Source organism: Erythrolamprus reginae, chromosome 1 (genome assembly GCF_031021105.1).
Source record: "Erythrolamprus reginae isolate rEryReg1 chromosome 1, rEryReg1.hap1, whole genome shotgun sequence".
In the NCBI taxonomy this organism is placed as follows: domain Eukaryota; kingdom Metazoa; phylum Chordata; class Lepidosauria; order Squamata; family Dipsadidae; genus Erythrolamprus; species Erythrolamprus reginae.
In genome coordinates this window covers 372,468,075-372,756,432 of record NC_091950.1, presented here as the reverse complement: position 1 = coordinate 372,756,432, position 288,358 = coordinate 372,468,075, and the positions used below count along the sequence as shown (strand labels likewise).

At 40.4% G+C, this 288,358-nt stretch overlaps 2 protein-coding genes across 4 annotated transcripts in view; one reads left to right on the top strand and one right to left on the bottom strand.

Annotated features, from left to right (window-relative positions):
- Nucleotides 1-61,141: 61,141 nt before the first annotated feature.
- Nucleotides 61,142-276,652, bottom strand: TTC7A (tetratricopeptide repeat domain 7A). Of its 2 annotated transcripts, XM_070734576.1 has the most exons (20): nucleotides 276,406-276,652; nucleotides 271,050-271,213; nucleotides 268,217-268,385; nucleotides 257,774-257,904; nucleotides 254,531-254,652; nucleotides 249,979-250,057; nucleotides 247,180-247,340; nucleotides 245,446-245,509; nucleotides 233,081-233,218; nucleotides 230,402-230,485; nucleotides 199,633-199,737; nucleotides 191,319-191,436; nucleotides 183,947-184,004; nucleotides 177,256-177,328; nucleotides 175,234-175,394; nucleotides 148,816-148,932; nucleotides 140,097-140,194; nucleotides 131,784-131,918; nucleotides 109,284-109,486; nucleotides 61,142-61,507 (listed from the first exon to the last, which is right to left on the bottom strand). In XM_070734576.1, exons 1-20 carry the CDS (start codon nucleotides 276,578-276,580, stop codon nucleotides 61,286-61,288), a joined length of 2,577 nt encoding a protein of 858 aa, XP_070590677.1. In that variant the 5' UTR covers nucleotides 276,581-276,652; the 3' UTR covers nucleotides 61,142-61,285. The 2 variants fall into 2 exon arrangements, with proteins under 2 accessions (XP_070590677.1, XP_070590678.1); XM_070734577.1 differs by lacking the exon at nucleotides 199,633-199,737.
- Nucleotides 276,653-285,043: 8,391 nt separating this feature from the next.
- The window catches only part of MCFD2 (multiple coagulation factor deficiency 2, ER cargo receptor complex subunit), an 11,304-nt gene continuing 7,989 nt past the window's right edge, over nucleotides 285,044-288,358 (top strand). Inside the window, exon 1 of one of the 2 annotated variants that reach the window (XM_070734559.1) lies at nucleotides 285,044-285,493. The gene's annotated coding sequence lies outside the window, so the exon portion shown is untranslated. The remainder of the gene's footprint in view (nucleotides 285,494-288,358) is intronic. The other variant, XM_070734560.1, reaches the window with a different exon arrangement.

Here is a 288,358-nt window from a genome sequence, read left to right as displayed (position 1 = left end):
TTCTGTATGGCGGCCCCGACTCTCCGGAACCAGCTCCCCACGGAGATTAGAACTGCCCCCACCCTCCTTGCCTTCCGTAAACTCCTTAAAACTCACCTCTGCTGTCAGGCATGGGGGAATTGAGGAATTCCCCCCTCCCCTGGGCCTATACAATTTATGTATGGTATGTCTGTGTGTATGTCTGGTTTAATAATGGGTTTTTTTTTGGTTTTTTTAATTTATTAGATTTGTTGTGAATTGTTTTATTATATGTTGTGAGCCGCCCCGAGTCTACGGAGAGGGGCGGCATTCAAATCAAATCAAATCAAATCAAATCAAATCAAATCAAATCAAATCAAATCAAATCAAATCAAATCAAATCAAATCAAATCAAATCAAATCAAATCAAATATCAATCAATAAATAAATAAATACATCAATCAATAAATAAATCAATAAACAAACAAACAAACAAACAAATAAATAAATAAATGGAAACGAGCCAAAAAAAACCCTTCAATTGATCTGTAATATGAAAACTTGGGCAATTGTTTTCTGTTACAAGAGTAAGGATGTTAAGAAATAGGTTCTTAACTGATGCAAAAGATTGATGATTGACCCAGACCATAATTTCTTTGTGGAATTTGCTGCTTTCAAGTAAGATAATGACTGTGGTTCTCTGATTTAAAAACTTGAACGAGAAAGGTCTCATATACAGGTGTTGCCAATAGTTTTGAATCAAGGTATGTCTTGAGGCTTACAGTTCTGTGATGGACAAGCTGACCCATTTGCAATTCCTAGATTTCGCCATATGTTGGGATCGATGGGCATTGATTCCAAAGTACCTGCTCTGTATCTGGTAGGCTTTTTCTGTTCCAAAATGCTTTGGAATATCTGTAAAGCAACACTATTGGCAGTTGTGATGGGTTCCTATATGCCTGGGGATTGTTACGATTGAGTAACAGGAGGCTGAACTAGATTGTCCATTGATTTCACACATTGTGACTTTTTAATGATTTAATGGCCAAGTTGTCAAATCAGCGAGCGTGTATTTAGGGAAGAGGTTTATAAAAACACACACTGTAAGGATTGGGATATGGCGCCTAGCAAGAATGTTATCTCTGTCATTCTGAGGCAGTTTTCAAATTAAATTTGTCTTGTCTTTTTTCCTCTATTACATTTCCCCACTTCATATCTGTCTGTGAAAAATGTGTTACCAAGTGAAAGCGTTGTACCACAAAGGATGGGGGAGGGAAATGAATGTGACAGTTCCGTTGCTCCTAACACATGTTCATACACAGAAGTGACAGTTTATGACAGTGATTCCCACATGCCTTTTACAGCTGAGCAGAAAAAAAGGCATATTTTGCTGAAATTAGCCATCAAAAATCTGCACTGTGGAAAGGAGGACAGTCAGCTAAGCTATTGAGAAAGAATCCAGGCAAGCTGTTGGAAAGCAGTAAATGATCTTCTTTGGGTCAGATGATTGGTTTTTTCTTCTATATTATTAATTTCATCCCCAGCTGGTCCATGATTAATAGTATTAGGCCACAATTTTCCAGGGAAGCACTTATTGTATAAGGTGTGCTTTTTTGCGGTCAGTTGTGGCTTTATGGTGTTTTTTATAAAATGTATCTGGAATGATGATAGTCAGGGATGGGTTCCACTGACCTTCACCACCGGTTCATGTCCCCTTGTGCAAATTCACTTCCGTACATGCTCAGAAGGTGGTGTCAGCTTTCTTTCTTTCTTTCCTTCTTCCTTCCTTCCTTCCTTCCTTCCTTCCTTCCTTCCTTCATTCATTCAGTCATTCATTCATTCATTTATTTATTTATTAGATTTGTATGCTGCCCCTCTCCGCAGACTCACGGCGGCTCACAACAACAATAAAACAATTCATAACAAATCTAATAATTTACTTTACTCAGACCTTTACTTTGGGTGAAGAATTTTTTTCAGATTTATAGTTTGTGTTGGAAGGGACCCTGTGGGTCTTCTAGTCCAACATCCTGCTGGTGCAGGAGATACCAGGGATGGTGGACCTTTTTATCCTCGGGTGCCGAAAGAGCATGCGCACATGCTATTGTGTGTGCACGAGTGCCCACACCCATAATTCAATGCTTGGGCAGGACAGAAACAGCTTCCCCCATGCAGAGACCCTCTGGAGGCCAGAAACGGCCTGTTTCCCAATAGGCTCGTGTTTCACCCTCCCCAGGCTCCAAAGGCTTCCCTGGAGCCAGTGGAAGATAAAAATGCCCTCCCCATCCTGCCCACAGCTGGCTGGCACACACAAGAATGTTGGAGTCAAGCTAGGGCAACAACTCGCATGCCAGTAGATATCTTCGGAGAGGGGAGGCATACAAATCTAATAGATAGATAGATAGATAGATAGATAGATAGATAGATAGATAGAAAGATAGATAGATAGAAAGATGATAGATAGATAGGTAGGTAGGTAGGTAGGTAGGTAGGTAGATAGATAATGATAATAATGGCTCCGCGTGCCATCTGTGGGACCCGTGCCATAGATTCACCATCACTGCCCTATACAGCCCCCAACATATGGCAGTACAGTCTCTTCTTGAAGGTCTCCAGTGTTGGGGCGTTCATGACCTCTGCAGGCAGGCTGTTCCATCGGTCGATCGCTCTCACCATCAGAAACGTCTATGTACAATACTTGTTTTATTGATTGCATGTAATATTCTAATTTCAAAAAATGGTGGATTTGGGGTTTTCATGAGCTGTACCCCATACCCCATCATCATACAATGATGACAAATCACAGATTGAACTATCTTGCCTTGCATGAAATAAATGAACTTTTGCACGATATTCTGATTTTTTGAGTTCCACCTGTACTGGATTTTTCATTGGCTAGGCCTCTCCCCCGGCAGATGAGATTCACCTTTTTCCTTTCAAGAAAGTTAAGCTTGCTTGCATGATACTTTTTAAAATGCAACATATCACTGTTTTTATTGTTATTTGGATTAGGATTAGAATATGCAGTATATTACAGCAGCGGATCAGAATTTATTCTGACAGAGCAGCAGCAAACTAGGTATAATATGAATTGTCTGAAGATATTTTTTTTTGGCTTTTAAATAGATGTAACCTTTCATTTGAAAATCCTTGAGGATCTCATTAATGACCTCATGGCAGGTGGCCTCCTGTGACAGAAGAGCCGTTCCATGTAAACAACTACTCTTTAAATGAGTTATTGATACAGCTGCTATCCAATATTTTGCAACAAATGAACTGGAACTGACATCTTAGTGTTTGCCTCTCTTGGAACAGCTGCAACCTGGGTGTTCTTTGCAGGTGAAAGCTATTGATGCCCAGAGGGTGATTTTGCATGTGCTGTTCGTTCACTGTGTTGGAAATAAATAGCCATTGTTTTGGGATAGGCATGGACAGGATGGAGATTCTGCAGGATGGAGATAGAGCTGCAATGAACTTCTGTTTCTAATTTCTGTCTCAGATATAGTAGGGAGATGGTTTAGGATGCAAAGCAAACCAACATTTAACCACTGTTTTTATTTTATTTTATTTCTAGAGATGGAATTTATTCAACTTCACTGAGGTTCTATTAAGTCAATATTTCCCATTTTTTCCTCCCAAAACATATTCCAAGGTGGACTTTGAAGAGGGGGAAATGGCACTTTAAAAAAAGTACTCCCCATACATGGACTGGGAAAATCCAAAGAATCATTAGATTTATTAATTTAAGTATACCTGAGGAATTTCAGCCCTTTCTGCCAACATGTATTCCTTCTCATTTTAAATTTTAGGTAGGCTAACATCATTGTGTAGTAGAGTTTTATCCCAAAGCCATCATTTTGTAAAAGCTGATGGTCAAAAACTATATATTTCTACCACTGATAGAATAAAAATAAAACTTGTACAATGTATATGTATTTATTATACCAGTGATGGCGAATCTATGGGCACAGGTGCCACAGGTGGCACATGGAGCCATATCTGCTAGCACGTGAGCTGTTGCCCTAGCTCAGCTCCAAGGTGTATGTGTGTATCAGCTAGCTGATTTTTGGCTTGTACAGAGGCTCTGGGAGGGTGTTTTTGGCTTCCAGAGAGCATCCAGTCAACGAAGCAGTGGAAGTGATGTGCTGGTGTCTGGAGGCTGTTGGGGCGTGGATGGGTGTCAACAGACTCAAACTCAACCCTGATAAGACGGAGTGGTTGTGGGTTCTGCCTCCCAAGGACAATCCCATCTGTCCATCCATCACCCTGGGGGGGAATTATTGACCCCCTCGGAGAGGGTCTGCAACTTGGGCGCCCTCCTCGATCCACAGCTCACATTAGAGAACCAACTTTCAGCTGTGGCAAGGGGGGCATTGGCCCAGGTTCGCCTGATGCACCAGTTGCGGCCCTATCTGGACCGGGACTCACTGCTGACAGTCACTCATGCCCTCATCACCTTGAGGTTCGACTACTGTAATGCTCTCTACATGGGGCTACCTTTGAAAAGTGTTCGAAAACTTCAGATCGTGCAGAATGCAGCTGCGAGAGCAGTCATGGGCTTACCTAGGTATGCCCATGTTTCACCAACACTCCGCAGTCTGCATTGGTTGCCAATCAATTTCCGGTCACAATTCAAAGTGTTGGTTATGACCTTTAAAGCCCTTCATGGCATTGGACCAGAATATCTCTGAGACCACCTTCTGCCGCACGAATCCCAGCGACCGATTAGGTCCCACAGAGTGGGCCTTCTCCGGGTCCTGTCAACTAAACAATGTCGGTTGGCGGGCCCTAGGGGAAGAGCCTTCTCTGTGGCGGCCCCGACTCTCTGGAACCAACTCCCCCCAGAGATTAGAACTGCCCCTACTCTCCTCGCCTTTCGTAAGCTCCTTAAAACCCACCTTTGTCGTCAGGCATGGGGGAACTGAGACATCTCCCCCGGGCATATACAATTTATGCATGGTATGTTTGTATGTATGTTTGTTTAGTAAATGGTTTTTTAAAATATTTTAAATTATAATTTAGATTTGTCATGAACTGTTTTATTTTGTTGTGAGCCGCCCCGAGTCTGCGGAGAGTGGCGGCATACAAATCTAAATAATAAATAATAAATCCAGGGGAAGAGGGAAGGGCATTTATACCCTCCCCCAACTCCAGGAAAGACTTTGGAGCCTGGGTAGGATGAAATACGAGCCTACTGGGCCCACCAAAAGTTGGGAAACAGATAGTTTTCAGCCTCCAGAGGGCCTCCAGTGGGTGGGGGAAGCTGTTTTCACCCTCCTCCGGTATTAAATGTGGGCACTTACACAGGTGCAATAGCATGCACGTACATTCTTTTGGCACCCAAGGAAAAAAAGGTTTGCCATCACTGTATTATACTGACATATAGGTGGTCCTCACTTAAAATTAGCAGCTGTCAACAACTGTTCAAACTTGTGGTGATATTGAATTGAATGGTACTTATAATGGATCCTTCAGTAATTCCAGCCCTCGCAGTGTTCTAAGGTCATGTTACTGCCATTTGTGATTTTCTTTGCCAGCTTCCTATAAGCAAAATCATTGGGGAAGCTGGCAGGAGGTCACAAATTGTGATGACATGATGTCCTTGCTGGATGACCTGCAGTGATTCGCTTAATGACTGAAATCGGAAAATGCTATAATTGATGTTGCTAAGCAATGCAGTCACGTGACATTGCACTTTTTGACTGTGTCAATTAGTGATGGACATTATGACCCCAATTTATGTCATTAATTGAGTAAAACCTGTATTGTATTTTGATAGGCCAATTCGTATTTCATTATAATATTATAGTCCTGAAAATTTCTATTTTGTCTTTGTCTATTTATTATAGCTTTGTGATTTTAAAAAAATCTAAAATGCAACATATGCTTACCAAAATTTTTAAATTATCTGTGGTTACAATCCATGATAATTCACTTCCCATTAGCTGTTTTTTTTAAAAGAATGTCACTGCGTTATGCCTGTTTGAAAATCTCAGAAATATTTACATGGCAAATCCTCCTCAACTTTTACCTTGGATAAACAGACTAAAACTGAGTTGTCCCAATGGAAAAAGAGATGAACACACCTGAACAGAAAATGTGATTATTTCAAATATGTACGGAAGCAGGAATGTTATGCTCAAAGGAACATGACAGATGCTAACATAGGAACACAGAAATAACAAGAGACAGATATTAGCCAATCTCCAAGCTATAAATAGATTTATTTTCTTGTCTTATAACAATAAATAAATTACTGCTTTTCTAGCTGGTGTCACTTTTGTCTCCAGGTGGTTTAGAATAGATTGATCAGTGCAAATGTCTTTGTTAGCAAATGAGTCAGCAAAAGATAGGTGGCAGTTGTTTTAAAATATGGTTATTTGTTTTTGCAAACCAAAAGCTGATATTCTGTAATTACTCCAGGGGCTTGCAAACCTGTCAAAATCAGTCAGTGTTACTTATCTCAGCTCTTACTAATCTTCTTAGAACAAAACAGATCTTTTCCTCTGGGTTCTCTATGCCCGGAAAAGCAGCTGGGATGAATTAACTGGACCATTCCATTTCTCATCCTTTTCTACGTTCTCATAGGTCAGGGCAGTAATGGATAGCCAAAATTTTTACTGCCACACTGTGGATGTGGCTTATTTTGTGGGTGTGGCTTGATGGTCATGTGACTGGGTAGGAGTGGCTTTCTGGCCATGTGACCAGGTGGGAGTGGTTTGAACAATCATCATCGTTCAAGGGAACTGTTAAGTCCTCGACTTACAACCTTACCAGTGTCGCTCACTGAGATGACAATTTGCTTTGCGTTTCTCACCTCTCCTTCCTGGATCGCCCCTCCGCCTCAGGCTGGGTAGCTAGGCGAACGGGTGCTGCCAGAAGCATAAATGCTGCCAGCGCCGCTTCCACTCACGTCTTCTGCTTGCACCTCAGCCGGGAGGTGGCCGCGTGAGGCTGGAGGGGAGCCTGGCAGGAGAGAGGGAAGCTCGTCTCAGGCCAGGAAGGAGGAAAGAAGAAAAAAGCAAGGAGCGCAGATGCAGCACCAGCAGCAAGGAAAAAAAGGAGAGCCCAGCCGAGACCAGTAATCCAGGAAGTGACAGCCACTGATAAGCTGGAGTTGCACACACACATGTTCATTTCTGTCGGTGGAACTGCATTCCATCCCATCCTGCCTGCTGGCCACCCCTACATTGTTTGTGCGCCACAGCGAGATTTTGCTTCTGTGCATGTTCAGGAAGCAAATCTCACAAGGGGATGCATGCACGTGAGAAATTTGGGCAATGTTTTGCTTCTGCACATACGCAGAAGCAAAATCTCATTGGGATGCACACACATGTGAGATTTCGGCAATTCTGCATGCATAGAAGCAAAAAATCACCAAAATCTCACACTCACATGTCACCTCGTGAGATTTTAATTCCTGTGCATGCGCAGAAGCAAAATCTCTCGCCAGAGACCTGAAGCTAGTGGCAGTAGCAGCAATCACCACCTAATCAACATGCATTACTCTAAGACAGTATTATCAAATCTCAGCAACTCTAAGAAGTGTACTCTTGATGTTTCCTTGTCCACAGTACAAGCAAATATTTGGGCAAATAAGCAGACATGTACAGAGAAACTATAGCTGTAACTAAACATTTCCTTCCTCCAAATTGTATTTCAAGTATTGAGTAGCTGCCTTGCCCTGAGTAATAATATTGATTATGTTAGCAATGTCTTTACGACTACAGCATGCAAGGAATAACAATGTTATGGAAATGTTTATGTATATGGAACAGAGATGGGTTCCTCCCGGTTTGGACCAGATTGCCCAAACTGTTAGCGACCCACAGGTGATGTCATTGAATTGGAGAGGCCAGTGCTAGTCCGTGCACACCGCCATTTTTTTCTTTGAATTTTTTGCACATCTTTTCCTGTTTGGAAGATTTATAGCAATAGCAATAGTCCTTAGACTTATATACCGCTTCACAGGGCTTTACAGCCAGGAGTGGGCTACTGCCCGCATGTGGGGGGGGGGGGGGGGACATAGCACCCAATTTGCACTGAAAGATGTTGAAAGAAAATGCAGGGCGTCCTGCATAAGCCACGTCCACAGTGTAGTAAAACTTTTGGTAGCCCTTCACTGTTCACAGCCCTCTCTAAGCGGTTTACAGAATCAGCATATTGCCCCCAACAATCTGGGTCCTCATTTTACCCACCTTGGAAGGATGGAAGGTTGAGTCCACCTTGAGCTGCTGGTGAGATTTGAACTGGTGAACTACAGCCAGCAGTCGCAGCTTGCAGTACTGCACTCTAACCACTGCGCCACCAAAGCCCTCCTGTTCAGCTGCTTGAAAAAGGGCCCTCCCAGCCACCCCTGGGTTAATACTGACCTTTATTCCTTTGTCCAAAGCAAAGCTGATCAGCTCCTCAACTATGTTTTGGGCTGCTTCCAGCTATGGGCTAGCAGAGTCCGGAAGGAGTTGGGCGGTTTATAAATCAATCAATCAATCAATCAATCAATCAATCAAACAAACAAACAAACAAACAAACAAACAAACAAACAAACAAACAAATAATTGAATGAATGAATGAAAGTATGAACGAACGAACGAACGAACGAACGAATGAATACATACATACATACGTACATGCGTACATACATACATGGAGCAAAATTGCATGAGAGGATGCACACAAAATGTTCCGATACGAACCGGTGGGGAAGGTAAGTAGAACCCCACCCCTGATATGGAACTTGTAAAAAAGGAGCATTTTTTTTTATGTTGTAGCAACAAGGTCCAGGCCCTGGGCACTATGAAATAAAGGAGTCCCAACCAGTTGCAATACGATCGTCCTTCATATCAACAGTACCACGAACATTGCCAGCCCACACTGTGAGTATAATATTGAAAATGACTCAATCTGTGCTCAATCTATAGGGCTAACTTGGGACACTCCATTTTCAGCCTCTGGATTTTCGGCTTTCTTTTCCAGGGTGAGAGGGGGACATCTAGCATTTTCAAGATATAAAGGAAAGCGTGGAGTTAGTAAACGTTACTTAGATTCAGGCTTTATTAAGTTTGCATTCGTAGAAATAAAAGTCAGTTGTGGAGAAGATCAGACTGGTCGCCAGATGTATTAGAAGAACACTTTTCTGAGGTTGAGCAACCTAGAATAAGGACATGTGCTCAGTCTTGAAAAATCAAAATGAAGTCCAAACACCATGCATTCTAGTCCATGGGTCTCTAACCTTGGCAACTTTAAGACTTATGGACTTCAACTCCCAGAATTCCTCAGCCAGCTTTGCTGGCTGAGGAATTCTGGGAGTTGAAGTCCACAAGTCTTAAAGTTGAATTCTGGGAGTTGAAGTCCACAAGCTTTGCTGGCTGAGGAATTCTGGGAGTTGAAGTCCACAAGTCTTAAAGTTGAATTCTGGGAGTTGAAGTCCACAAGTCTTAAATTCTGGGAGTTGAAGTCCACAAGCTTTGCTGGCTGAGGAATTCTGGGAGTTGAAGTCCACAAGTCTTAAAGTTGAATTCTGGGAGTTGAAGTCCACAAGCTTTGCTGGCTGAGGAATTCTGGGAGTTGAAGTCCACAAGTCTTAAAGTTGAATTCTGGGAGTTGAAGTCCACAAGTCTTAAATTCTGGGAGTTGAAGTCCACAAGCTTTGCTGGCTGAGGAATTCTGGGAGTTGAAGTCCACAAGTCTTAAAGTTGCCAAGGTTGGAGACCCCTGTTCTAGTTCATTACAGGTAGTCCTTGACTTACAACCATTGTTTAGTGACCATTCAAAGTTAAAATGGATCTGAAAAAGAGACTTATGATCGTTTTTGACACTTACAACTGTTGCAACATCTCCAAGGTCATGTGGTCAAAGTTTGGATGCTTGGCAACTAGTTCATATTAATGATGGTTGCAGTGTCCCAGGATCCTGTGATCACCTTTTGCGACCTTCTGAATGTTCTGACCCAGGCTTAACGGAATCACAAAACAGGCTCCTTATTAAAAAAAACCCCAACCATTTTTATTTGGTTAATATGAATTCTTGGTATTCACATCCAGAAAAGTCCCGGCAATAAGCCTTTCAAGGTTTAATTGCAAAAACAGACCTTATCAGTCCTTGGATAGTTGCCAGGCCAAGAACTTCCATTCACAATGCTGTGAAATGAAATACCTGGCAAAGAGTCTCTGTGAGGCACAAACTCAGATAATCTTCACAATAATAAGCGAACTAATTGTCTCCTACAAACACCATTTTCATTTCATTTCATTTCATTTATTGGATTTATATGCCGCCCCTCTCCGAAAACTCGGGGCGGCTAACAACAGTCATAAACAATATACAGTAAAAATCCAATACTAAAAACTAACTTAAAACCCCCTAATGTATAAAACCAACATACGTACAAACATACCATACATACAGTTGTATCAGCCTAGGGGGAGAAGAAGTCTTAATTCCCCCATGCCTGGCGGCAGAGGTGGGTTTTGAGTAGCTTACGAAAGGCAAGGAGGGTAGGGGCAATTCTAATCCAATTTTGCTCCTATTTATTCCCTTTGGGAGGAGTTATTCAGCATCCACTTGTGCCTTTTCTTCCGAGTCAACTCCTGTTCCTTAGTTGTTCTCTTTTCCTGACAGCTCTGCTCATATGCTCCCGCTGTTCTTCTTCCCCACTTATCTCTGACTTTGAAGGCAGCTGATAAATGTCCGATGGCCCTGGTCCTATCTCTGCCTCAGATGCAGACAGTGATGGGCTCCTATGGGTATGGTCAGGTATGCAGAACCGGTAGAAAAAATTTGGTCAGGTACTCAGAACTGACAGGAAATTTTTTATTTTTTGAATTTTTTTCCCATTTGGGCTCTGGGTATGTTTTTCCTATCACAGTAAATGAGGTTGAATGTTATAATTTTAGAAGAGCTGCGTGTGTGTGTGTGTACATATACTTTATATAGTAGATAATGTATATTTTTGTGTGCCTGTGTGTAATATGTATGTACACATATGGCATATACACATAGAATTAAATAGTATATTATGGATGTCAGTTCTAGTAAGGGAAATTTTATCTCTTTGAGGCGAGGAGAGGCCAGGCACCCTAACACAAAATCTTGGCGTGAGTGACATCATGACTACCTTTAAGCCAGTCACATGACCTTTAAGCCACCCCCCCAGTTATATGATCTTCAAGTCACTCCCACCTGATCACATGGCCAGCAAGCCGCACCCACAGTGTGGTGGTAAAAATATTTGCAGCCCTTCACTGGATGCAGAGCACCTATCAGTGCTTTCCCAGACTCCAGGACTGGCCCAAGTTCCTCCCCAACTTCCTGATTCTCCGAGTCTATGACATGTTCTGCTGGCAGCTGGCAGGCCACAACACTGACATGCAAAGTCAATGGAGAAGCCAGGTTCATTCAACAATCAGGTTACTCACTTAACAAGTGCAGTGATTCACTTAACTTGTGGCAACAAAAGATCGTAAAATGAGGCAAAACTCAGTATTTATCTCACTTGACAACATAAATTTTGGGCTCGATTGTGGCTATAAATCTAGAACTACCTTTATAATATTTCATTTAGCACTATTCATCTGTTCTGCCGGGCTCTCTGGTAGGAGCGTCCCGAAAATTCAAGGGTACAAATTTCAGACACACACACGTTTGAAAATTCAAAACAATGTTCTTTATCACAAAAGTCAAAATAAACTAAGCACTCTTTTTGTATTGCAAAGAGCACTCGCCCCAAAACAACCGGGTAGTCTGTACAATTTCCCTTAAGCAGTCATTAAGTACTTTGCTAGCAGCTGTGAAGAAACTTCAAACCCCTTCTTCTTCCAACGAAGTGAGACACACACACACACACACACACACACACGTTGCTCTGCTTTGGTTTCATAGGTGTGAAAAATCAACAAACAAAGTCCAGAAAACAGCAACACAGGATTCCTGAAGAACTGCGGTCAGATATTCTTCCACAACGGCCAAACCCACACGCTGCTATTTATAGCAGCAGCTCTAATTACTGGAGCCCCACCCAAACATGGGTGGCCTCTCTTATCTCCTGTAATATGTCCTTACTTGGTCTCTTCTACGCATAATTCTGTGCTTGCGTGGGGCCAAGATGTCTTCATCCGAATCAATGGAAGATAATGGAGATTGACTGCCTGGGCTGTGTGCCAAGCCCCCCTCTTCCAAGTCACTCCCACCTTCTTCTTCATCCGAGGAAACTAAACTCTGAACTGACTCTGTCAGCAATAACACAGGCCTGTGACATGTTGAAGTTTCCCCTGCATCCACCTCCCCATTCCCTGGGGCAGGAGCTGGGCCAGAGCCAACCACAACATCATCCTAGGGAAGCAAGCTTGCTCATCTTGCTTTCTAATATTCACCGGCATCAAATATAAACCTACGAAAACTAGGGACATGTCTGTAAATTTTGCGATATTATATTTTAGTTTGGCAGATGAATACAATCCATTATCTTTAGTCATATGAGTCATACCATAATGTTAGTATAATTTAATTTGGATTCTTGCACTGAGAAAAGAGTTGGGCCTGATAGCCTGAACGGCTTGCTTCCTGGTCTATGATTCAAGGACTGCAATTGTAATCAACCTGAAGTTGCCTATGGTTGCTAAAGACATCTTAGACAGGCCTACCATACTGTATAGCTGTGTTGCTGCTTGGAGAATTCTGGTGGAAGTCCAAGCATCTTAAAATAGCTGAGGCTGAGAAACGATGCGGTAAGATAGGGAGGGCCCAAAGAGTAGGAGGTTCAGAATAGCTATTTACCAGGTCTTACATTCCCTATTTCAATATTTTGAAACATACTCCTCAATGGTGAAATTAACAAGATATTCCTATCTAGATCAGAAGTGGTTTTCAGCGGTTTCTGACTAATCCTAGAGAACTGGTAGCGGAAATTTTAAGTAGTTCGGAGAATCGGTAAATACCATCTCTGACTGGTCCTGCCTACATCTATTCTCTGCCTCCTGAGTCCCAGCTGATCAGGAGGAAATTGAATTTTTGCAGTAACCTTCTCCCAGAGTGGGCAGGGAATGGAGATTTTACAGTATCCTTCCCCCACCACGCCCACCAAGCCAAGCCACGCCCACAAAGCCAAGCCACGCCCGCCAAGCCACGCCCACCGAACCATTAGGGTTTTTAAAAAATCGAATCCCACCACTGAGTCCAGGATGAACTTCTTTAACTCAGACTGATTCCAGGTAAGTCCAAGTAGTACCTGCTCTGGAGAGGTTTTTATTTTATTTTTTTGGGGTAGCAAGAAATAAATAATTAAAAAAGGACTTCAGTGATTTCAACAAGATCTGAGCTGTAAATACTAGCATTGTTGTTGTAGAACTCTACTTCATTTATTTTATAATGATCTTGTTTGTATTTTATTCTATACAGAAAGTCCCTGGTCCAGGATACTATTGGCCTACCAAGCAGGCGCCAAGACAGCCTAGAACTATTGCCAGCCTTGGACGGGAGCATACCATTTTCTTTAGCAATGTTCCCGAAGTTTAGAATACAAGGAATACGTCGTTCTGACATGTTCGTTAAGACGAGCTTACTAATTTTTTATTCCCCTTCATTGTAAATGGATTACTATGTTGTTAATCTACGCAAATGCTATTTTGATCATTCTGTTTTGTAGCATCCTAGGTTGTTTTTTGGTTTTAAATCATGGCATAGTTTATAACTGTGGTTAAATCATGACAAATCCTGTAACTGAATATTTTGTAATTTGCCTAAACGTAAATCATTCAGAGGCAGCAGTATTTGCTAGATGCAAAGTCAGTATTGGAAGAGAGAGAGAATAGAGATGACTTAAATTATCCAAAAGGATCGGCCTTCTCATCTTTTTCCTGATAAGGAGGATAGTTTGGTGCCAGCATATCTAAATGCCAAACCTTTCTATTTCTCATTCAACCTTCTCAGATTGCCTGGGTGTTATCTGTGATAAATGAATAGCTTATTTCAAAATAATGATGTTGTAATCTATAGCATATACTGGTCTCTCTGCAGGATTTCAAACTCTGCGAAAATAGTTTATATCCACTCAAAAGACTATATTTAGTAGCGCAGGAAAATAGTAAAAAGGAGTGGAAATGCTTATTATTTAAAAAATAAACTAATCACTACTGTAAGAAATCTAGAACATCTTTCTTTGCAACCTTCTTTTTTAAAAATATAATCCTGGAAAATATTCTATTTGAGAGATCTGTATGTTGTAGAAGAGGGAATGCTTGTGGTATGGTGTATTCTTGCTTTGTTAGTCGGGCTAGATTGAGATGATGGCTGTTTCAAAGCCGCCTCATGTCTTTAAAGCAGGGGTGAAGTGCTCCCGATTCGCTCGTGCCTATTGGTTGTCAGAGAGCCAGTCGTGAAGAGAGCGTGAGGCTCCGCCCACCTGCCCAGACGCTGCCATTTGGGTTCTTTTATCCTCTGTGCATGCGCAAAGAAAAATGTTTTTAATAGGAAAGTGAACACAAGAACAACGGGGCACAACAGGGAAAGATTAGAAGTAACATGAGAAAATATTATTTTACTGAAAGAGTAGTAGATGCTTGGAACAAACTTCCAGCAGACGTGGTTGGTAAATCCACAGTAACTGAATTTAAACCTGCCTGGGATAAACATATATCCATCCTAAGATAAAATACAAGAAATAGTATAAGGGCAGACTAGATGGGCCGTGAGGTCTTTTTCTGCCGTCAATCTTCTATGTTTCTATGTTTCTAAAGCATTCTGTGGTTTAGAGCAGTGTTTCGCAACCTTGGCAACATGAAGATATTTGGACTTCAACTCCCAGAATTCCCCAGCCAGCGGATGCTGGCTCGGGAATTCTGGGAGTTGAAGTCCTAATATCCTCAAGTTGCCAAGGTTGGGAAACACTGGTTTAGAGGGTAAAAGAACCCAAATGGCAGTGTCCGGGCAGGTGGGCGGAGCCTCGCGCTCCCTTTGCGACCGGCTCTCCAACAAATGATAGACACGAGCGAATCGGGAGCATTTCACCCCTGCTTTAATGATTACATTGTTACTGTTCCAGCTCTCACTAAGTATAGGTAGTCTCAGCTTAGAACCATTTGTTTAGTGACTGTTCAAAGTTACAATGGCACTGAAAAAAGTTTCTTACGACTGGTTTTCACACTTGTGGCTGTGCCAGCGTTTCCATGGTCATGTGATGAGAATTCCGATGCTTGGCAACTGGCATGTATTTATGCTCGTTGTAGTGTCCTGGAGTAATGCGATCACCTTTTTTGACTTTCTGACAAGAAAAGCCAATTGGGCAGCCAGATTCACCTAACAGCTGCAGCAATTCACTTAACAGCTGTAGCAAGAAAGGTAGTAAAAATAGGGCAAAATTCACTTAACAACTCTTTTGCTTAGCAACAGAAATTTTGGACCCAGTTATGGGTCGATGACTACCTGCATTTTGTACAACAATGTGCAAAATTTGGGGATTGACTGTGCCAATAAAATGGGCATAAAATAAGCATGGGAAGGGTTTGCCATTAACTTTTGGCAGAACTTAAGTGGGCTCTGGAAGCCATGAAAATGGGCTAACCAGACTATGAGAGCAAGGCATTCACACAAGTGGATTAACGCCTCTCCTCCCACCCCCACTTTAAAAATACAATGGTACTTCTACTTTCGAATGCCTCTTTGTATGAACATTTCTAGATAAGAACCAAGTGTTCTAATTTTTGATTCTTCTCAAGAATCATTTTCCACTTACAAACCTGAGCCTCCAAAACTGTAACCAGAAAAGGCAGGGAGAAGCCTCCGTGGGGCCTCTCTAGGAATTTCTTGGGAGGAAACAGGACCGGAAAAGGCGGGGAGAAGCATCCGTGGAGCTTCTCTAGAATTTCCTGGGAGGAAACAGGACCGGAAAAGGCAGGGAGAAGCATCCGTGGGGCCTCTCTAGGAATTTGCTGGGAGGAAACAGGACCGGAAAAGGCGGGGAGAAGCATCCGTGGGGCCTCTCTAGGAATCTTCTGGGAGGAAACAGGGTCTCCAGCCTCCCTGTGGTTTCCCCAATCGCACACATTATTTGCTTTCACATTGATTCCTATGGGAAAAATTGCTTCTTCTTACAAACTTTTTTACTTAAGAACCTGGTCACGGAACAAATTAAGTTAGTAACTGTTCTGCCGGCGTGTTTCAACTGCCCGTAATTACAGGTTAATTATTCCAGGAAGACACACACCACATTGTAAAAGGAAAACCCAAAAGTTTTTATAAACAGAAAAACAGAAACAGCTCCCTTTTAAAATTTATTTATAAATTAAATTAAGTTTGTAAGTAGAGGTACCACTGCATGGGTTGCTTTGACTGTGACATTGCAGCCATCCCTGACGGGCAGTTCCGGGGCCACAGGTTGTTCAGCTGACTCAGGGCATCCTGCTGAAGTGGAGACCTTTAATCTAGGAAATGTTCTCCTCCTATCCAGTCCGTTCATTGCCTTTACTTCTAAGTTTCCAATAGCATATTGCTCCCAAAGGACATTTCTGCCTCACTTTGCATGGAGAATCTGAGTCAGCAAAGAATTTCAGTGGAGGCAAATCATTGATAAATGGAGCAAAGTCTCTCCGGATTACTAATCATTATCAAAGGGGGAATCTTACAAATCGACTTCTCGGAATAAAGTATATATTATCCATTAACATTAATTTACCACCTATCTCCCTAATCTTAATTGCACTTCTAGCCCCCATCCCCCATGCACTATTAAAATTCATTAACTTGAAAGCAAGCCTCAAAGTTCAGAAACTTCGGCTGGCAGAACCCTTCAGCCCTTCGGTAGTCAATGATAATATGAATGTGCCGGAAAGATTGCAGGGATTGGGGGGAGGGGGGGGTGAGAGCTGCTTGTTCCCTTGTTGAAAAGGCTGTGGTAGCATTGTAGTAATCTTGCAGGATTTTTACAACTCTGCAGTGGGGTTGGGTTTGACTTGAGAGCTGGGGCAGTGATAAACCGAGAATGAAGTCCAATTGTATGTAGCAGAGGAGATCCACCCCTTAGAATCTGGCTTGCATCTTTTCATAGCATCAACATGCTGCACCAACTTCATTTTTAGCACCTTCTCATTTTCATCTGATTCTCTATGTATGTCAAAGGAAGCCTTAAGTCAACTTTAGCTGCCTTGGTTTCACAATATACTTTTCTGCCTTAACCCAATAAATCTGGTATGCTTCCTTGGCTGTTTTGCTGGGTAAGTAGTCACTTAAGTCCTAGTACAGTGGTTCTCAACTTGGGGGTCGGGACCTCTTTGGGGGCCGAATGGCCATTTCACAGGGGTCTCCTAAAACCATGTGGAAAGACAAATTTCCCATGGTGGCAGGAACTAAAGTTTCTATTCTGGCATCTTGGAACATATTTTTACAATCCGGCCAATCAGGCATTTTCAATGGGGGGTGTCCCTCTGACCTTCCTGCCAATCAGCTTAAAGCTCTGTTGGGAGAATTGGCGCTAGACTTATGGTTGGAGGTCACCACAACATGAGGAACTGTATTAGGGAGTCACAGCATTAAAAAGGTTGAGAACCACTGTCCTAGTGATTGGGATCTGCCCTCTTCCTATTGGTTACTTTAGGTTTTTCAGAGTCCTTCTGGTCTGGCAGTTCAGTCTCTACCTTTGCATTCCTCAGTTCTCCCTAGCCAATATTCAAGTCTACCCCAAGTTCTTTGGGCAAACACTTGTGATTGGTCAGTTCTATAGTGGCAGCCATTTTCTGAAAGGATTTGCTCTATGACATTTTACCAAGTTGTCACTTCTTTTCATTTTGCTTCAATATTGTTTACATGGAGCCTTTTGAGAGAAGAGATTATTATTGTTACAATTATTTGAGGTAGTAAGAGAATCTCTAGAAACATCACTTAATCAAAGCAAATTCCTTGTATTTTCCATATCTCCAAGCTGTGATAATGCCAATTTTGGCTTGATGGTAAATATGTTAAGTTCAATTTTTTAGACTATCAAACCCAATTCTTCCCTTCTCTGAACTTTTCAGTGTACAGTAATACCTCATGATATGAACTTAATTGGTGCAAGGAGGAGGTTCGTAAGATGAAAGGTTCGTAACACGAAATATTGTTTCCCATAGGAAACAATGTAAAGTCAATTAATCCATGCAACCAACAAAACGGCTTTCGGCGACTGCTGGGAAGCCGCGCGGCTGTTTTAAAAGGTGACAGCCGGCCTGGGGAGCTGGGAAGCCCCCCAGGCCGGCTGCGACCTTTTAAAACAGCCGCGCGGCTTCCCAGCTGTCTCCCGAAGCCGAACTTGGAAGTTCGGCTTTGGCGTTCGGCTTCGGGAGACAGCTGGGAAGCCGCTTGGCTGTTTTAAAAGGTGACAGCCGGCCTGGGGGGCTTCACAGCACCCCCCCAAACCCCGAACCCAGGTTCGGGGTTCATATAAATCAAATAAATGAATGAATGGACCGATTCTAGAGTTCAGTCTGAACTTGCTATTCACTATCAGATAGTAACTATTCAATCTCTCACAGCCTACATACCTCCAAATCTTTATTTCCTGGCTAGTGCTAGTCATCTTTGCACTGATGATACTTAGATAAACAAATGACTTCTTACACCATTGATATATAAAAGTTCAGTAGATGCCTTAAACATGATCTAAGTATTGCCCACAAGATCATATGCTGCAACTTCCTGCCTGTCAACAACTACTTCAGCTTCAACCGCAATAACACAAGAGCACGCAACAGGTTCAAACTTAATATCAACCGCTCCAAACTTGACTGTAAAAAATATGACTTTAGCAATCGAGTTGTTGAAGCATGGAACTCATTACCAGACTCCGTGGTGTCAACCCCCAGCCCCCAACATTTTCCCCTTAGACTTTCCACGGTTGACCTCTCCAGATTCCTTAGAGGTCAGTAAGGGGCGAGCATAAGTGCACTAGTGTGCCTTCCGTCCCCTGTCCAATTGTCTCTCCTATATTTTATATATCTTTTCTCCCATCCATATATCCTTCCTCTACTCTTCATTGATGTATTCTATTCTCATATCTCTTCTTCTATCCCTTCCCTGATATTTACTACTACACGATTTTATTCTCGTTAACTTTCAATTTGTATTGGACAAAATAAACAAACAAACAAACAAACAAACAAATAAATAAAATAAAATAAATAAATAAATAAATAAATAAATAAATAAATATATGGAGAAAACACTCCATATTGGAGCGACCACTGGCTTGATTGCTCTACCTTCGTTACTACTATGTGGATCTATTTATTGTAGGACTTTAAATACTCTAAAATGGTTCCTTCAGTTTCTCAATCCTTTTATTCAGTCAAAAAGGATAATAACAATAGCAAAATGCTGCTAAGTTCATATGGCCACATCGTTCTGTTCTGAGCCTGAATCCTGACTGAAATTCCTATAGCAGTGATGGGGAACCTATGGCATGCAGGCCACAGGTAGCATGTGGAACTATATCTGAGGGCATGCAAGGTGATGCCCTATGTCAGCTCCAGGGTTAACACGCGCACACTGGACAGCTGATTTTTCAGCCTTCTTTTTGGCCGTTTTCACTCTCCCCGGGCTTCATGAAGGCCTCCTGAAGCCTGGGGATGGCAAAAATGGCCCAACAGGAAGTTGTGTGCATCACCCGTAGCCTTCTTTTCGCTGTCAGGAGTCTTCAGGAACTTCTTCATCTTTGGACAGTTGCAGTCAGGCCTCCCACACCTCGGCCCACTTCTTCTGCAGCCGGCAAGTCTTTTCTGAAGGCCTCTACAGCCGATAACAGAGCTCCAGATCGATCCAGAGCTCGGTTATCGGCTACAGAGGTCTTCAGGAAAGCCTTCCAAGCTGCAGAAGAAATGGGCTGAGGAGTGTGAGGCCTGGTGTAAATATCTGAAGTTAAGTAGTAGGGCAGCTCCACTCCTGATTTGTTTCCGAACTTCCAATTGGCCCATTGGGCCATTTTCCACTTTCCCCAGACCTCAGGAGGCTTTTCTGAACCCTGGGGAGTGGGAAAAACAGTCCAACGGGCCTACTGGAAGGCTTCAGAGGCTTCAGTGAGGCCTGTGCGCATTTGAGGGCATTGCATTATGGGTGTGAGTGTGCATAAGCTCCCTTTTGGCACCCAAGCCAAAAAGGTTTCGCCATCACTGTCCTATAACAGTGTTTCTCTACCTTGGCAACTTGGAGATATCTGGACTTCAACTCCCAGAATTCCCCAGCCAGCATTTGCTGGCTGGGGAATTCTGGGAGTTGAAGTCCAAATATATTCAAGTTGCCATGGTTGAGAAACACTGTCCTATAGGATTAATCACTGCCTTCCCAAAAAATGTAACTGAAAAAAAGAAAAACGGAATCTTAGTGTACGTAGTGCGGCTTTGCTTAGAAGAGAGATGGTCTCCAGAGAGGAGGCACCACTGCCTCCTTCAAGGCAAGTAGGATCTCATTTCCCTCGGAGAGGTATCAATCACTTTCCAGCTCTAGCTGCACATATCGCATCTGGCAACCTGGAAGGACCAGAAGTGGCATGAATCCAACCCACAAGAGGCAAAGCTAATATTACCGAGCACCTTATCCATGTCCTCAGGTTCCACAAAGTCAAAAGAATATTGCGACGCCTCATCCCTTCTCACCTCACATAACTCTGCCTGGTTGAGCTTTAGACCTGACAATAAGAGCAGTGGTGGGCTGCTAGCTGGTATGCCCAGTTTGGGCTTGTCTCCGCAGCTCTGGAGGTACCGTGAGTTCGTGAGGAATTACAGGGGGTGGACATAAAAATGGAAACACCTTGAAAATCCAGATTTGGAATCCAGATTTCTGAAGCTCCCTTCGAACAATTTTTGTGGAAACTGGGTTCTGTACGTGTCTATTGAGCTCTGCAGTGATTTTAGGAGCTGTGGTCTTGCGATCTGCTCTAATAATTCCCTTTAGAGTCCGACGGTCTCTCTCAGACAACTCCGACTTTCGACCAGACCTGTGCTTGGCTGAGGACGTTTTCCCTTCTCTTTCAAAAGCAGTCATTACTTTTGAGACATTTTACCTCTTGAAATGCCAAACATTCGGGCAATTTCTGTTACACTAGTGCCTGCCATTCGAGCATCAACAATTTGGCCTCTTTGAAAGTCTGAGAGGTCTGCCATTTCTAGAAGGTTATAACCAATTTCCTTAAATTTCTGTTTAAAAAAAAGGTAGTTTAAGAAACATATCAAATAACAGAATTTTTTTTTAAAAAAACATTAAAATATGTCAAGTTTTGATTGATTTGAACATGTTCAAACATTATGATGCCAGAAAGTCAAGTGTTTCCATTTTATTGTCCACTCCCTGTATGCTTCTGTGCCCATGAGGTAGCAAAATCGTGCATGGAGACGCAGGCGCAGCCACCCTTGTTCTGGTGAGGGTTTTTTTTGCTTCTGCGTGATTTTGCTACCTACACAGGCACAGAAGCATAATTCCACATGAATTCACGGTACCTCCAGAGCCATAGAGAAAGCCCAAATAGGCATACCGGCTAGCAGCCCATCACTGAATAAGAGTTATCTTTGAAGAAACAACAGCAGAACAGCCTGCTGACAACGTGTCTTCCAAACCTATCCTAAAAGAATAAGATTTAGTCTGAGAATAGGTGCCAGGCAACAACTGGAGGGCAGAATGAAAATAAACACATACTCTGCTGCTTTTTTTTGCCAGCAAGTGTTGAAAACTTAGCTTCTGCACATGTGTAGAAGCCAAAAAATAGCACCTAGGAAATTATATTGGTAATTACTCAAGGGGCAAAATTGTTGCATGCTCAAAGTTTTGCAACATGCAATAAAGGACAGATAAGAACAAGTCAAGGTTTACAGCTACAACGTAATTATAATCGTGTATTGCTTCGAAACCAAAACCTGTGAGATAATAAGATCATGAGAAATCAGCTAGTTTCTAGCGTATTAACTATTGAGATGAAATGATACTTACATGATTGGATGTCTTCAAAGAAAATAAATTAATAGGAAACAGCAAAGGATCTGCAGAAAGGCAAATATAGCTCTGGACCATAGGCCGTGGGGAGGCAAATGGAAGATTTCAGATGCTGGATACAAGGCAAGAAGTATTTCTGAAGGGATCAGAAAAGTAAACTTGAATATTGTTGCAATAGGCATGTAGGAAAACATGCTTACCTGTTAACATCTAAACATTTAATATTAAATATGATAACCATATTTTCTTTTAAAAAAGGAGATGCCTGCAAAGTGGACAAACTTGAAAAAGGTTCATATGGATAAATATTTTAATTATTTATGGTTAGACCTTAGCCTTACAAAGGAAATTTTAAAAGTCACTTGTCCATGAGATGAGTGGCCATATATGTAAATATAATGAAATAAATAAATTCAAGATCAAGTCTTTATAAAAAATATCCTTATAAAAATATCTGAAGTCGAGTATATATGTAAATTTATTTTGAAAGGCAATTCAATTCCATATTTTTTCATGAATGTAAAAAACTGATACAATTTATGGTAGAAATCAAACAACCAAAATAAAGGACAAAAGTGAGTTTTTTGAATTTTTTTTTAATCTAAAAGACATTTCTCTAAAATAAAAGCTGTCCTTTATAATAATGGATGTATAGTCTCTGTAACTATAAAGCAAAGGAATAGAGAATTGGAATAATTTTAGCTAAAATTCTGTTAATACACTGCTAAAAAAAATTAATGGGAACATTTAAACAACACAATATAACTCCAAGTAAATCAAACTTCTGTGAAATCAAATGGTCCACTTAGGAAGCAACACTGATTGACAATCAATTTCACATGCAGTTGCGCACATTCAACTTTGCACAGAACAAAGTATTAAATGAGAAGATTTCATTCATTCAGATCTAGGATGTGTTATTTGAGAGTTCCCTTAATTTTTTTGAGCAGTATATTATTAATGTACATGCTTATGCATACATATTGATGCATACACTAGCTTACTAGAATTATTATAAAAATACTATGCCTTAAACCTGAATAGTAATAAACAGTATTTTATTCACTTGTTAGTTATGTGTGTCTGTCTATCTTTCTTCATATCTGTACTCACTTACTGACAAAAGGCAACAGGTCTCCAAAATCTGCCTCAGATCACAATTTACACCATGGAAGTACAGTGATCCCCCGCTCGTTGCGAGGGTTCCGTTCCAGGACCCCCCGCAACGAGCGGGTTTTCGCGAAGTAGCGCTACGGAAGTAAAAACACCATCTGCGCATGTGCAGATGGTGTTTTAAACTTCCGCAGCGCTAGCGAGGAGCCAAAGATTGGGGGGCGGCGCGGCGAGCGAGCGAGCGAAGCCAAGCCAGCAGCAATGTTGCCGCCGCTGCAGCCAACGCGCGCTACGATCTTCCGGGCCAGCCAGGCTCAGCGGATCAAGCCCGGCTCCTCTCGGCCCAGCATCCCGGGCCAAGCGGCTGCCTTCCGTGACTGAGCCTGGCTGGCCCGGAAGATCGTAGCGCGCGTTGGCTGCAGCGGCGGCGACATTGCTGCCGGCTTGGCTTCGCTCGCCGCTGCAGCCAACGCGCGCTACGATCTTCCGGGCCAGCCAGGCTCAGTCACGGAAGGCAGCTGCTTGGCCCGGGATGCTGGGCCGAAAGGAGCCGGGCTTGAAGATCGCAGCGCGCATTGGCTGCGGTGGCAAGGGCTTGCGATGGAGGGTGGAGGAAGCGGCCATGGGAGGGCGAGCTGCCTCAGGGAGGAGGATCGGGCGGGACCAGGTGGGGGCTGGAATTTCTCCGCCAGGGCGAAGGGCGGGCGAGCGGCGAAGGGCGGGCGAGCGGGTGCTGGGGAGGGCTTCTCGCCCTCCCGCCAGCAAGAGGGGGAGCGAACGGCGTGGGCAGGCGAAGGGCGGGCGAGCGGCAGCGAGGAGTTTGCGTGGGCGGTGGGGAAACTCCTCGCTGATGCCAGCAAGAGGGGGAAGACCCAGGGAAGCCGCCCAGCAGCTGATCTCCCGGTTGCCATCTACGCATGCGTGCCCATAGAAAAAAAAGGGCACGCATGCGTAGATGGTATTTTGACTTCCGGGTTGAAAAATCGCAAATTACCCTGTTCGCAATGGTCGGGGACGCAATAACCGGGGGATCACTGTAGTGGGTTATAAATCCCATGGCTAGAGGTTCACTCGTGCGTGCACGCACTCATCCGCAGAAGTGTCCCAGGAGAGTAGGCGGAACCTACCACCTCAGCTACCGGGTTCTCTGAACCAGTCCAAACCAGGAACAACCCACCGCTGATGTAAAGGGATTTCATTGGCAGCAGTGTATCCACTACATCAGTAGAAACCCTAATTTGTCTCTGTGGCTCAATTTAGATACAGGCATTCACACTCAGAGGTCTTCAGAGCAGACCTTGATCACAGGTATAGCTATTAAGTGTTTTCTCAGATCAATGCATTTATGATGACTATGATCATGATTTATTTATTTATTATTTATTAATTGGGTTTGTATGCCGCCCTTCTCCGAGGACTCGGGGTGGCTCACAACATGTCGAAAAACAATATACAATATAAATAACTTTAAAAATCCAATTGATATAACTAAAAAGGATATCTTTTATGTACACAGAGCGCTTATGCCCTGTTCTGTCGAGCTCTCTGGTAGAATCCTCCTGAAAATTCACAGATACAACTTTCAGACACACACACGTTTGAAAATTCAAAACAATGTTCTTTATACCGAAAATTCAAATAAATTAAGCACTCTTTTTGTATAGCAAAGAGCACTCGTCTCCAAACAAACTGGTAATTTGTATAAGTCCCTTATCATTTCTGAGATACTTACCTTGCAGCTGTGAGGCAATTCACAGTCCTTCTTCTTTCACAAAGTGAAACACACTTTGCTCTGGTTTAGTTTCAAAGCAGGGGAAAATCAGCACACAAAGGTCAAAGTCAACAAGGCAGGCATGAAACACAATGATCAGATAATCCTCCACAATGGCCAAACCCACAGGCTGCTATTTATAGCAGCCTCACTAATTACCACAGCCCCACCCAACCACAGGTGGCCTCATTTTCTTTGATAATAACCTCTCAGTTGTTGCTGCCTATGCATGCTTGGCTGTATCATTAACTCTTGTTCCGAATCCAAGGAGGAGCTACATAATTGATCTCCTTCTGAGCTGTCTGCCACACTCTCCTTCTCCCTGTCACTCATGTCTTCTTGGTCAGAGGAGCCTTCATCAGCAGATTCCACCGGGAGCAAAACAGGCCTGCGGCATGTGGATGTCTCCCCCACATCCAGAGTCCTTGGGGCAGGAGCTGGGCCAGAGCTAACCACAACATGCCCAAAAGACAAATTCCTTGTGTGACCCAATTTGTTGGGGGCAATTTGCTGACTGTAAACTGCTTAGAGAAAGCTGTAAAGCACTGTAAAGTGGTATATAAGTCTAAGTGCTATTGTTATTGCCATTAAGTGTGATGGCTATCAGAACTTTGTCATAAGTATCTTTTGGAAGAGTATGCTATAACTTGAGGTCTACCCATAGATCCAAAACACTTCATAAATAAATAGACAAATTCCAAATTGTTGAAATGTAATTTAAATATAATTTAGTAGTAGTATAATTAGTATAATTTATTTAAACCTTCATTTCCATCCAAGAATCTGGTTCTTCATGGTAATAATAATTAACAAATAAGGAATATGGACATATTCAGAACATATGTACTAATTGTAAAATATTCTAAGACAGTGTTTCCCAACCTTGACAACTTGAAGATATTTGGACTTCAACTCCCAGAATTCCCCAGCCAGCGAATGCTGGCTGGGGACTTCTGGGAGTTGAAGTCCAGATATCTTCAAGTTGCCAAGATTGGGAAACATTGTTCTAAGAGTCTACTTAGCCAGTGAATTTCATTTGTATTACAATGAAGATGAAAAAAGAATTGTTCACATTGACAAACTTTGTAAAGCATTATGATTATTCAAGTATAAAAAATGTTTATTATTCTTGCAAGAGCCAGGAATGTTGTTTTGTGTATAAGCCCTTCTTTTGTAAATATACTTAAGGAACGACTTAGCTCTCTTGGGTAACAGACCAGCTGCCTTATGAGAGAGAGAAAAAAGAGGGTGTGTGGAACATTGGGGAATATTGGGGAAAATAAAGTTTTCTGAGAAACAAAAAAAAAAATGAATTTCAGGGATGTTTTGATAAGTATCTTATCAGATGCTTATTATCAAGCCAATAAAATTGGCCATTAAATAGCAATCTGTGAACTCATTCACCTTATTTCTGACCTCTCAAAGCCCTCTTCTTTACTCAGCAAGAGTACAACTCTTAATAGTCTGGGAAGAACCTTTCGTTTCTAGGTCTCTAATAGGAAATGTCATACAAAGGGCCTTTAGGAAATCTTTGCAAAAACCTAGTTATACAGTATTGGCTTCCCAAATATTTTTCTTTGCATTAGAACTAGCTTAACCATGAGTTAAGTTGAAGTTGCTCTTCGCCAGTTCTCTTTGTTGAAAATCAATGTGGTAGATGCTACGCAGCTTCTCTAAACTATCCTTCTGAGGTAAAACACGATTTAAGTATTGCCCACAAGATCATATGCTGCAATGTCCTACCAGTCAATGACTACTTCAGCTTCAACCACAACAACACAAGAGCATGCAACATATTCAAACTTAATATTAACCGCTCCAAACCTGACTGTAAAAAATATGACTTTAACAATCGAGTGGTCGAAGCATGGAACTCATTACCGGATTCAATAGTGTCAACCCCTAACCCCCAACATTTCTCCCTTAGACTATCCACGATTGACCTCTCCAGGTTCCTAAGAGGTCAGTAAGGGGCGTGCATAAGTGCACCAGTGGCCTTTCGTCCCCTGTCCAATTGTCTTTCCTTTATCTCATATATCATATATATTTTCTTCCTTTCATATATCTTCTCTATTTTTACATATTATCTTTATATATATTACTTCATGTCTATTCTCTTCCATATGTATTGTGTATTGGACAAATGAATGAATAAATAAATAAATAGGTTAATATATTTCCCTATTAATATTCCAACAAGTTTCTGTTTCAACTCCCTTTCAGAATGGAATGAGGGGAGTCTTGGAATATTGTGTCTGCATCATCATAGAACATGGTTTGATGTTTCACTGATCTGGAAAATTGAACAGAGAGTAACAGGATCCTGGTACCAATGAAAGTTAGGAGTATGAAAATTAGGAGTATAATAAAAGTTTGTTTGGGGGGGGAGTTATGTACTTATAACACTTAAATTTAAAGAAGCCTCTTCAGTACTATTTACCACATGCTCAACTATAGAGTTATAGTCTGATTGGAGTTGGGCAGCCTATGAATTTAATAAATAAAATAAAATAATCAACACTAATTTCAGGCAGCTGATTTAAGGATATTTTGCAATATATTCTAGTGATGTTACCCCCCTGCATTTATGAAAGGGTGCAGCCTATAAGATTAGTTCCTTTTTTGTTGTTAATTTCCAAAATTATTATAACAAAAACTTGGTAAATTAAAGGGCAGTGGTATTTAAATGCAGAGAAAGTTGTATTGTTTTGAAAATTAACATAGTGGTAATCTTGAAGAATGCAGCAATAAAATATTGTTTTACCTACATGCTTTCTTACTTTGTTTTTTTTTTAAAAAAAATATATCAATAGTACTGTATTCCTGTTAGGCTTTCTGTCTGTACAAATATCTTCTTGGACAGAAATATTAAATTCGTTAAGATTTTTAAAAATATATTTATATATGTTCTCAAACTATGTTTTTATGCATAGTTCCCCCATGCTTGCTATCACTCTACTGAAACCTAATTCTTAGAATGCATTTTAATATTTTTGTACTGTACAGTATATTTACCCATATACTGTGGTTGTAGTAGTAGTATTTATCCTTCTTATTATCTCCTTTACCTTCTTTTTTATTGGTATTATTATGGCTCAACACACAATTAGCCAGATGTTCAAGTTTGATTTTGGCGTTTTTTTTAATCAATTAAGTCCTTGACTGTTGTTCTAATCAAAGTGAATTAATGAGTATTGTTTTCTGAATTTTACAGCATAGAAATTTAGAATCCATTGAGTTTACAATAGCAAACTTCTCCCTAGTCAGATAATGTAAAATTGGTCCCTCCCAAAATTGAGTTGAAATCCATAGAAAGTTATACAGGTTGGGAAATGCTGACTAGACTAACTGAGGAAACTGTTCTATTCGGCCCAGTTAATTAGCAATAATTAAGCCCCAATGATTACTCGGAAGCCAAATCACTATGTATGGTTGTCTATTTACAAAGAAATGTGCTGGAAACATCTATGAAATCAGAGGAATGTCAATTCTCCTGGCAAAAGTCCAGCGTTATTGGCACAGTTGATAACAAGCATGCAAAAGAAAGTCATATATTCAAGTCATTAATTCTCAGTGTGGACAAATCTGTCCAAAGCTAGGTTTGCAGGGTTGCGGAAAGATTTAAGGGAGAAAACATTTCAGCTGCTAGTTCTCTCTTTCTCCATAAAGGAATGTTGAACTTCTGCAATGGAACTTCCCATCATCCTCCCCTTTTATACTATCTGGGATGACAAGCTATGCCTAGATCTACATTGCTGGAAATACTCTTGTCTCCTTTGCATTCTTCTGACTCTAGCGTCTAATATGGGGTCCACAATATCCCCCTCCTCATCTGACTCCAACATTACCACAGCTGAGGGGTCTGCAGCCTCTGGAGGATCCCCAGGCCCTAACTCTCCCTCACTCTCACTTTCTGATTCCTCTAATAAACACTTGGCCTGTGATACCCAGATGGACCCGGTTCATTCTCCTCAAACTCCGTGACCAGAGGAGCTGGATGTGAGCCACCCACAACAGAAACCAGACTCCGCTGGTCTCCATCTGTGAGAAGAAGTTCTGCAATATGTGTCATGACTGATAAACCAAAGGAAGATAACTTTCCTCTCCAATCTGGCACCTTCCAGATCTGCAGACTCTAGCAAATTCTGTAAATTGCAGACTCAAAGCATCTGAAGGGCTTTATCTAATCATTTCACTTTGAGTGGTGTTGTGGTTGGCTCTGGACCAGCTCTTACTCCGAGGACTGTCGGTGTTGGTTTGGGAGAATCCTCACGTTATCAGAGACCGGTTTTACTGCCAACAGTTTCAGACAGTGAAGATTCTGCGTCAAGGGCAGACTCTAGGAGTGAAGCAGGATCGGATGATGAGGTCATTACAGGCAGCCCATTAGCTAATTACCCCATTAGTGAGTCATCATCATTAGACTCGGAGGAAGAGGGATTCATAGATGCTCGCAGGCGCAGATTTATGACAAGAAGGGAACAACTGCGCAAGCATTATAGAAAATAAAGGAGAACACCTGTTGTTGGGGCAATTAGGCTAATGGGGCTGCTGATAAATTGCCAGCGTGGCTGAGAGCGTGCTTGGGAGATTATCCTTTTGGTGAGAGACGAGTGCTGCATGATTTTGGATTGCTTCAGGATTTACCAGGACTTTTTGAATATTTCACAGTTAAGTACAGCTTGAGGACTCTTGAAGGGAGGTGGCTGTGATGTCTTCACAGCTGCCTTTATCTGCTCTGCTTTTATTTTTGCTTTTCACAGCATTCTAGGCTTGTGGTTTGTGGGAGAGCACTTGGCTGATTAAAGAGCGTGTGTACAATATTTTTCTTTTGATAAACCAACTCTTTGTTTACTTTTCAACAGTGTATGTGTTTGAATTTACACTTCGGACTTAATTGGGGCTTGTAACGTGAAGCCCGGCATAACAAGTAGGGTCATATCATTTTGGAAATAATGAAGTTAAAATACTACGTAAAATGCCAACTTTATGAACAGTGGTATGAATGGAAGTAATTTCATGTGTCTATTTTTTTAAAAAAATAAATAGCATGAGACCCTGTCATCAGATGGGGCCTATGGGAAGAGCCTTCTTTGTGGCAGCTCCAACCCTCTGGAATCAACTCCCCCCTTGGAGATCTGTACTGCCCCCACCCTCCTAGCCTTAAAGACACACCTCTGGCTACAGGCCTGAGATTATTAAATTTTAACATCTACCCTGGCCCGTGATTGTTAGTTTGAAATGTGGATGGTTGCTTTTTAAATTAATTGGAGTTTTAGAATAGGAATTGTTTAGATTTTTGTACTTTTTTTTAAGATTGATGTTTCTTCTTAGAATTTTAAATGTTAGATTTCTTGTTTTGTTGTGCATCCCAGAAGAAGGGCGACACAGAAATCTAAATAATAATAATAATAATAATAATAATAATAATAATAATAATAATAATTGTTCTGTCTGGGTTCCCCCAGACCTCAACACCAACTGGAAAAAACAGTCAGACACGCTGGTAAAAGCAAAAGTACTTTATAGCTTGAAAAATAAACACAGAGAAAAACCTGTTCTTCCCAACAGGCAGGCTAGGAGACTTTACAGCAGAGTCACAAAAATCCCGGTTGTGGAAAATATTCCCTGGTTCTCAAATTCTCTTTGTCCTCCTCTTCCTCTCTTTATTTATTATTTATTTATTATTTGGATTTGTATGCCGCCCCTCTCCGAAGACTCGGGGCGGCTCTCCTCTTTCTTCCAAACAATTCTAAATTTGGAAAGTTCAGAAATAGTTTGGCTCCGTTACAGCTGGTCCTTGACTTAGGATCACAAGCCATGCCAGAATTTCTGTTGCTAAGTGTTCTGTCTGGGTGCCCCCAGACTTCAACACCAACTGGAAAAAGCAGCCAGACACGCTGGTAAAAGCAAAAGCACTTTATAGTTTGAAAAATAAACACAGAGAAAAACCTGTTCTTCCCAACAGGCAGGCTAGGAGACTTTACAGCAGAGTCCTGATGTCCAGACAATACAGCAAACTTCTTGCTGGCACACCCACCACTGTAGAGCATAAGACCCCCACCTTTCCCCCCCAAGGTTTCAGTATTCAAAGTCACAAACCAGAATTCCAAGACACCAAAGATCACAGCCAGGTCCCAGGACTCCCAAAGATAATACTCCACAAGCCAGGAAGGGTGTGTCTGCCTTTTAGCCTTTCCAGAGAGCACCACACCCAAACCCAGCTGTTGCCTCTTTAGTGCTGAAAGTACCTAGCCAATTGGTCCCTTCTTTGTGTTGCTCTTCTCTGTCGCAGATCGATTATTGCTTGTGCATTTTCCTTTAAGGAATCCAGGCTGCTTGCTGGGGAGAGCTCCCTCTCGGGGGCCTCTGGCTGTTCCCCCTCTTCCTCAGCCTGGGATTCCTCCTCCTCGTCTGCCTGCACCTCCTGTTCCTCATCCTCCCCCTCTGAGCAGGAAACCGACAGAAGATCAGCCGTTCCCTGAGGGGCCTCGGACGGAATCACAACAATAATAATAATAATTTTTAAAAATTCCTAACCTAGGATTAAAAGTATCAAAATGCCCATAAGGATAATTAAAACACATAAAATGTATACATTTACAGGACCAGGAACAATAATTCATATACCTCGCACTATCATGGGCATGTAGAGCAGCTGGGATCACTGCTTGGGAAGGAAGGCATAACTAAAATTGGCACGGTTGGGGCCATATAAATTGCATGGGAGATGCTCTTCCACAGGGATAGTGTTGGCTTCGAGAGGTCATGCTTGCTGGGTACCATAAGGCCGTGTTTCCCAACCTTGGCAACTTGGAGATATTTGGACTTCAACTCCCAGAATTCCCCAGCCAGCAAATGCTGGCTGGGGAATTCTGGGAGTTGAAGTCCAAATATCTTCAAGTTGCCAAGGTTGGGAAACACTGCCATAAGGTAACCCAATGTAATAGATGGGACTTAGAACACAATTTTCTGGATGGGCAGAAATAATTGGTGATAGTTTTGCAATTTATTAGATACAGTATTTGACTTAAATATTCATAAACCTTATCCTCTCTATATCATTCAGACCAAACAAAAGCTGCCATATTCTAAGAAGGCCTCTCTCTCTCTCTCTCTCTCTCTCTCTCTCTCTCTCTCTCTCTCTCTCTCTCTCTCGTGTCTACTACATGGATTGGTTCTACCTAGTCTTCTCACTTTTTAAAATTCTTTCCTTAGCCAAAATCCACATTTTTTTGGGAAAAAAAATTACACTGAGGTTGCCTTAGCCAGCAATGCGGCAAATCACATTATGATTTTACCTATTATAATGCATTAACTTAATGCTTCAATATCTAGCTTGAATCTCAAATCATTTTCTCTCTATCAGTACTGACAGGAAGTCTTGCACAGACATCCAGTGGGTTATATGAGGACAGTGAAAAACCCATTCATTTCCTCAACTTTAATTTCTTTTAAGATCCGTCTTTCTATAGATATACCTTTGGAGCCTAACTCTTGTCAATCCTGCAAGGATCATAAAGTTGAAGCTATTGTGATAGGGAAAAGACAAGCTATTCTCTTTAGGCTAAGATGAAAACCTAGATAGATTGGATTTATTTATTATCACCTCAGAGCACCATTGTCAGGGTAATGGGCAATAAAAAAGTTGAAAACAAGTTTAAAAGGATATAAAATATACCAAATATAGTGAAAAGAATCCAGTGAAATCCCAAGCTAGCACAGAAGAAAATTTAAATTCCAGACAGGAGGTGGCTTCAAGGTACAGTACTTAGTTGCTGTGATTAAAGATAAGATGAATCAGCTAGCGGTACTTGAACACTCTTGTAAGTGGATCATAAGCTTCCTAACAAACTGTTCTGTCGGGCTCTGTGGTAGAATCCTCCCAAAAATTCACAGCTACAAATTTCAGACATACACAAGTTTGAAAATTCAAAACAATGTTCTTTATAATGAAAATTCACTTAAACTAAGCCCTCTTTTGTTATAGCAAAGAGCACTCGTCTCCAAACAAACTGGTAATTTGTACAAGTCCCTTATCAGTTCTGTGATACTTAGCTTGCAGCTGTGAGGCAATTCACAGTCCTTCTTTCACAAAGTGAAACACACTCTGCTCTGGTTTAGTTTCAAAGCGGGGAAAAATCAGCACACAAAAGGTCAAAGTCAGTAAAGCAGTCACGAAACACAATGATCAGATAATCCTCCACAATGACCAAACCCACAGGCTGCTATTTATAGCAGCCTCACTAATTAAAACAGCCCCACCCAACCACAGGTGGCCTCATTTTCTCTGATAATAATCTCTCAGTTGTTGTTGCCTATGCATCGCTCTCCTCATGCGTGGCAGTATCATTAACTCTTGTTCTGAATCCAAGGAGGAGCTAGATAATTGATCTCCTTCTGAGCTGTCTGCCACACTCTCCTCCTCCCTGTCACTCATGTCTTCTTGGTCAGAGGAGCCTTCATCAGCAGATTCCATCAGGGGCAAAACAGTCCTGCAGCGTGTGGATGTCTCCCCCACATCCACAGTCCTTGGGGCAGGAGCAGGGCTAGAGCTAACCATAGCACCAAACAGGAAGCAGCAGCTGAAACTAAGCAGAATCAAATCAGATACCTGTACAATTAGCACAAGCCCCTCCCCCAAAGGCTGTGTGCTCTCTCCACTTCTCTCTCCATACCAATGACTGCATCTGTTAAACTACTGAAGGTTACAGATGACACAACAGTGATTGGCTTCATTCGAGACAATGATGAATCCGCATATGGAAGGGAGGTTGAGCAACTAGTCTCGCGGCGCAACTGGAACAATCTGGAACTGAACACAAACCCATAGAAATGGTGGTAGACTTTAGGAAAAACGCTCCCCTCCTAACACCTCTTACAATACTAGATATCACAATATCAACAGTAGAGGCCTTCAAATTTCTAGTTTCTACCATATCGCAAGATCTGAAATGGCCGCCTAACTTCAGAAACGTCATCAAAAAAGCACAACAAAGAATGTTCTTTCTGTGCCAACTCAGGAATTCAAACTGCCCAAGGAGCTGCTGATACAGTTCTACAGAGGAATTATTGAGTCTGTCATCTGCACCTTTATAACTATCTGGTTTGGTTCTGCAACCCAACAAGGCAGACACAGACTTCAGAAGAAACAGTTGCTACCAACCTGCCTTCCATTGACGATCTATATACTGAATGAATCAAAAAGAGGGCGGGGAAAATATTTAATGACTCCTTACATCCTGGACACAAACTGTTTCAACTCCTACCATCAAAATAATGCTATACAGTGTTCCCTCGATTTTCGTGGGTTCGAACTTCGCGAAAAGTCTATACCACGGTTTTTCAAAAATATTAATTAAAAAATACTTTGCAGATTTTTTCTCTATACCACGGTTTTCCTGCCCGATGACGTCATATGTCATCACCAAACTTTCATCTGACTTTAATAAATATTTTTATTAATAAACTTTAATAAATAAATATGGTGAGTAATGATCTAAATGGTTGCTAAGGGAATGGGAAATTGCACTTTAGGGGTTTAAAGTGTTAAGAGAAGGCTTGTGATACTGTTCATAGACAAAAATAGTGTATTTACTTCCGCATCTCTACTTCGCGGAAATTCAACTTTCGCGGGCGGTCTCAGAACACATCCCCCGCGAAAAGTGAGGGAACACTGTAGAGCACTGCACACCAGAACAACTAGACACAAGAACAGTTTTTTCCTGAATGCCATCACTCTACTAAACAAATAATTCTTTCAATACTGTCAAAGTATTCACTAAGTCTGCACTATTATTAATCTTCTCATGGTTTCCATCACCCATTTCTTCCCATTAATGACTGTATGACTGTTGCTTGTATCCTTATGATTTATATTGACTGGTTCCTAAGATCATTTGATTGCTTATTTGTACCCGAACTATCATTGTGTTGTACCTTATGATTCTTAACGAATATACTGTATCTTTTCTTTTATGTATACTGAGATATATTGCACCAAGACAATTTCCTTGTGTGTCCAATCACACTTGGCCAATAAAATTCTATTCTATTCTGTTCTGTTCTGTTCTGTGCTGTGCTGTGCTGTTCTATTCTATTCTATTCTATTCTATTCTAACCGACTTCATATTGGTGTGAAAATAATTCCTCGTGCCAAATGGGATAAAATTTATCTACTACATGGCTTTATCAGACATGGACTTTGGATAGAAGCAAAAGTCTGAGGGACAAAACAGATCAGGAAAGATTGAATATATATTACCTGTAGGACATAATGGAAAATGTGACATGATTGAAACCTATAAATATAATAAGAGTGTGAATAAGGCAGTATTTTCAATATTAAGCAAAAATCAATAACATGGGGGCATGACTTCAAACTGACAAGTGGGAAGTTCAAAAGTAACATTAGAAAATATTACTTCACAGAAAGAGGAGTGGAAGCTTGAAACCAATTTCCAGAGGTGATGGGGGATCAATCATCAGTAACTGAGTTTAAACATGCTTGGAATGTATAAGCCACTCTGAGTCTGTTTTCGAATGAGCGGCATATAAATACAATAAACAAACAAACAAACAAATGGGATAAACACATGTCCATCTTCCAACAAAATTTAAAAAACAAAACAAAATAAATAAGATATAAACATTATGACTTAAACAAACAAACAAACAAATAAATAACATACAAAAAATAAATTAACTCAAAGCTCACACTCAGTGGACCACTAAGTCTGTTTAAAGCCTATTCTTTCAATTTATTGTTTCTATATAGGCTCAGAAATTTATGGTTTCTCAGACTGGAACTGCTTTACAGCAGGTTTTAAGAAAGAAGATCAGTGTCATGCTTTGCTTTACCAGAACTTTATACTTTTATTTTATGTATCCTTCTAGAAATTGGTTCAGTTCTCTACTAAAAGAGATTTGGTTGATTTCTCTAGCCTCAACATTATACAGCCCAGAATTGGTACATTAGAATTTATTTCATTTTTCCTTTAATCTTTATATATGGGCTTCTTTCCCCCCCCCAATATGCAGTTTCATTTATTTTTCTTCCTAGTTTTCTAAAGACAGAACAAGGATTATTGTAGCACACAGCTGTATTTTCAAGCTGTCAAAACAGCAGACAATAACGCTAAAAGATGAGAAATGTGTTAACAAAAATACACAAGGAACAAAGATTTTCTTCAGGCTTGCAATAGCATTTATTTTCTCTTTAGGCCTTTTAACATATTGTAGCATCCGATATACGAATTGGGGAATGAAAATAGCAGGTATTCATATGGAAGAATTCTTGCAAATTCCAGATCTCTTCTGAATCAGTTTTGAGCTAGTACATTTGAAAGGGATGCAATGCCTTTAGCTTTTATAGGGATATTTGGGCATAAAGAGGTATTATCCTTTTGTTCGTTGCCATTAAATCCCATTCATTGGGGTCCATTTTTAAAAACAGTTGAGCTCTAATATGGTACAGTTCAGTATGTCAGTCTTTAGGCATACTGGATCCATACATAGTCTAGATCAGTGTGTCCCAACCTTGGCAACTGGAAGATATTTGGACTTCAACTCCCAGAATTCCCCAGCCAGCATTTGCTGGATGCAAATTTGCTGGATGCAAATGCTGGCTGGGGAATTCTGGGAGTTGAAGTCCAAATATCTTCCAGTTGCCAAGGTTGGGAAACAATGGTCTAGATAAGATAAAGGCACTGCTTCTCCGCAGATGTGTTGAAATGATAGGCAATATTTCATTTTTTCCCTGTAATATATCCAGCTTTTAAGTTTCCTTTTCTTAAAAAAGTGATAGAAACTATCTGATAGGGAGTCCTCTGGAGCAACATTGGTCCAGACACAGAAAATTCATGCACCAAAGCTATCTCTTGCAGTACCGGTAGCAAAATTTGGAGCTCCACCCAAGAGCACCCAATTTGCACTGAAAGACGTAGAAACAAAATGCATAAGCCATGTCCACAGTGTGGTAGTAAAAATTTTGGTAGCCCATCACTGCTCTTGCACCATAATATTCCATTGACCATGTTTTCCTTCTTAGTTTGTTTATGAACTTCTTTCCCCCCCCCCAAATATTTTATTGATTTTCTTAAAATAGACAAAACTGACAAACATACATTTAACATAAAAATGGGGTTGTATCTTCCCCGCTTATTCTAGAAGTAAAATTTTGATACAGAAAAGGAATACATTCAAAAAAATACTTAAATTCAACTTGTTGCTTTAAATGAAAAGAAGAATTTTGTTTTACCTTATATAACAAATTTTCATACGTAAACTAGTTCTAACATCACTCTTAAATCATATCAATGCTAATTCTAACATAAATCTTAATTCATATCACTACTAAAATAATTCTCTTATTATTCGTTATTGTAATATTTCTTATTATTTATCCATATATATACTTTATTCCATATTTCATAATATTCTGTTTCTTCTTGATCTTTTAACCATCTTGTCATCATATCCATTTCTGAACTTCTTATGACATCAAATCACAAGAGTTTAGCACTGGTATTAGTGGTGATTTAAGGAATAAATAATATTTTTAACTTCTTGAAAGGGAATGGAAGGGAAATTGTACATCATTTATGGTTTGCATAAAGATCACATTACTGTAACTATGGAGCATTTGATAACCTAATGAGCAGAGAAACCTAACATGAACTCACAAACCTGGATAGACCTTTCCTGTGTATTCTATCAAAGGTGGCCCAGGGCAGGACATGGAAAAGATTATTTCTGCAATATACACCTCCAATTAATTTCCCCTACTTCTCCATCACCCATTGCACTGAAAGTTGCCTAGAATAACAGCTGCCATCCCTGCAATGTAACGAAGACGGACCTGTGACACTGTTGTATCTGGTTTCTTCCCATTTACCAAGCTGATCTAAATACCCACTCCACAGACATACCCATCATTTATGAATGAGGCAGATAGAATGGCTGTTTACACACTTACATCTATTTTAGTCTCAATGAAATACACGAGAAGCAAGGGGATTTGTTCAATTATATGGTAGACAGAAGGTGGAAAGTGGTTTTTTTTTTAGTGGTGCAAGAGTTTGCTGTGGTTATATGTCAGCTTTTCGCATTCAGGATGATCATCAAGATTACAATATCTATAAGATCTAGAGCAAATTCCCCAATCTTTTATAATTGTTAATAGTTGGTCCATGAATCCTTAACACCAAGACTACATTCAACTTATTGATAATTATTTCCAAGTCAAAATTCATAGGGCTGTCATGGTACATTATTATACTTCTGAATAATTTAATGCAGATATTGGTCAACTTATTCTGCTCCCCAGTTACTTTTAGGAATACTGTAACAGCAAATGCCAAATACATTCAACCCAAAATAGCTAGTTTGATCTATGTGCAAATAAGTACGTGCTAACACTGGACGTTTTTAAGAAGATGTTGGATAACCATTTGTCTGGAGTAGTGTAGGGTTTCCTGCCTAAGCAGGGGCTTGGACTAGAAGACCTCCAAGGTCCTTTCCAACTCTGTTATTATCATTACATAATGCCTTGACCCAATGTCTGGAGAGTTGGATGTGGATGGAGAAGGACAGACTTAAGCTCAATTCTGATAAGACTTTACACTCTCTGCTCAGTCTGGATAATTATCCAAGGCTAAAAAGCGCTTCCCTGTTTGAGATTGGTGTACAATTTGGGGTGTCATCTTGAAGTCACAGCTCCTGTTCACAGAGCAGGTAACATCTGCAGCCAGGATAAGCCTTTGTACAGATTTATCTAGATGCAGCCAATAGCTACAATAGAGATGGATTTATGCCAATGTACTCTACACTGGGCTAGCCTTGAAGATCATTGTGAAGAAACAGCTGGTACAAAATGCAGCAGGGGTTGCTGTGATATATGTCCTCATGTCATCACTACTAAGGGAGTTACATTGGTTGACAATTGGCTTCTGGTGACCAATTTGTGGTTTTGGTTGCTTCTTATGAAGTATGTTAAGTCCTCAAATTTACAATGATAGGGAGAGGGAGATTGTGATCCCCTTATATAGAGCGCTGGTGAGACCACATTTGGAATACTGTGTTCAGTTCTGGAGACCTCACCTACAAAAAGATATTGACAAAATTGAACGGGTCCAAAGATGGGCTACAAGAATGGTGGAAGGTCTTAAGCATAAAACGTATCAGGAAAGACTTAATGAACTCAATCTGTATAGTCTGAGGACAGAAGGAAAAGGGGGGACATGATCGAAACATTTAAATATGTTAAAGGGTTAAATAAGGTTCAGGAGGGAAGTGTTTTTAATAGGAAAGTGAACACAAGAACAAGGGGACACAATCTGAAGTTAGTTGGGGGAAAGATCAAAAGCAACGTGAGAAAATATTATTTCACTGAAAGAGTAGTAGATCCTTGGAACAAACTTCCAGCAGACGTGGTTGGTAAATCCACAGTAACTGAATTTAAACATGCCTGGGATAAACATATATCCATCCTAAGATAAAACACAGGAAATAGTATAAGGGCAGACTAGATGGACCATGAGGTCTTTTTCTGCCGTCAGTCTTCTATGTTTCTATGTTTCTATGATGCCAAAATATGGAAGCCACCTGCCAGTCAGATCCTGATTGGCTACGATGCAAGCAGCTGGCAAATGGGAAACTGAGGCATCCTGATTGGTTGTCAGTTTAAGAGGAGCTGTCAAACACTGAGTTGCTGTTCTGTTCACTCCTTATTGCCCGTGGTGCTGAAATGTTAAATAAAGCATTCCTATTCAGAACTTCATCTTGCTTCTGGTGACCCTCCTCCCCCTCCCCCTTCCCCTCTCATGTGGTGGTGGGGGCAAGGCAAGGCAATGGTCAAATCCTTAGGGCAGAAGAGAAGCCGTGTCCGAAGACCTTCCTTAAGTGAGCAGCCACCTGTCCTCTGCGAACTCCTTCTCTGTGCTTTGTTACACTTTGGTACTCCCTTGAGGAAGGTCTCCCCACATGTGTGCATCCTCCTGGCCCTGCCAAGCCACCCAGGGAATCATGGGCAGGAGGGCCTGAAGGGAAGTCTCCACTAGGGGTGATGATCGCCCCTCAGCAGAGAGAGAAAGAGAGAGATGAGGGAAGGAGAGGGAGGGAGGGTGGGAAAGAGAAAGAGAGCAATGAGAGAGGGAGGGAGAAAGAGAGATGGGGGTGGGAGGAAGGGAGAGAGAGAAAGAGAAATAGAGAGAGGGAAAAGAGAGAGATACCTGTTTCCCATAGAAAATAAACCATAGAGAGCCACAAAACCTGGGTAGGCATGGCTGGGGTGGTATCATGTGACTTGGTGGGAGTGAGTGACATTGAGTTGGCCACGCCCATCCAAGTTTTGTGGCTCCCGCTGTTTTGTTTTCTCTGGGAAACAGGTCCTAATGATTCTTTGAGTATTTAAGGTTGCCTACCACTAGATTAAACACAGCAGCCTTTATCAGGAACATAACATTTTAAAAAAATTCTGTTCATCTTTACCTTATCTTCAAAAATATTAGTTTCTTCCAGAAATCCCTGCCTCAATTTCATTGAAACAGAGAGTACGCTCCCCCCATCCCCAAAGTATATTCAAATATTTTCCCCCATACTTTTGCAAAACCTGAGTTATTCCCACGCCCACTGAGACCGGCATTCATGTCCTTCAGTGATAGCTTGAATGATAAGTCACTATTATTACATATCAATAGAACCCACATCAGTTATATTGTGTCAGATTCAACATTTCAAGTATTTGTATTATTCTGTTCCACTCACACTACTGTAGGATAAGATCTCTCTATCTATGTATCTCTCTATCTATGTATCTCTCTATCTATCTCTCTATGTATCTATGTATCTATGTATCTGTCTATCTATCTATCATCTATCTATCTATCTATCTATCTATCTATCTATCTATCTATCTATCTATCTATCTATATCTATCTATCAGCCTCCATCCCCTTGGAAACAACAATCAAGCAAACCACTTGATGGGCTCCATATTACCCTGTGGTCTCTACAGCAGCTGGCAAAACCATGTTTTCAGGGTTTTTCAAAAGTGTATCAATGTGGTGCCAATCTTATTTCTGCAGACAGAGATGATGTTCCAAAGTGAGGAAGCCACCATGTACAAGGCCCTTGCTCTTGTTCCTACTAGATAGACCTCCTTAATAGAAAGGACCAGTAACATAACCTGCCTCTGGTATGGTGAGCTAGATGAAACTTAGAAAAGACGGTCCTTCAAATAATTGCTCCTCCAGTTTTTTAAAGCTTATTGTGCACAGTGATTATTATTTGGAGTCAACAATACATATTAGGTCCCACAGAGTCGGTCTTCTGCAGGTCCCATCAACTAGACAATGTCACTTGGCAGGACCTAGGGGAAGAGCCTTCTCTGTGGGGACCATGGCTCTCTGGGATCAACTCCCCTGTTGGCCCCCCTCCTTCTGAAAGAGTCTAAAGCAGTGATGGTGAACCTATGGCATGGGTGCCACAGATGGCACCGTGAGCCATAATAATGATGATGATGATGATGATGATGATGATGATAATAATAATAATAATAATAATAATAATAATAATAATAATAATAATAATAATGGGATCATAAGCCCGAAAAAGTGGTCGAAAATGAGCAAGCAAAATTACTGTGGGACTTCTGACTTCCGACTGACGGAATTCTGAAACATAACACACCAGACATCCTGATTGTGGAGAAAAAGAAAGTATGGATCATCGACATCGCAATCCCAGGAGACAGCAGAATTGAGGAGAAGCAGCTAGAGAAATTAGTGAAATACGGAGATCTAAAAATCGAGCTGCAACGACTCTGGCATAAGCCAGTGAAAGTGGTCCCAGTGGTACTTGGCACGCTGGGTGCAGTACCAAAGGATCTCAGCGGACATTTGAAAACTATTGGAATTGACAAAATCTCCATCTGTCAATTGCAAAAGGCCGCTTTAGTGGGATCGGCAAAGATAATTCGCCGCTACATCACAGTCCTAGGTGCTTGGGAAGCGCCCGACTGGTGATGAAATACGAAATCCAGCATAGTGATCTCGTTTGCTGTGTTGTATTGACATAATAATAATAATAATAATAATAATAATAATAATAATAATAATAGAAGAAGATGAAGAAGAAGAAGAAGAAGAAGAAGAAGAAGAAGAAGAAGAAGAAGAAGAAGAAGAAAAAGTTGTGTGAAGAGAGATTCCTCTGAAAATGTAATCCTCTCTCATGAAATTATGATATGGTTTTCCTAGCTTTATTTTCCCCTGACCCCTTCCTTCCAGCTACGGGCACCTCTACACGACATGTTTGTTTCATTTCTGAACCAACTTGTATTCCTTTCTGTGATGTCCATCAGTTCAGCCAATTTATTTCTCTCAGCTGTACTAGAAGAGCTGCAGATTCTGGAGCTCCATAGAAGTTGGAGGCAGAGCAAGCAGTTTCTTCATTTTACTTATTATTTCTCTTGGCTCCTTAGCTTCCAGATCATTAACAGGTCTTAAAAGAGAAATACTGGCTTGACCTTATCATCTTTACAACCAGAGTGATCAGAGATTACTCCTGCCCTTTCTGCAATGGACAACTCATGCGAAGTACATTTGAATTTTTATCTTTCTTTCTTGTACTGAGTGGGAGTAAGAGGTCTTTTATTGCTATAGGATGTGTGAGAGATCAGTGATTTTTGCTTCCATTTTTGACATTTCTGAGTCAGCAAAAGTGAAACCAACCATTGCTTGCGTCTAAATTGATATTAAGGATTTGTGAGTCGAAACAGTGATACTGCCTGGATCTCTGCCTCCTAAAGTTCTAGAATTGATGGCTGTATCAACTAATGGGCAAGAGAAGATGAACCATATTCAGAACTTTTCTTTGGATATTTTATATTATCCAAATTATGTTAAATTATGTTTTCAATGTTGGGTTTGATCAGTGGTGAAATCTAAAAAAAATTCCCTACCGATTCTGTGGGTGTAGCTTGGTGGGTGTGGCTTGGTGATCATGTGACCGGGTGGGCATGGCTTGGTGATCATGTGTCAAAAACCAACTATCACACTTTACACAAAAGTAACACAAAATCTATCCAACTGACTCACACACAATGCAAAAGCATCACAGAGAGCTCAAAAAACAATTATCACACTTTACACAAAAAATAACACAAAAGCTACACAACTGACACAACAAGCAGGAATCTCACAGAGCCACCGTTCTGGTCAATAGGTAATAAAAAATGCTTTAAAAAGTTTTTAAAACTTTGTCACAGCTCATCCTCGGAACCTTTAAAAAAAAAACTTTTTAAAGCATTTTTTTACTTCAGTTCGGGCAAGTAGGTAGTAAAAATGCTTTAAAAAGGGAAAAAAGAGTTCATTAACTGTGGTTCTGTGTACCTAATGCATTTGTTACTACCAGTGCCCAAATGGGTAGCATTTCCCTATGTTTTTGGGGAGAGGCTAATATTTTCCCTTCAAAACTAATGTTTGACAGCATAGTTTGACAGTATCCCTAGTAACCAATTGTATCTTTTTCTTTGGTGTTTGCAAAGGTTTTGGGTCACATTTTGTATTCTGTCTACTGAAGGGTAATAGTAGCATCTACAAAGGTCAGCAGCATTATAAGAGGGGGGTAAATGATTGCCTGGTTTCTCTACTCTGCTGTTTCTTGATAAAAGACAGCAAATAGCCATTTAGAAGCTGCTTATTTAGAATAGTTCTGGATTAACAGTTTCTTAAAAAAAAGAAAAAAAAGAAAATATAATCTTTACTGAAGATAAACAGGGGAGGAGATACATAAAGCAAAAGGACTGTGCAAATTTTGGTACACATGTATATGAATTTGAGTATACAGTTATAAGTCAAAGTACATAGTTATATATATAAACGGGGAAAAAACTAAAGGAAAAGGAAGAGAAAGAACGAAAAAGAAAGTGAAAAGAGAAAGAAGGGAAAAATAAAAGAGAAGTGAAACAAGAAGAAAAAAGAGATGAATTCATATCTATAAATTTATCAGATGTCGTAAATAAAGTCAACTTACCTGTTCACCTGATTACAGCATTTAAGCTCTTTGCTAAAAAAGTTTTGAGTTTCTAAACTTGAGCTAGAGTTTAAATTTTTATCATTTTGAATTTGTCCATCCTTTTATCAATGATTCATAGTGTTATTTTATGGGTTCATGGGATAGTTGTTTGGGTGAAGGCTAAGAGGATCATGATAGAATTGTATGTTGTCTTTTCTCCAGCCAAATGTACCATTTATTCCATGCTTTGTAGAACTCTGATTCCTCTTTGTCCTGTAGTTCAAGGGTCATTTTCCGGCAGCTCAGCACTGGATTAACAGAGTTTCATCCCCTCCAGGCAACATAAACATTTTTGCTCATTGTTGAAGATTGCAGCAGGTTAATTTTCCAAAGCAACTTGGATTTTTAGAGTTTCTCGGTAGCAACATAAATAAAGCAGTTTTAGCTGCTGAAGTATTGTTCATAAGAATTCCCATGTTGCCAGGAGTAATTTGTAAAGACAAATGAAAGCCTAGTTAAACTTGATCTTCCTAAGGTGTACCTGGTTTGATTGTTGGTTAAGAAAACTACAGTCATGACTTCTGTTTGTAACACGATGCTCAGAGCTGCTTGCCATTGGAAACATGGCAAGTACATGGCACATACTACATGGTTCATACTACATGGCACATACTACATTGTGCATACTACATGGTAATGGAAGAAGACTATTCTTTCTCTTTTGGTTTCTGGCTGTTTGAGAGGTGCTTGTAACAAGAAGAGATAGAGATTCTCATTCAATTTCGTCAGTGTCTCACTTTGACCTCTAGGACAGGGGTCTCCAACCTTGGCAACTTTAAGGCTTGTGGACTTTGCTGGCTGAGGAACTCGAGTTGAAGTCCACAAGCCTTAAAGTTGCCAAGGTGGGAGATCCCTGCTCTAAGAGGTCCTTGCTTGTTTATTTATTTATCTTTATATTTAAATATATTTATTTTATTTCTATTTCTATTTCCTATTTCTTAATCACTCATCTCTCTCAAAGAGGGGCTAGTGTACAGTGTAGTCAATATATAAACAATATACAAAATTAACATTATTAATATTAATTTAGGATTAATGTTTAAAAAGATGAAGAAGAGCTAAGGAAGCTTCTTGGAAGAGAAGCGAAACGTCTTCAAAGAAAAACCAGAAAGTCCAGTTGCCTCTTAAAAAAATAAATAAAGCACCTTTGGGACAACCATGTCCTGGATGACCGAGAATCTTCACATTCAGAAGTGGCCGTTAGAAAAATGCTCCTCCAGATCTAAAAATACCACTTAGAAGGCATAATGTTTCTAAATCTAGAATATTTAGGGTTAAAATGTCAGTCTTCTGTAGCCAGGGATTTTTACATTTGGGATATATCCATTCCATGTCAGAATATTCTTTAAAAGTATGGGATGATCTGTCAGTCAAAGTATGAAGATATTTTCTGGACATCCTATGGATGGCCACAATGATCTGATAGGCCCAAAATATTTCCGGATCAGAACCAATGGATTAAATCAGTTCCAACTTTACCAGTGATGGGCATGTACAGGTACGGGCAGGTACGCAGAACCGATAGAAAAAATTTGGTCAGATGGGTGAGATCATCCAAGGGCATGGGGTGAGGTATCATCAATATGTTGATGATATCCAGTTATACATCTCCACCTCATGTCCAGTCAACGAAGCAGTGGAAGTGATGTGCCGGTGCCTGGAGGCTGTTGGGGCCTGGATGGGTGTCAAAAAACTCAAACTCAACCCAGACAAGATGTAGTGGCTGTGGGTCTTGCCTCCCAAGAACAATTCCATCTGTCCGTCCATTACCCTGGGGGGAGAATCATTGACCCGATCAGAGAGGGTTCGCAAGTTGGGCGTCCTCCTCGATCCACAGCTCACATTAGAGAAACACCTTTCAGCTGTGGCGAGGGGGGCGTTCGCCCAGGTTCGCCTGGTGCACCAGTTGCGACCCTATTTGGACCGGGAGTCACTGCTCACAGTCACTCATGCCCTCATCACCTTGAGGCTCAACTACTGTAACGCTCTCTACATGGGGCTACCCTTGAAAAGTGTTTGGAAACTTCAGATCGTGCAGAATGCAGCTGCTAGAACAATCATGGGCTTTCCCTAATATGCCCTTGTTACACCAACACTCCGCAGTCTGCATTGGTTGCCGATCAGTTTCCGGTCACAATTCAAAGTATTGGTTATGACCTATAAAGCCCTTCATGGCACCGGACCAGGTTACCTCAGGGACCGCCTTCTGCTGCACGAATCCCAGCGACCAGTTAGGTCCCACAGAGTGGGTCTTCTCCGGGTCCCGTCAACCAAACAATGTCACTTGGTGGGACCCAGGGAAAGAGCCTTCTCTGTGGTGGCCCCGGGCTCTGGAACCAACTCCCCCCAGAGATTAGAATTGCCCCCACCCTCCTTGCCTTTCGTAAGCTGCTTAAAACCCACCTCTGCCGCCAGGCATGGGGGAATTGAGATACACTTTCCCCCTAGGCCTTTACAATTTTATGCATGGTATGTCTGTATGTATGATTGGTTTTTATATAATGGGTTTTTAACTGTTTTTAGTATTGGATTATTGTCATACACTGTTTTATTACTGCTGTTAGCCTCCCCGAGTCTGCGGAGAGGGGCGGCATACAAATCCAATAAATAAATAAATAAATGAATGAATGAATGAATGAATGAATGAATGAATGTGCAGAATTGGTAGAAAACTTTTGCATTTTTTTCTTGTTTCCCTTATCGCAGTAAATGAGGTTGAATGTGTATAATTTTAGAAGAACTGTGTGTGTGTGTGTGTGTGTGTGTGTGTGTACATACACGAACAGTTCATATAGTAGATAATGTATATTTTTTCTGTCCTGTGTGTAATATGTATGTACACATATGACAGTGATGGGCTCCTACGGGTACTGTCAGGAACGCAGTGCCAGTAGCAAAATTTGGAGCTGCACCCCAGAGCACCCAATTTGCACTGAAAGATGTTGAAACAAAATGCATACGCCACGCCTACAATGTGGTAGTAAAAATGTTGGTAGCCCATCACTGCATATACACATAGAATTAAATAGTAAATTTTGGATGTTCAGTAACAGTAAATAGATAGCAAAATTGTATCTCTTTGAGGCAAGGAGAACCCTAACCCTAACCCAAACCCTTGATACAAGTGACATCAAGTTGGCCACTTTTAAGCCAGTCACATGACCTTTAAGCCACCCCCCAGTCACATGATCATCAAGCCACCCCCACCTGGTCTCATGGCCGGTAAGCCACACCCAGAAAATAAGCCACGCTCACAGTGTGGTAGTAAAATTTTTTGCAGCCCTTCACTGATCTTTAGCACTGATTTCTTATGGAACATTAATTACGTCTTCTGAAAAATTGGAATTATATATATATATATTGTATATTCCACAATTTTTCCCCTTGGAGCAAGCATGGAATTGTCCTCTGAGTTGAATACTGTATTCCTATTTTGAGCAGGTTCATGCTCTGGAAACTGATCCTGTAACTAGAAGCCATATTTTTGTAATCAGCCTAGGACAAGAGGACTTACAACCCTGGATCGTCTTCCAAGGCAACATTCATTTGCTAATTATCTCTGCCAGACAAATACGAATAGGTTGATTAACACCTTTGACCTGCATGGACCAGACTATCCTTAACCCCCTGAACTCAGATTTCCCTGAAACAGTGCGTGTCACTATCAATGCAGCTGGAGTGTACTTCTCAGATGACAAGTGGACGAGGAAACCTTCTTATTATTCATTTATATACACAGCAATTTTCAAGGCACTTCTAATTGTGGCAGCCGTTAATCAAAAGGGCATGATTGCAGGGAAAATCTGTCAGTAAGCTTGGATTGTCAGGTGAATGTAGTTGACTTAAGTATCTTGACGTATCTTTTTTTCTCTTATTACAATCACCTGGTGTACACTTCACAGTGCTTAAGAATTGATCAACCCAAGGTAAGAGGACATGTAGTTAGTAGAATTTGAGATCAAGGTATAAAGAATAAATTAGAATTACTTTATAATATTTATTTATTTATTTGATTTGATTTGATTTGTACGCCACCCCTCTCTGTAGACTCGGGGTGGCTCACAACACAATAAAACAATTTATAATAAATCTAATAATTAAAAAAACCCCATTATTAAGCAGAGATACATGCAAACATACCATACATAAATTGTATAGGCCCGGGGGAGATAACTCAATTCCCCCATGCCTGGTGGCAAAGGTGGGTTTTAAGGAGTTCACGAAAGGCAAGGAGGGCGGGGGCAGTTCTGATCTCCGGGGGGAGCTGGTTCCAGAGGGTCAGGGCCGCCACAGAGAAGGCTCTTCCCCTGGGACCTGCCAGACGACATTGTTTAGTCGACGGGACCTGGAGAAGGCCAACTCTGTGGGACCTAATCGGTCGCTGGGATTCGTGCGGCAGAAGGCGTTCCCAGAGATATTCTGGTCCAGTGCCATGAAGGGCTTTATAGGTCATAACCAACACTTTGAATTGTGACCGGAAATTGATCGGCAACCAATGCAGACTGCGGAGTGTTGGTGTAATATGGGCATACCTGGGGAAGCCCATGATTGCTCTTGCAGCTGCATTCTGCACGATCTGAAGTTTCCGAACACTTTTCAAAGGTATGTAAATATGTACATAGATATATCACTCTTGCGTTAAAATGATATATAGAAAATATGCCCCCATTTTGGTGGAGGGGTATGAATGTTGTTTGGTGGTGGGCAATTTAAACACTCACATTGTTATGTGTTTTGTGAATGTTTTATTGATATGTTATTATAAAAATCAATTAAAAAAAAACAATTCATCAACCCATTAACTGCAGCATGAAGACATCTTTCTATTTTGAAGGGGCATGCCCTCATGATGTCACTTCCATCTAATCTCCAGATTGCCTGACATAGCTTTTAGATGTTCCACTGTTGAAGTGATAAATTTTCTTCTCATCCTCACACAAGTCATGCTGTACAATCTACAATCTTTATCCTAAGATTTTTATTAATATTGATTGTTTCTTCATTGCTTATTTGACCCCTATGACAATCATTAAGTGTTGTACCACATGATTCTTGACAAATGTATCTTTCTCTTTTATGTACGCTGAGAGCATATGCACCAAGACAAATTCCTTTTGTGTCCAATCACATGGCCAATAAAATTCCATTCTATTCTACAACAATTCTTTGACAAACTACGGGGTATGCGGTGGTTGTGGACAGTGACTTGCTGTCAGTCGTTGGAAGTACTCCAGACAAGAAGCACAAACCATGCACTAAGGTCATCTTTATTGTAAGATTACAGCAGTGCTTCTCAAATAGTGGGGCAGGACCTACTGGGGGGGGGGGCACAGTGTGATGCCGGGGCGGGGGTGTGTGCATGAACCCAGGGAACATTCTTTATTTTTGCCACAGGGAGTAGGATTTTTTTGCATTGAACAATATTACGCAGCACAGAGCAAGAGATATGAAGTGCAGATAACAAACCCTTAAGAGACACCATGGAAATATACTTAACAGAGATGAAAATAAAGGAGGAGAGAGACGGAGTTAACGAGACAAACGTAAGTCTCCCGAAAGCTAGGATGAGGAAATATGATGAAGCGTATGTAGCACTGTGACTATGGTGGGAGACGAGGAAAGACCGGTATGTTTACTGCATCTAAAAATGTTGGCAGCAGACAGCATGAAGCCAAATACATTAAGGTGTCACTTAAACACATTACACTCCAATCAGGCTGATAAGCTGCTTGAGTTTTTTCAGCGAAAACATGCTGAATATTGCACACAATCATCCCAGTGGAGAGTTGTGTGTATGTGTGTGAAATGTTTACTTCTTACTGGGGGGGGGGGGGGTAATAGAAAATAATTGAGAAGTACTGGATTACAGTAACAGAAGTCTGAAAACATGTCCCCCCTCATTTACTTTTATTTTTTAGAAAATAAAGAAGAGTCCATTCTGAGATCTTCCCCACACTTCTTTTCCTCTTGTGAGATTAATTCCTTTGCACAGTTGTCTGGTCTATGGCTCTTCCTTCTGTCATTTCTGCCTACCATGACATCTGCCTTGCTCAGTGAAGGACTACTTCGCATGCCCTCTACACTGCCGCCCGTCGCCCCCTGCAGGACCCTGGCTGGCCATGGCAATCCAGGGCATGGAGCTGTGCGCAGTGGCCATCTTCCTCTTCATCCTGGGACCCATGTCCCTGGAAGGTAGGGTTTGGAGGAGGGAACGAGGGGCCTCTGTGCCCCTTCTTGGATTGGCTTCTTTCTTTCTTTCTTTCCTCTACCTCCCTCCTTCATTCCTTTTTCTCTCTTCTTCCTTCCTTCCTCTCCACTCCCTCCCTTTGTCTCTCCTTCCTTCCTCTCTCCCCTCCCTCCCTCCCTTTTTTTCTTTCTCCCTCCCTCCTTTCTTTCTCTCTCTCCTTCCTTCTTTCCTTCCTTCCTTTCTCTCCCCTCCCTCCCTTCCTCTCTCCTTCTTTTCTTCTTTCCTTCCTTCCTCCCTCTCTCTCCCCTCCCTCCCTCCCTTCGTTTCCCTCTCTTTCCTTCCTTCCTCTTTCTTTCTTTTATAGCAATAGCATTTAGACTTATATGCCGCTTCATAGAAAAAAAGAGAGAACAAAGAAAAGAGAGAAAGAAAAAGGGACAGAGAGAGAAAGAAAGAAAGAGGGAGGGAGAGAAATAGAAGGAGGAAGAGAGATAGAGAAAAAAAGAAAGAGATTTTTTCCCCTCCATATAAACCAATTTTTTAATCAAGTTGAATCTCTTTGGAGTGGTACCATATAAATTCTCATGATCTTGATGCTATTCTTTTGTTGATGCGGGACTGTGTTAATTTGTGTGTGTGTGCGAGTTGAAGGACATTGTTGGCTCCTATTGAAGTGGTAGTCCACTAGGATATCCCTCTCACACTTACTACTGTTGAGTAGCTTCATTATGCCAGGAGAAAGATCTCCAGCTTGATTGCCCTCCCCCCCTATGTAAACGATTGTCCTAGCATTGATTCACAAAAAAAACCCCCAACACTATTGTAACGTTGAAAACATTATAGCTCGTAGCACATTGAAATTGTGATTGCCTGTTATAAGAGCAGCCAGGGAAAACCTACAACAGAGTTTTGATGGGAAACAAAGGCAGGGGGCCACTTTGAAAAATGCAGTGTGTATGCAGCAATCAAGACATTCATGAGATACGAAGCCTATGCAGGCAGAACTGTTTCATGACCAAGTGATCCATATACTGTACCTCCTTTTCTTTTAATTCTTTCTCTTTTAATCAGACATGAATTAGTGGCTTTACAAAACTACTGTATTTATTGGTAAAAGACTTATCTTTTACCCCCCCCCCCAAAGAGGGTGAAAACTTGGGTGTGTCTTATACATCAAATGTAGCTCCACCCAGCCATCCCCACCTTTTGACCTCTGCCTCCCAGCAATTTATCTCCCTGCAGCAAACAGAACAGAGTTTGTTAAGCCAAGCAACTCATTATCAGCTTCCCGCCTCTCAGCTGACTGAGGCTACAAGGCGAGTCACATGCTCCGAGTCTTCGGAGAGGGGCGGCATACAAATCTAATAACTAAGCTAAACTGAATGTGAAACTAAAGTGCAGTTTTAGCTGCAAGGAGGCAAGAGATAGAGGCATGATTTTATTTTCTTGTGCTAATCAGTTGCTAAATCTGAACGAAAGGAGGCAAGTAATAACTATAAAATTATTAGACTTATTTTTTAAAGACTGCTTTATTATTGTTTTAGACAACTTATCTCGATGAAGAAGCTTTTTAAAATAAATGCTTGATCTGAAGAGGCCCAGTGCTATTGTATCTTCTTTTAAATAATAGAGAATAATGTGTACTTCCAGAAAGCCACATCAGTTTTAAAGATCTGTAAAAATATAATCTGAAATGTAACAGTGTCCTCTTTTAGTATAAAGTTAAGGCAGCTAAGTTAAACCCTGACTTAAGTCATGTTTGGAGTAGATCTATTTAAATAATTGGGAGGTATGTAATAATTTCTTACTTTTAAGAAAACTTTCCAGCATTATGTACATTTCCATAATGTACATTTCCATAATGTACATTTCTCCAAATCTTTGCTATTGGATCAGGTACATATGCACAGAAATACATAGCAAACAGTGTATATCATCTGTGCTGTTTGCTGGGAGGCAAATTGCTGGGAGGCAGAGGCCTTTTTTCCTCGTCTTCCTCCCTCAAAACTAAGGTGCGTCTTATACTCCAGTGCATTTTATACTCCATAAATACGGTAAATTTCAAATTTCATCTAGGAGCTGTCTATCGTAAATTTGGGAATGCTATTCTTACAAATGATGAGTCTGTGGCAGTGATGACCTGCTACCAGAAAGGTAAGGTGCTATGCTCTGGTAGCAATTTTTGGGATGCATTTGCAGCTGTGCACCCCCGATGTGCCCCCACGTGAGATTCGGCTTCTGTGCATGTGCAACAAGCAAACTCTTGTGTGAAGATGCTCGCGCAAGTGACATTTTGCCGATTTTTTGCTTCTGTGCATGCGTGGAAGCAAAAATATCGACGAAAATTGTCAAAATCTCACTCGCGTGAGCACCTCCACACAAGATTTCACTTGCTGTGCATGCTCAGAAGCAAAATCTCGTGTTGACAGGCACACACAAACTGGGCATGCACGCACGGCCACAGGGGGCGCACCAGTAGCATCAAAGATGGCAGGCCTTCACTGGTCTGTGGCCTTCTTATTTTCTCTAGTCCTTCTATTTTGAGGCGAGAAGGTAATTATGTAGTCCAGGAGAAGCAGAAGATATCATGTGCTTTAAAAAGCTGCTGAAAATCTCTCATTCCTTTCATGGCCTGTGAATGAGGTTGTGGAAATGGGAAAGCATTTTTTATTTAGACTGGATTCTCACCCTCATGGATATTCCCTTTGGAACCAGAAGGAGAATTTGTATAATGACTCCCCATGAACTAGAGTCTGTTTTAGTCATCGTTAGGTCACATGCCATATTTATACTTATCACATGTATGTCTACCTCTTTCTCACCAGAATTAGGTCAGAGGAAGCGGAAGAAGTAGCCAAATTAACACATTTGAACAATTCAGAAACTGCTTTGAATCATAACCACTGTGAGAGCAAAAATAAGCCACATTCAGACTAGAGGCAACTAATGAGAAAGCAATGGTAAGAAAGGTGAGGGTTCCTTTAAAATGGCCTATTTAAAATAGGGTTTTTCTAACTTTTACAGACTTCAGAACCTGTTAGGGTTTTTTTTTAAAAAAAAATTAAATCCCAGAACCTCTGATCAAAAGGCAAAATCTTTGCACTAGAAAATTACTTTTTTTAATGCTTCTTAGTCACTCAATGATGAACCCTTTCCCACCCTGTAGCGTCTCATGGAACCCCTCAAGTTCTCATGGATATTTCAGTAGAACAGTTATAAAAATCCTGATGTAAGGCACAATTCTTGTGAAGGACTGGCAAAAACAGCCAGTGTGGTTTCGCAAAGAAAGGGGTCTTGTCATGGTAGATGGGACATTTTAAAATCGAGAGTTTAAAAACACAATAGAATAGAATATTTGTTGGCCAAATGTGATTGGACACACAAGGAATTTGTCTTGGTGCATGTGCTCTCAGTGTACATAAAGGAAAAAGATACATTTGTCAAGGAATCCCAATAAGGAAAATGTGAATTCTGAAGAAGGCAATGTAGTTGTCCACTCAAGTTTAACAAAGGCCTGAAAAGCAATGTGTTATTTTAAAGAGAACATAGATTCATCTGGCAATTCTGAAGAGCAGAATGAAGAACAGGTTTGGGATTGATAGAAATATCACATTGATCTGAACAAATTTAATTTTCTGATGGGATTTAGCTGACCCCTTACATAATGTAAATACTATACTGTAAAGCAGAGGTCTTCAAACTTGGCAACTTTCAGATTTGTGGGTTTCAATTCCCAGAATTCTCCAGCTAAGCTAAGCTGGCTGGGGAATTCTGGGAATTGAAGTCCACAAGTCTTAAAGTTGGCAAATTTTGGAATCCCTGCTGTAAAGTGCCAAACAACAGGAAAAGAGTAAATGACTGTTGCCTTCAAAAAGAGCGGAAAGGGAAATCGAGGGAGCTGCCATTCAGTCAGTTTAACTCTGGGATCTAAAAATATTCTGGATCAGTACATAAAATGATTTACAAGTAATGCAGAGGTAAGCAAAAAATCTGTTAAGAATAAGTCTTGTCCAAAGAATTATTTAGTTTTTTGCACAGTTCATCTGTTCAAATATTGGTAGATTATAGAAATGCTGTAAACATAATATATCCCAATTCAGGGAAAAAAAAGTTTTAAAAAGTATTCTATAATTTTGTAATTAGCAAAGCAGTTAAATGTGAATTGAGTGGCATTACTGATAAGTGACACATAGTGAAAGGCATATTAATGGTTCCTCATCAAATTGTAAAGAAATAGTGATGGTACCATGTGATTCAGTCCTAGTTCCTCTACTTTTCAGTATATTTTATTAATGTCTTGAGTTGACTGAAAAAAGGAAATGCTTACATATTTACAGGGAACACAAAATGGATTGGATAGGCAATATCATAGAAGGCAGAAATAAAATTCAAAATAGGCAATATCATAGAGGGCAGAAATAAAATTCAAAATAATCTAGGAAGATTAGAAAAGTGTGATTAAAATAACATAAATCATACCATGTATAAGATCAGAATCACTTGGTTTGATAATTTTAATTGTGAAAAGGGGTTTTGACTAGTGGATTAGTAGCAGTTCCATTTGGCTTTTAAAAAGGCAAATTTAATATACATAAGTATAGTCCAAGTAGTATGAAACTTGGTGTCATGTTATGTGATATTGATCAGAATTTACCCCCTGTATTATATTTATTTATTTTGTTTCACACTTACAGGACTCAAGACAAACTTGAACAAGTTCAGAGAATGTAGTAAGAATGATCAGTAGAAACTAAAAGCTATGACTGGCAATTACATAAACTGGAAATCTGGTAAAGTGGTATATGATAACATTCTTCAAATAATTGAAAGAAGGTCACATTAAAGAAGGCCAAATTTTTTATTAGCTTAGTAGGTAGAGGCATGAAACAACATAGTTATGAAAAAAGAACTGCATATGCCAAATTAATGTTGGAAGTTTTCAATAGTAAATTTGATCGTGTAAATAATTACTCAAAAAGATTGAGGACACTGAGTGTTTAGAAACATAGAAGACTGACGGCAGAAAAAGACCTCATGATCCATCTAGTCTGCCCTTATACTATTTCCTGCATTTTTATCTTAGGATGGATATATATTTATCCCAGGCATGTTTAAATTCAGTTACTGTGGATTTACCAACCACATCTGCTGGAAGTTTGTTCCAAGGATCTACTACTCTTTCAGTAAAATAATATTTTCTCATGTTGCGTTTGATCTTTCCCCCAACTAACTTCAGATTGTGTCCCCTTGTTCTTGTGTTCACTTTCCTATTAAAAACACTTCCCTCCTGAACCTTTTTTAACCCTTTAACATATTTAAATATTTCGATCATGTCCCCGCTTTTCCTTCTGTCCTCCAGACTATACAGATTGAGTTCATTAAGTCTTTCCTGATATGTTTTATGCTTAAGACCTTCCACCATTCTTGTAGTTTAAAGAGTAGCTAGACAGCCTTCTGTCAGGGATCCTTTGAATTCCTACAGAAATGGCACTTAGACATATGCTGATTTACACCCTCTCTAAGCAGTTTACAGAATCAGCCTATTGCCCCCAACAATCTGGGTTCTCATTTTACCCACCTCGGATGGATGGAAGGCTGAGTCAACCTTGATCCTGGTGAGATTCAATCTGCCAAATTGCTGGCAGCTGGTGATCAGCAGAAGTAGCCTGCATTACTGTACTCTAATCACTGCACCATTGTGGCTCTTTATACTGGAGTCTAAATGGTCCCTTCTGATTCCATCGTTTAATGTCATAATATGGTACCAACCTTGATTCTTCCTGGATAGGATATTTCCCTTTACTTTCCATATGAATTCCATAGAAATACACCAAGTTGTCCTTTGCAACAAGTAGGCGTCATTCAGCATTTGATTTGTGAACATTGATGAATCCTTTGCAAAGACTGAGAAGGAGCAGGAAATGACCTTATATGTGCAACACATTTTTTCTCTCTTTGGGATTTGTTTATTCATCTGGTGAAAGCTGTTTCAAATTCTGTGCGGTCATGTCTCATTGTGAAAAGGCATATCACATATTCCAAGGCACTGCAGACTGGCTTCCAAATGAGATACGATATGATGTAGTTTTTCTTGGAGAATATTACATATTAGAATTATGGACATAAGAGCAAAAGGGGAAAAATTGTTTATAATTTACTGAAGTATTCTAAGTAGGGTAACCAATGACCTTCAGGCCCTACATATTCATCAGTGAAAAGTTCCTAATTAATCATGTTTACATAGTTAATTAATTTCCATGTTTTTCTACTTTCTCTAAGATCGAGTGGCTATCTATGACTCTCCAGATATTGCCAAACTGTAACTCATAGTGGCCTCACCTAGTAAGATGTAGTTCAGCTATGTTTAGCTATATGTCAATCGTCCACTGACCTATCTAACCATCCATTAATGTATTTAAATAGCCAATCAACAATAAGAGACTCTGGGTAGCTTATAAAATTTAAAATATCCATCATATAAATTTAAAATATCCATCATATAATAAAACCCCATAAAACAATACATCTCTGACAGGAGTTGTAAGTTTTCTCCTTTGCAAAAACACATACTGTTGGAACACCATCTTTCGGCTGTGGTGAGGAGGGTGTTTGCCCAGGTTCGCCTGGTGCACCAGTTGCGGCCCTATTTGGACAGGGAGTCATTGCTCACAGTCGCTCATGCCCTTATCACCTCGAGGTTCGACTACTGCAACGCTCTCTACATGGGGCTACCTTTGAAAAGTGTTTGGAAACTTTCGATCGTGCAGAATGCGGCCACGAGAGCTATCGTGGGGCTTCCTAGATTTGCCCACGTTTCTACAACACTCCGTGGCCTGCACTGGCTGCCGATCGGTTTCCGGTCACAATTCAAAGTGTTGGTAATGACCCTTAAAGCCCTTCATGGTATTGGACCAGAATACCTCCGGAACCGCCTTCTACCGCACGAATCTCAGCGGCCGATAAGGTCCCACAGAGTTGGCCTTCTCTGGGTCCTGTCGACCAAACAATGTCGTTTGGCGGGCCCCAGGGGAAGAGCCTTCTCTGTGGTGGCCCCGGCCCTCTGGAATCAACTCCCCCCACCCTCCTTGTCTTTCGCAAGTTACTCAAGACCCACCTATATCGCCAGGCATGGGGGAATTAAGACATCTCCCCCAGGCTTTCTTATATTTTATGTTTGGTATGTATGTGTTGTATGGTTTTTAAATTGTTGGGGTTTTTAATATAATTTTATTATTAGATTTGTTCCATTATTACGTATACTGTTTTTATTATTGTTGTGAGCCGCCCCAAGTCTTCGGAGAGGGGTGGCATACAAATCTAATAAATTGAATTGAAATTGAATAGTGCAACAAAAGGGAGTTTTGACTTAAGTCTTATATAAATTAATGGAATGGATTTGTAATAACTAGATACAGTATTATTTTTGTCAGTGACATCTAATCGAACCATATTTGGCTGAAGAGTGCCCAAATAATACATAATAATAATTTCCAGAAGAGTTGGCTGTAAATAAAATAAGATAGCATTTATGCTGATACACCAAATTGCAATTATTTAAACTCACCCAATCTTCAAAGTTTAATGGATTCAATATTTTTTACATATACTACAACACAGTATATGAAAAGTTTTATAACCATTAAACACTACTGAGGCTGTTATGCACAAATGTGAAGTTTACTGGCTAATAACAGATATCCAAGAATGTTTGCTCCTAGTCTTAACATGGATATTGTTTGGTGTTTGCCTTCTTCAACCTCATCCTATTTTTCACTGAAGCACTGCTTTATGAAGATGCAGCATCATTTACAGGGTTACCAAGGAGGGAAATGGTGGTTGCCAGGTGACGAATCATCACTGCCATAGTAAGCCTTGAGTTATTTCCTATAAATTAATTGTAATACTCCAGTTTTGCCACTGGGGCAATAATGGAGAAAAGACATTTGGGAAAGGTCCTGTAGGTGAGGAACATAGCCTGGAAAAATGGTTGACTATGTAGTATTCTGCCAAATGTTTGTGCTATCCAAAGTCAAGTCTTGCATTATTTAATCAGCACTTTGATTATGCATATGAGATAAAATAGGGCATTTATCTCCTAAAAACTGGAACTTTGAGATGATTTCTGTCCTAAAGATTAAAGAAATAAAATTTAAAAATTTAAAAAATCACCCCAATCCTGCTCTAAGTTGAGATTTAGAAAGAAAGCAGCAGCCGCAGCAGATACACTTGGATAACTATACCATAGGTGCTTACACCTATCTTACTAACATATAAATGACCTCTTACCTTTAAGAGGCAAGAGGTCATTTATATGAAATAACAGGCTGTTATTTGTGCCATTTATGAACAAAAGGATAAAATGATGCAAAGAACCAAGACGCTACAGTTATATCTAATTACTATGCTTGCACAGATGACTATACTTTTATTCTATACATCCCTGAGCACAAACAAAACTGATTTACCCTAACATTGGACAAATTAGACTCATAGACCATTATAATATTCTGCAATAGGTCCCAAACCCATAGGCCCCAAATTATGTAATAACGTTGTCCCTTGTGCATCCTAACATCTCCATCCTGGTACATGCTTTGTACAAGCAATTTTGGTGATTTTTCAATTATTTATCTTTAGCTCTAATGATCCCTAGCTATGGAGCACTTGTGGAACACTCTTATAAAGAAGATATTATTAGACTTGTATGCTGCCCTTCTCTGAGGACTCGGAGAGTCCTATCAGTATCTCAAGCAGTAGCCTTGTGTCTTAATGTCCAAAAATTTCTTGTGGTCTAGAACAAAATCTTTGCTGAAATTTTTAAAATGAACTACCTTAATTTTTATTAATAAAATATTCTGGAAATACGGGTTACCTAGTGCTCTCTGAATTTGGTTGTTTTCTTGAAGATGTTTCATTATTAAACTAGGTAACCTCAGTGTTAGTAGGGAGTGGAGTTTATACTCATTTTATATTCAAGGAGCTTGCCCTAACAGGGCAAGGAAACAACTAAGCTACAGTAGGATATAAGAAAATTCAAAAATAAAATCGTATACTGCTCAAAAAAATAAAGGGAACACTCAAATAACACATCCTAGATCTGAATGAATGAAATATTCTCATTGAATACTGTGCTCTATACAAAGTTGAATGTGCACAGCAGTATATGAAATTGATTGTCAATCAGTGTTACTTCCTAAGTGGACAGTTTGATTTCATAGCAGTTTGATATTCTTGGAGTTATAGTGGGTTAAGTGTTCTCTTTATTTTATTTTTTTTGAACAGTATATATAGAAATTTACTTAAACATAGAAGATTTAATTCTGCTTGTCAGGAGGTTGGATTGGATGGCCTGCAAGGTCCCACCTTGAACTTGTTAAACATTTGTTGCTTTAAGATAGGAGAAAATATATACTGACAGATATTCTAAAAGGGCCCAACTAAAGGGACATTCCTTATGCTAAGGCAAAAGAAATAAGAAAATGCTGCGTCTGCAAAATATGTTATTGACCATAATGGGGAGGTGGTGGTAAACATGTCAGAGATGCTGTTGTCTCTGAGGCGTTGTGGAGTAGATGTGATCGGTGACTGTATCCGATAGGAGGGGCATGGTGGCGATTGAGATAGAGACTATAAATGTAATGCTTTTGACATTCTAAGTGTGGCTTTTGGCTCAAACCTCATATGTAACCCTTCCCTGGTGCAGAGCTGAAGGGATTGAATACTGTAGCCTATAGGATAATTATCTGCCTTACAAGGCAAAGGTTTTGCAGGTTCAAGTCCCAGTGGGTATGGCTAGCTGATGAGGCCAAAATAAGGCCGAAATAGATCTATCCTAGTCTCCCTTAATTTTCAAATTCAGCCAAAAAAACCATGTGACACATACAGATAGAATTGTCAGCTATCAATAAAATTAACTGCTTTGGAAATGGCCCTGGGTTGGGCCGAGAGGCAAATAAGGAGCTGTGATGTTCCTTCAATACACCAGGGTGATTCGACACAAAAATATGTAACCCTTCCCTGGTGCAGAGCTGAAGGGATTGGATACTGTAGCCTAGAGGATAATTCTCTGCCTTACAAGGCAAAGGTTGCAGGTTCAAGTCCTAGTGGGTATGGCTAGCTGATGAGGCCAAAATGAGGCTGAAATAGATCTATCCTAGTCTTCCTTAATTTTCAAATTCAGCAAAAAAAAACATGTGACATGTATGTATGTATGTATGTATGTATGTATGTATGTATGTATGTATCTCTTTAAAAATAAAAATCTCTTTGCTTCAACTGATCTAGTTGTTGGTTTATTTCCAACACTACCAGAGCACCTGGGACCCGATAGTTCAACCCTGAGCTACAAATATTCTCTTCTATCTGTATTCTGAAAATGTCTATTATTTTCTCCAATTTTATTTTGTATTTTAATATTATGTGCCACAATAATTTAAGACAAGGTATGAAGAATGTGTTCCGCCTGACATTCTCATGTATTTCCTAAAGTCTATAAGTCTTAAAAGTGAGAGCTCCTCTTGGAAGTCTGCCTGACTGATACCTCAGATGGGAGATCAGAAATAGTCTTCAGAGGAAAACAAAACAATCCAGCCAAACAGATATGTTGTAGCTTTATGCCATGTATGAACTAAGCTAGAATCTGGTAGTGAATCAGCTTAAATGGTCACAGCTCAAGTATTGTGCCAAGAGTGAAGTCAAAATGTTTTTGTTTTCTTGCCCTGAATTTTCAATGGATGGAAATATGACAAAGGGCAGAGATGTTGTATGTAGTTTATACCACAAATATTGTCCATTAAGTACTAGCATAATCACATTGTAGAGTAGATTTGAAAACCAGTATGCTTAAGTACAGCCCATGCTTGAGAGGCATTTCACTTATCCACCTTTGATTCCTTGCAGTAAAAGGTAAGAAGCAGATTAAAAGCATAGGAGCCCCTTGTGGCTTCCATACGTAGCTGCAGCTGAGTCTACACTGTACCTAGGCAGCATTTCAAATTGCAACAGGTCTGGTTGCTATTGAATAGCATTTCCCCATCAACTAGCTAGCTATCTTTGAGTGCAAGGAAAATGTGAAAATTCTTGAAACAGAATCATCATCATGAATAAAGCTTTTGTTTATTCACACCCACACCCACCCACCCACCCACAAACACCCCCACATATACACACACACTGTAAACCAACTGCTGATCACCTAAACTTTCTCCACGGAACACATTTGATGACTTAATACTAAACATTCACAATCCCCTTGGAATAACTGTAAATGGAATGATAGGGCTACTGGATTCAAGGTCCAAAGCTGTCAGAAAGCACTCAACAGCAGCTTCATTTTTGCCCTGAGCATGAAGGACTTCTCCAAGGCTGTTCCAGGCTTTGTGGCTGATGCTCTGTATCTGGACGGCATCCTGAAGGACCTTCTGAGCCAAATCTCTTCGCTCAAGCTTGTTGAGTACCAATCCCTGCCAAAGGAAAAGCAACTCAGTGTTAATCACAACAAAACTTAATTGTTTGATGGATAAAGACAGGAGGATAAGAAAGATACTGAATCAGGCCAATATTCCACATTGTCAAAGGGTTTATCTATGTATTGTGGCCCATCTGCGTCCTGTGCAGCTGAACACTGATTATGAGGATCGAGAGATGGGTGTGGGTTGGTATCCTAGGCCAGTGTACTTGGTACCTGTTCTGTCTGGGTCACTCCAGAAGCTAATACCAACCCAAAAAGAGAAGCCAGACACACTGGTAAAAGGCAAAGGCAGTTTTATAAAATTCAAGAAAAACACAGGTAACAGAAAATGTCCTTACAAACAGGAAAATGCTGTATCTTCAGATATATTCACGAAGGCCAAAAGTCCATGCAGCAATACAGAATTCTTGCTGCCAAGCCAAGTCTGTAGATAGCAGACCTATACCTCCCACGGATCTTCCAAAGCTGCTGGGCCACAAGCCAGGAACAGAGATGCCAAGAAACAAGACAGGATAACGCCACGCCAAGCTGATAACACTCCACATGGCTTCAAGGCCTTGCCTGCCTTTTAAACCCTGCTGATGAGGACCACACCCAAACCCAGCTGTTTCTAATTCAATGGTGAAAATATCTCTTTAACTGCTCCTTTCGTTGCTCTGAACGTCGCTGTCTCATGTCAATGACAGCTTGTGCATCATCACCTAATGACTCCAAGCTACTGGCTGGGGAGAGGGCCCCCCCGGGGCTCTCATGCTGTTCTCCTTCATCCCATTCCTGATTTTCCTCTCCCCCGTCCGACTGTTCAGCCCCCTCCTCTGCGCTGTCATCCTCCTCCGGGCATGGAGCCAGCAGAGACGCAGCTGGTCCCTGAGCAGCCTCAGGCTGAATCACAACAGTACCTGAGCCTGATAGCGAGGATGTCGGAGAGGATGTGGAGTCACAGGCTGAAAGCCAATCAGGGCCTGTTGCACCTCCAGAAGTGCCCATGAGTGATTCAGGAGAAGAGCCAGAGCCTCTTCTTGATGCCAAAGAATGCAGGAGTGTCAGAAGGCATGAGGAGGTCTCTGCATGAATAGATCTCCAGACACTTGGCCACGCCTTTTGGGTATTTAAGGGTTAGTCTCGTGACGAGCGAGTGCGGAAGTCAACTTTCTAATGTGAGCGATGACTATTTGGATTTGGCTATTGGATTATTTAGCTGAATTCCAAACTAATAAGGTGAAATCAGAGTGAGTCATATTAATTAGAGATTGGATCAAAGAGAACTATTTGGGAGTTTTGGCTTTATGTTTGACTTTAATGAACAGCTGATATGAGCAGATTTATTTCTTGCTTCGCTGATACAGTTTACACAGTTAAACCTTTCTGACACTAAATTATTAGAATTACATGCTTAAATCTTGTCAAAGCCGTGTGCGTGGACCTATTTCTTGGGGGGCTGCTTATCGCTTGGACAGAACACTGTGTAGACTGCAAAAATATTGATGACCACTAGATGGCAAGGAAGTGTAACTACTGTGGTTGCCCAGAATTTTGCAGGCAAATTATGGTAGCTCTTTCTTGGATTTCATCCAGAATCATTTTCAGGCTGATTTGGCGATTCCAGGAACTAAACCTGGATGCTATGAGCTGTACTTCTGAACTATATATAGCTCTTGTTCTCAAATACAGAGTCCAAGTGTAATGACAAGGTATGCCGAACGATTTCCTTAAACACAAGCAGTGTATCATTTAATATGTAGCCTGATATTTTTTGCTTCATGAGTGAGCTCCAATTCCTCAAATTTTCATTCCAATTTTCCCTTGATACTTTTAAGAACCCTCGGTTCAGCAATGGAATGTCTAGAAATACTGAAAAAATCTCCAGTAATGTCACCATGTCCTGGTACTCGATGTTGATTTGCGCAATAAGAACACAGGCATTGGACAAAAAGGATTTTATAGGAATATCCCCAAAATTTATGGAACATTTTGCTTTTGGAATATTCACAGCAGTGAAAAGCATTGCATTGTTGTACTCTGAGACAGAAATATATTCTAGCTCTGAAAGAATAAAACCAGTAGTCCCCAAGCTAGTAGCTTCCAGATGCGTTAAGACTGTAAATGCCAAAATTATTATCTTCCATAATGCATTATAACAAACATTCCCACAATGTATATAAGGAAACTGATGCATAGACTTCTGAAGGTTGATATGCAGGCCAGTGGTGGGATTCAATTTTTAAAAATTACCAGTTCTGTGGGCGTGGCTTAGTAGGCGTGCTGTGGCTTGGTGGGCGTGGCATGGTTTGGTAGGCGTGGCAGGAGAAGGATAATGCAAAATCTCTATTCCCTTCCCACTCCAGACGAAGGTTACGGCAAAATCCACATTTCCTCCCAATCAGCTGGGACTTGGGAGGCAGACAATAGATGGTTCTCAAAATTTCTGCTACTGGTTCTCCAGAACTGGTTAGAACTTCCTGAAACCCACCTATGACACGCGGCCAGGTTTTTTTCAACACCTGAAGTGCCCCTTGACAGAAAGATGCCAAAATACTGAAGTCTCTCTTAGGATAACCAAGAGAAAAGCAACTTCTTTTTTGTTATCATCTTTATTTTTTAAATAAAATATTCTGAATCCTAAAGTGCTTCCCCTTATTCAGGTCCACCCATCAAATGTCTTGGACTACAACTGCTGTTAGCCTAGGCCAGGGGTAGGCAAAGTTGGCTCTTCTATGACATGTGGACTTCAACTCCCAGAATTCCTGAGCTAGCATGATTGGCTCAGGAATTCTGGGAGTTGAAGTCCACACATCATAGAAGAGCCAACTTTGCCTACCCCTGGCCTAGGTCAAGTTAGCAGTAGTGATCGTTCTACTCACTGTCAAAGATACCAGATGCTGATTCCAGCCCACTTGCTCTGGGTTGGAAAACTTGTCTATCAAGATCTTTGTAATAAGTAACCGTCTAATGCCCTTCATCCAATAGATTTGGAAGAATAATCATGAACAACAATGTATTGCATTGTATTTATACCAATAGTCCTTGACTTACAACAGTTCATTTAGTGACCATTCAAAGTTACAACGCACTGAAAAAAGTGACTTATGACCATTTTTCACCCTTATGACTTTTGTAGCCTCCCCATGATCATGTGATCAAAATTCAGATGCTTAGCAACTGGTTCATATGACCGTTGCTGTGTCCCAAGGTCACATGACCACATTTTGCAAACTTTTGACAATAAAATTCAATTCATTTAACAGACAGTTTCATTTAACAACCACATTACTAACTTATTGACTGCAGTGAATTGCTTAACAACTGTGGCAAGAAAGGTTGTAGAATGGGGTGAAACTTGCTGAACAAATGTCTCACATAGCAACATAAATTTTGGGCTCAATTGTGGTCGTAAGTTGAAAACAACTTATATTGGAAACAATAAGCATGATCACAGATTGTGGCTTTTATATGCTACTAAAACAATCCTGTTTGTCTGTGATCTTCAATTGGGCAAAACAATGCATCACTTGTCTCCAAAGTCTGGATTTTTTTACTCTGGGATTGAAATTGATAAAGTTGCGGCTGCCAAGCTGCCACAGACAGTTGTGGTTACATGATCATCATTTCCAATATTCCCTGCCAATTTTCCATAAGGAAACTCAATGGGGAAGCTCGCAAGAAATTGGAAGTTGCTCCTGCAGCCGCTGCTTTTTTGTCTGTCTCTGTGGTCATTCCGTTCTGCAGTTTAAGGTGCAACAAACATCTCTGAAACAATTACTCAGCGGGTGATGGATCGTTTAGTTAACAATAAAATGAAAGACCAAGCAAAAACCAGAACAGATTTGGTTCTTTCTCAAGGTCCCTAGGAAAACAAAAACTGGATTTTTTCGAGGGCCAGCTCAGCATTGTAGTTCTCCTCTGCAGACCAGCCCGGGGGTGAGGCAGAGCGGAAGGGGGGGAGACAGGACAGACATCTCCTGCAGCACCCTGCCAGCCAAAACAGGGCATGTGGAAGCCCCATGGGACCTCCGTGCAGCCTATTTTCGTCCAGCAAAGTGCTGCTGGAGGCTGAAAATGGGCCGGGTGTTAAGGAAAAATGAGGAAGAGGGGTTCAATAGATGATCTTCAAAAGATAGAAATGTCTTTATGAATTTTGGTCCCAAGCCAGTCATATTCCTTTGAAATGAAAGTGGGCAAGGGCAGGGGTGAAATGCTCCCAGTTCGCTTGTGCCTGTCGTTTTATTTATTAATTTATTATTAATTTATTAGATTTGTATGCCGCCCCTCTCCGCAGACTCGGGGCGGCTCACAACAGAGATAAAAAACAATATGTATTGACAAATCTAATAATTTAAAATCTAAAATAGCAATTGTACATTTAAAAAATCTAAAAACAAGGAACCCCAATATAAAAAACATACATACAATCATAACATGCACTAAAACTACATAGGCAGGGGGAGATGTCTCAGTTCCCCCACGCTTGATGACAGAGGTGGGTTTTGAGGAGTTTACGAAAGGCAAGGAGGATAGGAGCAGTTCTAATCTCTGGAGGGAGCTGATTCCAGAGGGTCGGAGCCGCCACAGAGAAGGCTCTTCCCCTGGGTCCCGCCAGACGACATTGTTTAGTCGACGGGACCTGGAGAAGGCCAACTCTGTGAGACCTAACTGGTTGCTGGGATTCATGCGGCAGAAGGTGGTCTCGCAGGTATCCTGGTCCGGTGCCATGAAGGGCTTTATAGGTAATAACCAACACTTTGAATTGTAACCGGAAACTGATCGGCAACCAATGCAGACTGCGGAGTGTTGGAGTAACATGGGCATATTTGGAAAAGCCCATGATTGCTCTCGCAGCTGCATTCTGCACGATCTGAAGTTTCCGAACATTCTTCAAAGGTAGCCCCATGTAGAGAGAGCCAGTCGCAAAGGCAGTGAGAGGCTCCACTCGCCCACTCGGATGCCTCCATTTGGGTTCTTTTACCCTCTGCGCATGCACAGAATGCTTTGCGCATGCGCAGAGGGTAAAAGTACGCAAATGGCATTTGAATGAGTGGCCGGAGCTTTGCACTGCTTCGCGATGGGCTTTCCAAGGACTGACAGGCACGAGCGAACCAGGAGCCTTATACCCCTGGGCAATCAAGCCGGTGGATACAGCTGCTCTGAGATTTGGAAATGGGGTGGGAGAGGGACGCCAGCTGCTGAGCTACAGACAAGGAGTCAGGCAGCATTACATTGGTACTTCTTTCATTACACCCAATGCTTTTTCAGGGGGGAGGACTGACATGGGAGGGGACAGTTATACAAAAAAGACAGAGCCTCAGATCTGTCTGGATTGGATGAAGAATCACAGTCTCAGGACAATTTCCACATTAAAAAAAAAAAGAGGTATGTATTTTTGACTCTGGAAAGCTAGTATGACACGCAGCCCTGAACGATCTGTCTCCCTGGAGGAACCTCCCCTTGAGAGCTGCAAAGCTCTGGCAGAATTTTACATCTCCCTACAGAGTCTGGCAAGTGGTAAACAATGCCTCCATGTTATTGCTGTGTATCGTCCAGCTGGGATCTGCCCACGATGCAGAATGAAAAGGTGGGGGGGGGGAGGGGGAGAGGGGGGAGGAACAAGAATATTCATGCATTCTCCAGCAGAAGGCAATTTATATTTTTAGCTGGGCTCTTTCTCGCGCTCTCTTTCTCTCTCTCTCGTAGGTTTCCTAATGAAAGTTCAGTTTCTCAGTTTCCATAGAAACACTTCTTGTTAAGGTGCATGAATAATTTCATAAAATCAGCAGAGATTGAGGGAACATTAGAGACGTATGTGAGTTTGTGTGTGTTTGTTTGTGTGTGTGACAAATAACCGCACCATCCTATTGCCATTTCAAGTGAAGGTAAAACTGCTATTCCTATCTAACAATTCCCTTTTGTTTTGATAAATGAAGTATTTCCCTTAAATTAATATAGAAATCAAAATGAGGCTTTTGAAGACTTCCCCCCCCCTTTCCACCTCTTTTCACTCAATTATACCTCAGGGTAGGAAAAAATTTCTCACTGTTAGCAAAAGCATAAGAACCCTGCTAGGCAGATGAGGCAAAGAAGGCCCATCAAATTCAGCATTCTGATTTCAGAAATATTTATTTATTTATTGGATTTGTATGCCGCCCCTCTCCGGAGACTTGAAGCGGCTAACAGCGACAATAAAACAGTGTACAATAGTAATTTGGTATTAGAAATGATTAAAAATCTATTAATATAAAAACCAAAAATACATACATACATACCATGCATAGAATTGTAAAGGCCTAGGGGAAAAGAATATCTCAGTTCCCCCATGCCTGGCGGCAGAGGTGGGTTTTAAGTTGTTTACGAAAGGCAAGGAGGGTGGGGGCAGTTCTAATCTCTGGGGGGAGCTGGTTCCAGAGGGCCGGGGCCACCACAGAGAAGGCTCTTCCCCTGGGTCTTGCCAGGCGACATTGCTTAGTTGACGGGACCCGGAGAAGATCCACTCTGTGGGACCTAACTGGTCGCTGGGATTCGTGCAGCAGAAGGCGGTCCCTGAGGTAATCTGGTACAGTGCCATGAAGGGCTTTATAGGTCATAACCAACACTTTGAATTGTGACCGGAAACTGATCGGCAACCAATGCAGACTGCGGAGTGTTAGTGTAACATGGGCATATTTGGGAAAGCCCATGATTGCTCTCGCAGCTGCATTCTGTACGATCTGAAGTTTCTGAACATTTTTCAAAGGTAGCCCCATGTAGAGAGTGTTACAGTAGTCAAGCCTCGAGGTGATGAGGGCATGAGTGACCGTGAGCAGTGACTCCCGGTCCAAGTAGGGTCGCAACTGGTGCACAAGGCGAACTTGGGCGAACGTCCCCCTCGCCACAGCTGAAAGATGTTTCTCTAATGTGAGCTGTGGATCGAGGAGGACACCCAAGTTGTGAACCTTCTCTGAGGGGGCCAGTGATTCTCCCCCCAGGGTAATGGACGGACAGATGGAGTTGTCCTTGGGAGGTAAGATCCACAGCCACTTCGTATTGTCTGGGTTGAGTTTGAGCTTGTTGATACTCATCCAGGCCCTAACATCCTCCAGGCACCGTCACATCACATATATCATAATAAGGACAAGCACCATTTTCTACTGCTGTCTATACCTGGCATGGAGAGACAGCCAACAAATTCTGGGAATTGAAGTCCACCAGGCTTAAAGTTGTCAAGGTTGAAGACCCCTGCCCTAAACCAACGGCGACCACAAATGTCATAAACAAATTAGGTCTCTGTATGAAAACATTTTTTTTTAAAATCCAGAAAATGCTCTTTTCTACTTGTTAATCACATCAGAGCTGGTTCTAGGCGTAAGCAACCTATGCAGTGTCCAGTCTAGGCAGTGTGCCAAATTTGAGGGGGCACTAAAATTAAAAAGACTTCCAAGATACTCCATATGCATATATAAAATCTGATAATCTTTGCCCGTTACTTTAGAATTTTTGCCCTTTTCAAAAACACCCACAAGGCCACTTGAGTGATAGGGAACAATCACTAACCAGACACTGCAAGTCATGAAAAAGAAATTATGTTTACATCTATGGACTTCAAGAAGCTGCTAATGTTACTGAAGACTGATGGGAAGATCCGAAGTGAGTTGATTGTGGGACTATTTATTTTTCCAAGTTATACTTGGAAAAGCGAAAACGGCACACATTGTATGCCAGAACACCCGCTCGAGGGTTAAATATAATTTTGCAGAATAGTTGCCATGTGACAGCAATGGGTGCTGATGTAATTAGAATTTCTGTGATTCACTGTAAATAGGTTGAAAATATCTGAGAGGGGGGAAAAAACATTGTCCACAGCTGAAAATTATAAGCAGGGGTGGGCTTCAAAGTTTTTAGCAAAGGGTCTTCTGTCCAGTTGCTGGGTGGCCATAGCCATGGTGGCTGTGGCTAGTTGGCCTCCTGCACTACGATGGGGGAGGGATGTTCCTGCCCTCCCCGGGTTCTGGAAGCTTTTTTTGAGCCTCCGGGAGGGTGAAAATGGCCTTCCAGGCTCTGGAGGCCTTCTGGAGGCTGGAAATGGGCCTATTTCTGAACGTCCCAAACTTCCGGTGGGCCCGTTTTTCATCCTCCCCAAGCCTCTGTGCATGCTCTACACTTACGTGCATCCCTAAAGGGACATGTGGTGTTCTGTCTGGGTCCCCCCCAGAAGCCAACACCAACCAAAAAGAGTAGCCAGACACACTGGTAAAAAAGCAAAGGCAGTTTATATAAGTCCAAGCAAACACAGGTAACCAAAACTGTTCTTACAGACAGGAACACTATGAAGCTTCACAGAGGTTTCACGAAGGCCAGGCAATAAAACAGGATTCTTGCTGGCAAAAACAACACTGGAGATAATAAAACCCACGCCTCCCCCAAGTCTTCCAGACTTCTAGGCCACAAGCCAAGATCAGAGATGCCAAGAATCGAAGCAAGGCCACAGAACTCCCAGTTGATAACTCTCCACAAGACTGTAAGGGCGGGCCTGCCTTTTCAACCCTGCTGAGGAGAACCACACCCAAACCCAGCTGTTGCCAATTCAGGGATGTAAATACCTTTCTAATTGGTCCCTTCTTTGAGCTGCACGGCGCTGCCTCATGTCTATTATAGCCTGTGCGTCTTCATCCAATGAATCCAGGCTACTAGCTGGGGAGAGCCCCCCCCCCGGGGGTCTCAGGCTGCTCTCCCTCCTCCTCTTCCTGATGTTCCTCTCCCCCATCTGCCTGATCCTCCCCCTCCTGCTCACTGTCCTCCTCCTCTGGGCATGGATCCGGCAGAGATCCAGCCGGTCCCTGAGGAGCCTCAGGCTGAATCACAACATGTGGGGACTCCTGGGAGGGGTGGGGTGGGCGGGGCCAGCCGGAAGTGGGATTTGGGAGGTTCTCTGAACTGCATAGAATCTTAAAAATTCCAAAAGATGAAGAAGTTTTTAAGAAAATTATGGAATGTGCAGAATTAGATATGATGACGAGAAGGTTAAATAATCAAATGGAAACAGAGTATTATAAAACTTGGGAGAAAGTATATAATTGGTGGAATGTTAATAAAGATTATTAATGATACAAAAATAAATTATAGAATAGTTAAACTTACCAGGTTGAATATATTGTATACTGATATTTAATGGATAAGTTTTAGTCTTGTTAATTGATTGAGATTGAGACGTAACAAAAATGCTGAAATATATAGATTTTATATCACTAATATATTAAGAGATATGTTATTATCAACTCTTATCTTTCTGTATTGATCTAATTATAACTAGTCATTCTCTTCTGTATTAGAAGACTTCTATGCCTAGCAGAGCAATGGTAGCTCCTTTACACGTTAAATGTTGTATGTCTTGTTTTGTCTCATATTTTTAAAAAATCAATAAAAAATTTCAAAAAAAAGAAAAGAATCTTAGCTAGAGGTTCTCCTGAACTCTTGCAAACCCCTAGCAGCCCACTCCTGATTATAATAAGTGTATGCTTATAATTATAAGCATACATTTCAAAGACTCAAAGAAAATCAAAGAAACAAGACTTTCTTGTTGAAATTCCTAACAAAACTGGAAGAGGAGCCAAAGCATAGGGAGTGCCAGAACATGACTATGCCGAAGATGCCAAAAAGTCAAGAATCGGCCCCAAGCACATGGAGTTGTCCTGGCAACAAGTTGCCACAGACGATCCCAAATTCCATGTTGTCTACTTTTCAGTGATATACAAATAGATGCCCTAGTTTTAACTAAATGGAGGCTGGAAGGCTACAGCATCAGAAAAGTTTCCTTCCCATTTTGTTTCATCTTATCAAATGCTCTGAAAAACTCACAGTCTTGTATATTTAATTTGCAATCTACTTTATTGTGCACCTTATCGAGCCACTATTCTACCGAATTGTACGAGGGTCGCCCAGAAAGTAATGCACCACATTTTTTTCTCAGCCTACAGTAATGGTACGAATGCGAAACTTTAGCTATACATTATTTGAATTGTCAGGAGCATGTGTGTACATTTTGTGTTTCTTCAGACATATAGCGTAGCTGCAGCAGTGTTTCAAAATGGCATCTGTAAGTGATGTACATTACAAGCAGTGTGTCATTGAATTTCTCACTGTCGAGAAACTTGGGAATGTTCACAAACATTTATGTATGGAGAATCTGCAGTCGACAGAAGTACGGTTAGTCGCTGGGCACAGAGGGTGAGGCCATTGCAGTGAAGAAATGGCTTCATGATCAGAACAAGGAGTGGTGCCGACAGGTCATACACCCCCTTGTGTCTCGCTGGAGGAAGGCATAGAACGGGACGGAGATTACATGGAAAAATAGGAAGTGTAGAAGAAACATCATTCTTTCTTATGTGTAAGTTTCATTGTGTTCAATAAATAATTGTTGAAGAAAAAAAATGTGGTGCATTACTTTCTGGGTGACCCTCGTACAATGGATCTACATGCTAATGAATGCCGGATGCTTTATTTATTTATTTTTATTTATTTGTTAAAATTATTTGCTGCCTATCTCACCGGGGGGCAGTAGTGGGTTGCTACCGATGCGGTAGCAGAATGTGTACCGGTAGCAGTCGCCAGGTTGCACAATTTGCGCATGACTGCTGTGGTGGCAGTCCTAAGGGCGCTGCCATCTTTTTTCATATTTTTTGCTTCGTGCACATGCGCTGAAGCAAAATCTCATGAGGGGACGCATTCGCGCATGTCCCCTCGTGAGATTTCAGCATGTTTTACCTTCCTGCGCATGCGCATAAGCAAAAACATGCCGGGGATGCTCGCCACACACAAAATTCAGTGCGCAGGACAATGCTAGCGGCGGTAGCGGCAATCCGTCCCTGCTGTAGGGCTACCATAGGCAGCTTATAATAATTAAAAGGAAGAAAATGAGAGGAGTATATACAGAACAGAAGTAAAACAGTAGAATAAACAAACAATGACAAGGGAACACAATGGGAATCATTATTTTACTGAAAGAGTAGTAGATGCTTGGAACAAACTTCCAGCAGATGCTAAATCCACAGTAACTGAATTTAAAGATGCCAGGGATAAACAGATATCCATCTTAAGATAAAATACAGGAAATAGCATAAGGGCAGACTACATGGACCATCCGGTCTTTTTCTGCCATCAATTTTCTATGTTTCAATGTGATAATCTAAAACAGTGTTTCCCAAACTTGGCAACTTGAAGCGGCCGGTTAGGTCCCACAGAGTTGGCCTTCTCTGGGTCCCGTCGACTAAACAATGTCATCTGGCAGGACCCAGGGGAAGAGCCTTCTCTGTGGCGGCTCCAACCCTTTAGAATCAGCTCCCCCAGAGATTAGGATTGCCCCCACCCTCCTTGCCTTTTGTAAACTCCTTAAAACCCACCTCTGCCGTCAGGCATGGTGGAACTGAGATATCTCCCCTTGCCTATGCATTTTTATGTATGGTATGTTGTATGTATGATTTTTAAACAATGGGGTTTTTTAGACTTTTGATGTTAGATTTATTATTATAGACTTTTAATATTAGATTTGTCATTGTATACTGTTTTTATCACTGTTGTGGAGGGTGGCATACACATCTGATTAATAATAATAATAATAATAATAATAATAATAATAATAATAATAATATATGGACTTCAACTCCCAGAATTCCCCAGCCAGCGAATGGGAGTTGAAGTCCAGATATCTTCAAGTTGTCAAGGTTGGGAAACCCTGATCTAAAAGATGGATGGGTGGAGAAAGTGGTGGGGAAATGGAATCTCCCATCCATCCAGCAGCTCCCCCTCCAGTGTGGAATTTTTCCATTTGATCCCCAGGCCAAATCTGTTTCGCTTCGTTCCCCTATGGAAATGATCATTTGCACTGCTTTGATAACATTTTATCATTTCTTATTTAATTGAGCATTTCAGTGCTAGTTCAAAGGCACGGTAAGATACTGAAACTGAATACGGCATTTCAAATCAAAGAGCTTCAAACTATTCATTAATCAGTATTAACTGCATGGCAACCAATGGAAATACAAAGTCAACAAAGCCGCACGAGAGAATGTCATCCACTTACAGAGAGCTTTCTGAAAGAGCTTTCTGAGGCTTGGGGAGAGGCGGCAGCGAAGTAGTGGAATGTCTTTATCTGAGGAAAGGCTTTTTAGATTTTTGGCAGCACTGGCTCAAAAAAAGGCTCCACATCTTTCCTCCTACTGTTCCTCAAACAGTAATTAATGCAGAGCCTTTGAGGAAGATCTTTTAAAGAAAGAAATATTAATCCTAAATACAACTGGAAGGCTATTTGAACCTTTCTGGGAACAGCCCGCCAAGAGCAAAAGATGAAATGACATCCTATACGCATGAATGTAATTATATTTGTCTTTTATATTATAAAAATGTAAATGTATCAGAACATCCTAGAACAGGGGTAGGCAAAGTTGGCTCATCTACGACATGTGGACTTTAACTCCCAGAATTCCTCAGCTAGCATGTTTGGCTCAGGAATTCTGGGAGTTGAAGTCCACAAGTCATAGAAGAGCCATCTTTGCCTACCCCTGTCCTAGAACACTTTCTCAAGCATCTAATCTAGTTACCTTGGGAAAAAATGAAGCATTATCTTTATCTTGGAAGGTTGGGAATTACATGTAATATCATATTGGTGAGGAGTTTGAACTAAAGAGAAGCTGGCATAATAAAATATTATAAATGTAATAAACAAAATTAAATGCTAAAGGTAATACCTTTACCCTTACCCACGGAGCGGGGCGGCATACAAATCCAAACAAACAAACAAACAAACAAACAAACAAACAAACAAACAAATAAATAAATGGTTTGAATAAAAAGTAAGCCTCCAGTTTCCTAATACTAAAGAGGGATCTTTTAATAAATAAAATCTGAAAAAAATAAGAATCCGTGAATGGAACTCTGGTGTGTTTACTTCTCCACATAATAAATATCATTGGCTATAGACTTTTTCTAATGATGGACAAGCTGCCTAAGGCTTTCATTTTAAAAAAGCACTATCTGTTCAACCAGGGTGGTGCAGTGCTTAGAGTGCAGCATTGCAGACTACTTCAGCTAACTGCTAACTGTAGTTCAGCAGTTCAAATCTCTCCACCGGCTCAAGGTCGACTCAGCCTTCCATCCTTCCGAGGTGGGTAAAATGAGGAGCCAGATTGTTGGGGGCAATATGCTGATTCTGTAAACTGCTAGGAGAGGGCTTTAAAGGCACTATGAAGCGGTATATGTCACGGTTTGTAAGTGATTAATGTCCGTTAGAACATTAACCCCAGGGAGGCGATAGACAAAGCCTTTAGTCATTTGTTCAAAAACAAGATTTCTTTTATTATAAAAGTAGAAAAATAAAACATGTCTCGAGGGACAACACAACAAATATTTCTTCACATAATAGAGGTAAAAGAAGAATGAAGAATTAGGATGAAGAAGAAGGAAGTGATGTTAGTTTTGGCAGAATATTACATCATAATAGGAGGATCTTAGTAAGGCACACAAAGTTAACTCTTTAATTACTGAATGTCTCTGGGGCTGGCAATATTCAGCGTGACAGTATATAAGTCTAAATGCTATTGCTAACCAGGTCTTTCATGTCTATGATGACATTCCTTAAATTTTGGAAAAAAAGGTGAAAGTCATACGACAATAAGTCTGGACTGCTTATTGTATGGGGTAAGATGGTGAGATCCAACTCCACAATTGCCTTTGGTTGACTTGTCAGGTGTGAGATATAGCTTTTGGCAAATGTTCCTTGTTGTGCTTCTGAACTCGGGTGAATCACTGTTTCAAAGCTTGAATGCTCCAGTGTAATGCTATGACTTCATAGTGGAGCCATGTTCAAAGAAATCCATGTAAATAACATCACTTGCATATCCCCAAATTGTAATTATGACTTTTCCTGGTGAAACCTGGGTTTTAAATGTTTTTTTTTTAAATTCCATACATAAAGCTATGCCCAGCTGTCAGAATGCCATGAAAAATTCCTCTCCTACATTCTTGTAGCATGGCTATTGTTGGCAAATTTCAATTCCTGAATTCCATCTCTGCTATCAGCATGTGAGGAACCTGTCTTGCACAAACTTTCTAATACTAAAGAATGTTAACAATGTGACTTGCATGTTCCTGTGAAATTCTAAGCTTGACAGAAGAAGAAGAAAAGGATTTAGGGGTAGTGATTTCTGACAGTCTCAAAATGGGTGAACAGTGCAGTCAGGCGGTAGGGAAAGCAAGTAGGATGCTTGGCTGCATAGCTAGAGGTATAACAAGCAGGAAGAGGGAGATTATGATCCCGCTATATAGAGTGCTGGTGAGACCACATTTGGAATACTGTGTTCAGTTCTGGAGACCTCACCTACAAAAAGATATTGACAAAATTGAACGGGTCCAAAGACGGGCTACAAGAATGGTGGAAGGTCTTAAGCATAAAACGTATCAGGAAAGACTTAATGAACTCAATCTGTATAGTCTGGAGGACAGAAGGAAAAGGGGGAACATGATTGAAACATTTAAATATGTTAAAGGGTTAAATAAAGTCCAGGAGGGAAGTGTTTTTAATAGGAAAATGAACACAAGAACAAGGGGACACAATCTGAAGTTAGTTGGGGGAAAGATCAAAAGCAACATGAGAAAATATTATTTTACTGAAAGAGTAGTAGATCCTTGGAACAACTTCCAGCAGACGTGGTAGGTAAATCCACAGTAACTGAATTTAAACATGCCTGGGATAAACATATATCCATCCTAAGATAAAATACAGAAAATAGTATAAGGGCAGACTAGATGGACCATGAGGTCTTTTTCTGCCGTCAAACTTCTTTGTTTCTATGTTTCTATGACAGCAATTTCTCTTTGAGGGATCTGCTGACTGCCCTTAATGAGTTCACCTATCTTTTTAATGTGATAAGTGCCATCACAGACAGGCCGTTTTGTTCTTAATCATACTAGTCAGCACCTCACAGTTCACCATCTTTGCATTTTTGACTAGGAAAAGAACATAGTATTTACATCGGGGTGAAATGTTATCACCTCGGCCTGGTTCAGGAATACCAGTAGCAGTGGCTACCGGTAGTTCGGAGAACCGGTAGCAGCAGCAGCGTGAGGCTCTATCCACCCACCCAGACATCACCATTTTCTGTTTTTTAAGCCTCTGAGCATGTGTGAAGCCTTCTGCACATGCCCAGAGGGTGAAAAATGCAGGTCGCAGTGGTGCGCTTCTGAACTGGTAGGAAAGGTAAGTAGATTTCACTGCTGACATACATCAACTTCTTCATCCACCATAAAAAAACATACATTCACCATCACCACCATAAACATATCCATTTCAATTTCAGGGACTTTTTCAGTCTAAAATTCCATCATGGGACATTGATTAAAGGGCACTGATGAGTATTCACAGCAAGCTTCCACTGCTATGAAAATAGTATCACAACCTTTTTTTTAATAAGAACCTCTCACCAAAAAAGTAGAAAGACAAAGGCTAAAGAAGGTATCAGACCTTCTAGCATGTCAATAATTTGTTGGCAAATTATAGCATTAGAGACACTCCTTTTTGTTTAATCCTTATAGAAATATGCTCTAGATGGGGTCCTACAAATGAAAGCGATGGTGATTGTTACATTCTCAGACTGAAGCACATAGGCTTCAGTCAGGTTCTCCATTCTGGAAGGAAAATACTGACTGCTGATTGGCTAGACCTGTGATGGCAAACCTATGGCATGTGTGCCAGAGGTGGTACGCAGAACACTCTCTGCTGGCCTGCGCACTGTTGCTCCAGGTCAGATCTTTCATGAGCTTTTGTTTCCCTGCAAACAACAAAACAGAATCTCACAAAAGAAAAAGGTCTTACCTCTTGCAGTGCTGCTGATGTTGGGATGCCCTGCCTCATGGTCTTAGAGCCACTGCTACACATGAGCGCATGCCCACACATGCATGTGCATGTCTGCTAATGTGCACATACCTGCATGTCTGCGCTTGTGCATGCTCACGCATGTCCAAATTTCAGTGGGCATGCATGTATGCGCAGCTTGAGCACTCAGTGGCTACTGTCTGGCAGCTCCCTATAAAAGGACCAGAATATCTCCGAGACCGCCTTCTGCCGCACGAATCCCAGTGACCGATTAGGTCCCACAGAGTCGACCTTCTTTGGGTTCTGTCAACAAAACAATGTCACTTGGCGGGACCCAGGGGAAGAACCTTCTCTGTGGCGGCCCCGGCCCTCTGGAATCAGCTCTCCTTGGAGATTAGGACTGCCCTACCCTCCTTGCCTTCCGCAAACTCTTGAAAACCCATCTATGTCGCCACGCATGGGGAAATTGATTCCCCCAGCTGTCCCGCATTATGTATGGTTTTCTGAATTGTGTGATTGTTTTTAATAAGGGTTTCTTAATATGTTCTGGTTTTAATATTGGATTTGTAAATTGTACTGTTGTTGTAAGCCATATTGCCCCCACCAGTCTGGCTCCTCGTTTTACCGACCTTGGAAGGATGGAAGGATGAGTCAACCTTGAGCCTACTGAGATTCGATCTGCCAAACTGCTGGCAGCCGGTGATCAGAAGTAGCTTGCAATATTGCACTCTAACCACTGTGCCACCGAGGCTCTCAATAGTTCCATATTGACTCGTAACACTAGTCAAGGTTCTTATAACCTGGGATGTGGGTACATGCAGGGGTGGGCAGCAGGCAGGATGGGGTGGAACACAATTCCACTGGCGGAAATGAAGCTGCCTGCCCAGCTCCAGCTGACTGGCAGCAGTCACTTCCAGGATCACCAGTCTCAGCTAGGATCTCCTTTTCCCCCCTGCTGCTGTGTCCGCGCTCGTCGCTTTTTTCCTCTTTCCTCCTGCCTGGCCTCGGATGAGCTTCCCTATCTCCTGCCCGGCATCTCTCCAGCCTCACGCAGCCACCTCCTGAAGCCAGGAAGGAAGGAAGAGGAAAAAAGCGAGGAGTTCGCAGCAGCAGCAGGGGAAAAAAGGAGAGCTGAGCCGCGCCACGCCAAAGCGATCTTTTTCCCCTTAGAAAGCCCTCACTCCGCCCGCAGCTGAGATAAACAGGCATTGTGTGGCAATAATATGTAACTTTCCCTTGGCTTTCCGATATTTTTAAATCCCCCCTCCCCTCCTCCTCCTCCTCCTCGGAAAGTGGCAGGGAGACCAGCACGAGTTGCAGGAGGCCCTTTTCCTCCCCCCCTTTTCTCAACAGCTGATCGGCACCCGTTCGCCTAGTTACCCAGCCTGAGGCAGGGAGCGACCCAGGAAGTAGAGCAGGAAAAATGCGAAGCAAATTGTCATCCCAGCGAGCAACACTGGTGAGGTTGTAAGTCAAGGACGTAACAGTTCACTTGAACGATGATGATTGTTCAAGCCATTCCCACCTGGTCACATGACCATTAAGCCACACCCACAAAATAAGCCACACCCACAGCGTGGCAGTAAAAGTTTTGGCAACCCATTACTGGTTACATGCATATGTGAATCACTTTATTTTATTTATTTATTTATTAGATTTGTATGCCGCCCCTCTCCGCAGACTGGGGGCGGCTAACAACAATGGTAAAAGACAGTATGTAACAATCCAATTTAATAAAACAACTAAAAACCCTAATTATAAAAAACCAAACATACACACAAACATACCATGCATAACTTGTAATGGCCTAGGGGAAGAAATATCTTAACTCCCCCATGCCTGGCGACAAAGGTGGGTCTTGAGTAGTTTGCGAAAGACAAGGAGGGTGGGGGCCGTTCTAATCTCTGGGGGGAGTTGATTCCAGAAGGCTGGGGCTGCCACAGAGAAGGCTCTTCCCCTGGGCCTCGCCAAACGACATTGTTTGCTCGACGGGACCCGGAGAAGGCCAACTCTGTGCGACCTTATCGGCCGCTGTGATTTGTGCGGTAGAAGGCGGTTCCAGATGTATTCTGGCCCAATATTTTCCCAAAACTTAGAGAAATCCATCTCCCTCATTATACCTGTTAACTATACTCGTGTGGCCTAAAGGCAGAGCAGAGAAACTCTCCAGCAGAAACATTTATTTTTGATCATTTTTTCCCAGAAAGCTATGAATCAGAGTATCAAGAGATCTAAAGGCTGAACAGGAAAATGTAAAAGAAGCAAGAGGAAAAAAAAGGAAGTTGAATGTTTTACTAACAGATTTAGACCTAGTGAGACCCAGATTTTTTCTCCCCACTGCTTATTCTGAGACTCTAACAAAACTTTCTATCTATAGCACAAAAGCTATGGTCGAAAATCTGACATCCCCGTTGTCACCTTAAACATTATCAAACATTTATGGTATAAAAGGCAAGGCCCTTGAAAATCCTTTTGGAAACTGGGAGGCCCTGATGTCTTTGTAATGGGGGGTGGGGTGGGGGCTCAGATAAACTCAAGAGTAGAAACTTAGGGCAAGTCAGGCAAGGGGTAGAAGAGAAAAAAATAAATTGGATATATTTTCTTTCTTTTATTCTTTCTTCCAAATTTCCTCAAAGCAGAACAGCAGGCTGCATGGAACACTTTGCAGGCGGTATTGCTTTCACCGAGACCTAAATGGAATTGGAAAAGCAAGCAGCAGATGCTTTGTCCCAGTGTTTCAAATACACCATACACAGTGTTTTCTTGATTTTTCTCGCAGGTCAAGGCTGCAACTGCAGTGGACACTATTTGCAAGAGAAGAGCATGATGATATCATAATCCACCCACATTAAATACTCTGACAAAGGCCTGAATAACTGTCTCCTCTGCAGATCACATTTTACAAGTTAGGTATATATATATATATTTAAAAAATAATGGATAAGCTGTACTCACACCGTTTGGTCAGCAGGTTTCCACAAGATATTTTAGTTTTAGAAACATAGAAACATAGAAGACTGACGGCAGAAAAAGACCTCATGGTCCATCTAGTCTGCCCTTATACTATTTCCTGTATTTTATCTTACAATGGATCTATGTATATCCCAGGCATGTTTAAATTCAGTCACTGTGGATTTACCAACCACATCTGCTGGAAGTTTGTTCCAAGGATCTACTACTCTTTCAGTGAAATAACATTTTCTCACGTTGCTTTTGATCTTTCCCCCAACTAACATCAGATTGTGTCCCCTTGTTCTTGTGTTCACTTTCCTATTAAAAACACTTCCCTCCTGAACCTTATTTAACCCTTTAACATATTTAAATGTTTCGATCATGTCCCCCCTTTTCCTTCTGTCCTCCAGGCTATACAGATTGAGTTCATTAAGTCTTTCCTGATACGTTTTATGCTTAAGACCTTCCACCCTTTTTGTAGCCCGTCTTTGGACCCGTTCAATTTTGTCAATATCTTTTTGTAGGTGAGGTCTCCAGAACTGAACACAGTATTCCAAATGTGGTCTCACCAGCGCTCTATATAAGGGGATCACAATCTCCCTCTTCCTGCTTGTTATACCTCTAGCTATGCAGCCAAGCATTTTTGGGGAATGAATTTCTTCCTAGGAAAGCTGGCTGGTAGAAAACCTGGAAATATAACCAGCACTAATGGCCCTTAGTCACCCAGCTGGCTTCATGCCCAATCAAGGCTAGAATGGCGTGAATCGTATCAACCAATTTGTGTAATATGTGAGAAAAAAAATCAATTAGATGGCTTCTAGATCAGGGGTCCCCAACCCCCAATCTGTGGACTGAACCAGCCTGTGGTCCTTTGGGAAGTAGACCACGCAAGTAGGAGGTGAGCGAGCAAAGCTCTATTTGCACAAAATGGCAGGCGCAATGTAAATCATCTCCACCATCACCACCACCACTAAGGTTGAGGACTACTGTTCTAGATCAGAGGTTTCCAACCTTGGCAACTTTTAAGACTTGTGGACTTCAACTCCCAGAGTTCCTCAGTCCACAAGCTTTGCTGGCTGACGAACTCTGGAAGTTGAAGTCCACAGGTCTTAAAGTTGCTAAGGTTGGAGACCCCTGTTCTAGATAAAACAAGAATATCTCATGTTTAATTTCTAGCATTTCCCAAGATCAGATAGCAAATGAAAGGTGTTTGCCTGTGAACTTATACAGTTCCCATTAAACAGAGACGTCCAAGATCATGTTACTATTTTATGCTGGAGATACATAGTATTTGGATTTTTTACAATACGTGGTTGTTCTCACAAAATGAGGTGCAGCCAATTACTAAAGACAGATTTAATAAAAATGATACTGCCTCTTGGTGGTTGGTGTAGCTACTATCTATCTATCTATCTATCTATCTATCTATCTATCTATCTATCTATCTATCATCTATCTATCTATCTACCTACCTACCTACCTACCTACCTACCTACCCACCCACCCACCCATATCTATCTATCTATCTATCTATCTATCTATCTATCTATCTATCTATCTATCTATCTATCTATCTATCTATCATCTATCTATCTATCTATCTATCTATCTATCTATGTATCATCTATTTGATTGATCGATTGATTGCTATGCCAATCATATACTAGTTCTCCAATCCTTAATGGCTTAAATGTATAAGATGCTGGAGCTTGGTACTGGTAGTTGGATTTTCAGCGTGTCAATTTTATTGTTATAACTATTACCACCATCATTTATAACAAAGTTGTGATAAACTAGAGAGAGACTTATTAACACAATGTTTATATCTGCAGCATCTAACAACAGGATGTTAGATGGTGCACTCTCTCTCTCTCCCACTCCTCACACTAGTGAAGGGCTATCAAAATTTTTACTACCACACTATGGGCATGGCTTATGCAGGATGCCCTGCATTTCCCCCCCAACATCTTTCAATGCAAATTGGATGCTCTGGGGTGGAGCTCCATTTTTGCTACCCCACTGCGTTCCTTCCCATCCGGGCAGCAGCCCACCTCTGCCTCACACCCACTCATCCACCCACACACCCCTCATAGCCACCCAAAGTAACACTGTGCAGAAGTGGCTAGTCCTGATGGTTTAGATTAATTATGTCACCTGGGCAAAATAAAGCTAACCACATGAGGTGAAGGAATTTATTTTCTTGCCACTTTCTAGTCTTATTTCTTTCATATATAATTAATAACAACTGCCAAATAATTTACAGTCAGACAGATCCTTAGGACCAACCTTTCTACTGTAACTAGTGTTAGAAAATGCAGAAAGATGTAAGGAAGAATGTATTTGCCTCCAGGCCTATTTCTCCAAACTCTAGGAGCAGACTGTTAACCTTCTCTAACTTGAAATGTTTCATAAATCATAACCTTGAATGAATTGTGAGATATTACTGCATCATAAATTGTTTTATGGTATTTTCTATTGCACAGTTAAAAGAAAAAGAATGAGAGTGGGGAAATATAATTTCATAACTATGACAGATAACTTAAATTTCCTTATAAATATTGCAGATATCTTATTTGGGTGAATACAAAACAGTTTTAAGCATCTTGATGTTAGAGAGTGGCAGCATATATTTATCTATTTAGGGGTATATAGATGTCTATGGTTCACTGAATTTGTTGGTGGTTTACAACAAGGAATCAAGACAATACCTATATAGAGTTATCTACAAAGTTACAAATGATGAACGTCATAACACATACACATCAATCTCTCCAAAACTGCAATATCAAGCAAAGATCTGGATCAGTGACCGTTACTGGCCAAATACCATTACTGATGAAATGACAGAACTGATCAAATGTCACTTATAGAACTACAATTTGCAGCATCTCCGTCATTGCATATTAAAATAGAATCACATCCTTAAGTGTCATTTGTTGTGAGTAGGAAATTAAACGTGTTCAAACATTGAACGGGGCATGTATATACACAGCTGGGTACAGCTAAAATGAACATATGATGCTGTGAAGGCAAAGGCTACTATAATTCAGTTAAAAATTCACAGAATATGTTATTGTTTTAGGTAAATAACATTAATGTCTAACATAATGGAGCAATTTTATTCAATCCTCTTGGCATAATACAGGATGTACAAAATATGGGGTTATATTTTCAAAAAGACAAGCAGTTCAATTAAGGGCAGGCAATTTAAGGCCATGTACAGATTAAACCAATTTGCCTTAATTCCAGGAAGGAATATTTATTCATTTAGTTTAGTACTCACTATGCTAAACATGGGTGGTTCTACAAAATCCCAGAAATATTTCCCATCACCCGCCTTCCCATCCTATCATTTTATTTAATTCTTCCACCTGGAGTTTCAAAAAACTGAATCCGAGAGACCTGTCTGCAAAGACTAATCTTTATCATTCAGCTACAGCCACTCTTTAGATGTCTAAAATAGCAGGGTTTTTTCCCCCAGCCACCTACATCAGTGTTTTTCAAACTTGGCAAGTTTCAGATGTACGGAGTTCAACTCCAAGGATTTTTCAGTCAAGATACAGACAATAAACACCAAAACTCACATTTATCCACCAGGCACCCCATGTCATCTCTAGCAATATTCTGGCCCCAGTGCCAGTTGTCATTGTCGTTGTTATTGTTGTTATCTATATTTAACTTGGGAGCTCAAGGTGGTATACATGGTGCTTTCTTTCTAAGAACGTGTAGGAATTTGCTGAATAAGGCCCATCTAATCTATGCTTTGCTCTCACATTGGTCAACCAACTGTAGGAAGAAGTCCACTAGTCTCCTAATAAGATGTCTTCAGAGTCAGTCATACTATTACCAAGGCTAATAGCCATTAATCTCCATGACTTCCACAAACTGGTCCAATCTATTTTTTGAACACAGGCAAGCTGTTAACCAGCAGCACATCTCATAGTAGCCAAAGTTTAATTATGCAAAGTATATCTAAATTTCTGGTATTCCCACCATAATTCTGCATGAAAGGTTAGAATAAGAATAAGAGAGATTGGCTCAAAATACTAAGTGAGCTTCCAAGACTGAGGATGGATTTGAACTGAGATTTCCCAATGATGTTCAAGCCTTAGACCACTGTACCACATGCTTTCCAACAACTTTGTATAAACACTCATTGCCCCTTAGGAAAGTTTACACAAACAAAAACTCTGTACCTGCAACCAAAAGTGATAAAGTCTAAGAAAAGCTTTTCCAATAACTTTTGCTGAACATTAAAACAGGCCCTATAATTTTCACTGAATATTGATATACAATGCACAGATTAATAGATATCCTTTTCCTACAGTATAATGGCTTTATCCTTTAAGTGGTATCTGAGAAAAAGCTACTTCTGGCACAGATTTTAAATAAAATCTATTTAAATAACATTGGGTCAACATTGGAGGGTTTTTTTTTTATTCTTCATACACCCAAAGAGTGCAATTTGAAGGCAGCACACAAATGATCTACTAGCCCTGGAGAAGGAGGAGGTCTTCCGTTTCCTTGACCTAATTCATTCCTTTACAGTTGGATATGGCCTCCTTCTCCATCGTAAATTCTCCCTGTTTGTGCAAATCAGCTATAACCCAGATGGAAGCATCAACACAGAGGTATACCAGAATATCTCCGGGACCGCCTTCTGCCGCACGAATCCCAGCGACTGCTTAGGTCCCACAGAGTTGGCCTTCTCTGGGTCCCGTCGACTAAACAATGTCATTTGGCGGGACCCAGGAAAAGAGCCTTCTCTGTGGCGGCCCTGACCCTCTGGAACCAGCTCCCCCCAGATATCAGAGTTGCCCCCACCCTCTTTGCCTTTCGCAAGCTCCTTAAAACCCACCTCTGTCGTCAGGCATGGGGGAATTGAAATTTTTTTCTCCTTTCCCCCTAGGCTTATAGAATTTATACATGGTATGCTTGTTGGTATGATTGGTCTCTTAAATTGGGGTTTTTTAGATTACTTTTAATATTAGATTTGTTACATTGTTTTCTTCATTGTTGTTAGCCGCCCTGAGTCTTTGGAGAGGGACGGCATACAAATCTAAATAAACTAAACTAAACTAAACTAAAACCGAAAGATCACAAACAAGCATGGATCATATTTTGCACAATGAGGGCTATCATCTTAATGCACATAAAACCAGCTGTATTCGGACACTGCTTAATAAGATAGATACCCATTGCAGCACACTGACAGCCAAAGCGAAAGAGAGGGCATGTCTCTATAAAATTTGCACACTCGATGACTATTCGATGGATTTTATCCAATGATGTAGAACACTTAGGGTCTGGCAGCCCATTGTGGGCGCAAGTGGAACATCGACGTGAAGGGTGTTCCCATACATAGGGGGTATCTGAAACATTTTTCCTCACATGGGGTTACGGTGGCACACAAACCAGACCAAATGTTGAGGAAGAGAGTGATGCACCCGAAAGAAGCACTACTGAAGGAGGAGACATCCTCAATAATCGAGGGCAGTGAGGGCGAACCTATGGCACGGGTACCAAAGACGGCACACGGAGCCATATCTGCTGGCACACAAGCGGTTGCCCTAACTCAGCTTCAATGTATATGTGTGTGCTGGCCACCTAATTTTTGGCTCTCACAGAGGTTCTGGGAGGACTTTTTGGCTTCCAGAGAGCCTCTGGGGGCTGGGGGAGGGCGTTTTTACCCTCCCCCGATTTCAGGAAAGCCTTTGGAGCCTGGGGAGGGCGAAGCATGAGCCTACTGGACACACCAGAAGTTGGGAAACAGGCCTCCTGAGAGCCTCCAGGGGGCAGGGGAAGCTGTTTTTGCCCTCCCCAGGCATTGAATTATGAATGTGGGCACTCGCGCATGTACAATAGCGCCTGCCCACACTCTTTCAACACCTGAGGATAAAAAGGTTCGCCATCACTGATCAACTGCAGCAACTGTGCAGGTCACTACGTAGGAGAAGCAGCTAAACGACTACGAGCTAGGGTACATGAACACAAGCTGACAGTCCAACACAAGGAACATTGCTCCCAGATTTGGACGCACATGGAGGAGCATGGCAATGAGTTCAACTTCCAGGAGACCAAGATTGTTGCCTATGATGAAACAAAAGGAGGATTATTTATTTATTTTATTTATTTATTCAATTTTTATGCCGCCCTTCTCCTTAGACTAGGATACCTCTGGAAAGAAGCCTGGTTCTCTAATAACCATTCTATCAATAGACATATTGACATACCACCGGCATAGCAGGCATTAAGATACAGGAAGGATTTAGCGGAGACTAATCCCTATTGAGGAATAGAGATCAGGGGCTCCACCCCCTTTAGGCATAGAGATTGGCCAAGTGAAGGCACCGAATGCAGGAGAGCTCAGCAGAGCAGCATGAGAAGGTGATGGACAGGGGGTTGTGGAATGACGCTGACCTGTTACAAGATCATGAGCTAAACAAATGAACTTGGGGAAGCAATGAGAGTGCCTGAGAGGGAGAGGATGAGAAAGCCAGAGGAAATGCATTCAAAGTAATACCTGATAGCTTGGCATCACACACACACACACACGGGAGAGAAAGAAGCAATACCGCACGAATCCCAGCGACCGATTAGGTCCCACAGAGTGGGCCTTCTCTGGGTCCCGTCAACTAAACAATGTCGGTTGGCGGGCCCCAGGGGAAGAGCCTTCTCTGTGGCGGCACCGGCTCTCTGGAACCAACTCCCCCCGGAGATTAGAACTGCCCCTACTCTTCCTGCCTTCCGCAAACTCCTTAAAACCCACCTTTGCCGTCAGGCATGTGGGAATTGAAACATCTCCCCCTGGGCATGTTTAATTTATACATGGTATGCTTGTGTGTGTGTCTGTTAGTATATGGTTTTTTTTAAATCTTTAAATATTTTAATTAATTGGATTATTTATGATTTGTTGCACTTGTTGTGAGCCGCCCCGAGTCTTCGGAGAGGGGTGGCATACAAATCCAAATAATAAATAAATAAATAAATAAATAAATAAATAAATACACAACAGGAAAAGAGGCAGCAGAAATCACATCTACATTGGTCAGCATGACTAAGGCAAAAACAATAAAGCTAATCTGAAAGTCTCAAAATGGGTGAGCAGTGTGGTTGGGCGGTAGGAAAAGCAAGTAGGATGCTTGGCTGCATAGCTAGAGGTATAACAAGCAGGAAGAAGGAGATTGTGATCCCGCTATATAGAGCGCTGGTGAGACCACATTTGGAATACTGTATTCAGTTCTGGAAACCTCACCTACAAAAAAATACTGTATTGACAAAATTGAACGGGTCCAAAGACGGGCTACAAGAATGTTGGAAGGTCTTAAGCATAAAAGGTATCAGGAAAGACTTAATGAACTCAATCTGTATAGTCTGGAGGACAGAAGGAAAAGGGGGGGACATGATCGAAACATTTAAATATGTTAAAGGGTTAAATAAGGTCCAGGAGGGAAGTGTTTTTAATAGGAAAGTGAACACAAGAACAAGGGGGCACAATCCGAGGTTAGTTGGGGGAAAGATCAAAAGCAACATGAGAAAATATTATTTTACTGAAAGAGTGGTAGATCCTTGGGACAAACTTCCAGCAGACGTGGTTGGTAAATCCACAGTAATTGAATTTAAACATGCCCGTGATGAACATATATCCATCCTAAGATAAAACACAGGAAATAGTATAAGGGCAGACTAGATGGATCATGAGGTCTTTTTCTGCCGTCAGTCTTCTATGTTTCTAATTACAGGAGGGAGACAGGGATGTAGCCCAGAGGTAGTTTCTTCCTGGTTCAAGCCAGATTGCTCAAACCAGTAGCGACCTGCTGGTGATGTCATAATGCCGTTACGGATCCAGTTCAGTCGGTGCCGGTCCATGGGTGCTGCCATCTTTTTGGGGGGGATTTTTTTCTGAATTTCTTTTTACTGTTTGGAAGTTTTTTCCTCTGCTGCTGCTTAGAAAAAGCACCCTCCCACCTGCCCCTCGGTTTATCCTTAACCTTTATCCCTTTGCCCCAAGCACAGCTGATTAGCTCCTCAGCTGTGTTTCAGACTGATTTTAGCTACTGAGCATGCGCAGAAACAGAGTTGCATGAGGAGATGTGTGCGTGCACAAGACATTGCGATGTGGCCCAGTGGCGAAGTGGAACCTACCCCCGGCATGCAATGACTAAATTGATCGGCAGCACATAAAAAGCAAGAATTTTCTTCAGTGGTGATTTTGCACTCTGACAATGTCAGCAGGGGCAGATGAGAGGTTAGAGAAATACTTTTTTTAAAGTTCCAGAGATTGGGATGTCGTTGTTTCTTCTTCTGTAACTGCACCTGGAACTCGCCTTAACCTCAGAAGGAATACATAAGATACTGTCTAAAAGCTGGCAACCTTTCTTCAATCCGTCACAACTCTGTCAATTTTGAAATGGACATGTTTTGGAGGGTTCCACATATACTTCTTTTTTTGATATAGGGTGATGTTGAATAGAGGTACCCAAACTATAAAGACCGTCTTATGTTTTGAGGAACTAAGATTCTTTCACCCTACTAGTGCCGCATAAGTGCACTGGTGTGCCTTTCGTCCCCTGTCCAATTGTCTTTCCTTTCTCTCACTTGTCATATATATTTTCTTTCTTTCATATATCCTCTCCTCTAAGTCCACTTTACCCTTATATATATTACTACATGTCTATTTTTCTTCCTATGTATTTGTGTATTGGACAAATGAATAAATAAATAAATGAATAAAATCTCAGACCAACGTGAACACAAGGAAGTCCTCCCAACAAGCCTTTGTCCCTTCTCCTACGCGACAGGAAAAGGGACGGTCTGATTTCATGCTGGCCGTCTTCCTCCCTAGCCATAGTCAGTGCCCGATGATGTCTATTGCTGCTGCTGCAAATGCCATATGCCTGCATCAGAAATCCATGGAGCAGGTGAGGCATAGAAGTCTAAGCCTAGGAAGATTATTAGATGGTGCAGAGGCTCAGGGGAGAAACTAGTGCTCAAAAAAGCCTGATGAATGTGTTCTGGGAATAGGTTGTGTCATAAGGGATCACGTGCAAAGAATTAAGGAAAGCATTCATGCAAACCTAAAAGAAAATAAAAATCAATTACCGTATTTCCCCCCTTCCCCAGCGGTATGACAAAAAATGCTGGAGAAGGCAAAATATCTCAGTATTGAGAGCAATGCTGACATTACTAATATTGACAGTGATGCTGATTATTTCTGATATATTACCTTGCTAAGGATTGGCAACTTATAGCTTGGGGCAAAGCTTCAGGAAATGCAGAACAAAATATCAGTCAGTGCCGTATTCAGATTTTCAACAACCCCAAGGCTAATTTCTTAAAAAATTATTTATTGCTTCCTCTGAATATTATCTACATCTGCTCAAAGGCAGTAAATAATCTACTTATCTTTTAATGATCATAAAGAAGAATGCATATGGCTCAAAGATTTGATAGAAGTTCTTAAGAAGTCTCAGCAGGTGTCTGATGGTGCCTAACTAACTATGAGCATGACTTCAGGACATGTTATCAAGGGATCCTGTTGAATTTCTACATTTATGTAGGGTGTAGTTTCAATGGTACAGAATTTTATATGACGTGACGAGGGAAGTGTTTTTAATAGGAAAGTGAACACAAGAACAAGGGGACACAATCTGAAGTTAGTTGGGGGAAAGATCAAAAGCAACGTGAGAAAATATTATTTTACTGAAAGAGTAGTAGATCCTTGGAACAAACTTCCAGCAGACGTGGTTGGTAAATCCACAGTAACTGAATTTAAACATGCCTGGGATAAACACATATCCATTGTAAGATAAAATACAGGATATAGTATAAGGGCAGACTAGATGGACCATGAGGTCTTTTTCTGCCGTCAGTCTTCTATGTTTCTATGTGATCATAAAAAAAAAAATTATAATGGGGCCCCTGAATGAGCTTGCTTTATTTAAAAATCACAGAAACATAATTACATGCTGCTATTGAAGTGAATTTATTTACAATAGTTCATGCAGATATCATCATCAACAACAACAACAGAGTTGGAAGGGACCTTAGAGGTCTTCTAGTCCAACCACTTGCTTAGGTAGAAAACCCTACACCACTTCAGACAAATGGTTATCTAACATCTTCTTTAAAACTTCCGGTGTTGGAGCATTCACAACTTCTGGAAGCAAGCTGTTCCACAGATTAATTGTTTTAACTGTCAAGAAATTTCTCCTTAGTTCTAAGTTGCTTCTCTCCTTGTTTAGTTTCCACCCATTGCTTCTTGTTCTACCCTCAAGTGCTTTGGAGAATAGGTTGACTCCCTCTTCTTTGTGATAACCCCTGAGATATTGGAACACTGCTATTATGTCTCCCCGGGTCCTTCTTTTCATTAAACTAGACTTATCCAGTTCCTGCAATTGTTCCTCATATGTTTTAGCCTCCAGTCCCCTATTCATCTTTGTTGCTCTTCTCTGTATTCTTTCTAGAGTCTCAATATCTTTTTTATATCATGGTGACCAAAATTTAATGCAGTATTCCAAGTGTGGCCTTACCAAGACATTATAAAGTGGTATTAACACTTCACGTGATCTTGAGTCTATCCCTCTGTTAATGCAGCCTAGAAATGTGTTGGCTTTTTTGGCAGCTGCTGCACACTGCTGGCTCATATTTAAGTGGTTGTCCACTAAGACCCCAAGGTCCCTCTCACAGTTACTACTGTTGAACAATTTACCACCTATACCATACATGTGCATTTTGTTTTTCTTGCCTAAATGTAGAACCTTACTTTTTTCACCATTGAATTTCATTTTGTTAGTGTCCAATGTTCAAGATGATAGAGCTGGTAGTCATTCAGATATTTTACTGAGTAGATCAAGCAAAGAATAGGTGGAAGCATTCAGAACCTTTTAGCATCAGAGAGAAATATGTACATGAAGCTATGGGGTGATGACCTAAGAACAAAGTTACTATTATTTTGAATTAATCAAGACAAATACCAGAACTGGGTCTATTGCATGTTTTTGCTAGAATTATATATCCTTTTGAAGACATAAAAAGTATGATTTTTGTTACAGGTACTTTTGCTATGACAATTTCCCCCCTTTTTCATTCTAGTTGGCAATCAAACCACAGAAGAGCGTCTAAGGTTATCACCCCATGATCCAGTCTATTGAGCTGGCATTCCATCTGCCCCCCCCCCCCCAATAGGAAGACATAGGAGTGAAATGATTGATTCTTGAATCATTAAATGGAGCAGAAGACCGTTCTCCATCTTTCCCCCTCTCTTATCTTTTTCAAGCATTTTTCTGGATTAAAAGAAAAACGAGGGAGGCAAGCAATGAGTGAATGAGGAAGTGATTTATAGTAGCAGATTGTAATATTAATATTATGTATGCGTTAAAGAATAATAGATCATATTAAAGTAGGCACATACTGACACTCTGAAAAGCTGTTAGTGGTATGAGAAAGCTGGGCTGCTGAGTAAGTAAGACGAAGCCCTAAATTTCTCTCTGGATTCTGATGATATTAAAGGATGAAGGAGAAACAAAGGAACTGCTTTATTATTATTATTATTATTATTATTATTATTATTATTATTATTATTATTATTATCATCATCATCATCATCCTCCTACCACACTTTATATAAATTATAATGTGTTACACTTAATATTGTAATTCCATCTACGTAATTTACTTTTGTACAAATTACTTTTGCACAACAATTTACAGTTGCATATATCTGTTTACTGGCAAAAGAAACCACTTAAGGAACAATAAAGCTTATAGAAAATATTATAAAAGAGGAATTTCTTCTGTGATGGATACTCCTGAAAATGCATGCAAGATTTTTTTTTCTTTTTGTTCCTGTATGCATTTAGGGATAGCCAATCACTGTGCTCATTTTGGGGAGTAGTACATATTTCTGGAAACTCATTTGCAAAAGAACTATGTTGTTGTCTACAGCTTTCTATTATTATTTGCTACGTTGATGTTGCCTAGTTACTAGTTTTGTAATACTAACGATCTACATTAGCTTACCCATCTCACAAAGTCATTGCAGGCATCTCATTGCAGCTAGGCAGTAAAACATACAGCCTACTGCGATCGCCTGAAAAAAAATCTGTAGAGAAGAGCTTTTCTGCCATTTGTTACAGGTTGTCCTTGTCTTATAAGTTCAAAGTTTCAACAACACAGAAAAAAGTGACCTACGATTCGGCTTCCCATCTATGATTGTAGCATCACCCCCCATGGTTATGTGATCAAAATTGGGGCACTTGGCAGCCGGTATGTATTTATGTCCCAAGGTCATATAATCACCAGTTTATAATCTTCCTGGCTGTCTTTCAATAAGCAAAGTCAAAGGGGGAGGGGAATCCAGATTTATTCAACGACACATGGTTCATTTAATAACCACAGCAATTTGCTTTTAAAAAAACATCACAAAAATTTTTATTCTGCCCCTACCCCATCTCCCTATTCCTCTCTAGATAGATGAACTCAAGTCAATGAATATGCCTGATATTCTCGCTTTCTATTGTCCCTACAACAATAATCCTGCAAAACAAGTTGGACTCAGACAGACTGATCATCGTATAATGAGTTCCTGTTTTGGTTCACATTACAACCTACCTAGTCTTTGGAGAGAATCTGTGATTTTGGCAGGCATACAGCTTGTTAACCTGCAGGTTTGTACTGTGCTATTTTGGAGACAGTAACTTATGTGAAAAGCTAAAAAGTTCCAAAAATCCAAACGAAAATGGATTCCATGGACTATGTTGTATATTTAGATTTCCAGAAATCACATTCAATTTGGTACTAATTTCTGATCAAGAAAATATATCCCTGTATTGCTTTCACTTCTTGGTTTATCTTTGATGATCCCTAGGGAAGACTGTAAGCCTTTCCTATTTAATGAGGATTTTGATTAATTTATTTAGCTATTTTCACTACCGCAGAGGCAGGAAACCTGTAGGACACGTGCTGCTGAGTGGTTATATTGATCTGTTCATCAGAACAGATCAATCAGTTTTGCAATTAATGGGTGCAAGGCAGTGGTAAGTTGAAAAATATTTTGCCACTGTTTTACATGTGCGCACATGCTCAGAAGCGTCCCAGGTGGGTGGGTGGAGTCTCCCACTGCCAGCGCTATCAGTTCTAAGAACCGGTCTGAGTCGGGGGCAACCACCACTGGTGCAAGGCTGCAAAAACTTAATTTTAGTGCAGAAGATCTGCAGAAATGTGGCTTTGGCCTGGACTTTAAAACACCACCGAGAAGGTTACATTCTGTTGACTTAAGAAACAAACACCGTGCCATAAATAAATAAAATTGATAAGTTATTCATTCTTATGAAACAGTTTTCTAGTTTCTCATCCTGCTGTGCTATAGAGAACCACTGTGGTGCATTGTGATGCAACATAAAAATATGCTGAACTAAAATAACTTTCCCTACAAATATGTCACGGAGGTTGAGGCTGTTATTCTATGTTCTAATGTCTCCAAAAGGCAGAGATTTTGGGAGACCTGCCTAGGACATTAGAAACCAAGAATTCAATAAACTGCATATCAATCCAGGAGTCATTAAGGATAGATTTCTGCATGCCAAAATTAATTAATTACTTAATTAGCTAATTATATTTGTAGACTATACGTACCAGTCAACTGATCCTCCAGGACAGGGACTGTGTCAAACTTGCAATGACATGTTGTTATCACATGATGTATTGCAATTTCCCCCCCCCCCACTTCGCTAATTGTTAATAGAATCCCACCAGCCGTTAGATGAAAACCCAACCTGGTTCTACCTAGCCCTGAGCCTTAGAAATGTAGGGGGCTGTCTTTTCTACCTCCTCTTGAAATCTCTCTATCTGCCTCCCCAACCATTTTTTCCCTTTTAGTTAGAATAGAATTAGAATTATTATTTTATTTTATTTATTTATTCAATTTTTATGCCGCCCTTCTCCTTAGACTCAGGGCAGATACGACATGGTATAGTAATAATATAAGGGGTGTATATGTAAGGTATAATAAATATATTCTTATGTAAAGGAGTAGAAAAGTTGATATAGGCGTTAGTAAATGGTTGTATTAAAATGTTATGGTGAGAGTAAACATTTCTATTTGGTTTAAAGACGAATAAAGAGAGATATGATATAAAATCATTCTCAAATTGAATTTCATGTTAGTCGGTTTTGGAGTTGTTTTGTAGGTTGGTTTTATTTCCATAAAGAACGGTCAAAGATGAGATAGGTTTATTACTTTTAAGATATAAAAGATAGATATCTTTTGCTATGGTCCATTTGTACCAGTTGTCCCACATTTTATAGTACTCCGAGTCTTTTTTATTTTGGATCTCCATTGTGATTTTGGACATCTCCGCACATTCCATAATTTTGGTAATGACTACTAATATTGATGGAGTTTTTTCTTGTTTCCAAAAGAGGGCATATGAAATTGTTGCTGCGCTCAAAATTTGTAAAATAAGATATTTTTGTGATTGAGTAAGGTTCTGTCTGAATATACCCAAGAGGTATGTTTTGGGTTTAAGAAGTAGGTTAATTGACATGACTTGGTCTATTAGTTTTTTAATGTTTGGCCAATATTTTTTAGCATATATGCAGGTCCACTGCCCACTTTCAATGACTGATTTTAATATTACTGGGGTTTTAGATTAACTGTTTTAAATTAATTGGATTATGATGTTGCATTGTTTTTATATGTTGTAGATGCCCTGAGTCCTCAGAGAGGGGTGACATATAAATCCAAACAAACAAACAAACAAACAAACAAACAAACAAATAAAAATAAGAGCCAGCAACCCATTAGTCAGCTGGTGTAAATTACTCTGCGCCCTGTGGATAGGCAGGCAAGCGTTGAATAGAGTGAAGTAGCAATTTAGGCTGTCAGGGCTGCATTGTTAACATTTGTTGATTTCCCTGACATGGTATGCCATACATTAAATAAATAATAGGAAAACTAAAAATGGACTCCCTTTGGATAATATAGGAGAAGGAGATCTTAATAAAAGGATCAGCTGTTATTCTATATGTCTTGTCTTTAACAAATGTCACAATAAATTTCATGTCTTTAAAAATCCACGCACATTCGTACATCTGATGAGGGATCACACTGTATCTGCCTGCAGTGCAAATTATTTAGGCTAGGTTTATTTCTCTCTCACATCTAACCGTCAACAACCAACTGGAGAATCTGCAATTGCACACAGCTTAGTTGGTGTTCTAACAATAACCCAAAACAACAATCACCCAATCCTTAAACCAAGTTCTTTCTTTTCGACATTTTCTTCTTTATCTTTACAATTTAAGTCATTAAAATAAATAAAATCTAAATTTCTCCAAAGTGTTCCAGTATGTGATTTCAACAGGAAATTTGCCCCTACCCATACCCCCCAAAGGCTCCCATCAACATCCAGATTAATAATGGAGTTTAGGTAAAAGGAATTCAAGTGATACAGCTTATAAGATAGCCCAGTGATCTGAGTACTAGCTTCATAAAGTATGCTAAGATTGATTTTGATTCAGGATCAGTTTTGGCACACTCATTGGAGAAAACATACATATAATGTAATCAATATAAATTAGATAAATAAATAAAATATAATGTTATCATTCTATGCTTATACTACTTGGTCCAAATTTTCCAGTAGAAAACTTAGAAACATAGAAGACTGACGGCAGAAAAAGACCTCATGGTCCTTCTAGTCTGCCCTTATACTATTTTATGTATTTTATCTTAGGATGGATATATGTTTATCCCAGGCATGTTCAAATTCAGTGTGGATTTACCAACCACGTTTGTTCCAAGCATCTACTACTCTTTCAGTAAAATAATATTTTCTCACGTTGCTTCTGATCTTTCCCCCAACTAACTTCAGATTGTACCCTCTTGTTCTTGTGTTCACTTTCCTATTAAAAACACTTCCCTCCTGAACCTTATTTAACCCTTTAACATATTTAAATGTTTTGATCATGTCCCCCCTTTTCCTTCTGTCCTCCAGACTTGTATTATGAGAAAACAGCTCACCAATGTTTGACTAATTAGCTTCTTTCTTCAGGTTCATTATAATCTTTTGATTTCCTATCATCATTTCAGAGATATTTCCTTATCTCTGGAAATAGAATGACGAGAATGACTAGGAGCTGGCAAAATAATAGCAGAAGTGGGAATGACTTCCAACTTCCTGTTACATTCCCCATTGAATTTCCTTGTTGGAAATTGGCACTGAGCATTGGAAATCTCCTCTCCTCTTTCCTCCTTCGGTCCCTTCCCTTCCTCTCCCTTCACTTTCCTGTAGGCAGGGTGGAAGAGAAAGTGGGAGGTTAAAGAGTGTCTCAGAAACTATCCTAGAATATTGAAAATGAGGATTGTGGCTGCAGCAGCACTGAAGCAGGTGAGTTCCTCCCGGTTTGGCCTGGTTCAGCCGAACTGGTAGCAAGGCACTGGTGACATCACAATGATGTCACGGAACCAGTTTTATCAGTGCCAGTCCGTGGAGGCCGCCATCTTTTTGTTGGTTTTTTTTTATTTTTTGGAGAAAAAAAATGGGATAGGGGATTTTTTCCAGTTTTTTTCCTTCGGAAGCCAAGTTTCTGGCACTGCGCATGCGTCACCATCTTGTTTTGGGCTTTGGGGGAGGGGGGATTTTCCTCCCCCAGCACTGCGGATATGTGCAGCCACCAGGCATGGCCATATAGCACAGGAGGAAGCAAGTCAGCAGCAAGGTTAAGTTAGAACCCATCCCTGCACAACGTCCCAAAATTTAATTCCCTTGGGAATTGTGTTGTTTCAAAAATTGTTGTCCTACAGTGCACCATTTTGCTCAGTTAAAGGTTACCAAAATGAGGATTTTAGTAATATATAGACTGAAATCAATTTTGCTGGCGCATCGAGGAGAATTCGTGTCCACTTATACCAAGTGTTTAAAAACATTCATTGACAACATCAAATGGATATCATCTACGCTCTTATTTTCTCCAAATAGGAAGGGGAAGAAAGAAACAATTCCCCATATTTTGTTGTACTTATTACCTGAAATAAGATGGCATTGCTGCAGCCCCCTTAGAATTTACATCTGCTTCTGCTATCCTCTGCCCTCTGATATTGTAGAGACAATTTATTACTATGATAGATGCCAGGAAGGCAGACAGAGCATTGTAGCTGAGCTTGTGCAGATTGCTTTGGGGGATGGGGATGGAGAATCTCTGCTGAAGAAAGATATTTATGCCTGCTATGGACTTTCCTGACTGTTCTTTCCATTATGTCATGTCAGCTTCCTTAATCTGTTCTCAGAATGAAATCGGCTGTAATTCTAACCAGACCTAGCTAGCACTAGCATGCTAGATGAAGAACCTGTAAATTGTGATATGCCCTATTTGTAGGGTTCTAGATCAGATGATGCTATCAAAGAAAAGTTAATATTTTATTCAGTATAGATACAGAAAAAATGCAGATGTCTACAATTTTGTACCATAAGTAGAACTTCTAAGTGGAACTCTAAATATATTGCAGGTTCAAGTCCCAGTGGGTATGGCTAGCTGATGAGGCCAAAATAAGGCCGAAATAGATCTATCCTAGTCTCCCTAATTTTCAAATTCAGCAAAAAAACATGTGACACATACAGATAGAATTGTCGGCTATCAATAAAATTAACTGACTTGGAAATGGCCCTGGATTGGGCCAAGAGGCAAATAATGAGCTGTGATGTTCTTTCAATACACCAGGGTGATTCGACACAAAAATATGTAACCCTTCCCTGGTGCAGAGCTGAAGGGATTGGATACTGTAGCCTAGAAGATAATTCTCTGCCTTACAAGGCAAAGGTTGCAGGTTCAAGTCCCAGTGGGTATGGCTAGCTGATGAGGCCAAAATAAGGCCGAAATAGATCTATCCTAGTCTCCCTTAATTTTCAAATTCAGCAAAAAAAACCATGTGACATATACATACATACATACATACATACATACATACATACATATATTGTATAAACGGAAGGAATTTAGGATTTGACAGTGATTCTCATTCTTAATTCAACATTTTAATCTGTATCCACCATAATGGTTCTCGGGCAGCCTATAAAAATCCTTGGGTATTTGCTTTTCTCTTGCTGATTGTAACATACACAGCAGCTCATAGGTCTTAAAGATGAAGATTGTCATGAAACAAAGTGTTACAAAAAGTGAAAGTTGAGGTGGAACCTATGGAAATGAACATGATCTCTTTGAGCTTTTATTTCACTGGTGTCTGAAAAGCGCACTGTATAGAATTGTAAATACAGTTATTATTTCCTGGGTAATGGTATTTGATTTGCATCAGTATAGGATTCAATGACATGTCTATCTTTTTTCAGCCTAATCCAAAGGAAATGACATTGGGAGCTTTAAATATGTAAGTAGTTTGGTCTAGTAATTATGGCTCTAAGCTAGAGAGTAGAAGAGACTGTGAGTTGTACTCCCACTTTAGACATGACCTACCCACCTCACAGGATTGTTGTTGAGGAAAAAAGGAGGAGAATATTAGGTATGTCCATTGCCTCACATTATTTATAAAAATAAAATTGGGACTAAAGCATCTAAATAAAAAGTAAACTTAAAAAAACTCCTACTATGAGATTTGAAAAAACAAGAATGCACGTAAGGATACAATGGATACAATTAATAAGATGAAATTAATTTCAGAGCAATATTAATTTCTCATAGCCCGGTTTTTGTTTGTTAAAGAAAACACTCAATATATGAGTTGCCACAACAATTACAGATTTTAATCCATTGAAGACTTCATATGGAATTGTCATTAAAAAAAATAACATGATGACGACAATACTGTGTATTAAAGGTAGAAACTCAACTAGAAAATGAAATTTTAGTAGTCTCAAGCTAATAAGGTGTTCCTCCACTTTCCTATAAAAGAGTCGGTATCAGCAAGAAATAAATGAACCATTTGGTCAGGCATTTGAAAGCATCTCACATGCCTGTTTAGCCACCATTTCTAGCTTTTCTCTAATAGTAGAGTACTGTACTGGATGGTATATTACATGCAATATCAAGGGAACTATGTTAATATCAAGGAATACATATTGCAGAATGATATTCCACTCATATATTTGGTGATATAGATAAAAGATAGATAGATAGATAGATAGATAGATAGATAGATAGATAGATAGAGGATGGATGGATGGATGGATGGATGGATGGATGGAAGGATGGATAGATGGATAGATATAGACAGATAGATAGTCAGACAAACAAATAGATGTAGATAAATGATAGACAGCTAGATATATTGATTGATTCATTCATAGATATTTGTTTATTTATTTATTTATTTATTTATTTGTTTGTTTGTTTATTTATTTATTTGATTTGTATGCTGCCCCTCTCCGAAGACTCAGGGCGGCTAACAACAATAAAAAGACAATGTAAACAAATCTAATATTAAAAATAATCTAAAAACCCCAATTTAAAGAACCAATCATACATACAAGCATACGATGTATAAATTCTATAAGCCTAGGGGGAAGGGAAAATTTCAATTCCCCATGCCTGACGACAGAGGTGGGTTTTAAGGAGCTTGCGAAAGGCAAGGAGGGTGGGGGCAACTCTGATATCTGGGGGGAGTTGGTTCCAGAGAGTCGGGGCCGCCACAGAGAAGGCTCTTCCCCTGGGTCCCGCCAGACGACATTGTTTAGTCGACGGGACCCAGAGAAGGCCAACTCTGTGGGACCTAACTGGTCGCTGGGTAGATAGATACTGTAGATGATAGATAGATATAGAGATATAGACAGTTAGATAAACAGACAGACAGATGTAGATAGATGATAGATGGCTAGATATATTGATGAATTCATATATCGATAGATAAATAGATATATACATAGATGGATAGCAGGATGAACTGACACAACTCTTCTGATTGGAGCTCATCTGATTTCTCCAGTATTAGTTTTTGTAAAGTTGCCATAAGCAGCTTAAAAAAGAATGTTCTAATGCAGTAGTTCTAAGCATCTGATGGTGTTACATCCAGTTCAAAGTCAGCAAAAGCTTCTAAAATGCTTTCATTTAATTGTTTGAAAATATTACAACATGAAAGCTTGATTTTATCAACAAAACCACAGGTGGTTCCACAGCCTCCAAAAGCTTTAAAAACAGTTACTGCATTTATTCTTTCTCACCCTAAAGCCTCATAAATAGGTTGGACAGGAATTTTCTGTTGATCACTGTCAAGAGTGCAGTGGTTTGTTGATCAGTTGAAGTGCTAGCACTTTATCAAAATACATATATCAAAGCAAGATGTAAACTCAGAAAATTTCCTTTTAATATCTACTTATGTGCTCCTTAAATGGATCAATTGATATTAAGTAAGTGCCATTATTGTAGTGAAGTTGCTGTTGATTGTTGAATTTGTGAATGGCTCAAGTACAGTAATCATCCTATTATTGGTTAGAGATTGGACAACATTTTCAGTAAAAACATTCCTGATCCTATCACTATTTATGTTTCTTGTGTCTATTGAACATGATTTATATTTTATCAAGTTAAGAAAAGAAACTGCAAAGGAAATAGATTTACTGTGATGGAACCTCCAGCTATAGTGGAATGAGACATGAAGAGGGGGAGCTAAGCTTAGAGTCCTTGCACAAGAAAAAGTAGGGCAGGGTTTTACTTCCCCTAAAGTTATTATTATTATTATTATTATGTCAGTACAACACAGCAAACGAGATCACTATGCTGGATTTCGTATTTCATCACCAGTCGGGCGCTTCCCAAGCACCTAGGACTGCGTGATGTAGCGGCAAATTATGTTTGCCGATCCCAGTAAAGCGGCCTTTTGCAATTGACAGATGGAGATTTTGTCAATTCCAATGGTTTTCATGTGTCCGCAGAGATCCTTTGGTACTGCGACCAGCGTGCCAAGTACCACTGGGACCACTTTCACTTTTTTAATAATAATAATAATAATAATAATAATAATAATAATAATAATAATTATTATTATTATTTCTTAGATTTGTATGCCGCCCCTCTCCGAAGACTCCTGAAACCCTATCTGATTAATCCCAAGAGAATGCAATTATTTTGGCAAGATTCTTGTAAATACGCATTGCAACAATAAAGAAGTAACTTCGATCAACTCACGGTTCCTTATGCCTGATGCTTACCAACACTTTACAACAAAGTTGTTCCTTCAAACATTGCAAGCCAAATGCACCTCTATTAGCTAGTCAACTTTTCTTTGCTAGTTTACTATAGGAATACCATCTTGAAAGTGTGCAGGGAACTAGAACCATGCTGATAAATACTAGTGGCATTTTAAAATTTACATCTGGTTAAGATTTGGCAGCCAATAGCATTACCATAGAGCAGTGATGGTGAAACTTTTTTCCCTCGGATGCCGAATGAAAGTAAGCGTGCACTATTGCGCATGCACGAGAGCCCACACCCATAATTCAATGTCTGGGGAGGGCGAAAACACCTTCCCCTGTCCCCTGGAGGCCTTTTGGAGGCTAGAAACGGCCTGTTTCCCAACTTCTGGTGGGCCCAATAGGCTCATCTTTCGCCCTCCTCAGGCTCCAAAGCCTTCCCTGGAGTTGGGGGAGGGTAAAAATGCCCTCCCCCTTCCCCCTGGAGGCTCTCTGGAAACAAAAAACGCCCTCCCAGAGCCTCTGTGCAAGCCAAAACCCAGCTAGCTGACGCACACATGCACGTTGGAGCTGAGCTAGGGCAAAAGCTGACGTCCCAGCGGATATAACTCTGCATGCCACCTGTGGCACCCGTGCCATAGGTTTGCCATCACTGCCATAAGAGGATCTGGGGTCCTTTTTAATTTTCAAATGCCTTAAACAATTTCACAGTTACATTCTTAGAATTCCTCTTCCACATGTGAACCTTCCTTTCCTTTGACGGTTATATAAAACCACAATTCATAACAATGTTTTAAAACAATTGGGTGAAATATATATTTATAAAGTGCATTGGGAAGACATGGAAACTGAAGGTGTTTTACAATATATCAGAGGTTATCCTTCATATCTAGATTAGTTTTAGAAATTGTCCATATACAATTGTCCTTTTGTAACCTGATGCACACCAGAGGACCTTGCTGGAGGGAGATGATGGATATCTGTTCATCATATCTGTGGTTCATTAAACTAGGGAACATTGATAAAGAATCAAAAGAGAAATGGCACTGTCCTCAGTTTCCCCTCTGTATCCTGTTTCCTTGAAAATAAGACCTATCCTGAAAATTAGTCCTAGCATGTTTTTACATGTGCACCTAATATAAGCCCTACCCCCAAATAAGCCCTAAGAGCCTGCAAAGCTGGCTGCCCACTCATTCTGTCTAGTTGCTCGCAGTGCCACAACCATACGGCGAGGCAACGTGGAAGTGGAGCTGCCCCATGCACCCCGCACAAGGTTACCTCAGGGCTTCAGCAGCTGAGCCATCCACAACCCTTTCGTAAGCTTCTTAAAACCCACCTCTGCCGCCAGGCATGGGGGAACTGAGATATTCTTTCCCCCTAGGCCTTTACAATTTTATGCATGGTATGTCTGTATGTGTGTTTGGTTTTATAATAAGGGTTTTTTCTTTTTAGTTGTTTTAGTATTGGATTGTTACATGCTGTTTTTATTACTGTTGTTAGCCACCCTGAGTCTACGGAGAGGGGCGGCATACAAATCCAATAAATAAATAAATAAATAAACCCGATAGCTGCCTTGTGGCGGCAGCACCAGAACCCAACTGCAGGGGCCCATGTGACCACTGGTCCACTTCTTGCTTGTAGCCACAATGGAGCAAGAGGTTGAGTGGTGTACTGGTGCCACGGACACGAGGCAAGGCAGATGTTGGGGAGTGGATGGCATGGCTGCAGAACCCTGAGGTAACCTGGTGTGGGGTGCATGAGGCACCTCCACCCCCACCTCGCCTCATGGCCGCAGCACTGATAGGTTGCTTGGCCTCCTGTTCTGTTGCGGCTGTGAGCAAGCTGAAGAGTGGGACAGTAGCCACACGGTGTCCTGCTGGATGAAGCTGCTGGAGCTGTTGCCATGAGGTAAGGAAGATGTTGGGACATGGGTGGCCTGGCTGCAGGGTCTGAGGTAAGCCAGTGCAGGTCATGTGTGACATCTCTAGCACTCCACCTCAAGGTAGAAGCATTACTGTATTGCGTGGCCTCCTGCCATATCATGAGCAAGCAAAAAAAAGTAGGCCTCTGGTACATGGGAAAAAAATTAGACATCCCACAAAAATAAGGCCTAGTGTTTATTTTGTGTTGTGAGCTGCCCTGAATCCTTGGAGAAGGGCGGCATATAAGTCAAATGAATAAACAAGTAAGTAAGTAAGTAAGTAAGTAAGTAAGTAAGTAAGTAAGTAAGTAAGTAAGTAAGTAAGTAAGTAAGTAAGTACATACGTACGTACGTACGTAAGTACAGTAAATACATAAGTAAATAATTTTTGTGGCCCAAAGGGAAATAAGATCTGGTCTTATTTTCAGGGAATCATGGGTACTTCTTCCACTCTAAATCTTGATAAAAGTTATCAAATATATACTGTGGTTATGGTTAATTTGCTGTGTAAATGGCTTGTTATACAATGGGAGATATTGGTATATGATGAACCAAGTCCTACAGCTATAAAACAGCAGGGAAAAATACAGATGCCAAACAACAGAGGATTTGCATTTTAGGAAATAATGTTCCAATATTTGGCTAGAAATTTATCAAGAAATAACATTAGATTTTAATAATTTAATAACTATCATCCTGAACAAATATCCCCTGAAATAATAAATAATGAATGCCTGTAGAGAAAATTCCAAGTGTGCTTATAACTTTATTTTTGCTTTTCAGGATCAATGTATTGACTGCTTTGCTAGTCACTGGATTTATGCCCTTTGCTTAAAACCAGCCCTGGTGTTTTCAAATAATGTTTTCTAACAGGTGAAATGAAAATGAAGGAATTCTGTATTAATTAATGCTGATACACCAGGGACAAAGAGTCCTGCTTACAAGAAGAATTTGGCTTGGGAATATACTGGATTTTTTTAAAAAAATGTGGCACTGAGCACTTCAAATTCAATAGCAGAGATTCAATAGTTCTATAAAGATAATTGTTACTATCTCTGTCTTTCAATAAAAGGGGAAATAAATCACACATACAGACACCCAATGCACAAACAAATGACTGCAGCCCAAGAAACAAAGAAATGTGGAAAGACAATTCATTTAACAAGAAACAACAAACAACCCCCCCCCCCAACAAACAATAAAACAATCCTTGGTGCAGAATAAATGGAGCTGAAATAATTCTACTGGCTAATTTTGGAACAGAAGGCTCAAGGCAACATATACGAAATGCATATTTGTTTGTTAAGCAAAAATTGACATCATACATCACAGGACATTTGCTTCCACAGGAAACTCCTTAAAACCTACCTCTGCCGTCAGGCATGGGGGAATTGAGACATCTCCCCCGGGCCTATATAGTTTATGCATGGTATGTTTGTGTGTATGTCTTGCTTTTTAAATAAGGGATTTTTTAGTTACTTTTAAATATTAGATTTGTTGTACATTGTTTCATTATTGCTGTGAGCTGCCCCGAGTCTACGGAGAGGGGCGGCATACAAATCAAATCAAATCAAATCAAATCGAATGAATGAATGAATGAATGGTAATAGCTAAGTAGTTTAGATTTTGAAGGGGATTATCAAAGAAGGGTCACATATGAGTTCTGCAGCAGAGCAGCTGAGGTACAGGCATTTATTCACCTTGAAATAAAGAGTGAAAAGGCCCTGCCTGAATCTCAGGAAAGCAGCTATTAAGTCAGCGCAAATAGTAATACAGTAGTACCTCTGGATACGAGTTTAATTCGTTCCAGAAGGGAGCTTGTATGTCAAACAACTCATATCTGGAACAAATGGCTTTAGACTTTGTTTTTCCCCTCCGAGATAACCAGAAGTAAGGATTCTTGCGCCACCTAGTGGACGCTCGGCTCGAATCCCGAATTTGAGCTCAGGTCTGGAACAGAAATTTCTCTCCCCTCGTGGCTCGTAACTTGGAATACTCGTATGTGGAGCAGCTCGTATCTAGAGGTAGTACTGTACTGGGTTAGATGGATCTATCACCTCATGCCAAAGAATAACAGACTTGTAAGGGACTTTGGAGGTCTTCTAGTGCAACCCCCTGTTCAGGCAGGAAGCCCTACATAATTTCAGATGAATGGTTGCCCAATCTCTTTTTTATAACTTCCAATACTGGAGCAGTCATGACTTCTGTAGCAAGTTCACCATCATTTGTTCACTATCATCTGTGAACTGACCTTAGATACCACACTTTGCTTCCTTCTATGTTACAGAGCCACGGATTACGATATCACACACACAAACAAACTGACCTCATTACTAACATTTAAGTCTTGGAGACTTAAACCTACCACATATAAAATGGACCCTAAGTGAATGTACAATTGAACCCATACATTCGATTCTTTACAATGCTGTTAGTCTAGGACTAGATCAACTAGTTACTGACAACACTAGACTTAACAATTGTCTTGACCTCATCTTCTGCAACAGTCTACAATCAATTTACAGACTACAAATAAAAGAACACTTTTCTAATGGTGACCATAGCATGATTGACTTTAACCTAAACATATGCCCTCACAGAATAATAATAATAATAATAATAATAATAATAATAATAATAATAATAATAATAATTTTTTATTAGATTTGTATGCCGCCCCTCTCCGAAGACTCGGGGCGGCTCACAACAAACGATAAAACAATATACAGTGGTACCTCGGTATTCGACCATAATCCGTTCCAAAAGTGTGGTCGAGAACCGATTTGGTCGAGTACCGAATTAATTTATCCCATAGGAAATAATGGAAATGGGTTTAATTGGTTTCCAGCCCCTATTTCCTTTATTTCCTATGGGATAAAGATATGAGGTCCAAGCTGTAGTTAGGGGGGGGCAGTTTCGGGGGGGGGAGGCTCCTTAGTGGTTCGTCTTCCCTTTAAGCAGTTACACCAACTTTCTCTTTCCCGAGAGTAGCGATGGCAGCAGAGGCTTTCCTTAGAGCAGCAGCAGCGCCGCGAACATGAGATGAGAAAGGGAAGCCTCTGATGTTCCCGGCGTTGCTGCTGGTCTAAGGAAAGCCTCTGCTGCCGTCGCTACTCTCGGGGAGCCCAAAGCAGCGCCCCCATCCTGGCCACCATGCCGCTCTCCCCCAATTGCTTTCCAAGAGAAAAAAATCCCCCCAAAAGACCCAACCCGCTCGCTTTGGGGGAAAAAAAAGAACAGGGAAAGGCGAGAACGGTTCCTCTTCTTCTCCTTCTTCTTTCTCCTCTTCTTCCTCCTCCTCTTCTTCCAAGAGGCGCCGAGCGAAGCCCTCCAGCGCGAAGTGCCTTGCCCGAGACCCCACCCACGCGTGTCTAGGCGCCACGCAGACTTCCTCCGGCGAGCCCCGTAAACTTTGAGCCCAGTCGGCTAAGGGGAAGGGAGCCCCAGCCCAAGGGCGCAAAGAGACTGTCCTCACTCTCTTTCACCCGCTCCTCCTGTTGCTCCTCGGCTGGCGGGTGGTTCAAGTCTCTCCACCACCACCACCACCACCTCTCTGGGTTGCGCGGGGCTGTGGTTGCCCGGGTCCAGCCGCGCTCAGGTTGAAGGCAGCAGGAGGAAGCGCCGCGCGGGGAAGCTAGGATTGGCTGGCGCGGGGCGGCGCGTTTCGCCTGGGTGAGAGGCAGACATCAAGGGTGGGGGGTAAAAAACAGAAAGAGGGAGAAGGAAGCCGCGCGCTTCGCCGGTGATCAGAGGGAAGCCACGCGCAAGGCTACCGGGAGCAGCCGACCAAGCTGCGGACGCGCACACGGCAAGCAGCGCGAGCGAAACGTGCTCCAAATTGCAGAGCCGGCTTACAGAAAGAAGGGCGGGAAGGAAAACCCACGCCGCGAACGTGAGAAGGGAAGCCTCTGACGTTCCCGGCGTTGCTGCTGCTCTAAGGAAAGCCTCTGCTGCCGTCGCTACTCTCGGGAAAGAGAAAGTTGGTGTAACTGCTTAAAGGAAAGGAGCCCCCCGAAACTGACGGTATTGCAGCCGCCGCCCCACTCCCTACAGCTTGGAGCACGACTGGGAGGCTGTTTAGTGGGCGGCCAGAATGGGCGTGTCGGATTCCGACTCCCATTCCTTCTCACCCCGTCCACTCATTTCGGATAATAAACAAAATTTTCTGTGGCTGTTTGGTATCCGAATTTTTGTTCAGATACCGAAGCAAATTTTTGCCAAAAATTTTGTTCGTTATCCGAAATGTACGAGAAAGGAAGCGTTCGAGTACCGAGGTACCACTGTATATAGGCACAAATCTAATATTAAGAAAAAAACTAAAAACCCTATCATAATTAAAAACCAAACAGCACATACATACCAAACATAAATTATAATAAGCCTGGGGGAAAGGTGTCTCAGATCCCCCATGCCTGGCGGTATAAGTGGGTCTTAAGTAGTTTACGGAAGACAAGGAGGGTGGGAGCAGATCTAATCTCCGGGGGGAGTTGATTCCAGAGGGCCGGGGCCACCACAGAGAAGGCTCTTCCCCTGGGGCCCACCAGACGACATTGTTTAGTCGACAGGACCTGGAGAAGGCCAACTCTGTGGGACCTTATCGGCCGCTGGGATTCGTGCGGTAGCATCTTAATGAAGGGACAACCAACTATAACTTCAAAAAGGCTAACTATGACCTCATTGACCTCAGAAGCCGGGGTGGCGCAGCAGGTAGAGTGCTGTACTGCAGGCCACTGAAGCAGACTGTAGATCTGAAGGTCAGCGGTTCAAATCTCATCACCGGCTCAAGGTTGACTCAGCTGCACACTGCTCAGCTGTGACACATTTTTAAAATGCATGAACATCCTTTCACCACTTTTTAATTTGTATTAAATTAAATAAACAGAACCGGGGTGGCAAAACAGGTAGAGTGCTGTACTGCAGGCCACTGAAGCTGACTGTAGATCTGTAGGTCAGCAGTTCAAATCTCAGCAGCGGCTCAAGGTTGACTCAGCCTTCCATCCTTCCGAGGTGGGTAAAATGAGGACACGGATTGTGGGGACAATATGCTGGCTCTGTTAAAAAGTACTATTGCCACCCTGGCATGATTAGCAAGTAAGCCACCCTGAGTCTAAGGGGAAGGGCGGCATAAAAATCGAATAAATAAATATATAAATAAATAATAAATTGAAGGACCAAATAACATAGGCTATATGATGAATCAGTCAAATGTTCAATGTTCAAATCTGTCCAAGAGCTGTGGTGGCATTGCGGTTAGAATGCAGTACTGCAGGTTAATTCACTGCTCACTCCAGGAGTTCGATTCTGAGTGGCTCAAGGTTGACTCAGCCTTTCATCTTTCTAAGGTCAGTAAAATGGGGACTTGGATTGTTGGCGGCAATCTGCCGACTCTACAAACCGCTTAGAGGGAGCTGTAAAGCACTAAGAAGCGGTATATAAAATGGTATTGCTATTTCTTTCAAGATCTTTATGTATTTTAAGCCTATCTTGTGGATTATTTGCTAGTCATGCCAGTTTGTTGTTGTCTGCAAATTTGATGAATTCTCAATCTATCCTAATCCCAATCTATTTTATCTAAACCATTGATTAAGATATTGAAGAGTAGTGGGCCCAAGAATTCTTCAATTGTTATTTTCATGGCAAATGTGTCCGTTTATTTGACACAGCTAAATAGCGCCCACAACATGCTCTCAACATTTTAAATGTGCACACCAATTCCCCAAATCATGAGTCCCTGCTATGGTAAGGAGCTCATTAGAATTGCAACATTAAAAGCATTAAGAGACCTGGCGGATTCACTGAAGTACAAGTAAGGATTTCTAGAAATATTTCTAATCATATGGCCGACCTGAATTTTAAAAGAAATCTTGGGATTCAAAGTCCCATAGCAAGGACATAAACACAGATTGGCTCTCTCGGACATACTTACCAAACAGTTCATGATTTCCACTCCATTTGGATTCACAGTTAATGCTTCATCATACAACTGCTTAGCCTCTTCCAAGCTGCCGTTCATCTCCGCAAGCCTCCCCCGCATGTACAGCACAGCATGAGATGTGGGAAAGAGACTAGCTGCCTCCTGGATACAAAAGCTTGCTTCTTTGAGATGCTGTTGTTCCATGAAGACTTCAGCTATAGAACCCAAAACAAAGCACAGATACATTCTAAGTGTCATTCTGGAGATCATAAAACATTGAGAATATTAGTAGCTTAAAAATAATTGTCACAGGAAAGATAACTTGCTTTATAACACATGGATTTTCAAAAGGTGCTAGAAATTTATAAAGCATGAAAATCATAGAGCTTGAAAGGGGCCTAGGAGGTCTTCTAGTCCAGCCCTCTGCCCAATGCAGGAGACCTTATACCAGTGATGGCGATTTCCCCCCCCTCTGGTGGGCTCAGTAGGCTCGTGTTTCACCCTCCCCAGGCTCCAAAGGCTTTCCAGGAACCAGGGGTGAGTAAAAACACCCTCCCCCATCCCCCCAAAGCTCTTTGGAAGCCAAAAATGCCCTCCCAGAGCTTCTGTGGGAGCCAAAAATTAGCTGGACAGCACACACATGCGTGTTGGAACTGAGCTAGGGCAACAGCTCATGTGCCAACAGATATGGCTCCACGTGCCACCTGTGGTACCCATGCCTTATACCATTTTGGTCCAATAGTTATCCAGTCTATTTTTAAAAATCTCCAGTGATGGAGCACCCACAACCTCAGGAAGACTATTAATTGTTCTCATCATCAAAAATGCCTCCTTATTTCTCAGTTGGATTGTTGTTTGCACAGCCAGATATTAAGAATGGATATGTAAGCTGCCCTGAGTCTATGGAGAAGGGCGGCCTAGAAATCCAAATAATAAATAAATAAATATGACATTTTTGTCTACTAATTGAGTCTTTCACAAGGATAGCACATACTTTGTTTAATAATATTAAAGGTATAATGATAATGATGACTGTTTTTTCAGGCCATATAATGAATTTTTTTTCATTTGGTCCACTTAAATTGGGCCTACAGAACATGTCTGGCCTAGTCACTTTTTCAAAACTAATTGAATTTGCTCCTACCAAATGTTGCCACTTGCCTTGGGAAGATTCAACAGCCAACTCTAACCCTTGAGGGACACCACTGTTGACAGGTGCAGGATTTGATAGGGCACTTCTTAGGGAACCTGAGATGCCATAGGATTTGAGCTTCAGAAGAAGTTTGTCCTGTACCACTGAGTCAAAGGCTTTACAGAAATCTATTTAAATTGCATCTATTGTTTTACCCTGATTGAGATGTGTAGTCCATACGTTTTTGCAGTGTAGGAGTTGCAAGTTACAGGGGAAACAATTTCTGAAACCAAATTGTTTGTTAGAGAGTAGGCTGTTGGTTTCTAGGAGGAGGGTAATGGATTGGTTTGTGATTGATTCCACGAATTTGCAGGTGATGCAACATAAAGAGATTTGGTCTGTAATTTTCAACATTACTTGGATCTCCTTTTTTGAAGACAGGGATGACTGTGGCTAGTGACCATAAGACCTCAAATACACACTCTCAAATAGTTCATTGAGATCACTGCTGCTGCGCCACCAGCCACTAAATAGTTGGATCACATCAGTTTGGTGACCCACAATTATCATTCATTCATTCATTCATTCATTCATTCATTTTTAAAATTTTTATGCCGCCCAATTCCATGGGACTTAGGGTGGCTATTTAAGGTATTGATTCGATCTTTTTTTCAGTATTTGTGCACGCTTGAACTGAATGAACAAAAACATAGGCGATGAGTGGATTTTTTAAAGGAAAGTAGCTTTAAAAAATATTCCACATTTCTCACTTTTTTGTGGAATACAGCCCTTTCTTCGGTCTTTCTCTGCCCTTTCAATAAATATGTGGGTTCATTTAGAGCTTTCATTTGTTACCATTCTGGGGAAGAAGACTGTAATTCTCTTGCTGAACATATGAATCTATTTAATACCAAGAACACTGCCTGCTCTGAAACTAGGTTTCTAATGAGAGGAGGGTTCCCCCCATTAGTTTAACAAAAAGCACCCCACCTTATCAATATTTCTAATGAGAGCAAATATATACAAGATCCAGATATTTTACACTATAGTATATGATGTGAGGCTTAACCAAGGAATTGTTACACTCAGATCCAAAATTTATTGTGCTCTGCCTGGCATTTTTTTGGGGGAAACCCTCCTTTGTTATTGCTGTTATAACAGCAGTATTTGCATAAAAATAAAACTGGTTGTTGCAGAATCGGCAAAATTATTATTTTATTTTTACACTGTTCTTATTTGAGCCCAAGATACTTCACAAAGGTTTGGAGGGAGTGGTGGAGGGAGGAGAAGGCGAATGATATACGCTACCCTTTAATATTTGTATATGATGTCATTGTTGGAGACTTTGGCCTGTCAGTCATGATGCAAGTGTGGAAAGGTAGAGTTTATGTTTAGATATCAAAATACACATTTCATTACTTTGGTGTCACTATGGTTACAAATGAACCCTACAACAATTACAGGGATCTACTTCATTTTAACTCTAAGACAATCTTGTGAGACTAGCTGGGAAAGAGCATTTAACACAAAATAATCAGCAACTCTCTTTGACTCCAGATTCAAAGGCTGAAAATCTTCACTGCAACAATTGGGGAAGAGTGGGGGGATTTCAGGAGCTTTAAAGCAGAAATGGGTGTCCTAACCTTCTGTGAAACTGAAAGCATCCAGTTTGACTCAGCCCCACTCTTCCCAATTTCATGAATTTTGGTTCCACCTACGCTCAGGAACCACAAAGCTGATGGCCACTTGCAGCTCTGGGTCCTCATGTTTTATACTTCTTTTTTAAACTGTTGCAAAATCTCAGCTCTGAATTCCCCATCTTGTATTTTTGGGTGGATCTAATTGACACTGATATGAATATGCTTAGACACAGAAAGTCATCATAATGAATTTTGGCAACATCACAAGCATCATTCGTTGAGTCTCAGATTTAAATAGCTCATTACAGTGGGCAACAATACATGACCTAGGAGTCTTGATTCCTCCATATTTGATGTTAATGGTTCCAGAGAATCAGAGGCATTCCATCTTGTTTGATGAGAATACATGGAATGGCTGAAAACTGTCCCATCTGACTCCTCCTATCATCTGTTTGCAGTCAATCCAATTGCCCGAATAGAAGGAAATTATGTAGGATTGCACTATTCAGTTCTATTTTGGGACCAGCTTTATTTGGCCTCATTATAGGTATTTTATATATTGATGAAAAATACGATGTGCCTTTTAAGTTGTACATTTCTCAGTCTTTAAATTATTTAATTGTTTAATTAAATTATTTAATTTAGGACCTCTCTTGTTTTTACTGCAACAAGTTAACATATATACTTCTCTAAAAACTATTGATGAGATGGAAACCATTTCGGGATTATTTCCAGCTGAATAATAAGACATTGTTTAAAACAAACTTTTTTTTAGCTTAAGTTTTAAAACGTTTTGAATAACTTAATGTTTCATAAAGGGAGCGTTAGAAAAAACAGGTTATTTTTTCTTAAAAGTATTAACATATAAATAAATAAAAGTATTAACATAAATAAATAAACCAATCAATCAATCAATCAATAAATAAATAAATACATACATACATACCCTCTCTCCCCATGTATTTACAATATATAACAGATAGATGGGAATCTATTTTTACAAAGGGAAAGTACAAATAACGAGATTGCTCTAATGTTGATGTTTTGCAACAAGTTGTAATATGTGCCTGCATTTCACAACTAGAAATACTGGGAAAGAATACTGATGTAATCTGCTGACATGGATCAAGTTTTGTTAATGTAAACATTGTTGTGATCTATATACAAGAGTTATTAAACCCTCATAAAATCTTTACTGTATTTTGTTTTTACTGAACTAGTTCATTAAATATTTCGATAGGCAAATTAGTAAGTCTTCCTAATGCAATTGGATTTTTTTTAAAAAAATATAATAATAATAATAATAATAATAATAATAATAATAATAATTTATTAGATTTGTATGCCGCCCCTCTCCGAAGACTCGGGGCGGCTCACAACAAGCGATAAAACAATATTGTACAGGCACAAATCTAATATTAAGAAAAAACTAAAAACCCTATCAATTTAAAAAACCAAACAGCACATACATACAAAACATAAATTATAATAAGCCTGGGGGAAAGGTGTCTCAAATCCCCCATGCCTGGCGGTATAGATGGGTCTTAAGTAGTTTACGGAAGACAAGGAGGGTGGGAGCAGTTCTAATCTCTGGGGGGAGTTGATTCCAGAGGGCCGGGGCCGCCACAGAGAAGGCTCTTCCCCTGGGGCCCGCCAGACGACATTGTTTAGTCGATGGGACCCGGAGAAGGCCAACTCTGTGGGACCTTATCGGCCGCTGGGATTCGTGCGGTAGTAGGCGGTTCCGGAGGTATTCTGGTCCAATGCCATGTAGGGCTTTAAAGGTCATGACCAACACTTTGAATTGTGACCGGAAACTGATCGGCAGCCAATGCAGGCAACGGAGTGTTGTAGAAACGTGGGCGAATCTGGGAAGCCCCACGATGGCTCTCGCGGCTGCGTTCTGCACGATCTGAAGTTTCCAAACACTTTTCAGAGGTAGCCCCATGTAGAGAGCGTTGCAGTAATCGAACCTCGAGGTGATAAGGGCATGAGTGACTGTGAGCAATGACTCCCTGTCCAAATAGGGCCGCAACTGGTGCACCAGGCGAACCTGGGCAAACGCCCTCCTCGCCACAGCTGAAAGATGATGTTCCAATGTCAGCTGTGGGTTGAGGAGGACGCCCAAGTTGCGCACCCTCTCTGAGGGGGTCAGTAGTCCCCCCCCCAGGGTAATGGACGGACAGATGGAATTGTCCTTGGGAGGCAACACCCACAGCCACTCCGTCTTGTCTGGATTGAGTTTGAGTTTGTTGACACCCATCCAGTCCCCAACAGCCTCCAGGCACTGGCACATCAATTCCACTGCTTCGCTGACTGGACATGGGGTGGAGATGTACAACTGGGTATCATCCGCATATTGATGATACCTCACCCCATGCCCTTGGATGATCTCACCCAGCGGTTTCATGTACATATTAAATAGCAGGGGGGAGAGGACCGACCCCTGAGGTACCCCACAAGGGAGAAACTAGAGGTCGACCTCTGACCCCCCACTAACACCGACTGCGACCGACCAGAGAGGTAGGAGGAGAACCACTGGAAAACAGTGCCTCCCACTCCCAACCCCTCTAGTCGGCGCAGAAGGATACCATGGTCGATGGTATCGAAAGCCGCTGAGAGGTCAAGAAGCACCAGGACAGAGGACAAGCCCCTGTCCCGGGCCCGCCAGAGATCATCCATCAACGCGACCAAAGCAGTTTCCGTGCTGTAACCGGGCCTGAAACCCGACTGTTGAGGCCCTAGATAATCGGCTTCTTCCAAGGTCCGCTGGAGTTGGAGCGCCACCACCTTCTCAACAACCTTCCCCATAAAGGGAAGGTTGGAGACTGGACGGTAGTTATTAAGCACGGCTGGGTCCAGGGAAGGCTTCTTGAGGAGGGGGCACACAACTGCCTCCTTATAAGGAGCCGGGAAGGACCCCCTCCCCAAGGAGGCGGTGACAATCTCCTGGACCCAGCTCCATGTCACCTCTCGACTGGCCGAAACCAACCAAGAGGGACACGGATCCAGTAAGCAGGTGGCAGAACTCACAGCTCCAATGGCCTTGTCCACTTCATCAGGTGTTACCAAGTCAAACTCCTCCCAGACAGATGGACAAAGACGTTTAGCCCCAGTCACCTCGACTGACTCATTGTCAGCCGATACTGCTATGCAATTGGAGTCAAGTTCCGCTCGGATCCGAGCGACTTTATCAGCGAAAAACGAGTTAAATTCCTCAGCACTGCCCTGCAAGGGTTCCCCAACTCCCCCCTGATTTAGAAGGGAGCGGGTCACCCTAAACAGGGCAGCCGGGTGGGATTCCGCTGATGCAACCAAGGCGGCATGGTACGCGCATCTTGCCGCCTTGAGCGCCACTTTGTAAGTCTTAATAAAAGCTCTTACAAGTGTTCAGTTGGATTCGGACTTACTCTTCCTCCATCGCTTCTCTAGACGTCTCTTCTGGCGTTTCAACTCCCGGAGCTCTTCGTTGAACCATGGGTCTAGTGCCACAGAGAGGTCGCAGTGGCGCAATTCGGTCAAGAGCCTCCGCTGCAGCCTTGTTCCAGGCCTCAGCAAGAGACTCTGCCGAGCTGTGGATGAGCGAATCTGGTAAAACCCCAACTGCCTTCTGAAAGCCCTCAGGGTCCATCAGGCGTCTGGGGCGGAACCTCCTAATCGGTTCCGCCTCCCTGCGGGGGAGGATTGGAGCCAGGAAGTTGAGCCACAGTAGAAAATGGTCTGACCATGACAAAGGCAATGCTTCTAAGCCCCTTAGTCTCAGACCACTATTCAATTGCTCCGAGAGGAATACCATGTCGGGTGTGTGTCCACCCTCGTGAGTCGGACCCCGAAATACTTGAGTCAGGTCCATGGCTGTCATGGTGGCCATGAACTCCTGTGCTAATCCTGAGGAACCGCCGAGCGACGGCAGATTGAAGTCCCCCAGGACAATGAGTCCGGGGAACTCCACCGCCAGCCCGGCCACCTCTTCGAGCAGCACAGGCAGGGCTGTTGACACGCAGCTGGGAGGCAGGTACGTGAGTAACAAGCCCACCTGAACCCCTAAGTCCAACTTCACAAGGAGTGAGTCACAACCCGCGATCTCAGGAGCAACGAGTATAATATAATTAGATTATTCAGTTCCCTGGTATCAGACATCATTAGAATGCCAAGGTAAGAGCTGATAACATTAATATTGTCCAGTAACAAAAGGGGAAAAAAGAAAATATACACTGCTCAAAAAAAATAAAGGGAACACTTAAACAACACAATATAACTCCAAATAAATCAAACTTCTGTGAAATCAAACTGTCCACTTAGGAAGCAACACTGATTGACAACCAATTTCACATGCTGTTATGCACATTCAACCTTGTACAGAACAAAGTATTCAATGAGAATATTTCATTCATTCAGATCTAGGATGTGTTATTTGAGTGTTCCCTTTATTTTTTTGAGCAGTATATATTTTTAATGCTTAAAGCAGCGTTTCTCAAACTTTACCCACTGGAGAAATCCTTGATCAGGCCTCAAAGAACTCCTGTATTAAAAATGGCAAAAAATTACAAAAACTTAACAGTACACTTCACTTCTAATCTACTCACAACTCATGTTTTACAAAGGATACAATAATAACAAAGCAGCAGGCTGCAGCTGAGTCACAGCGTGCAATAATTCCTACCACTGTGAGGGCTAGTATTATGTAGCATGCATAGTTAAAATAAATATCAGTCATAATCTTGCATGGAACCCCTAGTGCAGTGATGGTGAGTCTTTTAGACACAGGTGCTCAAATTGTGCACGTGCGCATGCCTAAACTGAAAGGTGTGAGTGAATGCACGGACATGCGGTCGCAGTCGGTGTTAGTGGGGGGTCAGAGGTCGACCTCTAGGTTACTCCCTTGTGGGGTGCCTCAGGGGACGGTCCTCTCCCCCCTACTATTTAATATCTACATGAAACAGCTGGGTAGATCATCCAAGGGCATGGGGTGAGGTATCATCAATATGCTCTAAATCTCCACCCCTTGTCCAGTCAGCGAAGCAGTGGAAGTGATGTGCCGGTGCCTGGAGGCTGTTGGGGTCTGGATGGGTGTCAACAGACTCAAACTCAACCCTGATAAGACGGAGTGGCTGTGGGTTTTGCCTCCCAAGGACAACCCCATCTGTCCGTCCATTACCCTGGGGGGGGGGGAATCACTAACCCCCTCAGAGAGGGTCCGCAACTTGGGCGTCCTCCTTGATCCACAGCTCACATTAGAGAAACATCTTTCAGCTGTGGCGAGGAGGGTGTTTGCTCAGGTTCAACTGGTGCACCAGTTGCGGCCCTATTTGGACCGGGAGTCACTGCTCACAGTCATTCATGCCCTCATCACCTTGAGGCTTGACTACTGTAATGCTCTCTACATGGGGCTACCTTTGAAAAGTGTTCGGAAACTTCAGATCGTGCAGAATGCAGCTGCGAGAGCAATCATGGGCTTCCCTAAATATGCCCATGTTATACCAACACTCCGCAGTCTGCATTGGTTGCTGATCAGTTTCAGGTCACAATTCAAAGTGCTGGTTATGACCTATAAAGCCCTTCATGGCACCAGACCAGAATATCTCCGGGACCACTTTCTGCCGCACGAATCCCAGCGACCAGTTAGGTCCCATAGAGTTGGCCTTCTCCGGGTCCCGTCAACTAAACAGTGTCGTTTGGCAGGACCCAGGGGAAGAGCCTTCTCTGTGGCGGCCCCAACCATTTGGAACCAACTCCCCCCAGATATCAGAGTTGCCCCCACCCTCCTTGCCTTTCGTAAGCTCCTTAAAACCCACCTCTGTCATCAGGCATGGGGGAATTGAGACTTTCCCTCCCCCTAGGCTTATAACATTTATGCATGGTATGTCAGTATGTATGATTGGTTTCTAAATTGGAGTTTTTTAAATTAACTTAAATATTAGATTTGTTTACATTGTATTATTATTGCTGTTAACCGCCCCGAGTCTGCAGAGAGGGGCGGCATACAAATCTGATAAACAAACAAACAAACAAACAAATGCGGACATGTGCAACAGACATCCGAAGACCATCTTGCTGGTGGAAGTAATGGCATCCCAACACTGCATGCCAGACTGCATCTCTTGCAGTACGGCAAGAGGTAAGATCTTTTTTCTTTTGTGAGCTTCTGTTTAATCGTTTGCTGGGAAACAGAAGCTCACGAAAGAAATGCCATGGAGATCTGACCTGGGGCGACGGCACACATGCCAGCAGAGAGGGCTCTGCGTGCCACCTCTGGTACACACACCATAGGTTCACCATCATGGCCCTAGTGATCCCACTTGCAAAAGGTTGCTGTAAAGTAACGCTTTCATTTGTAAGAAGGATGGGGGGGGGGTTATTTAGCTATTTCAGAACTGTCTCAAGTCTTTTTTTTTTAGGAAAGGATCCCTCTCAGCCTTTGGCAGGAAGCATGTTTATATGGACAAAGGGACAATAGCTGAGATTAAGTAGCTGAGAACAGCTAAGCTGAGGATCCTGGCAATACTAGCCTAGAAGTGCCAGTGACTAAGAACATCTTACATCAGTGATGGCGAACCTATGGAACAGGTGCCACAGGTGGCACGCGGAGCCATATCTGCTGGCACATGAGCCATTGCCCTAGCTCAGTTCCAACATTCATGTATGTGATGTTCAGCTGATTTTTTGCTCCCATAGAGGCTCTGGGAGGTCGTTTTTTGCTTCCAGAGAGCCTATGGGATATGGGGGAGGGCATTTTTACTCTCCCCCAGCTTAAGGGAAGCCTTTGGAGCCTGGGGAGGGTGAAACACGAGCCTACTGGGCCCACCAGAAGTTGGGAAACAGGTAATTTCCGCCCTCCAGAGGGCGCTCAGGGGGTGGAAGAAGCTGTTTTCGCCTTCCTCGGGGTGTGGGCACTTGCGCATTCGCGGTACTGTGCATGCACGCTCATTTGGCACCCAAGGAAAAAAAGGTTCACCATCACTGCCCCATATCTTAGAAAGATATGTGACAGGAGGGTTGGCCTTAGTGTGTCAGTCCCACCATTTAGCTTGCCTAATCTAAGGAAACAGTAATCAAGTAATTTAGATACCCTGGAAAAAGTGCACTTTTGTATATCATTTCTTCCAAAAACTGCCTAGATTTTGGAGCTACTTTATACCTTCAGTATTTTTTTTAATTCATTCATTAATTCGTTCATAAATTCATTAATGAATTAATGAATTAATTAATTAATTAATTCGTTAATTCATTCATTCATTCATTCATTTGAATTTTATGCCACCCTTCTCCTTAGACTCAGGCCGGCTTACAACATGTTAGCAATAGCACTTTTGAACAGAGCCAGCCTATTGCCCCCACAATCCGGGTCCTCATTTTACCCACCTCGGAAGGATGGAAGGCTGAGTCAACCTTGAGCTGGTGATGAGATTTGAAACGCTGACCTGCAGATCTACCGTCAGTTTCAGTGGCCTGCAGTACAGCACTCTACCTGCTGCGCCACCCCGGCTCTGTTTATTTAATTTAATATAAATTAAAAAGTGGTGAAAGGATGTTCATGCATTTTTAAAATGTGTCACAGCTGAGCGGTGTGCAGCTAATGGAGATCATACACCAGGCACCAAGAGTCAAAGACTGAAGATGTATCTCTTCATGTTGTTTCCAAATGCATGAGTTGTAAAATGCAGTTACACTACCCTTTGACATACTGTAATTCTTTTTTTGTTTATAAAGTACAAGGCAATTCAATTTAATCTCAAAGATCTCCAAAAATAAAGATCCTGAGCTTTTTCTAATGAGTTTATTTGGCTCTGATGAAGACAAATAACATCTCCATTCAGTATTCATTAGGTTATTGACTGCCCCCAAAACTAAGACATTTTCACTATTTTTATATTATTTGATCTTTCATGAACAATAGTGAAGACAACAGTATCAAGAGCCAAGGTGGCGCAGCAGGTAGAGTGCTGTACTGCAGGCCACTGAAGCTGACTGTAGATCTGAAGGTCAGCGGTTCAAATCTCATCACCTGCTCAAAGTTGACTCAGCCTTCCATCCTTCCGAGGTGGGTAAAATGAGGATCTGGATTGTGGGGGCAATAGCCTGGCTCTGTTAAAAAAAAGTGCTATTGCTTACCTGTTGTAAGCCGCCCTGAGTCTAAGGAGAAGGGTGGCATAAAAATTGAATGAATGAATGAATGAATGAATGAATGAATGAATGAATGAATGAATCAATGAATCAATGAATCAATCAATGAATGAATGAATCAATCAATCTGTGGGTGAGCAGAATTTCTTCCTGCTAATGAGGACTTGTCTTGATGCCTTCTCTAGTGGCCTCAGGAAAATAATCTGAGGATCCTGTTGTCAGAGTTGCGTTCAGAAGTGCCCGCCCAGAAGTAGAAAGGATATCAGGAACTGGAGAGATTTCAGAATGAAGACACTACAGCAGGAATTATTCAGTAGACTTTTACTTCTTCTTAGTATCAAAACTATATTCTCTATTCTGTATTACATAACACCAAACTACCTACCTAGACCAGTGATTTTCAACCTTTTTTGAGTCGCGGCACATTTTTTACATTTACAAAATCCCGGGGCACACCACCAACCAAAATGACACAAAATGATGCTCTGATACAGTGCATATTATACATATAGTTAATAATATAAATACTAGAGTTCTCCCTGAGGCTGTGGGTTCAAATCCCATGGTCAGCTGGATGCAGGGACCTTAGTTGTGTCTGTTTTTATGGTGTATATAGAGATTTGAGCTCTTTAAGAAGATGACCCTTCAGGAGGCCATATACAATATAGATAACATTGTGATGCATTGTATATCACCCTCTGTGGGTTCCTCTTATAAAAAGAAAAAGGTCAAATATCTATATACACCATCAGGATAGACATAACCAGCTGAGGCTTCATCTAGTGGTGGCAACATTTACCTCCAGTCCTGACCAGGATTAGAAATCGGGACCACGGAGAGGACTAGCAGCTTCAACTACTCGCTGCGGCCACATAATGACAAGTGCGTGGCAGCCCGAGCGGGCACCTTCCTGGGTGTGGATGAGAGGCGGCCTGTTATTGGTTCATCACTAGTGGTCAGGATGAATCCTAGAAGGTGATTGGTCAGAGAGTGTTCCCTGTGCCTCCATTCTTCCTGTCGCTGATAGCTGGAAGGATTGTGAGGGGAATGTTTATGTTCGGATGGAGGTGGCTGGCGGCGGGCTGGATAAATAGCCTCCACGGGCCGTATCCAACACGTGGGCCATAGTTTGGGGACCCATGTTTAATTTTCCCACGGCACACCTGACCATGTCTTAAGGCACACTAGTGTGCCGTGGCACACTGGTTGAAAAACACTGTACTAGATGACTCTACCACTACTAATGCAAAGGTGCATTACAGTATATACAGATCTTGACCAATCAGTGGTAGCACATTCTGCTGATTCACCATGACTCAGCATTCCTTTTACTTTACACTAATTACAACCTTTTTCACTGTAACTGGAATATTACTTCAGGTTCTAATCCTGACTCCTGTTATTCACGCTCCTAAGAATTGGGGAAAAATTGAAATGTGGTTGGCGCTCTCATTTTTCAAAGGAAAAAGACAACATGAGAGAGACAATAGGAGAGAACATGCTTTGTTTGGAGAAAACTTTTGATTCAACACCCACCCACCCCCACTTTAAAAGTATCAGGTGATATAGGATAAGGAATATATTTTTCTTCCAGGACAGACTACCTTGGTCAGCTTGGACAGAACTAGAACTAGATGAACAATCTGACCTCTGTAAAGCAGTTGGTTGTGTCCTGCAATTGTATAACAACATGTTCCTTTGACACGCAGGGTTTCTGTGGCTAATGAGGAGGAATCCTGCTGTCGAGTGGGTAAAAAGAACAGTATAAAATAATCTTCAAACCCTTGCTGCCTTTAGGAGGACTTGTTAATTTTAAAATCCTTTGTATTCTTAAAAATTGTACTGTATTTGCAAATAATGCCAGCATGCCCTCATTTTCACTTTTAATTCCTTGACTTTTTTTCAGCAGACTGATGCCAACACAAACCAGCCTCTTGAGTATTATTAAATCCTTTCAAAAATACCAGCAATATTTACAAGGAAGGCACATTATAAATATCACCAGTTGGAGAAATTATTAAAACCCTAAGACTTTCCATCCTTTCTCTTTTTCAGCACAATCTGAAGACATACAGCTAAGTTTAATAGAATAGAATAGAATAGAATTTTATTGGCCAAGTGTGATTGGACACACAAGGAATTTGTCTTTGGTGCACATGCTCTCAGCATACTTAAAAGAAAAATATACATTTGTTAAGAATCATGTGGTACAACACTTAATGATTGTCATAGGGCTCAAATAAGCAATGAAGAAACAATCAATATTAATAAAAATCTTAGGATACAAGCAACAAGTTACAGTCATACAGTCTTAAGTGGGAGGAAAAGGATGATAGGAATGATGAGTAAAACTAGTAGAATAGAATTGTAGATTTAGTAAAAAGTCTGACAGTGTTGAGGGAATTATTTGTTTAGTAGATTTTAGTAGATTTTAAGTATATAAAAAGATGTAGGCATCTGCAGGACCTGGGTTTTTATCAAAAATGTGCCCCTTGCCCAAAATACATTTCATAAATAAAAATTTAATACTGTAATAAATAAAACAGTCATACAAAAGAAGTGGTGCTTTAGTATGATACTATTTTCATCATCTGCCTTCCTTCCTACCCTTATTCTGCAAATGCCTCTAAAAAGAATGAAGCCGTACGTGGGAAGATTTTCTAAACTTCCCATTCTGGAGAATAAACATCAAAAGGTCGGTCTGGGCTCTGAGACTAATGACAGGCACCTCTTAGTCAATGCTAAGCAGAGGCATTGCAGATTTTGTTCTTTTATATTATTCAACTTAACGGATGTCTCCCAGAAAAGCTAAACAGGTCAAACGATTGCAATAGCAAATTGAGAAGTTTTTTAAAATCCCAGAAGATAATAGCAAACTAATTCAGTATTCTTGCCGAGAACAGTTCATGGATGTAAAGGTCTGATTGTTACTGTAATGAAAACAATAAAAATAGGGTTAGTACTGGATTACCTGCAAGGCTGGCTACAGTCTTGTGAGTCTCAAAATAGATATCTGGCTGTAATTATTTTGAATTGAAATGCTTTTATATTGATTCATGTTTATTTTGTTGTTAGCCGCCCCGAGTCTGCGGAGAGGGGCGGCACACAAATCCAATAAATAATAATAATAATAATAATAATAATAATAATAATAATAATAATTTTTGTTGTGAGCTGCCCTGAGTCCCTGGGGAGTTGGACGGCATAGAAATGTAATTAGATAGATAGATAGATAGATAGATAGATAGATAGATAGATAGATAGAGATGATAGATAGATGATAGATAGATGATAGATAGATAGATGATAGATTGATAGATAGATAGATGATAGATAGATGATAGATAGATAGATAAATAGATAGATGTTTGATAGATAGATAGATAGATAGATGATAGATAGATAGATAGATAGGTTAGATAGATAGATAGATAGATGATAGATGATAGATGATAGATGATAGATAGATGATAGATAGATAGATAGATAGATAGATAAATAAATAAATAGATATATGATAGATAGATAGATAAATAGATAGATAGATAGATAGATCTCCCCTTTTGCCTTTATAGCCCAAGAAATTAAGGAGGCGTCTTTCTTGTTTGCTATGCCCCACGCCCCCTTCTATGACCTTTACCTACTTGTCTCCTTTTATTACAGATTATTTGAGTGGATGTGTTTATTGAATTATCAGAATTCGAACTCACTTCACAGAAGGTTTTTATTTGCAGTTTCTTATCGTTGAGAATCTGCCTTGGATGCAAACTGCTGACCGTGCCTGTAGGCACCATTTATTTTGGCAGCCTTGGATTTTATGTCTATCTTGATTTTGCTTACTGTGCTGGCTTTATGTATCACAATAATGGTAAATTTTTCATAAACCTCAAATGTATATTTAGAAAACAAAAATAACAATTCAAATATTTCTGCTTTGCAAGAGAAAATAAAAAACCGCCCTGGGGTATCAATAAGATCTTTGGGAGGTAGAAGAAATAGCAGAGAGTGAACTTTCTGACTGATCTTTTGGTAAGCAGCTAGGTTGTGAATAATGAGATCTTTATGTCAGCCATTTTGTGACAAGGCCTTGCTTTCTACTTTCCAAAAGTGCCCCTTGGCCAAAATACTGTACATAAACATCCTCCCCCATCCCCCCAGAGGCTCTCTGGAAGCCAAAAACACCCTCCCAGGGCCTCTGTGCAAGTCAAAAATCAGCTGGCCAGCACATATATGTACTTGAAGCTGAGCTAGGGCAATGGCTCGTGTGCCAGCAGATATGACTCTGCGTGCCACTGCCCTAAATCATTCCCATCTTCTCCAGTGAGTCAATCCTTCTCATTAGATGGCCAAGGTATCTGAGTTTCATCTTCAGGATCTGGCCTTCTAAAGAGCAGTCAGGGTTGATCTCCTCTAGGACTGACTGGTGTGATTGCTTTGCAGTCCAAGGGACTTGCAGGAGTCTTCTCCAGCACCATAGTTCAACCAACAATATAATTTTATCTACCAAAGGGAGGGGAGGAGGAGGAGAACAAATGAAATGGGCTGGAGACATAAGCAATTTGAAAATGTGAGCACTGAATAGCACTTCTCTGGATTTTTTTCAGCTGTTCTGAATCTGTGTGGGCTCATAAATGTATCATTTGCATTGTCACAATTAAAAAACAAAAAAAAGTAACAAGATGAAATGTATGTAAATGAGAACAATAAAAATATATTCATAGCAGTGAGGAAGATTTTAACAGTGAGGATTATTTATTCAAAGGGTGGACTGAAAATCAATAGAGGATGATGTATGTGGGTGGTTTAATTTAGGTTACAATTTCTTAAGAAGTTGAAAAGCCAATTTCCATCCTATTGCTTATTCTATGGAAAATAAATAAAATAACTTCATAAAGGCAGAATTGTTCTAGCAGCACAACAAAAAATGGTGGCTGACTGTTGAGAAGAAACTTTGTTGATACTAGCCAACAAATTAAAAAAACGGTCTTAGAAAACAAATTAAATTGATAATAAATATATGCTTCCAAGAAATTAAATTGTATGTTTCTATTACTCGTTTATTTTGCTTACTAGTGAACTGGAAACACAAGTAATCTATGAAACTAGTTTACAGAAGGGTAGAGAAATCAGACTGGGGGAATGAAGGATTGTTTGAATAGGCTGTAAATCTTTACTCTGCATAGAAATGTTTGAACAAAAGTTGATTTTTTTTCTTTTCTTTTTAAAGATATACATATGCCAAATCTTACTTTAGATAGGAAATGAGTGGGAAGCCAGGCTACTCATATAACAGCTTTGTAAATAAACCTATAAAAGACGATGGGAAGGAGGAGGAGGAGGAAAACAATTTCGGTCATAAAATCTTTGTGTTCCTATTTGCAATTCTCTATGTAATGATCTTAAACTAGAATGATCTGTGGAGGGTTGTGACCCCCAGAATATTTTAATCTTACAATCCTACAGCCAGGGATGGGCTACTGCCCAGATTGGGGGGGGGAAACGCACCCAGTTTGCAGTGAAAGATGTTGAAAGAAAATGTAGGGAGTCCTGCATAAGTCATGCCCACAGTGTGATAGTAAAAATTTTGGTAGCCCTTCACTCCCTACAGCCATAGGAGGAAATCCTTGGCAGACTAGACCAGTAGTTCGCAACCTCAACAATTTTAAGTATACCGGCTGGGGAATTCTGGGAGTTGAAGTCTCCCACATCTTAAAGTTGCTAAGATTGAGAAAGTGCAGCTTCTCTTATACTTCGCTATTGACTATGGTGGTAAGGTTGATGAGAATTATAGCCTAATGGCTTTTGAAGAGTTACAGATTTTTCATGCCTTAATGAAGATCTCAACACGGAACAGGCTAGGTACAGGTAGTCCTCAACCTATGACCAAAATTGAGCCCAAAATTTCTGTTGATAAGTAAGACATTGGCTAAGTGAATTTTTGCCCCATCTAAAGACTTTTCTTGCCTCGGCCATTAAGTGAATCACTGCAGTTGAGAAGTTAGGATGACTGTTAAATGAATCTGGCTTCCCCATTGATTTTGCTTGTCTCAAAGTCACCAAGAAGGATCACATGATCTTAGGACACCGCAACGGTCATAAACATGAACCAGTTGCCAAGCATTTTGATCACATGATAATGGGAAAGCTGGAAAGGTCATAACTATGAAAAACAGTCATGTTACTTTTTCAGTGCCATTGTAACTTTGAATGGTCACTAAATTAAATGTTAGAAATGGAAGACTACCTATACATCCAGTGAAGGGCTACCCAAGTTTTTACTACCACACTATGGGCGTGGCTTATGGAGGATGCTCTGTATTTTCTTTCAACATCTTTCAGTACAAATTGGGTGCTCTGGGGTGGAGCTCCATTTCCGCTACTCCACTATATGTGTCCCCCCCCGGTCAGGGCAGTAGCCCATCCCTATATACCACATCAAACACCAAGCAGAATAAGATTTACCTGCCATCTAAGTAGAACAATGAAATAGTAGAACAAGTTTAGAGGTGATTAGATTAGATTATTATTAGAGTTGGAAAGGACCTTGCAGTCTAACCCTCCATTTTAGCAGGACTCCCTACACCATTTCGGACAAATGGCAGTCCAATCTCCCTTTGAAAGTCTCAAGTGTTGGAGCTCTCACAACCTCTATAGGCAAGCTGTCCCGGTCTCACTGTCAGAAAGTTTCTCCTTATTTCCAGGTTGAATCTCTTCTTGGACAGTTTTCATCCATTATTCCTTGTCTGGCCTTCTGGTGTCTTGGAAAACAGTCCGACCCCCTCCTCTCTGTGGCAGCCCCTCAAGTATTGGAACACTGCTATCATGTCTCCCCTGGTCCTTCTCTTCGCCAGATTGGCCATGCCTGGTTCCTGCAACCGCTCTTCGTATGTTTTATTTTCCAGACCCTTTATCATCCTGATTACTCTCGTCTGCACTGTCTCTAGAATTTCAATGTCTTTTTTGTAGTGTGGTGACCAAAACTGGATGCAGTACTGGATGATGTGAGAACTGAAAATCAAATCTCACGAGGAATGGTTACAGGAATTGGTATGCTTATCTTGTGGAAGAGAAGATCTCAAGGAAATGTGATAGTTGTCCTCAGAGAGAAAAAAGGAGCAAAGATTGGACTTGTTCGCTGTTGCCCTGGAGGGGCAGATGCAAAGGCAGTGGATTGAAACTACAGAGAAGTTAAACATTATGAAGAATTTCAGATGAAAGAACAGTTAACAAGTGGAGTACGTTATCTCACAAAGCAATAGGTTCCTTTTCACTGACACGCGGTGTTGGGGCTGCTTCTAGGCTGGTCCCTCCAGTTAATTAAAAGAAAACAAGCCGGCGGGGGGATGGGACGGAAGCCGGGGAAGCTTTTCCTCCACTCCCCATTCATGCCTTTTCGGCTGGAAAGCGAGAGAAGCGGAGACGGGCAAAAGTTGGATGCGCATGCTCAGTTCCCTCTGGAAGCTAATGTGCTTGGAAATGTAGAAGATTGATGAAAGTTCATAATAGTAAATGCTAAGTGCCTGAAAATTAATTGAGCTTGGAAATATTGAATGAAATTATAGAAAAGTATAATTTATGGAAATATATTAATTTATGCATTATTTTTCTATTGGTATTTTACTTTTTCATAGGTTTTCTTAATAGTCTGGCCCTCCAACAATCTGATGGACAGTGAACTGGCCCACTGTGTAAAAAGTTTGGGGACCCCTGGTCTATACCATTAACCACTGGGTTCTCCATATCTTCATTCAATGAAACACAGGGCATCATTTGGGGCTATTCAGCAATGCAGAGTTGCAAGAAATGGAGCTGTTTCTTTAAATTCCTTGCAGCTCTGCGTGTTGGATGAGAAATCTATCCTCCTCTCCTTCTTCCTCACCCTTCCTCCAGATTGGAGATATAAGGACTCAGCTGAGATGTAGACTAATTAGATCTATTGATTGTAATTGCTTTCACAGAATTATAGTAATTGAATTGGAGAACAGTGCAATAGTTTCTTGAATTTCCAGATAAATCCACAAATACAGGCTGGCTATTAATTCTTTTTTTTACTAAAACAAAGTTGGGTTTATATGACAAATTAGGTTAAACTGACTAATCTGGGCCAGAAGTTATTATTGCATAACATACTGAATCAAACTGATCACCCACATTTCAGCCTAGCATGCTTGCAAAACCTCCGTCCCTGGTTAGGTTAATATCTTTTGTGAACCCAGGGAATTGGATAAGTGTCAGGTCTGCCATCTTTTTTTTGGCATCTTGCTGGCATCCTGCCATCTAAGGCCAGGAGGGAGGGGGCATAAGAGGTGGACAAATGGGCAATAATGGTGTGTGGGAATATGATGGAGATTAGGGAGGGGGGATGACAGGTTGAGGAAGATCAGAGAAACATATCTCAGGATTTCTATAAAACACCTCTGTGGCTCTTTGTAATCTAAATATGAATTGGTCATGGGGGGGAGGGCTGGGATGAGTGGAAAAATGTGTAACTTTTCACATGGGAAAATTAGTTCTAGCTTGACTTTACTGCAGCCAACAATCTTCAGTAAAAGACCTTAATCACTTCACACACATGGAGTCAAGGGTCTTTCTTTCCCAAGGGACTCGATTGGGGCAGGTCTAGCAATATGTTTGGTCCACTGGTTAAGACACCTGCTAGAAACATGGGACACTTCACAGAGTTGTTGCTCAGGGGAAAACAGGAGGAGGAACATTTATTTATTTATTATTTATTAACTGGATTTATATTATTATTATTATTAATTAGATTTGTATGCCACCCCTCTTCATAGACTCCAGGCAGCTCACAGCAATAATAAAACAATATACAACAAATCTAATATTTAAAAATAACTAAAAATCCCTTATTTAAAAAACAAGACATGCACACAAACATACCATGCATAAACTATATTCCTTACTATGTGGGTAAAACAAAAAAATCAATCCCCCACCCCCCAATTACTGCTTATATGCCGCCCCTCTCCGACATGTGTTGGATATGTGTCAAATATGTTTCCCAACTTGAGTTATTTGTAAAAATAATAAAGGTGGGATATAAATAAATAACTAAATAAATAGCATTTATTAACTAAATTGTGAATAAACATGTTGTCTGCATACAACCAGATGTTATTTGTGTATGCTTGATCTGTGATGTTTTGAACCCAGGTGATTAGGTTGTTTTAGTAAACCATTAGTCAGTCGAACATGGTTTAGCATGTTGCGTGAAAACAATGTAAGATCTTCATGTTGCAAGTGAGTCCCTCTTGCCTTCTCTGCCAAATGACGACAAGTCTTGGGCTCAAGACAAGCTTTTTTCTTTTTTCTTTGCAAAGAAAAAAGATTTCATTGCTATTTTACCACTGAGAATGACAGTAAGTGCTTCATGGATGGCCTGACCTCTGCAGAACAGATCTGCAGTTATTTTTTTGAACAGTATTACTTCTGGCAGTTTATTGTTGATGAACCGTATCAATTTGCCGCTGATATACAATGGAAAGAAGCTTAGAGCTGGTTTATGTAAAACACTGATCTGGAGCTCGGAATGCATTTGAAAGCAGTGTCAAGAATCATTCTTCTTGTCACTACTCAGGCGGAAACAATTGGATTTCTGTCCTGAGAAATCAAATGGCTTTTTAAAGTGCAGATGAAGCATCTGGGATCAAAGTTCCCCTCCTTGCAGGTTCAGGCCCTTTTAACCTGAAGAAAGTACAGCTGTTGATTGAACTTTCTGCAAAAAATAAATAAATGTCTAGATCTGTTTTGCCAAGGACTTTCTGTTTCCAGGTTATAAATATGAGCTATAAAAGCCAATGAATGTTTCAGTTTTGAATCATTAGAGATGAGCAGGCTATTCGGATAATAACTCTCTTGGACTGTTTTTGTACCTCTAATCAGAGGTGGGCTGCTAAGGTGGAATGGTGATGTGTGCTCTTCTCTGTGGCTCTGAGTACTAGCGGAGTCCAGTGCAATTATGCTACTACACTTGGGCAGGTAGCAAAATCACACGCGGACACGCAGGGTCACCCATGGCAGGTGTAGTAGCGTAATTACACTGGACTCCGCTAGTGCTCAGAGCTACGGGGGAGAGCACACCTCAACCTTCCACCTTAGCAGCCAACCTCTGCCTCTAATCCTGGAAACAACGTTTTATCTTCCAAATATCTGTCTAATATGTGTAGCCTCACATCTTTGCAAATTGAAGCCTGTCTCCCTACTCTATTCATTGAGGAGAAACCTCACTTGCCTCTGGAGTAAGACAGAAACAATATGCTTGGATTGTTTACTTGTTCTTTGGTCAGAGCAAAAGCTGGTCAATTGGGCAACGTGATGAGGGTGCATGCATGCACAAAACACACACTTTCGTTGTGATGTGAACCTGTAGGGAAGGTAAGTAGAAACTACCCCTGAACCAAACATATAGGGACACATGGAATTAAGGGCCAATCTTATCTTTTGATGGTGGCAATATGGACCTCAGATAAGATAACATAGATGGATGATCTAAAGTTTGTGTGTAATCTCCAGTATCTTATCTTCCTAGGATTCTTCCAAATTTTGATGGCAAAAATGACTGAATTTTCATAATTATGATATTTCTGTGATTTCTTCCCCAAAATTAAAGTTTGAAAACCATTCTATTTCTTTCTTTAAATGTTCCCAAGCCACCAGATGTTCTGCCGGCGTGTCTCAACCGCCCGTAATTACAGGGTAATTAGTCCAGGAAGACACACACCACACGATAAAAGGAAAACCCAAAAGTTTTTATAAACAGAAAAACAGAAACAGCTCTCTTTTTAAATGTCAAAGGGATTTTCTGGTACACACAAGGCACAGGTTAAATGTAGTCCAATTGCTCACCCAATAACTGGGAAATTGAGCCAATTCTAAAGTCCAGAGAGTCCACACACATAATCCTGAAGAGCAAAACCCCCGATTTTGATGAAACAATGAATCAGATAAACTGCCATGAGGCTAAAACACCAGACTGCACTTTTATCTGTAGCACTAATTACAACAGCCCCACCCAACCACAGGTGGCCTCATTTTCTCTTGTAATAATCCTTCAGTTGTTGTCTCCTATGCATCACTCTACGCATGCGTGGATGTGTCATTAATTCTTGTTCAGAATCCAGGGATGATACAGATGACTGATCTCCTCCTGGGCTGTCTGCCAAACTCCCCTCTTCCCTGTCACTCACGCTTCCTTGGTCAGAGGAGACTTCATTGGCAGATTCTACTGGGAATAAAACAGGCCTGCGGCATGTGGATGTTTCCCCCACAACCACCTCCACATTCCTTGGGGCAGGAGCTGGGCCAGAGCTAACCACAACACCAGATAGGGGTGGATTTTCTCTAAAAAGTTCCCCCTATAATTTTATTTCCATTCATTACCCTCCCACCCCGATCCACCCCCATCCCCCCAAAATATGATGTTATCCAGCTATGAGATAGCTTCCTGTGTCCATCCAGAAGATTATAAAGAAAGATTGCAGCTCTTCCAACACTGCCCACCTGCCAATACAAATCTGTGGAAGATACTTTGCAACAACGGTATTTATGCCATGATGATTGTCACAATCTTAGAATGAATATCACATGGAAACAACTTACCAGCCTGCAACCAGATCTGTTCAAGAGTTGTCCACAGCTGAATAGGCCCTTGCTTTGAGGCAGAACTCTGCATAGTTATCTCTGACATGGCCTGTTCTAGTCGTGACGCTGCAATGGAAGATGCTCGCTGGGAACCTGGAAGAAGAGGTAGAAGATCTGCCTCATAAGTTATTCAATTGCTGTTTGTATAAGGCAGAGGTCTTCAAACTTGGCGACTTTAAGACTTGTGGATTTCAACTCCCAGAATTCTCCAGCCAGCATGGAGAATTGAACTCTGACTTGGGAGTTGAAGTCCACAAGTCTTAAAGTTGCCAAGTTTGAGGACCCCTGGTACAAGGAGTTGAGAGATAAATACCTTGATCCACATATTAAATGTATGGCCCACTAGGAGGCACATATTAAAACAAGATACCTCATGTGTGGCCAGAATCTGAAAACAACATTTAATGCAGCCTAATTTCTGACTAAAATGGGCTGACTGAGATCGACATACGTGGGCCTGATTGGGGTAGATTGCAAGAGTGATGCAGAAATATAATTTTATATAATTTTATTCTATTTTATATGCTTATGTATTAAACTATTGTATTTTACCTTACTATCATTTTAAATTGTTTGTTTAGGATTATATTGGTAACGTTTAGGATTATATTGGTAATATGTGTTTGAACCTGTACGTTGATATGGCCAATAGGCAAATCCATCAAAAAATACATATATACATAAATATAGTCAAGTATTTGTTTGTTTGTTTGTTTGTTTATGAAATTTGTATGCCACCCACTCAGGGCGGCTTACAACAATAAAATAACAAAAGCAATATAAACAATTAAATCTCAATAATAACAATAGTATGAAACCCAATTAAAATTTCACTAATATAGTCATACCATATCATACATCCCAATCAAATCTTATTTATGCTGGAATTAAAGGAAGTAGCAATCACTCACAGCCCCCAGGCCTGCCCGCAAAGCCAGATTTTCAGGATCTTCTGAAAAGCCTGTAGGGTGGGGGCAGTACGGACCTTGGGGGGGAGTTGGTTCCAGAGAGCCAGGGCTGCCACAGAGAAGGCCCTCCTCCGTGGCCCCGCCAACTGACAATGGTTAGTCAATGGCATCTGGAGAAGGCTGACTCTGTGGGCTCTAACCGGTCGCTGGGAGCTATGTGGCAGGAGAGAGTAACGTAAATAGTCTGGCCTCAAGCCATGTAGGGCTTTATAGGTAATAAACAACACTTTGAATTGTGACCAGAGACCAAATGGAAGCCAGTGCAGCATGCGGAGTGTTGGTGTGATGTGGGTGTACCTAGGTATGTAGAGCGCATTGGAATCATCAAGCCACGAACTGATAAGGGCATGGGTGACCATGAGCAGAATCTCCAGGTCCAGAAAGGGCCACAACTGGGTACACCAGACGAACCTGTTCAAAGGTCCCCCTGGCCACAGCCAAGAGATGTTGGTCAAGTCTCAGCTGAGGATCCAGGAGGACCCCCCAAGCTGTGGACCCTTTTTGAGAGGGTTAAGGTTTCCCACCCCACAATCACAGATGGACAGATGACATGGTCCTTTAGAGGGAATGCCCAGAGCCACTCAGTCTCGTCAGGGTTAACTTTGCTTCACATTGCTGCAGCAGGCCCAATAACTCCTCTGGTGTCGCCCCTGATTCATGCCACTTCTGATGCCTGGAAACAAACCTCGGCGTCCCGCTATTCTTGGCATCTCTGCCATCATTTGATGTTCTACTGTCTCTCCGAGCGCCTTGCACATCCAGTTGTTAACTGATGCGTCCCAGACCCCGGTACTCCACTGCTGGTACTCATTCACTGCTCTGTTGTTGATGCTCGCTTGCTGCCTGGACTCATTCTTTGACCCTTGCGCCTTGAGTGCTGGCCGCCGTCTTCCCTTGTATATTAGGACTCAGTCCCCAGCTCTGGACTCCACCAGCTCTCTTCCAGTTTCCACAGGTGGTTTCTGATACAGCATCGAGGGCACAGATAGGCCAAATACAATTACAGATGTTTAAAATGCTAACTGATGTAGGATGGCATCGGAACATTGTTGCCGATAGTGGTGCTCCTCTGTCCTCCTCCTCCTGCTTCCGCCACCGGAACTGGATGTTTTGAGGTTAACAATATAATTCAAGTGGTGGTATTTGGCTAATGAAAAAGTCTAAAGCAATTTCTTTTCCTGGAAATCATTATTAGTCTTGATGTGGTGCGATTGTGTCTGAAGGCCATCTCCCAGGAAACTAGTGGACTTGTGCAGTTGATTGGTCACTGCAAGAACAGTGTGCAGTCCTCTTACAGGGCATTATTCATGCCCTTTTGTACTTCCAAATCAACATTATTTTACAAAAATAAAATAAATTCTAGGTGTAGATTGCTAGGTGTATTCTTAATTTTTTTTAAAAAAAATCATCACATGCATTCCAACGCTGGCAACAGTTAAATCAAATTCTGAGGTTGCAGTATATTATACAGCAGATATTTTCCTCAAACATTAAACCCTAATTTTGTGATTGTAAGGGATAGGAATTTGTGACTTTACAGTTTATACTATAATTCATATATCAGGAAGCAATCACACAGTCTGTAGGTATGAAGAGCCTCAGATGCAATTTGCAATCTGAGCCTCAGAATTTTACGACTGCAAACATAAGAAAGGGAACTATGCCTAGAAGCTTAGAAAGCCACTGCCAATGCGGCCTGGACTGGAAATCGTGGGTGGTCTACAGGGGCAGGGGTAAGTGCAGGGGTGGGCAGCAGGCAGGACAGGTTGGAACGCAGTTCCACTGGGGGAAATGAAGATGCTTGCACAGCTCCAGCTGAGTGGCGGCTGTTACTTCCTGGATTACTGGTCTTGGTTCAGCTCTCCTTTTTTTCCTTGCTGCTGCTGCGTCGGCGCTCCTTACTTTTTTCCTCTTTCCTCCTGCCTGACCTCGGACGAGCTTCCCTCTCTCCTGCCCGGCTCCCCTCCAGCCTCATGTGGTCACCTCCTGCCTGAGGTCCAAGCAGAAGGTGTGGGTGGAAGCAGCACTGGCAGCATTTATGTTTCTGACAGCACCCGTTCGCCTAGCTACCCAGCATGAGGCGGTGGGTGACTCAGGAAGGAAAGTGCGGGAAACGCAAAGCAAATTGTCACCTCAGCGAGCGACACTGGCAAGATTGAAGTCGAGGACTTAACAGTTCACTTGAATGATGATCGTTCAAGCCACTCCCACCTGGTCACATGTCTGGCAAGTCACTCCTACCCAGTCACATAACCATTAAGCCACACTCAAAAATAAGCCCCACCCACAGTATGGCAGTAAAAATGTTGACTGCCCATTACTGGGTGGGTGGTAGCACAATTTTCTGCTGGTTTAGCTCCTTTCTCCAAAACTGGTCCCAATTGGTCTTAGGGGTGAGAGGTCTGCTATCTGGTGTCATGCCACAGGGCTCAGTACTCTCTCTACTCCTTTTTAACTTCTACATGAAGTCATGGAGCGAGATCATCTATCACTTTGAGTTAGGTATCTGCAGTACGCTGATGATGCCCAACTTTTTCCCCCTCTCCTGATGACCCAAGTGATGTTGTCGCTGCCCTCTCTTGGTGCCTGGGGACCTGAAAGGGAGAGAACAGGCTTCAATTGAATGCTGGCAAAACCAAATGATTTTGAATGCATGGGGATCCAAAATTCAAGACTTCGTCATCTTTGACTCGGGATAAGGTGGGACTACTCCTCACAGATCTGATCTGCAACTTGGGGGTTCTCCTGCCTGAAGAACAGGTGGCAATCACTGCTAGGAGAGCCTGTGGATAACTTTGGGTTGTGTGCCAGTTGCTGCCTTTTCTGGATCAGAAGTTGTTGTTGTTGTTGTTGTTGTTGTTGTTATTATTATTATTATTATTATTATTATTATTAATTAGATTTGTATGCCGCCCCTCTCCGCAGACTCGGGGTGGCTCACAGCAGTGATAAAACAATATACAGTAACAAATCTAATATTAAAAGTCTAAAATAACAAATCTAACATTAAAAGTCTAAAAGACCCATTATTTAAAAATCATACACACAAACATACCATACATAAAACTACATAGGCAAGGGGAGATGGCTCAGAAGTCCCTGCAGTTAGTCATTCAGGGCCTAATCATCTCATGGTTAGACTACTGTCATACACTCTACATGGGGCTACCCTTGAAGAGCATTCAAAAGCTAAAGCTGGTACAGAGTGTAGCAGCATAGGTAGTTCTTGGGGTGCAGAGGTGTCCATGAAACATACTGCTCCATGAGCTGCATTGGCTATCAATCTGCTTCCAGATGCATTTCAAGGTGTTGATAATCTCTTTAAAGCCCTTGGCGTAGGTCCAGGTGAGTTAAGGAACCATCTCATTCCACTGGGATTGGCTGGTCCCACCCGTCCCAGCAAAGGAGGCATTCTGTGAGTCCTATTGGCATGATTTATTCCAGTTAGGGGGCCCAGATATAGGGCCTTTCTCTGCTACTGCGTTTGTCCTCTGTAACACTTTGCCCCCTTATGAGGTTGGCCCCAACCCTCCTGACCTTACATAAGAGCCTAAAGACCTAAAGATCGATGGGGGAGCATCACAGTGGAGGTGGTTGATTGATTAACAACAGATCCCACTTTTCCCTAACCATGCGCCCGCTTTCCTCCCTCCCTTTATTTATCTAACCTCTTTCTTTCTTTCTCTCTCCCTCCTTCCCTCCCTCCCTCTCTTTCATTTAGCTCTCATCTATCTATCTATCTATCTATCTATCTATCTATCTATCTATCTAACGTATCTGTCTGTCTGTCTGTCTGTCTGTCTGTCTGTCTGTCCATCTGTCCGTCTGTCTATTCATTCATCTAATCTTTTATGATTGTAAGCCATCCACAGTTACCCTGTGGTAAGATAGGCGGCCAATACATTTTATAAACTAACTAACTAACTAACTAACTAACTAACTAACTAACTAACTAACTAACTAACTAACTAACTGTTCTTTCTGGGTCCCCCCAGACGCCAACATCAACCAAAAAGAGTAGCCAGACACACTGGTAAAAAGCAAAGGCAGTTTATATAATTCAAAGCAAACACAGGTAACAAAAACTGTTCTTACAGACAGGAACACTATGAAGCTTCACAGAGTTTTCACGAAGGCCAGGCAATAAAACAGGATTCTTGCTGGCAAAAACAACGCTGAAGATAATAAAACCCACGCCTCCCCCAAGTCTTCCAGACTTCTAGGCCACAAGCCAAGATCAGAGACGCCGAGGATCGAAGCAAGGTCACAGGACTCCCAATTGATAACTCTCCACAAGACTGTAAGGGCAGGCCTGCCTTTTCAACCCTGCTGAGGAGAACCACACCCAAACCCAGCTGTTGCCAATTCAGGGATGGAAATACCTTTCTAATTGGCCCCGTCTTTGAGCTGCTCGTCGCTGCCTCATGTCTATTATAGCCTGTGCGTCTTCATCCAATGAATCCAGGCTACTAGCTGGGGAGAGCCCCCCGGGGGTCTCAGGCTGCTCTCCCTCCTCCTCTTCCTGACGTTCCTCTCCCCCGTCTGCCTGGTCCTCCCCCTCCTGTTCACTGTCCTCCTCCTCTGGGCATGGATCCGGCAGAGATCCAGCCGGTCCCTGAGGAGCCTCAGGCTGAATCACAACACTAACTAACTAACTAACTAACTAACTAACTAACTAACTAACTAACTAACTAACTAACTAACTAACACACACACACACACATACATACAAAACTTGGCAGTTTTAAAGAACATAGATTGCATTGTTCTGTACCACATTCCAAAAGGAATTTAGCTTTTGTCAACTTGTCAACTACCATTTTCTTTACTGTAGTTAGATAGAATCTAAGCCCACTAAGTATCCCTTGGAACTCAAATTCTTGTTTACACAGCCTTTTAATTAAGAAAAAAAGAAAAAAGAGAGGGAGAAAATTATTTTATCAAATATGAAATAAGCTGAAACATGACACCCTCATAATAAGATAGTGGTAAGTCATCCATTACATGAGGGATATTGCTTTTAATATTGGACAAATTGTGTCTTATGCCTACAATTGTGGAGAAATATCCCAGAAAATGAAAAAGGGCCCCTGGGGATCTAGGGAATGCCAAGGCCTTCATGTTCCGCAGTGTCTGCTTAAGCTTTCTGGTTGTGCAAAGCACATTCCGCATGGCCTGGATGAGAAAAGCCTAATGATATCTCAGTACAGATATACGCAGGGCAACATGAAAGCACACTTCATGAATGCACATTAATTCCCCTCTGGCTTATTGCAGAATTTATGACCCTAAGCTTTCAGTAGCTAGCTCATTTCTAAGAAACACATCAAGGCTTGGCTTCCCCCCCCCCCCCTATCTTCCAACTGGCTTTCTTCTGTCGCCTCAGTTTGTTGTAAATAGACTTGAAAAACCATTTGATCAAAAGGCAAGCTGTCGATCTGAAATCAAATATAACATTCGGTACTGCAGCGAACTGTAACTATATCAAGAGGCTCAGTCGGAATTTACTTGAATTTATAGATTTCAATCCTGACTTCGCAACTCTTTATAATCTTGCTGTGTAACATTACCTCAATTGTGCAATAATAATCTCAGTTACTAGAGAGATGGAGCCACCAGGGAAAGTCAAGAATGCAAAAGGCAAAACAAAACTGCATCCTGTTTCTTAAGAATAAATCCCATCAGTCTTGTCTCTGCCTTCTAGGAAAAAGTAGTCTTTCTCCTGAAAATGGCCCTGAGGGTGGGGAAATTAAGAGTTCTTTATGGCACTGAATACCTGGACACAAGAACCCCTAGAAAAGGAATCCTTACAATAATTACAGTGATACTTCATCTTACAAACACTTCATCATACAAACTTTTCGAGATACAAACCTGGGGTTTAAGATTTTTTTGCCTCTTCTTACAAACTATTTTCACCTTACAAACCCACCGCTGCCGCTGGGATGCCCCGCCTCCGGACTTCCGTTGTCAGCAAAGTAACCGTTTTTGCGCTGTTTGGATTCCCCTGAGGCTCCCCTCCATGGGAAACCCCACCTCTGGACTTCCGTGTTTTTGTGATGCTGCAGGGGAATCCCAGCAGCGCAAAAATGGGCGCTTCGCTGGCAATGGAAGTCCGGAGGTGGGGTTTCCCAGCGAGGGGAGCCTCAGTGAAATCGCAGCAAAACACAGAGGTCCGAAGGTAGGGTTTTGAGGACTTCAGCGAAGTGCTCGTTTTTGCAATGCTGGGATTCCCCTGCAGCATTGCAAAAACACAGAATTCCGGAGGTGGGGTTTCCCATGGAGGGGAGCCTCAGGGGAATCCCAGCAGCACAAAAATTGGCGTTTCGGCTGGCAAAATGGGTGAATTTTGGGCTTGCACGCATTAATCACTTTTCCATTGATTCCTATGGAAACATTGTTTCGTCTTACAAACTTTTCACCTTAAGAACCTCGTTCCAGAACCAATTAAGTTTGTAAGACAAGGTATCACTGTATCTCCATTTTTAATAATTCTACAGAATAATGAAAGCTCAAGGAGAGACAATCTGAAACTCAACGTTTTCTACTGTAGCATTGGAGCCTGGAAACCCTGGGATTAATTGCAGAAGCCACAATATAAACAATTACCTTGCTTCCCTGCACTTCACTCTACACTCTTTATTCCCACTAACCGTTTTACTGAAGATCTACCATATTTGCAAACAGCCACAATTAGTTGAAATTAAAGTACTACTTTTGGGTTGATGTTCACCTCTCAGATCTTCACCAAACTGATGTCAATCTCCTTTGCAAAAAGCTACATATCTGAGCATGGGCACACTTATTTACATAATTTCTTGATCAGAGGTCCATCAAAAATAAGATCTTTTTCAACATGTTTTATTTAGTAACTGATGTTTGGTCCATGTGAATATGGGGCTGAATTTATGGATGTGATTATCCTGTCTTAAAAGCAAGCTTCAAGGCTGATTATGTAGAGAGAATCTGCCTGACACACTTCTGTAATTTAATTGCACATTCCTGCTAGATCTGCAAGTCAGCCAGCTATTTTATCTGGTTCAGCATTTATAAGACATTTATAAAATAGACAGATGTGGCCTTTAATAATACTGAATTGCAATTTCTTTATTCCTGGGTGACATGGGTAAAAAAGGCAATATTTCATAGATCCATGATATAGCTATACTTTTTATTTCAACAACGTTCCTGGCAAAATGACATTTCTATGGAAGAATGCATTGAATTTAAAAAACAAAGTTATTTATACGTGATTGTTCACACTGGATTTAAGCCACCCGTTCATCTCTTTGTTCTCTCTTACCAGAATCATTATCATGGGCATCAGGTAGAGTAAGATACACATTATTCTTCTTCTTGGCTGGTACTGTCTCAGTCAAACTGTTTGCTTTCTCTGAATCACTGGAAAAGAGCAGCAACAGGATAAACATGTTAATTATCATTAACCTAAAGGGCAGAGTATATGCTAGAGCCAGAACACCATAGTAGATGAGGGCTTTGAATAAAACTTGGCAGACCCAGGTTCTAGAACCATATTCAACCGCAAAGATTCAGCGGGTGATTTGGGGACAATTGTTTTATTTCAGCCCCACCTACCATACAGAGTTGCTGTGGGGAAACAAAGGAATAGGAAATGCTTCTGCAGAAAGATGGGAGAAATTTAAACAACAGCAATAATCAATCCTAGAAAATGAGCATCTATCAACCTTGAAAGATGAAATGTGTGTGCATATTTATTTATTTGTTTGTTTGTTTATTTATTAGATTTGTATATGACATAGTTGTGGCCAAAAGTACTCAGGCAGCAAGGATTTCTGTCAAAAAGACAGAAGTTTGTTGTATCACTATGTTTGTTGGTTGTGATTATCTCAGGGACCGCCTTCTGCTGCACGAATCCCAGCGACCAGTTAGGTCCCACAGAATGGGCCTTCTCCAGGTCCTGTCAACTAAACAACGTCGTTTGGCAGGACCCAGGGGAAGAGCCTTCTCTGTGGCGGCCCCGGCCCTTTGGAACCAACTCCACTCAGAAATTAGAATTGCTCCCACCCTCCTTGCCTTTTGTAAACTTCTTAAAACCCACCTCTGCCGTCAGGCATGGGGGAACTGAAATATTATTTCCCCCTAGGCCTTTACAATTTACGCATGGTATGTCTGTATGTATGTTTGGTTTTTATAGTAAGGTTTTTTTTAGTTATTTTAGTATTGGATTGGATTGTTACATGCTGTTTTTATCATTGTTGTTAGCTGCCCCGAGTCTACGGAGAGGGGTGACATACAAATCAAATCAAATCAAATCAAATCAAATCAAATCAAATCAAATCAAATCAAATCAAATCAAATCAAATCAAATCAAATCAAATAAATAAATAAATAAATAAATAAATAAATAAATAAATAAATAAATAAATCACAAGCCATACTGTGTGAAAAGTTTGATAAAGCAAACTGCCAAGGCAGGGAGATGATGTCAGTGGTAATCAATGCACTTGGCTTAATTTGACATGTTTTAGCAAAGTGTGGCTTCTGCTAATGAAAATCCGATAGTTTGTTTTTTTCCTACCTGTAAAGGCGGGAAAGTGTGATACACTTCCTAGTGTGGAGAATTATGTTATGTTCTCCACCATAATGAGGAAAGTTGTCTTCAAAATCAAAATTATACTAGTTATCACTGGCTCATAACTAACTACAGGTTGTGACTGTTGTGTGTGGTGTATGGCACAGAATGTTTTTATTATTTTTATCATTTTCTTTATTACATGATATTCTAATCCCTGTCAGCTGTCCTGATTTGCGACTGAGTGGGCACCCTGATCATTTCACGCACCAAATCGATCTGTTCATGGTGCAGAATAGAGAATGGGTCACCTGATGGCCTACTTTCCATCTCTGTTATGTACATAAAATAATTTAGACTGGTTTTGCCTCCCAAGGACAATTTCATCTGTGCATCACCCTGGGGGGGGGGATCATTGACCCTCTCAGAGGGGATCCGCAACTTGGGCGTCCTCCTCGATCCACAGCTCACATTAGAGATACATCTTTCAGCTGTGGCGAGGGGGGCGTTTGCCCAGGTTTGCCTGGTGCACTAGTTGCGGCCCTATTTGGACTGGGAGTCACTGCTCACAGTCACTCATGCCCTCATCACCTCGAGTCTCAACTACTGTAACGCTCTCTACATGGGGCTACCTTTGAAGAGTGTTCGGAAACTTCAGGTTGTGCAGAATGCAGCTGAGAGAGCAATCATGGGCTTCCCTAAATATGCCCATGTTACACCAACACTCTGCAGTCTGCACTGGTTGCCGATCAGTTTCCGGTCACAATTCAAAGTGTTCGTTATGACCTATAAAGCCCTTTATGGCATCGGACCAGAATATCTCCGGGACCGCCTTCTGCCACACGAATCCTAGCGACCGGTTAGGTCCCATAGAGTTGGCCTTCTCCAGGTCCCGTCGACTAAACAATGTCGTTTGGCGAGGCCCAGGGGAAGAGCCTTCTTTGTGGCGGCCCCAGCCCTCTGGAACCAGCTCCCCCCAGAGATCAGAATTGCCCCCACCCTCCTCGCCTTTCGTAAGCTCCTTAAAACCCACCTCTGTCATCAGACATGGGGGAATTGAGATATTCCTTTCCCCCTAGGCCTATACAATTTATGCATGGTATGTTTGTGTGTATGTTTGGTTTTTAATAAGGGTTTTTAGTAATTTAAATATTAGATTTGTTTTATGCTGTTTTTATTATTGTTGCTAGCAGTGTTCCCTCTAATTTTTTTTGGGGGGGGAGCGGAAAAGTATAGTGTCTGAGCGGCAGTCCCTTCAGGACTGGGTGGCACAGAAATAATAAATAAATAAACAAACAAACAAACAAAAAACCCACCCTGTTTTGCCTCAGAGAATTTCAAAATAAAATACTGTACTGTGTGTCTATAACAGTGAGCTCATAATAGGGCAACTCTATCAATATAAAAATGCCACTTAAATAGTTGAGCTAGTTTCAAACTAGATTTTGATTTTCTTTCTCTCTTCCTTACTCCCATTCTTTTTCTTTCTCTTTTCCTTCCTCTCTTTTTTCTATCTGTTTCTCTCTCTTCCTCTCTTCCTCTCTCTCTCCTTCCCTCTCACCCTTTCCCTCTCGGCTTCTGGGCAGGTTTGGAAAACACTGAGTTGATGATGATTTTTAAGTGAGCGATTGCTCACTGCTCAGCTTAGAGGGAACTATGGTTGCTAGCCGCCCCGAGTCTACGGAGAGGGGTGGCATACAAATCTAATAAATAAATAAATAAATAAAATAACCAAAGACTATTTTCTCTGTACAGTTCATGCCAATTATCCACAGAATTGTTTCCTATGTTTCTGACAAGTTGTGTCCTTTTTCTATAAGGATATAGATCAGGGTGGGTTCTAACTTACTTCGCTGTCAGGTCGCTTCTTCCTGCGCCACTTGAATACTTTCCATGCGTGTTCATGCGCAGTGCCAAAAACCAAGCTTCTGCCTATGCACAGAAGCAAAAAACAGCTTCTGTACATGTGCAAAAGCCAAAAATAAGATGGTGGCACCTATGGTGCTGCCATTACAGCATGTTCAGGGGCGTGGCAAACTGCGATTGCTCCCGGTTTGTTGCGCTGGGAGAAATTTCCACTACCAGTTCTATAGAGCCAGTCTGAACTGGGAGCAACCCACATCTGATATAATGTAATTTGTGGTTATTAAATCCCTTGTGCTGTTTATCTCCTGTCTTTCATTCATTTTTCTCACACTCTCTCGTTTCTCCCTCTACCCCTCTCTGCTTTTTGGCTGCCCTTTGTCCCGTTGCTTTTTAGTCATGTTTATATTTGCTGATGTTTAATAAATAAACATCAAGTTATATTTTTGATAGCTGAACTAAGCAGTGTGTCTTCTTGCTCTAATCTGGATGTAAGCGCCCATTGCAAGTGGACTGGGTGGCAAGTAAACTGGAAATTACCCGCAGTATTTTTCCACCAACTAAATAGTGCTGCACACGACCTTTGAGAGCAGCAAAAAGAGCAGACATTCCTGGAATGGAAATGCATTTTCTGCTCAGAAATTAAGGTTTGTTTATATAATTGAAGGGAAAAAAACCCTAGGATACTGCTTCTGCTATTAATAAATAAAATTCTAGGAGATATTTTAAGTATTAAGTTGGTATGTTTGCACTGATATGCAATGTTTATTTATTGAATCTGTATCCTTTTTTTTAAATCAAAGGGCTTGGGACAGTATTCACTTCTTTTCTTCCCTTTCTTACCCATTTTTTCCAATAACTCAGTGAAGGTAAGAGAAAGAATAACTCTAAAACTAATCATAGTAATTTTAGTAAGATTTTTAGACACATACATACAAGCCTACTATAATGTAATATCATAATTGGGAATAGGGTGTATGGTGTGCTCAGGGAGGGGTAGCATCTCTGGTGTTGGGGCAAGTTGTGTTCTTTTAGGGCAGTTCATTCACCTTTGGTCCCCACCTGTCACTCAATTCTCACCTGTGGCTCCTAGTAGCTATAGCATGTGCAACAGCCACACTTCGGGCAACAGCTTCAACAGGCTGGCCAAACCCAGTTGAGAGTAGACAATGGGTCATTGACCTTCGGCAACATAGGGACTTGTCTATCCTGAGTGTGTGAAGACATTTTCCAGTGGACTGAGCAGATGAAACCTACTACAATAGGTCAACGGTCATGAAGGCGGTCTCTGCAAGCGATGTGGTTTGGCAAGACATGAAAGACGCCCTGGTCAACCACTAGAAGAAGGGAAACTTCTTCTGCAAACCTCCACTGCCTTGTGGCTACATCCATTATTGGAAAAGGCTTCAGGAGTAAACCTTGAGGCAAAATCTGGAACCGGAGTCCCGGAACAGTTCGTGACTGTGTACAGCCACCTTCTGATCACTCCTGCGATGTAGCTGGAACCAATCGTATTGGCTTTTGCCATTCCACTGGATTATTTCAGAGACGTGGTGAGTGAGGATCTGCTGCTTGGGTAACAGTCTATCCTCCATACTAACCTACCTAGGCTTCCTACTCTGGGGAGTCCAGAGCATGATACCATGGTCTTTCAAGACTAAAGGATGCCAATGCAAATTGAGAATGGTTTTTTTTTCATTAAACAGAAAAAAAAGCAATCAAGACTTTAAAAAGTATCACAACTGGTTTAGCAAGTTGGACCCACAAACTCTATAATGTTTGTGTACTCCCACAGCCAACAATTGGCCTTAATTTAATATGAGTGACATTGATTTCAATAGGTCCAGCCTTAAATATACCTGTTGTGTTTGGGCCTGGGCCAGCCATTGCTCCCACAGATGGGAGAGACACGGCACAAAGTGAATGTGAAAGCCTGGCTGACAGCCAGGAAGATGTGGCAGACAGCCAGGAGGACCAGGCCACTGGGACGCAGGATTCAGCAAACAGCCCAGGGGATTTGACATACAGTCCCTCAGACAGTCTTTCATCTCTGGATTCTTCTTAGCCGAAGAGCTATGCAAAGAAGGGATCGCTTGAAGGAGTATTACAAGTCATTATAGGAGCACCTGGGCTTGGTGTGGTTCTTATACTGAGGGCTGGGTGTGGTTCCCTTAATGAGGGCTAAAGGTATAAAAGGGAACAACGGCCCAAGGCAAACTGTGCCTGTTTATCTGTGTTATTTTGTGGTTCCTGCTCTGAAGTTTTGGTTCCATGCCGTTGGAGTTTTCAACCCAGCTTTTTTAGACAAGTGGGAGGTGAAAATTCTGGGACTTGCTGTTTGCTACAAAGATTCAAAAGGACTCCTGAAACGTCTTTGCTCATTCCAGGTTGTCTTTGTTTGTTTTTTCCTGTGTTTTTGTATGCGGCTGAAGTAAGCCTTGCACTATCATTGTTTTTGGACACTAAGAACTGTTTTGAGTAACCCTTTTCTATTCATTTAATACAAGTTTGCTGATTAGCAGAGCACGTGTGTGTTTGATTTCTTTTCCTTGGACTATTACACATTGCCTGAGCCAGTCAAGCAGAACAATATCTAAATCTGAATCCCATTAAAGGATCTTAATATTAGTTTCTAGAAAGAGAAGTGAGAAAGGCCATTTACAAGATGCTTCCCATTGAAGTATAGCTAGACATATCTGAGCGTATATGACTCATTCTTAAATATATGTGTTTGTGTGTGTATAGTGGCAGGAAGAAACACTGTCTAAGATAATCTGAAACAAGATCATTTAGGGTTTTAACATGCTCCTTGAATTAAGCTTCCAAATTAAACAGTTTTTATCTTTTTAAATATTTTATTAATTTTCCACTTTTAAAAAGAAAACAAAAAAGTAAATACAGAAGAAAATCAAAGAAAATTAAATTAATAATAATATATACAGATATTAGCATTATAGTAGCATTAAAATCATTGTATTTATATTATATTAATTATACACTAGACTATAATTTATCTGAAGTATATAAATTAGTACACATTTTTTTCCATTAACAAAATAATTTCATATGTACTTCAATGATTTATCATTCAGGCTATATAATCGCGCACACACATACGCCAAATTGTAAGCTCTAGATTTTATTTGTTACATACTTCAAAATATTTAAGAAAATAAAAATAATAAACAAATTAACATTATTAAAACAACTGTAAAGCAAAACTAAACTACCTACAGTATACCTTTCTTTATCTTAACACATATTTTATCGTTGTATATATTTCCCCAAGTAATCCTTTATGACCCTGTGCTCCTGCTTTTCTTCAATAAGAACATCTGTCATCTATCCATTGACTTTTGTTACTATGCGACTTAGTATTACTATTCTATAATGGTTATGTTCTATCTCTCTAAATCAGGTTTGTCATTTTAGTTATTTATTTATTATTATTTAATTTAATTCAATTTCTGTTTGCATTTGTGAATGATGAACTTAATGCTAATTTTATTTTATGTTACTTAAATATTTCCTCTCTTTGAGCCATTTATACCATCCTTCCCAGGCTGTATAGAAATCCGACTCATCTTTAAGTTCCATAGTCAATTTTGTCATTTCTGCACATTCCAAAACTTTAACTATAAAATTAAAAGTTGTAGGAATTGTTTCTTTCTTCCATGTTTGGGCATAAATCGGAGGCTGCTCCTCAGTGACGTAGCATTGAAATTAAATTAAATTAAATAGTTTTTAATTACATTAACACTGTGATTATGATATATATGACAATGTTAGCTCAAGCTTGTGCGTCAGTCACATTCAACGCAAATAAAGTTTTAGTACATTACTGTAATCCAGTTTGTTAACCTACCCCATCTGTCTTGTTTCAAAAAACAATCCCTATTAACCCAGGCATATGTAAGATAACCATGATTCTGGGACCAGATGGTCTATTAGATTGCCTGTATTTTGCTTTTCTGTTGTTTTAGAATTAAACTGAATTTATTCATTATTTTTAAGCATGGATGGTTTATTGGGATATTTTGACTTAAAGTTGTTGTTGTTGTTGTTGTTGTTGTTGTTGTTATTATTATTATTATTATTATTATTATTATTATTATTATTATTATTTAGATTTGTATGCTGCTCCTCTCCGAAGACTATTCACTTCTTGTGAACCACTCCCAGTATAGAAATAAAATCAATCAATTAATACTACCAATGAATAATGTATTGGATTTCAAGTCCCATAATCCACTCTGAAGTTCTCCCACATAGGGAAACCTACTGTCATCAGAAGGGCATGAGTGACTGCTGATATATACTGTCTTCCATTTTTATTCACCGCTACTCAAGATCAGTAAATAATCAATCAAGGATTTCATCAGTGTATGGTATTAAATAGGAACCATTGTCCCCAAGTAGATGTTTTGTACTTTTATCATGCTTTGACATGAACAAGCAACATCAATGAAAGAGAACAACAAGCAAGCTCTGCTAGTGTACCAGTTTGTGGCATTTTGCCAGGGCGGGCGGAAATGTTGAAGGTGTTTTGTGGGCTTGTGTAAGTGTCCTGACATCTCTGTCTGGCTACAGCACAGACAGGGGTAAAAGAGAAGGGATTTCTTCCCCCGCTCCCTTGCTAAGTGCAAGGATTTGATTCTACCCTCCATAGAATATGCCTGGCAGCTGGGAGTGACTTTAGATTTAGTTCTGGTCTGTCCATTTGCCTTGATTTGCAATCCTGCAAAGCTATAATGAATTCTAAATGGCAACCTGCATTACATTTTCAGGTTTATCTCTGGAATGGAGCAGAGTTGGGAGCATCTGGAATGTCCTGCCTTCACTCTGGAAGGGAGGGTGAAGGGGGATGATTCCTGGGATCCTGCTATTCTCCAAACAAGGCTGGGTAACCATGATGGTTATTTCCCAAGGTCTGGTTCTTAGAGACTTGGCTGGTTATATGATATTGCCTTCCTTCTCATTTCCAAGTGATATAAAGTGACATATCTTTCAATGCTTGCTTATGGAAGCTTAATGGTTTCTACAAATTTCAAGTCTCTTACTCAGTCACCTATATTTAGATTTAGGCAGGAAACATAGACATACTAAAATGCTTGCAAATCCACTCCGGGATTTACAAGTATGTAAGTGGGTGCAGTGCAGACATACAACCTGTAATAATAATAGATTTCAATCGCAGGAAAGCAGATTCTGCTTAATCATTATTTCAAAAGCAGCTGGACAGTAGAATAAATTATCCAGACAGGGGGCAGACATTTTTTCTTGGAGAGCCAGGGTGGCGCAGTGGTCAGAGTGCAGCACTGCAGGCTACTTCAGCTAACTACTAGCTGTAGTTCAGCAGTTCAAATCTCACCACCGGCTCAAATTTGACTCAGCCTTCCATCCTTCCGAGGTGGAAGCAAAAAACCCAAACATTTCAGGAAAAAACAATGGACCAGCATTAGAGCTGTTGCGGGCAAATTGCGCAATCTGGTGGCGGCTACCGGAACAGTCACCTATCACACTGGTAGGAAGCTACCACTGACTCAGACAACGCTTTCTGCATCTCTAAAAAGAAAATCCAATATTGATTTAAAGGAATGCCTACCTTTGCTGCGAAACATTATACAACTTCTGCCACTGATGCAACATATGTCTACAGGTCACTAAAGCCTCTTCTGGTCCTCTATGTATTAATTCCAGTTTTACTTTTGTGAAGAGTAAGCTGCAATAAAAGATACGCACATATAAATTTATTCTATTTCTATTTCTATTTATTTAGATTTGTATGCCGCCCCTCTCCGCAGACTCGGGGCGGCTCACAACAAAGTGAAAAAAACAATTTACAACAAATCTAAATTTCTAATAGCAAACAATATTTAGTTGTACACATAAATACAACATGATAAACATGATTTCCATTTGTAGAGAGATAATGGCTACAGTTTGACATCCAAACGTAAACCATTTCCTTCCCCCAGCCTCTAGAAGCACTCTGCAGGCCTCCCAAACCCTCAAAAAATGGGTGAAAAATTGGCCTATTTTTTGCAAAAAAATGGGGCATGCAGAGGGTTTGGGAGGCTTGCAGAGTGCTCCTGGGGCCAGGAAAGACAAAAACTTTTTTTTTCTTACTTACCTCTTTGAAATCTTGGTGTGCATTATATTCCAAAAATTATGGCAGCACACATATATTTTATGCAAAGCTTTGTCCTTTTGTTGGCAATGTATAATTAGTGGTCCAGCTGGTGAATAAAACCCAGAAGCACATTCTCATGTGTTAGGCTTAGTAGTTTCCCCATACTCACCCCACTTCTTGGCATAGTACAATGCAGCGTCAGCATAAAACTTAACAAGAGTTTCATGGAAAGGAGAGTTATGGTTGTGTGAATGTCAAATAAGGTCTTGAACTGAACTTTATTCTATCTGCTGAAATACAGAGCTTGCAGCAAGATATATGACAAGAAGTGGAATTTAATCCTTAGAGCCATTAAGAAAAATCACAGCAGAGTTTTGTTTAAAACCCAAAGCCTGTTGGGGCCTGTTTGCATACTGTGCAATTAGCAATGGATCCTGAGAAGTCAGAGACAGTGGAGGCGCGGTACAAGCAACCTGTGTTCCTGACACCTGAGATTGACAGCGAAGAGGGCATGGTATCAGAGACTGAAGAGCAACCAAGGTCTTCTGCACCTCCTGAGATGAGTGACTCAGGAGAAGAGGAGGAGCCTCTTCTTGATGCTAGGATTCACAGGGCCTATAGGAGGCAAGAGTGGTTACTCGGGAGTAACACTGCTGGCTACTGGACTATGCCCTCAGGTTATTTAAGGAGTCATGCGACGCTTAGGTGAAGAGGACAACATAGTTTGTTTCAGAATCTTGTTGCAGCTCTTGTCTCCAGCTTGTGTTTGAAAAGAACCACATTCTTTTCTGCATTTATTAGCTCTGGGCTTCCAGCCAACTTCTGTAAGTCTATGATCATAGTTCCCTCTAAGCTGAGCAGTGAGCAATCGCTCACTTAAAAATCATCATCAACTCAGAATTTTCCAAACCTGCCCAGAAGCTGAGAGGGAAAGAGTGAGAGGGAAGGAGAGAGAGAGGAAGAGAGAGAAACAGATAGAAAAAAGAGAGGAAGGAAAAGAGAAAGAAAAAGAATGGGAGTAAGGAAGAGAGAAAGAAAATCAAAATCTAGTTTGAAACTAGCTCAACTATTTAAGTGGCATTTTGATATTGATAGAGTTGCCCTATTATGAGCTCACTGCTATAGACACACAGTACAGTATTTTATTTTGAAATTCTCTGAGGCAAAACAGGGTGGGTTTTTATTTGTTTGGTGGTTTGTTTGTTTGTTTGTTTATTATTTCTGTGCCGCCCAGTCCCGAAGGGACTGCCGCTCAGACACTATACTTTTCCGCCCCCCCCCCAAAAAAATTAGAGGGAATACTGTCTATGATATTGTACTTTGCTACAATCTAGTAATTTTGTGTTTACCTATTCTTGGGATTCTGGCCAGCTGCTAAGATATTATAACCGGCATGATGAAACCTTTATTAGATTTTACTCTCTTTTTAAAAAGACTCAGATTTGCATTTTATTTTGTTATAAGCTGCCCTGAGTCCCAATGGGATTGGGCAGCACAGAGGTTTGTTTGTATGTATGTATGTATGTATGTATGTATGTATGTATGTATGTATGTATGTATGTATAAACAAGCAAGCTAGCTAGCTTGCAAGCAAGCAAGCAAGCAAGCAAGCAAACCTAATAAAAATTCTCCCATTTCTTACTAGAACTATGCCAGGAATACTTGAAAAGCAGCATCCTTCACAGAATTTCAGTGCTCAAAGGTTCAAGGATTCCTATCCTCATTCCCATCCCAGTATTCAATGGAATAGTTGGCTGCTGGGAAAATAAAGGGTGGTATTCTTTTTCCTATTGGCTGCATGAAGCCAGCCATTTTTTTATTATGCCTGTTGAGAGGATTTCGGGAAACATAGGGATGTGAGGGAAGGAAAATAAGTTCTGGAATATATGTACCGTACATTTAAATGTGATGCAGGCAGGCCAAATGGAAACGATTGCACATGTTTGCCCACCTACCTCCAAGTCCCACAATCCATGCAGCTCTTGGGACAAAAAATTGCTCAATGTGAAGAAGAAAAGATAAACGAAAAGACTCCCTCAGGATAAACTTGACTCCTGCAACTTATTGTTTGTCTGTCTGTCTGTCTGTCTGTCTGTCTATCAAATCAATCAAACAATTATAGGATGGTAATTTGTATAACTAAAACATTAGAAAAATAATGATAAAAAGCAATGATAGAAGACAATAGAACAGTAGGACAGGGATGGTAGGCACAATGGTGCGCTTATGCAACCCCCCTTACAGACCTCTTAAAAAGGGGGAGAGGTCAATTGTAGATAATCTAGGGTTAAAGGTTTTGGGGTTAGGAGTAGAAACCACAGTCAGGTAATGTATTCCAGGCATTGATTACTCTATTGCTGAAGTCGTATTTTTTGCAGTCTAGTTTGGAGCGGTTTAAATTTAGTTTGAATCTGTTATGTGCTTGTGTGTTGTTGTGGTTGAAGGTGAAGTAGTCACTAACAGGAAGGACATTTTGGTATATGATTTTATGAACTATAGTTAAGTCAGAATGGAGACGGCAGAGTTGTAAGTGGTCTAATCGAAGAATATTGAGTCTGGCGGAGTAAGGTATTTTGTTGCGGGAAGAGGAGTGAAGGACTCTTCTTGTGAAATATTTCTCAATTGTGTTGATGTCATATATGCAATGTAGGTTCCATACAGGTGAGCTGTATTCTAGGATTGGTCTGACAAATATTTTGTAGCTCTGGTTAGCAGATCAGTATTACCAGAGAAGAAGCTGTGAAGGATTAGGTTAACAACTCTTAAGGGCTTTTTGGCAATGTTGTTACAGTGGGCTCATTGGATATGAGTACTCCAAGGTACTTTTCAATTATTATTATCCAATTATAAATTATAAATAAATTATAAATTATAAATAAATTATAAATTATAATTATCAATTATCCAAGGTACTACATATCATTGGATAGGAGTACTCCTTGTAGTTTCCTTAGTAAGAATACAAATAGGTTAGCATTGGCTTCTTTCAGGATACACTTCCTAATCTAGCATATAGCGCTGGGATTCTTCAGAGTTTCCCATTCAAGTACCAACCAAGTTCAACCCCGCTTACCTCTTTAAAGATCAGTCAAGTTTAGCTCTATGCTGCCACCTGCTGTACCAGAACAATAAATGGTGCAATTGCTTGAACAATTCTAATGCTGATTCATGGGCCAGTTAGTTATTCTCTTTTTCTACACAGTTTATCTTGCAAAGTTCTTATGAAGATAAATAGAGATAAAATACGATAGCACAAAAAGATATGATCATCCCATTTCTCCACTGTCCTCCAGAATGCTGGATGAATAATTCAGAACCCACTGCAGGAGACTTCAACATTGTTTTCTTAAGTACAAGCAGGCAGGCAGTATAACTGAGAATTAATGTTTTAAAGTCTGTACACAAAGAATAGATTATTTGTCATAGCCTCCCAAAATGCTTCACTGTATTTGTCTTTTGTAAACAATAAAATACTTTTTCCCCCCTATCTGACGTTATATCACCAAAGGAAACTTCTGAGCAAAGTTTTTTTTAGTCCACTGACAGGAGTCATCATGGTCAGATCAATTTCTTCATGACCTCTTAAGTGAGCCTTATGTCTAAAATCTGAAGGTAGAGGCTGGGATTTGGAGCACTGTAAGATAGTAGCAGACATGAACATTGTACTTTCTCTGCAGTTTCACTGATAGACTATGTTGAGGAACTTGGGGGGAAATGATAGCTATTGTTTGCGTTAAGGGAACCAGATTCAAAGAAGCCACTTAAGTGAATAAGAAGCTACAGCAGGGTTAAGAGGATCTGGGTGCGACTCTTATTCAGAGGTGATATTCAGGTCACTTGACATGCAAGAACTGTGCCACTTCTAGATCAACTCCGCATTTACACAACCACATAATGCATTGCCTTTGGACAGCAAAGCCATGGAGCTTTGTTCTCCATGATTGGTTCTGCAACCCAACAAGACTAACACAGACTTCAGAGGATAATCAGAACTGCAGGAAAAAACAATTACTGCCAACCTGCCTCCCATTGAGGACCTCTATACTGCATGAGTCAAAAAGAGGGCAGTGAAAATATTTACAGATCCCTCATATCCTGAACATAAATAGTTTTAATTCCTATCCTCAAAACATTACTAAAACAGCAAGACAACTAGATGCAAGAACAGTTTTCCCCAAAATGCCATCATTCTGCTAAACAAATAATTCCCTCCGCTGTCAAACTATTCATTAAGGCTGCATTACTATTACTATTAGTCTTCTCATCATTCCTATCACCCATCTCCTCCCTTACAGACTGTCTGACTGTAACTTTTTGCTTGTATCCTTATGATTTATATTAATATTGTTTCCTGATTGCTTATTGGAACCTTATGACAATCATTAAGAGTTGTACTTTATGATTCTTGTTAAATGTATTTTTTTCTTTTATGTACACTAAGAGCATGGGCACCAAGACAAATTCCTTGTGTGTCCAATCACACTTGGCCAATAAAGAATTCTATTATATTCCATTCCATTCCACTCCACTCTATTCTACTCTACTCCTTTTCACCTGTTTTGGCACATTCAGGGATTGCAATCAGAGAAAGATAAAAGCTTCAGGATATTTGTAGCTAAGCGTTGAAATGAGGAGTTCTTGATATTCATTGAGCTTGATTGTTTTCTGCAGACTTTTCACTATAGCAATAGCACTTAGACTTATATACCGCTTCACAGTGCTTCACAGCCCTCTCTAACCAGTTTACAGAATTAGGCTATTGCCCCCAGCAATCTAGGTCCTCATTTTACCGCCCTTGGCAGGATGGAAGCCTGAGTCAACCTTGAGCCTGGTGAGACTCGAACTGCCAACCTGCTGGCAACCGGTGATCAACAGAAGTAGCTTGCAGTCCTGCACTCTAACCACCGTGCTACTTCGGCTCATGGATACTAGGCAATATCATCAGTGCTAGTCAGTGATGATGTTAGCTAGGGTGAGTAAGGAAACATCTTTAAGAAAACAGCCAAGCTCAGAGAGAAACATCTGTATATGTGGAAATTCTCACTTCTGTTTAATTATTAAAGATACAAGAGACCTGATTTATGGCATACGGCATAGAATCACCCTGCTGCAATCCCCTTCTAAGTACATTTTCAGCAAGCAAAATTAAAAGGCACACCGTTCTTCTTTCAACCTATTCAAAATAATATTGACTGTCAGCTTTGACAGAGGTTTCTTGGAGGGCAAGTTGGCCTCAAAGAGTGGAGCTGAAACTGATTTTCTGCTTAATTGGGAATTTTGGGAAGTTCTCCACAGCCTTTTAGTTTTCTTTAAATGTGTATACTAGACATGAAGTCACATTAAACTTTCAAAAACTTTGTTTTTGTCTAGTTTTTAATGCCCCAGAAAACACTCCTTTACTTCATATATATCCTGACGAAGTGAACAAGGAGGCCCTTGTGGGCACAGAGCAATATCATTCAGAAGGAAACTGCAAAGCTGGGGGCTGGTTTTCCATTCCTCCTGAATTATAAAGGCAACTTGCCATATGCCAGAGTGGAAATCTGGATCTAGTCTTCAAAGATCAATGAGGGAGCAGAACACCTTCTGAAGGGAGAAAACCCAGTGGATTTACATTATGAATCATTCATATTTTAACATGGTTGCAACGCCTTGGTCTCTTCAGCCTTGAAAGACGGCGTTTAAGGGGTGACTTGATCGAAGTGTATAAAATCATGCATGGGATAGAAAAGGTGGATAGAGAAAATTATTTTCTCTATCACACAATACTAGGACGAGGGGGCACTCCCTAAAGCGCATAGGTAAGAAAGTGAGGACAAATAAAGGGAAATATTTCTTCACCCAGAGGGTCCTTGGTTTATGGAATTCACTTCCAGAAGAGGTCGTGACAGCTGTCAGCCTGGATAGCTTCAAGACGGAATTAGACAGATTCATGGATGTCAAGTGTATCGGTGGTTATTGAAACGGATGTCCATGTGCCGCCTTTATTTTGGTTGAGGCAGGCAGGATTCCCTTGAGTACCATTTGTTGGGGGTCAAGGGAAAGGGAGGGTTTTGCCTTCTCTTTCTGCTCAAAATCCCCATGGACATTTGGTGGGCCACTGTGTGACACAGAATGCTGGACTCGATGGGCTTTGGTCTGATTCAGCATGATTCTTATGTTCTTATGTTCTAACATTTTGGTTTCCTATTCAAGTGGGATTTATATTTATTATTATTTATTAAATTTATGTGTCGCCCAACTCCCAAAGGACTCTGGGCCGCTTAACAACAGAATAAAATATTAAAAACATCTTAAGCATTAAAACAATTAAAACCCATATATATCACCCCATGGCCAGATCTCACCCATTACAACCAGGAACTCAACGGATTCACACTTGCCAGAAAAGCCAGGTCTTAATTGTTTTTGGAAGGCCAATAGAATGGGGGCACTCCAGAGGTAAATGGTTCCAGAGATTTGAGGCAGTCACAGAGAAGGCCGTCCCCCATGGGCCTGCCAGCATTATAACGAAATTTTGAGCATATTCTCTATTCTCAAAAATCCTCCTGTTCCCAATTCAACTTAGGCCATTTACTCCTAATAGGGCTCTTCTTTCTAGTGTGTAGAAGTTCAGTGTTGGAAACAGTAAAAAAATGGAATCTGTAAAAGGGTGGAGAAAGCTAAACATAGCCAATTCATAAATTGTATTTTCTAAGGGTAGTGTCTCCACTTTTTGAGGTAGCGTTCCAGAAATTTTTTGATCCAGGATATGCCTTCATTAAATATTAAAATATTAAATATTAAACAACTTTTTGTTTAAAAATGCCTTTTTCTTGGTATGTATGTTAGATAGTGATGCCTAATAGATAATTTATAAATTTATAAATGTTTAAAAATTCAAAATATTCTGGGTAATAAACCATTTTCTCTATATTTCTTTATTCTTTTCATTTATTCATTAGACTTATTTGCTACCCATCTTGCCTCTAGGCAACTCAGCAATTTACGAATCTTAACATTAATTTTTCTAATCAGCATAATTTTACATTTAGATAGTCTCATCTCCCCCCCCCCCTTGTCATTCTCTCTCGCATTCTCTCTCTCTCTCTCATCTTTAAAAACTTCTTTAAAATTTCATGTAATCTAAGCGGGCAGATCAAATTGCCACAAAGTAGCTTTGTTTATTATTCTTGTGTTAAATTCATGATTATGATTGCTGGAGATAAGAAATGTAGAAAGCCCCCACCCCCAAGAGAGAGTCGAAAGCAAACAAAAGGCTTAAGGTTTTTGAAACCAAGGCAGTACGGTAATTTAAATGGTAGGGGGTTGTTCAGTTGCTAACCCACACAGCCAGTAAGCCTTGCTTCCAGATCCCTGCATCATGTTATCCATCTTGTCTTGTAGTACTTATAATTTTATCAAGATTACTCTGATTTAATCACAAGCTTTCGATAGAAAAATTCTGCTTATAAAAAAACCTAGTCTTCTAAAATTGCAAGCAAGTTTCAAAAAGTATTTCAACTATATAAAATATAATCTAAAACTTCTATGCCACTTAGGAGATGAGTCAATTTAAGTAGAATAGAATAGAATAGAATAGAATAGAATAGAATTTTATTGGCCAAGTGTGATTGGACACACAAGGAACTCGTCTTGGTGCATATGCTCTCAACGTACACAACACAAAATATACATTTGTCAAGAATCATGTGGTACAACACTTAATGATTGTCATAGGGGTCAAATAAGCAATGAAGAAGCAATATTAATAAAAATCTTAGGATATACGCAACAAGTTATAGTCATACAGTCAACATGGGAGGAAATGGGTGATAGGAATGATGAGAAAAACTAGTAGAATAGAAGTGCAGATTTAGTAGAAAGTCTGACAGTGTTGAGGGAATTATTTGTTTAGTAGAGTAATGGCGTTCGGGAAAAAACTGTTCTTGTGTCTAGTTGTCTTGGTGTGCAGTGCTCTGTAGCGACGTTTTGAGGGTAGGAGTTGAAACAATTTGTGTCCAGGATGTGAGGGGTCAGTAAATATTTTACCCGCCCTCTTTTTGACTCGTGTAGTATACAGGTCCTCAATGGAAGGCAGATTGGCAGCAATTGTTTTTTCTGCAATTCTGATTATCCTCTGAAGTCTGTGTCGGTCCTGTTGGGTTGCAGCACCAAACCAGACAGTTATAGATGTGCAGATGACAGACTCAATGATTCCTCTATAGAACTGAATCAGCAGCTCCTTGGGCAGTTTGAGCTTCCTGAGCTGGCGCAGAAAGAGCATTCTTTGTTGTGCTTTTTCGATGATGTTTTTGATGTTAGGTGACCATTTTAGGTCTTGAGATATGATAGAACCTAGAAATTTGAAGGTCTCTACTGTTGATACTGTGTTGTCTAGTATTGTGAGAGGTGGAAGGGTGGAAGGGTTTCTCTTAAAGTCTACCACCATTTCTACGGTTTTGAGTGTGTTCAGTTCTAGATTGTTCTGGTCACACCACAAGGATAGTTGTTCAACTTCCCGTCTGTATGCAGATTCATCATTGTCTCGAATGAGTCCGATCACTGTTGTATCATCTGCAAACTTCAGTAGTTTAACAGATGGATCGTATGAGATGCAGTCATTAGTGTAAAGAGAGAAGAGAAGTGGTGAGAGTACACAGCCTTGGGGGCACCTGTGCTAATTGTACATATATCTGATGTGATTTTTCCTAGCTTCACCTGCTACTTCCTGTCTGTTAGGAAGCTTGTGATCCACTTACAAGTGTGTTCAGGTACCGCTAGCTGATTTAGTTTGGTTAAGAGAATGTCCGGTACGATGGTATTGAATGCTGAATTGAAGTCCACAAAGAGGACCCTGGCGTAGGTCATTGGAGATTCAAGATGTTGAAGGATGTAGTGTAGAGCCATATTAACAGCATCATCTGTTGATCTATTTGCTCGGTATGCAAATTGCAGGGGGTCTAACAGTGGATCCGTGATGGCTTTCAAATGGAACATCACTAGCCTTTCAAAGGTTTTCATAACTATGTGGAATTCGTAACTTCAACATTCATCAAACCTTTATTTTCTTCCTGTTCTGCCTTCCAATTATTTCTGTACAGAAGATTCTGTAAACATGGTTTTTGCATGTTTGGTTAGTCCCCTTAAATATTTTTGACCACAATTTTAATTTATTTTATGGCTAACCTAACTTACATTACATAGTTCCTAATAAAATTATTTGGAAAAAAATTCAATAGCTGGAACATAGAAACATAGAAACATAGAAGTCTGACGGCAGAAAAAGACCTCATGGTCCATCTAGTCTGCCCTTATACTATTTTCTGTATTTTATCTTAGGATGGATATATGTTTATCCCAGGCATGTTTAAATTCAGTTACTGTGGATTTATCTACCACGTCTGCTGGAAGTTTGTTCCAAGGATCTACTACTCTTTCAGTAAAATAATATTTTCTCATGTTGCTTTTGATCTTTCCCCCAACTAACTTCAGATTGTGTCCCCTTGTTATTGTGTTCACTTTCCTATTAAAAACACTTCCCTCCTGAACCTTATTTAACCCTTTAATATATTTAAATGTTTCGATCATGTCCCCCCTTTTCCTTCTGTCCTCCAGACTATACAGATTGAGTTCATTCAGTCTTTCCTGATACGTTTTATGCTTAAGACCTTCCACCATTCTTGTAGCCTGTCTTTGGACCCGTTCAATTTTGTCAATATCTTTTTGTAGGTGAGGTCTCCAGAACTGAACACAGTATTCCAAATGCGGTCTCACCAGCATTCTATATAGCGGGATCATAATCTCCCTCTTCCTGCTTGTTATACCTCTAGCTATGCAGCCAAGCATCCTACTTGCTTTCCCTACCGCCTGACTGCACTGTTCACCCATTTTGAGACTGTCAGAAATCATTACCCCTAAATCCTTTTCTTTTGAAGTATTTGCTAACACAGAACTGCCAATACAATACTCAGATTGAGGATTCCTTTTCCCCAAGTGCATTATTTTACATTTGGAAACATTAAACTGCAGTTTCCATTGCTTTGACCATTTATCTAGTAAAGCTAAATCATTTACCATATTACAGACCCCTCCAGGAATATTAACCCTATTGCACACTTTAGAGTCATCGGCAAATAGGCAAACTTTCCCTACCAAACCTTCCCCTATGTCACTCACAAACATATTAAAAAGAATAGGACCCATAACAGACCCTTGTGGCACACCGCTTGTAACCTGACTCTGCTCAGAATACTCGCCATTAACAATAACTCTCTGATGTCTATGCTTCAGCCAGCTGCAAATCCATTGAACTATCCAGGGATTAAGTCCAATCTTCACTAATTTATCTATCAGCTCTTTATGTGGAACCATATCAAAGGCTTTGCTGAAGTCCAGGTAGGCAATATCCACGGCACCACCTTCATCCAACACCTTTGTGACATAGTCGAAGAAATCAATGAGATTAGTCTGACATGATTTGCCTTCAGTAAAGCCATGCTGATTTGGGTCCAATAAGTTATTGTTTTTTAGGTGCTGATTTATCCTCTTTTTGAGTAGAGTCTCCATCATTTTAACTACAACTGATGTCAAGCTAACTGGCCTGTAGTTACCAGCTTCTTCTCTACTGCCCTTCTTGTGAATAGGCACAACACTGGCCATTCTCCAATCCTCAGGAACTTCTCCTGTTAACAAGGATTGGTTAAACAAATCAGTCAGGGGGGTAGTAATGACAGATCTGAGTTCTTTAAGAACTCTGGGGTGGATGCCATCTGGACCCATTGCCTTATTTATCTTTAATCGTTCAAGTTCTTCTAAGACATCGGCTTCTAAGATCACTGGAGCTGAATCCGTACAGCTGGAAGCAATGCTATATCCCTCTATAGTATTATTTTGTACGGTGTCTTTTGAGAAAACTGAACAGAAGTAGCTATTGAAATGGTCAGCGATCTCCTTATTCCCATTAATGCATGTACTATTCCCGGTACTAAGTTTCGTGATGCCACAGTTTTTCTTCTTCTTATCACTAATATATCTGAAGAAGGTTTTATCCCCCTTCTTTACAGATTTGGCAATTTCTTCCTCTTTTGAGGCTTTAGCAGCATATATTATCTGTTTCGCCTCCTTCTGTCTCATTTTATACACCTCCCTATCAGCTATACTTCCAGACTCTTTATACCTCCTATAGGCAGCCTTTTTTTCATTGACTATAGCCCTTACATCATTGCTAAACCATAGCGGTTTCTTCTTCCTTTTACCTTTAGTTATTTGTCTTACATACAGTCCAGTGGCTTTTAAGATGGCCTTTTTTAATACAGTCCACTGGGTGCTCGCTCCTGCCATTTTATCCCTCCCCTGCTAAATATGTTTTGTTCCAGCTATTGAATTTTTTTTCCAAATAATTTTATTAGGAACTGTAAGTACTCATGCATAAAGGATCCAGATTTGGGAAATATTGGGAATATCAATTTACTTAGCAGTTGAATTTATATATATAAAGTATGCAGTGCACTGTTGCCAGGTCAAGCAAAATATTCAAAGTATTTCTGGAGTTCATTTAAGTATTTAATATGAAAAAGATATATCTCCCTATTTCAAAAATAATGGATAAATATACATACTATGTTTACTACCAAGCCAAGAAAGGGCTTAGGAATTGAGAAATGTTTTCATAATTTAAATGTTTAAAAATATTTTAAGCTTGCGTATTTAGTACAGTGTTCCCTTGCTTTTCGCGGGGGATGCGTTCCAAGACCGCCCGCAAAAATCGAATTTCCGTGAAGTAGAGATGCGGAAGTAAATATACTATTTTTGGCTATGAACAGTATCACAAGCCTTCCCTTAACACTTTAAACCCATAAATTACAATTTCCCATTTCCTTAGCAACCATTCAGATTATTACTCATCATGTTTATTTATTAAAGTTATTTAAAAAATATTTATTAAAGGCAGACGAAAGGTTGGCGATGACATATGATGTCGTCGGGTGGGAAAAACCGTGGTATAGGGAAAAAAACCCGTGAAGTGTTTTTTAATTAATATTTTTGAAAAACCGTGGTATAGACTTTTCGCGAAGTTTGAACCAGCGAAAATCGAGGGAACACTGTACATCTATTCAGACAGATATTTAGACAACTGAAGCTAGTCTATTAGAAAAAAATATTACTGATTAAGTTAATTAAAAAATGAGCTAATATATCCTTCATTGTAAGTTTCTCAATTGTTCTTTGTTGGCAGCCAGAATCATTTCCCACACTTCTAAACACCATTATTTTAACAAAAGATGTACTGTGGTTTCTCTTTTTAAATATTTAATAATAATTAAATCAGTTTCTTATAGTTTCAATAATTTATATGTACTGGGTAATTTAGACAAAAAAGTGTTACTATTCATTATGAATGTTGTTAAGAAATTCATTACGAATGTTTATTAAATGATTTTCTCAATTTCTGGGGAGGGATATGAAATATAAAAGGACTGCAGTTTAGATCATGTAATTAATAAGGTAATCCTTCAAGCTGAACACAACTCTTGGTGATTTTAGGCTCATCTTCATGTAGGGCTCTGGGCACAAGGGCAGACGTCTGATCGTAACTCAGTTTGCACTCATTAATATTTTTCAGTTCTACTAATATGAATGGTCTCAATTGAAAAGCATCTAATGATGTTTTAGATTTGGTATGTCTAAACTTTAATTACACTTCTTTTCTATTGTGAAGTTTATCAAATCTTCAGGTTTTTAAAAAAATAATTATATGCAAATGAAGATATAATTTTTTTCCATACACAAAACCAAATAGAAAGTAATACAGTTAAAAGTGACTGAAAACCCCCCAAGAGATTATTTTGAAGAATAATTATATGTTGGCCAAATAGAGATAATGAAATCTGTTACCAGGTCTTAATACCTGTGTGATAATTGTTCCTAATTGTATAAATCCCACATGTGAAGTCCCATTACTCTAAAACTGATTTTGTGGTTACCCCACCCCATATTATTTAAAATGACATTTCAACAAAGTTAAGTTTTAAACTTGCCAGTGCATCAAATGTGTTAAATTTGAGCTATAATTGAAGTAAGTTTTTTTTATTTAGAAGTACAAGAAATATGAAATGGCCTGTAAACAGATAAAATAGATGATGTTCTGAATTTTAAGAATCTGAATATTTCCCCCTAATTTTTTATGTTAATAGTTCATATTAACATAAAAACATCCTCTGGAATCTTGATGGTCACTCAGCTGGGTAGTTTTCTTGCTGGTGTTTCATTACTAAACTAGATAACATCTTCAATGCTAGATGGGAGTGGAGTTTGGTCTGTTTATACATAGTGGCTTGCCATGTCTGTGTTGGTGGGATTATTGTTTTATTTTTTGTACTTCCTTGATTATCAACAACAAGCCTATTGCAAATAGAAAATCAGCACATCTAGATCTCTACAGATTGATATACTAAGATATGGGTTATGTTATCTATTACTTCCGGTATACTATTGCCAGATTTTTCCAGCTTTAAGAGATTCTTCAGAATTGTAGGTTTTATTCCACACAATTGGTAGTAATGGCTAGGTAACATTGAAAAAAAGGGCAGAAACAATTATACAATTTATTTTTTTAAAAAGGGCAGAAACAATTATATAAAACGGAAGTAAGATTACCCCCAAAAAATAGTTTATAATATAATATCTGAAATAGCCTGTAGCGTCACCTTCTCCCACAGTAAAAATAAGATATTATTGTTTTGTCCCAATTAGTCATTCATTCATTCATTCATTCATGTTTCTAGACCACCCATTTCCCTAAAGAAGGGGTTCTGGCCAGTATATATCATAATATGCATAATATGCATATATAATAATATGCCCCCACCCTCCTTGTCTTTCATAAGCTACTCAAGACCCACCTATATCGCCAGACATGGGGGAACTGAGACACCTTCCCCAGGCTTTTATACTTTATGTTTGGTATGTATGTGTTGTTTGGTTTTAAATGATGTGACTTTTTGTGTGTATTTATTTGTTATATTCCACCTTTTATTATTATAATATACTGAAAGCATATGAGTATTTATGTATTGAAAACCTCTGAACAAGATGTGCAATATACATTTATACAGCAAAACACCTCACAGAAGCTGGAAGATCATTTAAAAAAACATTTTATAAATTTCAGCGGCACTGGAATATATCACATCTCTAACCTGAGGGTAACTAATAGGGATGTATACTTCAGACTGTCAAGTTCTTATTCTTGTTGGAAATGTTCCTTCACTAATTGAAAACTTTGTTTTGTTGCTATAGCTACTTTCATTACAAGTGGCCTTGATTAAGGCAAGAGGTATTTGTTATACATAAAATAAAAATGTATTTAGTTTCAGCTGCAGGAAGTTAAATTTAAAGGCAGGAGAACAGCCCTGTTGGATCAGGCCAAAGTCAAACCTCTTTTTGTCCTGCAGAAGCCAACCAGGGCCTGATATAAAATTTATAGCAAGACCTAAGGGATCACAGAACAGATCTTCCCTGATATTACTGTTAGAAATGAAAAACAGTATGAGAAGTAGCTATAGATAAAACGTCCATTTCAGTATTTGGTCTAATCCCCTTTTAAAGCTATGAAAATGGACAACTGTTACTACATTAACCTATCACTTCAACCTTTTCCTGTTAATCTTTTAAAGAATGCTGTTGTGAGTGCTCCTTGTCTACCTCAGATCATGTCTGATTCTGAAGAGGATGAGCCAGACCCCTCTGGGTATCCTGGACCAGGGGGGCTGCCAGAGGAAGTTGAGAGCAAGAGTGAGGCAGAAAGTGTCTGGGGAGAGCCTGGGGGGGGGCTGATATGACATTGGAAGAATGGTGTCAGTCAGACAATGGGGAAGACATGTTAGTGGAAAACAATTGGATAGATCCTTGTTATAGAAGAATGGCCAGACTAGGAAGAGTTTAAAGTGGGGGAAAATGAGTGCTTTAGCTTTTGTTCTAAAAACAACTCCCCCAAATTAGTCTGCTTTTAATCCTTGCATCACCCACTTTGGATTATCTCTTAAAATACTGCACAGGGCCATTGACAGAACAGTAAATGTACACTGCTGATACATCATACATCAAGGTCTGACTCAGGGAAAATAATTCCCAAAGGGATAGTTGCATTACTTGTCACAGTAAAAATAACTAAGTGTCTTCTGGTACTTTAAAGACTAACGTGGGTTTAATACTTTAAGATTTATAGGCCATGGAAACTCATGTCATTAAAAAAATTGCAGTCTGGAAAGTGCTGTACAGCTCTTTGTCAACACAAATCAATATATAAAAACTCGTGTTTACTTGGAAGTCAGTTCAACTACACTAAAAGTGATTTCTGAGAACCACAGCCAATGTTTTCAGGCATCAAGATGGTGTTATGCATCTATTTTTTAAGCCTCCTTCAGAAGCTGAATTTGTGTCTGTGTTTGTTCATGCATGTCTATATGATGAATAGCAAAACCCAAATAAATCTTCAACTCCATTCTGTCCTGCTAAGGCCCCAGTGAATATCAGAGCCACCATTCTGCTTGGAAGTGGAGCTGTCCTCAGTGGCTATGAGAACTTTTCTCTCTGAGTGAGAAGAAACAAGTTATTTTTGACTGGGATGATGCTAGGAGAAGAAAAAAGAAATGTCTTTCTCTCCCTGTTTTGTTATGTTGAAAGGAAATAGTTTGGGGGCTGCCCTGCATTCAACAATGACTCGTTGTTGTTTTTTAATAAAACAACAACACATGTATGTTAAATATGTCTAGTTCGGTCTTTAGCAATTTGACAAGAACACTGTAAAATTACAGAGCAATCCTGCTTTTACTTGTAGAATAAAAATAAAGTCAATGGTTAAAAATAAAAAAAGGAATAAAGAAGACAATCACCATCAGCATAAGTAGAATACATTCTATGGTTAGTTAGTCATTCATTCATTCATTCATTCATTCATTTATTTACTTATTTATTTATTTATTTATTGGATTTGTTTGCCGCCCCTCTCTGCAGACTCGGGGCGGCTAACAACAGTAATAAAACAGTATATAACAATAATCCAATACTAAAAAGAGTTAAAAACCCATTATATAAAAACCAATCATACATACAGACATACCATGCATAAAATTGTAAAGGCCAAGGGGGAAAGTATATCTCAGTTCCCCCATGCCTGGCAACAGAGGTGGGTTTTAAGCAGCTTACGAAAGGCAAGGAGGGTAGGGGCAATTCTAATCTCTGGGGGGAGTTGGTTCCAGAGGGCCGGGGCCGCCACAGAGAAGGCTCTTCCCCTGAGTCCCGCGAAGCAACATTGTTTGGATGATGAGACCCGGAAAAGACCCACTCTGTGGGACCTAACTGGTCGCTGGGATTTGTGCAGCAGAAGGCGGTCCCTGAGGTAATCTGGTCCGGTGCCATGAAGGGCTTTATAGGTCATTACCAACACTTTGAATTGTGACCGGAAACTGATCGGCAACCAATGCAGACTGCGGAGTTGCATAAAAATATACAAGTACATTATGTTTAACCGTGGTTTAATTCACACCTAATTCTAAACAATAAAGTAAGATTTATGGCATTGGTACTGACAGTGGCACTTAGATTTATATACCACTTTTACAGTGCTTACACTCTAAGCAGTTTACAGAGTCAGATTAATGCCTCCAACAATCTGGGTCCTCATTTTACCCACCTCAGAAGAATGGAAGGCTTGAGCCTGGTGAGATTTGAACTGTCAAATTGCAGGCAGCTGGAGGCAGCAGAAGTAATCTGCAGTACAGCATTCTAACCACTGCGTCACCACAGCTCTTAAATATAGATTATTTATAAATGTTTATGTCTTGAGTTCCATTTCCAGCCAATTCTAACCTTCATTTTTATATCACCAATGCATTTTACAGGATTTTCTTATTTCACTTAGAACTTAACAAAAATGTAGATTAAATTTTTCAGGTCTCTTTTTCTATTTGTAGTTTTGGTATTCATAATAATAAAAGCCTATAGAAGATGGAAAGACTATTTCTAATGTTCACTTGTCTTTTCAAGAGCTCTTTAGAATGATTATTGGAATTTATTGCTTTTGCGTAAGTACCCTTCAGAGCTAATTGAAATAATAATAAAATGTGATTCATATAATTATTTAGCCATGAGGCTTGGTGCACGTGTATTTCTTGGATTAATCTCCAGCATTCTGTCTAATATAGTCTACGGAAAAAATAAATATTTTTCTTTATTAACCTTTATAATAAGTGTTTGTATTGCATATTCACACATTTACTTATTTACTTGGTGAGCTGTGGTGGTGGTGCAGTGGTTAGAGTGCAGTACTGCAGGATACTTTTGCTGACTGCCAGCTGTCTGCAATTTGGCAATTTGAATCTCACCCAGGCTCAAGGCTGACTCAGCCTTCCATCCTTCTGAGGTGGGTAAAATGAGGACCCAGATTGTTGGGTGCAATATGCTGACTCTGTAAACCGCTTAAAGAGGTCTGTGAAGCACTATGTACAGGGGTGGGTTCCGGATTCTTCTACCTCTGGTTCACTCAGGGATGAGCTGCATGGGTGGGGGCCCATTGTGTAATATTTTAAAAAAAGCTTCTGTGCAGGTGCAGAAGCAAAAAAAACGTGATGGTGGTGCCTATGGCGCTGGCGAGAGAACAGGTTTGGGGGGGTGGCAGGTCTGGGTTGCTGCTGGCTCCAGTGACTCAGGCCGCTAAGGAACTCACCTCTGACTATGAAGCAGTATATAAATCTAAGTGTTATTGTTATTGCTACTTATTATAAAGGATAATGAAGAAACGTGCTGAATTTGTAGTTGGGACTAAGGAAAAACAGTAACTGCATAATTTCTGAGACTATATCTCATCATGTGCTAGTTATGCACCAAAAACGTCCTATCTTTATCAAGCTATTGCATGCTGAGAAGGAAAGAAGACATTTACTATAAAGCAGAGGTCTTCAAACTTGGCTGGAGTTGAAGTCCACAAGTTGCCAAGTTTTAAGACCTCTGCTTTATAACAAGTACAGTGTTCCCTTGATTTTCACGGGTTCAAACTTCACGAATAGCCTATACCACGGTTTTTCAAAAAATATTAATTAAAAAATACTTTGTGGGTTTTTTTCTATACCACGGTTTTCCCCGCCCGATGATGTCATACATCATCGCCAAACTAATAATTTTTGCAAATAAATAACAAAAAAAAAATTATTGTTAATAAATAACTATGTTTATAAATATCAGGATCACTAAGTGTCTTATTCAATGGTGAGTACCAGTAATAATGGTGAGTAAATTGTTGCTAAGGAAATGGGAAATGGTAATTTAGGGGTTTAAAGTGTTAAGGGAAGGCTTGTGATACTGTCCATAGCCAAAAATGGTGTATTTACTTCCGCATCTCTACTTCGTGGAAATTCGAACTTTCGCGGGTGGTCTCGGAACGCATCCGCGCAAAAATCGAGGGAACACTGTATCTTCTTTCCTTCTCAGCATGCAAAGTTGCCATGTTTGAAAAACGCTGATGTAGAGAAATTCTGCCTTAATTAACACATTATAAATGTGGGTTAGAAATATGTCAAGCAATCTCCAAGATTTTGTACTTATCTCATGATTACTGTATCATACCTTACTGAAGCCTGTGTAATCCATGCTCCTTGATCTTGCCCAAATATGGAACTTAACAGAACTGAAATAATTACATGTTCAAGGGGGCTGACATCTTACAGATAAAAAGTTAGCATAGAAGGGCACAGATGTTAGACTTTTGATAAATGTCTTTGCTATATTAATGAATCTTTCTCGGTAAACTGAGTAGCCATGCCCTCATAATTAGACTTCATACATTGCCTTGCATTATGTTTTTTTTATAAAATAATTTTATTAAAAGTTTAATTATGACAATATATATATACATATTCCTAATTTTATGTTTTTTAAATCATTATTTCATCAGTCATGATATTAAAATCATAAACTCTTAAAAGACTATAAACAGAAAGCTGGTGGTATAGTTATGTAGGAGAAAATGTGCAGTTCTGTAGTATTTGAGAAGCAGCAGGTGTTCATGTAATTAAACACAGAGCAGTAATACAAATCCACTTGGGAGGAGGCCTTGGGTTGCCCAGGAATGGGTGATGTTATGTCCAGCTCACTCACATCACACTCTATAAAAGTGCCCAGAGGAGTCCATTGCCAACATATTTCGTCTGCAGAAATTATATTCTGGTCCTGCATTCATTTGAAACTGCGAGCAGCATCTAAGTTAATAATTCTGTCTTGCCCAAAGGTGCTTCCTTGTTCATATAATCAGTTTGAGAAATAAACTGGCACCCAGAAAGCAAAATTATGCTTCTTACTGTTCATAGGTAGGGCTTTAAAATAACAACTACATTTTCTGAAGTTTGAAAAAGCTATCAGCTGTCTTTGATACATAATAAGGAATATGATTTCGTAAACTACTCAAGACTCATTTATACCGCCAGGCATGGGGGAGTTGAGATAGCTTGGTACGTTTGTGTGTATGTTTGGTTTTATAATAAGGGTTTTTAGTTGTTTTTTATTATTGGATTGTACATGTTGTGTTTATTATTGTTGTTAGCCGCCCTGAGTCTGTGGAGAGGGGCAGCATACAAATCCAATAAAAAAAAAAATATAATAATAATAATAATAATAATAATAATAATAATTATTATTATTATTATTATTATTATTATTATTATTATACTTCCCACTTGTTTCATATATTATTTTTAAAGCCCTCTCCAAACCAACATGACAATAATGATCATAACCACATCAAAATAATAATTAAAACCATCAAATAATATTTACATATCCCAGATACTTGGAAAGGATTCAAAAGGTAGATAAAAATGCCATATCCAGTCTAAACATCTGGCTATATAACAACAACAACAATAACAACAACAACAATAATAATAATCCCTCAATGAGGCTCTACCTTGACATGGTTGTGAGATTTGTGTGCTCTTAAGGAGATCTGAATTATGCCAGAAGTTCAACTACATTGGACAGGTCAGAGAAATCAGATAAACAATATGGTCAGTTGCCATTTACAGAAACCCAAACTGGTCAAGCTCAACAAGATTTATTTATTTGGTTGGATGCACTATGTGTTGGGAGTTTCTGGACATCTGATGACAAATGGGCTACAACTGCTCTGATGCAGTCCAACAACATCTAGTTGAAAATAAGCTGTTTCTACCTGAGCAGGAAGCAAAAACAGAAGAATAAAAAAAGCTCACTTCCTAATTGACAAGATGATTCTGGAAAATTGCAAGAGAAGGAAGGCCAACTTGAATGCAGCATGGATTGATTACAAGAAGGCATTTGACTCCCTGCCATATAACTGGATAATCAAGGGCCTAGAAATACAGTGGTACCTCTACTTAAGAATTTTTCAAGATAAGAACCGGGTGTTCAAGATTTTTTTGCCTCTTCTTAAGAACCATTTTCTACTTAAGAACCCGAGCCTGGAAAAATTTCCCAGGAAATTTGAGTGCGGCACAAAGGCCCGGCCAGTTTCCTGCCATCCCCCCTGGGTTTTTCTCCCTGGCGCAGTGTATGGGAGGCAGCCTCGCGCCGGGTGTATGAGAGTCCCTTTTTTTTTTTAGCCTTAAAATTTTGGATTTTTTTATTCCCCTAACCTCACCTTCCTTCAGCAGTGACTGTCCTCCACCTCTTCTTCCTCCTCCTCCCACCCAAATTCCGAGCTTTTATTTCTTTCCTAATGGGTTTGCACGCATTTTGCTTTTACATTGATTCCTATGGGAAAAATTGCTTCTACTTACAAACTTATCTACGGAACGAATTGAGTTCTTAAGTAGAGGTACCACTGTAATAGGACTCTATAGAAACAGTAGAAGCTTTCTACAAAGATCGGTGACACAATGGAAGACACAATTGTTGGCCAATGATAATAGACAGGGAGGGGTTAAATCAAGAGGAATCTTTCAAGGAAACTCACTCTCACCACTGTTATTGGCCATTGTATTGATTCCTCTGTCAATCACATTGAACAAGTCAGGCCATGGCTGTAAACATCAAAAACATCTGCCAGGCTACCCCACCTCTTTTGCACAGATGATCTGAAACTGTTTGGAAAAACCATCCACCCTTACCAACAACAGGGGAAGATAGTGAAAAACTGAAGAAATAAAGATGCCCTGTTGAAATGACATCATGAGTCTGGATGAAGACAATTACTACAGATACCTGGGCATCTTTCAAGATGACAACAACAAATGCACTGAAATCAAGAAGGTTGGAACAGAATACATCATCAGGGTGAAGAAAGTCCAAACTCAATGAAGAAAATATCTCCAGGCAATTAACATCTGGTAATTTCTAATATTAGATACACAGCTGGAATGGAGACTGGACTCAAGCGGAACTAAAAGTCCTGGATAGGGAAACCAGAAAAATACTAACAATGAATCATGCTCTTAATCCATGCAGTGATGTTGGACTCTACTAGCCAAGAAATATAATTGGTGTGGAATATTGCAAGTTAATAGACAACTGAAGAAGAAGAAAGGGCACTGGAAGAGTATCTGAGAGTAACTCCCAGTTCGCTCGTGTCTGTCAGTCATCAGAGAACTGGCCGCGAAGGGAGTGCGAGGCTCCACCCACCTGCCCAAAAGCCACCATTCAGGTTCTTTTACCCCCTGCATACGCACAAAGCATTCTGTGCGTGCGCAGAGGGTAAAATAACCCAAATGGCGGCATATGGCCAGGTGGGTGGAGCCTCATGCTCCCTTCGCAACTAGCTCTTCGATGAATGACAAGTACAAGTGAACCAGGAGCATTTCACCCCTGGCTTGCAGTGAATTTATTTATTTATTTATTTATTGTTTATTTATTTATTGGATTTGTATGCTGCCCCTCTCCACAGACTCGGGGCGGCTAACAACAATGGTAAAACAACATATAGCAATCCAATTTAATAAAACAACTAAAAACCCTTATTATAAAAAACCAAACACACACAAACATACCATGCATAACTTGTAGTGGCCTAGGGGGAAAGAATAACTTAACTCCCCCATGCCTGGCAACAAAGGTGGGTCTTAAGAAGTTTGTGAAAGACAAGGAGGGTGGGGGCCGTTCTAATCTCTGGGGGGAGCTGATTCCAGAGGGCCGGGGCCGCCACAGAGAAGGCTCTTCCCCTGGGGCCCGCCAAACGACATTGTTTGGTCGACGGGACCCGGAGAAGGCCAACTCTGTGGGAACTTATCGGTTGCTGTGATTCGTGTGGTAGAAGACGGTTCCGGATGTATTCTGGCCCAATGCCATGTAGGGCTTTAAAGGTCATTACCAACACTTTGAATTGTGACCGGAAACCGATCGGCAGCCAGTGCAGGCCGTGGAGTGTTGCAGAAACGTGGGCGAATCTAGGAAGCCCTACGATGGCTCTTGCGGCCGCATTCTGCACGATCTGAAGTTTACGAACACTTTTCAAAGGTAGCCCCATGTAGAGAGCATTGCAGTAATCGAACCTCGAGGCGATGAGGGCATGAATGCCGCAATACTGCTGATATCGCTGTGACCCCTATTGTCTCCCTTGGAGGCCACTGGTGTTTTGCTTCTGACATTCCAGCTGCCAGGTTCTCAATTCCTTGCACGCACCCACATTGTTTTTATCCGAAGAAAGTAATGTTATGAATTACTTTCACATTCACTCATCCCTTCCTTGAGTATCAATAAAATAAAAGGTTTTAATGTGCTCCTATCACAGCTCCACTTCAAGATTTCTTTCCTATGTGACCTTCTTGAAATATCCCAGTCTGTTCAGAAACTATTAACTGCATTCCATATGGAGAGTGGAACAATGGATCAAATGCAGCGAAGCTTATTTCACTGATATATTTGTTACAGGGCTATCTATGTTGGCATCAAAATATCAAGTTGGTGGTTGAGGACCCCCATTTCTTTTTTAACCAACCTTTTTTTAGGCTGGTATCCTCCAAATGTGCTATACAAATCCTGAAGATGTTTCATGCGAAGATTATGTCCGATGCCAAAGAATGTAGCATTTGGGTTAAAAAGAGCTGCGGTGGCTCAGTGGTTAGAGTGCAGCACTATTACTACTGCTAGTGGGAGACCCATGTCATGAGCAACCCATACTACAGGGAGCTGGACATATCCATCCTGCACTCCCTAACTGGAACCAGAGAAGAACCCACAAAAATGTTGTGAGCCGCCCTGAGTCCACGGAGAGGGGCAGCATGTAAGTCCAATTAATAAATAAATAATAAGTAAATAAATGCCTCCAGCGCAGAAGGATCCCATGGTAGATGCTCTCAAAAGCTGCCAAGAATTCTAGGCGAGCCAGGACAATTGCGCCATTAATGTCCAGGGCCACTAGAGAATCACCCATAAATGCCATCAGTGCCATCTCCAGCCTGAACCCAGACAGAAAATGTTCAGATAAGGACACTGGGTTAAAGAAGCCTAAAGTAAGCACATACGATTATGATTTGCCTCAAACCAGCAAAGATAAAGAGGCATAGCATTGTAATAATGGTTACTACAGAGTGGTGGGGTTTTTTGCCTGTTTCATTTCAATTTTTGCAACTATAATTATTGGTAGTTAATTAGTGGATTCTGTGCTGGATTCTGTGTCAGTTTTGTTTCTTTTCCATACTGCACTTCAGGTAGGCTCCCTGTCTTTTTTTTTGTTATTTAAACAGAGTAATACGCCTTTAGTTATCTGGAAACAGAAGCTGTAGCTGGCGTTCTTGCCGATATTAGCTAATGGGCACCTCCAGCTGTTTTACAGTAAAATCAGTCCTAGTGAAAACCTGGGGCATATTTTACAAGGCTAGGCACTGAATTAAAAAAAACTATAACTGTGCCGAAAAACTGTGCTATTATTATTGCTGTTACCATTTTTTTAACAAAAGGATTTATGTTCCAAAGAGGATTTGTATGTGTTCACTGTACTGAAAACATTCACCGTTTTATATCTGCTTGCTTTCACGCAAATGCATTCCGGACGTTCTCTAACAAAATATTAGTAAAAGCCTCCAAGAAGAAGCTGGCTTCTGTTTCTTTTAAGCCTGGGGATCCAGGAAATGTTCCACAACATTGAGTTCAGCACAAACAAGAAGCCGCCTTGTGGTTAATATCATTATCCTGGACAGAAGTAAAGAAGCACAGGGGTTTTTTTTTAAGCTGATCTTAATAGACAGAAGAGTGGATTTGAGAAGAAATACTGGTTGTCTTATAAAATGTAGGATTTAGAATAGAATAGAACCCAACATCTGGACTGCACAGCTTACTCACCAATTCTGCATGTTGTGCACAAAAGGATGAGAATGGAATATATTCTGAACAACACTTTCTTTTTTTATTTGTCAAGTGCGTATTAGTACTATACATAGATATAACATAGTTTTTTATACATAAGATGGGTACTGATAAGAGGGAACATTAGGACAGGGATGGTAGGCATGCTCGTGCACTTATGCACCCCCCTTAGTGACCTCTTAGGAATCGGGTGAGGTCAACAGTGGACAGTCTAGGGGTAAAGTTTTAGGTGTTAGGTGAAAAAACTACAGTCAGGTACTAAGTTCCAAGCATTAACCACTCATTTGCTAAAGTTGTATTTTCTACAGTCAATTTTGGAGCGGTTCACTTTGAGTTTGTTGTGTGCTCATGTATTGTTGTGGCTGAAGCTGAAAAAGTCATTGACAGTGAGGACGTTGTAGCCAATAATTTTATGAGCCATGCTTAGGTCATGCCGAAGGCAACGTAGTTCTAAGCTTTCTAAGGCCAGGATTTCAAGTCTGGTTGTGTAAGGCAGTGATTTCCAACCTTTTTTGAGCTGCGGCACATTTTTTACATTTACAAAACCATGGGGCACATTGGGGGGGGGGCAGCTAAAAAAAGTTTGGACAAAAAAATTCTCTCTCTCTCTCTTCCTCCCTTTCGCTCTATTTCTCTCTCCCTCCCTCCCTCTTTCTTTCTCTCTTCCTTCTTTCCTCTTTTTTGCTCTCTTTCTCTCTCCCTCCCTCTATGTCTTTCTCTCTCCCACCTTCCCTCCCTCTCTTTGTCTCTCTCTCTCTCTCTCTCTTTCTTTCTTTCTCTCGCTGTCTCTTGCTTGCTTTCTCTTTCTCTCTCTCTTTCTTTCTCTCTCTCTCTTGTTTTCTTTCTCTCTCTTGCTCTTTCTCTCTCTCTTGCTCTCTCTTTCTTTCTTTCTTTCTTTCTTTCTCTCTCTGAGCTTTGCGGCACACCTAACCATGTCTCACGGCACACTAGTGTGCCACAGCACACTGGTTGAAAAACACTGGTGTAAGGTATTCTGTTGCGGATAGAGGAATGGAAGGCTCTTCTCTGGACACTATCTTTTTCTTTTATGTACGCTGAGAGCATATGCACCAAGACAAATTTCTTGTGTGTCCACTCACTCTATGCTATTCTATTCTTCTATGTCCAATATGCAGTGTGGGTACCAGACAGATGAGCTGTATTCAAGGATTGATCAAGGATGCTACTTAATAGTAAATGAAATCATTACAACAGACACAAAATGACCAATGGCTCTCCAAAGGAGTCTGTTTTTGCTCCTTTATCATAAATCTTTTACTACAGATGTTTCAGATTGTTCTTTTGCCCCACACGTACAATATTCGCACTCTTCTAAGAGCTGTATATTCTCCCAGGTATTTTTATCTGCATAACAGTTTTCAGTAGAGAAAAACGGCCTTCCCTTAGACCAGAAATGGAGGAATTGGTCCCCCCCCCATCTGTACTAACTAGCAGCTGGGATTGTTGGATGGATGGGAGGGTGGGAATAGAACCCAACATCTGGACTCAACAGCTTGCTCACCAATCCTGCATGATGTGCACAAAAGGATGAGAATGGAATATATTCTGAAGAACACTTACTGGAAGCAGTCAGGATATTCTGCAAGGGCCACGTCCATTACATCCAAAGCATGTTGGTAGTCTTTTTGTGACGAAAAAAGGAGGGCCAACAAATGGAGAGAATTCATATCATCCTTACACAGTTTCAGTGCTTCTTGGAGATGTTCTATTGCATCACAAATCTGCAAAATAAACATTAAATGATTACTCAGTTACTCATCCTTCAGATCAGTTTCACTTGTTCTGGTCTTTTGACTATACAGTGGTACCTTTTCCTAAGAACGCCTGTACTTATGAACTTTTCTAGATAAGAACCGGGTGTTCAATATCTTTTTGCCTCTTCTCAAGAACCATTTTCCACTTACAAACCCGAGCCTCCAAAACTGTAACCGGAAAAGGCAGGGAGAAGCCTCCGTGGGGCCTCTCTAGGAATTTCCTGGGATGAAACAGGGTCTCCACCCTCCCTGTGGTTTCCCCAATTGCACACATTATTTGCTTTACATTGATTCCTATGGGGAAATTGCCTCTTTTTACAAACTTTTCTACTTAAGAGCCAGGTCCCGGAATGAATTAAGTTCGTAAATAGAAGTACCACTGTGTGTGTGTGTGTGTATATATATATATATATAAAAAAGGAGTCCCAAAGCTTAAATATCAACAAAGGTAGAATTATTAAACCTAAATGCAAGGAGTAAACCAATTGAACTCCCAGCAGGAACATTAAAATATCTTTATACAATCCTAAAATCCTATAAAATAACACTTCAGGTAAGCTTGCTTTTATTAAAATAGTAGCAGGTGATAAGTATGTCCAAAGCCGTTAAACAAAAACAGGAAGGAAGGAAGTTATTACTCAATTGATCTCTTCGTCTTATTACCTTTTTAATTTAACTATGTCTTTTATGCATCATCATAAAGAAAGATTACCAGGTTTACATTTATTCATTCATTCACTGAATGAATAAATAAATTCCACAGCATTCAACTAAATCTTGACTTACAAGGTACACATCTCTTAGTAATGAAAATATCAGAGGTAAACATTTGAGCATAACTGATTTTAAAAAATGAAAGTAAAAAAATAATAACAGTTCAATGTAATGCAATGTAAATCAAAAATCTGCTTTCCAAATATTTCCAAAATGAGAAAGCCAACAGAAAAGGGAGAAGTCCGAAGTCCAAGGAGAAGCCATTTTAAAACAATGGTGTTGCCATCTATCTTAGGTAGTCTTTTTGTAACTTTAAAAGTTATGACATGTTGCTACCTTCTAATTATTTTGCTAAATGATAGGAACTCACCAACAACAGAAGCTTAAAAAACTTCTAAACTGTTATCTTGAAATCAAAGAATTAACAGGACAATTATTTTACTCTAACTCATTTAATTTCAGAAGATGTGTCTTTGACAGTACTCACCAAATTGGCTGATTAAAATTTTAATCATGTCATATAATCTGTCAGATACATTAATGTTATCATTTACTCTTTGGTTAGCCAGAAAGAGAAAACATTAGATATATTATTCAGAATATTAACATATATTTAAATGTTTATTATGAGCTGATGAAGGCAGAATATTTTAAATTGACTAGCAGCCTCAAACTATATATCAAGCATGGTTTAAAGATTTACATGCAATTAAATGAAGAAAAATAGAATGAGCATAGAAAATTGGCCGAAATAGATCTATCCTAGTCTCCCTTAATTTTCAAATTCAGCTTAAACATGTGACATATATATATATATATATATATATATATATATATATATATATATATATATACACACACACACACACACACACACACACACACAAATATAACATTATAAGTTAGTAGAACAATAAATTTCAATCAACAACAGCAAGAAGAAAAGAATTCATCCACTTTGATGCCAGTACATCATAGAAATATTACACCAATTAATAGGTAGGTAGGTAGGTAGGTAGGTAGGTAGGTAGGTAGGTAGATAGATAGATAGATAGATAGATAGATAGATAGATAGATAGATCCATTCTTTCAAGCCATCTGGCTTTATACCTACCTGCCTGATGAGAGCCAGCTGCAATGATATATAGAGGATAATTTGGTGGTCTTCGGGTGCCAAGTGATGAGCTCTGTAAAACACAAATAGAGCTTATGCAGCACTGCAAAAATTATTTACCAGAAACTTACCGAAGGAGCAATGTCAAGGTTCTTGCCCCATTTTCCTTCCTTGTAATTTTAAACTGGATTTAAATTAGTAGCCTATCATACAGTGTTCTGCATCACCCTTTCTCCAGCACAGTAGCAGAACTACAATGAAAAGATCATTAAATAGAAAATAATTTTTGCTTCCTCACATATTTTCCTTGCTATGATTCTAGTTCTAAAATATTGTTCCTGTTTTAAACAGATGCTTAGCTCAAGCACCCCACAATATACTAGCTGAATGTCAATTGGAAGCCAATAACAGTAAAGATTAAATCTTTGACACAGACATAGAAAAGGGGCAAAACTTCAAATGCCTTTAATGATATTCCTCTGAGCAATTTAGAATGTGTGCATTCTTACTATGATACTGTTACTTATTCTTACTATGATACTTACTATGATACTGTTCTAAAGAGAATGTCTTGGTTTTTTAAAAAAATCAGAAAAAAGAGCCATTCTAATTAACTGAATAAGAACTGATTACTACCAGGTTCATGAGAGGGGCAAGTTTTTACTGCTTTCACTAAGTGTGTAAAGCAACAAATGTCAACAGGTGTCTTTTTTCCTACTGTACAACAGCACGAATCCCAGCAATCGGTTAGGTCCCATAGAGTTGGCCTTCTCCAGTCCCGTCGATGAAACAATGTTGTCTGGTGGGACCCAGGGGAAGAGCCTTCTCTGTGGCGGCCCCAACGATGAAACAATGTCATCTGGCGGGACCCAGGGGAAGAGCCTTCTCTGTGGCGGCCCCAACCCTCTGGAATCAACTTCCCCCGGAGATTAGGATTGCCCCCACCCTCCTTGCCTTTCGTAAACTCCTTAAAACCCACCTCTGTCATCAGGCATGGGGAAATTGATTCTCCTGGGCCGTTTCCGTTTTATGTATGGTTTGTATGAGATGTATGATTGTTTTTTATATTAAGGGGTTTTAAACTGTTTTAATTATTGGATTTGTACTGTTTTTGTTATTGTGAGCCGCCCCGAGTCTTCGGAGAGGGTGGCATACAAATCTAATTAATAATAATAATAATAATAATAATAATAATAATAATAATAATAATAATAAGCCAAGCAAATGGCATCTGCAAAAGTTATCCTTTTCTTAAACATCTATTGATAGTACAAAAAGCATATTGTCCTGGTCAAGTCTAGAGAATCTTCGGTCCATGAGGCAAGTATAACCTCACACCTCCCTGTTCTGTCAAGACTGTGCAAATAACTTTCTTCATTGGCTTAGGTTATTGGGCTTAATACAGTTATTATGAAAAGCTATGTTTTCCTTTGTTGTTTGTGTGTGTTTTTCTTTTGCAGTTAGAAGTTGTGTTTTTCTTGTCTTAAAACCTTGAAAATACAAATAGTCCCCTAGAAAACAAGACTATTAGTTCAGATTTTAGAATCTTCAACAGATGGACGCTATCTACAGATTATAGAGAATTGAATCTTATCCCATCAAAGCTCTTAGGGGGGGGGGGGAAATCAGCTTCCTTTTAAAAAGGCAGAGATTCAAAACATGTATGTATATACCCAGCATACTGAGCATTCCTATTCCTCTAACCTTGTAAGCCTGGCCATTAGGGAGAAACCACAAATAAAAAGAATTCTTATCATATCTTAAATCCCTCTGGGGAACTAAGAAGAATGCACATTCTACAACTATTGAGCAACTGGCAAGAACTCCTCTTTTAATTCCTCTACCAAATGGATTTACTAGCAATACGGCACAATTGACAGTGCTCTCTGCGTTCGAAGACTGACATGAAGATGCCTTAAACATGATCTAAGTATTGCCCACAAAATTATATGCTGCAACGTCCTGTCAGCGACCACTTCAGCTTCAACCACAACAACACAAGAGCTCACAACAGATTTAAACTTAATATTAACCACTCCAAACTTGACTGTAAAAGATACGATTTCAGTAATCGAGTGGTCGAAGAGTGGAACTCATTGCCGGATTCTGTAGTGTCATCCCCAAACCCCCAACACTTTACCCTTAGACTATCCACGGTTGACCTCTCCAGATTCCTAAGAGGTCAGTAAGGGGCGTACATAAGTGCACCAGCGTGCCTTCCGTCCCCTGTCCTATTGCTCTCCTATATCTCCTATACCATTCTTCTTTCCTATATTTATTCTATTCTTTCACTGATATATTTTATTCCTATTTCTTCTCTTCTATTCTTTCTTAGATATACTTTACTATGAGTATATCCTCTATAACCTTCATTTATATATTTACTATATGTATACCAAATATAACTCTCATTGTGCAATGGACAAAATCAATCAATCAATAAATGTTGAGCCTCAGCCGCTTAGTAGGTTAGAGATGACCTAGCACAGGGGTCGGCAACCTGCAGCTCCATAGCCGCCATAGAGATGGGGAGAGGGAAAGAGAGTAAGAAGAGGGAGGGAGAGAGATAGGAGAGGGAGAAAGGGAGATGGAGAGAGAGAAAGAGAGAGGGCAAAGAGAGACACCTTTTTCTCATAGAAAACACAACAGAGCCATAAATCCTGGGTAGGCGTAGCTGGGGGGGGGGGGGCGGTGTCATGTGACTCAGTGGGAGTTGGCCATGCGCACCCAGATTTTGTAGCTCCAGGTATTTTGTTTTCTCTGGGAAACAGGCCCAAATGGCTCTTTGAGTTTTTAAGGCTGCCGATCCCTGACCTAGTGCCTTTATTGTCCTTGGAATAATGTAGCAGGTCAAGACAATGCCTTTGCTATTCTGGTGTGTCCTTGATTAGAACAGCAAAACACAGTTGCTATTAGGAACACATTTAATTCCTCAAAATGATGTCACACAATTGGTGCATATATGCATAATTTAAACCAATTGATAGCAGTTATCCAAGGTTTCACAGTCAGATCTAAAGTTGCCCGCGAAGGATCTCTCTTGCATTCAAAACTGGGTTCAAGAAATTTCAAGTCAAATTAATTGTTCAGCTAGTTCTGTAGTTCAATGAGGCTGGTACTGGCTCAGCCACACTTCAAGCAGAAGTCTGCTAGCTAAGATACAGGTATGAATTCAGGATGTCTTAGAACACAGAATATAGAACATAGAATAATAGAACTGGAAGGGACCTCAGAGGTCTTCTACTCCAACCCCCTGCTTGAGAAGGAGATCTTAGACCATTTCAGAGGAATGGTTGTCCAGTGTCCTTTTGAAAGCCTCCAGTGATGGACCACCTACACCTTCTGGTTGATTACTCTAACCATTAGGAAATTTCTCCTTAGTTATACAATAGGTTGCTTATCTCCTTGGTTAATTTCCAACCTTTGTGTCTTGTCTTGCCTTTGTTCTACCTTCTCTATCTTGCCTTTAGATTTGCCTTTTGGTGGTTTGGAAAATAGTTTGAACCCCTCACCTTTGTAGAAGATCCTCAAATATTGGAACAATGCTATCTTACATTAACATTAGCATTTAGACTTATATACTGCTTCACAGTGCTTTACAGCCCTCCCTGAGCAGTTTACAGAGAGTCAGCCTATTGCCCCCAACAATCTGGGTCCTCATTTTACCGACCTTGGAAGGATGGAAGGCTGAGTCAACCTTGAGCCTACTGAGATTCCATCTGCCAATCTGCTGGCAGACGGTGATCAGCAGAAGTAGTTTGCAGTACAGTACTGCACTCTAACCACTGCACCACCGAGGCTCTATAACGTGCTAAGGTGCATGTAGGGAAATAGTGCTATACATACAAACAATACACTCTGCAACAATCTATAATGTCCCTAAAGAATTATTCTAGGCTCTATCTTCCCAGATTTGTTTTGCTTTATTAATTTGCTTGCTCCTTGCAGCATGGAGCTGTAAGAAATTAGCCTCACTGTACAGTACTGTATAACTCTGGCCCATTAAAATGAAAGCCATAGAACCAGGGGAGAAAACTCAAAAGCTATCTTATCCAACCCTTTGACAATCCAGGAATCGACTGCTCTGGCAGGCAGACAACCTTACTTAAAGGGTTTTCATGCAGGGAAGTCCATCTTTTGAGACAGTTTAGCACAGGGGTGTCAAACGTGTGTTATCACAGTAGTGTCATGTGACATATTGGGACTTTTCCCCCCATTTGTTAAACCTAGTGGGGCAGGAGCCAGCACATGACACATCTGGCCCATGGGCTGTGAGTTTGACACCTCTAGTTTATTACATTGCCAGCCTGCCTATATTTCTCAGAAGTAGATTGCAATACTGCATTTTATTTTACTTTACTTTACTTTACTTTACTTTACTTTACTTTACTTTACTTTACTTTACTTTACTTTACTTTACTTTACTTTACTTTACTTTACTTTACTTTACTTTACTTTACTTATTTATTAATTAGATTTGTATGCCGCCCCTTTCCGCAGACTCGGGGCGGCTCACAACAGTGATAAAAAACAATATGTATTGACAAATCTAATTTAAAATCTAAAATAACAGTCAAAATCCCCACTTTTGTCATTTGAATTCATTTGCTCAGATCCTGTTTTCTGAAACAATAGAAATCTGCCCCTTTAATTATGTGACCGACTTTCAAATATTTGAACATAGTTATCTCTTCCATCTTAATAGCTTTTTTTCCCAGGCTAAAATATGCTTCAGTCTTCCCTCATTGGTTTTTGGGTTGGGTGGGTTTTTGTTTTGTTTTTCCATCTTCATTTCTGAGCATATTCCAGTTTGTTCACATTCTTTAAAAAAAAAAATATGGTTAATTAATGACACAAAGAAATCCGCAACACGCCTGCACAGCTGGCGTCCTATTAAGCTACAGGAGAGTCAACAAGCTATGCTTCTGTAATCTGTTAGATTGACAGCTCCTTTTTTATACATGCTTAAACACTTAACAAAACCAGGAAGCTTCTTCATATATCCCAAAACCTCTTGTGGTTTGGATGATTCTACCTTTTGGGGATTATAGAAGCTGAAGAATGGACTACTATTTTATAAGATCTTAAGCTTACAGCGCTCAAGAAATGTTCAAGAAATTATTTTCTTAAATGAATGTATTAGCGATAGCATTTAGACTTATATACCGCTTCACAGTGCTTTACATCCCTCTCTAAGTGGTTTACAGAGAGTAAGGATATTGCCCCCAACAATTTGGATCCTCCTTTTACCAACCTTGGAAGGATGGAAGGCTGAATCAACCTTGAGCCTGATGAGATTCCATCTGCCAAACTGCTGGCACACGGTGATCAGCAGAAGTAGCTTGCAGTACTGCACTCTAACCACTGCACTACCAAGGCTCAATGACATTATGATATCTTAGTGGAATATCCATTATATGCACAATGGAAAAAAATTCTAATACTGGGAGGGGCTCATCGTTTAATGGTGGAATACAAACTTCCACAAAGAAGATCCCAAGTTCAATCTTCGGTCACTCAATTTCTTTCTTTCTAACCATTGTTTAATGGTAGAATACAGACTTCCACAAAGAAGATCCCAAGTTCAATCTTCGGTGACTCAGTTTCTTTCTTTCTAACCATTGTTTAATGGTCCCAAGTTCAATCTTCATTGTTTAAGATCCCAAGTTCAATCTTCGGTGACTCAATTTCTTTCTTTCTAACCATCGTTTAATGGTAGAATACAGACTTCCACAAAGAAGATCCCAAGTTCAATCTTCGGTGACTCAGTTTCTTTCTTTCTAACTATTGTTTAATGGTCCCAAGTTCAATCATCGGTCACTCAATTTCTTTCTTTCTAACCTGCTTTAGTGTTGGATCACTGAAAAGTCCAATGAAAGGATGTCTTCTAGGTGATTTAATTGAAAACCGAGACCCTAGGGAGGCTGTAGACTTCTGAAACATTTATTGTAAAAAATCAGGATACTTACATAATCCTTGACTACTTCATAGCTAAATAAATGCAGAAATGCCACTTTCTACACAGAACACTCTGAAATTCTTTTTTAAAAAAACCCCCAAATTTTAAGTAGGTCTTCTATGCTCACCTCTGTGAAATTCTGCCTGTTTTGTAACACTAACACACGATTTCTGCATCTAATAAGGACATACCTATGTGCCTCATTGACATTCAGAATGCAAGGAGCTAATTGAATTCTCCCAACGCCCCCTGTTGGCTAAAAGTGGACACTGATACCATTCAAGTTTCATCCACTTCTAAACTGAATTTAAGCTATTAAGGAAACGAGCCACGGTTTATGGGGAAAGGTCAAAAGGCTAAAAATAAATGCAGTTTAAGAGTAATATGGGACAGTAATTACATCTAAATAGTACAGTAATAGAGAAGTTACATCTGAGTCTAAGAATGTGTGCCGCTTAAAGCCATCTCACTCACTTCCCTCCCTCCTGCATCCCAAGAAGATCAGAGACATGTAAAACTACGTTGGGCAGTTCTGTAGGCAGAAATAGGCCCTCCGGCTGCCAAAAGGGTGCTTTTAAAAAAATAATAAAAATCAAGATTTTGGGAAAGAAACACTTAAAGGTTGGAACTCATTTAGAACTATAGTGTGACTTTCAGATTCAAATGCAAAAACAAGCACATTTCTGCCCACTGGGTATCTGGTTTCCTCTCCACCCCGAAGGTTCTTCTCACCTTTCTAAATTCTGAAGTGCTTTCTGGTGCAAGTCATCTTGTGTGCTTTTCAGGGTGGCTGCAGAACAATAAAAATGAATACATCAGGGGAAGCATTATTCCAAACAGCACATCTGAATAGCTGGGAGCTCTTTATTATTAAATATATATATATATATACAGTCTTCTATGGGTCTTCAGACAGCATTTCCTTAAGAATGTTATGAACACTGCTCAAAAAAATAAATAAAGGGAACACTCAAATAACACATCCTAGATCTGAATGAATGAAATATTCTCATTGAATACTTTGTTCTGTACAAAGTTGAATGGGCACAACAGCAGGTGAAATTGATTGTCAATCAGTGTTGTTTTCTAAGTGGACAGTTTGATTTCACAGAAGTTTGATTTACTTGGAGTTATCTTGTGTTGTTTTAAGTGTTCCCTTTATTTTTTTGAGCAGTATATTAAGACTTTTTTCCTTCAAGAATTTTGCAGGAAAAAATATTTCTTGACTTATTTCCGGTTATTTAGAAAAGGGTATCTCCAATAGTTCCAGATATCATTATACCCAATCCTGGTAAAATAATTGATCCACTAAATATGAATAACAGCACTTCTACTCAGTCTTATCTCAACACCACAGGCAGTTCTTTTTAAAATGGATAAATCTCAAGAATCCTGCCAAACACAGAGCCTTTTCTGCTATGGCACCTTCTCTGCGAAATCACCTTCTGATGAATACCACAATGGTAGTCATGTGATGATAAACAGAAAACAAATCCGAAGTTTTTGACTTTTTATTTTGTCAAACCAGGAGATGATGGTGGGGGGCTTCCTATTCTTCCTTTCCTAGTCCTAGGGGCATATAATAATAATAATAATAATAATAATAATAATAATAATAATAATAGTAGTAGTAATAATAATAATAATAATAATAATAATAATAATAATAATAATTTACTACATTTGTAAGCCACCCCTCTCCGAAGACTCGTAATTGGTATTGGTGGATTTTATGATTTCAAAGCTTAATTGTTGATCTTCTGGGTGATATATTCATCAATGAATGTGGATAAATGACTCTGATTAAATTTTTCTAAGAATTATTTTGAAGCTCTATTAGAATATTACTTTGTTATTCCAAGTTTTTAGGTCTTATGTTTAGTGGCCCTATATTTCCTAAATATATTGGGGAGTACTTAATTATTATTCTTTGAACGACAGCTAATATAAGTTAGCTGGACACAAAACTTGTCTGCCAAAAACAGGAGTGTCAAACTCATGCCCTGCAGGCCAGATGCATCATATATAATTGAGCCATTGTGGCGCAGGTGTTAAGAGTGCAGCACTGCAGGCTACTTCACCTAACTGCTAGGTGTAGTTCAGCAGTTCAAATCTCACCACTAGCTCAAGTTTGACTCAGCCTTCTATCCCTCCGAGGTGAGTAAAATGAGGACCCAGTTTGTTGGGGGCAATATGCTGATTCTGTAAACTCTTAGAGAGGGCTGTAAAAGCACCATGAAGTGGTATATAAGCTATTGCTGTTGTTATCATGTGCTCGCCATGGCCACCCTCATTTTAGCGAAGGGAGAGAAAGCTGCAATGTGTCACGTGACGACAACGTGCCATCATGAGTTTGACACCCCTGCCCCAAAACATTTACCTCTCTTTATCTAGTGCGTCAACCGTTTTCCAGAGGCAGGTTTAAAAAGCTTAGGTTGAATCAAGCAGTTCTTCATGAACATCTGTTCAAAGCTCTTGGAAGGCTGCCTGAAAATGAAAGCCAAGGGACTGTGCACCTGCTGTCCCCTTGGAATAGAAGACGTGTCAAGAGTCTCCTGCTTGAGTAAGAAGGTACAAAACTTTGCCAAAGGGTCAAAGAGTACAAATGGGGATGACATAAACTCTTTTGGGATAGACTTTGGCTCCTGGCCAGAGCATAAATGAGCAATGACAGAGGTTGGTTGAATGGCATCTTTGCTCATTCTTCTGCTCTCCTGAAGCTCCAGCTAAGTCAGCTCCAGTTTCATATGGTATCATCCCAACCTCTCCCACGTAGGAAGCAAAAATAAATTAAGGAAGTTAGAACTGAAGCTGCAAATGCAATTATGTCAGTGATATCAAGTAGGGCAAAAGAGGGAATTACAGATGTCTTTCTGTAAGATAGTTGGGCAAGGCAGGAGATAAAGAAGCAATCAGGGAAGCGTACTAGGTCCTACTCTCTTCATTCTGTACATCAATGACCTCTGTGACTATATCGAAAGCAACTATGTTCTTTTTGCCAACGATGTGAAACTTTTCAACACCACTGACAACACACTCACTCTCCAAAAAGACCTGGACTTTGTCTCAGACTGGTCTAACACCTGACAACTTCAAATATCAACCAACAAATGCTCTACCCTCCACATCGGCAAAAAGAATCCAAACCACACATACGAACTGAATAAACAATGTCTCACTGCCAACCCACACTCAGTAAAAGACCTTGGCATACTAATATCGAATGACCTAAGTGCTAAAGCCCACTGCAACAATATCGCCAAAAAAGCTTCTAGAGTTGTTAACCTGATCCTACACAGCTTCTGCTCAGGCAATCTCACACTACTCACAAGAGCCTACAAAATTTTTGCCAGACCCATCCTGGACTACTGCTCATCTGTCTGGAACCCATACCACATCTCAGACATCAACACCCTTGAAAATGTCCAAAGATATTTCACCAGAAGAGCCCTTCACTCCTCCACTCGAAACAGAATATCCTACGAAAATAGACTAACAATCCTGGGCCTAGAAAGCCTAGAACTACAGCGCCTAAAACACGATTTGAGTATTGCCCACAAGATCAATGACTACTTCAGCTTCAACCGCAACAACAAAAGAGCACGCAACAGATTCAAACTTAATACGAACCGCTCCAAACTTGACTGTAAAAAATATGATTTCAACAATCGAGTTATCGAAGCGTGGAACTCATTGCCAGACTCAATTGTGTCAACCCCTAACCCCGGACATTTCTCCCTTAGACTATCCACGATTGACCTCTCCAGGTTCTTAAGAGGCCAGTAAGGGGCGTACATAAGTGCACTGGTGTGCCTTTCGTTCCCTGTCCAATTGGTCTTTCCTTTCTCTCACTTATCATATATATTTTCTTTCTTTCATATATCCTCTCCTCTAAGTTCACTTTACCCTTATATATATTACTACATGTCTATTTTTCTTCCTATGTATTTGTGTATTGGACAAATGAATAAATAAAAATAAATAAGAAGGGAGAATGGAATAAAGATGGTTTGCAAATGTTTATTGGCACCTTGTATCAAATTGAATTTCAGTGGGTCATTTTTTTTAGATACTAGAGAGATTATCCATTACTTTGTTAAGTGTTTTCTTTTCCTCTGGCTTTATCTGTAACTTAATTTTCAGGAGTTAGGCAAAGGCTCTTTACTTACTTCTGTCTTCATACTAAGATAAATTCCATCTACTATCTAAAAGATTTCAACCCTTTAGATAATAAAGAATGGGAATTATGAGAATAAGCACAAATTATATTTGTCTATCAACAAGGCCCAGAAGGAATGCAACATTAGCATTACAAAATTGTGACTAAATACAAGTGGTTCTCAGTTTACAATCACAATTGAGCCCAATATTTCTGTTGTTAAGTGAGTCATTTGTTAAATGAGTTTTATGACCTTTCTTGCCACAGTTGTTAAGTGAATCACTGCAGTTGGTAAATCAGTAACCTAGTTATTAAGTGAATCTGGCTTTCCACGATGACTTTGATTGTCAAAAGGTCACAAAAGGGGATGACATGACCTTGGGACACAACTTCAATCATAAATATGAAACAGTTGATGAACATCTGAATTTTGATCACATGATCATGGGAATGTTGCAAATGTTGTAACTGTGAAAAATGGTCATGTCACTTTTTTCAGTGCCATTGTAACTTTGAACAGTCGCTAAATGAACTGTTCTAAGTTGAGGACTACCTATATAGGATCACACATTAGCAATAGCAATAGCACTTAGATTTATATACGTTTCATAGTGCATTACAACCTTCTATAAGCGATTTGCAGAGTTAGCATATTGTCCTCAACAATCTAGGTCCTCATTTTACCCACCTCGGAAGGATGGAAGGCTGAGTCAACCTTGAGTCAGTGAGAATCGAACTGCAAACTTGCAGACAGCAGGCAGTAAGCAGAAGTAGCCTGCAGTGCTGCACTCTCTAACCATTGTGCCACTGTGGCTCATTGCTGGTTTTTTTTCCTATTCCTCTTTCCTATCGCTAGTAGAAACTAATGTAGCTACTGTTCATTTTGATTAAGAAGATTCAGAGATACTCCTTAATTCTGTTTCAAATTATAGGTTTTCCCTTTTGATCGTGGCCCTATCCTCACTCACTGCTCAATTACGTAATAGTCTTTATAGAGAAGCTTTTAGGAATGCATACCTTATGGCTGTTATTGAAATAAGAACTCCTGGGCAGAAATAGGTCAAATGGCTCCTCACATTTTGTCAGCCATTTGATGTGTGCATCATAAAATAAATTTGCATTCCATCAGTTAAATTATCTTAGTTTTAGAGAGGGTAATAATAAAATTAAAAAACAAACAAATCATTCATAGAAACATATAAGATTGACTGCAGAAAAAGGCCTCGTGGTCTATCTAGTCTGCCCTTATACTATTTCCTGTATTTTATCTTAGGATGGATATATGTTTATCCCAGGCATGTTTAAATTCAGTGACCATGGATATACCAACCACGTCTGCTGGAGGTTTGTTCCAAGCATCTACTACTCTTTCAGTAAAATAATATTTTCTCACGTTGCTTCTGATCTTTCCCCCAACTAACCTCAGATTGTGCCTGCTTGTCCTTGTGTTCACTTTCTTATTAAAAACATTTCCCTCCTGAACCTTATTTAAGCCTTTAACATATTTAAATGTTTTGATCATGTCCCCCCTTTCTCTTTTGTCCTCCAGACTATACAGATTGAGTTTATTAAGTTTTTCCTGATAAGTTTTATGCTTAAGAACTTCCACCATTTTTGTAGTCCGTCTTTGGACCCATTCAGTTTTCTCAATATCTTTTTGTAGGTGAGGTCTTCAGACCTGAACACAGTATTCCAAATGTGGTCTCACAATCTCCCTCTTCCTGCTTGTTATACCTCTAGCTATGCAGCCAAGCATTCTATTCGCTTTTCCTACCGCCTGACCGCACTGTTCACCCATTTTGAGACTGTCAGAAATCACTACCCCAAAATCCGTCTCTTCTGAAGTGTTTGCTAACACAGAACTGCCAATACAATACTCAGATTGAGGATTTCTTTTCCCCAAGTGCATTATTTTACATTTGGAAATATTAAACTGCAGTTTCCATTGCTTTGATCACTTATCTAGTAAAGCTAAATCATTTGCCATATTACAGACGCCTTCAGGAATATCAACCCTATTGCACACTTTAGAGTCATCGGCAAATAGGCAAACCTTCCCTACCAATCCTTCCCCTATGTCACTCACAAACATATTAAAAAGAATAGGACCCAGAACAGACCCTTGTGGCACACCGCTTGTAACCTGACTCTGCTCAGAATACTCGCCATTAACAACAACTCTCTAATGTCTACACTTCAGCCAGCTGCAAATCCACTGAACTATCCAGGGATTAAGTCCAATCTTCACTAATTTATCTATCAGCTCTTTATATGGAACCGTATCAAAGGCTTTGATACGTCCAGATAGGCAATAGCCACGGCACCACCTTCATCCAACACCTTTGTGACATAGTCAAAGAAATCAGTGAGATTAGTCTGACATGATTTGCCTTCAGTAAAGCCATGCTGATTTGGGTCCAATAAGTTATTGTTTTTTAGGTGCTGATTTATCCTCTTTTTGAGTAGAGTCTCCATCATTTTAACTACAACTGATGTCAAGCTAACTGGCCTGTAGTTACCAGCTTCTTCTCTACTGCCTTTCTTGTGGATAGGCACAACACTGGCCATTCTCCAATCCTCAGGAACATCTCCTGTTAACAGGGATTGGTTAAACAAATCAGTCAGGGGGGTAGCAATGACAAATCTGAGTTCTTTAAGAACTCTGGGGTGGATGCCATCTGGATCCATTGCCTTATTTATCTTTAATCGTTCAAGTTCTTCTAAGACATCGGCTTCTAAGATCACTGGCGCTGAATCCGTACAGCTGGAAGCAATGCTATATCCATCTATAGTATTATATTGTAAGGTGTCTTTTGAGAAAACTAAAAATTGAAAAAAATTGGACTATGTTTAGCCTGAGGAAAAAAATGATTGAGTGGGAAGTGCTCAAATACTAGAAAAGCAAAAAAAAAAATAATTAGAAGAATATGAAAAGAAGGTAATGGGTTTTCTCTCTGCTGGTCTGAGGTCAGGATTATATCAAATATACTGGCACAAAAAGAGAAATTTCAGTTAAAGATTAAAGAAACTTCTTGTCTAAGTGATAGAACGAATTCACCAGAAAGATGGCAGGACTTAAGCAGGAGAGCAGAACTGAAATACCATATTTTGCTGCCAAATGTAACTTGTTTAGCCTGTTAAATTTAACAGGCTAAACAAGTCACATTTGGCAGCAAAATATGGCATTTCAGTTCTGCTCTCCTGCTTCAAAGAGACGATCCATCAAAGTCTGGACTGAGCAGTTATAATACATAAATAAATTGATACATAAAACTGAATAACCTCGATGTCCACATCAGTTTTTTTAAATTCCATAAACAATGGAAGTTAGAACTGATCACTAGTGATTGTTTACAACAACAGATAAAGAAGGAAAGTGTTTTGAAATACTGGATGCTGGACATAAGCGATCAACCAATGGAACTGCCGGCCAGGGGAGGTGGTGAACTCCCCAACTCTGGACACCTTCAAGAGGAGATTGGACTTCCATTTGGCTGGGGTGCTGTAGGGTTTCCTGCTCAGGCAGGGGGTTGGACTCGATGACCTAACGGTCCCTTTCAACTCTATTAATAAAATAAAATAAAATAAATAAACACTCTCACCTATGTTCAGGTGAAAGGACTTAGCTTCATCACTTATTTATGACAAGCAGGAGATCTTTTGCTTTATTGTTTTTTATATTGATTTAGTAAGATTATGTCATGATAATCACTTTTAGTTGCTTTAGAAGGGGAAAGGCATAATGAAAGATTGGCACCAATACAACAAATAGATTTTGAGAGTAGATGTTGGCAACATATTGCCGGACCAGGCAACTACCTGTATGTGTCCACAAGGTATTTTTTCCATTTAAATATTTTTAACATGTTTAATGTTTAAATGCTTAAACTGACTTCTTCAAACAATAGCTCTGCAGATCACATTTGACAAAAATCAAAAGATTACCATCAGTTGCTTGAAGGCTGTATGTCAGGCCTAATGCTAAAAATCCCTTGGCTAGGAATTCTCCAGCGTCTTCTCCCATGTTAACAACCATCTTGGCGAAATGTTCTCCTTCCTCCAGCTAAATTGATAAGAGAAAGGGAGACATATTACAGGCAATGTCCTTTGCAACATCTTAAGAGAATATCTAATTCTTAGGAATAAATTCAAGATTAGCAAGCATCAGAACCCACTGCTATAAAATGATGAATTTGGAAGACCAGACTTCTAAATCTCAATGCATGTCAAAAAGCTAGCTTTTCCCCACATGGTGTCCAGCTACAACACATTTAATCCTATCAGGGGAATGTATATGATCATTGGTGAAATGTTTAGCACTAATGCTGGCTTTGGACTTTGGGAATAAGAATCTATCAAGTACTGTATGTCACTTCTACCACTGATAAAACTGCTTATATTTCTCTGTGTTTCATGCATATGGCAGCCTGTCTCTTTGGCAGGTGGAGAATCAGCAGGCAAAAGACAGGTGCTGTTGCTTCCCATTTCTTAGCTTTCTCATCCTACCCAATGATGGGCTCCTATGGATACGGTCAGGTATGCAGAATCGGTAGAAACATTTTGATTTTCCCCCTTTTTTTCCCTTCTGGGTTCTGGGTATAGAAACATAGAAACATAGAAGACTGATGGCAGAAAAAGACCTCATGATCCACCTAGTCTGCCTGTTGTGGTTAGCTCTGGCCCAGCTCCTGCCCCAAGGAATGTGGAGGTGGATGTGGGGGAGACATCCACATGCCGCAGGCCTGTTTTGCTCCCAGTAGAATCTGCCGACGAAGTCTCCTCTGACCAAGGAAGTGTGAGTGACAGGGAAGAGGGGAGTTTGGCAGACAGCCCAGGAGGAGATCAATCATCTGTATCATCCCTGGATTCTGAACAAGAATTAATGACACATCCACGCATGCGTAGAGTGATGCATAGGCGACAACAACTGAAGGATTATTATAAGAGAAAATGAGGCCACCTGTGGTTGGGTGGGGCTGCTGTAATTAGTGCTACAGATAAAAGTGCAGCCTGGTGTTTTAGCCTCATGGCAGTTTATCTGATTCATTGTTTCGTCAAGATCATGGTTTTTGCTGTTCAGGATTATGTGTGTGGACTCTTTGGAGTTAGGATGGATATATGTTTATCACAGACATGTTTAAATTCAGTTACTGTGCCACGCCCTTTACAGACTGTATTATTATTATTTATTATTATTTATTAGACTTATATGCTGCCCCTCTCTGGGGCATGTTTTTCCTATCGCAGTAAATGAGGTTGGGTGTGTATAATTTTAGAAGAGCTGTGCGTGCGGGTGTGTGTGTTCATACACATACAGTTTATACACTAGATAATGTATATTTTTGTGTCCTGTGTGTAATATGTATGTACACATATGGCATATACACATAGAATTAAATAGTATATTTTGGATGTTCATTAGTAGTAAATAGATAGGGAAATTGTGTCTCTTGGAAGTAAGGAGAGGCCAGGCACCCTAACCCTAACCCAGATCCTTGACGTGAATGATGTAAAGTTGGCCATCTTTAAGCCAGTCACATGACCTTTAAGCCACCTCCGGTCACATGATCTTCAAGCCACTCCTACCTGGTCACATGGCCAGCAAGCCACACCCACAAAATAAGCCACGGCCACAGTGTGGTAGTAAAAATTTTTGCAGCCCTTTACTGATCCTGTCCATTTTTGGACCAAAAGTTGTGGTGAAGGATAAGAGAATAGCAATGGCAAAGAGACAGAAACTTTTGACTATAGATTCATTACTGGGGCACAGATTTTGACCCATGCCAACCCTACAGTAATAGAAACATAAATGTTTACTGAATAGGAGACAGATAAAACCTCTGAGGGGGTAGAGAGACCCAGAAATGAATTAATAGAGACAAGAAGAAAGGGGATGGGCAAATGGGGTAGACTGTTATTTGGGATTTATTGAACTTAGTCCATTAGGCACATAGTGTGACATTCAACCTCCTCATAACTTCCATAGAGGTAACTATAAAAACCAAGCAATATAGCAGGATGATGGTTTTAGGCTGGTGGGTCAACCTTACATTATCTACAGTTGACCTCTCCCCTTTTCTAAGAGGTCTGCAAGGGGCATGCATAAGTGCACCATTTTGCCTACTGTCCCTCTCCTACTGTCTTTTTATCCTTCCTATCACTACTTTCTACTTATGTTATGTTAATACAAACTATAATTCTATACTTGTTTGACAAATAAATAAACAACCAAACCAAACCAAACCAAACCAATAAAATAATAAAATAAAATGAAATAATAAAATAAAATAAATAAATAAATAAAAAAATAATAATAAAAAAAATTAAAAAATAAAAAAAAATAAAAAAAATAAAAATAAAATAAAATAACACGCCTCTCATACACCCGGCGCGAGGCTGCCTCCCATACACTGCCAGAGAGAGAAACCCAGTTGGGCGAGAGGGGGAACGCCACCGAAAGGCTCCTCTGGCAGCCCAGGAAAGCCTGAAATGGCCTGGATTAAAGGGGGAATGGTAGGAAACTGGTCGAGCCTTCGTGCTGTTCTCAAATTTCCTGGGAAATGTTTCTGGGCTCAGGTTCTTAAGTAGAAAATGGTTCTTAAGAAGAGGCAAAAAAAATTTTGAACACCCGGTTCTTATCTAGAAAAGTTCTTAAGTAGAGGTACCATTGTATTGCATAGAGACCACTGATGAAATCTAATATTGCACCAGTAGCCTAATGGAAGAAGGGAAGAGACAGCAAAGAAGGGAAAGGTGATATCTGAAGCAAAGGAAGTGAGGGAGAAATGGGAATGTGAGTGGCAGAAACAGAGAAAATTGTTGTCCACTAAAAAAATTGAGCTTTGTCATCACCAGCTTGCTGACCCCAAAGAATGCCCTTAATATTCTGTAGTTTCAATGTGTGATAAAATTATGCACTCAGATAACAGGCCTATTGTATCAATTATTAACTGTGTCAATTGTGATAGCCTTATCAAAATATGGTGGCAAAGACAAGATATGGAAAACTATCACCTTGTGTTCATCCAGTCTTTAGATTAGTATGATAAATTCCACCTGTAGGTTTCCAACTAGGTATTACAACCTGTTAGGTTCTACTTCTTAAAGATTTTGATTAGTGACTCAGAGGTGTTTTTTTTAATAGGGTTAACCTGAAACGAAACCAGGTCAAACATAAATATTTTAAAAGCTTAAATCTCTCTGCAGACACAACTTCAATTGCCATTTCCCCCTCTCAGTTAGTGTCCGCCAATTGCAGCATGAGAAATAATTGTAATAATAGAGGATTACTAAGCATCACTTTTTCAAAGAAACAGCTATGGCACTTTCAGATTTTCTAAGTAATAATAGGCTATGTGCCCAAATAATAATGCTTGCTATCATAGGCTCCTAACCAAGCTTTTCCTTGACATTCTCTATGAGACAGAAGAGCAATTATGTTTGTGGGGGACATTATGAGTGGTAGGAAGATATGGTGGCATTTGTGACCAAACATTTGTGAAACAGAGTTGGTTATTGCTTGCATTCCCAGAAGGTTTGGAGGCAGAGCAGAATTGCTTCCATCACCATCAAGAGTGGCATTAACAGAAGAGGATGACCAACAAACAGTGTGATTATTTCAGAACACTAAGCTACAAAAAAAAAACCATCCTGGGACGAGAAGAACAAAGCATCTAAAAAGATCAGCTAACTCCAAAGATTCCTCAGCTATCAGGATTAACAAGGGTTCCACCTCTCTCCTGGGTTGAAGGATTTGCACTGAAACATACTCACAGCAAGATATGCCAACAAACTATGTTCAGCCATTCTAAACTATAATAATCTTTGTTTTCCCACTGCTGTGTCATCTTTGGTGACAGCCTCATTTTGTTAGTAGCCTACTGCTTGAGAACTATTTTTCCTGAGACAGAGGGAGGCTTTTTCCAGCTAACCATATTATTTTACTGCGGGTTTTTGAATGTATGATTGAACTAAGCCTACAGGCACACTGACAAGGAATAGGAACAGCAGGTGTTGTCCCCTGGCAAGAGGCTGCCCAGCTGGTGTTCAGCTGGCACATCTTGGCATGTTTCTCCTTTCTGTTGTGTTTCCCCACCCACCCCTTTTCCTTTAGGAGAACAAGGCCATGCATTTTAAACTCTACTCGCTACATCTGAAAGTAACAAGCAAACAGTATGAGTCTTCACCAATAGCAATTTCATATTGCAAGGAAAGAATAGGTGACAGTCAAGAACATTAGCATGGTATCTTTTTTTTTTATTTAAAGGACGTGAATATTTCTTAAAATTAGATAAATCAGGTGGGAGATTTTAAAAAGGAGGTAGAAAGTGAAAACAATCCTGTTCACTGTACAATTCTAGAGGTTTAGGAATAGAAAAGCAAAGATGTTTTAATCTCGTCCACTCCCACAGTCTCTGCCATGCCAAGAGACTCGTAAAGAACAGTTCATATATTATACAGCAGCAAATCCTGAATCCATCACAGGTTTTGGTTTTTTTAAAAAAAGCATCTCCTTGCCTTTCTTGATATTTTTGGATGTACAGTACACTTTAAGAAACTCTTCAGTAGATACCTAAAAATGTAATGCCTTATGTAATTTTAATTCCAAAACATACCGGATGTTCGTCCACGGAAGTCCCACCATAAAAACAAACTTTATAATTTCCAATGTAACATGAATATAAATATAAAGTTCTAAATGTTTTAAAACTTGATGATTGAGAATTACGGTAGTTTTTCTTTTAATATTCATGCTTGGTTCAAATTAGGTCCTTCTGTGAACTCCTGCACATTACAACCCTCCTATGGGCACCACTTGGACTGCAGTGCGGTTTTCATTACAGAGCAATATCAACTAACAATTTCCATGCGGTCATACAGTAATGCAGGTTGCAAGATGTGTAAAAGAGAGATTGTCTTTCACATACTGTATGAGATTGTCTTTCACATACTGCTTGATCACGAGACTCTGATATAAAAATGGTCCGCTTACCCAAATGAGCATTGGAATGTATTTCTAAGTATGAATGAGATCTGCCCCGCATTGTTTTTAAACATCCTTTCAAACTTCTAATACTCTTGCAGTCATGCCCTCATCACCTCGAGGTTCGACTACTGTAATGCTCTCTACGTGGGGCTACCTTTGAAAAGTGTTCGGAAACTTCAGATCGTGCAGAATGCAGCTGCAAGAGCAATCATGAGCTTTCCAAGATATGCCCATGTCACACCAACACTCTGCAGTCTGCATCGGTTGCCGTTCAATTTCCGGTCACAATTCAAAGTGTTGGTTATGACCTATAAAGCCCTTCATGGCATCGGACCAGAATACCTCCGGGACCACCTTCTGCCGCACGAATCCCAGCAACCGGTTAGGTCCCACAGAGTTGGCCTTCTCCGGGTCCCGTCGACTAAACAATGTCGTTTGGCGGGACCCAGGAGAAGAGCCTTCTCTGTGGCGGCCCCGACCATTTGGAACCAGCTCCCCCCGGAGATTAGAACTGCCCCTACCCTCCTTGCCTTTCGTAAAGTTCTTAACAGCCATCTCTGCCGTCAGGCATGGGGGAATTGACACATCTCCCCCGGGCCTATACAGTTTATACATGGAATGTTTGTGTGTGTGTTTGCTTTTAATAATGGGGGTTTTAGTGTTTTTTTAAAATTATTAGATTGTTTTTACATTGTTATTGTTATTGTTGTGAGCCGCCCCAAGTCTACGGAGAGGGGTGGCATACAAATCTAATAAATAATGAATGAATGAATGAATGAATAAATAAATAAATAACAAACATATCTGGATATTTAAAGACCAGTAGACCAGGTTTCATTGCAAAAATGAATAGGAAAGAATAGAATAGAACAGAATATAAAGTGGAATAGAATGGAATGGAATGAAATGGAATGGAATGGAATAGAATAGAATAGAATAGAATCTGGAAGGGACCTTGAAGGTCTTCTAGTCCAGTCCCCTGCTCAAGTACCTGAACCCATACCATTTCAGATAAGTGACTGTCTAGCCTCTTCTTAAAAACCTCCAGCGATGTAGTGTCCGCGATTTCTGAAAGCAAGCTGATCTATTGGTTCATTGTCCTCATTGTCATAAAGTTTCTCCTTAATTCCAGGTTGCTTCTCTCTTTGATTAGTTTCCAACCATGGCTATTTGCCCTACGCTAACCCTAATCCTAACCCTAATCAGACAACACAATATATCAGTGATGGCGAACCTATGGCACAGGTGCCACAGGTGTCACGTGGAGCCATATCTGCTGGCAGGCGAGCTGTTGCCCTAGTTCAGTTCCAACCTGCATGTTTGTGCCGGCCAATTGATTTTTGGCTCACACGAAGGCTCTGGGATGGAGTTTTTGGCTTCCAGAGAGCCTCCAGGAAGATGAGGGAGGGCATTTTTACCTTCCCCCGGGCTCCACGGGAGCCTTTGGAGCCTGGGGAGGGCGTTTGGCGGGTCCCAGGGGAAGAGCCTTCTCTGTGGCAGCCCCGATTCTCTGGAACCAGCTCCCCCCGGAGATTAGAACTGCCCCCACCCTCCTTGCCTTCCGTAAACTCTTTAAAACCCACCTTTGCCACCAGGCATGGGGGAATTGAGATATCTCCCCCGGGCCTATACAATTTTATGTATGGTATGTTTGTATATATGTATGATTAATAATGGGGGTTTTAAAATGTTTTTAAATTATTAGATTTGTTATGAATTGTTCTATTGCTGTTGTGAGCCACCCCGAGTCTACGGAGAGGGGCGGCATACAAATCTAAATAAATAAAATAAATAAAACATGAGCCTACTAGGCCCATCAGAAGTTGGGAAACAGGCCATTTCTGGCCTCTAAAGAGCCTCCAGGGGGGAAGGATAAGCTGTTTTTGCCCTCCCCAGGCATTGAATTATGGGTGTGAGCACTCATGCATGTACGATAGCACGCACCCACACTCTTTCGGCACCCATGGAAAAAAAGGTTCACCATCCATCAGTGGTCTACATCAGTGTTTCGCAACCTTGGCAACTTGAAGAGATCTGGACTTCAACTCCCAGAATTCCCCAGTCAGCGAATGCTGGCTGGGGAATTCTGGGAGTTGAAGTCCAGATCTCTTCCAGTTGCCAAGGTTGGGAAACACTGGTCTACATGGATATTGAATATGTTGCTCTTTCTATTTATAATAAAAAAATAAAAAAAATAATTGGTTGGTCTTTTCACTGGATATGTCAAACATCCAGCTCATCATGGTTGTCCCGAAGGTACTTTTTCCAAAAGGCAACCGCACCGTTTGGGTTTTTTTCCCTTGAAACATTTCACTTCTCATTCAAGACGCTTCTTTAGTTCAACACTGAAGAAGCTTCTTATATGAAAAGTGAACCATTTTCAAACAAACATGAACTAATCAACCTCAAGTATTTAGGAATTATCTATTTTCCTCCTCGGCAGGTTATTCTTCCGATTTCATTTAATGTTTCCAACAACTTTTTACTGCTCCTCCTGTTGGAGCAGATGGGTGAGGTTGCAGAACTTTTGGTAACAAACTCGCACAGGCAACAATTTCTCCCACTTAGCCTCTTATTATGACTAGTGCTACCTATTAATGAGATTGAAAAGCGCAGTAATAATAACGTCACCGGTAACATGAACCTGTCTTCACAACAAGAAAATTCCATTAAAGAAATGAGCCACCTGTAATTAATATTGATAGACCCTCTTTTTTTCTGTTTTCCACTTCCAATACTCTCAGCTAACTAAGTGTTAGAAGGTCAATCATTTTAAACTATGTTATATATAAACATCGCTTACTGAAATTTTTAAAAAGAGCCATCTGCTGGTAGGAATAAAATCGGTTTTCTCCAGACAGCAGTCATATCGGTACTGTATTTAATTGAAGGGGGGGGGGGGGAATCCCATTGCATTGTGTGCAATTTCTTTCTAAGTCAACACACATGGACCGCACACTACTGGTGTAGTAATTAAGAGATAATTCATTATTTCATTGGGGAAATCAGTTTGAAGAAGCAATCCAGACTCTGCTTTATGGGAAGTCTTTGGTTAACCTCTTTATTTTAACCTCTCCCCACTACAAAATAACAGAGAAGCACATGTTGTCAGAGACTCCTTTCAATAAGCAGTGCCATATAAGCAGTGCAGATGTTCCTGGTTTACCCCTTCGCCTTCTTTCTGTCTCATCCTCTCTTTAAACCACATTTGAGTGTGGCTGTTAATGCAGCACCTAATGCATTATGTAAGAAGCACTGCGCCAGCCTGCTTACCCAGTGCAGAGGTCCGATGCAGACCTTGACGGCCAGGAGAGGGACGGTGGGATCCAAAGGACGTAGCTTTGCACATTCCCTGAGCACCGAGACAGCGTGAGCAGACTGGACAAGGGAGGAAGGAGAAACGAAAGAGGGAAATGATAAAGATGGTTAGACATTGCTCCCATAAGATGCACCAAGGTTATTTATGCCAAATGCTTCTCCTTCTAGAGGACGTGGTTCTTGTTACCTGAATATTGAGATTTAGATTAGCTCCCAAAGCACATCTTTTGTTTTTGAAGTCTCCTTGCCTCCTAACTCCCACAGAATAGTGGGCATTCAGATCAAGCATGGTTTTTAAAAAGCATGAAGCGAGTTTTCTACATCTTGTTGTGGTTAGCTCTGGCCCAGCTCCTGCCCCAAGGACTGTGGATGTGGGGGAGACATCCACATGTTGAAGGCCTGTTTCCCCCCCCCCCCCGGTGGAATCTGCTGATGAAGGCTCCTCTGACCAAGAAGATATGAGTGACAGGGAGGAGGAGAGTGTGGCAGACAGCTCAGAAGGAGATCAATTATCTAGCTCCTCCTTGGATTCAGAACAAGAGTTAATGATACAGCCACCCATGCGGAGAGCAATGCATAGGCAACAACAACTGAGAGATTATTATCAAAGAAAATGAGGCCACCTGTGGTTGGGTGGGGCTGTTTATAAATAGCAGCCTGTTATAAATAGCAGCCTGTGGGTTTGGCCATTGTGGAGGATTATCTGATCATTGTGTTTCGTGACTGCTTTACTGACTTTGACCTTTTGTGTGCTGATTTTTCCCGCTTTGAAATTAAACCAGAGCAAAGTGTGTTTCACTTTGTGAAAGAAGAAGGACTGTGAATTGCCTCACAGCTGCAAGCTAAGTATCTCAGAACTTATAAGGGACTTGTAAAAATTACCAGTTTGTTTGGAGACGAGTGCTCTTTCCTATACCAAAAGAGGGCTTAGGTTAAGTGAATTTTCATTATAAAGAACATTGTTTTGAATTTTCAAACGTGTGTGTGTCTGAAATTTGTACCTGTGAATTTTTGGGAGGAGTCTACCAGAGAGCCCGACAGAATACATCTATTCAGTGGTAACTCTGTATTCCATTATCAGATCTGTTTTACAGGCCCCAATAAAGAAAGACCTTCAGTTGTATGGAAAAGCATTGGCAATAGGTAGGATTTCTGCAATATTGGTTTATGTACAAATGTAAATATAGATAGTCCTCGACTTACAATAGTCCGCTTAGTGACCATTTGAAGTTACAGCGGCAAAATGAAAATGTGACTTATAACTGTTTTTCACACTTATGGCCACTGAAGCATCCTCATGGTCATGTGATTTAGATTTGGATGCTTCCAGGAGTGGGGGCCCAACACAGCGGGGTAGCAAACATGGAGCTCCACCCCAGATCACCCAATTTGCACTGAAAGGTGTTGAAAGAAAATGCAGGGCATCCTGCATAAGCCACGCCCACAGTGTGGTAGTAAAAAATTTGGTAGCCCTTCACTGGATGCTTCACAACAGACTCACATTTATGATGGTTGCAGTGAACTGAGGTCATGCGCTCACCTTTTGCAACCTTCTGACAAGCAAAGTCATTAAGGAAACCAGATTCACTTAACAATCATGTCACTAATTTAACAACTGCAGTGATTCGTTTAACTAACCAGTCAATTTCCGGTCACAATTCAAAGTGTTGGTTATGACCTTTAAAGCCCTTCATGGCACTGGACCAGAATATCTCCGAGACCGCCTTCTGCCGCACGAATCCAGCGACCGATTAGGTCCCACAGAGTGGGCCTTCTCCGGGTCCCGTCAACTAAACAATGTCGGTTGGCGGGGCCCAGGGGAAGAGCCTTCTCTGTGGCGGCCCCGACTCTCTGGAACCAACTCCCCCCAGAGATTAGAACTGCCCCTACTCTCCCTGCCTTCCGTAAACTCCTTAAAACCCACCTTTGCCATCAGGCATAGGGGAACTGAAACACCTCCCCCAGGCATGTACAATTTATGCATGGTATGTTTGTGTGTGTGTTAGTAAAATAGGGTTCTTTTTAAATCTTTTAAAATATTTTAAATTATATTTGGATTTGTCATGAATTGCTGTATCTTGCTGTGAGCCGCCCTGAGTCTGCGGAGAGGGGCGGCATACAAATCTAAATAATAAATAAATAAATAAATAAATAAATAAATAAATAAATAAATAAATAAATAAATAAATAAATAAATAAATAAATAAATAAATAAATAAATAAATAAATAAATAAATAAATAAATAAATAAATAAATAAATAAATAAATAAATAAATAAATAAATAAATAAATAAATAAATAAAGTAGCAAGAAAAGTCATAAAATGGGGCCAAATTCACTTAACAGGTTTCTCCCTTAGCAACTTGCTCTATTGAGAATGAAACACTGAAGCGCTAAAAAATAAAGTGGTATTTGCATCGTAGACCAATATTTCTCAACCATGGTAACTTTAAGATATGTGGATTTCAATTACCAGAATTCCTCATCCAACGTGCTGCTGGGGAAATTCTGGGAGTTAAAGTCCACGCATCTTGAAGTTACCAAGGTTTAGAAACAGTGTCCTGAGCCTCAAGACACTGGGCTAAACACTGAAGAAAGAGAAACGCAATCCACAGCTGTGGCCACAACAGAACAGAATTTAAGACTTCCAGCGTTGGAGCATTCACAACTTCTGGAGGCAAGTTGTTCCACTGATTAATTAATTGTGAGGAAACTTCTCCTTAGTTCTAAATTGTTTGTCTTCTTAATTAGTTTCCACCCATTGACTTTTGTTCTGCTCTCCGGTGCTTCGGAGAATAGTGTGACTCCCTCTTCTTTGTGGCAACCCCTGAGATATTGGAACACTGTTATCCTGTCTCCCCTGGCCCTTCTTTTAATTAAAGTAGACATACCTAGTTCCTGCAACCGTTCTTCATATGTTTTAGCCTCCAGTCCCCTAATCATCTTTGTTGTTCTTCTCTGCACTCTTTCTAGAGTCTCAACTCTTTTTCCATCGGGATGACCAAAACTGAATGCAGTATCCCAATTATGGCCTTACCAAGGCTTTATCAATTGGTATTAACACTTTAATACATGTGATCTTGATTCTATCCCTCTGTTTATGCAGCCTAGAATTGTGTTGGCTTTTCTGGCAGCTGCTGCACACTGCTGGCTCATGTTTAAATGATTGTCCACTAGGACTCCAAGATCCCTCTCACAGTTACTACTGTTGAGCAAAGTATCACATATACTGTATCTGTGCATTTTGTTTTTCTTGCCTAAACAAATGGTTAATAAGTCAAGATGGTGGCTGTGATGGTGCAATCAAAGCTCCACTTGGTGGTGTTTTTTTTTAATGTGAATTGTACAGAGAAGATAAGAAACAGTTTAAGGTTTAATTGCACCATTGCAGCACTGCCATATAAGCTTGTTGAACAGACCCTGACGATACCTCAGTGGTCTACTTACACATCCTCCAAGTAACGTACAATACCTACACAAAACATAAACATACCCACACAGCTGCCTTTTCAAGCTAAGTACAATATTCAGACCGGTTCCTCTCGTGCTGGATGCAACACAAGCCTGCCATTTTTTTGGTTCTATAGTAGGAAATCTTCTTTCATTTGTAGCTATGAATTTGTAGTATTGACATCTCAATACTAGATATGAGAGGATGGAGTCATAAAGCAGCAAGTAAAAGAACTGGACAATTGGCAGTTCTGTGTTAGCAAAAACTTCAGAAGAAAAGGATTTAGGGGTAGTGATTTCTGACAGTCTCAAAATGGGTGAACAGTGCAGCCAGGCGGTAGGGAAAGCAAGTAGGATGCTTGGCTGCATAGCTAGAGGTATAACAAGCAGGAAGAGGGAGATTGTGATCCCGCTATATAGAGCGCTGGTGAGACCACATTTGGAATACTGTGTTCAGTTCTGGAGACCTCACCTACAAAAAGATATTGACAAAATTGAACGGGTCCAAAGACGGGCTACAAGAATGGTGGAAGGTCTTAAGCATAAAACGTATCAGGAAAGACTTAATGAACTCAATCTGTATAGTCTGGAGGACAGAAGGAAAAGGGGGAACATGATTGAAACATTTAACTATGTTAAAGGGTTAAATAAGGTCCAGGAGGGAAATGTTTTTAATAGGAAAGTGAACACAAGAACAAGGGGACATAATCTGAAGTTAGTTGGGGGAAAGATCAAAAGCAACATGAGAAAATATTATTTTACTGAAAGAGTAGTAGATCCTTGGAACAAACTTCCAGCAGACGTGGTAGATAAATCCACAGTAACTGAATTTAAACATGCCTGGGACAAACATATATCCATCCTAAGATAAAATACAGAAAATAGTATAAGGGCAGACTAGATGGACCATGAGGTTTTTTTCTGCCATCAGACTTCTATGTTTCTATGTTTCTATCTTTAAAATGCTTGACAGAGAAGCACAAAAAAGATGTCACTGTGAACTTTATGGCAAAAGATTACTTAGCACAAAGGACCACATATGAAATAGGGTCCTATCTTACCCAGTTCAAAAAAAGGAAAAACAAGCAGACTCTTGGAGATTTATACTGTGTATCAGTGAATAACAAAAATTTGTACTATGTTCCAGTAAATGTCATAAATGATCTCCTCGGAGCTTATCAGTATGTCATAACAAACACTATTTATTCTAAACAAGCAAAATTACTGCTTTTATAATGCTTGTTTGTTTGTTTGTTAGCCATTCAATCACCAAAGCAACTGTAAGGCTAAAAAAGAAAATAAGAATTATAAGCAGAACTATAACAATGTATGAAACAGATACAGGGGACCATGTCAAGGAACAAAATTAGCATTTAAAAAGCAATCTCCATGGAGGTTATAAATCACTCTTTCCCAGAAAAGCTGAAAGTCATTAGGGAAAGAGCTGTATGGATTGAAGGACAGCTGCTATTTAAAATAACAGGGGAATTTACAAAAAATATATGTCTCTTGGATCTTACAAAACAGTATCGCTTCAAAGTTTGGATCTGGTCCACAGTAATCCTGCTAGATCTTACTTACTGGCCATAAGCCACTGGAAAAAGGCAGTGCCATAGCTAGTCTGATCCCCAGCCATACATTGCTTTATAGATAAATACTACCACCTTGAACTACACTTGGAATGAAATGGTAACCATTGCAACTCATGAAGTAGAAGTATTGCATGGGTAAACTAAGGTATATCCAAAACTACTCATATCACTGCACTTTAGATGGCATGCAGCTTTTAACTTGTCTTCAAGAACAGTTCAGTACATTGCAATAATTCAAACAATGGTTAAGCCATGAGTAACTATAAGAAAGGCCTCTCAATCCAAGAAAAAGAGCATAATTGATAGACCAAATGTATTTATGCAAATACCATCCTGGCCACACCTCCAGTTGATCCAGGAAAACTCTAACTGACAACAGGATTTTTTCTAGTCAGTCTTGCTAGTGTTGAGCCCAAGTCTGTTCTTCCCATCCAGACCCAAAGAACCTCCAAGGACAGAGAAAGGGACTTGACAATTTCACCTCTTCAACCTGGTCTTGAGATATACAGTTGTGTATCATCTGCATATTGAGGAGGCTTGAATAAGAGCCAAGGTGGCACAGCAGGTAGAGTGCAGTGCTGCAGGCCACTAAAGCTGACTGTAGATCTGCAGGTCAGCGGTTCAAATCTCATCACCGGCTCAAGGTTGACTCAGCCTTCCATCCTTCCGAGGTGGGTAAAATGAGGACCCGGATTGTGGGGGCAAATATGTGCTATTACTAACCTATTGTAAGCTGCCCTGAATCTAACGAGAAGGGCGGCATAAAAAATTGAATGAATGAATGAATGAATGAATGAATGAATGAATGAATGAATGAATGAATGCTGTCAAATAGCCTTGTCTACCAATCTTACATACCATAGATATTAATCATATTGGAGGGAACTTTAAGCAACAAGAAACCCACAAAGAAATGGCCCTTGAGCTCAAGGTCTCCTCCCCAACACCATTGAAAACCAATCCTGATGAAAGAGAACCAGCATCCCCCAACTCCCAGTTTGCTCAAAAGGATAGCAGGATCAATGGCATTAACAGCTACTAAATTATCAAGTACAACCAGGGCAATCACACCACATCTAGCCGGGTCCTAGCAAAGGTCAAGTACAATTAATGCTGATTTGACATTGTACTCAGGCCTGAATCCTAATTTGAAATGGAGAGGTTGGAAACTGGTCAAAACATACTGGTCAATATCTTCTTGAGATATTGTGTTGCTTCTAACAAGGCAAGTTAAACTACTTCCATTTTCACATGGGGAAAGAGTTTACCATCAGGCCAACCCAAGTGCTACCTCCAGATGATGACCCTAACAATTCTGAGATTACAAGTAATCAAGCGAGACTCTACTATGGACAACTCAATAGGACTTAACCAATTGAAATCCAGTAGCTCTTAATGATTTTGTTCATAAGATCTGGAGAATATTTTTCACAGTGATCCTTAAAATGTTTTTCCTCCTCTAAAAGGGTCCAGGCAATGCTTTGCTGTCTCTATGCAGGAGAGGAATTAATAAATTATGTGCCATGTGGTACTTCTTAGTCTTGAAAGGGTTGAAATCAGATCATTGTTTCATATTATCCAGTTATGAATGCCATCTGCTTGCCTAGGCTGCTTTCCATGCTTCAAAATCAGACAGTCACAATTCACATCCCCAAGAAGGATAGCAGTCCCTTATTTGTGCCCTTGAACTTGTAAGCATCTGGAGAGTTGGGATCAGTAGATAAACAGACCAATAACTGCATTTATATACCCGGTCATTTAATTTACTTAACATACTTAATGATTCTCAAATGAGTACTGAGATTTACCTGGAATTTCTGACTAAATCCCTATAGTGTGTCTATCGTAAACATAAACCAAAATGTTATATCTTTCCACTTTCTTAATAGTCCCAGCAGTAGGAAATCATCTACTAATCCTGACATTACCATGCATTATTGATAGTTTTCTCATCTTGCTTTTTTAAGGTCCACAAAAAGCAAGATAGAAATAAAACTGTTGTGGTTGGCTCTGGCCCAGCTCCTGCCCCAGGGAATGTGGAGGTGGATGCAGGGGAAACTTCAACATGTCACAGGCCTGTGTTATTGCTGACAGAGTCAGTTCAGAGTTTAGTTTCCTCAGACAAAGAAGAAGGTGGGAGTGACTCGGCAGAGGGGGGCTTGGCACACAGCCCAGGCAGTCAATCTCCCTTATCTTCCATTGATTCGGATGAAGACGTTTTGGATCCACGCAAGCGCAGAATTATGCGTAGAAGAGACCAAGTAAGGACATATTGCAGGAGATAGGAGCGGCCACCTGTGTTTGGGTAGGGCTCCAGTAATTAGGGCTGCTACTATAAATAGCAGCATGTGGGTTTGGCCGTTGTAGAAGAGTATCTGATCGCAGTTCGTCAGGAATCCTGGGTTGCTGGTTTCTGGACTTTGCTTGTTGATTTTTCACACCTTTGAAAACAAAGTACAGCAACGTGTGTGTGTGTCTCACTTTGTTGGAAGAAGAAGGGGTGTGACGTTTCTTCACAGCTGCTAGCTAAGTACTTAATGACTGCTTAAGGGAAATTGTACAGACTACTCGGTTGTTTTGGGATGAGTGCTCTTTACAATACAAAAAGAGTGCTTAGTTTATTTTGAATTTTGGGATAAAGAACATTGTTTTGAATTTTCAAACATGTGCGTGTCTGAAATTTGTACCCTTGAATTTTCGGGAGGCTCCTACCAGAGAGCCCGGCAGAACTAAAACCAACTTGTTTTAAGCTCTGGTGCTGGAGAAGGCTAGTGCTGCATATTCCTTGGATAGCTAACAAGCAAGTACTGGAGCACATAACATCAGACATGTCACGAAAAGGCAAAATCACAAAACTGCATCTCATTTGCTTTGGCCATGTCATGTTGGGGAATTCATTGGAGAAAGCAATTATGTTTGGAAGAAGTTAGCAGTAAAAGAGAACCAGGCCATGATGGTCAGGCTATATACCAGGGATGTCAAATTAGATTTCTCTGAGGGTCGGATCAGTCTTGTAGTTCTCCGCAGGCCAGTGGGAGAGCGGGGTTTAGATGGGACAGACACCTCCTGCAGCACTCTGCTGGCCCAAACAAGGCGCAGGAGGCTGGCGAAGCTGCTTCACGGTATCATTCTTTTCTACAACATGGGTTAGCTGTCTCATATTCAGAGCAGTGGTGGGCTGCTGCCAGAACAACTAATTGTGCGCAGGCCCATGGCTCTGGAATGTGAATGAAGGATTGACCACAACTTTGCTTCCTGCACTGCCGAAACGCACTTGCACGCATGTACCTGTGCAAGATTTTGCTACCTGCACAGGTGCAATAAGCAAAATTGCGCTTGATCCTACACTTGTGCTCCAGAGCCGCAGAGCTGCGCACAATTAGCCGTTCCGGCAGCAGCCCACCACTGATTCAGAGGAAGCACTCATCAGCTGATACATACAGTGGATGGGAGATACCGGTTAAATCGGTGTTTACTGGGCAACCCTGCAGTCCATTGTCTACACCAGTGTTTCCCGACCTTGGCAACTTGAAGATATTTGGACTTCAACTCCCAGAATTCCCCAGCCAGCATTCGCTGGCTGGGGAATTCTGGGAGTTGAAGTCCAAATATCTTCAAGTTGCCAAGGTTGGGAAACACTGGTCTACACCAGCTTGTTTTGAAACCCTATGTTGTGCATCTCTTTTATCTTGCAGGTACCAAGCAGCCAGTGCATGTCCTGTCTGCTCATCCTCCAGAAAGGTAGAAAATGTGGGGTTCAAGGCAGTCCCAGAAAACCAACTGATGCAGGATTCATCTTGCTCCCTCTTGGTATATCTGTTAGACTTTCTACTAAATCTGCACTTCTATTCTACTAGTTTTTCTCATCATTCCTTTCACCCATTTCCTCCCATGTTGACTGTATGACTGTAACTTGTTGCTTATATCCTAAGATTTTTATTAATATTGCTTCTTTGTTGCTTATTTGACCCCTATGACAATCATTAAGTGTTGTACCACATGATTCTTGACAAATGTATATCTTATTTTATGGACGCCGAGAGCATATGCACCAAGACAAATTCCTTGTGTGTCCAATCACACTTGGCCAATAAAAATTCTACTCTATTCTATTCTATTCTGCCACCCAGCAACATGGGCAAGAAAGCTCAGCAGATGGCTCTTTCCTCTAAATTTCCACTGGTTATGGGGCAAAAGGTTACTTTAAATCAGAGGTCTTCAAACTTGGCAAGTTTAAGACTTGAGAACTTCAACTCCCAGAATTCTCCAGCCAGCATGGGAGTTGAAGTCCACAAGTCTTAAAGTTGCCAAGTTTGGGGACCCCTGCTTTTAAACCCAAAATCAAGTCAAAACTGTCTCAATCATGGGCTGAGACTAAAATGAACGCATCCTCAAAAACACACTGCAGAATAAAAGAGATTACCAGGGAATTAACAGAGTTGGAAGGGACTTTGCAGGTCATCTAGTCCAACCCCCTGCCCAAGCAGGAGATCCTTACATCTGCCTCTACCTAAGATTGAACTCACAACTTCCTGATTGTGAGGCAAGAACTCTACCTCTAGGCCACAGTAGCTGGTCTCTATGGAGAAAGAAATTGGCAATAGCAATAGCATATAGACTTACAATATACAGTGTTCCCTCGATTTTCACGGGTTCGAACTTCGCAAAAAGTCTATACCACGGTTTTTCAAAAATATTAATTAAAAAATACTTTGCGGGTTTTTTCCCTATACCACGGTTTTTCCCACCCGATGATGTCATATGTCATCGCCAAACTTTCATCCAACTTTAATAAATATTTTTTTAATAAACTTTAATAAATAAACATGGTGAGTAATGATCTAAATGGTTGCTAAGGGAATGGGAAATTGCACTTTAGGGGTTTAAAGTGTTAAGGGAAGGCTTGTGATACTGCTCATAGCCAAAAATAGTGTATTTATTTCCGCATCTCTACTTCACGGAAATTCGAATTTCGCGGGCGGTCTCGGAACGCATCCCCCGCGAAAATCGAGGGAGCACTGTATATCACTTCACAATGCTTTATAGCCCTCTCTAAGCAGTTTACAGAAAGTAAGCATATTGCTACCAACAATTTGGGTCCTCATTTTACCGACCTTGGAAGGATGGAAGGTTGAGTCAACTTTGAGCTTACTGAGATTTGATCTGCCTAACTGCTCGCAGCCAGTGATCAGCAGAAGTAACTTGCAGTACTGCACTCTAACCACTGCACCACCCAGGCTCTTGTGCCTATCCTTGAAACGATCACATATATGATAATAGATAGGTGATGCGCCAGAAAAAAATTAAGGGTGAACGATACCATTCTGAAATTTAATTCTTTCCTACTTCCTCAGTTATTTAGTTCACATTACAGTATATCATAAACCTGCTCTTTCCCCCCTTCCAAATCTTCTACATATTCAATTTGTTCAGCATTCATTGGAATGTTTTGAAGGCTCGCTCCATTCTGAAGATCTTTTTTTTTCTTTTAGTGATGGTAGTCTGCAGTTTTAGAATTCATTATCCTTCTTTTTTTATTGTGTGAGAGGGAACTTATTTCCAGCTATATAATCCATGACATGCACTGCCTGAGCCTCAGGAATAAAGGAAATGTTTTTAAAACACAAAAAAATTATTTATGTTTAAATCAACTCGATGTTTAAATCAACTCAAGGAAGTATCTTTGATACTGAATTCCAACTGGGCTGATCAACATACATATACTGTATGGGCATAGGATCTTGTCTGATACTAGAATGAGTGAAAGACAATCATATACAGTATGAGTTATATATTAGAATAACAATAGAGTATACTCTATTGTGCAGGGTCTAAATAATCAGATAATTAAAATGTTTGTATTCCTCCGTCAGACTGTGGGTGGAAAGTAGATTGTTTGCAAAGTTCACTGCAAGATAGTAATAATTAGACTTATTGGTGATTAGACTTTAAACCACAGAAGAATCTCAATACAGTACAAGTTTTGTTTTTTTTAAAAATCTAGATACAGCTTCCATATTAGGATCCCTCTGATTAATGCTGAGATGGATTTTATCAATTCATTTTTAAAATCAGACATGCATCTCAATTTTGGATTACAATGCTTGCTTTTAATTTATCACATCACGCCTTGAATTCCTTCCTCTACAGCAGTTGCAAAAAGACAAGTGACCTAACTTGTAATGAGGGTTTGGATTGTTGTTGTCTTTTCTTTTTTTTTAAAGGAAGAAATCTGTTGGATCTGATAAAAAAGATCGGTTGTCCAATATTCCATAGTAGCTAACAACGATGATTCTCCTAAGAAATACATAGGTCATGTGGGTAAGAGCTTCAAAAACTAGTATTCAGAGACATATTTAGGAGAGGCGTGCATGCATATGCAGTGCCGAAAAATCAAATTTTTTGAAAAACTAAAAAAAAAGATGGCAACTACATGCACAGTGTCAGAAACTCGGCTTCTGCACATGCTCAGAATAAAATTAAAAAGTAAAATAAAGTAAAATAAAATAAAATAAAATAATAAAACAAAACAAAACAATAAAGTAAAGTAAAATAAAATAAAATAAAATAAATAAAATAAAATAAAATAAATAAAATAATAAAATAAAATAAGATAAGATAGTGATACCCATGGATCAGCACTGACCAAGCTGGTTCCATGATGCCTTCATGACATCATCAGCAGATCGCTACCGGTTTGGCCAAACCAGTCTGAACTGGAAGGAACCCGCCTCTGGACATATTGCTTTTCATTCTGAGGACATCAGGTGGTCATTGTTAATAGTAGCCACCATTGCAACATTCTGCTCCTAGAGGCATTCTCAAAATGTTCTTAGCTAGGAAATCTCAGAGTTATAATCCATGAAATTCAGAAAGATTTTAAATTTTAAAAAGAAGGGTATATGTGTACATTTGTGATACACACCACATTACACTATCATATTTTGCTTAATGTCAGTATGGTTTTGTACAGATTTGCCAATATATCTAGATTATGGGAACAAACAAAATGCCTAGTGAATCAGATTTAATGCTCTTTGTTAAACTACCACATAGACCCAGGCAAAATTTGTGCATTCTAATTTAAAGCAGTCCTGATACTCTATATCTATTGTTTAACTCACAGGCTACAATCCAGGCACTGCAGCAATGGCTTTAGCTGGATCACAATGATTTTGCTGATTTTTTTCAGGCAACTTTGGAAATTTACATAGGCTGTGCAGCTTTAAAGAATAATTTTCCTCCCTATTATATATGTCCCTGCTCTTCTGGCAAAAATATTGGGCCGCATCGTCTGGTCTAACTGACCTTTGTACGTCTGTTGATTTAAGATTTGGTTACAATCTTGACTTCTTTCTCTGCTTGTGCTATTTCAGGAGCTTTCTAAAACCTTTGCATCCTTCAGGGCCTCCTGACTGCAATGGAAAGACAAATGTTTCTCCTTTTTTTAAAAAAAAAATCGGGTTACTTAGCAACTGCAGTAAGCTTTTGTAAGGAGAGTAACAGAAGGAGCATCCCAAATCAAACCCAACCCTTGCTGCTACAGCACAGGAATTATTACACACACACAACTCCTTAATGGTGCAGAAGACTCTTGCAAGACTAAACATCAAGATAGTTTGTTATGCACTATGGTCACTTTTTTGAGCAATTTCATTTCTGCTACAGACATCAATGTTATTGTTATTCTTGATGATGATGATGATGATGATGATTATTATTATTATTATTATTATTATTATTATTATTATTATTATTTATTAGATTTCTATGCCACCCCTCTCCGCAGACTCGGGGCGGCTCACAACAACAATAAAACGATGTGTAACAAATCTAATAATTAAAAGTCACTAAAAACCCCTTATTAAAAAGCAAAACATACACACAAACATACCATGCATAAACTGTATATGTATTGTTATGATGATGATAACAATACTGAATATGTAGCTGATGTTTCTGTGTTTGTTAACTATGGCAAGAAATGAACTTGCGTCGGGGATGAAATGCTTCTGGTTTGCTCGTGCCTATCAGTCGTCGGAGAACTGGTCATAAAGGCAACGCGAGGCTCCACCTACCCGCCCGGATGCCGCCATGTGGGTTCTTTAACCCTATGCACATGTGCAAAGCACTCTGTGCATGTGCAGAGGGTAAAAAACCCCAGATGGCAGTGTCTTGGTGGGTGGGCGGAGCCTCACGCTGCCTTCACGACCAGCTCTCCGATGACTGATAGGCACAAGTGAACTGGGAGCATTTCACCACTGACTTGAGTGTACTGCACAGGTAGTACTCGACTTACAACAGTTCATTTAGTGACTGTTAGAATTTTCAATGGCACTGAAAAAAAGCGAATTGTGACTGTTTTTCCCACTTAACAACTGTTGCATCAGAGGATCAAAATTCAGATGCTTGGCAGCTGATTCATATTTTTTATGGCTGTCAGATCCTTGGGTCATGCCTTCAGTGGTCTTCTTACAAGCAAAGTCAATGAGGAAACCAGATTAATTTAACAACCATATTATTAACTTAACAAATGCAGTGATTCACCTAACAACTATGGCAAGAAAAATCCATAAATTTTGGGTTTGATTGTGGTTGTAAATTGAGAAATACCTATGAGTACTTTTCCTTTGCAGTGAATGTGGGCGTGCACGCATGCATAGCTCTACCAGCAGCTGAGGAATTATTATTGTTGTTTGTTTGTTTGTTTGTTTGTTTGTTTGTTTATCTATTTATCTATTTATCTATTTATTCATTCATTCATTCATTCATTCATTCATTCATTCATTCATTCATTCATTCATTTATTAGACTTGTATGCCACCCTTCTCCGAAGACTCGGGGCAGCTCACAGGATAAATACAAAAACAATGTGTACAAATCTAATTAGTTAAAACTATCAGCTAAGATCTCACTACATTAAAAAGCAGTCAATTAACTCAGTCACATCCACACATAACAGGGAGGGGGTGCATAGTCTAGCTGCCCCAGGCCTGGTGACAGAGGAGGGTGGTGGCAATGCGAGTCTCTGGAGGGAGCTGATTCCAGAGGGCCGGGGCCGCCACAGAGAAGGCTCTTCCCCTGGGCCCTGCCAGATGAAATTGACTGGCCGACGGGACCCGGAGAAGGTCAACTCTGTGGGACCTAACTGGTCACTGGGATTCATGCGACAGAAGGCGGTCCCGTAAGTAATCTGGTCCGATGCCATGTAGGGCTTTATAGGTCATCAACAAAGAATGTTCAGGAAGCTCAAACTGCCCAAGGAGCTGCTGATACAGTTCTACAGAGGAATCATTGAGTCTGTCATCTGCACCTCTATAACTGTCTGGTTTGGTGCTGCAACCCAACAGGATCAACACAGACTTCAGAGGATAATCAGAACTGCAGAAAAAACAATTGCTGTCAACCTGCCTTCCATTGAGGACCTGTATACTGCACGAGTCAAAAAGAGGGCGGGGAAAATATTTACTGACCCCTCACATCCTGGACACAAATTGTTTCAACTCCTACCCTCAAAACGTCGCTACAGACCACTGCACCCCAAGACAACTAGACAACAGGTTTTTTCCGAACGCCATCACTCTACTAAACAAATAATTCCCTCAACACTGTCAGACTTTCTACTAAATCTACTATTCTACTAGTTTTTCTCATCATTCCTTTCAGCCATTTCCTCCCATGTTGACTGTACGACTGTAACTTGTTGCTTATATCCTAAGATTTTTATTAATATTGCTTCTTCATTGCTTATTTGACCCCTATATCAATCATTAAGTGTTGTACCACATGATTCTTGACAAATGTATATTTTATTTTATGTACACTGAGAGCATATGCACCAAGACAAATTCCTTGTGTGTCCAATCACACGTGGCCAATAAAAATTCTATTCTATTCTATTCTATTCTATCACCAACACTTTGAATTGTGTCCGGAAACCAATCAGCAACCAATGCAATAGACGCCGTGAATCTGCTATAGTGTACAGTGATCCCCCGCTCGTTGCGAGGGTTCCGTTCCAGGACCCCCCGCAACGAGCGGGTTTTCGCGAAGTAGCGCTGCGGAAGTAAAAACACCATCTGCGCATGTGCAGATGGTGTTTTTAACTTCCGCAGCGCTAGCGAGGAGCCGAAGATTGGGAGCGGCGTGGCTGTTTTAAAACGTCGCCGCCGACATAGGGGGCTCGCTAGCACCCCCCCAACCCCCAACCCGGGTTTGGGGGGGTGCTAGCAAGCCCCCCATGTCGGCGGGGACGTTTTAAAACACCCGCGCGGCTTTCCAATGAGTCCCGAAGACAAACGCGGAAGTTTGACGTTTGTCTTCGGGACTCATTGGAAAGCTCCGATCGTTTTAAAGCAGGCACGCCGTTCTCCGCTGACTCCTAAAGCGGGGAAGTTCGCCAGGAGTCAGCGGAGAACGGCGCAACTGTTTTAAAACGATCGGAGCTTTCCAATGAGTCCCGAAGACAAACGTCAAACTTCCGCGTCTTTGGGACTCATTGGAAAGCTCCGATCGTTTTAAAACAGTTGCGCCGTTCTCCGCTGACTCCTGGCGAACTTCCCCGCTTTAGGAGTCAGCGGAGAACGGCGTGCCTGCTTTAAAACGATCGGAGCTTTCCAATGAGTCCCGAAGACAAACGTCAAACTTCCGCTTTTGTCTTCGGGACTCATTGGAAAGCTCCGATCGTTTTAAAGCAGGCACGCCGTTCTCCGCTGACTCCTAAAGTGGGGAAGTTCGCCAGGAGTCAGCGGAGAACGGCGCAACTGTTTTAAAACGATCGGAGCTTTCCAATGAGTCCCGAAGACGCGGAAGTTTGACGTTTGTCTTCGGGACTCATGGGAAAGCTCCGATCGTTTTAAAACAGTTGCGCCGTTCTCCGCTGACTCCTGGCGAACTTCCCCGCTTTAGGAGTCAGCGGAGAACGGCGTGCCTGCTTTAAAACGATCGGAGCTTTCCAATGAGTCCCGAAGACAAACGCGGAAGTTTGACGTTTGTCTTCGGGACTCATTGGAAAGCTCCGATCGTTTTAAAACAGTTGCGCCGTTCTCCGCTGACTCTTGGCGAACTTCCTGGGCGAAGGGCGAAGGGCAGGCGAGCGGGTGCTGGGGGGGCTTCGCCCTCCCGCCAGCAAGAGGGGGAAGACCCAGGGAAGCCGCCCAGCAGCTGATCTGCCGGGCGCCATCTACGCATGCGTGCCCATAGAAAAAAGGGCACGCATGCGCAGATGGTGTTTTGACTTCCGGGTTCAAAAATCGCAAATTACCCTGTTCGCAATGGTCGGGGACGCAATAACCGGGGGATCACTGTACTCCATCCATGAAAGCATATAAGTCATATTACATTTGTTAGTTTTTAAAGCTGTTTTTGCAAAAATTCCATCTCAGTCTTTGAATACCAACATGCTCTGTCAAACTATATTAAATTTCAGTAGAGCTCCTCAATTTTGTATAACACTATATTTTTTTAATAAAGCCAGGAGTTGAAAGTGAAATAAACAGAGGCAATAGATTGCAGAGAAACCTCATGGTACTTTTTTTCTGTGGAATATTCTTTGCCAAAATTGTAATAGCATGGCAAACATCAGCTAGCAACTGTTTGATTCTCTCACCCACGCAAAGCCTCCAAGTAAACAAGGTATCAGCAAGAGCAGAGCATCTATTTGCAAATCCTCCTCTTCATGTTGCCCAGAAAATATTTCAGGAGTCAGTTAAATGAGGCTGTCTTCTTTGCTGTCTTATTAAGAGACATTTGCAGAGAAGCAGCAGGAGAACATACTGCAGATCATTAGATCCTATGTTATCAATTAGAGTGTTATCAATTATAACACAAGAACAAGGTCCATCGTATTCAGCACCTCTCCCACAATGACCAGCTAGACGCTCCTTCAAAGGTCTCAAGCAGAACATGTGAGTAAACCCACTATAACAGAATTTTGGGAGGGTGGTGTCCCACAGAGTTGGCCTTCTCCAGGTCCCATCAACCAGACAATGTCGCTTGGCGGAGCCTAGGGGAAGAGCCTTCTCTGTGGAGGCCCCAGCCCTCTGGAATCAGCTCCCTCCTGAGATCCGCACTGCCCCCACCCTCCTTGCCTTTCGCACGAGTCTTAAGACTCACTTATGTTGCCAGGCCTGGGGCAATTATATCTAGACCCCCTGACTACTAAATGTGATGTATGGTTGTGATTGAATTGGTTGATTGATTTTAATATATTGGGTTTTTAGCTTGTAGTTTTTTAACTAAGTAGATTTGTTTGTGTGTATTGTTTTATATTGTACCTTGTAAGCTGCCCCGAGTCTTTGGAGAAGGGCGGCATACAAATCTAATAAATAAAAATAAAAAATAAACTCCCATATTGATATTAGAATATGGAACCATTCCCCTGAAGGTAATAATTATGCCATCATATTGCTACCAATAGCATAACCTTGTGATGGAATGAAGAAAGGAAGTGGGTCAGTTCTAAATCTCATTGCTACTGGTTTGCTTGCGTGCTCATGCGCATAAGCATCTAGGGTGGGTGGGCGGAGCCTCCCACTACCGCTACAAGTTTATAGAGCCGGACAGGACCAGACTGGTAGCAACCCTCCACTGAAGTGGGTGCATTTCAAAGGAGTAAAAGGCAATTTAGCCCAGATATTATGTATGAGAAAAAGAGAGTGAAGACAGCCCTTCCATAATAGTTCACAGAGTATTTTGTAGATAGTAGACTCCTCAATTGGGCAAGATTTTGTCTGCAGGTATAAAACAATAAAGAACTTAGCTGGGAGGAATCACCACATTTTTTTGGTTTTGGGTCTGACAATCCTCTATGAATTGGTCCCATCCCACTTTAAAGATAAACTGGTGTTATCATTGCATCTATGTAGTTTATGCTCTATGAGATTTTTTCACCTTTTGTTTGTGAATCTCCAACCATTCAGTTGTTATGATGACCCTGGATTGTAATGTGATTAGAAAGAAGAAAAGCCGCTTGCTCTCACTGTGCCTCATTTTATAACCATCTATCATGTCGACTTTTGCTCATTTTTATCTGAAGTGAAACAGCACCAGGTATGGAATTTCTCAGCTGCAATGTCCAAATTTAACACCCAGAAAACATGAAGGGAATTAGAATGAGACATAATTAAATCATTACCAAATTGGTGGGGTTGATGTTTTTAGAGAACAGTGGACCAAGTTAGAAATATTCACGTCTGCTCTGCCTCCTCAATTTCACACCTCTCAGCAAGCTTCCTGAGATTTTGCTGCTTGTCAATCATCCACAAAGTTGCAAATTATTTGGGCTCTTCCTCCCCTGAAAGATGCCAGATAGTTCTGCTGACCTGCCTTTTCTTGCAGTTCTCTCCATTTTCCTTATTGATAGCACCCTGTCTTCTCACACAGAAGCACTGTAATATTTTTTTAAGGAGAAATCAGGAGAAAAAACTCCTGCAACAATAACTTGAGTCAACAGACTCGAGCTCAACCCAGATAAGACGGAGTGGCTGTGGGTTCTGCCTCCCAAGGACAATGCCATCTGTCCGTCCATCTGTCCGTCCATAACCCTGGGGGGGGAATTACTGACCCCCTCAGAGAGGGTCCGCAACCTGGGCGTCCTCCTTGATCCACAGCTCACATTAGAGAAACATCTTTCAGCTGTGGCGAGGGGGCATTTGCCCAGGTTCGCCTGGTGCACCAGTTGCGGCCCTATCTGGACCGGGACTCACTGCTCACAGTCACTCATGCCCTCATCACCTCAAGATTCAACTACTGTAACACTCTCTACATGAGGCTACCTTTGAAAAGTGTTCGGAAACTTCAGATCGTGCAGAATGCAGCTGCGAGAGCAATCATGGGCTTCCCAAGGCATGCCCATGTTACTCCAACACTCCGCAGTCTGCATTGGTTGCTGATCAGTTTCCGGTCACAATTCAAAGTGTTGGTTATGACCTATAAAGCCCTTCATGGCACCGGACCAGAATATCTCCGGGACCGCCTCCTGCCGCATGAATCCCAGCGACCGGTTAGGTCCCACAGAGTTGGCCTTCTCTGGGTCCCATCGACTAAACAATGTCATTTGGCGGGACCCAGGAGAAGAGCCTTCTCTGTGGCGGCCCCGACCCTCTGGAACCAGCTCCCCCCAGATATCAGAGTTGCCCCCACCCTCCTTGCCTTTCGCAAGCTCCTTAAAACCCACCTCTGTTGTCAGGCATGGGGGAATTGAATTTTTTTTTCTCCCTTCCCCCTAGGCTTATATAATTTATACATGGTATGTTTGTTGGTATGATTGGTTTCTTAAATTAGGGTTTTTTAGATTACTTTTTAATATTAGATTTGTTACATTGTTTTTTATTGCTGTTAGCCGCCCCGAGTCTTCGGAGAGCGGCGGCATACAAATCTAAATAAACTAAACTAAACTAAACTAACTACTGGTTCCAATTTGTTGGGAATGAAATCAGTGCTGGGCTGCCAAAAATTTTACTGCCACACTATGGGCATGGTTTATTTTGTGGTCTTGTGACCAGGTGGGAGTGGCTTGACAATCATGTAACCAGGGGTGGCTTAAAAGTCATGTGACTGGGTGGGAGTGGCTTACCAACCAAGATAAGTTTTCAAATAAGTGCTTGGACTCTTTTTCAGTGGGATTAAGTCACATTATTTGAATAGCCACAAAAAAGACAAATGATAGACAGCATTATTTGTTGAGCATAGTAATATTTTAAGGTTTTGTACTGAACCCACAAGGTTCAATATGATAATAGATTAGGCAAGTAGCTCATTAAAAAAAAATTCTATAAAAGTTCAGTTCTAGATAATGGTTAAAATCAATATGGCTAAAAACATACTACAGTGTCCCCTCGATTTTCGCGGGTTCGAACTTCGCAAAAAGTCTATACCACAGTTTTTCAAAAATATTAATTAAAAAATACTTCACAGGTTTTTTCCCTATACCATGGTTTTTCCCGCCTGATGACATCATATGTCATTGCCAAACTTTCATCTGCCTTTAATAAATATTTTTTTAATAAACTTTAATAAATAAACATGGTGAGTAATAATCTAAATAGTTGCTAAGGGAATGGGAAATTGCAATTTAGGGGTTTAAAGTGTTAAGGGAAGACTTGTGATACTGTTCATAGTCAAAAATAGTGTATTTACTTCTGCATCTCTACTTCGCGGAAATTCGACTTTTGCGGGCGTTCTCGGAACACATCCCCCACAAAAATCGAGGGAACACTGTACAGTAAGACCTCACCTATTGCTGGTGTTACGTTCCAGACCCGGCCGCGATAGGTGAAATCCGCGATGGGGAATTTATCGACTGATAGTACTTATTTAAGTATTTATATTGTAATTTTTTGGTAAGTTTTCATTGTTTTAAGTGTTTATAAACCCTTCCCACACAGTATTTATTTTAGATACAGTATTTAAATACAGTATTTACAATTTTAGATTTTTTTTTTTTAAAAACCTGCCGATCGAGTTCCGTGGGCTGTTTAAATCTGCCAATCGACTTCCTCAGAAACCCGTGAACCAGCGAAGATCTGTGAATGATTTTTCTCATTAATATTTCTTGAAAACCCGTGAGTGAAGTGAAACTGCAGTAGGTGAAGCGCGATATAGCGAGGGACTACTGTATTTAATTATTTCCTATTTTAAAAGTAAGTAAGGAGCATACTAAGGTACTAGAGAAGGAAGAACAATTAAAAAAACTCTTAAGTATTCAATAAATAGTGCATAAAATTACTACGCCCACTGAGGTAGCAGCCCATTGCTGAAAATGTTATCTACTTCTCCACCTTGGCTACCTCCAGGTTATGTAATAGTCTTCCTGAATTAGGCAAAGGAAGAGAGACAGGATATGTAAAGAGGAGTCCCTGACAAAAGACCAATGCCCTGCTCCGTATAACTGAGTATGATATTTCCTTCTTTTTCAAGCTGCTCTTTTGCTAGCAAAGAAGAAGAAAATATCCTTGACACTTTGTACAACTCAGAACACTAGATGTTGAGTCACAGCAACTGGACTTCTTTTTTCTTTTTGGTTTCACTGCTTCAGAGAATGGAGCTACTTCGATAAGGAGCAAAAAATTTAAACCAAAAAGATAGAGAAGTTCCAGTTGCCATGACTCAACTTCCGAACAACAATACCTGGATGGTTCTGAATCTTCTTTGACACAGCTGAGAACAATGTATTATGTTGATAAAATATGGATCACATTCTTTCTACTTAAGGTATTAAGGGCTGGGCAACATGACCAACAATTACTATTAAAAATACAGCTTATCGTTATTCTTATTATATTGCTATTATTATTCTAAAAGAAGAGGAATAGCATTTATGAGTAGATAATCTTTAAAGGGTTATTTTTTACAGTTTTACTGTGTCACTATTATTGTTCTCACCAAAAGTGATTTTACTTTTCAAAGGCTCACCGATGAATTAATAAAGGAAACAAATTTGAACCTTATTATTGATTTGCCTCATTATTTCATTTATATTTCTAAAATATGATTGCATGTTGTGACTTGAAACACCTGACTGATTTCTGATTCAAATAATACGAATATTATAGGATTCTGACATTCTGGCTATCCCTGGAATACTAATATGAAGAGATTTAACAAAATAACGTTAGGATTCCTTATAGGCACTGCATACATCAGTGATCATGATGGCAGGGATAATCAGAGTTGTAATTTAGTGCATTTGGAAGATGCTGGTCAAAAATACAGTACTACAATTGGGAGTAGCAACTCAGTCATTAAGCAAGTGGTCACTAAGTGAAGTCATGACTGTGCTTTCCTTTGCTTTAAAGACATGTGGAGATTGTAGGTGTGAGGATTGGGAGTAAAGTTATTTTTTCATCACTATCCTAACTGAGTGGTTGCTAAATGAGGCAGTTGAGAAATGAAGTTTATCTGTACGCTAAGCAAGTGGCTAGCTGTAGCTGGGCCTGGGAGAAGGATGTAAAAGTCTCTATCTCTTTGACTTTTAATGCAGTATCTATTGAGAAATATAGGGATCTCCTAGAACTGTGATGGCAAACCTACGGCACGCATGCCACAGGTGGCACGTGGAACCATATCAGAAGGCAAATGAGGCATTGCCCAATGTCAGCTCCAGCGTCAGCTCCAGCGCACATGTGCGTGCTTGCCAGCTGATTTCCGGCCTTGGGAAAGGCTGTTTTACCTTCCAGAGGCTTCAGGGAAGCTTTCCTGAAGCCCCAAAGTCCGAAAAATGGCCCAGCAGGAAAACTGAAAGTTCAGAAAAACAGACTTCCAGATTGATTGATTGATTGATTTGTTTGTTTGTTTGTTTATTTATTAGATTTGTATGCCGCCCCTCTCCAAAGACTCGGAGTGGCTCACAACAATAAAGCTTAGTACAAATCCAATTATTAAAACAGTTTAAAACCCTTGCGCTCTTTGTGCTGTTATTTGCACTTTGGAGGCTTTAGGGAAGCTTCCTGAAGTTCCGGAGTGCAAAAAACAGCCCCACGGGCTAACCGGAAGTTTGGAAAATGGACTTCTGGTTTGCCCATTGTGCTGTTTCTTGCCCTCCAGGGCTTCAGGAAGTTTCCCTGAATGTTCCAGTGTGTGAAAAACCACACTACAGGCAAACTGGAAGTCTTTTTTTTTTTTTTTTTTTTACCAACTTCCGATTTTCCTGTTTGGCCTATTTATCACCATCCCGGGCTTTACTGAGTCCTGTGCACATGCACAGGTATGGGGGGTAGTTGGTTGTGTACATGTGTAGGGGCAGCACAGGTGGGGTGCACATGCATGGGGGGGAGAATGGGTTGTGTGCATGTGTGTGCGTGCTAGCACATGCACACCCACCCTTTTGGCATGCAACCCAAAAAATGTTCGCCATTACTGTCCTAGAACAATACAGTTATATAGGTATATCAGTAGGATTAGTAATAATAATAATAACAACAACAACAAAACAACAACAACAACAATAATAATAATAATAGTAATAATAATAATAATAATAATAATAATAATAATAATAATAATAATAAAGATTTATCAGATTTGTATGCCGCCCCTCTCCCTCTTGGTGATAATCTAATCCAGTGTTTCCCAACCTTGGCAACTTGAAGGTATCTGGACTTCAATTCCCAGAATTCCCCAGCCAGCGAATGCTGGTTGGGGAATTCTGGGAGCTGAAGTCCAGATATCTTCAAGTTGTCAAGGTTGGGAAACACTGATCTAATCAACCTCAGTGGTCAACTCAGCAATGCTGGATATCATCTTTGATAGATGATGCCCTTTTTTTTAAAAAAGTATTTCCAGTAATGGATTGCTCATCATTCTCCAAGCGAGCCTGTATCAAATAAAAACCCGAAGGTCATGGTTAATTTGAGCGTAAAGAACAAGTGCTTCGCGCTCTGCCTCTAAGCTGTGCTTGTTGAACAGAACGGTAGAAAGGAAGAGAAAAAGTGTCCATACTTCTCTGGGCTTGATAAAATCCACTTGTAACAAGGCCACATTCTTTTCCCATTTTTGTGCCTCCCATTGTGCCTTTTCTCTTTTGGAAAAAATTAAAATTAAAATCACATTGACATTTTAACATTTTATATTAGTTGAGTTGTTAAGTGTTTTTCTCTTTCTAGCTGTCTGAGTGGTATTTATATCTAGAGATTCCAGCAGAATACAAAATATAATAGTTATACACATGTCCCATGGACCAGGGATGGGTTCTTACCTCCCTGCCAGTTCACTTTCTCCTATGCTGCGTGGTCGCGCATTGTGCGCGCGTACATGTGCAGTGCCAAAAAAATTCAATTTTTTAAAAAAGCCAAAAACAAAGATGGTGACTGCATGCCCAGGGCCAGAAACTTGGTTTCTGCGCATGCTCAGAAGGGGGGGGGGATTCAAAAAAAATTCAAAAAAAAAGATGGCGGCACTGACCGAACCAGGTCGGTGACGTCATTGTGACATCAGGCAGCAGATTGCTACTGGTTTGGGTGAACCAGTATGAACCCATCCCTGCTGTAGACCCTAATATATAATATAGTGACAGTTCTTCTAAGTAAGCTGGAGTTCAGAAAAGATCCTCGGCCTAATAAGCAGTATCTTTAAAAAAAAAAGTTAGCAATAGCATTTAGACCAGTGGTTCTCAACCTTGGGGTTGGGACCCCTTTGGGCAGGGCCGCCGATAGGGCGGTACTACTGGGAGTGGTGTCACGGGCCCGGCCAAATTGCATAATGGGGGGGGGCCTGGCGCCCGCCAAAAACTCTCCAACCCCAGATAGGCAGGGAGCCCCGATGGCAGCCGCGGAAGGAGCTCGGCCCTCCGGAAGCCAAGCTCCCCATCGCTATGGGAAGCCGGCCGCTTCTCCTGCTGAGCCCAGTCCTCTCCCGGTGGCTTTTGGCTCCTCCTGCCAAGGAGCTGCAAGGCTGGCCCCGGAGCCCCGCGCGGCCAGCGTTCCCTCGTGCCCGGCGGGCTCCCCTTTCCTAAACCCCTGCCAGCCCCCTCCTTCCCTTCCCGCCCTGCCCTCCTTCCCCGAGGCATCCCTTGCCCATCATCCCCTGCCGGGCAATGGGGCAGCAGGACTGCTAGATGGGCAGCTATTCTGGTGAGGGTGGGCAAGGCGCGCCCTTCTGAGCTCTCGGCTTCCGCCGCTGCCTTCCGCAAGGCCCCCCAAGGAGCCGCGTGGGTCTCCAGCCTTCTCCTGGTGAGTCACCGCGGCAAGGATGCGGGCGAGGGAGAAAGGGAAGAACCCGGCGCCTCAGGCGCTTCCCTCTTGCGGTAGAGGGGTAGGTGGTTTGTGGGGAGCGGGGGAGGGAAGAAGCCGGCATAGTCAAAATCACAATTTCTTCCGTTTCTTTTTCTTTCTTTCTCTCTTTCTCTCTTGCTCTTTCATTCTTTTTTCTTTCTCTTGCTTTCTTTCTTTCTTTCTCTTGCTTTCTCTCCTTCCTTCCCTCTTTCCATTTCTTTCATTCCCCCTCTCTTTTTATTTCTCTTTCATTCTCTTTCTTTCCTCTCTTTCCTTCTTTCTTTTGTTTCTTTTTCTTTCTTTCTCTCTTTCTCTCTTGCTCTTTCATTCTTTTTTTCTTTCTCTTGCTTTCTTTCTTCCTCTTTCTTTCTCTCCTTCCTTCCCTCCTTCCATTTCTTTCATTCCCCCTCTCTCTTTTTATTTCTCTTTCATTCTCTTTCTTTCTTTCTTTCTCTTTCTTGCTCTTTTTCTTTCTCTCTTTTACCTTCCCTTCCTCTATTTCTTCTTTTCTTTCTCCTTCCTATCTTCTTCCCTCCCTCCCTTCCTTCAGTCCTTCCTCTCTTACTCTCCCCTTTCATAAGTTTCCTTCCTTCCTTCCACTGTTCCTGTCCCTTCCCCCTTTCTTTCTTTCTTTCTTTCTTTCCTTCCCTCCCTCCATTTCTTGCTTTCCTTCTCCTTCCACTCTTCTTTCCTCCCTCACTCCCTTCTTTCACTCCTTCCTTTCTTACTCTCCCCTTTCACACCTTTAAATGGGACCACGTTGCATGGCAGACCAGTTGTTTCTAACTGTTCAGTTTGGTCCAGCAAGTTGACCATGCCATGGTTCCCATCAGTCTAGTTTTGTTGGGGGTACTTATTTTTTATTTATTTTATTTCTTGTATTTGTATGCCGCCCCTCTCCGAAGACTCGGGGCGGCTAACAGCAATAACAAGACAGCATACAATAATAATCCAATACTAAAAACAATTAAAAACTCATTATTATCAAAGCCAAACATACATACAGACATACCATGCATAAAATTGTAAGGGCCTAGGGAGAAAGAGTATCTCAATTCTTCCATGCCTGGCGGCAGAGGTGGGTTTTAAGTAGCTTACGAAAGGCAAGGAGGGTGGGGGCAATTCTAATCTCTGGGGGGGGAGTTGGTCCAGAGGGCTGGGGCCGCCACAGAGAAAGCTCTTCCCCTGGGTCCCGCCAAGCGGCATTGTTTCTTTCTCCTGGACAAGTCCACACAATCGGCTTAACCCAGTTCCTGAAATAGCCTATGGCAGTGCTTACCAACCTTGACAACTTGAAGATATCTGGACTTCAACTCCCAGAATTCCCCAGCCAGCATTCGCTGGCTGGGGAATTCTGGGAGTTAAAGTCCAGATATCTTCAAGTTGCCAAGGTTGGGAAACACTGGCCTATGGGACCGCCTCGCTTGGCGTGAAGCGGGAAATGATCCCCGGGGGATGGAGTGGCTTGGCGACTTAAAATAGTTTTAAAATGGCGGGGGGGGGCAGACACTTAGGCTGTATGGGGCCCCAAAATTCCTGATGGTGGCCCTGCCTTTGGGGGTCGAACGACCATTTTACAGGGGTCACCTAAGACTATGAGAAAAGACAAATTTCCAATGGTGTTAGCAACTAAAGCTTCTATTCTGGCACCTCTGCCCCCAGGCATGGGGGAGTTGAGATACTCTTTCCCCCTAGGCCTTTACAATTTTATGCATGGCATGTCTGTACATATGTTTGGTTTTATAATAAGGGTTTTTAACTGTTTTAGTATTGGATTATTATTATATGCTGTTTTATTGCTGTTGTTAGTCGCCCCGAGTCTGCGGAGAGGGGCGGCATACAAACAAACAAACAAACACACACACACACACACACACACACACACACACACACATACATCTCGGAACATATTTTTACAATTCAATCAGGTGTTTACAGGGGGGTGTCCCTCTGACCTCTTGCCAATCAGCTTAAAGATCTGTTGGAAGAATTGGCGCTAAACCTATAGTTGGGGGTCACCAGAAGATGAGGAACTGTATTAAGGGGTCGCAGCATTAGAAAGGTTGGGAACCACTGATTTAGACTTATATACCACTTTATAGTGCTTTTACAGACCTCTCTAAGCGGTTATCAAATCAGCATATTGCCCCCAGAAATCTGGCTCCTCATTTTACCCACCTCAGAAGGATGGAAGGCTGAGTCAACCTTGAGCCTAGGGAGATTCGAACTGGTGAACTACAGCCAGCAGTCAGCAGAAGCAGCTTGCAGTATTGCACTCTAACCACTGCATCACCCTGGCTCTTGATTTGATATGATTTATTCACACATTTGCGTCTGACTTACGTATCCATGTCTCAAACTATTCTCTTTTGCAGTAAGCAATGTTATGCAAGGTATAAAAGGAGAAAAGAAATTATAGAAAAAATAAACTAAATAAATTAAAACACGGGATAAGAAAAAAATAGCTAAATCTTAGTTTGTAACAATACTATTCACTGTAACTCTCAGTATCTTCCTATCCTTACCAACCATCCTTCTCCCCATGATATCCACACATTATATCTTAGGATGCCCTTTGTTCTTAACATGTGGTCCCCAGGGGCTTCTGACAAACCAGGTTTTGGGGATGCACTAGCCAGATTTTATTCTTCAAATGTTTCGATCATTTCCCCCCTTTCCCTTCTGTCCTCTAAACTATACAGATTGAGTTCATTAAATCTTTCCTGATACAGTACGTTTTATGCTTAAGACCTTCCACCATTTTTGTAGCCCGTCTTTGGACCCATTCAATTTTATCAATATCCTTTGAAGGTGAGGTCTCCAGAACTGAACACAGTATTCCAAATGTGGTCTCACCAGCGCTCTATACAGCGGGTTCACAATCTTCCTCTTCCTGCTTGTTATACCTCTACCTATGCAGCCAAGCATCCTACTTGCTTTTCCTACTGCCTGACTGCACAGTTCACCCATTTTGAGACTGTCAGAAATCACTACCCCTAAATCCTTCTCTTCTGAAGTTCTAAAGTGAATCATCATGTCATTGTATAAATCTCTATAACCTTTTTTTTAACCATGGACATTAACAGAATCTGGTTCCCTGAACTGACTTAGCTTGTTGGACGCTGGCTGGGGAGGTCCCAAATCATGATCCCAAGACATTGCAACCATCATAAAGAGTGACTAAATTCAATCATGTGACCATAAATTCAACCATAACTTCAAGGATGGGTCACAAGTCATTTTTTCCAAGGACGTTTTTTCCAAAAGTGTTGTAATTTCCAACCATTGTTAAATGAGCAGTTGTAAGTCAAGGACTATTTGCACCTACATGGAAAACAAAGTCTTCGAAGAGGGGCGGCATACAAATCTAATAAATAAATAAATAAATCTGTGGAACCTAAACTACAAATTAAAATGATCTAAAAACACCATCGGACACAAAAATCGCTATGCATTAAAACCCTTCCTAGGAAACAGTCTGATCTATTTGTTGATAATAGAGAACTGTGCTAGTTCATGGACAGGTTTGAGCCACCAGAACAATCAACAATATGAGACAAACATAGGGTTTTCTCTTGGGGCACATAAACAGAACTAAATAGGAGATGGTACCCTCCTTCAACCTTTCAGTGGCCCAATTCTACTGAAGATACTGTGAGCTCTTAGTTGGGTTTCTCCCTCCTGATTCCCAATGTGGAAGAGAATCAGTACATAAATATATTATTATTATTATTATTATTATTATTATTATTATTATTATTATTAATTAGATTTGATATAGATTAGATTTAATAATTATTAAGTTAGCTCACTACTAAACAACATTCAGTTTGATCTCATGTTCTGCCCAGCTCTCTACTCTACCCACAATAATTATCTGACCTGGAAGAAACAATCCATTCACATGATGACATAGCCAAGGAAAAATACCACAGACTAAGATTCAAAGCTAATGGGTCACCTGAAGCATAATTTGGATATATGAATATCATATAGCTTGTTAAAGACCACCTTAATGTTTCATTAATGAGCTGATCAGCAAGATGGATTTCCATTAGGAATTGCCTTGCAACAAGATGGACAGCAAAAAAATTTAATCAAGTCGTCATTTCAATAGCTTAATTATTTAAATGCAATATTTATTAAGTGTCATATAAGCAGAATAGAATGCTGAATCAAAACAATCTTGTTTAGCAATGAGCATAATCTATATAGACTAAGAGATTCTCTGCTTATACTTGAAATAATACATTTATTTTCAAAATGTGACAGTGTCTGGCGAAATAGAAGGACTCATCAAACTGTTTCTGTGATAATCACAGATTTATGAGTCCCATTTTCAGCACTACATATATGAAAGTAAACTTCAGATGTAAGATCTTGTTTTTAATAAAGTTTGGACTTGGCTGCAATCCAGGGCAATTAAAAAATATATCTTGTTTTTAGTAGCTTCACCAGATAAGATGATCTTTGCTGATCATTCCTTTCCTCTAACCCTGAATCTCTAGCATCATGGTGCATAGTAAAAATTGCAATTTCCACAGTTCTCCCAATTATATATATATCTCTTGAATATACAGTAGTATGACTCTCTTAAAACATTTTGGAAGCAGGATTTCTGCTAAAGGAGGACATTTTTTTTCTGCCAGAGTTTTTCATAGACTGATAGAATTCTAGAGTTGGAAGGCATCACAAGGATAATCTAATTTAATGTTTCTCAACCCTGCCAATTTAAAAATATGTGAACTTCATTGCCGTGGTTGAGAAACACTGAGCTACTACAATCCTCTTCAACTAATTGGTACAGGAAAACCAATTAAACTATTCATGAGAGGTGGCCATCTAGCTGTTCTTTAAAATCTTTAGATATCAAGATGTCACAGACTTCAGATTTAGATTTTTTCTATAATGATAATACACAAATATAATATCACTTAATTCTAGGACATTTCATCAGTTTAGGAATCAGCCTGTAAGAAATCTAGATAGAAGAACATCTAAATCTTCTGGTTGGTCATTAGGTAATTTTCATACATTGGCAAGGCTTTTTTGCGTCCCATTTCTTCAATACCAAAAGCAGAATATTTTTTCTCCCTTTAAGTTTTGTTGCTAAAATTTCAAGGACATTAGAAAACTGAATGTGGATTATTATGAAACTTTTGTTAGATTTTTTTAAATAAGAAAAGCCTGGATACCTTGTGCTTTGGACTGAAGCAGATAGGTTTATGCTCATCATATTAGAAATAATAATTATTACTTGCAATTTTCTTTACTACACACATTTTCATAATATTTATAATGCAGAATAGAATAGAATAGACTTTTTATTGGCCAAATGTGATTGGTCACACAAGGGATTTGTCTTGGTGCATACATGTAAATGTATATTGTGGGTATTATCTGAGTATGCAGAACCTACTGCCTGAATTTTGGTTATCCCTGTTAGACATTCAATGCATCTATGCTCAAAACGAATTATCAGATAGGTTTATGCTCATCATATTAGAAATAATAATTATTACTTGCAATTTTCTTTACTACACACATTTTCATAATATTTATAATGCAGAATAGAATAGAATAGACTTTTTATTGGCCAAATGTGATTGGTCACACAAGGGATTTGTCTTGGTGCATACATGTAAATGTATATTGTGGGTATTATCTGAGTATGCAGAACCTACTGCCTGAATTTTGGTTATCCCTGTTAGACATTCAATGCATCTATGCTCAAAACGAATTATCATTCTTACAAATTATTACTACATTACATAGGGAAATTTTGAAAATGGGAACTAATATAATTAATAATGATAATAATAATTAGATGTGTATGCCGCCCCTCTCCGAAGACTCGGGGCGGCTAATATACACTTGCATGATTTTAGCACTAATATTTCAGATTATATTTTGTTTCCAAGTTTCGATAACAGCAATAATTCTATATAATAGTCTGTTTGTTCAAGTCTTACCTTGCCACAAGCTGTCATGGCCAGAGCCAACTGGTACCAGAGATGAAATTCACCAAATGCAAGCTTCATTGCTCGTTCTAAACACTGGAGAGAAAAAAATATAGATTATACATATATATATATGCATATACCACACATATATAAAAAGAGAGAAAGAAAGAAAAAGAGAGAACTGGAAAGAGGGGAGAGACACATTTAGTGTTCTGGGGTTTAAAAACAAAGCATGCTTGAAGAAAGGGCTATCTGAGATGGATTAAGTGCATGTATGTTTTCATATATTGGGGTTTCTTTTCTTTTTTTTAGAATTTTTAAATGTATTATTGTTATTTTAGATTCTAACTATGATTTGTCATTATATACTGTATTGTTTTTATCATTGCTGTAAACCGCCCTGAGTCTACGGAGAGGGGCGGCATACAAATCTAATAAATAATAATAATAATAATAATAATAATAATAATAATAACAACAACAACAACAACAACAACAACAATAATAAATGGAGTCCAAATAAAGTGGTTTGAGTGCCTACAATTATCCTTCACCATACTTATGCAGCTTGTATAGTTTTCTTTAAAGCTGAACTCTAGCTCTCTCTTCAACAAAATTAACATGCAATTTTTTTTCAAATAGATGTTACATATATTGCAGTATGGTAAATATAAACATTTACAATATGATTTTGAGGGGAGGCTTTAATGCTTACAAAATACTACAAATTTAGCAAATGTATAAAACCGCGGGAACCTTCAGAGTCGGTTTAATGTCAGGGTTCCAAGTAATAGTTCCACAGCAAGAAAACTCTGAGGAAGATGAATTCCTCAAATAACAGCTTTATTATAACCGACTTTGAAAGGTTTCCCTTAACCCCAAAAAATCAGTCACATGATCCAATCTAAACGCTCTCTGGTTGGCTAGTGACTCACTCCTCCTTCCACAGTCCAGGTGTGAGAATATCCTTAGTTCCCCAAAGAAAATATTTTATTTTGGCTACAAAATAAATCTTTAATCCCCCCTCCCTATCTCTCAGCTCCAGTGTGGCAACACTGAAGTTCCAAGATGGTTCTGATCAAGTCAACTTCAGGGTGGACAGGGGGATTCAGAAATACAAAATATATTTCACCTGATATAGCAATTACATCCCCTCTTGGACCAGGAAACTCTTTAATCTCAGAAAATTAGAATGTTACATGCAGTCAATAAAACAAGGATCGTACATAGAACAACCTCAGACCTCTGAAAAGTATAAGCATGCATATGTACTCAGTACTTCATTTGCAGCAATTACTGCCTCAGTGCAGTATGGCATGGAAGCTATCAGCCTGTGACACTGCTGAGGTATTATGGAAGACCAGGACCAAGCACAGTTATCCATTGGCACCCATCCACACTGCCAAAAGCACAAAAACCTGGTTCAATGTCCGTAGGATTTCTGTGTATGATTGGCCAGCAAACTCACCTGACCTGAACCCAATAGAGAATATGGGCTATTGCCAAGAGAAAGATGAGATATGAGATCGAACAATGAAGAAGAGCTGAAGGCCACTATTGAAGTATCCTGGTCTTCCATAACACCTCAACGGTGCTACAGGCTGATAGCATCCATGCCATGCCACATTGAAGCAGTAATTGCTGTAAAAGGGGCCCAAGCCACATTCTGAGTACAGTCAGGCGGTAGGGAAGTAGGATGCTTGGATGCATAGCTAGAGGTATAACAAGCAGGAAGAGGGAGATTATGATCCCACTATATAGAATGCTGGTGAGACCACATTTGGAATACTGTGTTCAGTTCTGGAGACCTCACCTACAAAAAGATATTGACAAAATTGAACGGGTCCAAAGACGGGCTACAAGAATGGTGGAAGGTCTTAAGCATAAAACGTATCAGGAAAGACTTCATGAACTCAATCTGTATAGTCTGGAGGACAGAAGGAAAAGGGGGGACATGATTGAAACATTTAAATATGTTAAAGGGTTAAATAAAGTCCAGGAGGAAAGTGTTTTTAATAGGAAAGTGAACACAAGAACAAGGGGACACAATCTGAAGTTAGTTGGGGGAAAGATCAAAAGCAACATGAGAAAATATTATTTTACTGAAAGAGTAGTAGATCCTTGGAACAAACTTCCAGCAGATGTGGTAGATAAATCCACAGTAACTGAATTTAAACATGCCTGGGATAAACATATATCCATCCTAAGATAAAATACAGAAAATAGTATAAGGGCAGACTAGATGGACCATGAGGTCTTTTTCTGCCGTCAGACTTCTATGTTTCTATGTTTCTATATGCATGCTTATACTTTTCAAAGGTTCTATGTACAATCCTTGTTTTATTGACTGCATGTAACATTCTAATTTTCTGAGATGGTGGATTTGGGGTTTTCATGAGCTGTACCCCATAATCATCACAATTATGACAAATCACAGCTTGAACTATCTTGCCTTACATGTAATGGGTCTCTCTCATATATTACATTTCACCTTTTGAGTTGCATTACTGAAATAAATGAACTTTTGCACGATATTCTAATTTTTCGAGTTTCACCTGTACCTTCTGGAATGTTGCTGTCTCTAAGAACCCCTTTTCTAGTCTGGTTCATCTGTTGTATAATTTTGTTTTTATTATTTTGTTTTATATTTTGCTGGGGTCGGGCGGCATCAAATAAATAAATGCATACCTCAGAAAGCATGACATATTGTCCTCTTCTGCCCAGAGTGATACTCAGAAGGTCATAAACTGCTGACGTGCTCTGGAGACTGATGGCTCGATCATCTTTCTGATCAGGAGCCCGGCTGATTACTGCATCCTGGTTTGCCTGGGAATGAATTCAAATGTTTTTTAAAAGGACCAAACGTATCTTAGAAAAGTCTTCAGCTCTTTTTATGGGCCCAGGAAAACATTGCAGCAACAGATGTTTTCTTTCTTTCTTTTTAATTTTTTAATTGAATTTTCAAAAGGACAAACAAGGACATACAACACTAAACATTTAAGGAGCTACCATTGCTCCTCTTGTCGTAGAAGTCTAACTAATACAAAAATATAAAAAATCCTAACTATAATCAGATCAAAGCAGAAATGTCATACATGTAAGTTACATTCTTGTTATATTTAACTCTATATTTTTAATATTAAACTTATTAATTTCTTTACATTTTAAACAAAAGGAAAAAGAAAAAAGTTATTAGTAATACTATTTACTATTTCATTCTATATTATAATTAATTGTTAATACCATTTTTAAAATTCCACCAGTCATATACTTTATCCCATATTTTATAATATTCTGTTTCAGTTTGATTATTTAAACGTTTAGTCATCATATCTAGTTCTGCACATTCTATAATTTTTTTAAATACTTCAGTATCTTTTGGTATTGTTTTTTCTTTCCATTTCTGTGCGAATACTATTCGTGCCGCAACTAATATATGTATTATTAAATAATAAGTTTCTTTTTTATACTTTGTATTTGAAATACCCAATAAAAAGAGTTCAGGAGATGTTTTCAAGACTACCCTGTTTTCCCCAAAATAAGACATCTCCTGATAATAAGCCCGGTCAGGTTTTTGAGTGCATGGCAATAATAAGCACTTATTTCAGGGTTCAAAAAAAAAATAAGACAGGGTTTTATTTTCAGGGAACCATGGTAATAAAAAGAGAAAGCCAGAAAACAGTATAGTATTGTCATATATTGAAAAAAATGTGAATTCATAATAATAACCATAAAAGTCTTTTTTGTAATGTCTGCTGTTCTATGATCTGACATTCAAGCATAATTATCCTGCAATTTAATCCTATTATTTCTCACTTATCTTTGCACATCATTTTAGTCTATGCAACACTTAATGTTTCCAGTCTATGAGTCTTAGGGTTGTTTTACACTACAACAGTCATTTTCCAATTCACACTTGGTTTTGTTTCAGAAATAAATAGAAACATAATATATCTGACTGGTTATATGCTCTATATATACACTCTAAAAATCCCTCAATCACAAAGGGGGACAAAAATAGCAATTATGTTTGAGCAAATGTGAAAGAAAAACCTTGCTGGATTAAATTCAGGGCCTAGTTGACTCCAATTTATTGTTTCCAATAGCAGCCTCTGGGAAGCCCAAATACAGGATGGAGTATAACAACCTTATACTGCTGCTATTCCTCAGCAACTGATACTCAGAGTTCAGATACTCTGAGATACATCAGCCACTGAATATAATTTTAATATGTGGTGCAGAACTTAACACCCCTGAGCCAAAGGCAGATATTAGCCCCACCTGCTCAGATGTTGCTGTGTTCAAGTGGAAAACAACTATACCTGTGTCTAAATCTATATTGTCCCTGGATGGACATATCTGTCCCCCATGTGAACAATTACTTGGGATTTGTTTTTAATACAGGGCTTATGACTCTGTTTAATTTCAGTTCATGGTTTAATTATTACTGAAAGATGGCTGTAACTACTGTAGCAGTGAAATTCATGTGGATGGATTGGTCATTTCTGCCAGCTTTGAGATATTTTGGAGGTCACTTTCCTCAGCAAGAGCCAAGAAAAATAAAAGTGGAAAGCTTTATGTCTGTTTGTTTGCTAATTTTGCATCCAGAGAATCGACCAAAGTCTTGGTTTATTTTCATCCACTATCTTATAGAATTTTATGTTTGCATAATTTTTAGTACTACACCATCTGCACTGCATTTCATCATATATCCTCTTCCTGAATTTCATTATTTAACATATCAGCAAAAGAAAAATCCCAAGTAAAGAAATGAAAATGATTGAGAGATAATATATCATTAATTTCTAACATAATTCTGGAAGATAGAACTAACTGTCTGGTTGGTTGGTTGGTTGGTTGGTTGGTTGGTTGGTTGGTTGGTTGGTTGGTTGGTTGGTTTTTATACCGCAAGGCAGGGGTCCTCAAACTCTGGCCCGCAGGCCAGGTACAGCCAGCCAAAGCCATTAATCCAGTCCATGTGGCATCACAAGGCTGTCATGCATACATTGTCCTGCCCACCTATCGGCCACCACCCTTCAGCTGAGTGCAGGCCTTACGTTAGCAAGCCACATGGGCTGGAATTGGAAGGTAAGGTCACATTTGCTTGGGAAAGTGCTTCTGGGAGACAGGGAGGCAAAAATGCAATGCACGGGGACCTTGGGAGGGGAAAATGGCACCCCCTTCCTTTGCTTCTTAGCTTGGGCTTCATATATGCTCGGACTTTGGGTGGGTATCAATAAGCACTCCAAGCGGGCAAGCAGCCACAGCAGCCCTGAAGCTCCCGGTCCTGGTCAAAAGAGATTCCTGCAATCTGGTAGGCTCCTGTTAGTGTAGCGGGGCTAACAAGATGCGATCGAGCTAGGGACTGGGTACTGCAACAGCTGCCCCAGCTGCCTTCTCCCCCTCTTCGGCTGCCTGTCCTTCTTCCACTTGGCTGTTCCGGGACAGAGGCTGGCAAACTACCTGTCCCTGAAAGAGGACAGATATGTCCAGCCCTAGAGATGAAGCCAAGAAGGGCTGGCCGGCCAGCGGATCAGCGTTGTTGAACCCTGCTTCCCCGCCAGATTCTCTGTGATGCCTGCCTGGTCTGAATTGCATGCCAGACGAGCGGAATCCTAGCCCGAGATTCCAAAAGCGAACTGATACTGCCCCAATGAGAATAGAATAGAATGGAATGAAAACAGGAGAGAAGGGAATGGGAATAGGAACAGCATGGGAAGGGGAGGGATGGGATGGAATGAGAAGGGATGAAATGGAATAGCAATAGCAATAGGTGGGAATGGGAATGGCACTAGGATGGAATGCAATGGCATGGGATGGAAGGGAATTGAGTGATGTATTACAGGCAACTGCCAGGTTTGAAGGGGATCCTGCAGCTAAAAAAGTTTGACCACAAAATGGAAATAGGATGGAATGGAATGGATTTCAGTAAGGTTTCTCTTCCCCACCCCCATTTGCTATTCTAGAAAAGAGAGAGGGAGGGAGGGAGATATGAAAGATATTGATTGTAACCTCCTAGGTGCTGAGAAGAATTGCTGCAAAACTGAGTTTTCTGAAGTGAAAGACTAGACTCATAAACAACTTTAAAATGATTTACTAAAAAGAAAAGTCCAACAAAAGCAAATAAAACATCCCCAGGGGGAAAGCAAATTAAAATTTAATTTGTCTGTATTATTTAATGGACTGCTAAATTGGCAAAACGGACTGCTAAATTGGCCACACCCACCCAGTCACATGACTACCAAGCCACGCCCACCTAGCCAGTCCGCCTGCCCCCACAGTCTGAGGGACAGTGAATTGGCCCCCTGTTCAAAAAGTTTGAGGATCCCTGCATAAAGAGTTAAGCAAAACATTCACCACCAAAAAACAGATCTGAAATTTTAGAGGACAAATGAATGGGAAGAATTTCAGTAGGGTTTTTGTTTTGTAATTTTAACTAGGATTTACCTATTTTAGTTCATACAGTATAATTTTTACTTCTGTCAAGGACCATGTGCGGGAAAGACATACCATATTTTTCTCCGAGTCCTCAGAGAGGGGCCGCATATAAATCCAAATAAGTAAGTAAGTAAGAGAGAGAGAGAAAGAGAGAGAGAGAAAGAAAGAAAGAAAGAAAGAAAGAAAGAAAGAAGAAGGAAGACAGGAAGGAAGGAAGGAAGGAAGGAAGATAGAAAGAAAGAAAGAAAGAAAGAAAGAAAGAAAGAAAGAAAGAAAGAAAGAAAGAAAGATGCATCTTTCCCCTGCCAAAAGAGGGTGGAAATGTTGGTGCGTCTTATACATATATTTTTGGCCTCTCAAAGCCCTGCCTCTGGATCCCATTTTTTGAAAAATGGGCCTGTTTTTCGCAAAAATGAGGTGCACAGGGGATTTTGGAGGCCTGCAGATTGTTCCTGGGTGCTGGGGGAATGAAAAAAACACAAATGTTTGTGGGATAAAAATGGCCAAAAAACAATCCCTTTTTCACAAAACCAGGAATATTTTTGCCTTTCCCCAGAAGCACTCTGCAAGTTTCCAAACCTTCTTAGTGAAAAATAAGTGAAAAATGGGTCCATTTTGTGAAAAACGGGGTGCACAGAGGGTTTAGGAGCTGCTCCTGAGAGCCAGGGAAGTCAAAACCTTTTTTTCCTTACCTACATCTTTGAAATTTTGGTGCATCTTATACACCAATGCATCTTATAATACAAAAAATACGATGTGTAACTTATTTAATGAAGGATAAGAGATGAAAGTTGCTTTGGAAATTATTCTTTTGTGTATCATAATCAACAATACTTCTTTATTCCAGAGTAAAGGAAAATTTAAAAGATACACATTGAGATGTGTTGAGATGTACAGATGTGTACAATAATCAGAAGTGTTAATTAACATCTTTCCATTTAGTACACTGTACTATTTAAAAGTTTCTGCATCAGAAACACTGCTGCACCATTGATTTGTGAAAAATAGCTGCACTGAACAAACCTCCTCATGTTCTGAAAACTGGTAATCAGCCTCACATCAGAGTCAGCTATTTTGAGCATTTGTCAGTGAGCCAAACTAGGAAATGTTAAAGCAATGCCTTAGCACAGATTGCCTTAGCAGATAAAATATTCACTTGAATGAGCAAATTACCATAATTTTGGGGATTACCAAAAATAAAAGATACATGTAACTCCATCTAAAGACTTGGTGAAATACGGACCAGACTGGGCATTGTGCAAAGGGAACACAACTAGAGTTCAGATCCCAGGAAGTGAAACATTTTCAAAGAAACACTTTCAACTTCAGTTGCCTTTTGGAAAAAGCAGCTTTGGGACAACTATGACCTGGATGATTGAGACTCTCCATTGCCATTAATCAGAGTGAAACAAAGTTCATAGTCTTTCTATACACAAATGTACTGAATTTATCTTCATTTCAGAATTCATTAATGGGGAGATGAGCATAATTTGCTGAAAATTATACTCATAATATGCATTGGCAGCTTGTAGCAAATGCCGGATACACATTCATGTACATTAGGGATCTGTAGATTCAACTGGGCTTCTCACCAATTTAAGAATAATTTTCAAGTGGTTTTTAGAGATCAGCTCCAGATCAGAATAAACAGAGCCCGGGAAATTAGCATCCTGTCAAATGTAAGCTCTGTCAGATGAGGCTGATGGGAATTTATTTATTTATTTATTTATTCATTCATTCATTCATTCATTCATTCTGTCCAATACACAAATACATAGGAAGAAAAATAGACATGAAGTAATATATATAAGGGTAAAAGTGAACTTAGAGGAGAGGACATCTGAAAGGAAGAAAATATATATGATAAGTTAGAGAAAGGAAAGACAATTGGACAGGGGACGAAAGGCACACCAGTGCACTTATGTACACCCCTTACTGGCCTCTTAGGAACCTGGAGAGGTCAATCGTGGATAGTCTAGGGAGAAATGTTGGGGGTTAGGGGTTGACACTATTGAGTCCGGTAATGAGTTCCACACTTCGATAACTCGATTGTTGAAATCATATTTTTTACAGTCAAGTTTGGAGCGGTTCGTATTAAGTTTGAATCTGTTGCATGCTCTTGTGTTGTTGCGGTTGAAGCTGAAGTAGTCATTGACCAGTAGGACGTTGCAGCATATGATCTTGTGGGCAATACTCAAATCGTGTTTTAGGCGCCATAGTTCCAGGCTTTCTAGGCCCAGGATTTTTAGTCTAATTTCGTAGGATATTCTGTTTCGAGTGGAGGAGTGAAGGGCTCTTCTGGTGAAATATCTTTGGACATTTTCAAGGGTGTTGATGTCTGAGATGTGGTATGGGTTCCAGACAGATGAGCAGTAGTCTAGGATGGGTCTGGCAAAAGTTTTGTAGGCTCTTGTGAGTAGTGTGAGATTGCCTGAGCAGAAGCTGCGATTGGGGTTCAACAGCTTCTGGAATCTAGTAATTACTTACTGTTGGAATAAACAATATTAGGCTGAGTCTTATCTGTAAATGCCTATGTACCAGAGATCTCAATTTGTCTCTCTTTTTCTCTGACATAAATCAACCATCAATTATAAGAATCCTATTTAACTGAGCCAGGAAATACGCCTTTTGAATAGAAGAGGTAAACTTGAATAAGTAAATAATAAACAAGAACAATTTTTCCAAGATCAAATGCCAGGTGTCCATAATACTTTGTATGAATTACTCCAAGCTTTTCTTACACTCAACACAATATTCAATAGAATTAGCCAGAGACCGCTTGTTTCAAATAAGAGAGGCGGCAGCCCTTCTTATCTTAGAAACCTTGTGATCCCTTGTGCTGGTCAGGGATGTCAGGGAAATATCAAATTGAAAGGGACACATTAGCCAACTAGTAAGGTGAAAATCAATGCCACAAACATGGCCCATAACAGTTATATAAATTGTTTATTTTTATTTATTTATTTATTTATTCTTTGTCCAATACACAATACATATGGAAGAGAATAGACATTGGGTAATATATATAAAGATAATATGTAAAATAGAAGAGAAAGTATATGAGAGGAAGAAAATATATATGATATATGGCATAAAGGAAAGACAATTTCCTGCAGAGAGGGGCGGCATACAAATCTAAAGAATAAATAAATAAATAAATAAATAAATAAATAAATTGGACAGGGGATGCTAGGCACACCAGTGCACTTATGTACGCCCCTTACTGGCCTCTTAGGAACTTGGAGAGGTCAATCGTGGATAGCCTAAGGGAGAAATGTTGGGGGTTGACACTATTGAGTCTGGTAAAGAGTTCCACGCTTCGACAACTCGATTGTTAAAGTCATGTTTTTTACAGTCAAGTTTGTACTTCAAGGTACCAAATTGTACTTCAAGGTACCAAAGAAGAAAAAAAAGATTTTCTATATGTAAATTGAAACATTGCAAAAATGATTGTGGATTTTGTGGAGGTGGTGAGAGCGGGAGAAAGAGAAAAAAATGTTGATGGGAAAATGTTCCTTTTCGAACTCAATTTCTAATTCTTGCTAATATGAAGCAGCATCTGGAACTAACTTCAAAAGCTGCTGGAGGGTGTATACAATTAAAACAAGCTTGGAGTGTTTCTTGAGGACAGCTTTTTTATTTGCACCAAGGACTTGGTCTCACCATGCATTCTGTAAGCTTGAGGCTCTGCATATTTATGCATGCAGCTAAATACATTTGATTTATTCAAGGCCTTAAAATTGGCAGGGTGAAAACAAAAGAAAGATTTTACACAATTGGGCCTATGGAATTGAAAACATTGTGACTCATGTCCCTAAAATAAATAAATACCGGTATTAAAATTAAGATTTCCCTTAGTAAAGCATCTTCATAATCTCATGTATATAAACCAAAGGAGTTGACTAATTTTGATGAACTATATTTAGGGCTCATTCTCACAACCTACTTCCTATTGCACAAACACTGAGCAGGCTATTTTTGAGGGACATGTCTTAATGGCATTACCTTTTACTCATCATCACCCTTTCACTGAAAAAGTTTCCGGTCATCTTTAGCTGTTCTGATTTAGAGTAGTGTACTAACTCAGATCTCCCATGTGGACAATATAGGATACCTTAAGGATGAAGTTGGCGATGCCACTACTTCTCTCCAATTACTCTGTTAAGTCCATTGGGGGAACAGCTCTTCCATGACCAGTCACCATGAACTTCTATGGTCATTTTGGCTTTGGCTGTAAGAAACATCTTGTTTTTTGCAGCATATTTCTCTTTTTGATAGGACTATCAAAGTCACAGTAGTCTGAATGCAGATCTGAATGCCACATACCTCCCAGACACCAATAAGATCACACAGAGGCCTCCTCCAGGTACCATTGACTAAGCAATACAGGTTGGTGGGACCGCAGGGGAGAGCCTTCTCTGCAGCTGCCCCAGCTTTATGGAACCAACTAACCCCTTGATACTGTACTGCTCCCACCCTACTGGCCTTCCGCAAGGCCACAGAGACCTGGCTTTGCCGGCAGGCCTGGGGGCCATAAATTGTACCTCTTTCATGGCCAAACTTTATGAATGGTGTGTATGTATAAGATTTGATTACTTTTTTTAATATAAATAGGTTTTATCACAGGGTCAGTTTTAGAGATTATATTCAACTTCATTTTATTGCTTGTATCTTTTTGTATTGTATCATATTATTTTGTAAGCCGCCCTGAGTCCTTCAGGACTGGGCAGCATAGAAGTCGAATGAATGAATGAATGAATGAATGAATGAATGAATGAATGAATAAATAAATAAATAAATAAATAAATCTTTCAGGAAATCAAAAGATTAAGATCAAGGATGCTTAATCCTGGACTCCTACTTTGGGTTCAGGAGAAGACACAAATGGGAGAAGGAAGAAACTAGACAGGTATAAAGCCAGAAAAGGCTGTAAAAATAAGATAATAATAAATAGTAAGTTTTAAAATAATAAAAAAGAGTAAAGATTCATAGCTGCTGGGATAAACCTGATTTGAAATGAGACAATCCAGAAAACAAGCTCAGGATCCAAAAAGATCTTGACAGACTTGAACAATGGGCCCTATCCAACAACATGAAATTTAATGTGGAGTAAAAGAAGGTTTTATAACTTGGCAGGAAAAAAAATAATGTACAAGTACAGATTAGATAAAATCTGATTCTATAAATGGCCAAGATATACATATCAAGACTCTAAGATTCTATAAGCTAAGTCCTTTCGCACTGTAATAAAATTGTCTACTCTAAATATGTGTACAGTAATACCTCGTCTTACGAACTTAATTGGTGCCGGGAGGAGGTTCGTAAGGTGAAAAGTTCGTAAGACGAAACATTGTTTCCCATAGGAATCAATGGAAAAGCGATTAATGCGTGCAAGCCCAAAACTCAGAAACCTGGAAGCCGGCCGCCACCACCAAAGGAGGCTTGAGCCTCCCTTTGCCCCATGCTGCTTCGCCCTGCCTGTTGTCCTGGGCGAAGTGCTGGGGGGAGGGAGTCAGGAAGTTCGGGTTTGGTGTTCTGGTTTGGGAGGCCGCTGGGAAGCCCCCCGGCTGTTTTAAAAGGTAACAGCCGGGCGGCGGGACTTCCCTGCAGCCTCCCGAACCTGAACATTTTCCGTCTTACGAACCCGCCGACGCCTCTGAGAAGCCCCGCCATCCGGCTGTTACCTTTTAAAACAGCCAGGGGGGCTTCTCAGCGGCCTCCCGAACGCCGAACCCGGAAGTTCGGGTTTGGCGTTCAGGTTCAGGAGGACGCTGAGAAGCCCCCTGGCTGTTTCAAAAAGCAACAGCCGGGCGGCGGGGTTTCTCGGAGGCGGCGGCGGCGGGTTCATAAGACGGAAAACATTCGTAAGAAGAGGCAAAAAATTTCTGAACCCCGGGTTCGTATCTCGGGTTGTTCGTATGGCGGGGCGTTCGTATCATGAGGTACCACTGTATTTTTGATTGCAAAATGTTCGACACAAATGTTCAGGGAACCAATTGGTAATGGTTAGCTTTCCAATTGATACATAACATTGAGTCTAGAACCCATCGGACACCACTCTGAAAGTATTCCATATTAGACTATGGGTGGGCAGCAACATTGCCTGATTTTTTTGGTGAGATGGGGTAATGCTGGGCTATGGGGGCAGCACAGTTTATGTAGAAATAACTCCTGACTCAAGAATGTGAGGAAAGTGTGTTAATATGGCCTTTTAACAGTACGTGTAAATATACAGCTATCATAGATTGCAAAATAAATATGAAATATGATTATATCATGGCATATCCATTCACACTATATGAACATGTAAACAATTATTTTGCTTCAGAGTAATTGGATTGTAACTCTCATGAGCAATTAAGCTTGTAAGCCTTAGAAATTCCCTTAAACCACATTGGCAAAGGCTGTGTTCATTAACACAGCTGTTGTAGGTAATGGTACCCAGTTGATCTATTCTGTACTATTAGCATTTCAGGAATCCTGCTGTTTTACTAAAAGCACTGATTCTTTTTAAAAATTTCAGTATGGGGAAAATAAAATTTAGATCAGAAGACAATGCAAAAGATAAACTGAAATCAAAAATAGTAGGCACAATACATTCATTCTTTTGACTCTAAGTAGCTTTGCAAACATAAATGTTGTGTTTCCTCCGGCCCACAACATAACTGGAAACACAATATCTTGCAGTCAAAAGTCCAAAGTTTTAATGAGCAATGACGCAATTCCTCAGTCTTTAAAGAAACTAATTCTTCTACAACCTTTGATTAGAAGGTTGGCCAGATTTATGTTCCATTATTTTACTTTTGTAGAAGTAGAGAGTTTTAAAACCAATTAAAGGTTAAGAACTTTTAGCCCAATCTGGGAGTGTCTGCAGTCTATACAAAAAATATCAAGGTGGCAACCATGATGGGTGCAATCAAATCTCTGATTAATTTTACATCAATGAATGTATATATTGGTATGTATCAACCAATACACTGATACATACTCTGAGGACATCCCTTTTCTCATCTTTCCTTTATAGTTGGGAGGAAATGTAAAAATGGTGTGATTTAAGTTTAATAGATGACCTCCCAGGAAAGCCAGTACCCTTGATTCCATCATCTTATTCGACCACCATAAAAACGCTTTTAATCAAAGAAAAATATGTCAGTTCCATCTATTTGATTCTCAGTCGCCTGAAGATGAAACTGCCCAAAATAATTGCTCCCAAGTAAGTCTGAATAATTCATATTTGCATATATTTCAGAAACATATAAAAACTGCTCTAACACAAGCATTATACAGTACATTATACATATTATGTACATTATGATATACATATGTACAATTGTATTAATTCGTAATATAATATTATGAGCTGCGGTGGCGCAGTACTGCAGGCTACTTCTGCAGACTGCTGACAGCTGGCTGCCTACAATTTGGCAGATCGAATCTCACCAGGCTCAAGTTTGACTCAGCCTTCCATTCTTCCGAGGTGGGTTAAATGAGAACCCCGATTTTGGGGGGTGATATGCTGACTCTGTAAACCACTTAGAGAAGGCTGTAAAGCTGTATATTGCTATTGCTATTATATAATACAAAATAAATATGATGCTTGCCTAAAAGTATCCAAAGCAGGACAGCAAACTGCACCCATCCTTTGCATTCAAGGCCAGTCATTTTGATTCTGCAATACACCAGCCATTGTCCTTCTCTCTGCTGCTATAAATGGCTTCCAAACACATCAAGCTAAGGCAAGCTCTAAGACCTGCAGCTTACAATGGGCCTACCCCACAACCATTTATGTTGCATACAATGGAATATTTTTATTTATTTGAATAGGAAAGGCAAAAAGCACCTCTCAGTACTCAATTCTAAGCTGCCAGTCTACATCAAACAGGGCACCAGAAGTATTAAAGTGCTGAATTGTTGGAAGTGCTCTGAACAATTCTAAGGATTGATTATAAATGACTAACAAGTTGCTAGCTTTTCACAACACCTGCCTAAAGCATCACTTCAGTTTGTTCAGCCTCTAACTAAAATGAAACAAATTCTCATGTAACTGTTTAGGATTTTAGTCTTGGGAATGAACTCTTGGGACTTCCCTGTATATTCACCATAAAGCCAGTTCTGTGGTATAATCTCCTGCTGTTTATTTTGTTTATTTAATTCTTAGAAAAGCATTATAAAGTCTGTCTTCCTTCTCCAGAGAAGGATAAATCCATCAAGTCCAAGAAAATGGATTCAGAATTTTTTTAAACAAATAAACAAACAAAAGACTGTTTTCTCATTAAACCTATTCTGGGATTGGGGAAAAAATTGTCCTCCTGTGACACTAAGAAAAATTCACCAGATTGAAACACATTTTCTATTACATTTTTCAGGCAATTCATTCAATGCTTATTTAAAATTGGGCACCATTTGGTAATTTTTATTTTTTTTTTAAAACCAGCCAATTCCTCCATAATGTACAAGATAGTTTTATGTTCAATCCATAGGTATGCTTTTGTGGACTTGAATTGAATTTGTAGCTTAGAAAAGACACCTGGAATTCCCTTCATAAAAGCATAATGGTGATTATTATTAAATGCTTAATTGCTATCCCTCTTTACAGCTATTTTTATATTGCTTACCATGGATTCGCTGATCAGGAGGAGGAGGAGAGCTTCTTCAACGTTGTCATGGGGGCTATAAATGCTGAAAGACAAACAGGCTTTTTCAAAATATAAGCAACAATAAGAACTATGCTCAGGGGAGACTCTTGTTAATAGCAACACAGGATTAGTAATGTGAAACATCTCATGCATGATTAATTTGTTATATAATCTTTTCTTCAGACTGGAATGACTAAAAGCTATAGAGAAGATAACTCATTTATGAGGAAGGAGAGCAAATGATTGGTCATGACAACTAGACACAAGAACAGTTTTTCGCTGAATGTCATCACTCTGCTAAACAAATAATTCCCTCACCACTCTCAAACTATTCACTAAGACTGCATTACTATTAGTCTTCTCATTGTTCCTATCACCCATCTCCTCCCACTTATGACTGTTTGATTATAACTTGTTGCTTGTATCCTTATGATTTATATTAATATTGTTTCCTGATCGCTTATTTGTTCTCTGTGACAATCATGATACTTGACAAATGTATATTTTCTTTCATATACACTGAGGCATATGCACCAAAGACAAATTCCTTTGGTTTCCAATCACGCTTGGCCAATAAAGAATTCTATTCTATTCTATTCTATTCAAACAATTTAGCTCCTGGGTGTTCTGACCATATTATTATTATTATTATTATTATTATTATTATTATTATTATTATTATTATTATAATATTTGTATGCCGCCCCTCTCCAAAGAATCTAAAGCATTTGGGGCCAGATTTCCTGGGCATGGACCAGCTTATGAGAACCCTGCAACAGAGGGATGATCCTTCAAAAAGAGCTGGTTGACTGATTTCCAGGACCTTGTCTGATTTGGCCCCCTCATATTTCCAATCGAGATATGTGTGGCATTATCTCTATTAATATGACATTCATTTTAGCAGATCCTCTACTCAATGACACTGGCAAATTTATATTTGCCTTTCTCTATTCAATTGACCTATTAATGTAAGAGAATTTTAAAAGCCTTTAAAAATTATTTTTAATAGTTGTTTTAATTTCTGGTGTACTCTGTGTAATTATATATTTCCCATGGGATGTTTTACTTACTATTTATTCAATGCACTGAAACCTACCCCAAAGAGTATGTATGTATGTATGTATGTATGGATGGATGGATGGATGGATTGATTGATTGATTGATTGATTGATTGATTGGATTTGTATGCCGCCCCTCTCCGGAGACTCGGGGCGGCTAACAGCAACAATAAAGCAGTGTACAATAGTAGTCTGATGTTAGAAACAATTAAAAACCCATTAATATAAAAAACCATACATACATATATACATACCATGCATAGAATTGTAAAGGCCTAGGGGGAAGAGGATCTCAATTCCCCCATGCCTGATGGCAGAGGTGGGTTTTAAGCAGCTTACGAAAGGCAAGGAGGGTGGCGGCAATTCTAATCTTTGGGGGGAGTTGGTTCCAGAGGGCCGGGGCCGCCACAGAGAAGGCTCTTAAATTGATTTAAAATTAATTTATTTGTCTGTCTATTTGTTCAATTTCTAGCCGCCCTTCTCCTGAGCCTCAGGGCAGCTTACAACCAAATTCAATACAGAGTTTAACACACCCCCACCTCAAAAAAAAACTATTACCAGAGACTTCTAACAGAATACCTGGCTATAATTTCTAATTAATAGCTCTCTTCCCTTTCAATAGTTGAGATGTTTTAAAAATTCTATAAGTCCGTACTTATCTCCAGCGTGTTGCTCTAGTTTTCGACGTAAGGTGGAACAAATGTAAATATCATCCTCTTTCTTCATGAACTCGGGAAGTGGGTCAGATAAGGGACTCCAGTAACAATCTTCACTTAGGGAGTGGAGCAGCAGCTCTGCCAGTTGTTTGGTAGCTGTCTGGTGAAGAATGGAAAGAAACTAGAAAATACATTCTTAAAAACTCAAAGGACAGATTTCATCTTATGCTATGGACCAGTATAAGAAGGAATAAACAATAGTAAGTATTACGGAAGGGAGCTCTAAAGAGGCCAACACAATAAATATTGCTGCTCAGTATACGTGTCTGTAGGTGTTAGCATGTGTACCTTATATGTTTGTATTTAGGCTTTTATGGCACTTTAGTATAGACAGCGACAGTAAATGTTATTTGAAAATGGAACTTTCCTCTAAAAGCATCTACTTCTTGTCTTTTCAGTGGGTGTTTTCTTTATTGCACAGTTCAGCAGTGATATTAATTTATTTCACTTTCATTATGAATAACACCAAACCAAAAAGCAACTCTATATTTTATTTATATTAGCTTCTGGCAAAGCAAAGAAGAAAAAGCATTTTTCAGCTTAGAATACATTTTCTGGTCACAAGTAAAATTTACACCCTGTCATTAAACATTCCAAATTAATTAACAGATTAATTCTACCTCAAACTTATTATGTCCATAATATTAAAACAAATTATTGAAATTATTGGTAGCACAATGCAAGAATGTAAGACTTTATCCTTCCAGGGCATATTAAAAATAAGAAATAACAATGCTGTTAATACATTATGGTAAATGGGGTTATATTCAAATGTCACAATATAACTCAGCCTTATGCATTTTCCCCTCCAGCTTAGTCCAGGAGAAGATATTAGATTTTTTTGGCTTTCATTTTTTATTAAGCACACTAAAAAGGATACATGTGAATGTTAAGCTGTGATTATTAATAATAATTAGGACTTAATCCTCTGATTGCCTCTGCTATTTTTCTCACTGGGTCTACACGTTCCATTGGTTCCTTGATTATCTCATCCATAAAACTGGACAATCATTTTGGGTCTGTGGCCTCCAGCTATAATCCTGAACATCCCTAAGACCTTCCAGCTAGGGCAGTGTTTCCCAACCTTGGCAAATTGAAGATATTTGGACTTCAACTCCCAGAATTCCCGAGCCAGCATTCGCTGGCTGGGGAATTCTGGGAGTTGAAGTCCAGATATCTCCAAGTTGCTAAAGTTGGGAAACACTGAGCTAGGGCACCAACAGGAAGAAATTATTGCAGCTTAGCAGCCACCATGAAAAAGAGTTGGCAAAACAACTGGCTCAGTTCAAATTGGATCTGACCGAGAAGGAGGGTCAGCAGAAGCACCTCATTGAGGACTAGGAGCACAGGCTTTCCAAGTAGAGGGAAGACCTGTGGGAGTGCAAGGCCAGGTACTGGCACCTGGAGGTTCAGTGGGCTCAGCCAGTTCTGAGCCATGATGAAGTCCTACCGGAACAAGGCTCTCTGGCTCATCGCCATCAATTTATGCCTGTTTTTTCCCCACAAAAATGGGGGCATTTTTGTCATCCCCTAGCACCCAAGAGCTCTCTACAGGTTTCACCGATCTTTTCCCCACCCTGTTTTTGTGTGGGGGGGGGGGGAAGTGGGTGAAAAAAGGCCCGTTTTTTGCAAAATCTCATGTGTTTTTGCCTTCTAATTACCCATCTAGCATGACTGGAGGAGGAATTCTGGGATTTTGAAGACCCCTGGGCCAGGAGTGGAAGGGTCTTCAAACTTAGCAAGTTTAAAACTTGTGGACTTCGACTCCCATTCCTGAGCTAGCATGACTGGAGGAAGAATTCTGGGAGTTGAAGTCCGCAAGTCTTAAAGTTGTCAAGTTTGAAGTTTGTAAAAAGTGTAAAAAATATCCTGCTACACTGGTATTTTATTAAATAATATATTACTACACCATTTGGTTCAGAATATTTTTTTTCCTTGTTCTCCTCCTCTAAAATATAGCTGCATCTTATACTCCGGTGTATCTTATATTCCAAAAAAATGTGGTGCTTTTTTTTCCCTATGTCATCATGTTTTGAAACAGACTGGATGCGGGACCCATGCTTCATTCTTTAGATACTGCAAAAATTTACATTAATATTTTGACATGCAGATGGTTATAAATGGTCATACTATGCAGCAATCTGGATGTGGGTGCAGCATCTTTGGATGCTAAAACTGGCATTCAGCATACCATCAGTTGCTAGAACGATGGGACTATATTTCTTGCAGTTCCTGTGATTTGTAGTTGCTGTTGCTATTGCTAAAAATGTTCCCAGAAACACACCAAAGCTGACTGAAATAGCTCTTGGAGGAAAGAAGGATTCTGAAACTCTAAAATAAAAGTTGGCCCATCATCAACTCAAATTCCAAACCTCTGATCCAATATGTTCAAATGCAACTTTTGAACCTCTTCCTTTCGTCTCTATCAGTATGCTGCTTTTACCAAAATGTGAAGAAAGCTCAAACGTTGGCAAGACTATATTTTTTAAAAATTTACATTAGGCAGAGATGCCTAATTATATAATTTTCTCCCATCTAGATTTTATAATAATCTTGTGTAGTGGAAAACACTACCAAGTTATGTTAAATTCCATTTGACCATATTAATCAAATGGTTAACTTAGAAATGGAACACTAGCTTACATGTTAAGAAGAAAGGAAGAAAGGAGGGAGGGAGGGAGGCTGGTTTACAGGCTTTTGCCAAGAGAGCTAGTGTGGAATCCAGAGATTGAATTTACCATTCTGAAGCTCAGAGTAGCCTTTGTTTCCATGGTCCTTAACAATTCTCTTAGATTTCTTATTCCTTGAATAATATTGCTAAAGGGGGAAAAAAAGTCAAGTGTGAAAAACAAGGCTGAATTGTCCATGAATTATGAACAATAGAAGAATCTCTGTTGCATTAAATATATGTACATTCATACATATATGCATACATACATATGCACACTTATGCTCAGGTTGAAGTACAGTAGTAGGGCAAGTCAGCAAATCTTCAAAGAATATTTTCCCAGGTGGTGACTGATAACAAGAACTTGCACTTCAAACTTAAGGTTTGTCGGAAGGCAGTGCCTAGTCCCATTGTGCCTGGCTAGAAGAGTGGTCAAGCAGAGGCCTAGTACTATGGATTCATGTCATCCTAACGTATTGCACAAGATAATGCTGAGATGAAACCCGCCAGACAAAACATGTTACTTTATGTTCAGCTCTTGCACGCACTAAGCTCTTGCACGCACCTCCTAATACTAAGAGCTGTATATTGTGCTGCTTTGGTAACCTCTACTTCACTGAACCTATTTCAGCAGAAGCTGGTTATCCTTTTATCATGAATCCTTTTATCACAGCAGATCCCTTTCTATAGTGTAAAATAAAATATTAACTGGTCTTCAATCTGAAAACCAGTTAATATTTTATCTTACACCAAGAAATGTGCACTTCAGATGCCAACAAATTTGAAGTACCTCTCTGAAAGAACAGTAGCATTGGCTTACCTGAATGGTCTTCTCTGTGCACTGTGGAGAGAGTCCAAGCATGGGTTAACTTCATCAGTTGTCATGGGGACTGAGTTAATTGAATTAAACACTCCTTCTCTCTCTGCTCCACCAGCTGTGATGATTCAGTTTTTCAACTAAGGTGCCTACCTCCATGTAAGGAGAACAACAGCCAACAATTTGTTTAAATCCTGTCTTAGATGGGAATCCTTTGGGCCCAATCTGCATCTCCCTAAGCCACATGATAGATGTTCTATTAAAGAACTTTGCAGCTGTAGCTGCCCTGACAGACCAAACGGCCACCTGGGACTTACGCAGCATATTGTTGGCCGTACAGTGGCTTTTTTATGGCCAGGAGGAAGCCCTCTGACTCTTATCAGACTTCCCAGACATGGTGAAAGGCCAACAAGCCCTAGAACACCAACTTAAGTATAATCACAACACACCCCTAGGGCTGAAGGAGTAATACCCACAGGCAGGGACTCTGTGCCTGGGATACTGTGCCTGGTTGAGGAGATGATCAACTCTGTCCTATGGATGCCCGGAAAGTCATCCCAGCACTAGCAAATAACAGTTGCAAGCAGCAGTAACAAGCAATGATCTGTGAAATTGCAACAAGAGATCAGCTTCTATATAGAGCAGGTATGAAGAGGCAGAAAAATGGCAACAAAATGGCACCTGACAGTTGCGTAGCCATATCGGTCTCTCAAAATGGCCACTGCCACTAATTGCACTGGAAAACTACCAGAACAGCCAAACAAAATGGTCACCATGATAAAATCTGCCTAATAGCAGGCAGACTGCAGCAGCACAAAACAAAATGGCCACTGCTGCAACTAAAGTGGCCACTGCCAGTTATGGAGGTGAAAACAAGCCTCCCTGCCACTCTTCACTGCTTACCTGCTCCAGCTGGAGCACAGAGCCTTTCCCGGAAGACCGTTCAAACTTCCAGGGAAAAAAAATGGAGAGGACTTATTATTATTATTATTATTATTATTATTATTATTTATTAGATTTGTATGCCGCCCCTTTCCATAGACTCGGGGCGGCTCACAGCAACAATAAAACAAGGTAAAACAAATCTAATAATTTAAAAAACACTAAAAACCCCATTATTAAAAGCAAACATACACACAAACACACCATGCATAAACTGTATAGGCCCGGGAGAAATGTCTCAATTCCCCCATGCCTGACGGCAGAGGTGGGATTTAAGAAGTTTACGAAAGGCAAGGAGGGTGGGGGCAGTTCTAATATCCGGGGGGAACTGGTTCCAGAGGGTCGGGGCTGCCACAGAGAAGGCTCTTCCCCTGGGTCCCGCCAAATGACATTGTTTAGTCGATAGAACCCGGAGAAGGCCAATTCGTGCGGCAGAAGGCGGTCCCGGAGATATTCTGGCCCGATGCCATGAAGGGCTTTATAGGTCATAACCAACACTTTGAATTGTGACCGGAAACTGATCGGCAGCCAATGCAGACTGCGGAGTGTTGGTGTAACATGGGCATACCTAGGGAAGCCCATGATTGCTCTCACAGCTGCATCCCTGCTTCTGCCTATGGCTGCTCCACTTTGAGTATTGCCCCGTAAGGCAGGGACTCTGGCTGCATCAGTGTTTGGCAGCAGCGGTTCTCGTTGGCATACCAGTTAAGCTGCACACATGCCTACAGCAAGTAAGTGATCTTTTGCATTCAGGAAGAGTCGAAGCCTGAGAACTTCAGTTGCTTTCCTTTATTTGTAAAAATGGTATCTGACCTAAAATATTACGTCCCTCTTACACTGACTGAGTTAGAAAAACTGAATCATCACAGCTGGTGGAGCAGAAAGAAAGGGTGTGTTTAATTCAATCAATTAACTCAGTCCCCATGACAACCGATGAAGTTAACCCATGCTTGGACTCTCCTTAGCAGCGCACAGAAGAACAGACGGACACAGGCGCATAATTCGCATACCAGGAAATTGTATTCCCTGAAATCACATCACAGCTTGTAAGGATTTGTTGTACTTGGGAGAACTCTACATGCTTCCACTCTTAAGAGACAAAATCATTTCTCTAATCAAACCACATTTAGAAATCACTCATCTAACAAGAACATGGAGTGACCCACTTCACTTTCCACATTTTGTTTACTTGGCTTGTGAAGAGATCTCTCTGCGCCCTCTTGTGGCAGAGAAAAAAAAGAGATCTAATCTAATCTACTTTTTTCTCCTCCTACACTAATCCTCTCGATTAAAATAGTAGGGAGATAATTACAATTAAATGTTCTTGTAATTTTGACTCCTAGAATGATAACTCTGCTAACAATTAATATTTCCTTTTTGGTGATTAAATGAAGATTTATATTTTATTCTTAAACACACAGGTGGTATATATTTCTGCCAATTGAACATAGTTTTGACTTTAGGGGTATTCAAAGAAACCTACTCAACCAAACTTAACAATTAGACTTTATGCAGATATATAACCTGTTTGCCTCCATGGAGCCTTTCTCATCAATACCGAAAACAAATATAGGTAGTTCTTAACTTACAACAACAATTGAGCCCAACATTTCTGTGGTTAAGTGAAACATTTGTTAAGTGAGTTTTGTCCTACCTTACAACCTTTCTAGCCACAGTCAAATGAATCACTGCAGTTGATTAGTTAGTAACCTGGTTGTTATGTGAATCTTCCCCATTAACTTCACTGGTCAGAAGGTCACAAAAGATGACCACGTAACAATGGCAATAAATATAATCAAGTTGCCAAGCAGCTGAATTTTAAACACGTGATCATGGCGGATGCTGCAAAGGTCCTTACTGTGCAAAGTGGTCATTGCAACTTTGAACGATCACTAAATGAACTTTTGTATGTTGAGAACTACTTGTACCTCGGCAAGACTAGCAAATCCATTCCTGCTACACAGTCATAAATTGGACAAGCGAAGGACCTTACTTCAACATCTCCTTATTTCATATGAACGTACAACATCATACAATTTCAAGTCAGTTCTTGCTTGTATCTTTTACAGGTAGTCCTTGACTTACAACAGTTCATTTAATGACCGTTCAAAGTTACAACAACACTGAAAAAAGGGCACTTATGACCAAACAATGTCATCAGCCTTATCTGTGGCGGCCCCGACCCTCTGGAACCAACTCCCCCCAGATATCAGAGTTGCTCCCACCTTCCTTGCCTTTCGTAAGCTCCTTAAAACCCACCTCTGTCGTCAGGCATGTGGGAATTGAGATATTCCCTTCCCCCTAGGCCTATACAATTTATGCATGGTATGCTTGTGTGTATGTTTGGTTTTTTAAATAAGGGTTTTTAAAATTATTTTAAATATTAGATTTGTTCATATTGTCTTTTTACTGTTGTTAGCCGCCCCGAGTCTACGGAGAGGGGCGGCATACAAATCTAATTAATAAATAAATAAAATAAATAAATAAATAAAATTGTCACACTTACAACCTTTGAAGCATGCCCACGGTCATGCAATCAAAATTCAGATGCTTGGCAACTGACTCATATTTACGATGATTGCCCCAAGGTCATGTGGTCCCCTTTTTGTGACCTTCTGATAGGCAAAGTCAATGGAGAATCAAATTCAATTAACAACTGGGTTACTAACTTATCAACTGCAGTGATTCACTGAACAGCTGTGGCAAGGAAGGTCATAAAATGGGGCAAAACTCACTTAACAAATTATCTCATTTAACAAGGGGAATAAGTCAGTCAAGGAGTACCCGTATTACCTACTGGTAGCTTTGAACAGAGCAATATGCAAAAGCTTTTTATGTGAAATCATGTTTGTTATATACCTACCCTTTCTTTAAATGAGCCACATACGCACTCTGCAGAGCTGCTTCCAGAAAGTAAGGAAGTTCAAAATCCACGGAAGACATATGACTGGCTTTTATGTTTCTTGTATGTGTATTATTATAGCTCTGGTAATAGAAGGGGGAGAGAGAGAGATAACAGATAAATATGAACAATAATTTTGCTTAATGCTTACTCTATTCTTCTTCCAAAAGGTCAGAGAAAATGACTCATAAAAAGTAAAGAGGATGTGATAGGGTAAAGATAATTTGAAATTTGCTTTGAATTACACTTGTTATTTCTTTATAATTTGCCTATTTTTTGTGTGCTGGCTTCACAAGGATGGCCTTATATTTCCCCTCTGCATTTCTGACAATATACTAAGCAGGTATACATAATTTAAAAGCCACAAATTATAAACAAAAGAACAGCTGAAACCACACATGGCAGCCTACTATAGGCTCAATAACTTCCTCCTTTCTGTTGCTTAATTGAAACCGAAAAAAACAACAGAAAAGTGGTAGGGAATCTGAGTCCTGGGTCCCATAAACTGGATGGATTACAAATCAATGTCTATCCTTCTATGAACCTGAAAGCAGAGCTGTGCAGTGACTTGAATGGAAAATATTTTGAAGGGGGGAAAAGTGGTTTGGAGTACATGGAAACATTTGTACAGCACCTCTTGGAAACTCCTAAAAGTTGCTGCATTTGTCTTCCAGCATAGCTACAGTGTGATCTCAGGAAAAGATGGACCAAAGGTGCTTTTTTCAGAAGGCAACTGGACTTTCTCATTTTTTATTTGAAGATGTTTCACTTCTCGTCCTAGAAGGTTCTTCAGCTCTGACAGGATAGTGGGGAAGGGAAGGATTTATATTCCTTGCAGACAGCTGGACATCTGCATCCTTTTAGCGGGTTGTTGAAGCACTTGGAGATTTATCTGTGTCTTCAAGGTCACCTGAGTAGTACAAATGATTCCTGTAGTCTGCAACCATTAAGTGACCCTGAGGACACAGACAAACCTTCAATTTTGGCAGCAATGACTATTGCAATGACTGCAGATGTCCAGCTGTTTGCAAGGAATATAAATCCTTCCATCCCCCCACCATCCAGTCAGAGCTGAAGAAGCTTCTTGGATGAGAAGTGAAACATTTTCAAAGAAAAAAACAAGAAAGTCCAGTTGCCTCCTGAAAAAACACCTTTTAATGACCTGCAAACCTCTACATACATTTAATTTAAGGAACTGATGGTGGATGTTTCATTAGTTCTGTGCACAGTCCAAAGCACCTTCAAATCCAAACAACTAAGCAGACCTGATAGATTATTCAATAGTCTGTAATCAGATTACTATCTTTACCAGCTGGGCAGCACAATAACATCTGCAGCAATTTGCAATCTGCGATGATGTCAGACTGCACCATTTACAATTAAATTTTCCCATCTTCTATGTGAAGCTATTATATTTGCAGAATAAGGTAGAGGTGCACATTTAGTCAATAGTTCCCTGCATCAATGTCCCTTTTGTGGATGCAAATCAATTTGGTTGATCACAAAAAAGCTAAAGAGGATCAAAGTTACTTAGCAGTTCAATGGGATACTGCTAAATGTAGACGTTAAACCATCCTAGAGGTTTGTGGCAATCCTACTTCCATATTATTGCCAAGAAAATATTGTGGGTGGACTAGGAATTGAGCATGACTTGAAGACTTTTCTTTACCCAAATGTGAATTTAAGACAGTTCCTGACCCCAACATATAAACAAAAGAGGAACTTAGTATGTACCCATTATCAGATTTTAGAGAAGTACAATAAAGACATACAGTGATATCTCGTCTTATGAATCCCTCGTCATACAAACTTTTTGAGATATGAACCTGGGATTTAAGATTTTTTTGCCTCTCCTTCTGAACCTTTTCACCTTACGAACCCACTGCTGCCACTGGGATGCCCCGCCTCTGGACTTCCGTTGCCAGGTGAATGCTCCCCTCGTTGGGAAACCCCACCTCCAGACCTCCCGTTGCCATCAAAGCCCCCGTTTTTTATTTATTTTATTTATTTATTTATTACTTAGATTTGTATGCCGCCCCTCTCCGAAGACTCGGTTTTTGTGATTCTGGGATTCCCCTGCAGCATCGCAAAAACACGGAAGTCCAGAGGTGAGGTTTCCCATGGAGGGGAGCCTCAGGGGAATCCCAGCAGAGCAAAAACAGGCGTTTCGGCTGGCAAAAGGGTGAATTTTGGGCTTGCACGCATTAATCGCTTTTCCATTGATTCCTATGGGAAACATTGTTTTGTCTTACGAAATTTTCACCTTATGAACCTCATCCTGGAACCAATTAAGTTCGTAAGACAAGGTATCACTCTATATGGTTTTGCATAATGTACAGCTGATATAGCATGCATTGTTCAAAATCTGACATTTTATTATTTTTTAATTATTATTATTTATTAGATTTGTATGCCGCCCATCTCCGCAGACTAGGAATTTTACCTCAGAATCTTACATTTTAATCTATGGCATTTTAATGATTTTCAAACCTCTGTTCTGAAATTCATTTTTTTCACTGTTTTATTTCAAGAAACTTAATTTTAATTAGGAATAAATCCAGCTTTGATCATTTCACTGCAGACTATGCTCAGCTAAGTTATCTTCAATCATAACAATCAGATTGGTATTAAGAATCTTGTTTGTTTTTTCTCCTTTCATATTCTGTCATTTCATAATCTAATAGAACAGTTGAAGAAAGATTCAGACCAACTTTTATCCAGTTAGATTTTGTTGAATCTTCCCTTCTTTCTTGATATACTGAATGAGACAATGATCGAGTCCCCTTGCTTGGAACCTGCAAAAGCCGCTTCGCGGCCTGCAAGGCTGGTGCCATGTAACTTTTCTTCTCTCGAGAGAAGCAATGAGACAAACGCACCCTCCTAAATTCAGTACTCAAAAAGCTAGCTGATGCTAAAATATAAAATTGTGTACAGGGGTCTGATTCAAATTCCCATTCAGCCAGGTGCATGAAGTCTTGGGCTATTCGGACTTAACCATCTCAGAAAAATATTACATGAGCAAAAGAGAGCAGCCATCTTGAGCACCTTGGAGGGAGAGTGGAATAAAACTGAACATCGGGCAAGATCTCAGGGTACACTATTTAGCACATTTCCCGGCTTTTGTTTAATGGAGAACAAGTGAAACAGTGATATAAATCCTTAGGAAATGCTAAGGGGGGCTCCTTTGAGCTGACTCTTATTTACCTTCTCCAGTTCTTGCAAGAAAATCTGAGCAATGACACATGCCCTTTCAAAGCACGTCATGACTTCCTCTTCTCTTTCTGACAGCCGGAGTTGGGAAGCAATGGAATTGGGTGAACGTTCCAAGGCCAAGCCTGTGAAAACAGCAACAGTGTCTCTTCAACGCCATGCTGAAAAGTACTAACCATCAAATTAGTTCTCACTTTATGCAACCATCCCCATCACCTTCTCTATCTAGAAAAGCCTAACAGATCTGGAGGTTATTTAGTTGAGTGGATTTAAATCTTTTATCCCAAAGAAGAAGAATCCTCAGGCTATCCCAGACAAATGAGTTTTAGGATTGTGTTGTTGTTGTTTTAAATAAATTATACCCTTCCAGTATTGCATTTCAACTATGGATTCTATCTTCGCTCCCCTCCCCAAGTTTCAATCATACCAATAATGTCATATTCCACCACCCCATTCCATGCATACTATGATATCAAGTTTTTCTGGTTTGTTCTTCATACTCTGTGAATGAACTGAGCCATTTAATATTGCCCTTCTTAGGTTTGCCTGTTGTATCTCCCATTGGATAGGATTTCCGAGCACTCCTTCCTTCTTATCACCTACTTCCTTCTAGGATTTCATGCCATTGGGCTTTTGCTTGAATGTGGTTCTGGACGTCCCATCTTCCCTTCCAGATATAAGTTGAAAACCCACCAGATATTAATGGCATTATATTCATTAAATTGTATGTATGTTGAATTATATTATGTTGAATATAATGGATATAGCATTCATTCATCCTAATAATTTAAAACAGCTTTCTATGTGTGGAATCTGGTTACTGTCCATAAAGTATTATAGATAAATATAGATATAAATACTTTACAATTGTTCCTCTACTTAAGAACTTAATTCATTCCGTGACCAGGTTCTTAAGTAGAAAAGTTTGTAAGTAGAAACAATTTTTCCCATAAGAATCAACGTAAAAGCAAATAATGCGTGCAAACCCATTAGGAAAGAAATAAAAGCTTGGAATTTGGGTGGGAGGAGGAAGAGGAAGAAGAAGAGGAGGACAGTCACTGCCGAAGGAAGAAGGTGAGGTCAGGGGAATCAAAAAAATCCAAAACTATAAGAATTTATACATGGTATGCTTGTATGTATGAGTGGTTCTTTAAATTGGGGTTTTTAAGATTATTTTTAATATTAGATTTGTTTACATTGTCTTTTTATACTGTTGTTAGCCGCCCCGAGTCTTCGGAGAGGGGCGGCATACAAATCTAATAAATAAATAAATAAATGAATGAATGAATGAATGAATGAATGAATAAATAAATAAATAAATAAATAAATAAGGCTTAAAAAACAAGACGGACTCTGAGGCAGCGAAAAGGAGCACGCGACTCCCATACACCCGGCATGAGGCTACCTCCTATACACTGCACCAGAGAGAGAAACCCAGGGGGGATGGCAGGAAACTGGCCGGGCCTTCATGCTGCTCTCAAATTTCCTGGGAAATTTTTCCAGGCTCGGGTTGTTAAGTAGAAAATGGTTCTTAAGAAGAGGCAAAAAAATATTGAACACCCAGTTCTTATCTAGAAAAGTTCTTAAGTAGAGGCGTTCTTAGGTAGAGGTACCACTGTATAGGGCAGATTCAGGTCCACAAATAACGCCAATTCTAACACCATCTTTTTCTGCCTCTCTGATTAGGAACGTGTACTTCTCCATTCAATACTTATGAAATTTTCTTATTTTCCTTTTCCCCTCTTTAAATAGAAATCATGTAAAGGTATCTTTGCAGACGGAATGTCCCAAGTTGAATTCCTGGCATCTCCAAGCAAACCTGAAAAAAATCCTTCTCTGATCCGCTGTACAAATACAACCACTCATTATAGATAAAACCGAGCTTCAGAGATTAAAAGGTCTTATTCAGATATAGCAATTTCCTGGGTTCCTTATCCCTGTTCCTAAATATTTTGTTCTTACTTATTACTACTTATTTGTACTCCACACCCCAGGGGTTTTTTTCTTCTTCAACATGCTATGCACAGTCAGCCTGGAAATGGGAACAGAATGGAACGGAGGAGAATGGAAAAGCCCTTCCATTTATTAGCCCTTCCAAATTCCTTAGGATGCACCTTAGTGAGATCTCACCTGGAAAAATAACACATCCAGGTAGCCAGGAAGGCTCAACAGAGACTCCATTTCCTTGGAGTGTTACAGAAAAATCAGGTGGAACAATGATTGATGATTTCCTTTTACTGGTGTACAATAGAAAGCATCCTCACATTTTGTGGTACGGTATGGTATGCTCGCTTGACAGCAGCAGACAGAAATACATTACAGCAAAGCACAAAAAATCCTAGGCTGACCCCTGACCACCCCCTGGATGAAATCGCCAGGACACACTGTCTCAGCAGACTGAGGAAAATCCTCAGCAATGATTCACACCCTTGTCAGCACTTCTGTATCCTCCTACCATCAGGCAGGAGTTATGGAAGTATACCCAGCTGAACGAATAGGCTGAAAAGTAGCTTTTTGCCTTGGGCCATCAGACTTCTAAACACCACACAGCACCACAATGCGGTTTAATATGATAGAATTGCAGGGCCAGCGTAACGTGTAACATGTTTGGATTTGTACTGTTTTGTTGTTGTGAGCCGCTCCGAGTCTTCGGAGAGGGGTGGCATACAAATCTACTAAATAACAACAACAACAACAACAACAATAATAATAGAAACATAGAAGACTGACGGCAGAAAAAGTCCATCTAGTCTGCCCTTATACTATTTTTTTGTATTTTATCTTAGGATGGATATATGTTTATCCCAGGCATGTTTAAATTCAGTTACTGTGGATTTGCCAACCACGTCTGCTGGAAGTTTGTTCCAAGGATCTACTACTCTTTCAGTAAAATAATATTTTCTCACGTTGCTTTTGATCTTTCCCCCGACTAACTTCAGATTGTGTCCCCTTGTTCTTGTGTTCACTTTCCTATTAAAAACACTTCCCTCCTGAACCTTATTTAACCCTTTGACATATTTAAATGTTTCGATCATGTCCCCCCTTTTCCTTCTGTCCTCCAGACTATACAGATTGAGTTCATTAAGTCTTTCCTGATACGTTTTATGCTTAAGACCTTCCACCATTCTTGTAGCCCGTCTTTGGATCTGTTCAATTTTGTCAAAATAATAATAATAATAATAATAATAATAATAATAATAATAATAATAATAATGTTTATACTGGTGTAATATAATGTTATATATGGTACATATATGTATGTGGGAATGTGTGCCAGTTATTACTTATTTGGGTTTAGGGATTTCTTTTTTCTTTTATTTATTGAGTTATTGAGATGTATTCTGTGGTATTTTGGGGAGGGGGGCTGCACCAAGGGAGGCTCATTCAATTTCATTGTACACATGTTGTGTATTGACAATAAAGGTTGGATTTGATTTGATTACTGGTAATCTTACAAGATGTGAACTTTGCCTGTTGATGCAGTGTTAAATTCAATAATTAAAATTGTATGGGTCATTTCTCTCTCTGTCTGTCTCTGTCTGTCTTTCCCCATCTCCAATATTACAAGTGAAAATCCTGGCAAAAGCAGTCTATTAAAAGCCATATTAAACAAAAAAAAATAGTTGCCCTCTACATCAAGCTGCTGCCCATAAACTCTAACTAGCATTTCTTCTGAACATTCAACATATCTAAAATGGGAACTCAAACATATATGGCAAATCTATGGCACACTTGCCACCACCCCAACATGTATTGCTGTTCTTAACACCAGACTATGGTGTCAATCTTTTTATACTGATCTAATAAAATTGCAGGGGATCCTGGCTGATCAATTAAGAGGTCAGTGAGGGGTGTGCATAAGTGCACTAGAGTGCCTTCCGACCCCTGTCCTATTGTCTCTCCTATATCCCATATATCTTCTCTTCTATCCCTTTATCTTTCTTCTATTCTCTCATCAATTTATTTTATCCTATATTCTCTCTTCTATTCTTTCTCTAATTCTACTTCCTCCAAGGTGTCCTCTATTACCTCCATTGTGTATTATTGTGTATTGGACTGACTGACTAACTAACTAACTAACTAACTAACTAACTAACTAACTAACTAAATAAATAAATAAATAAATAAATAATCTCCATAGTGGATTTCTCCCAAAAGTTACGCAGGATGTTTTTGTTGAAAACAATCAATAATTCTATGGAGAAAAGAAAAGGCGATAGATGGACCACTGGGGTATATTAAGTATATAGGATGAAGGTGCAGGGAGTGCCTGGAGTGTTTCATCCCTGGGGAAAGACGGGTGCCTACTTTCTCCACCAAGAAGTAACAATGGGTGCAAGGGGAAAAGAACCTGAGAAATCCACCAATCACTGCCCTTGAAACTGCCCCACACTGAATTTATAAGGACAATTTCTCACTGCTGATGCACAGTGAAACTTGGTCAGTACAAAGTACAACAATATACCGGTAGTTTTCTATTGACTCATGGATGGGACAAATGCATATTACTTGGCTGTGAGGAAATGTTTTTATCTCTGGCGGAATTATGCTTGGCATTCTTAAGGATTGTATTCTGTTGGGAGAAACTGATCTCAGGTCTATGTTCCAGTATCAGGTTCAAGGCCCAAAGGTAGAAGAGATTGGCTTGGGAAGACTGCAAGAAATTAGACAAAAGCTGCACTTCCATTCTATAAAGTGCTACAGGCTGGCTTAAGGAACCAACTCTTTAATAACAACGTGTAGCACCTGTGACTCCCCCAAGAGATCAGGTGTATTTTCCAGGGCTTACTTGTTATTGGGGTCAAAAGGTAGCACTCCTTCGGAAGCATTACAGGGTCTAATCAGGACAGCCAAACAAGCTCAATATGAAAACTACTATTCTGGGTAAAAACCACATTCTGGTTGACAGCTTTACGTCTGAAGACAGAGATGGATAGCTCCAGGGCCGCATGTGGCTCCCAAGCATCCAGAGTAACCTTGGTTTCAGAATATAGTGAGTTTTTGTTTTATTTTATTCTTTTGCTCATTCTTGGGTAAAGGATTTAAGAGAATAACAGATGCCCTAAGCCAGTGTTTCCCAACCTTGGCAACTTGAAGATATTTGGACTTCAACTCCCAGAATTCCCCCAGCCAGCATCCGCTGGCTGGGGGATTCTGGGAGTTGAAGTCCAAATATCTCCAAGTTGCCAAGGTTGGGAAACACTGCCCTAAGCTTTGCAGAGGGTGAAGTACTTCCATTCATTAAAAAGAGAAATAAAACTTCTTTTCCTCTAAAACCACACCTTCCTCCCACGTGAGTTCTAAGAGGCAGCATGTGTGGTTCACACCTTCACAAATCTTAAGATATCTGTTTTATTTCAAAACCATCTAAAATGAAATGGAAACATTTAGCCACCTCCAGTCCAGTGACATCATAACCACCCCAGCTATGCCTTCTGCAGAGGCAAACACATATGAAAGCATGGCCTTGACTTTGCAGATTCGTAGTCAAGTCTAGGGATTCAACTGCTGTTTGGTGTCTTCAAAAAGTGATATTTGGATCTGAAAGAAAACAGCAAAGTCCACACCACGGATGGAGAGGGGACCACTCTGGTTTGAAAGAGACCCTCTATAATAAAACTGAACAGCCCTTTCTCAAGCGAGTGTAGGGGGAGTAGAATATGATCAGGCGAGGGTTCCACTTACTAGCCACTACGGGTACATTCTTCAGGCCTGCTGCAGGTATGTAGGAGCCTGTCAGTGTGAAATTCGGCTTCTGCACATGCACACAAAGCAAAATCTTGCACGAGAATGTTCACGCGAGTGAGATTTTGCCTATTATAATAATAATAATAATAATAATAATAATAATAATAATAATTTATTAGATTTGTATGCCGCCCCTCTCCGAAGACTCGGGGCGGCTCACAACAATGATAAAAACAATATTATAGTAGCACAAATCTAATATTAAAAGAAATAACTAAAACCCTATCATATTAAAACCAAACAACACATACATACCAAACATAAATTATGAGGAGCCGGGGGGAAAGATGTCTCAAATCCCCCATGCCTGGCGGTATAGGTGGGTCTTGAGTAGTTTACGAAAGACAAGGAGGATGGGAGCAGTTCTAATCTCCAGGGGGAGTTGATTCCAGAGGGCCGGGGCCGCCACAGAGAAGGCTCTTCCCCTGGGGCCCGCCAGACGACATTGTTTAGTCGATGGAACCTGGAAAAGGCCAACTCTGTGGGACCTTATCGGTTGCTGGGATTCGTGCGGTAGCAGGCAGTTCCGGAGGTACTCTGGTCCAATGCCATGTAGGACTTTAAAGGTCATGACCAACACTTTGAATTGTGACCGGAAACTGATCGGCAGCCAGTGCAGGCCACGGAGTGTTGTAGACACATGGGCGAATCTGGGAAGCCCCACGATGGCTCTCGCGGCCGCATTCTGCACGATCTGAAGTTTCTGAACATTTTTCAAAGGTAGCCCCATGTAGAGAGCGTTGCAGTAATCGAACCTCGAGGTGATGAGGGCATGAGTGACTGTGAGCAATGACTCCCTATCCAAATAGGGCTGCAACCGGTGCACCAGGCGAACCTTGGGTGATTTCTTTGCTTCTAAGCATGCGCAGAAGCAAAAAAAAAAGCCAAAAATCAGTGAAATCTTGCAAATGAGAGCATCCTCACGCAGGATTTCCCTTGCTGCACATGCGTAGAAGCCAAATTTCATGCAGGTGCGCCGTGTACATGTCGGGCGTGCGGAAATGTGTGCGCATCTCCATTTCTGCTACCAGGGCCCCAATCCCAGACGCACCAGCTGCAACCCATTACCTAATACAATACCCCCTATCCCCTGTCTACAGCATAGTAGAGTCCTCGGAGAGGGGCGGCATACAAATCCAATAAAATCAATAAATAAAATAAAATAAATAGTCTTTTCAGCAGTCCCAAGAAGGTTCCATACCCATCTGCACTCTGACTCTCAGAATACAGATAAACCTCCAAGTGGCCACAACAACTCTCAGAGCTAACCCTAACCCAACTTTCAGAGTGCTAACAACCACATGACTTCTAAGGAATATAAATTCTTCCATTCCCCACCCCCCAAAAAAAGGTCAGTTGCTTTTTGAAAAGCAGCTTTGGTGCAGTTGATTGGGTTCAAAGCCATAAGCACATAAAACACAGCTTACTAAACCATTATGGTTGGATTCATGCAACACTCTCAGATCAAAACCAAACACTTATGATTTAACCTCTATCTGATTTTTCAGTATATATCAAAATCAATAAAGCTGTCAGGAAAAATGACTAAATTAGTATATACACACAGGCAAATATTTACTGGATTTGCATAGAACAAGTGAATATTATTAATAATCTAGTTTCACTTAAATGAATTGTTCAACAATTGGCTGATGGATACACTCTCTTCGTTCTCATAGTGCTCCCTTGAAAGTTGTTTGCTCATATTTTACTATTGTTTTAGGATCATACAGGTCAAATGACATTTCTAATTTCTGGGAATTGTAATAGGGAACCATAGAAGAGGAATAGCAGTCTATATGTACCCAAATATAGCTAAGCAATGATAAACCGCTTCTTTTTCAGAATCATAGCATATGTGTTAACTGAATCTGATCGATGATTCCTATATTTTAAGTGATTAGACAGCATGTTATCAATCTAAGTAAGTATATCAAAACGCTATCCTTAAAATGTCCTCAGAAATACCTATCCCAGAACACTGTGTGTGACTTTTTTGCAACTAAATAAATATTTGTAATAGCAATAATACTTAGACTTGCCAGTATATACCACTTCACAGTGTTCTACAACCAACTCTAAGCGATTTACAGAGTCAGCATATTACCCCCAACAATTTGGGTCCTCATTTTATCCACCTTGTAAGGATGGGAGTATAAGTCAACTTTGGTGAGATTTGAACTGCCAAATTTCAGGCAACAGGCAAGCAGCAGAAGTCGCCTGCAGTCCTGCACTCTAACCACTGTGTCACCACGATAAGCAGGAAAGGCCTATTTAAATTAAATAATTAAGCGAACTAGGATGCTTCATAGACATGCGATGTCCACAAAAGCAAATGTGGGCAGGTGGGCAGGTAGGGTAGCAAAAAGAAATTATTGTGAATTAGGAACATTTCATGGCAGCAAATAAAATCATAATAAAATATACACCCTATAAGTAAGTCAGACATATCAAAGTTTCTAATGATTTTTTTATTAGTAACTGGAGAATATCTTTTCTAAATGCTTAAGCATTTCTAATCCGAATAGCTACATCCATTCACAAATAGGTACCTACGACGCATTCCCTAAAGCTGATAGAATAGCAGAGACATTCTAAACTGTGGCCCCTTAAGCAGTGATGGGCTGCCAAAATTTTTACTGCCACATTGTGGGCGTGGCTTATTTTGTGAGTGGCTTGATGGTCATGTGACTGGGTGGGAGTGGCTTGATGGCCATACGACCAGGTGGGAGTGGCTTGACAATCATGTGACCGGGGGGGTTAAAGGTCATGTAACTGGGTGGGAGTGGCTTACGGACCAAGATAAGTTTTCAAATAGGTGCTTGGACTCTTTTTCAGTACATTAAATCACATTATTTTAACAGCCAGAAAAAGGACAAATGATAGAAAGCATTATTTGTTGAGGAGCACAGTAACATTTTAAGGTTTTGTACTGAACCCACAAGGTTCAGTATGATAACAGATTAGGCAAATAGCTCGGTTTTCTTTAATTGCCATAAAAGTTCAGTTCTAGATAATGATGAAAACGATTAAGCGTTTATGGGTAAAAACATACGATTTAATTATTTAATATTTTTAAAATAATTAAGGATCATACCTATTAAGTATTCATTAAATAGTGCATAAATTTATTACCCCCCCCCCCACATTGCCCCCTCCATGGGGGCAGCAGCCCATTACTGCCCTTGGGGGAACAGGAAGCACAGGTCAGCGTGATGCCTGATATTCAAAAGGTTCATTGCAATAGTAACATGGCGTTTGATTTTTACATACCAGTTGAAGGTATCTGATCATTCCAGCCCTCTATTCACCTAATAAGTGGATTGGTATGCTGAAAAGGTTAGAAGAGGATAGGCAGAGAACAACTACTTCAGCAGCAGTCAGAAACAGCACTGAAAGGAAACAGAAGATGAAGAATGCAAGCAGAGGTATTTTTTTTCCAGCTTTTCCAGAAAAACAGCTGAATCATAAACCCTTGGATAACTTTCCTCTCTTCCAAACATAGAATAAAAAGACACATACAGCAGAGATTATTATTACTATTATTGTACAATGGCTTAAAATGGAGCAAGGAGAAACAAAAGTATAGTACAACGGAAAGAAGAACCAAATGTTATCAGTTGGACAAGCACTAAAAAGCTGTAGGAAAGAGCCCGTGGTGTGATCTGCCAATAGAGTGGGTCTCAAAACTGACCCATTTTTTTTCCTTGATCTTAAATAGTGTCACAACCCCCACAAAAGAAACCAGATTTTGTTGTTCTCTACAAGCATCAGTCTCAGACTGGATCCATGACCCTGAAGCAAGAAACTACCTTCAGGACTCCCAGGTTGTGCCCAAATTATCCCCTTGAGCATCCCTAGTTTAAGAACCACTGCTTCCTTACAAACACCTTGTCACTTTAGTTTGGGTGGAAGCAGACATCTTGTTTAAGATGTTTACGGTATTCCCGGGTCATTTCAACAAAGGAAAAACTCTGACTTTTCAGATCCTTCACCTGAATCTGTTGCATACAATGGAACTGATTTAAAAATACACTATATGTATATTGACCCTTTACTTGTTTTTTTTTTCTGTCTTTTTCATAGCTCATCTGCAATATATACAATCTTCTTTAATTATTTACTCTTCCAAAGGCATCGTGTCATGTACAGTCCAAGGAAGAACACTATTTCTCCCTCTTGACAAATGTAGGGTACATGGATTTCAATTTCCAGAATTCCCTAGCCAGCATGATATTCTATGTCCAGAGCAGAAAAACCATGACATTTTAAGATAAAAATCTGCAGTACTATAAATAACGCTGTCACGCTCTCCTATTTTTCTACGTTTTAAAAAAGCAAAATATTATAGTGCTACTGATTTTCCATGTTCAGTTACTTTCAACCTATTACAGAAGATCAAACAAACTGAAGGAACAATGTGGAATGTTGTTTGATTGTTTTACATTTTTTTATAGGGCTAATCAAAAATGCAATATTTTAATCAGGCATAGGTATTATGTATGAATTAGAATTTTGCTTATGATCTTCCATAGCTCATCAGCTTTCTAAAATTTAAACTCAGTGCAACGTCAACTAAATAAAATAAAATATTTGAGAGATAACATAAATAAGGTTCATATGAGCTGATTTTCTACAGCATCGTTACAAGGAAATCAGAAATCAGTGACCATGGACAACCCCCATTACCTTTAATAACAAAAGCTTCGGTTAGCAGACGCAGCTTGTATAAAGGTTTCTTCTCTATTACAAGGTCTTCGAGGCCAGCTCTTGCATACATGCTTAAAGTCTCTCGGTAACAGCCTTCAATGTAATGAAGCTTTGCAAGGAGCAACATTGCTTCCGTCATAACTTTTGGCTGGAAAATTAAAACGTTCATTAGTAATATAATAAAGCTGTAGTTAAACAATGTTTGTTTTAGAAACATTTCCCTGTTCAACATCGCATGGAATCAAGCATTTTGTTAACAAAACCTTAGTGAGCTTTGAGGTACATGGTGAAATATAATGAGTGCAGAATGTTAATTTGAAAAATTATAGAGGTTGGACCTTCATTTTCTACTGAAATTAATAAAGCAGCTCTTGAGAAAAAGAACATTATGTCATTACAACAGAGGGTCAACAGTTTCAAAATTGCTGAAAATATATATTTAGCTTAAAGTCTTCCCCTGCTTTATTATTTTTTATCTGTGTAAAAAATATTTAGGGCAAAATTTTAAGCTGCTTTGTATATATTTATGAAGCAGCTTAAAGTTTTGCCTTGCTTGCCCAAAATTTCTCCATGTAAGGAGAATACTTTGCATCCTTTCAGAAATTTTGAAAGTGCCGTGTGTGGGGGTATTAACCAAATGTATTTTAAAATGAACACGTTTCAGCTACAGTATCCTTTGAAAAGTTACAACACTTCAAACAAGGGAAATTAAATCTTACTCTTATATAATCCTTCGTAAGCCTCTTCTTACATCCAATTTAATTGTAGTACTAGCTCCATCCATTCTAAGAAACCACTGCCCTGTTTTTACCAAGTATAGCAGCTTGAGCATCACAGTATTATAAAGGCTCTATGCTGGCTGGAGAATTCTGGGAATTGAACTTCACAAGTCTTAAAATTGCCATAGACCAGGGGTAGGCAAAGTTGGCTCTTCTATGACTTGTGGACTTCAACTCCCAGAATTCCTGAGCCAAACATGCTAGCTCAGGAATTCTGGGAGTTGAAGTCCACATGTCATAGAAGAGCCAACTTTGCCTACCTAGACTATATGAGTGTGGCATTCGCTGGCTGGGGAATTCTGGGAGTTGAAGTCCAAATATCTTCAAGTTGCCAAGTTTGGGAAACACTGAAATAGATTAATAACTTATCTCCATTCTGGTATCCTCAGTTTATTTAGTTCAACAGTTCATTAGTGACTGTTTGAAATTAGAACAGCACCAAAAAAAATTGATTTATCAGCTTTTCACACTTACGACTATTGCAACATTTATTTATTTATTTATTTATTTATTTATTTATTTATTTATTTATTTATTTATTCAATTTTTATGCCGCCCTTCTCCTTAGACTCAGGGCGGCTTACAACATGTTAGCAATAGCACTTTTTTAATAGAGCAAGGCTATTGCCCCCACAATCTGGGTCCTCATTTTACCCACCTCGGAAGGATGGAAGGCTGAGTCAACCTTGAGCCGGTGATGAGATTTGAACTGCTGACCTTCAGATCTACAGTCAGCTTCAGTGGCCTGCAGTACAGCACTCTACCTGCTGCGCCACCCCGGCTCATCAACATGCCCCACAATCACATGATCAGAATTCAGATGCTTGGCAATTGACTCATATTTATAACAGTTGTAATAGCCCGTGGTCAAGGGATCATCAAAGTCAATGGGGAAGCCAGATTCACTTAACTGTGTTACTAACTTAATAATTGCAATGATTAACTTAACAACTGTGGCAAGAAAAGTCGAAAAATGGAGTAAAATTTCTTCACAACCATCTCACTTAGAAAAAGAAATTTTGGGTTCACTTGTGGGTCAAAAGTCGAGGACTATATGAGAAATGTGAAATATTTTATCAATCTTTTTTGTATAGAATACTTGTACAAAATAATAACTTTCCCAATTTGTAATGAACACTCACATTAATGAATTAAAGCAGATTTTTAGAAGCTGGGACTTTGACAGAGACATAAAGTCCCACCAAGCTGTACTAAAACTATGCCTCCAGAATAAACTACCCCATGTCGAATTGTTCAAGTAGCAGACCAAAGAAATCTGATAGCTTTTATAACAATAGTATACAGAGTATACAGTTCAGGGTGGGTTCTAACTTACCTCACTATTGGTTTGCTTCTTCCCATGCTGTGGGCACAGTGCAAAAAAATCGGGGGGGGGGGCTGAAAACAAGATGGTGACCGCATGCACAGTGCCTGAAACTTGGCTTCTGCGCATGCTCAGAAGAAAAAAAAGATAAAGATGGCAGCACCCATGGACCAGCACCAACCGAACCGGGTGAATGATGTCACCGTGAGGTCACCAGTGGGGCGATACCACTTTAATTTGGAAACCCTGCACTTAGTTACTCGTGTCTTTCCCAACCACTCTTGGCCCTTGTTTATGTTTGGTCCTCAGTGCCCATCCTTGACATTGGTGTCCCTACCAGTAAATTGTGTCTATACTTCTGCAAACCCTCAAAACCTGCTAATGCCTTCATTTCTTCATGTGGATGATGCCATTCTGGAAGGATTGGTTCTTGGAGGACAGGATTGCCTATTAATTTATACAGTGCTGAAAGTTTAATTTAGAAAATTGTAACAAACCCCAACATTCTTTTGAATAAAAACTTGCTGCAGAAAGAAAGCAAGTATTTCAGATGTTTATAAATGCATCAGGAATGATATTAGGTAGATAGGTAAGATTAAAGATTCCAACGTTCTGTTATCTAACCCGTTTGATTGTATATCATTAGCAGTGTTTTTAATGCTCTATATTTCTATATTTCTCTATATTTATTTCTATATAGAATGCCTACCAGCAATTTCCCTCGATTTAGAATGTCAGTCAAAGACTTTTTGGCGTCACTCAGTTTGGGCTCGCTTTTTTCCATTAATGGCATGGTTTCTTTGATTTTGGCAAGGTTCTCTTTTAAGCACAGCTCCAGCAGGGCCTCCGCAGTTACTAGATTCTCATAGTCCTCTGCAAAACATAGTCAATGGAATAAAAAATTACACACTGTGTTATGTTCCCATATATAGCAGGACAGAAAGCTAAACATAGAATTTTAACCATTATATAAACATTTCCTTGCGTAAGAAAATTTGCCCAATGTGCAAAAATTGTTTATGTAATAGGAATCCAACTTAAGTGATTATATATACATTTATAAACATTTTTTTAAAAAACCTTCTTATTTAGATATTTAAATGAATGTCCTGTGCTATGTATTCTATTTCAGATTTGTAAATACGAACTCTTATTTATTTGGTCTGCTGGCTTATTTAAAGAAATGGAGATAATTTGATTCAGTCATGCAAACTTTATTGGAAATAAAATCACAATTACTTTATATAAATGTCTTGTTTCTGTATTCTAGAAATCTTATCAATAAGACGTTATAAATAATTCAAATTTTTGGTGCAGGCCTCTGTACATTTAAATAAATAGTAACTGAACACAAGGAGATTTACTTATCAATATACATACATAAAACTGTACTGTAATTTAGCCAGCATCAAAGACTGGATCAAAAATCTGTGCAATGTGACTTTCTATGCTTTTCCTCCTCCAAACCCTTATCTTAGAACCCCACAATCTACTCCAGAAAGTATTAATCAAATAAATTTTGAGAGGCATAATTGCCATGTACCAGCCAAATAAAGATTAAACTATTAATTTATCTCAATGGTTTGCACATCCAACTATTAACCCCTGTGGTCTCTTTAAAAAGAACTACCGGTATATGGTTAATACTATTAACAATTTAATGTTGAGTATGTCTGGATGTCTGGAAACCACATCGCATTTCAGATATAAACATTCTAGAAAATGTCCAGAAATACTTTACTAGAAGAGCCCTCCACTCCGCCACTCGCAACAGAATCCCCTACTTACATACAATCCTAGGTTTAGAAAGCTTAGAACTACGTCGCCTTAAATACGACCTAAGCATAGCCCATAAAATAATCTGCTACAGTGTCCTTCCTGTCAAGGACTACTTCAGCTTCAACCACAACAACACACCAGCACACAACAGATACAAACTTAAAGTAAACCACTCTAAACTCGACTGCAGGGAATACGACTTTAATAACCGAGTAGTTAATGCATGGAACTCACTACCTGACTCTGTAGTATCATCACCTAACTCCCAAAGCTTGACCCTTAGACTATCCACTGTTGACCTCTCCCAATTTCTAAGAGATCAGTAAGGGACATACAGTACATAAGTACACCAGTGTGCTTTCCATCCCCTGTCCTAATGTTACTCTCTTACTACTTTCGTGTATATAAACATTGTTATATCTTTGTATACCACCAATACATACTTGAAAATAAAATAAAATAAAATAAAATAATAAAATAAAATAAAAAATAAAATAAAATAAAAACAAAAAAACAAAAAAAAACAAATAAATAAAATAAAATAAATAAAATAAGATAAATAAGATAAAATAATATAATAAAATAAAATAAAATAAATGCCTTGTTTCAACCAGTTATCTGAGCAGAACTCCACTGAAAACACTGCAAATTTTTCTCAACAAAAATACAGAAAATTTCTCTTTGGCTCTTATCTGGACTGTTTGCTGCCTTTTCCTCAGATTTTAAAAGAGCAATTGTGTTGGATATAATGTAAACATGCAGAAAATATGATCTATTACTGGAAAGGACAACAAAGCTTTAACCATGTGATTACATGAGCTCAAACTCAATTTAATATTACGGAACCATTTTATTGTATTATTTTGACTCTCTAAAGCAGAACATATTCCCAAAGAAACAGCAAACCTTTCTCATATTCTCTTCCTTTAAAAAAACCCAAAAACCACTATTTGATGTTACTTTTCTTTTCCTTCCACTTATTTTGTCTTTCATCACCTATACCCATTATTGCCACATATTCTTTTCATTGGAACAATTGTGCATAGAATAGAATAGAGTAGAGTAGAGTAGAATAGAAAATAGAGAATAGAATAGAATAGAAAATAGAATAGTACAGAATAAAATGTAGACTAAAATATATAATAGAATAGAATAGAATAGAATTCTTTATTGGCCAAGTGTGATTGGACACACAAGGAATTTGTCTTTGGTGCAGATGCTCTCAGCGTACATAAAAGAAAAGATACGTTCATCAAGAATCACAAGATACAGCACTTAATGATAGTCTGGGTACAAATACCGTAAGCAATCAAGTCATATTAGGAATCAGTCAATATAAATTGTAAGGATACAACAACAAAGCTACAGTCATATAGTCATTTGTGGGAGGAAATGGGTGATGGGAACAATGAGATTAATAGTAGTGCAGATTTAGGAAATAGTTTGACAGTGTTGAGGGATTTTTTTTTTGTTTAGCAGAGAGATGGTATTTGGGGGGGGGGGACTGTTCTTGTGTCTAGTTGTTCTGGTGTGCAGTGCTCTTTTTTGAGTGTAGGAGTTGAAACAGTTTATGTCCAGGATGTGAGGGGTCAGTAAATATTTTCACAGCTCTCTTTTTGACTCGTGCAGTGTAAAGATACTCAACGGATGTCAAGTTGGTAGCAGTTGTTTTTTCGGGAGTTCTAGTTATCCACAAACAAGTCTGTCTCTGTCTTGTTGGGTTGAAGAACCAAACCAGACAGTTATAAGAGGTGCAGATAATAGACTCAATAATTCCTCTGTAGAAACTGTATCAGCAGCTCCTTATGCAAAACTGACTGAGGAAAACATACATGCTGATAGTGCAACAAGCTTGCATTTATGCCTTTGGGTGGAGTCCACAAGTTAACTTGAAATTAGTGACACAGCCCGTCCAAAGACCCAAAATGGCTGTGGTTTGAGATAAAAGTTTCAAGGGGTGGGGGAGGGACATCCAAGCTGCTGGTGAGTACACTCCTCCTTCTATGTTTCAGTTAGTTTTACTTTCTATTGAAAGGTTTCTCTTTAAAAATTACAGTTTATTTTACTTAGCCTCTATCTATCTTGCTCCATTTCCCCCTAAAGCTTCCCTTCTGGCACCTTGGAACATATTTTTACAATCCGACCAATCAGGCGTTCACAGGGGGGGGGGTTTCCCTCTGCAAATCAGCTTAAAGCTGTTGGGAGAATTGGCGCTAGACTTATGGTTGGGGGTCACCACAACATGAGGAACTGTATTAAGGAGTCGTGGCATTAGAAAGGTTGAGAACCACTGATTCCTAATTATTTTATTTATTCATTCATTCACATTTTTCACAGCCACCCAACTCCAAGGGATTCAGGGCTTCCAAAGACAGCCGTGATGGCTGGCAGAGACATAAAGAGCAGCCTGTTCTCAGAGGTCTTTCTTTTTTGCCTTTTTCCTGATGCTCATTCTGAGAGGCTGCTTTATCCTTCCAAAAGAGAATCAGGCCAGCTGCTCAACAAGGACACCTCTGCGGGCAGCAGCGGGTCAGGAGAGAGGAGGAGGGGGCATCACCGCTCCACCATTGGGCTCTTGGATGCATCTTTCCATGTGTGTGTGAGAGAGAGAGAGAAAGAGAGAGAATAAGACTCCTACTTTCGTCCTAAAACTACAACCCACAGTCATCTTCTACATATTAATTCGGAAGGAAGCGCTTGTGAATTCATTGAGATTTATTCCCAAGGAGAGTGAAATTCACTGGGTTCCACTAAGCATCAGCTGGGGAGCGGCCTGATTTATACACTGCTCAAAAAAATGAAGGGAACACTTAAACAACACAATATAACTCCAAGTCAATCAAACTTCTGTGAAATCAAACTGTTAGGAAGCAACATTGATTGACAATCAATTTCACATGCTGCTGTGCACAAGGATTCCACTTTGTAAAGAACAAAGTATTCAATGAGAACATTTCATTCATTCAGATCTAGGATGTGTTCTTTGAGGGTTCCCTTTATTTTTTTTATTTTTTTTAGCAGTCTATTTCTCTTGAAGTCAAGGTCCGCCCTTGAACTGCTTCTCAACAAGGAGCATTTAAGTCTGGTAGAAGCACAGGGCAAAGCTGAGGAAGAAGGGAGAGGCGGCCAAGGGAGCGACGTTAGAGTAAAACCAGTACGGGGTGCGGTGGAAGGTGCATTGCCAAGCCCAGGTCCATCCACACTATTCAGAGTTTCTTCTACAAACAAGCCCCAGGCACTGTTTCCAAAGTTGCTGGGTAGAGGATGGGGTTAGGAACTAACATGCCAATCACACACACACACACATGTATGTATGTATGTATGTATGTATGTATGTATGTATGTATGTATGTCTACGGAGAGGGACGGCATACAAATCTAATAAATAATAATAATAATAATAATAATAATGTATATTTGTTTGTTTGTTTATATTTGTTTTGTCAAGTACATATTGGAGGTATGTAAAGCTATAATAATATTCACATACATGATACTAGTAAAAAATAAAAATAAACATTAGGACAGGGGACGGAAGGCATGCTCTGGTGCACTTATGCACGCTCTTTACTGACCTCTTAGAAATCAAGAGAGGTCAACAGTGGATAGTCTAAGGGTAAAGTTTTGGGGGTTCAGAGATGATACTACAGTCTGGTAGTGAGTTCCATTCATCAACTACTCGGTTACTAAAGTCGTGTTTCCTGCAGTGGAATTTGGAGCGGTTTACATTAAGCTTTCCTCTACTATCCCTTCCACCCCGCCAAATAAAATAAATTTAAGTAATTCAGTCATTATTTACATTTGGTTTATTTAATTAATAATCTCCCCACCCACACGAAAAGGCGACCGGACGCTAAGAGGGACAAAATCAAACACACACACACACCAGGCAGAGCCTTCGCTCCAATGGAGCCAGCCTGTTAAAGGATGCGGCTGAGGCAAATCCCAAGAGGTTTACGAAAGAAAGAGGCTTCGGTTCGCCGGACCGGGCAGCCCCAAATGACCGCGTGTGAATCAGAAAGCGCGCCTTAGCTAACTCGGGGGAGGGGTGAGTCTATGGGTCGTGGCATTGGGCGAACCCAGCACTTTCAGTTTATGGGAATTGAGGACGGGCGAGCCGGCAACAGGGCTCGGCAGGAAGGGGCGAGCGCGCTGAACCTTACAACGACAGGCGGGCGGGCGGGAGGGCGCTTCCATTTTTATTTTAATTATTTTTTTTTCCTACGGAAGGGCAAGCCGGTCGGCTGAGGGGAATCCCAAACAGTTCCGGCTCGGAGTTGCCTTACCGGATTTTGGCGGGGCGGCTGCGGCTCCTTTGGCCCCTTTAAAGTGGCGAGGGCTGGACGTCCGCGCCCTCATCTGGCCCACCATGGCGAGCTGCGTCTCCCACTGGCAATCCGTCCGGCACCTCTCGATCGCCTCTTCCATTTTCAGGTGAAAATGCGAGCTTTTCGCAGCCATCTTTGCGTGGGTGGGTGCCTCATGTACGAACAGGGAAGTCCCGGGCAGGCGAGCAAGCAGCGCGCCTCGGGAAGCGCCGGCTTCCCCCCTCCCTTCCCCTCCCCTCCCTTCTCCTGGCTTGCAATGAGCCAGCTTTCCATTTCTCTTGCGCGCGCCGGGAAGGGAAGCCCGGGATGCAAAAAAACAAAAAACACCCTTTGAGGTTAGTTACGAGGGGACCATTCACCAGAGTCCGGAAGGAGTTGGGCGGCCTATAAATTAAATTAAATTAAATTAGTTGGCTCCGGCAAATTCCGACGGAAAATAATTGGCGACGTTTGGAAAACGCGCCTGGACTGAAGGAACAAAAGCGAGAAAGTGGAGCTGCAGTAGAAGAAGAAGAAGTGATTTCAACGACCTCTTTTGGAAACGCACCGCCTGTTTACTGCTGTTAGTCCCTAAGCGGCAAGACTACTTTAGCTTCAACCACAACAATACACGAGCACACAACAGATACAAACTTAAAGTAAACCACTCTAAATTCGATTGCAGGAAATACAACTTTAGTAACCGAGTAGTTGATACATGGAACTCATACCAAACCCTGTAGTATCATAACCTGCCCCCCCCCCAAAACTTTACACTTAGACTATCCACTGTTGACCTTTTCCGATTCCTAAGAGGTCAGTAAGGGGCGTGTATAAGTGCACCCGAGTGCCTTCTGTCCCCTGTCCTAATGTTTCTCTTTTACTAGTATCATATATACATATATATATATATATTTGTTTTCATAGATTTTCACGGGTACAGGTATGATGGTCTTGGTATATTCGGGTTTCTTCCCGTGTAGGATTTGGAAATTTAAAATAAGGCCGAAATAGATCTATCCTAGTCTCCCTTAATTTTCAAATTCAGCAAAAAAACATGTGACACATATAGATAGAATTGTCGGCTATCAATAAAATTAACTGCCTTGGAAATGGCCCTGGGTTGGGCCGAGAGGCAAAAATAGGAGCTGTGATGTTCCTTCAATACACCAGGGTGATTCAACACAAAAATATGTAACCCTTCCCTGGTGCAGAGCTGAAGGGATTGGATACTGTAGCCTAGAGGATAATTCTCTGCCTTACAAGGCAAAGGTTGCAGGTTCAAGTCCCAGTGGGTATGGCTAGCTGATGAGGCCAAAATAAGGCCGAAATAGATCTATCCTAGTCTCCCTTAATTTTCAAATTCAGCAAAAAAACATGTGACACATATAGATAGAATTGTCGGCTCTCAATAAAATTAACTGCCTTGGAAATGGCCCTGGGTTGGGCCGAGAGGCAAAAATAGGAGCTGTGATGTTCCTTCAATACACCAGGGTGATTCAACACAAAAATATGTAACCCTTCCCTGGTGCAGAGCTGAAGGGATTGGATACTGTAGCCTAGAGGATAATTCTCTGCCTTACAAGGCAAAGGTTGCAGGTTCAAGTCCCAGTGGGTATGGCTAGCTGATGAGGCCAAAATAAGGCCGAAATAGATCTATCCTAGTCTCCCTTAATTTTCAAATTCAGCAAAAAAAACATGTGACATTATAAATTATTATGTCTGTGTATACCACCAATACATACTAAACAAACAAACAAACAATATAAGTCCGAATCAGTAGTTAAAGAAGTCCTTATTTTTTCGTCTATTCACTTTCCAGTTAAGTACTAGGCATGGTCTGGAAGTTAAGGGTTAAGACGAGGGAAGAAGTACAGTTGCCAGGGAAGGATACCATAAAGGCTTCCTTTGCTATTTGCTCTGTGTCCTTGGGTCTTATTCTTCCCAAAAAGATTTTATTTTTATTGATTGATTGATTGATTGATTGATTGATTGATTGATTGATTGATTGAGTGAGTGAGTGAGATAGTTAGTTACTTAGTTCAATTTGTATGCCCCCCAACTCCTTAAGGCAGTGGTTCTCAACCTGGGGGTCTGAAGGACTGTTTCACAGGGGTCGCCTAAGACCATGGGAAAAGACAAATTTCCCATGGTGTTAGGAACTAACGTTTCTATTCTGCCACCTTGAAGCATATTTTTACAATGTGACCAATCAAGCGTTTTCAGTGGGGGGGTGCCCCTCTGACCTTCCTGACAATCAGCTTAAAGCTCTGTTGGGAGAATCGGTGCTAGACTTATGGTTGGGGGTCACCACAACACGAGGAAGTGTATTAAGGGGTTGCGGCATTAGGTTGAGAACCACTGCCCTAAGCACTCTGAGCAGCTATACCTACAACTTCCTTTTTTTCCCCTTTTGGCTGGACTTGATCTGTCAGAGATCAACTTTGGGGACTTTAAGATTTTAAACTTCAAAATGACACAATATTGGGGTGGTGGTGGTTAAAAGATGTTTTTAATTTCACTATTCTTTTTTAATGAATAAACCACGGCAGCAAACATGCCTAATTCATTTTCCTCCTCTCATTTTTCCCACAACAACAACCCTGTGAGGTGGATTAACCTGAGAGAGAGAGAGAGAGAGTAACTGGCCCAGCTGACTTTTATACCTAAGGTGGAAGTAGAACTCACACTTATTTGGTTTCCAGCCTGGTGCCTTAACCACTAGACCACAGGTCTCCAACCTTCGCAACTTTAAGATGTATGAACTTCAACTCCCAGAATTCCTCAACCAGCTTTGCGGCACTAGTGTTTATTAACTTAGGTTTAGCATGTCATATACTTTAGCCAATAGGTGTGCGCTTGTCAAGATTTACATTTATGGGAAATTAAAATTCACAAATATAACCTTACAGATGTTTCTTTTGAAGGAGAAATTGGGCTTCATTTGCTTACAGGGGTTGTGAAATATGAAACAGTCCATCAGGAAGGCATATTCCATTTGATATAATGGCTATCTTCTGCATTCAGTTGTATATAACCCATTGTAAGAACATTTTTAACATGTAAAATTCGCTTTAGCCCATGAGATTTTTAAATAATACAAATTATCAGTTTTCACTATTGATAATTTCTGAGATGCTAGCACCAATCAAAATGAAATGTAACTTTTTCCCCTTCTTCTGAAGCATTAAAGGAAATAATCATTTGACATTTTAAGGCATGGGCAAAGAATAATTGTTGAATAAATTTCATTGGGAAAGGGCTACAATGAATCTTTTGGTTCCTGTTGACTACATGAATGCAATTTGCCTGAAAACAATGTAGAAGTTGCTTTCTTTTAAAATTTCCCAATGGAGCCTATAGATCTGCGATTTTCTTGTGACCAAGTACTAACAGAACCAATTTGATGTATTGCAGTGGCTGAAGAACTGGGCCAGAACTGGGAGATTATGTATGCTAGTCCCACCTTAAGCACAAAGTCAACTAGGTGACATTAGGCCAATCACTCTCTCAACCCTAGGAAGGAAACAATAAGGCCATTTCTGAAATATTTCCAAGAAAACTAAATTGACTTGTCTGGGGTTTTGCTATGTGTCAACATTGACTCAAAGGCACAAGATAAATAAATACTAACTAGATCTTACTCTACTTAATCTTTTATTTGAAAATTCAACCAAGGTCAGTTAAGTGCTGTTAGTCATAAATCAATCAGCTGCTTCTTTATTATTATGATACAATCATCCTATAATGTTCTGTCATTCTAAATAAACCTCTTCATTACCTAGAGCAGTAATTGTAAAAGTGGGTTCTAGAACAGGGGTCTCCAACCTTGGCAACTTTTAAGGCTTGTGGACTTCAATTCCCATAATTCCTCAGCCAGAATACTGGGAGTTGAAGTCCACAAATCTTAAAGTTGCTAAGGTTGGAGGCCCCTGATCAAGAAAGCATCAGCGGTCAATAGAAGTCCCCATTCATGTCCCCTACATCAGTGTTTTCCAACCTTGGCAACTTGAAGATATTTGGACTTCAACTCCCAGAATTCCCCAGCCAGCAAATGCTGGCTGGGGAATTCTGGGAGTTGAAGTCCAGATACCTTCAAGTGGCCAAGGTTGGGAAACACTGTCCTACATGCACACCAACCCTCTGGGAAGAACTGCTTGGCCGCTAAGCCCTGTGCATGCTGGCAGCACATGTGTTGTCTCAATCTTCCCTCCAGTGCTGACAATCAGCTGTTGCCAAATAGAACTGAGATCTTGCACAAGCAACCACTTTCTAATGACTCTCTGCAACCTGTTTGTTTACTCATTTATTGATGTACATACAGGTCTAACAGGTCACTTGAAAGAGGTGCCAATCTACTGCTTAAAAGATTGGGGTGTAACTATTATTGCTAAAGTAGTTCCATGATCTCCAGAGGTTGTAACCAGAAACCAAGTTTCTGACAAATGATTGAACTCCCTGCTCTGCCCACCTGCCTCCTCCCACTCTTGCTCCAGCCTGCAGTGGGAGACTAACTGGTCCTGAAAGCAAGAAAATATATCAATTACAGCATCTTAAGATGACCCACAATAAATATTTATGGTGCTGCCATGTTTCCCCGAAAATAAGACCCTGTCTTATATTTTTTTGAACCCTGAAATAAGCACTAGGCCTTATTGCCATGCACTCAAAAGCCCGACTGGGTTTATTATTATTATTATTATTATTATTATTATTATTATTATTATTATTATTAATTAGATTTGTATGCCGACCCCCCCCCCCCCCCGAAGACTTATTATCAGGGGATGTCTCATTTTGGGAGAAACAGGGTACTGCTCATTAGCTACATTACCAAGTTTGTGCAGATAAAATAATATTAGCCTGGTGTACTTTTGTACTGCCTCACAAATGGAAAGAAAACACATTGTCTGGATGTCCCCTAGGAGAGTGATGGCGAACCTTTTTTGGTTCGCATGCCAAAGGGGAGGAGCGCATATGTGCCCACACCCATAATTCCATGTGCCCCCATGCATGTGATCCCTCACCACCTCGCTCCTGACACGCAATGGCATGTCTGTAGGCCAGAAATGGCCCATTACCCAATTTCCCAAAGTGCCATTTCAGACCTGTGGAGAGCCTCCAGGTGGGGTGGGGAAAGCCATTTTCACCCTCCCCAGGCTCCTAGAAAGGCTCTGAAGCCTGAGAAGAGCACCAAAAAGGGACTTCCGGTCCAACCGGAAGTCAGCAAACTGAACATTTCTGGCCTCCCAAGCACCTCCGGGGGATGGGGAGGGCTGTTTTCGCTCTCCCCAGGCTCCTAGAAAGGCTCTGAAGCCTGGGAAAAGCACCAAAAAGGGACTTCCCTACATATGCCCATGTTACACCAACACTACGCAGTCTGCATTGGTTGCCGATCAGTTTCCGGTCATAATTCAAAGTGTTGGTTATGACCTATAAAGCCCTTCATGGCACCGGACCAGTATATCTCGGGGACCGCCTTCTGCCGCACGAATACCAGCGACCAGTTAGGTCCCACAGAGTGGGCCTTCTCCAAGTCCTGTCAACTAAATAATGTCGTTTGGCAGGACCCAGGGGAAGAGCCTTCTCTGTGGCAGCCCCGGCCCTCTGGAACCAGCTCCCCCCAGAGATCAGAATTGCCCCCACCCTCCTCGCCTTTCGTAAGCTACTTAAAACCCACCTCTGCCATTGGGCATGGGGGAACTGAGATATTCCTTCCCCCTAGGCCTATACAATTTGTGCATAGTATGTTTGTGTGTATGTTTGGTTTTTAATAAGGGTTTTTTAGTGGTTTTAAATATTAGATTTGTTACATGCTGTTTTTATTATTTTTGTTAGCCACCCGAGTCTATGGAGATGGGCGGCATACAAATCAAAGAAAGAAAGAAAGAAAGAAAGAAAGAGAGAGAGAGAGAGAGAAAGAAAGAAAGAAAGAAAGAAAGAAAGAAAGAAAGACTTCCAGTCCAAATGGAAGTCAGCAAACTGAACATTTCTGGCCTCCTGAGCACCTCCAGGGGATGGGGAGGGCTGTTTTCACCCTCCCCAGGCTCCTAGAAAGGCTCTGAAGCCTGGGAAGAGCAAAAGACAGCCCATCCCCACCCTCTCCAGAGGCTAGAAACAGACTGTTTCCTGATTCCCAATGGGCCCAGAAGGCCTGAAAATCAGCTAGCTGGCATGTGAATGTGCGCCAGACCGGAGCTCATGTGCCCACTGATATAGCTCCATGTTCCACCTGTGGCATACGTGCCATAGGTTTGCCATCACTGCCCTAGGGGAAAGATACAATTTGAATATAATCTTTCTTCTTGTTGTTGTTGTTCTGAACACATAATAGTTGAAATTGTCTGCATATGATTTAAGTATAATAATAGTTTTCTTGATCTTAATTGCAAAGTTTAGACAAGTCAATGTCTGATCTACAGCGTTCTGGCAGCAAAACATATTTCCCTTGAGTCAGCCCTTCCCGTTGATGTTTATGGCCATCCAGCAATTCTGTCTTGCTGATTTGTGCTTGTTCTTCACAATTTCCAGCTGCAAATTCAAGATATCTGTAGCTCTCTAACTGATATGTCACCTTGGACCAATATATGACTTCATACAGATATTAAACAATGTGGGAGAGGTTTACCCTGGGGTGGACTGCTGCCCGGACAGGGGGGTACACGGTGGGGTAGCAAAAATGGAGCTCCATCCCAGAGCACCCAATTTGCACTGAAAGATGTTGAAATAAAATGCAGGGCATCCTACATAAACCATGCCCACAGTGTGGTAGTAAAAATTTTGGTAGCCCTTCACTGCCCTATGGCAGTGATGGTGAACCTTTTATGAATTTTGTTTTGATAAACTGTTTTGTTTATTTTTATTTCTAAGCCTTCTGGATTTATTGGATAATCGGCTGTTTTTGACAGACCATTTAAGTTGGACTTGGGAGCAGGAGAGCTATCTACTGGAAGAAGAGAAGTACTATGGCCTCAATACTTTTACTGAAAGTGAATTCAATTCACATAAAATCTAATACACAGAATAGAAGTAAATAACATCTGGAAGGCTGCCTGACCTTGACTCTATGCTAAAATATGACTTAGATATTTTGAAAATGCTTGATGAGTTTTTGTTCCCTTTTGAAGATTTCTAAAATGAATTAAATTGTAAATAATTAAACTTTATTGAAATTGACTATTGGATTATGGATTTGAAAGACTGAAGAAACCAAGTGGGTTGGATTATGAATGCTACCATATTTGACAGAATATTCTACAAGATAAAAGAAAAAAGGCGATAGAAAAGGAGTTAAATAAGACTTCAAAATTTGGACAATTGGGAAGATATGTAATTGGAAACCACAAGGCTGTAAATTACTAAATAATTTTAAAAAAATATAAATTTAGGGGATTTGGAGATATAACTATGTGACTGAATTCTATTAAGCAGAAGTTTTTTCTCAATATTGAGACCTTGATATCATAGAGGTATATTAAATAATTTTTATTAAACTGTTTCAAAATGGATTTTCAGGGGATAATAGAGGTAAATCAAGAAATAATTTTGATGCTCAAAAGCATGCATGAAACTATAAAAAACAATAAGAACAATTGTTTAAAGATAAAGAAATGAGTATAGAAGCCACAATTGGGAGGAAAAGATGAACATGATTATTCAGGAAATGGAGGAGAAATTAGAAGCAGTGGAAGGAAAAAAATCAAAATGAGATGGAAGAAGATCAAGATAATGAAGAGAAAGGGGTAATAAGTAGAAATCAATCAGACAATTCTTTAAAAGCTTATAATAGAACAGAGAGAAAAAATCTCTTCAAAAAAAGAGGAAAAAAATCTTTTTTTAAAAAAGGAAATCTTATTGATGGGTGTCCAAATAATAGAGCAGAAAGAGACAAAAGGCACACTGAAGAGAATGTTCAGTAGGTATGATGATGTTTGTGAGTCGAAGTCCTAGTATTATTTTATTTTATTAAATATATAAGCCGCCCAACTCCTTTCGGACTCTGGGTGGCGTACAAGCAGTAAATAATATAACAGTATAAAACCCCTCAAACATTCATTCAATAAAAATATTCATTTTTGTTGTTGTTGGAAGAGGTATCATCGCTCTTTGTCTACCTGGGACAAATTTCACCACAAACCAGATTATTTATTTATTTATTGATTGATTTGATTTGAATTGAATTTGCACCAGATCTTGCACCCAGTTCATATTAATACTCTGCTATTAATTCAGGGTTTCCCATCTGGAGTTTCAGCCGCGTTGCCTCTCAATAAAGAAGCAGGCTGAGGGGGGGAAAGCCCCATTGCGAGAAATGGAAACAATCTTTAATTCACAAGAACAGCGCCTAGCGCGGAAACCCAACTACCGTACGCTGAAGGAAGCGTCATTAGCGTAACACTTAGTAATTGGCTAGGTCGGAAATTCTTCCCTTTGACGACTACCAAAAAAAAAAAGCCCTGTCCAGCGTATCAGCGCACGTGGGCGGGGACCAGAAGCTCCTCCCCCCGAAAACTCCCCCTAGTCTAGTCTAAGGGGACTAAGGCCACGTCATAAATGGAGAGGGGGCGTGGTCTCTGCGGACATACCTGATTCCTTACGCGCGCACCCCCTTCGGTGGGGAAGTGTGTGTGTGTGTGGTTTTCCTTATAACACGTAAAGTAGCCAATCGCCGAAGAGAAGGCGTGGAATTCTTTGACGTCTTGAAGGTCAGAGGTGACATGAGTGGTGGGGGAATGGTGGCCGAGGACGCTCAATTCTATGAGTGGCCGCTGCTCTTCCCGGCCGGACAGTGTCATCCTAGGGGCAGAATTGCGTGGGAAGAGGTGCGCGGCGCAGGTGTTTCGGGACGAGCGTCGTAGCCGGGATCTCGCGGTGGCCAGAAGACAGTGCTTCTCTTGCGCCGGCGGGAGTCCGTGCCGCCTACTTTCACGTCCGGTCCTTACCTCGTTACATACAAGTCAAGCAGCTGGAGCTGCTTGTTAGTCCTCTTCTGGGAGTGGGGAGATCCTTGGAAGTGCGAATCCTGCAGCCCTCCTTTAAAATTAGCCTGAGGTTAATTTTGGAACAGGTATACAGAACCTCGTGGTTTCAAATTGCAGCCGCAGTTAAATAGCTTTTGAAGTGGGACTTATTTTCAAATGGGAAAAGGGGGCAGGATGTTTTTTTCTGATAGTACACAAAAAGTTGTATAGGTCAGTGTTTCCCAACCTTGGCCACTTGAAGATATTTGGACTTCAACTCCAGAATTCCCCAGCCAGCATTCGCTGGCTGGGGAATTCTGGGAGTTGAAGTCCAAATATCTTCAAGTGGCCAAGGTTGGGAAACACTGATATAGGCAACATTTTTTTTCAAGCACTCCTGGAATACGTTGCAGGGTGTTTTTTAACAGTCTGCTCATTCTAATCCTAATATTGATTTTATGGGATGTTACATTATCTGGATAAATTTGCAAAAGTTGCATTGAGTTGACGATTTGCCTAGAAAAGCTGATACGTAAATGCTTGACACTGGGAAGTTTTAAAATAAGGCCGGTCCCTTGCTTAAGTTTTTTCTTGTCTTGAATTCCTAGAATGACAGGATGGGAGAATGATAATAGTAATAACTGCTTAAAGGGTTCGCATGGTTAATTGAAAAACAGCTTTAGTGCCTCTTAATGTTGGCACCAGTGTTCCCTCTAATTTTTTGGGGGGGTGGGCGGAAAAGTATAGTGTCGGAGCGGCAGTCCCTTTGGGACTGGGCGGCACAAAATATTAAATAAATAAATAAACAAACAAACAAACAAACAAATAAAAAACCCACCCTGTTTTGCCTCAGAGAATTTCAAAATAAAATACTGTACTGTGTGTCTATAACAGTGAGCTCATAATAGGGCAACTCTATCAATATCAAAATGCTACTTAAATAGTTGAGCTAGTTTCAAACTAGATTTTGATTTTCTTTCTTCCTTACTCCCATTATTTTTCTTTTTCTTTTCCTTCCTCTCTTTTTTCTATCTGTTTCTCTCTCTTCCTCTCTCTCTCCTTCCCTCTCACTCTTTCCCTCTCGGCTTCTGGGCAGGTTTGAAAAACTCTGAGTTGATGATGATTTTTAAGTGAGCAATTGCTCACTGCTCAGCTTAGAGGGAACTATGGTTGGCACTATCATTTATTATTTTGTTACGTTATTGTATCAAATGTATCTGAATTCTAACAGGAATGTAAGTTCAAACATTTTTGAAATCAATATGGATACCTTTTCATACCTGTACATAGTTCTGTCTGCTTGCAAGATTGATATCACATTTGCCATTCAGCTGTTTCTGAGGTTCTAGGGAAAAGTTTTACAAATGCAACATTGTGTTATCTATCTATCTATCTATCTATCTATCTATCTATCTATCTATCTATCTATCTATCTACCGTATTTTCCGGCGTATAAGACGACTGGGTGTATAAGACGACCCCCTAACTTTTCCAGTTAAAATATAGAATTTGGCAATAAATGTGTAATAGATGCAGAAGAATGTGAGTTGTTTTGCAGCTAAGGGTTCATTTGTTGTTCATATTTTGGGGCTTAGTGACAATTTTGTGGGGGCTGGAAGAGCTATTCAAGGTTTCTTAAAATGTATGGCGAGGTGAAAGTTCCCCCAAGCATTTGCACCTTAAGACCTCTCTAATCTTCCCATTGCCTCTTCTACTGTATGCCTGAAATCAGAAGAAATGCTTGAAATTTCCACCAAGTGACATGTTAAAATTATTACAATTTTCTGTGCAATACTTCTTAGATTACTGCAGGTCAGACAATAGAAAGAAGCGGCGGATAGCTGGCGAGGCGCCGGCTAGAGGGCTGGACCCCGCCGCTTTGCCGCCGCTCCCGCCGCCACCTTTGCTCTCCATCTGCTGAGGGAATGTTGGAGAAAGGCGGGGTGGGGAGAGAGAGAGAGCGCGAGAGAGAGGTGGAGAGGCGGGAGAATCCAGGCGAAAGAGCGAATTAGCAAAGAGTGGAGGAGAAAGCGATCAATTCAGGGGTAAGTTTGGAAGGGGAAAAAAACGGGAGCCCCGGATCGTCCATCTCTCTCTCTCTCTCTCTCCGACGACGCGCCTTCCCCTTTGCCTCCTTGCGTAATGGAAAGTTGAGCCTGCCTTAGCTCCTTCGACCACTCCGGCAGGCGTCGCGCATTGGAGCCGAGCTCATTCGCCAAGGGAAGGGCTTCATCGACGCGCTGCTGTTGCTGCTGTTGCTGCCGCCTGAGGTGGCGGCACTCGAATCTGGCATGGTGGAAAATCTGGAGGCAGGCAAAGATTTTCCACCACGCCAGATTCGAGTGCCGCCGCCTCAGGCAGGCAGTGACAGCAGCAACAGCAGCGCGTCGATGAAGCCGGCGAGGGAGCTCCGGAATCGGTTGGCGCTCGCCCCGACGCCTTGTCTCTTCACAGACGGGAGTTCGGGGAGCTTTCGGCCGGCAAGGGAGCGCTCGAGGAGACGGCATCTTGTGGCATCGCCTCCCGTCGGGTTTACGACGAAGGGACGCTCAGCAACTTCTTTTTCCTTTTGGCGCCGTAGCCACCCGCAGTCCCCGGAGCCGAAAGTGAGCACGGGTCCGCTCCCCCCCCCCTCAATCCCGCTCCCGGCCTCCTCCCGCCCGCGGCTGTGGCACCCGTGTTAAGCAGCAGCTTTCGCTGGGTGGCTGCTGCGTATGAATGACTTCGGCACCGAATGGGCGCAGTATCCGGCGTATAAGACGACCCCCCACTTTGGAAAAGATTTTCAGGGGTTAAAAAGTCATACGCCGAAAAATACGGTATCTATCTATCTATCTATCTATCTATCTATCTATCTATCTATCTATCTATCTATCTATCTATCTATCTATCTATCTATCTATTGGATTTGCCGCCCTTCTCCAAGGCCTGGTCTGGTAAAACTGGATACTTTTTCATAAAAGTAAGAGTAT

What these genes read in the sequence shown, in the direction of transcription:
- TTC7A (XM_070734576.1), bottom strand. Translation starts at nt 276,580, where the DNA reads ATGGCTGCGAAAAGCTCGCATTTTCACCTGAAAATGGAAGAGGCGATC. An exon ending in GTGGCTCATTTAAAGAAAGG is followed by an intron (nt 250,058 to 254,530) that starts GTAGGTATATAA and finishes TTCCCCCTTTAG; the next exon opens with CAATATTATTCAAGGAATAA. An exon ending in AGCTGGCTCTCATCAGGCAG is followed by an intron (nt 175,395 to 177,255) that starts GTAGGTATAAAG and finishes TTTATTTTGCAG; the next exon opens with ATTTGTGATGCAATAGAACA.